The sequence below is a fragment of the Thamnophis elegans genome, chromosome 4 (genome assembly GCF_009769535.1).
Source record: "Thamnophis elegans isolate rThaEle1 chromosome 4, rThaEle1.pri, whole genome shotgun sequence".
Classification (NCBI taxonomy): Eukaryota; Metazoa; Chordata; class Lepidosauria; order Squamata; family Colubridae; genus Thamnophis; species Thamnophis elegans.
In genome coordinates this window covers 92,553,704-92,837,612 of record NC_045544.1, presented here as the reverse complement: position 1 = coordinate 92,837,612, position 283,909 = coordinate 92,553,704, and the positions used below count along the sequence as shown (strand labels likewise).

General features: G+C 38.7%; 2 protein-coding genes across 3 annotated transcripts; both read left to right on the top strand.

Moving 5' to 3' along the window:
• The first annotated feature begins 29,962 nt into the window (after nucleotides 1-29,962).
• Nucleotides 29,963-40,588, top strand: SERTAD4 (SERTA domain containing 4). Its single transcript, XM_032216874.1, has 3 exons — nucleotides 29,963-30,221; nucleotides 34,727-34,842; nucleotides 38,852-40,588. Exons 1-3 carry the CDS (start codon nucleotides 29,963-29,965, stop codon nucleotides 39,569-39,571), a joined length of 1,095 nt encoding a protein of 364 aa, XP_032072765.1. The 3' UTR covers nucleotides 39,572-40,588.
• Nucleotides 40,589-117,998: 77,410 nt separating this feature from the next.
• HHAT (hedgehog acyltransferase) lies at nucleotides 117,999-280,058 on the top strand. Of its 2 annotated transcripts, none has more exons than XM_032214920.1 (12): nucleotides 117,999-118,051; nucleotides 121,029-121,180; nucleotides 128,786-128,847; nucleotides 137,225-137,338; nucleotides 142,443-142,637; nucleotides 144,085-144,297; nucleotides 150,752-150,923; nucleotides 167,714-167,864; nucleotides 191,785-191,820; nucleotides 238,350-238,551; nucleotides 246,315-246,459; nucleotides 279,025-280,058. In XM_032214920.1, the coding sequence occupies exons 2-12, from the start codon at nucleotides 121,072-121,074 to the stop codon at nucleotides 279,225-279,227; spliced, it is 1,602 nt and encodes a 533-aa protein (XP_032070811.1). In that variant the 5' UTR covers nucleotides 117,999-118,051; nucleotides 121,029-121,071; the 3' UTR covers nucleotides 279,228-280,058. The 2 variants fall into 2 exon arrangements, with proteins under 2 accessions (XP_032070811.1, XP_032070810.1); XM_032214919.1 differs by lacking the exon at nucleotides 117,999-118,051 and adding an exon at nucleotides 119,654-119,901.
• Nucleotides 280,059-283,909: the final 3,851 nt, after the last annotated feature.

The window sequence follows — 283,909 nt, the reverse complement described above, 5'->3', positions numbered from 1 at the left end:
TGTGCTTCCACATAAATGTTTCTAATGGTACTAATCAAAATATATTGTGCGACTGTTCCATCTTTCCTTAATAAAATTTCTATGCTCAGAAAAAACAAGAAAGAGAAACTATGGGAAAAAAACATGGAGGTTTACAAGTAGAAGACAATAATATCTAATTTCTCCATAAAATTCCATGAATGCAATAGGGCAAAGCAGTGTGATGTAGTGGGAGGTCTATTCTTCAAAGGAAAAAGGTAAAACAATTCACTTGGCATTCAGAAGTTCCTGGATATAAGTAAAGTGGTCCCTTTACCCATTTATAAGAGGCTTGGATAAGCTGACAACAACTTGCAGGCAGTTTCTTCTCATGGATTTCTCAGTGAGAGTTGTTTAGTTTAAGTAAGAAAAAAGAAAGGATTTCACTCATAAATGCTTTTTAACTAAGGTATTTGGTCTTTATATGAATTATTGTTATTGGAAGTTCAGAATCTAAGAAATACATAAATATTTTTAAAAACAAAGTTTTAGAAATTCAGTGATGATAAAATTTTGGAATAATAATATCTGGATAACTTTAGATAATGAATTAATCCCAGCAATTAATTTGCTTTCTTTCTCACACACATGCACACAACCTTGAAAAAGACAGTTTCATGAATTACAATAGTTGATGTATACAAGGAATGAGCTTGTTTATTCAAGAATTCTTGCAATAAATGATTTCATTTCTTTCTTTTCAATGATTGCAAGATTTCAGTTATGTTGAAGGTTAAGATACTGCTTGCCATGAATATAGTGTAAAGATCATGACAGAAGAAAGTATAAATTAATACCCACGATGTCTCTGGAATCTATATTGGTTGTAAACATAGCCAGAACTGATGACTTCTATTTAAGTGCTAGAGAAACTGAAAAAAAGAAGGATCAATGCATTTCCTTTTATACTGTATTTTCCGGCATATAAGACCACTTTTTAATCCAAAAAAATTATTTCAAAAATTGGGAGTCGTCTTATACGCTGGGTATACCAAAAAACTAAAAGAAAAGAAAAAGCAATGCCGGCAAGTAAAAGGCCACACCTCCACCAGCGCAGATTCTGACCTTTCAATTGATAACCTTGGTGCTTTTCGCCTGGGCACATGGATGGATGAGCACTGGGATGGTTTAATAAGGTCTGGCTGGAGGAGGAAGGCGCTGAGCTCAAACTACGAAAGCCCGACAGCGCGGAGGCCTTCAGCCGGCTCGTGGGCGCCTGAAAGTAGGGGGTTGTCTTATATGTCCAGTCACCTTATATGGCGGAATATATGGTACTTAAAGTAGACTGATTAAGTACATGTTTAATACTCTTACTCCCAATAATATTGAATGCTGCTATGTTTGAGATCAAAGACGTTGCAGACTTGCATGAATGAATTCAAGTCCGTCACATGAAGGATGTGTAACGTTCCCAGTTTGAAATTTTTTAAAAACCTCCTTAAAATTTCTCAGCCGTAGTCTTAAAATTGTTATTCAGTGCCTTTCATGTTTCACCACTTAAATTTGTAACTATAATGTGATGCTGAATTGATTGATTTTAAAAGTTTATCAAATGATTTTTTTTCCTGTGTTGCATGAAATGTATAGCACAAGAAATGTAACTTTGTTAATAAATACTGTTCAGGATCTTTTGCAAACTTAAATATAAATAACAGTACAATTTAGTGTATTATTTCTAGTTCTAAATCTTGTTCATTTGCCTTCATACAAGCCTTGTTTTGTATTTTGAAAATCCTTACTAGGTTGCATTTCAGTTAAAATTTAAGCATTTGGATTTTATTTATGGATTTTAGCTTCAATTCCAAAATTGCTTACCATAAAATATTTACTTCTGAAATGCATGTTTAGAGTTACGACTTGCAACATCACAGTGCCTTGAAGAATGGATAAAGTATTTTTACAGAAGAAAGAAATGATGAAAAACTGTGATTATGATCCAGGAAATTCCTGATTCTGAAAGTTTCTTAGTCTGAATTGTTCCTCTATATTTTTCTTTTTAAAATATAGTCTATCATAGACACAACTATTGAACTATTTTGTTGGAAAGCAAGATAGATGTGGAGCAATTTATATATATATATATATATATATATATATATATATATATATATATATATATATATATATATATATATATATATATATATATATATATATATTTGTTTTTCTGCCACTGTCATGTTAATACTTTTGTCTTAATTTTGAAATGGTATACACCTTGCTTGGAAAAAAACAATGTATACATAAATATTGTTTGATGGCCTTGTAAACATAATAAACCTTTGATTTGGCATAAAATATTGGATGGGTGCCGGGAATGAAAAACATCTGTTATTTTCTATAGAATTATACAATAAAACATCTTACAGTTTACCACAAGATATTGGGCAGACCTAGTGAATTCAAATCTCCAAAAACTTTTTGACATAAAATCAAAGCAGTACAGCATTGTATAAATGTTTGTGTGTGGGGGGGGGGGTTGGTTTCTTTTATTACTGAGGTTTATTTGTTTAAGGTTTAAGGTTTAAGGTTTATTATTTATAGGCCGCCCTTTTCCCTGAGGGGACTCAGGGCGGCTTACAATTTATAGGGAGTGGAATACAAAACAATAAGACATAAACAATACATTAATTAAAATAGAACACAACATTCATTCATCATTCGGGTGGGGACAGATTACGATCTTTATCCCCAGGCCTGACGGGATAGCCAGATCTTGAGGGCTGTGCGAAAGGTCTGGATGGTGGTGAGGGTACGAATCTCCACGGGGAGATCGTTCCAAAGGGTCGGAGCTACTACTGAAAAGGCTCTCCTCCGCGTAGTTGCCAGTCGACACTGACTGGCGGATGGAACTCGGAGGAGGCCTAATCTGTGTGATCTAATAGGTCGTGAGGAGGTAATTGGCAGGAGGCGGTCTCTCAAGTACTCAGATCCACTACCATGGAGGGCTTTATGGGTGGTAAGTAGCACCTTGAAGCGCACCCGGAGATCAACAGGTAGCCAGCGCAGCTCGCGGAGGATAGGTGTTATGTGGGCGAACTGTGGGGCACCCACAATCACTCGCGCGGCTGCATTCTGGACTAGCTGAAGTCGCCGGATGCTCTTCAAGGGCAGCCCCATGTAGAGCACGTTGCAGTATTCCAGCCTAGAGGTCACAAGGGCTCGAGTGACTGTTGTGAGAGCCTCCCGGTTCAGGTAGGGTCGCAACTGGTGCACCAGGCGAACCTGGGCAAATGCCCCCCTGGTCACAGCTGACATTTGTTACGGATTTCTACAAACAAGCTTCTGCCAGTAAGGATGTTTTGTATACAAATTGCTTTTTTAGTAGTATCATTTTCAACTGAATGGGTCATGAGATCACGTATTGATAAAGCACACATTTTATATGTTTGATGTCCTACCTAAAAAAAAATTACATATAGTTTTTTTTGATATAGGTAAGCCCGTGTATCACCTTCCCTGTATGTGTTTACTTCAATTTTCAAAATTGTGCAGCACAATCATTTAGCTGGGACCTCAGCTCTCAGAATTGTGCAGCTTGATTATTTAGTTCAGTGTTTTTCAACCTTTTTTGTGCAAAGGCACACTTTTTTCATGAAAAAAATCACGAGGCACACCACCATTAGAAAATGTTAAAAAAATTTAACTCTGTGCCTATATTGACTATATAGAAAGTAATTCTCCCACGGCACACCTTACACTATGTCACGGCACACTAGTGTGCCGCGGCACAGTGGTTGAAAAACACTGATTTAGTTGGCCATACATGTACTTTTCAAATACCACATCTATCACCCTGGAGATTGAGTCAATCTTGCCTTTAAATCACTTGGCCTAGCCCTAATAGACAGTTGTGTGCTTCCTAGTAAAACTATAGGTCTGCAAAATACTTTACTCACAACTAGATGTTTCTTACTTCAAGATTGAACCTTTTAATGCTGCTTTCAAAGTACTAGTCATTGGGGCAAATGCATCAGAGAAGAATATATGATTTATATCTATACATGATTTCCAGGATCAGAATCGTTTTGCACCAATTCACAAATTTGGTGAGTTTGATTAAAGGTATCTTGCTTAGTGCCACCATAAAGTTGCTCCTTTGAATTAGGTCTCTCAGACCCTCACATAGGCATACCCTATGCAAACATTTAGTTCACATAAGTATTTGAAATACCTACATATTCTGCTTTATCTCTCCATTTTAATATCTTTCATGTTATTGGATTACAATTTCCAACTCATTTTATTATTGGGTATACTAACTACAGATAATGGGAATTGAAATACTATATATTTGAAAGCACCTATTGGTGGAGGTTAACTTGCTTTGTCCAATTGATAAAAATATTAATTTAATGGCAGAAGAAACAGAAAATAAAAATGACCAGGGAAATAACTGTTAAAAATAACATATGCGTTCTTTGATAGAATTTGACAGCTTCCAAAAGTAGATTTCTTGACCTCTTTATGGAATTTCTAGATTTGTAGTATGGCAGAAGAGCTAATCAAAAGGAAGTAGAATTGTGGCCATATCCACACAATAGCATCATATGGATCAAACCATTTTATAATTTAAAGAGATCTTTTAGAATGTCATTGAAAGCTCATCTACGATATTCATTAATTTCAGATTCTTATACAAGTCACCCTGTGTCTTTGGGATGGATGCATTTTAATGTACCAGTTTTGGATTATCTTGAAACTTTAGACATATGGTTGACTTTGCTTTAAATTTAACTATTTTTTAAAATTATCCTATTTCTCAGTCCTGCCATGGTTCCAGACAGCTTCTCAATGTGCCATTTGAGCAAGTAATGTTTGTGCCATCAAAAATCTTGAGCTAAAATAGTTGGGTTCTGGTGGCACGTTTTTAAAATTGCTGCCATACAATTAAGGTTATGTATGAAAGAATGAGGCAAACCTCTTCCATTCCAACAATAAAGCTATCTTCTAGCAAAAGAAAAAATGTCTTGAATTCGTGACGTTGAAGTTGGGCTGTGTTAATGATGACGATAGATTTGGCGTTGCTTGATATGAGGTTAAAAAATAAATGGAAGTGGTTTTTCTCACAGATTGAATTTCTGTCTTCAAAACACAAAGATTAACTTCCCCCCAATAATTTCAGCATGTTGCTGCTAATTGAAAGACTGGAAAGCCATGTTATGGTACTCAACTCGTTGAATATGATCTATCATTCAGTTTTAGTTATTTTTGCTACATGCCAATTTGCCTGTTAGAAAGACCATTTGTTTACTATGAAAGGGAAGTTTTATATGCAGAAGACCCCAGATTCAAACCTTGATACTTGAATTAAAAGGATCACAGATAACATGGAAATCAGGAAATGTCATCTGACTGATTTTAGAGAGCTAATCTGAGTAGGCCCGCATTTTGGTTTAAAATCAACCTCACTTTCCCAAATTCATTAAGAAATGTATTTATTTACATATTGTTTAGCCTACCAAACTCAAAAACTATTTTAAAATTATAAAAATAACAATAAAATAAGTTGAAGATATAAGAACAACTGTAGTGATAAATCATTTGTTAAAAAAAGTCACGTCTTTCCCAAGATGGACTCCGATAAAACATAGCTAGGGTTGAAACCTGGTGAAATAAAATTTCCTTTAAAGTTCTTCTCAAAAGCACGAAGGAGGGAGACTTATAAATTGGTGGAGTTAAGAAGTTCCAAAGTGGGATTACTACAGAGAAAGCCTTTTACATTGCCCATGATCCCTTCACTTTGGGGGTGGGGAGGACTTAAAAGGCCTTTTAAGATATTCTCACTGGATAGGCAAGTTCAATTCTGGCAATTTGCCATTGCTCTTTATTTCCTTTAACAACGGAGAATGCACACTGTTACCTGGAAAAGTAATAAATTATTTCAGGCTAATATGGTACGTTACTATCTTATTTTTACGGTTGGTGTTTCATAAAAATGAAAAACTGAAACTGAAATTAATAAAAAAGATAATGAATACTGCTGAGATACAGTGCTGTTATTTTTTACATGAAGCATTATGAAACACTCCCATCTTTATAATTAATCCATAGAAAGGTGGAATAACTATTTTTATATCCATGCAAATACTTTAAGGATTTTCATTCAAAGATTGACTGTAAATACTTTTAGGAGAGAGACAAGTCATATATTTTGTCCAGAGAAAGTTAAGCTCAGAATGTGCAGAAAACTATTTTTGATTAAGGAATTTAAGTACTGTATGCAGATAGTGCTTGTTTCTATGTTGCTGGAACAACCCTCTGAGTCTCTGTTGTATGTTTATAGTCCCATTTTTTAATATTCTGTAGTATTCTTTTCATTTCTATGCTATAGTAGGGATATACATCATGACAATATGTGATTAAGTGAATTTGTAATTGACAATCTCTCTACACTTCTTAAAATGCCAAAGCAGATTTTCTCTTAGCTGAGCACATTGATTTCTGGTTCAGATGAAACTCAGGTGGAAGATTGAAAATATATTTTGTAGCATTAATACTGAAGTTGTGAGATGGGCTGTTGCTCTCCATGAGAACTTTTGCTTCATCCCCCACTGTTTGGCTCCTCTGCTCTTATTGCTCCCTGCTGAAATTAAGAAACCATGTTGTCTGACCTCTCTTTTATTATTTTTTTTACCTTGAGTAACCAATGTTTTCCTGCTCTGAGAGAAAGAAAGACAAAGCTTGGGAGGCAGGAGGCTGGTTGGATGCCCTTTTTTTGGGGGGGGGGTTTCCATTGGTAGGAGCTTTGGTCAGTACACAGGCAGGATTCAGCATTGCCAGAGCAGCAATGATGAGGATAGTTGAGGTATGATGAAATAATGGTTCTAGGGTTGAAGGTAAAATCAGAAATATCTTGAATTCAAATGTTGAAATGTAAATAAACCCAAGTATATCAGCTCATTCCTTTGTTGCTCTTTGATTCATTGGTGTTATCCTTCCCTGTAGGGAAATATGACCCATGTAGGGAAACATGGTCAATCTGCTTCAGACATTTGATAGAGCCAGTGGCTTTCCAGAGACAGCTTGGGATTTTCTCTGAGGAACTGGTGGGTGGGCTTGGCTGAGTCCTTATTTTTGGCCTGGAATGGACAACTGCTGGAGTCATAGTTTCCACTATCCCCTTGTGGCTTCTTCCCATAATATGGTCACAGAGTGCATCTTGCTTTACAGAGGACCTCTGAGAGATGAAGATACCCGTTAGATGAAAAACTCATAGTTTGTTACTCTTTCCATGGCCAGGAATTAACAGTGGGGTGCTGCATAGATTTTGTATGGAATCTGTGAAGGAACAACTTCTCAGGAGTTTCTCAGGCATTCTGATATTCATGCAGACCAGGTTTTTATAGGGATCAAAAATGAAATTAGGATCCAAACCTGGTTTGAAAATGAGTTAGAAGCCAGCATCATAAAATTGAAAGAAAATCCTAAAGCAAGATAGCACCCTAAAGCTCCAATATCACAATAGTGGTCAAAGAGTCGAGAAGTCAGGAACGCACAAGTCAAGGTTAAACGGATTAAGGTAAGATAGTTTTCAACACCAACTATGTACAGACTTTGGCCATATAACTCAGTCCATTTATTAGAGAATAAGTATTTGTTAGGTAGAAATTAGGGTCATATACTCAAATTCACTGCAGTAAATATTTACTTATTAAGCATTTATTTTCTTCTTTTCATTCAGGGAGTAAGAGCAAGTGAGCAATCCTATTTGGATAGCACATCCCCTTTCTTTATATATGAAGCCATCCTTGTTCTCTAGGAAAGACAAGTATATAATTCAATTCTTTTTAATATACTGAAAATGGATTCAATAAGTTTTAGAAATATTTTTCTCTTAAGATATGTCATCTGCTTCAAACTGCTGGGCAGAATTACATAGGAGACAATACAGCTTTCTATTCATGTAGAGATAAGGCCACAGCCTCATGGTAAGAATGAAATCATGCTTCTTTGAGAAGGAAAAAAAAAGACTGGAACTCAGCCAGGGGCTTGGCTTCCTTGGCTGAATCCCGTGAATCTATGATGTAAAGCCAAATCTTTTCTCCCCTAGACAACTTTTCTCCTATCTCCCTTGAATTCAGTTGTGTGTGTGTGTGTGTGTGTGTGTGTGTGAGAGAGAGCGAGAGCGAGAGAGCATGTACATACACATGTACATTTGCATGATGAAAAGGACTAATCCACTAAATGTGTATTAGCATGCTTGCTTACACATTTTTGGCACATCCTGCAACACAAGTCCTTCAGTTTAACAACTGTCTGTGTGTGGTCACTTGGAGGCAAATATTACTTGCCACAGGAAAGGCCCTATTGACTAGCTTGGGGGTGGTCAGGACAAACAACTTTGCAAGCATAAAACCTGGTAATAGATAGTTTTTCTTTCATGTAAATCCCTTCCTTTTTAATTATATATAATCTATTTCTGCAAATTTTCTCAGAACACACATTTTAAATGTTCATTCACATTTTAGTAAATACAATACAATAGCAGAGTTGGAAGGGACCTTGGAGGTCTTCTAGTCTAACCCCCTACCTAGGTAGGAAACCCTATACTGTTTCAGACAAATGGCTATCCAACATCTTCTTAAAGACTTCCAGGGTTGGGGCATTCACAACTTCTGGAGGCAAGCTATTCCACTGATCAATTGTTCTAACTGTCAGGAAATTTCTCCTCAGTTCTAAGTTGCTTCTCTCCTTGATTAGTTTCCACCCATTGCTTCATGTTCTATCCACACTGTAAATATTACAATACAAAACAGTTGTTTTATGAAGCAAAATCAACAATAAAACTATTTAGGAATGCAAACCTATAAAGGAACAGGAGAGCTTGTAATTCATATTTCACAGCTTGACAAAGGCCTTTGTATAATTGGTTAAGTACATATTGATTTATTTAATATTCTTTGAATTTCTTAATCATTCAGGTGCATCAATAGCAATTTCTCCTGTTCTTTAAACCAGCTTAACATCTGGTATCTCCCTTTCCATGTAACTTCTGTTAAGCATTAAGCATTATTTTACTGGCATGTGAAATTAAAGATATTGTATGACAGTATATGTGCTCTTAAGTCTCCTTGGTATTGATGTATAAACTGTCTTCTTCCTATTTTTGAACACAAGTCATTTGCTGATATAATTTGGTTCAAAGTTTTACTAATTCTTTTTTGTTGTTAGCCATATTTTTGCAGGTATTCCATAGGTTCCTGTGGCCCTCTGATTTAGTAATGGCTGGAATATTGATCTAATAACATTTTCTAGTACTAGAAATTCTTGTAAATAGATAGATCTTCCCTATTCACAATATGTTGACATTTCTGTAGTTCAGAATTTCAATATATTCCTTTGATCTTCTATGAATCAATTATTCTCTGTCAGTTGATATCTTTTAGCATACCAGTTCAAAGTTAGAGCCTCCTTCTGATTTCAAAAATCTTTTGGAAAATATTACTTGTTTTTCCATGTTTGTTTCCATCTTTCTTCTTTCTTCAGTTCTTCTTTGCTTAAGTACCATCCCTTAAGCAAAGGTTTGGAGTTACTTTTCTGAAGCAATTACAGGCCCTAATACCAAATAAACATCAGCAGTTGTAGCTAGTTAGCTAGTGCAGTCATGTGGCTTGGTCTTTTGCCAGGCATTTAGAAATACTTAAGATCCACCACCAAAGATTCTCTCCTCTTCATTCCAGTTGGCAGTAACTCATGCCAACTTTGATAATAACTTTATTGCCTCTACCAACTTTCTGGGCTTTAATGCATCTTCTTCATTATGGCCTGAAGAGAAAAGGGAAGACACATTCCATATTGTTCTTGAAAGGGAACATAGGCCAATAGTATGTAATAACTTCGACTGGAATTTTGCCAGGGCATTTGGATTAACTACCTTCATGTAGAAAATATGGCCTCGGGTCTTTAATTAACTGAGGTAATTATCATCTCTTTTATATCTTATCTAACAGATGGCATCTAACAAAAGAAAAAAAAAGAAAACCAAAAAGATTTTCCTTAATATTCCTCCCTTACCAGAGGCACTGCAGCTTTTATAGCACCAAGATGATACACGTAGCTGAGAGAAATTAGGGAGGTTCTCCTTACAGTGGGTGCTCATAAGAGTCTATAGATTCTCTTAGCTGCATGTGGGGCTTTTTACAATACAATGACTGAATAAAGGAGCACCACTTTTAATCCAACTGATTCATGTATTCCAGGAATTGTTATTATACACCTTTTGAAATTCATGTGCAGATATTAAATTACATAGGATGCTACTAAGAGAATAATGATCAGGTATATTTGAGCTAACCTTATTCAGGGACGCAGTGGTTCAATGGCTAAGACACTGAGCTTTTAGTTCAGAAAGGTCAGCAGTTTGGCAGTTGGAATCCCTAGTGCTGCATAACAGAGTGAGCTCCGGTTACTTGTCCCAGCTTCTGTCTACCTAGCAGTTCTAAAGCATGTAAAAATGGAAGTAGAAAAATAGGAACCACCTTTAGTGGGAAGGTAACAGTGTTCCATGCGCCTTCAACATTCAGTCATGCCAGCCACATGACCATGGAGACGTCTTCAGACAGCGCTGGCTCTTCAGCTTTGAAACACCCTAGAGTCGGGAATGACTAGGACATATGTGCGAGGGGAACCTTTACCTTATATTTGAGCTTAGTAGCTTTCTTCCCTCAATTTATATGTGGGACAGCATTCAATCTTTCATGAAATATCATATTTGAGCTTAGGGCATGAAGTGGACAGGACCCCTATTTTTAATGCATGATATACTTGCTGAAACTTCTCTCTATACAGTTATTAAAGTAAAAGCCTATCTGGCCATAACCTTTCTCCATATTAAACACATAAAATGGATTTATTTAGTTATTGTCAAAAGGACTCAAGACCAGGAAATATTTTATATTTGATGGTAAAACATATTAAGTCAAATATTATGTATTTGTTTATGTCAGGAAATCAATACTACAGTTCCTAAATTCTATTTCATTGCAAAAAATACACTTACTTCCTATTTATTGCAAACTTCATTTTTCATAAAGTACATCTGATACTTTATGGCAGCTTTATTACAGATACTGAACATGATTGTTTGCACTTGTGTACTTGTATAATACCTACCCTCCTAAATTGGTCCAGTGGCACATTATTTTACTATTAGATGCTACAATGAAATACCTTTGTCTCTGATTCCTGTCAACCTTTAAAAAAAGCCTTGTGTGTCTGTTATTTTATTACCACAACAAGAACCTATTTATAATCTATTCCAAGTCTAAAATCCTAGGGTTTTTTCCACAAACATCCAAAGTCACAGAACTAGTAAATAGGTTTGAGCACACCATCAAACATGAAATATCCATCTGAATTATTTATACCAAAAGATACCCAGTCATCAGCCTCAGCCATTCAAGTCTCCTATTTTAATCAAGGCACACATTCCTTTTTATAATCCAGTGAATTAAAGAGGCACCTGCCTGAGCCACCTTCAAATACTATTTCGTTGTTTTGGACTTTAAAAACTATATCATCGATAACATTTCCTGCAAATTTCTATCAAGGTCATATTCCTTTCTTTCTATACCTTGTGATGCAGGTGCAATAGAAACTACAGCCAATGTTTTGTTATACTACCAGTATAAGAAACAGTTGCTTTCCCATTTCTTCTTGTAAGTTCCCAGGCATTCTGATTTATTTTACTTACTTATTTACTTTACTTATTTATGAAACAATTCTATTTCTTTAGGTTACTGTGTTTTGTTATTTGGTATATACTCCACTCAACTATGAGTCTTAATTGTTAAGGTTCTTCGAGGCTCTTCCTGTGCTATTTAGTTTAGTTTTTATTTTGGCCTATGATCCTAAGTCTTATCTATCTAACCCTCTATCACAGGGTTTGTTTTTATAAACCCCGCTTTGTGTGTTGAATTCTTGCATATATGAAAATATTCTTAAGTATCCAACAATCACATCACAATCAGTTATATGAGTCCCACTCAAACATTCACATTTATTATATGAATATGTGTCTAATAATTCCTAAACCTACAGAGATTTCTCAAATTACATCAGCCTTTGGAAAACATCCAGTCACATGATATCGCAACTAATAATGCCTTTACACATGACTGTGCACACAATGGCTTTCACACAACCAAGAATGCCACATAACAGCATTTTCCTTGTGCAGACGCCAGTGTCTATTAAGGTGTCTATGTCCATGCTGGCCATTACTGTAGGTTTTTGAGCACTGGCACACTTAGTATCAAAGATGTTAGCTGTTTCTTATTATGATACATTTTTGTGGTGTTTGTGCACAATTTTTTGAAAATCCAAAAGGTATGTTATTACTATTGTGTATACATTATACTATGGTATAAAGAAAAAATCTACACCGTGATTCTCAACCTGTGATTCGTGGACTCATGGGAAGCTGCAATATCATCACGGGGAGGTGGGGGTTCGCAAAGTTTTGGAGAAATGTTATGATTTAAATCTTGAGTTACGTTTTGTGGTCCATGACCATGATCACAAAAAGTATTTAAAGGAGGTTTGCGGTGAAGAAAAGTTTGAGAATCACCGATCTACATTACGTATGATAATCTAACAGCAAACATATCAGAGATTTTAACATAGTGAAGGTTTACTTGATGCAAGACAAAGCAAATAGGCAATTAAATAATAGAAGAATTTATGTTTATTTTCTGAAAAAAATTGGGATTAACAAGAATGAAAGCTGAGGAAATTGGCATAATATTAAGAAATGATAAAAAATAAAAGGGCATGGATTTGGGGAAAGGTAAAAGGGAGCACCAGTTCACAAAGGATAAGTAAATAAATCTCATCTTGAAGGGACATGGTGGCTCAGTGGCTAAGATGCTGAGCTTATCGATCAGAAAGGTCAGCAGTTCGGCGGTTCAAACCCCTAGCACCGCGTAACGGAGTGAGCTCCAGTTACTTGTCCCAGTTTCTGCCAACCATGCAGTTCAAAAGCATGTAAAAATGCAAGTAGAAAATAGGAACCACTTTTGGTGGCATTCCGTGCTCCTTTGGAATGCTGGCCACATGACCACGTTGGCTCTTCGGCTTTGAAATGGAGATGAGCACCACCCCTTAGGGTTAGGAATGAATAGCACATATGTGCAAGGGGAATCTTTACTTTTACCTTTAAATAAATCTTTTTCTTTTTCTGGTCCTTTAAGAGAACCTGCCTAAACACTTTGTAATAGAAGAATATGACATAAACATCACAAAAGAACTTGCACAAAAAAATAAAACATATTGGCATGCTACCCATCAACACAAGAGTAAATTACATGATCAAGTCGCCCTTTCCAAATTTATCCAAATAAATGGAAAGGTACAAATGTTTTTGAGATACTGCAAAGTTGCCCTTTCCAAATTTATCCAAATAAATGGAAAGGTACAAATGTTTTTGAGATACTGCAAAGCTCAAAACATAAGAAAACCTATTACAATTCAAATCTGTTTTCAAACCTGTAAAGGTCTCAGATTCAATGCTAAAATTCTATTAATCTGAATTGATGATTTTATCAAATTAATAAGTCATTGTAAGGGAAATGCAACTTATTGCAAGGCGCTTCATTAATTTTTGGATCAATCCACAGAGTCTTGAAGACATTTATCTTCAATTTCCTCATCTAATTTTTTAATACGGCATAACTCCTGTGTTTCAGCTCCTCAGTCTGCATGGAAAATGTATAAATTTATCTGGGTGCTATCACCGAGGTCGTGTTTAAAAATCTTTGTAGCATGTAGCTGCTTTTTAAAATGCTCAATGCTTTGAATGTTCATCATTTTACAGTCTGTGTTTCATAGGCAAGCAGTAAGTCTAAATTCATGTTCTTTACAAGAAATACGTTGCAAGTATTTGAAAGATCTCTTACTTCAGACATCTGGAAACACTTGCTCTGCAGGCAACTTTCTAATGTGGCTGCTCTCTGAGTGCATTAGACTAAATTAAGGAATCCCCCCCTTCCCAGCTAATCATGTGGGATAATGTTTTGGGGCAGTGGATGGTAATATTAAGTAATATTTAGTGTATGGTTAGGTACAGCAAAACATCTTTCCAATTTACACTTTAGATATAATTACATTTCTGAAGTTTGTAAATCTTTATGTAGCTTCTTGCAATTTTAGGCTTTTGTTTGCAGACTTATACAAAATCAGTTCAATTCATTTCAGTTATACTCGTGTGTTCGCAGATACAATTTACATTTACAAAACAGAATCAGCTAGCTCTAAATGCTAAATAAAATAATTCTAAACCCCCAAGTTTTAAATTGACTATTTTTGTGTGCCCTTGAGTCATTATTGATTCCTGGCAACTGCCTGGACAGGTTCCTGCGATGACATGATTTCAGAAGGGTGTTGCCTCCTTCCAAGGAAGGAGAGAGACTGACTTGACCAAGGTCATTCAGCTGCCTGTGTGCCTAATGCAAGATTAGAACCCATAATCTCCCAGTTTCTAGCCTAAACAACTACACTAAATAGGCTCTCAGACTTCTTAAATTAATTTGAAAATAGATAAAATACAATTGTCATTTTGGTATATACATAGATATTTTTAGCATTTTGCACTCTGTTGATATGAACAAGCTAGTCAACTTTTCTTACTTGAGATAATCTTATTGTTGTTTGCTTGTCTGCATTCTTGCAAATGAAGCTTTCACTTTAAATAACATTTTAGTAAGTCACTGTTTTCCTCTAATTAACATTTTGTAGCTCTATTCTTTTGCAAAACAAACCTCAGTCTAACTTGTGTGGTGTATGTGTATTATTTGATAGTATCATGATTTAATATGCAAAATAGTGTCCTTGTTTTATTTGCTTATCTTCAAAGCTTTCGAACTGGGTTTGAGATTACAATATTCAGTTACATTTTTCTTCTTTTTAAGTTAATGTAATAAATGGTTTGATATTCATAATCACTATTTTACCACCTGCAGTGCTTTGTTCAGCTTATTCAGTTGAGCCTGGAAACATCTAAGTTTGAAAAGAAAAAGGAACAAAAAGGTGAGAAGATTCACATTTATACACTTCACAGATAGAATAGGATCAGAATATTCTCTTAATATCCTTGTAAATCCTTAGAATTGAAATTGAATGCTAGTGGTCTTTCTGAAATTCCTTGATGATATTTCAGAGATGTTTTAGATCAAATAGATGTTTTAACCTGTCCAGAGTCCTGAAAATAATCATCGAACTAAAGGTAAGATGATAATCTTTTCAAAGCAGTTCCCATAGATTGATCAAAAGTAAAGCTGAGCAAAGCAGATTTTACAGAATATTCATTAACCACTCATCATTATCAGTGGCAATTAATTAAGAAGTTATTAGCTCAGCCTTAAAAAAAAAAGTAGGCAGCTATACAAAGGGTTGCAAAGCTCCTGGAAAGCTCATGGTAAATAAAGTCTTGCTAAATTGGACCTGATGTTGAAATTGATAACTACTTCTCAGTTCCTTATTTGCATGGGACTTTGAAACAGAGGCTGCTATATGGAGCCATCATTCATATAATGCCTCTAATATTAAGCACAGAACTACCCTTTGTCGTAAATTGATTTTAGTTATTTTTAGAAATGTATAAGGCTGTCTCCCAAGACCATTCTGGGCCAGAAAGCCCACAAGGCACAAATAGGGCAAAAACGAGCTGCCCAGCAGCATCTGGTAGCCAAAGGGGTTGTATTCTGCCTCCCAGACCCAGGAGGAAACTCTTATCCTGCCGATCAGCCACCTCCTCTAAAGGCTTGGCCTTCCAGCTCCTCATCTGGTTCCTATCTGCCTTGACTTGAGGAGATGAAAGGATTGCTGGAAAGAAAGAAAAAACCCGCAGGGTCCCCGTAAACAACAATGGTCTCGTTGAGCCGAACAAATCCAGCTGTAGCCCGTGCAGCAGCAGGAGGAGCCCTTCTGCACCTCAAGGGTGCGGGAAAGAGGACGGGGGGAGGGCGAAGGGTCTTAACCCCTCGGGCGCGAGGTCTTCTTTCGCCTTAGCTGGAGCTCACGGAGTGCCGGAGGTTACTCGAGAGGACAAGAGAGCCTTTCGTTGCTTCCCCTCCCTTTTCGCTTAGCCTGCCAGCTGCGGCGGGAGCCTTTAGAAGGCGCGGGTAGCGTTCCTTTCCCTTTCTAACCCCGGGGGCACCCTGAGCTTAGATCTGTGTGTGTGTGCGTGCGTGCCTGCGTATGTATGTATATATGTATGAACAATATCATATCCAGGGGTGTACATGAATGCGCAGGAACAGGACCGACTGGTTTCACACGCTCCTTCGCTTTGGGAGCGAGAGCCTCTTTCTTCCTCAGCATCAACCACAACAGCCTCCTTGCACACCAGCGAGGGCGGGAAGGAGGAGACTGTCCTCCTCCTCCTCCATACCCGCCCCCCCCCCACTCCGTCGCCTTCCCCGGAGAAACAGCGGGCACTGAGGGCAAGCCTAAAAGAGGCCGCCAGCGGGATCGAGAGGGAGGGAAGTATCGCCGCCGCTAGCCACGCAGAGCCGCGGGTAAGAAGAAGAAGACGGTCCGGCAAAGCAACTCGGCGTTGGCTGGAGAAGGGGCGCTCTTACGCGGGAGGGAGAGGGTGCGCCTGGCGGGGTCCAAGGGTTGACCGGTGGTGGGTAGGTGGGCGCGATTTTTCTGGCCTCCGCTCCGCTCCTCCAAGGCGGCATCTGCTTTCTCCGCAGGCGAAATGGGGTGGGAATGGGAGTGGGTAGGACGGCGAAGGGACGGGACATAAAGCGCGCGTCTCTCTTAGGGTGTCGTGGCGGGAGGGGGCACAGATAACGGGGGACGGAGGGGGGGCTGAGGGAAAATCAAAGAAGATGCACAGTGACAGATCCTAAGGAAAGGGCTGGATCCAGTTAAGGACTCAGGTGGTCCTTTTGGAGCGAAAAAGGGGAGACAACGAAGAGGGGGCCCCGGTGTGTTTGGGGTCTTCACCCTGAGAGGCGTAGTCGCCTCTTTTCTCTCACCAGCGCCGCCGTCATCACCAATCCCCCCCCCCAATAGTCTGGAGTGGTGCGCGCGTCTATGTGTGGAACTGGCATCCTCTGGCCATTTGAGGAAAGGGAAAACCTGGCGCCCCTCTTGCCCTCTTCTCGCGCTCTCCTTCTGCTTCTCTCCCCGCCTTCGCTCGCCTTTGCTAAAAACCGCGCCAGGCTCGCTCTGTCTCTCTACGAGGGAGAAGACTCCCGACCCTTTCCCGGAGGTTATAAATAACCGGGTCGCTTTAGTGTTCATGAATCGCTCCCTCTCAAACAGCCCTCATAGTTCAGCCTCCTTTTCCCGGGGGCTCCTCGTGCTTAGGAGCATCCCCCCCCCTCCGCAATTTCGGCGGGGGGCGGGGGAGAGCAGCCGATCGGCCAGTAGCTTCCTTGAGGCTTTCTAGGACTGGCGGGCAGCGTCTTCAAAACCGTGGGTGCGATTTCTACAGACGTGTTTGTGCGCCTGTGATCATGAATGGACGCGTGTTTTCGAACAATCACACACATACACACACTTCATTATATTTTACAGAGATGAGGTGGCTGGCAAATGGGATTTAGGCAAACGGAAGCATTCAGTTAGAGTTTTGCTACCGACTTTCAGATACTATAAATGTAGACTGTCTCCCTGTCTCTTAGTGTAATGCAGAGACACAAAGAAAAAGCATGATTAATAGATTGTATATAAAGACACAAATATAGTACACCAAGGGAAATTTCTGAAGCGGAGAAGGAAAACAAATATATGGCTTGTAATGTTTGCGAAATGAGCTGGTTTAGCTTATTTGCTGCCAGTATAGCTGTGCTAATCTAAGAGAACCATTCTAAGTGTAATAAATAAATCAAGTAATGATAGAAAAACAATACAGAATAGTACTAAGATGATACACCTGCTAACTATATTCTGTTTTAACTGTGTTCTTCTAATTATGTCCACTGTCACCTTTTTGTCCTAGCCAATTTGGGGAGGTGTTTATCTGTAATATTTTGCTGCAGTGCCTTAGCATTTGAAGGTACATGATTCCCATTTCCCTTGTTTCCCATGATGACTCAATCATTAAAAATGTACAACTGAATCTAAAAATGGCATCTTAAATAAAGCCTCTAAGGTAGAGGGCAGTAATTTAAAAGAAGAGAACATTAAAAAGTTGTTATAGTAATTTACTTCATTGTTTTTAATTGAAATTAAGAGGTAAGTAGCTGATGTTGACTTCTGCAAAGAATGGATTTGGTCTTGAAAGCCTGTTGCCAATATTTGTGATTCACTTCCTTGGAATCGTTCTTTTGGTATTTATTTCTTTTTGTAGGAATCTTGAAAAAGTGTAATAATAGCTCTTAAACTTCATGAAAAGTAGCACATAATACAGCAAAGACATCTTGTCTTTTTTCAGAATGCTTAACTTTGGTTTTGTTTGCATTATTCAGTGGACAGAAGATAAGGCAGCAATATAATTAACTCATAAACCATCTAATTTATTGTGTCAGTGACATTTGTGCACTGCTTCATTGGGGTACAAAATCAGTTGGAAAAGCTATTTTAATTGGTACTTATTTTAAAGAGAGTAATTAAAGAATCAAAAGAACCAACATGTGATTTTAGAAATCTTGGTTAAGAAGACAAGTTTATCAACCCACTCAGGACTCCCTTGACCTGTTTTTTATTTAAAATTAATATTATCAACATGCCATTTTGAATTTCATATTATATAACAGCCTTCTACATTGTTCAATTGTTCTATATATCTATAAGTGATGTTGTATTAAGATTCTTTCCCACAGTATCCATGTGATAAATGGTACTTTAAAAGTAATCATTCACATATATCATGTAAAATATTTCATAGAGATGATTTATCTATGTAAGTTTTCCAAGGATGAATTCATACCGAAGACAAATGTAGTTGAATAAATCTAAGAAGCCTGCTAATATGTGCATCCCAAAGTACTTCTGTTCTATTTCAAATTTTTATATGAAATTGCTTTTAAGATAACTGGAATGTTATGTCAGAAATAACATGTATATATGCAAAATATCTGTCTCAGTGTTATCAGCAGTCTGGTAGCAAAGCATGGTTCTTGGAACAGAATAGTTTAGAATCTTGAACATTTTATTATTCTCAAAATATTTATAGGTTCTTAATTGCTGTATCATATTGAAGTTTTCCTAGAACTATGGGTATACAATTCAAGTTCCTAGATCCATGATGGCAAACCTATAGCACGGGTGCCGCAAATGCCATACAGAGCCATCTCTCAGGGCACATGAGCCATCGCCTGTTGCTCTTCCAGGTTCTGGTGCACCAGCCAGCTGGACTTCACATGTGTGGGAGCACCAGAAACTAGAAGAGCAGCTGCCTGGTGCTCATGCACACGCCAGAAAGGTGATATTCTGGTTTCCAGCACATGCATGCGCACCAGCCACCTGGTCTTCCAGTTTCTGATGTGCATGCATGTGCGAAAACTGGCTGGCTGGTACACATGCATGTGCCGGAAACCAGAATATCATCTTCCTGGTGCGTGCATGTACACCGGTCAGCTGCTCTTCCGATTTCTGGCATGCGTGTTTGCTTCCATTTTGGCACTGGATGCCAAAAAGGTTCACCAACACTGTCCTAGATACTCAAACAAAATAGAACTTCAAATTTTCATGAATCTTCTTCAAACTTTGTATCCATTTAAGTTCGAAAGGAGACCTACAGATAGTTTTCATTTAGCAACTGACTCATTTAGCAACTGTTGCTGTTATGATTGTGATAAAAAAGTAACTTTATCACTAGTCCTCCATTTTTGACTTTGGCAAAGGAAAGCTGAAGTAAAACAGTAATTTCATGATGTTTCACTTAATGGACACTTGTCAGGCACAAGCAACCAGAACCTTTCAGGAATAATCTCAAAGCAGAAGCTTTATTGTTATTTACCTGTGTTGCAAGAATCTTGCCAAACTGACTGTATCTGAACAGTCAGATAAGTCAGATTTATCAGGTACTTAAGAGCTGAGGGCACAGTGACAGGAGGAAACAACAATCAATGACTTACTAGCTAGCCATCATCACCCCAACTGAACAGCTACACAACCAGTCATCATATAAATACAAAAAAGCCCAGTGCACATATTCTGGAGAGAGAGAAGTTCCCTGATGATGGAGTCCAGCATGAACCCGAAAGCTTGAAAAAATAAACATTTGGTCCCAATGACTCTCTCAGACTGGATCCTATGATATTATCCTGGGATATGTACATTTATTGTACCTTCATTTCAGTGATGAAATGTAATTTTTTTTACCACTGGTTCTCTGGGTGTGGCTTGATAGGTGTGGCTTGGGGGGGGGTCATATGACTAGGTGGGTGTGGCCAACTTTTAAAAAAATGTAAAGCATTTTTTACTACCTATTTGCCTGAACCTGTAATTAAAAAATGTTCACTTTAAGAAGTGGGAAAAAAAGGTTCAGCTGTGCCATGCAATTGTCGGAACCTTTTTTTCACTTTTTAAAGCATTTTTTTTACTACTGGTTCAGGTGAATAGGTAGAAAAAAAATCTTTAAAAAGTGAAAAAAATAGGTTCTGATGATCATGTGGCACAGTTGATTGTCATTGAACCTTTTTTCCCACTTTTTAAAGCATTTTTCCCCCTGCCAATTAGGGCGAATAGGCAAAGGCAAAATGCTTTAAAAAGCGGGGGAGGAACTTTCGACTATCACGTGGCTTACAGCTGAGCCACGTGATCCTCAGAAGCTTTTTTTTACTACCAGTTTGCAGAACCAATGACAATTGTTCCTACCGGTTTGTGCGAACTGATGCGAACCGGTAGCATTTCACCCGCTTCATTTGCAGTCAGATAAGACTTCAGGATTCTGCGGGAGTTTGGGACCTTAAGCTTCGCCTCCTCTTAATACCTTCCTCCTGAGTAGTTGGAGATTCCACCACATCATATCACTTAATGACTGAATTGCTGGTCCCAGTTGTTAAATGAGAATCAGTACCTGTACTCTTTTCATTTCTTTCACCAAGAGTCATTTCTCAAGGAGAAATCTATGGACTGTGGTCATATTAGAACTGAGAAGTGATTGCAACATTTAGATATACTTTGTACCTTCAGTGACTCTGTCCTGATGTAAAAAGTATAGGTTCTTCCTTTAAACTTGATTACCTGTGGCCACATGTGGCTTCCCAGATCCGTTGGTGTCTCCAAAATTGCTCCTGAATTGGAATTGCATGCATAGGGATATGGACTTCACAGACTATATAGTTTAGTCTATGAAAGAGTTCATAGTGGAATATAAGGTAGTCCTTTAGATTTGAAGAAGACATGCTGCTGTGCAGTTCATATATGGACACAATGCAGATTTACTCTTTGTGAGCCAAGACCTCCAGATTGGAGACACGACACATGCTGAAGATGGAATGCAAAGTGCACATGTGAAATTTATCCAGTTGTTTGATGTGCCTTTGGTTCAGAGTTGATGACTCACATCCATATAGAAAAGAAGAAATGATACAGCTCTGTAGACTTTCAGCTTTGTGGAGATATATATGTTGTGTTGATTGAGTACTCTAATATGAAGCTGCCCCAGTCCCTTTGCTGATTTTGGAGTTAAATTCTTTGTCCAAAGATTTATTACTCAAGATGATGTTTCTGAAGTATTTGAAACTGTTTGCATTGGTTAGCTGGGTGTCATTAACATTGTTTTTTGGTTCTATGGACTTGATGTTTTACACCAGCTGGTAACGTACTTCAGTCTTGTTCAGGCTAATAAACAAGCTGAAGAGCATAGCAGAATCTGAGAACTTGTTCAGCTGTCAACTGTAGATTGCTAACTTTGTGCACCAGGAGCACATACCAGGGTTTCTTGAATGACTGTATAAAGGTACTTTGTTTGTGTGTTCAGTGGCAAAAGTGAAAGAACTGTCCATTAGATATTTGATGTATACTGCTTCAGACCATGGATAGGAGGTAACAACATGCAAGCAAAGAACAGATTGAATGGAACTGAGACTAACACAAAATCCTGTTATCCCACTGGAAATGGCAAATGCAGCTGATGTATCACTATTGTAAAGAACCTGTCCTGTCATTCTGTTGTGGAGTAGCTGAATCAATTTTATGAATTTTCTCAAACATTTATCTTAGGATGATCCAGAGAGCCTCCCTGTTTATAGTATCTATGTATTTATTTATTTGTACAGTTTCAGTAACTGACACCTAAAACATCTATCTTGGTTCATCACAACTAGCAGGTGGCACACTATTGGCTAGATGCAGAAAGTAATCAATGTTTCATATCTAATTTCAAAGGGAAGCAATTTTGGCCATCTGAAGTAGCTATTAGAGTATTTTACAGGATTTTAACAATTTTCCTCTAATCTTGAATATAAAGATGACTCTATTTCTTGCACCTCTACCACTTTATGTCTTATCTGTTCTTTTTCTGGTGCCCTCCAGATATACTGGATTGTACTTTTCATAATTACATATAAAATTTTCCAAATCTACAGTTAGCATGATCAACACATACATGAATACATTGCCAGACTTGGATAAATCCGCATGGTAGCCTAGTGGTAAAGAGGCTTGCTTCATACTCTGAAGGTTGAGAGTTCAATCTTAGGTAGCAGCAGATGTTGCTCTCCTAGAGCACCAAGAAAAATATCTGCTGTGAACTCCGTGTGGCATCAGGCCAGTAAATGCTCAGCTCCATCCAGTTGCCCCAACTCTACCCCAAATTAAGGGATTACAGGATTATAAAATGGGAGTATTGCCAGACACTTGGCAATATTCATTCATTCATTCATTCATTCACTCACTCATTCACTCACTCATTTAATATGTTTGACTAACCACTTGCAAAGTGAGTGGCTAACATTAATTTAAAATGACAATAAAATTTCCAGCAAAAATTAAAACACCTTATACCTCATATAGCTACATCAATAATCTTGCTACAGATGGGTTTAACTAACTTCCTTTCAGGCCTTCTAGGTAAACAAGATAGAAAAACATGACTACATGAGCTAAACCTATTTTACTGTAAGGTATGTTAATGGAATGTTGCACGTCAGAAAGTACAAACTTTCTGTTGCCACTTTTAACTTATCTGATATATTAGGATGGGTCCTTCCTAAACTTCTTCCTCTCACCATTAAGCACTTGTTGGCTCCCCACTACTCTTGTCTGATTGTCGATCAGCAGATTGTTGATAGGCAACATTGCGTTCCATTGTTCCCCATTACATTTCCTTGCTTGAGGGAAAAAAGCAGCACTTTGGGTTCATCTCTTAGTTCTGTAAAGATATATAAGTACTGTTTGCCTTTACATATTTTTCAAGTCAGTTTTACAATGGAAGGAAGGAAGGGAGGGAGGGAGGGAGGGAGGGAGGAAGGGAGGAAGGAAGGAAAATTGTGAATACAATAAAAATCCTATACTTACTGAGTTGTATGGTAGGTTTAAAAGGTTTGTGTAAAATTCCACAAGTCTACCAATTAATTATTTTATTTATTTAAAACGTTTATATAATTACAAATTCTGAGTGATTACCAATCTTTGACAACAGTTTTCTCCTCAAGTTAACTATTCCTTCTCTAGCATTTTAAATATATATATTACATATTGGAAATATATGAATTCGGGGTGGGTGGGGTGGGTGGGTGCATAGTCCATATGAATTCAAGTTCCCTGAATTCATATGGACTATGAATAGCAGTTTCTGCCATTTAAATTATATAGTGGTAGGCACGGTGACAATTCTGTTTTTTGATAAATTGTTGAAGGAGTAGTGGTTTTGTTTCGTATGTAATATGATGAGAAAATATATTTATTATTTAATTAAGTCAATCCCAAATATGTGCTGAAAAGAATTCAAGGTTCCACAAGCAAACAAGTATGTGAGATATTAGCTTCCTTGAAATCTGTGTGACAGACATAATGAAGTACTGTGTTGTATTACTATAAACTACTGAGTTACCTAAATAGTTTGCAATACATAAAATTGAATGAGTAAATGAATGAATGAATGAATGTGTTTGCCTTGTTGTGCAAAGTGTTTTCAGTGACTTACTTTCATGCTAAATTTACTAGAAGTCCTGCCCTGTCATTTTAAATGCCAAGTTCTAATATCTTCTTCTAGATGAATGTATGTGTGATTAGGTTCTAATGGCAACATTAGAATTGTTCTATGTTTGATTTCGTTAATCTTAAGCAGAAAAGAAATAACAGACAAAGTCCTGGTGGAAACAAAAAGCCACATTGAAAAAAGGGGGAAAATGCTAAGGTTTCAAAATGGAACATATATAGCAGTGATGGCTAACCTTTTTGTTGTTGTGTGCCGAAAGTGCGTGGATGCGTGTGCACCCATATGCAATGTATGTGTGTTCCCCTGTGTGCCCCCACACGCATGCATGCATGATCCCCCTGCATGCACTCCACTCCCCACATGCATGCATGACCCCCATGTTCCCCCATCCCTGCGCATGTGCATATGATTCCCCTGCATGCACCCCATCCCACGCATGCACGTGCAACCCCCTGTCCCCAGCATGCATGTACATCTCCTGCATATGCCCCATCCCCAATCCATGTGTGCAAGAGACCTGAAAACCAACTGACTGGTGGGAGGCGCCCTCTCATGCGCAGTGGAGCTGAGCTGGGGTGACAGCTCATGTGCACACAGAGAGGGCACTGTGTGCCACCTGTGGCACGCATGCCAGAGGTTCATCATCATAATGTTGATTTGTATGCAATGACTTTCTCCCAATTCACATATTAAATTAATCAGACATTGGAGATATCCTTTAGTTAATAAGGTTCTGAATTGTATCAGCCCTTTTTTTCTTTACTCTGCATTAGATGAAATGAATATCTGCTTCTACAAATTGATCTTAGATTTATTTATTTTTATCATATATGTATAGTTGCCCATCTGACATGAAAGTGACTCAGTGTATAGGACTTAATAAAAAACAATAAATATATAAAACTGTCAATTAAAAACTATAAAAACATGAGAAGATTATATTTTAGTCACTAAATTTAAAATCAAGTAATGCTATTATCAAACAATTATAAATACACACTTCTTGATCCAAAGATGTAAATTCAGTACACTTTTCATAAGTACAGATAAAAAAGAATGACTTCATACAACTAAGAAATCAAAGAGATTCAGAATTAGTAATGTCACATGCTGTTACTACAGAATGTAGGGTAACTAATGAGGCCCTACCAATACTCCACATTGCTTCCATCTCCACTCCACTTTTTGGCCTGTAGGGATTTCAGGAGATTTGCAGCATTGTTGTAACAAGTATTTTAAATTTAACTTCCGTTTTAGTGGCTTTCTAGAAATGCATAAATACCTTTTTTTCCTTGACATCGTGAATGGCATCATTACAGTTCTCTCATTAGCATCATAATGACTCTAAAGGAATAGTAAGTGAAAATGGAATAGTTGAGAAAATGGAACAGTGGAGAAAATGGAATAGTCTATCACCCAACTGAACTACACACATGTAATGAAATTTTAACCTCCAGGCTGCTTGGTTGCCTCAGGGTGTTTTCTTAATGTATTCACTTGGCTGGCAACATGGAAAGCCTGTGATAGCCTAAGGATTATAAACTGAATTCAATTCATATTTCATCTGGGCTTCCATTCCACTGAAGTCCAGACAAAAATTTGCAAATAGTTATCAGCAGAGTTATATAACTCGAAGCTTGCAAGCATGCAAAAAAATATTTCAGAATAAAAATTGAGGAGGTGGGAAAGATCATTTACCCAAAAGTCCATAGAATATGAAACGGAATGATGGAGAGGGAAAATAATAACAAAATGAGAGGCCTGAGGAAGTGATAGCTGGATAAGAATAGATATGTAAGATAGCTCATACATTTTGGTGGCCTTAACAAAACAAGAATCTTATAGTATGGTTACACTACTGAAAAATTGTTATATCTATGTTAATACCACTGAATAATAGCACTGGGTAAGATGATCTGTCACTATGGGTTGAAGTATCTGGAATATCTGCCAATTACCTCCCTACCTGCCAATTACCTCCCTACGACCTATAAGATCACATAGATTGGGCCTCCTCCGAATACCATCCGCCAGTCAGTGTCGACTGGCAACTACACGGAGGAGGGCCTTTTCAGTAGCAGCTCCGACCCTTTGGAACGATCTCCCCGTGGAGATTCGTACCCTCACCACCATCCAGACCTTCCACACAGCCCTCAAGACCTGGCTATCCCGTCAGGCCTGGGGATAAGATCACAATCTGTCCCCACCTGAATGAAGAATGAATGTTGTGTTCTATTTTACTCTTATGTATTGTTTTATGTTTATTGTTTACACCCCCCCTCCCTATTTTATGTAAGCCGCCCTGAGTCCCCGCGGGGAAAAGGGCGGCCTATAAATATTAATAAAATACAAAAATACAAATACAAATATGCTGATGATACCCAACTATATTTTCACCCTGGTCATCTAAGTGATACTGTTGCTGCTCTTGGAGGCTGTGGGGATAAATGGGGGACAACAGGCTTTGACTGAATTCTGGCAAGACTGAATGGCTTTTGGTACATGGATCTCCAAGATCCAGGACTTTGACATCTGTAATGCTGCTTGATGGGGTGATACCAACCCAGACAGATCCAATCTACAACTTGGAGGTTTTCCTGGACTCATGACTCCTGTTCAAAGACCAAGTGTAAGTCATGGCTCGGAAAACATTTGTGCAACTTCAGGTTGTGAACCAGTTGTGGCCTCTCCTAGATCAGGAGTCCCTGTACTCAGTCATTCAATCCCTAGTCATGTCACAGGTGGACTATTGCAACATACTCCACATGGGGCAATTCTTGCACACCATTTGGAAGCTACAACTGGTGCAGAGTGCAGCAGAGCTGGCAGTTTGTGTAGCCCCAAATTAGTGTGGATGGGTTTTACATTGCAAGTTTTTGGCTTGGTAATTCTATAATCATTAGTGAGGAAGTCCCCAAGTGCCCCTCTATTGTGGAAAGTTAGTCTAAGTTCTCAAGGAGAAGATTGGTTTTCTGTAATCAAAGGTACAGCAACAAAATAACAAAAATATTCCACTATTCAATCAAGTGAACTAAAGATAGTATGCCTCCCACAATATATCAAACATAACATTTATAAGAGATTTGGGGTGTAGATTCAGATCCAGATTGAGAATTTCCTACAACTCAGTGAATCTTGCTCACAGCAATTATGTCACAATGATGTGAATGAAAACGATGGGACATTGTGTAAATGACACAATGATTTAATTTGAATCATTTAATTTGAATTCATTCTACTACCTTCCTTTGACATGTGGAATATGCATTGAGGTAGAAATGGAACACATATTTCATCCTTAGCCCAATAGAAATATTGCCAAATTTTAACCATCCATTTTTGGCAATTAAGAGAGATAAACAAACAGTAGCCTGTGAATCGCGCTGTAGTCCTTCTATGCACAAGAGTAAGTACAACCTCTTTTGATTGTTGACTGAAATGGCAAGATGGTCTGCAGACATGTAAACACTATCCAGAGGAAATCTGGAATTCCCCTCATTTGTAATAGTCATTCTTAGTCTCTTAGTCTCATAAGAACAATGAAGAGGGTGAGAGCACTTTTTCATTTTCTCAAGGGATAGATAGAGTTCTAGGTTGATAAAGTCTACAAAGTCTACAAAGAAATCTCCCTGTGGTCTTAAATGAATTGAAGTTTCCAGGACCAGGCAAATTATGTTGCAGTATATTGAAGGAGCTGTCAGAAGTTATTTCAGAACAAATGATTGTTATCTTCAAGGAACTAATATAGGGCAAACATAGTTCCAATATTTAAAAGGGATGAAGTTTGGGGAAATTACAGAGCTATTTGTTTAATGGCTATCCCAAAATAGTGAAGCCACATTTAAAACAAAAGGGAAGGAAGCTGTAGTCTAATATGCAGATGACATCAAACTAGAGAGATTGGGTACTATCTTAGAATACAAAATCATAATCAAAAATGAGCTCAGTAGGCAAATTTTCAGAAGTGGTTTGCTTCCTAGGGCTGAGAGAGGGTGACTGGCCCAAGGTTATTCAGCTGATTTCATACCTAAAGTGGGACTAGAATTTACAGACTCCTAGTTTCTAGCCTGGTGCCTTTAATCACTGCATTAAACTGGCTTGCTGACCATTACAGGATCAAAGAAGATGCAGCAGTTAAAAGGCCCAAAGCAATTTTGAGTTGAATTAACAGAAGTATTGTTTCTAGATAGCAGAAAGTAGTATTTTTGTTGCAATTAAGCTGATTAGACAATATTTGGGAGTATTGTGCCCAATTTTTGGAATCACACTTTAATAGAGATGTAGAAAAGCTAGAAAATTTTCAAAGAAAATTTGTCAGGATGAAAAAAGATTAGAAGCCAAGCTTTATGAGGAAAAGTTAAAAGATACAGGCATATTTAATTTGCCAAAGTTCTTACTAGGAAGAGATATGGTAGAGGGTCTAAAGACTGTCCTATTTAAGAGGAGCAGATCTGTTTTCTGTTGAAACTGAAGATTGGCTTAAATGATTTAAACAATTCCTATCAACTCATCCATTCTTTGAATCCCCCTTTAACTTCCATTATTAATTTTGCCAGGCAGATTATAATTCTTAACACAATATCAGCTTTTGATTCTTTATTTATTACCAGCACCCGTGCATTCTGACTTTGGAAGAAACTTGCCTTTTGGCAGTCATCAAACCTTTTCAAAATATTCAAGATGGAAAACAGAATTATTCTTGTTTCTTGAAGAGTAGGAAATAGAGCTGAGGAGACATCTGGTTTGTGTGCCAAGGAGTATATGCATTACTGTAGAAAGCACATTGTAATGTGGGTTGCCTCTCCTTCTCAGAAATGCTGCTTCTCCCTCTCCCTTTTCTTCTCTTGCAATGGGATTGGATGGATGGCTTACAGCCTGGCTCTGGCCCCGGAATCCCTGCTCCTGTTTAATATTCTGCTTGCTCCACTGATGTTGTGCTTGGCTCCTGTGGGATTGCAACTCACCGCTTGAAACCAGAGCCAATTTTCTGTCTTAATCTCAGTGTTTTGACTGGAGGCAGATCCAGTTCAACCCAATCGGAGCTGGTGGAAACATCTACCTAAGAGTCTCGCTCTGTTTCGCTTGGGGAGGGAAAGAAGAAGGAAGAAGGGGGTGTGGGAGATAGAAAGAAAGAAAGAAAGGACAGAGAAAGAGAGGCAAAGAGAGGCAGGCCAACCAAGAAGCCACTCGTAAGAGACAAATATACAATGGCATCGCTGCATCTGTAGAGAATAAAGTGATTCTTCTGCAGTTGGGTATATCGCTCAGATTGCTCTCTCTCTCTCTCCCTCTCTCCCCCCCCCTCTCTCTTGGAAATCTGAATTAAGAATCGTGAGAGGCAGTCGAGGGCTTTTGGGCAGAGGGTCAGTGAACGGGGAGAAAGGGCTCCCTGTTGCTTGGGGAAGGACTGTGATCCTGAACCATTTGGCTGGACGTAAAACGAGACCCCGGGGTCGGCGGCGTTTCTACATGCATCGCGGAGGAACGGGTGATTGAGTTCTCGGGGTCGTCCTCCCCATTTAAGCAATAGGTGAAATACAAGGTGCTGAAGGGAAAATCGGAACCGACGGAGACGTTCTGAGCCGGCTGCGTGAACTGACTGAGGCAATCGGCGTCGAGAGGAGGGTGAGAGAGGGCAACGGGTGCAGAAGGCAAGCGAGAGCGGGAGGCACCGGTCCCTCGGGGCCGTAGGAGAAGGCCAAGGGCTCGGCGGAGATACCAAATGCCAGCTTGACTGCAGAGCGCAGGCACGCAATGGCCGCTGCCGGATAAGGGTACGCCAGGGCAGGGCGAGCTTCGCGGGAGGTAGGAAAGGCGGCGGCTGCCCGACCTGACCGGCCGCGCTATCTTTGTCTCCGTTTGCAGATCGGAGGCGCCGCGATGACTCTGGTGTTGCCCCTGAGCAGCTTCTGCGAGCCCATTGTTTCTTCCGAAGGAGCCGGCGAGTTCCAGCCGCTGTGGGAAGCGCGCTGTTGCAGCAAGAGCAGCCCCGCCTTGGATGCCGCCGCCGCCGGCAGCAGCAACAGCAACAGCGGCAGCAGCAGCAGCAGCAGCAGCACCGCCCAGGGGCAGGCGCAACAGCAGCCGCCGCCGCAGGGCAGCGACGGCCGGACACCCGTTGGGCAGCCTCCTCCCTCAGGTAACGCTAGAGATCAACTCGCTCTCCTCCCAGGCTTCTCCTGGAGCGCAATGCAGCGAGTGTAGTATTACTCCCGCTGGGTTCCTCCCAACCGTCCTGGGAGGTAGTGGGTGCTCAAGGACTGACTGGTCAGAAATCCACCAGGAAGTTTCCATGATGGAGGGGACGTGAGAACAAGTCCCAGTCCAAGTCTTAAGCACTCCAGCATATACTGACTGGTGGCTGTTGCTAGGTTTTGCTTTCATTCCCCTCCACAAACAATTTGTCAGGCAGATTTAGATTGGGAATGTTTAGCTCCGGATTATTACTCGAAATTTAGGAAAGGCCCGAACTGATCCAAAATCGTTCAGAATCGCGTTTGTAAAGGGGGTGAACAAATCGGCTTTCCACTAATGGAAATTTCACCAGCAGGGCAAGAGGCAAGACCCCTTCAGTTTGGGCTGCTGCTTTCTCCCAGTTTCTGGTACTCAAGAGGAGAGCTTTGTCCAAACATGGGCATTTCATGCAGTTAACCTAGTAAGAGGCCACCGATGTGAAAGGCAGGGGTGGGATAAGGGGACTGATGAACCAAAAAGAGATGCATTAGGATAAACTGCTCTATAGAAATTCTCTGTAAGATAAAAGTTAATGCTTTTCACGGAGAAGCTTTTGCTTGAACTGTTACTGATCCTATGGTTGCTGTGTAACATTGGATGGTGATATCTGTTCTCTTGGCTGCTTTGCTTTCCATGTTGCAAAAGCAAAAGGGGGCCAATCTGTGTGCTTGTATATGTGGTGCAGCAATGATTGTGACTTGTGATGATGAATTAGATTTAGTGTAGGCAAAGGCCTCCTTTGCTGGTTCTCTTGTCAATGGATTGTCTCTCTAACATCCCCTTTGTCTTACTCCATTCAAGGGTAATAGTTCAATTACTTTTTTAAAAAAAGCACTTTTCATAAGTTTCTCAAAGGTCTTTTCTTAATGGTTAGATCTTTCTGAGCTCCGGTGAGAAAAATATGAATGGAGAAAAATATTAACTTTTCCTTTTGCTGGCCTTGCACCCTCCTCCCATTGGTGGATCCTCTGGCAATGGCCCCGCTATGGCCAAGGGATCCTCCTGACCTTCATTAGGGCCGGTGATCACATCAGCGAAGACCTGCCTCCTCTTTATGTCCATGTTGCTTTTTGCGGCCGTAAATTCAACTTCTAATCAGATCCTTGATATTTTGTTTTTCAAAATGAGAGGTATTTTCCAACTTAATCTCCATTTTCCTATGTGAATGGTGCAGATGAGCTATTGAATTTACATAACATGTCTTTTGAGGGTAGACCTTATAAACTGAAGATGATATGATAAAATTGTGCCTAGATTGGGTCACATTAGGCAGTCCGGTGGAGCTACTTATATGATGCTCCATAAAAGGTGGACATTTTTGTTCCAAAATCAAACCAAAGTCACAGAACTAGATATCAAATAGAATTATAGCACATCTTTATTTTTTGTCATTTTTAACTATTTTAGTTTTGTATGGCAGTATATTTAACGACAAGGTTCCCCAGGTAAGCTGAAATGTTATGGACTGCTTGGACAAGACTGTTAAATGATCCCGATTTAAGAATAATTTCTCTCTCTCTCTCTCTCTCTCTCTCTCTCTCTCTCTCTCTCTCTCTCTCTCTCTCTCTCTCTCTCTCCCCCTCCCTCCCTCCCTCCCTCCCTCCCTCCCCCCTCTCTCCTTCTCCCTCCCCCTATCCCTTTCTCTCTCCCCCTCCCTCCCTCCCCCTCTCTGAATTTCACTCCACTGAGTTCCTACAGTAAGTCTGTCTGAATTTAGGATAAATCCTGGGAGCTTTAGGGACTTTCTTCCAGAGGCAATTTTGAACTGATAGCAGTATGATAGTTTAGGGGAGTGTTTCTCCCTTCATTGCTTTGTGTTTGTGACAAATAAAATGAAATAGTTTATAGAGCAACTTTTAGCTTTGTGTTGGATCAGAACTTGTTGAATTGAAATCTCCTTTAGCCAAAGTTATCCAAAACAAACTGGAGTGGATTAACTTCAATTTAAATGAATAATATTTGCTTAATATGAATTAAATTTGTAATATGAATTGGTGTACATTACAGTAAAAGCATTCCTTTAGGAGGAAAACAGACAAAGCTGAGGCTTATCATGATTTATTCCTAATCACTTAACTATGGTTGAGATGTATGCATAGAAGAGTCTTTTTCAATGAAGACCATTGACCCATGAGGAGAGTCACTGTGGGAGGCTGCCTCAAGTGATGATGAATGAAGTGAGAGCTGCTGGTATATGAACCCAGTGCCAAAAACAGGGCTTTCTGCATTGGAAGCTTGCACAGTTCTCTTGCTTTCTGTTTCTGCACATTAAATGAGACTACAGAGTGCATACAGTCATCTAGCTGCAGATTTCCCATCCTGAGTTTAAGTAAGCATCTTAACTGGACTGGAGGCCTCTGGTTCTTCCTTACCTCTGATTTCAATTATATATGAGTATACTATAGTTGCTTTATGATTCTGCATATGCTTTAAAATGCCTTATGTTAAATTTGGCTTTAGATTTCACACTAGAAGCATGGTTTAAATATATGTTACAAAAGACCTCTAGGAATGAAGGCTAAAATTTAAAATGCATATTAATAAAACAAACTGGATAGTGATCTATAATGTATTCCCCTTCCCCATTGGCAACGTTAATATTTTCTTTGTAGTATTACAAACATTTTTAGTTGCCAAAACAATATTTTAGACATAAATAACTCTATATACAAGTATCTCGACTTTGATAGCTAGCATCAAAACCAATAATGGGGTTAAGTCCTTCAGTACTCTCTTTGAAAATGAAGTTTGTGCCCACTTTATCTTGTATAGCTTTTGTTTCAAGTTTAAAATAGCATTGGGAAAAATACAATGATTCCCAAGCAGGTGCCCATATTAAATGCAAGCAATAATTAAAAAATTACTCTCTGTGGTAGCACACTGTCTGATTGGAATACCATGACCCAGACTAAATTATGGTATCTATCAGTCTCTAAAGAGTTCAGAGTAATTACATCTTGGTTACCTGTTCCAAATCACTTCCTTTATACTAAATTTAAAGAACATTTCAAATTGGTTTAGAGCAAATTATGCATATTTGGTACACAAATTACAAATAAGATTTGTCTACCCATAGGAACATTGTTCCTTCTTGTCAGAAGGAGTCATACAAATCTACTTTATTTTCTACAATAAGAGAGCCATTGTGAAAGAGATAAAATTTGGAAAAATAAAAAAAATGCATGCACTTGAGACAATAACAGCAGCATCTTCCATTTGTCTACTCACAGTTCAGGGGAAATTATTTATTAGAAGATTGACCAATGAGAAATCAAGTTCTACAGGCAATATCTCATTTAAAATGCCATGATGTGGTTTTGGGGGTGGGGAGAGCATAAAATATTGTGCCTTCATGGTACAAGAGAAGGCTGCTTGTGGAGATGGAATTTGACTGCAGAGGTTGTTAGGAAAAATCTGCTACTTTGGTGCTTTCAAGGATCTAGACCAAAGAGAGGTTTTAGGTCAGAAAAAAGATATGGTAGCTTTGATATGTTAGCGTCCAAAAACCAATGGGAGGAGACATTTCTAAAAAGTGGGAGGGTTTACAAGCCACTACTTTGTCTTTTTTCCCTAGTTGCCTCAACAGGTTTTATAAAGTGGGGATTTCCCTTCCTCAAAGGAACTCTATGACTTTTGGCTTCCATAGAATTGGTTTATCTCAGCAACAACGCATTCAACCCTATTCACATTTTTAATAGCATCACTCAACAACATATAAGCATATGATAAAATATGAGATAATGAAATGTGATATAAAAAGTTTTATTTTCAAGAATATTCAAGAATATAGTAGCTGCTGTTTATTAGCAATTATTAAAATTATTAGTCTTTTTAAGATGGCACATGGGCTAATTCTAAAGAAACAGTTCAGTGTTGAAAGTTGCAGGGGATTTTTTTCCAGATGGGTTGGATGCGTAGAATAAAAATTTCTTAAAGTCAAGTATGTAAAGAATGTTTAAACTGTGACAACTATGCTTAAATAAACAGGTTTCTTTCTTAGAAGACTTTTCAAAAAGCTTCCATTGCTTCAGTGTATTTTTCACATAAACTTTTATTAAATATGATAGATGGATGGATGAATGGATGGATGGATGGACGGACAGACAGACAGACAGACAGACAGACAGATATTCCTGTTTCTCTTTATTGCATTGGAACACACACACACACACACACACACACACACACACTTGTCCAAAGCAGTAAAGACAAGCTGGAATATTTTTTCTTTTGTATTTTTTGCACTGGTGATGTTACCTCATTTGGGTAATGAAATATCTGTAAGAAAACAACCAAGCTCAGAGAACACCAAGAGTCCTTCATTTCAATTCTGAGCTACAAACATTTTCCTTTATTGGTCTTTTGTCCTGTCAGACACAGTTTACACCATATGTAATTTATTTCCCACAGCACTACACCAGAGAGGAAATCCAAACCCTGGAGCACCATCTAAGATCACATATGTTAAAAGAAAGTATGTGGAAGAAGAAGATTTTCATCCACCACTGAGTAACTGTACACCCAAAGTAAGTTTCAAAAAGCTATTACTTCTGAGTTTCTCATTTGAAATGGTATAATTTCTATTAGCTTGAGTGCAATGCATTTCCGTTTCCATAAATAATAATAAGTTTTTGAAAAAAAAAGTCTGTTTTTTCTAAACTTGTTAATATGAATTGGTCAATTCTTTTATTTTCTTTATTGCTATCAATTCTGTTTTAGTGAAGAAAATTTGGACTCGGCAATTCCTTTGTATCAATTCAGAAATTAATAGCGTCTTGGCATCACAAGAATGTAATTTTTACCTCTGCTGTTCATAAATTATCATTGAACAAATGGTTTATGGTTTGTTGAGTATAGAATCTTTCTCACTCAAAATATTGAACCCACCTTCATATTTATTAAACATACATGCTGCCTATGTCACCTAGAGATAATTCTAAGCAGCATACAATCTATAAAAGCAAGAAGATAAAACATTAAAATAATAGAACACTAAAATCAACTTAAACTTTAACAAAGATGGCAAGGAAGGAAGCAAGATGCACACAGGAGGCATCACAGATAAATCAGAGATGACCAATAATACTGGCTATGTTCCTACATTATAGAAAGCCAGAACCTGGAAGAGTTCTGATGTGTCATGAACAAAATAAACCCATGCAGTTGTATGCTTCTACCTGATCCTTCTTGCCCCAGAAATGGCTAATCAAGCCCATAGGTGCTCTTTCCATGATATGCTACTGTGATATATGGGCCAGAGGTGGAAGCCCTGGGTTGTTCTTGGATCCCATTCTAGATTTGTTTGGTAGTCCCTAATCAGGGTTTATAGTTGACACATCTTTTCTTCTCAATGTAAGTTTACTGTACTGTACCATGTGACATAGAAATGCAATCAGTATCTTTGGCTAGCTCTGATTATTTTCAAGCTAGTGGAACAGGAAGTCAGTTTTCTGATTGAGGTAAAAAATTTGAAGTAGGCAATCTAATTCTAGATGTCTAATAACAACTTGGAAAAATTGCAATTTACTGTCTTTTAGAAACAAAATAAAATCTAAGTTCTAGGCCAAGTTGTCTGGCCTGTTCTAAAGGATTGGCCAAACCTGAGCATTCAATACAAATTTGTATTATTTTATAAATCTAAGATCTCCTAATTCAGATGTTACTTTTTACTCATAACGAGGGAAAGAAATGGACCGAATAGCATTCTGTTATATGGAGATGAAGACACAAAAGTTCTGTCTAATGAACCTGATGAGCCAATTTAAATCCCATACAATAAGGCCAATTCATTAAACCTTTAGAAAATAATATCCACCAGCCTGTTCTCTCTCTCTCTCATTTTAAAATAAAGGTACCATTATCTTTATGAAGTTAGGAGAATGACAGGAGAGCTTAATTATTAGCATGGTTATGTTTAGCTTGCTCAAAAGAACTTGTGCTAGACTGATGAGTAGCTGCAAGGAATAAAGTCCCAACTTCAAGTGGCACAAAATCCTTTCCCTCCAGATCCTGCTGTTAAAAAAATACTGCTTCAAATTCACAGAATGTAAACCCTATTGGGGGGAAATCCTTATTGTATTATTTGCAGTGGTGGGATTCAGCCAGTCAGCACCACTTTGGGAGAACTGGTTGTTAAGTTTCTGAGCAGTTTGGTGAACTGGTTGTTGGAAGAAATCGTTAGGGCAGAGAACCAGTTGTTAAATTATTTGGATCCCACCACTGCTTTTTTGTACTATCCAAAGTGTAGTCATAGAGTCCAACCTGTCAAGATCTTAAAAACTCATGATGGTAAAATAAATACATAAAAAGTGAGGGGAAAATGTAGTTCAGATCATAAATGACAATCTTGATTTAATATAACAGTAGGTTGTGCAATTTTAGTTTAATGTAGTCAACCACATTGAGACTTGAGTAGGGAGCACATTGTTTTTAAAGTAAACAAGCATTGTATAAAAGTTTGCATTGAATGACAAGAGTGGTCTACTCTGGCCCTGTGATCATATAAGTGAGAGATGACCAACCTTGGGAACTTTAAAACTTGTGGACTTCCAATTCTTGGAATTCCACAGCCAGCATCCTTTGTTGTTTGAGGAAGTTTCACAGCCTTCCAGAAGAGTGTTTGAGGCATGCAGTGGAAAAAGGTGATAGAAAAGCCTTCTAGGGTTTCTTCCATTCAGATATTCAGCACCCATGTTAATAATAATAATGAGGATGGCAATCATAACAGCAACAATGAATGTACAGCAACAATACCAATAGTGGAGTTGCTTTATACTTAACTCTGAGGGAGGGGGTGTAAGTGATTAAAAAAACCTCAGTGACATTAAAATTTGTTTCTATTCACCTGGCTTTCTTTATTGGGATAGGTAGTAAAATTACTATCATTGTGTTAATTGTATATAGATGCTAATTTAAAACAAAAGGAGAATTTCTGCAAAGAGGAAGCTTTGTTTTATGGCTTTGTTTAGGAGTCAGTGATACAGAACATTTTTCTGGATACTCTGTCTGAAAACTTTAATATTCAAGAGAGAACTAATACAACACACACATGAGAGAGAGAAAGAGAGAGAGAGAGAGAGAGACAGAGAGAGAGAGAGAGAGAGAGAACAGCACTGTAGTGCAGTAGTATTTTATTACATAGCTGCACAGATTTTCACCTGTTCTGTTCTCCATTATCTCTTTCTTTTTCTCATAAGTATCTCATTATGAAATTTGACACCAGTGTAACAATCCTTGGGACTGATTTTTCTCTCTCTTTCCAGCCTGTAATAATACAGATAAGGAGAACATTGCAAGGTTGTTATATTGCTTGGACATTTGGAAATTCAAAATTTATTTGCCAAAGAATGTTAGAATTCACGGTTCATTTAGACCATGACTTTTTTGCTAAGTAAGATTGCTAAAAATAATAGTGATTTTTTTTTTGTAAAATAGAAAGGATTCCTATGGGAAGTAGAACAGACACCAGTAGATAGTTTTATAGCAATCATGAAACAGCCTACTAGATATTTATCAGTTTGGAACTATAAGCAACAGTACCAGTAATTGCAATTGAATCAGGTTTTGAAGTGAGCAATTAATTCTTTTTAAAATTACTTTACGTGATGCTGAAATTTTATAATGACATTTTATATAGAAACAAATAAATTAGTGTATGTACATGTAATCCCAAATCCTTAAAATATACTATTTTTGTTGCTTTTCTAAAATTACAGTACTTAATTAATACTAGATGAGCACCAAACCTACTAATAGTTTATTTATTTATTTATTAAATGTATATACTGTCATATCTGACATAATAACATTTTACAGCATACATTTAAAAAGTATATAATTAAAGTCACCATCAAGACATAGCACAAAGTATCACTAAACAACCAAGGCTGTTATAGTCAGTAAAATAATATCAAACTTCAACTGTCCTGCATAGCAGCTCCATCTTGAATGTCTTATGGAAGGACATCAGATTTGGTACAAGCCAGATCTCCAGAAGAAAGCTGTTCTCCTAAAATTATTATACTTTTTCACATATTGTTCTATTTAGTAGCACATTTCTGTTCAAAGGACTCTTCAAAGATACATTGGTAATGAATTACTAAGCACCAAGCACTGTGGTTTCTTTCAGTTGTTAGATCCAGTTTCCTTCATTTAGGAAGCTTTACTTTGGTGATAAGGTTGAATATACTCAGTATTAAGCCTCACACTCCCAATGAGATTTGTGAGAGTTGAATAATAATGGACAATAAACAATAATGGAACCACTTAACCATAATAATATAATAATTTCTTAAACTTGCATGCTGCCTCTTTGGTAGGGCAGCTCTGACTCTGGGCAGCTCACAATGATCAAAAAAATTGGAATAAAATGAATAAAAGATAAAGTTAAAGATGATCCAAACTTTCCTGTGCCAAAGCGATTCAGCTGCCCAAATACTATATGTTGCATGGATGGATAAAATCTCAGTGGCATGATTCAATTAATTAATACTGCATTCATTTTTATTATTATTTCCTCTCTCTTGTTCATTTTAGACAATCTCTGTATTTGAGGAGCGGGCACATATTCTTTACATGTCTTTGGAAAAACTGAAGTACATTGATGACCCTGAAGTCTACCTAAGGAGATCTGTTCTCATAAATAATTTAATGAAAAGAATTCATGGAGAGATTATTATGCAAAACAACTGGTGCTTTCCTACTTGCTCTTTTGGAGGTACTTCAAGTCAAGAATGGTTCATGTCTCATGACTGTCCTTATAGGAAGCGTCTTCGGATGGCACGGGAGGACTGTGAAAAGATCCACACATGCTGCTTTTATCAAGAATGTGGCAGCCATTATTTAAGTTTGCCATTATCTACTAATTCTGCAGTGGGGAATTCCACCGCTTCTGTATCTTTACCGAGTTGTTCCCAACAAGTGGAATATGGTAGCAACAGTTCCCCTGTTTACAGGAGTGATGAACATATACATGCCAATGAAATTTTCATTACAAATGCTGGGCCACATGATAATCAGGACAAGTCAATATTCAGTAATGAGAAAGGAGGCCATGATATAGATCGAGAACATGCTTCAGACTGGGAATCTATGAAAAGTGATCATGTCATAGAATGTAAAAACAAATATTACAATTATTTTGAGATGGGTCACGATGACAAGAGCAACATGAATGAATGTTGGAAGAAGTGTTTACGAAAAAGGGAGTGTTTACCAGGTAGCAAAATTTGTTGCAGTAAAGGAAATAAAATATGAGCCATCTTCTGAATAATTTCAGTTTAGAAGCAAGTACAGTATTGACATTATCAGAAAAAAAATCAGTTTGGATCAATTTTCTTATGCTTTTATAGAACTGGTACAATTGTGTCATAAGCTTCATGGATACTTTCAGTGACTGTGGAGCAGATTCCATCAAAGTGTATGTATGGTCTGCATCATGAGCTATTTATAAATACAAGGGATCCTTACAAAAAGCACAGTCGCATTGTATACTTCCATTGCTAGAAGAACCAATAAACCAGATGGAGAAAATACAATTCCTTTCATGTATCCCTTTGGGAAACTAGCAGGAATTAAGAGGAATCTTCTTTATGCTTATCAATTAATTATACATTTGATAAGCAAATTGTTACCAGCGAAAGGAAGAATACATTTTACCTATCAAAATGTCTGTGAGACTGCATAGAAATGAAATGGAATAGGCCCACTTTATGGTCCAGAAGTGACATTATTCTAATGTATTTAAGTCTGGTTTTATTGATAGGGTACAATAACACCTTTTTATGGAGACTCAATTTGAAATGCTACACACAGTTCCAGCACATGCACAGTTTTCAGCTAAGCTGCAAGAATGAACAAGCCTTATAGTGGTTTATTGCTATAAAGGCAGAGATTTTTTGGTGCCTTACTTTTAATCTTAATTTTTCCAGGGTGAAAATTAAGTTTAAGAAAACTGCTACAGCAGGGATGTAACCTACACAGGAAAAAAATAATAACAGGGTGGATCAAATATTATTAGAATTCTGTCTCCTTTGAAATACAAAGCTTGATTTCCTATTCAATTGCCGCTATTCATTCTTTTTGCTCAGTCGCTTTTTGATTTGCCATTTTAACGAAAGGATTGAAGGAAAAAAACAATAGAGATGTGTCTCTTGTAAACAAGCATTAGCTCTTTGAATATTTCTATGGCAACTGTCTGTTGCTTTGATATTTTTTTTCCTTTTTCTTTCTAGTATAATGAAGTTCATGAACCAGTGGCATGCTTTATATTTTACTCTGTTTCACGTCATTTTCTCTTTTCAGAAAAATGTAAAGAGCATGTACTGGATTTTCATATAATTGTAGGGTTTTTTTATTTTGGAAAAAAGCACAATGTTAATAAATGATGTGGTGATATAAGATTTTTATCTGAAATGAATGTAAGAGTTTCAATCTTTTTTTTAAAGATTATCTTGGAGAAAGAGGGGGATAATCTTCAATTATTAGGATTATATTTGGATCATCTCTGGAATTATTCATTTTAAAATGTTCTGTCTAAAATTCAAGATCATTAATTCCAGGTAAAGCACACAATGAATTTTGTTCTATTTAAATATCATTTCTATAGCTGAAGGAATCAATAAATGGGAATAATCATTATTACATCACACCTTTTAAGGGTCTGGCTGAATTAGGAGCAATCATAATTTCAGCATAGTTCATTATTGCTGCATCATGCCCTTACTTTTTTTTTACAGAAATGAATGAAAAACTTTCATTTGGATCCAACTTATTCTTTAATAGAATTAATTTAACAACATTTAACCCCCTTAAAACTATTTACATTTTTCTCTACGGCTACATGAATTATTCACACAATTATAAAACAATTTTCAGTTCCTAGATTTACCCTATAACCAATAATTCTTGTTATTCTGTATGAACATCTTTGATGCAATTAATTATGAAAAACATGAATTCTTGAATGGATTTCTGCTTCCTTTATATAGAATATGCTTTGCATAGAAAAATCTTAGATTCATTCCTTACATTTTCTTTAAGATATGAAGTGATAAATTAAGAAAAAGTCTGCCAGAAAATTACTGCAAGTCAAAGTACAGGCTTAAAATACTGTTTTCTTCCTTTCATTCAGCGTCTGATGTGGAAGCAATTTAATTTACAAATACTGGGAACTGAAATATGTAGTTTTTAACACTAGAAATTAGTTCAACTACCTATTAACTGATGCTAAGTGTGTGGCTTCTTTTTAGTCCTTTCACCAACATGATATGCAGAGCGTGGGTTCAAAACGACAGTAAACCATAATATAGTTTATTTTGGACTTATAATATTACACCAACATGGCTTAGTATTGTATAAACCCAGTCAATTTGGACAATAAGCTGTGTATTAGTGCAACGTACACAAAAAAACCCTGAAGCAACTATATATTTGATTGGATAAGAAGTAGCATTTTCTAGTAGGGTAACTTCAATATAATTTTTCCCTTAAGACACACTATCTGTCTTAAAAACATGCTTAACTTTTTTACTACTATAGAAAGAACATTCTTAATGCCCAAAGAGAAACCATAAGAAAGAGTTAATTTTCACTAGAAGTACAGATTTAAGTTCACTGCATTGTGCCAGATAATTAGCACAGTTTTATCGTCTAAGAAATCTAATTTAGAATTATTAGTACCTCCCTATATCAGGAACCACGAGTTTCCTATAAGAATCTGGCAAGCAAGGGAGCTACAGATTCGATTAGGAGGGCAGGATTGAAAAGTCATGATGGTGTTTTTAATTGCACCGCCAAGTTGCCATCTTGACTGTTTTGCCTTCCTGCAGACATCCCTAATTAAAGATTAGAATATCTCACAACACTATTTTGCTATTCTACTGGAAGGCTGCTGAAGTAGAGTTCAGTTGCTCAAAGCGCAAAAGGAAGAGCTTAACTTTCTTGGCTATACATCTGAGGACCAGGAACCAGTCAAATCAAGTAGTTGGGAAACATTTTCGCTCCAACAGCCAGGAAAGGGCCCCTGCAATGTATTGTGTGGTCACCTTTCCTTTTACATAACACAAGGCTGCGTTCAACTTTTTTCTGGACTGAGGAAATGCAAAGATTTTTAGAGCTGCAGCATTCAGGGTGGTATTGAAGTGCAGAATCAATAGTAATGATCAGATCATATTGTGATATCCATTGGCTTCTCTCTTCCCTATGCAAATGAATGGAACCATATCATTTATTTGTACTGGGAAGGTAAAAATTTGCCCCCTTATTAAAAAATGGGAACCACTAGGGTTACTTTACATAAAAGAGTTTTGTCACCACTTGGACTTTCCTCTTTATTTCCAACTAATTTTAAGTGGAGGAAGAAATCAATGGACAACTCTATTTTCCCTCCTTCCTTATTTTCCTACCTTCCTTCCCTCTGTCTTTGTTTTGGATAGGAGAAAGGAAAACAGCTGCTGCAAAAGGAGTCAGAGAAATTCTCAGCCCCTGCTTTGTTCCCCTTCCAGTTTCTCAAAGACTGAGTAAAAAAAAAAGAAACTCACACAGACGTCAAATCATTACGATTCAGGGTGAGGGAGTTCCTTACCCAGATCCCATCCATTTCTGCTAATTCTTCATTACACATGTGGCAACAAGGAGGTGGATTAAAAGCCAAAATAACTACAAATATAGAATGCATAGAGAACCTTTCCCCCAACTTTTTTACAGGACTTCTCTAGGACTTTGTCATTATCTTAGGAGAGGCAGGAATTACGGTAGCTAAGCGTCTGGCTAGCAGTCTTGAATTGTATTAATTTAACTTTAGGCAAGACTGTGTCTCCTTATATCTAAATCCATTCTCTTAGCTGATTGAGTCAATTTACATATTTTTAATGCTTCTATGACACATAAAATGTCTCGTGTATGAAAATTCAAGATTCTTCCATCATGGCAGCCATTGTATTGCTATATTACAGGTATATGTCATGTGCCCATAGATCCTGCTTATAGAGAATTAAATATAAAATTGATACATGTCAAAATGGGAAATTTTACAAGGTTAACATTTTAAAAGGTTGTCCCACCTTTTTTCTCCAAGACAAAAGCATTTTTATTGCTATGAATATTAAATATAGGTCTCATTCATACAGTGTATGAGTAGGATCATTTAGTCATTTGTCCATATGGACCAATTTTTTTTAAAGTTGACTTTTCTTGTGTTAGATTCAGTTGAGAACAGAAAGATATGTTCCTCTTTTTCCAATATATGTCAAACATTGAATGTTTTAAGCTTAGATATTTAGATATTTGTATACTAAGGTGATGTTGTAGTAAAGTGTGGTTTTTTTCTTGATATATATTTATTAAAATTATAAAACCTTTTCATTTAAAAACTTTAACTCTGATTTTTCCTTTTTTGCCATCAAGAAAACATTTACGCAAATATTTGAGCAAGTGAAACGTGACTGGTATAGTTTTAATTGATTAGATCAGCTAAAGACATCAAAGCCTCTTTTTATCCTAGAACATTTTATAATATTGTTTGGCTTTGTACATGAAGTGTATATTCTGAAAGCATTGCTACATTCCTAAATATAAGTTGAAGTTAGTTTTGCTTTCCTAATTTGAACATTGTTTATAAGCATATTGGATTTTGTCAACTTGCCCATTTTAGATTTACCAGCCAGGTTGTTCCAGTAAAACCCTCCCTCCTGAACCAAAATTGGCTTGGAATCCCCAGGCTACTGTCAGGCTGAATTCCTGTTTTCAGTTTTAAGGAAAATATTTCTCATGTTTATAGTCTGTTTTAGTAAGGAGATACAGATGTATTGAATTAAATTAAGAGATTTCCCTAGGAAACAATCTGTTCATTTACCCTAACTTCCTAATAATGGAAAATGGGAAAGCATTTTTGTGTAGTCTCTGGAAAATCCTCAAGAGATTGAAGGATCCACTGATATGGCTTAGAACAATGTATGTCAACCTTGGTGGTGTGGAGATGTGAGGACATCAACTTGTAGAATTGCCAGCAAACATGTTAGTTGAGGAATTCTGTTAGTTGAAATCCAGACATCTTCAGGTCACCAAGGTTAAGTAATACTTGCCTAGAACAATTACATACATAGTATACAAGGGGACTTGATTTTTAAGAGCTATAGCCTCTGTTAGTTTAACAACCCCCGATAATTTGTTAATTGAAACAAAATAGTGTTTTCAACTAAAGAGCTCCTAGTACTTAGCTATTTTGTCTTTTCTTGCTTAATGGACTTTCTCTAGGGGGAATATTAGGGGTCATGGAAGGTGACAAATGAAAGCCAGTTCTCTTTAAAATCTCTTAATACTCAGTGGATTGGTCAACGTGATTAAATAACAATTTCCCCTCCAACTACACCCTTTGCAGTAAATGACAATGTGACTTGTTTAAGGGCCATTAATGTGATTCCTAAATGTAATCCACATTCATAGGCTTATAGCATAGCACAGTGTATGAATCTAATTTTAATTTTGTAGATATTTAAAAGAACAAAAAAGGAATAATTATTCACTCTTCTCACAGAGACGAGTATTACTACATTTGAATTATGTAAAGTAAATTGTAACCAAACAACCTTCCCTAATCTCTTTTAGGTTGCTTTTCCTAGTTTTAGATGCCCTGATAATTTTGAGCAAAATAGCTCCAAGTCAGCATTAGTCAGCATCAAACTTGGTAGGAGTTACCATGTTTTTTGGACTATAACACATATCTTCCCCCCCCTTAAAAAGCGTGGAAATGTTGGTGCGTCTTATACACCAAATACAGCCATTTTTTGGCTTCCAAAACCCCACCCCAGCATCCCATTTTTGTGAAAAACAGGTCATTTATTTTTGCAAAAACGGGGGTATTTTTTGTCTTCCCCCAGCCCTGTTGAAGCCTGCAGAGTGCTCCTGGGGGCTGGGGGAAGGCAAAAAAAATTTCTTACTTACCTCTTCAAAATCTTGGTGCATCTTATACACAGGTATGTCTTATAGTCCGAAAAATACGGTATAATAAAATATCTGCTGACCCATAGTTGAAGAAGAGAATTTTTTTAAAAAAAAATCCAAACATTTCAGCAATGAAGCAAATGAAAAACGTTATCCTTTTAAATATCACTAGAGGAGTTTTTTTTTTAAGAGTGTAGGCACTCAAATCAAGTTGTGGAAACTACTGTGATACATATTATAGATTCCAGTATGCATATTTTAGTTTTTTCATATTTTTAAACAGATAACAAATTAAAACTACTGTATACCGTTTGATTAAATAATATGCCTGAGGATAATAATTAGAAGACTGAATTCCTTGTCTTAAAGGATTTTAAACAAAATTCAACAAAATTAGAGGAGATAATATATTAAAGACAGGATAAAGATATCCTATGGATTATTTTATTTTACTATTTTTTTAAATTTCATGCTGCCCAACTCTATATGACTCTGGGTATCTTATAATATGCCAGAGAATATAAAATACAATATAATAAAAAACAGTATGTTTCTTACTAGGGCTAAGTAGAAATGACCATTATGCTTTTAATGGCCTAAATAGAACTACTTAATTCACAAATGTCATCTGATGTTTTACTTTGTACATTAATTACACTATACATTCTAAAAATATTGCTACATTCCTGGATACAAGTAGAACTTAGTTTTGTTTTCCTAATCTAAAAATTATTTTAGTATTTTGCCAATTGTTCCCATTTAAGACTTACCAAATTGTTTCAGTAAAACCCTCCCCCCTAAGACAAAATTCATTCATTTTTACACTGAGACTTCTATCATCGGGAGGCTTGACAAAACACACAAACATGCTCTCTAGTAGAGACTCATTAAAGATAAAGAATAATACACACCACATGATTTACATTAAGCCATATTGTGATTTCTTTAGTTTGGGCTTAGCATATTGAGAAGACCTAGCAAACTGTGTTTTGTAAAACATATTTTATAGTTTAGTATAATGTGTGAACTCAGTCAATAGTAATTATTCAAGAACATATCTTATGGCTTAGTGTAATATTTGAACCCAGTTGATTATTGAGATAAATCATGTTGAATAAAGGAAAAAAAATGCCCAGGGACATAGACATAAAAATGTATATATCAATGTATATGATAACATTTTGCTTGGCAATCTTATCAAACAGGATATCCACTTCTCAAATAATGTGCTAATTTTCAAACATAGTTAATTAGAATTATGCTGATTTTCATTGTAGCATGTAAATCAGAGATTGAAGGAAGTTGATGTGAGGCATTAATTTTCTAACGTGATCTACAATGATTCATAAGATAGATAACCACATTTTTGCTTCATATAAACAAATGATTAAGCATTTTGCATGCCATATTTCATTCTCTGTTAGTCTGTGATGAAGACATTATGTCTACTTTACCACAGTAATACCAATCAGCAGTGCTGATTCTGTCTTTTGGCATATAAAAGTTACCCTAATTAGGGCCTAATTCAGTGTACAATTAAATGTTGACCTTGGTAAGAGTTCACTTACTTAGGAGTCATCATGACTAAGCTTTACTTCCCGACAAATAGACTTTCAAGCATGAAAGTGATTGACTAAAGAACCTCTCCTTTGTTGTTATGATCTCTTTATTATAATAAAATATGCATATAGTTATACAGTAAGAAGGATAACTCAAACAATACAATGAAAACAAATTTTAAAATCTGTATTTTGATAGTTAGAAGCACCATGAAAATGCACACAAACATATTATTATGAGCCAAGCATACAAGTGGAAAGTCTCCAGTATGATCAACACCTCTACGGAGAAATGGATTAGTACTTAATATTGTACACAGTTATATAAAATATTGTATGCAGTGTGTACAATTGTAAAATTATCCCCAAAAGATAAAGAGATAATTATTAAACAATTACAGTTATGCTGATTGGAAATTATGAGAGGTAGCCTGAATTTTAAAAAACTGAAATTTGTACATGCCATTATCAACAGTGAGTTTAATTAGCAAATTTTGATATAGGCATTTCTAGTCATCATTAAAAAAAAGGAATTTGTGTCTATTGCTGAAGCAGATGGAAAGCATTGACTGATCTCTGATACCCAGAAATTCCCTTGTGATGCTGCAAAATATCTCACTTAGGTCAATTTTGTTTTAATGCATACTTTGTCCTGGCAGTCTGCCCAGATGTGAAGAAGTTAATCCAACTCAAGATTAATCTGAGAATGTAAGATATGCATCCAAGACCATGTAAGGCTCTGTTTTGGCCCTTGTGAACTAAAAAGCTATAAATGCTGAGTGTGGAACAGCTCATGAAGGATGTCAAAATAAGGCCTCCTTGTTTTCAAAGTTGAGATAATACAGACTTTTCAAAGCTAGATGAATTGTCTTTTAAGACTATGATAAGATTTGTAATCACATTTATCAGGTCCAACAATACATTCTGGAATATTAAAAGTAGTCCCGCTATTCTAGCAGGCTATGTTGATTATTGATAACACAGTGTTGAAATCTCAATACTTTCATTGCCTATCAGCTGTAGAACAATGTTGCTCAAACTTAACAGCTTGAAGATGTATGGATTTCAATTCTCAGCGTATTCTAGCCACCATGGAATAGAATAGAATTATACTGTCTAATAGTCCACTGATGTATCCCATTTACCCAGTTCCAAAAGGAATATATTGCATTAGAAGTATCGCTATTCTTGAAGAATCTGGCAAAGATATCTATGGCGAATGAAGTAGGGAAGAGAGTCAAATCATCCTCAAAACTATGTACATAAAAGCCATAGAATGAAGAGGTAAGAAAACGATGAACCAAACTCAAGTGTAGGAGGTATGCCCTCACCACCTCTCCCACCACCAATCTTCCACTGTTTCCAGGCTTTAGCATCTGCAGCAACTATTACCAGCTTAGATCCATCAAATGTTTCTAGATGCAGATTTACTCCAGTGTTTAATTCCCAAAACTAAAAGGATTCAGGGATCTGAATCTGTGCTGAGGAACTACAATTTTAGAAATAGCAGAATATTTAATATAAAGCTGCCCTTTCTGACACCCTCCCCCGCCCCCCTGCCACCCATGTAATGGGTTGGCTGCCTTTGGTTATGATTGCAGGGCAGCTTGAAGCAGCTGGCAAGCAACTATTAGCATAACAAAGAATGGTATTATATCATTGTTCTTTACCTTCAAAATATCTTGATGCTCTTGTGCGTTTTACACACAGTTAAATTCCCTTTAAAACCGGGCAAATTTAAAATGTGTTTTTGGACATGCATGGGAGAAAAATTATAGCTTGTAACTTTGCCTCAATTTTACATGGATATATTATGTTTAATATATGCAGATAATTGTTACATCCTCACCAACTTCTCATTACAGCTATAATGCTGTATGCTTTAAATTGAAGATTCTTATACATTAATGCATTATAAAAGTAGAGGTAGTACTGAGATGAGACACAACATACCCAGATTTGGATGAGCTGCAGTATAAATATAAAGGTCCATACAAAAACATTCAATGCATCTGAGAATGAAACTTTGATCGCTGTTTAAATTTAGAAACACTTTAGAATAGCTGAAGGTATCCTTTGCCATGGGCAAACTTCCATTCTCTCCATGTATGTTTGGAATTTGATCCTTCTCTCTGCTAGTTAGTGTTGACCACAGGATTAATGCTGATTCGTATAGAGTCATCATTTCATTTTCATTTCATTTATTGGATTTCTATGCCGCCCAATCACAGAGGACTCCGGGCGGCTTACAGAAATGAAAAAAAATTAAAAGGCATTATTAAAAACAATGGGACACAACAAAGCTAAAAAGGAACACAACAGACACCCAATCAGGAGGGGGCTGGACCTGCCGGAAAAGCCAGGTTTTAATGGCTTTGCGAAAGGTCATGAGAGTGGGGAGGGCCCGGGTCTCTGGGGGCAGCTCATTCCATAGGGCCAGAGTGGCAACAGAGAAGGCCCTACTCCTAGGCGCCGCCAGCCGGCATTGTCCTGCTGAAGGCACCCGGAGAAGGCCCATCCTGTGGGATCTTATTGGTCTGAGGGAGGTATGTGGCAGAAGACGGTCTCGGAGATACCCAGGTCCTAGGCCATGTAGGGCTTTAAAGGTGATAACCAGCACCTTGAATCGTGTTCGGAGACCAATGGGCAGCCAGTGCAGCTCGCGGAGGATAAGTGTGATGTGGGTGTACCTTGGCACACCCAGTATCGCTCGCACGGCTGCATTCTGGACTAATTGCAGTCTCCGAACACTTTTCAGGGGCAGCCCCAAGTAGAGCGCATTACAGTAATCCAGTCTTGAGATGACGAGGGCATGAGTGACTGTCTGAAGTGCCTCCCGGTCCAAATAGGGCCGCAATTGGTGCACCAGGCGAACCTGGGCAAAGTCCCCCCTGGTCACAGCCAACAGGTGGTGCTCCAAGGTCAGCTGTGGGTCCAGGAGGACCCCCAAATTGCGAACCCTCTCTGAGGGGGGGAATTTTTCTCCCCCCAGGGTTAAGGACAGACTGGATGGACTGTCCTTAGGGGGCAACATCCACAGCCATTCGGTCTTGTCAGGATTGAGTGCGAGTTTGTTCACTCCCATCCAGACCCTAACAGCTTCCAGGCACTGACACATCACTTTCACCACTTCACTGAGTTGGCACGGGGTGGGCAGATACAACTGAGTATCGTCCGCATACTGGTGGTACTTGATCCTGTGCTGGCAGATGATCTAGCCCAGTGGCTTCATGTAGATGTTAAATAGGAGGGGGGACAGGACCAACCCCTGCGGCACCCCATAATTGAGGGGCCTAGGAGTCGACCTCTGTCCTCCGACCAACACCGACTGTGACCTGTCGGAGAGGTAAGGGGAGAATCACTGTAAGACGGTGCCTCCCACTCCCACCTCTTCCAGCCGTCGCAGAAGGATACCATGGTCGATGGTATCGAAGGCCGCTGAAAGGTCAAGGAGCACAAGGACAGAGGAGTGCCCTCTGTCCCTGGCCCGCCAGAGATCATCGGTCAGTGCGACCAAAGCAGTTTCGGTGGAGTAACCAGGCCTGAAACCAGACTGAAAAGGGTCTAGATAATCTGCTTCATCCAAGGTCCGTCGGAGTTGGAGGGCCAACACCTTCTCAACAACCTTCCCTAAGAAAGGGAGGTTGGAGACTGGACGATAGTTTTTAAAAACAGCTGGGTCCAGAGAAGACTTCTTGAGGAGGGGTCTCACCACCGCCTCCTTAAGAGGCCGTGGAAAGGATCCCTCCATCAAGGAGGCGTTTGTGATTCTCTGGAGCCAACCTCGTTTTACCTCCTTGCTGGTCGAAACCAGCCAGGAGGGACACGGATCCAGTAAACAGGTGGAGGCACTCATCGCTCCCATGGCCTTGTCCACTTCATCAGGGGTGACAAGCTGGAACTCATTCCAGAAAGTCTGAGCAAGACCCTCCCTCGGCATCTCTGCTGGTTCTGTCCAAATGGAGTCCAGGTCTGTCCGAATCTGAGCGATTTTGTCTGACAGAAACTGAGCAAATTCCTCAACTCGACCCTGCAATGCATCCCCCATTCCCCCCCCCCATTCAAGAGGGAACGGGTTATCCTAAACAGGGCGGCTGGGTGAGATTCTGTGAATGCAATAAGAGCGGAAAAATGAACACATTTTGCAGCCCGTATTGCCACGAGATAAGTCCTAATAAAGGATCTTAGCAGTGTTTGGTCGGATTCGGAGTTACTAGCCCTCCAGCGTTGCTCTAGGCATCTCTTTTGGCGCTTCATCTCCCGGAGTTCCTCAATAAACCAAGGAGCCCTCCTGGATCCACTACTGCGGAGAGGCCGCAAAGGCGCAATCTGATCCAGGGCCCCAGTTGCCGTTATGTTCCAAGCGGTGACCAGGGACTCTGCCGGATTGTGGGCAAGAGAGTCAGGTATCTCCCCAAGCTCCTTCTGAAAACCCAACGGGTCCATCAGGTGTCTGGGGCAGAACCACCTAATTGGTTCCACCTCCCTGCGGTGGGGGAGTAGCTTCCAAAAATCAAGCCTCAACAGGAAGTGATCCGACCATGACAAGAGCGAGATGTCTATTTCCCTTAACTCGAGATCACGTCTCCACTGCCCCGAGAGAAACACTAGGTCAAGCATGTGTCCCGCTCTATGAGTCGGACCCTGGATTACTTGGGTCAAGTCCATGGCTGTCATGGAAGCCATGAACTCCTGGGCCCCATCAGAGCGTTTGCTTAAGGATGGCAGATTAAAGTCCCCCAGTACTAACAGTCTGGGGAACTCAATCGCCAACCCGGCTACCGACTCCAGGAGCGCAGGCAGGGCTGTTGTGATGCAGCTAGGAGGTAGGTACGCCAACAGCAAGCCCACTTGAACCCCTAGGTCCAACTTCACAAAGGGACTCACACCCAACAATCTCCGGAGCAGGGCTCCTGCGAGGAGCTAAAGATTCCCGGATAATAATTGCCACTCCCCCACTCCTTTACTGGTGTCGTGGTTGATGGAGCACCTGAAACCCTTCTGGGCACATTTCAGAGAGGGGGACTCCTCCCTCATGGCCCAGCCAGGTCTCAGTAATACATGCCAGGTCTGCCCCCTCGTCAAGTATTAAGTCCCGGACGAGGGGAGCTTTCTGGATCACAGACCTGGCATTTAGCAACAGCAACCTGAGACCAGGGCCCTGGCTTCTCCTGCCACCTGGTCCTTGATTTGAGCTTACTGGGCCGGAACGAGGGATCGCTGTGACGTAGCGAGCCCTCCTTCCCCGGTAATGGCTAGCCCTGTAGCCCGCGTCGTACCTGCCTCTCCCCAACATGACCGGAATGCTCCGGCCCGCCCCCATCCCAGAAGTCACAGAGACTCCATAAACTAGCCATAAAATGACTTCATATTTGAAGGATCTGTTGGCAAGTCTTTTGGGGAAAACTTCTTGTGGGACAATAACTGTGATCTGATCAGCAACCACTTTGTTTTCCCACAATGTACCTGATGTGGCATTTCTCCAAGACACTGTGGCTAATCGTATGCTAGTTAGAAAGGTTTCAGATACAGATGCATCTGGCAGAGTACACACAATATGGCCTATCCATATTGATTACACAATTTTCACGAAACAGTCTATATTATGTAGTATCCAGGGTGCCTGATAATAAATGCCCATTTCACTTATGCTGCAAAAAATCAAAATTAAAATTTCTTTAGCTCAAATAAAAAGACTCTGATTGAAAGAAAAAGTCATGATTCCTGTCCTGAAAGTGGAAAGAATTGGGATTGAACATAGTACTGTATTGCTTGAGAGTGTCTATGGAGATTCTCAGTCATCCAGGTCACGGTTGTCCCAAAGGTGCTTCATTTCAAGAGGCAATTTGATTTTATGGTTTTTCTTTGGAGACGTTTCACTTTTCATCCAAGAAATGTCAGAGCTGAAGAAGCTTCTTGGATAAGAAGTGAAACGTCTTCAAAGAAAAAAACAGAAAGTCCAGCACTTTTAGGATATTGCTTGGGAGAAATTAAGCAGAGATCCATCTCTTGCATACTCACCAAATGGATCTAACAAAGTAAAGGCACCATTAAAGCCACATTCATTCAGTATTGTGAACTACATGACAAGCCTCTTCTTTTTATGTGAATACTTTCAATTCTTAGAAATATTTTGTACAGTTACAATCTTTAAGCAATGGATCTGTGAACACTTAGAGGCAAACAAAGTCATAACCAAAAGAAGAATAGAATAGAATAAAAACTTCATTGTCACTTTAAATGTACACTAATCAGCATACATTAAAATAGAAATTTGCTGCATTCAGTTCTCAAAAGAAAACAATTATGCATATACCCCATACACAGACATATATGACATAGAGAAACATCAAGTCTAGTTTGAATGTATACATATACATGGGGGGGGGGGAGGAATCCTGCGAGTTTACAAGACAAATGGCGTAAGGAACAAAGCTGTTACAGAATTGAGTAGTCCTGCCATAGATACTTTGAAACCTCCTCCCAGAGGGGAGCAACAGAAACAGACCGTGAAGTGGGTGTGTGGGGTGTCTAACATTGCTTTGAGCACTAAGCACATAGTGCTTACAAGCAGTATCTTGAATAATGGGAAGTCAGCTTCCAATAATCTTCTCAGAGGTCCTTATCACTCTCTGAATGGACCTTCTATCTGAGGCACTGCTACCACCAAACCAAACGATGATGCAGTTTGTTAAAATGCTCTCAATTGTGCCTTTGTAAAAAGTGGCCAGGACAGGAGAAAGTTGTGCTCTCCTCATCCAACGCAGGAAATGCAGATGCTGTTTGCACATTTCACTAAAGAGAACATATGAAGCAGTGGTGGGATTCAAATTTTTTTACTACCGGTTCTCTGGGCATGGCTTGGTGGGCATGGCAGGGGAAGGATACTGTAAAAATCTCCATTCCCTCACTACTCCAGGAGATATTATTGCAAAATCCCCATTCCCTCCCGATCAGTTGGGACTTGGGAGGCAGAGAATAGATGGGGAGGGGCCAGTCAGAGGTGGTATTTACCGGTTCTCCAAACTACTCAAAATTTCTGCTACCGATTCTCCAGTACTGGTCAGAACCTGCTGAATACCATCTCTGGTATGAAGAGACCAAGTCAGACTCTTAGTTTTCTGCACCCCCAGATACTTAATACCATTGACCACCTCCACAACTCAGTCTTGATACAGAGTGGAGCATGACGATGCCGGCTCTTTCTAAAATCAACAATGATCTCCTTTGCTTTGGTAACATTCAAAACCAAGTTAAACCAGTCCACCAGAGCCTTCACCTCCTACCTATAAAAATATTGTCATCCTAGATAAGCCCCACCATTGCTGTGTCATCTGCATAATTCACAATATGATTTGTAGCAGGCTTGGCACAGCAGTCATGGGTCATCAAGGTGAACAGTAACAGATTCAAGATACATTCCTGTGGAGAACCCATACTCAAGGAGATAGAATTGAAAACTTTTCTTCTAACTTGCATAAACTGGGGCCTATCAATAAGGATATCAAGTTTATCTAATTACATAAAGAAGTATTAAAACCTAATCGGACCAGTTTGTTCACCAAATGCTGAAGAATTGTTGAATACCGAACTAAAATTGACAAACAGCATTTGCACATGAGTATTCTTCTCCATCAAGTGCGCCAAACTAAGATGAAGCACACAAGAATGTGCATTATCTATAGAGCGGTTCTTGTAATAAGCAAACTGTAACCAGAAGACAACATGGGCTTGTCAACAAAAGATCATGCCAGACAAATTTTATTGCGTACTTTGACAATGTGATGAAATTAGTGGACCAGAGAAATGTTGTGGATATAATTTCAGTAATGACTTCAGTAGGGCATTTGATAAACTAAAGCATAACCCACTACTTGGTATGATAGAAAATGTGTGTTAGACAGCATTACTACCAGATGGATTCATAGCTGAGACTAGTTTGCACAAGTTTTGAAGGGATTTTTTTTAAAAAAACAGACTGTTCTTGCTTTAAAGCAGATGTGTTGCATGTGGGCAAAATAATTTATTCACTAAATTTCAAAAATGGTAAGTTCAGATTTTTGACCAAGACTGGCTGCTAGTAGGTAAAATAGAGAGGTGGCCCTTCCCTTATTGGCTTTTGTTTCACCTACAGCTGTCTTTGCCTGTCACCGATACGCAGGCCTTAAAATATTACTTTCTCCTCTGGTGTAAAAACTGCATGACAACCAATAATCCAGCTTTGGAGACGGAACCAATGATATCAGATGAAAGCACCTGGTGAACCCCATGTCAGGACAGTGCTATTGACCTCACAGACAGTTGGCATTTGTAAACTACCTGGCAAACCAGTTATTGAATGGATACATTTGGAAGAAAAAAGGTGATTAACTGGAATGAAGGCAGACTATAATTCTAGGACGATTAGGGTTACCAGATAGCTGAATAGGCAAAATTGGATGTAGACAACTGGAAATGGGGGAAAATAAGGTGGTTGATGGGATAACATGGCATCCCTGACAACAATTACAGTGAAAAGGACAAAAAAAGTACATAGGCCTAAATGTATATCAAATTACTTTTTCTAGCATCAGAAAGATTGATTTTTCAATCTTAATGTTTTTTCTACAGAACATATCCAAGTGATAATATAGAATTGACAACAAACTTTTCAAATTTCACCATAGAAACTTATATGGGCCATGTGATCTACAGACTACAGATATCATAGATCTGAAGGACTGGATTTGACCCAACTGCAGAAATCAGGAAGTAAATTAAATAATGTAAATCTTAGCTATTGAATCTGTGAACAGAGGATGGAAAGAAATAAGCAGAAAGGGTCACAATACACAAAAGTTTGAATGTCAACTATTGTAAAATCAGTCCCCCAAACAAAACAATCTGACACTGAAAATATTTGATTTGATCAAGGGCCATGAGAACAAAAAGAACATGTTCTCCTTTTGTCATAACGTTTGTAACCCTAAACAGCTTCTAGCCAATCAAGGTCAGGATTGAGGAAGACAGGAAGTAAGAGTTCATAGTTCTAGGAATAATATCCAGAAGGTGATAAGCTTCCATCCCTGGTGTAAATCATGCTAAGAGTAAGGCAAGTTTCCTTTTCCTTTTGGATAGCAATAGCAACAGCACTTAGACTTATATACCATTTCATAGTGCTTTACAGCCCTCTCTAAGTAGTTTACAGAATCAGCCTATTACTCCCAACAATCTGGGTCCTCATTTTACTGACTTGAGAAGAATGGAAGGCTGAGTCAACCTTGAGCCTGGTGAGATTCAAACTGTCAAACTGCTGGCAGCCGGTGATCAGCAGAAGTAGCCTGCAGTACTGCACTCTAACCACTGCACCACTGTGGCTCTTATAGTGTGCAACCTGGGCCTAGAAGGAAAAGGCTGATGGATCGACTGGGGCAAGAATGACAAGAAGAAGCCTTGTTCAGGACACTTTCCACAAATCTTGATCCAATATTGTTTTGAATGAATACTGCTATATTTTTGTCATGCCTGCAGCTTTTCAAGATACAGAAGGCTCTGCCCAAAGGGGCAAAAGGAAGGAAGTCTACTAAGTGGATTGGAAGTCATGCCTAAAATTGTAACCAGCCCCGCCCTTTTCCCCAGACCTTCTGCCTAGAGCTGATGGACTGGTAAGATAGCAATAGCAGTTAGACTTATATACCGCTTCATAGGGCTTTCAGCCCTCTCTAAGCAGTTTACAGAGTCAGCATATTGCCCCCAAAAACAATCTGGGTCCTCATTTTACCCACCTCGGAAGGATGGAAGGCTGAGTCAATCCTGAGCCGGTGAGATTTGAACAGCCGAACTGCAAAACTGCAGTCAGCTGAAGTAGCCTGCAGTGCTGCATTTTAACCACTGCGCCACCTCAGCTCAGAGACGAGAGAGATGCCCGAGGCAGGTAAGGGCATGGTTGATAAGACTACCTGTGAAACCTGCCAGTGTCAGGTGCTGGGAATGGAAATCTAGGTTATTTTCTGTCAAACCGGTTGCTAGGGAAATTTCACATACCAGTATTTAGAATCGTTGCAGAAAATAGAGAGCAGTAGAGCAATCAATGGCATTTTCCTGAAGCTGATCCTCCCTTGGGTTTTTTGCCTGTCAGAATGGTTTGCTGCATACATATGCTACATTTTTTCAGAAGGAAGGATTTTAAACTGAAATTCTCATCTGTAACTTTCTTTGCCTACCTCAGATCAAGAGACCTGACAGAGCAGAAAAAAGAGTAAATCCCTGATTAGGTCCTGTCAGTGTGTCCTCCCAGTAACCCCCATGTATGTGTGGCAATGAAGGAGGAAGAGTTAGAAAAAGTCTTATGGTAGCCACATGTCATTCATTCCTATTAGATATTCTTGTCAAACTGAAATAGTTTTAACAAAAATATTAACTGCTTATATACAGCACTGAAGCAGTATGAGTTCATAGTACATGGGATATGATGAGATTTACAGTAAATTGTAACATGGATAATTAACCAGAATTTTGATCAAAATCAAATTAAAAAGGCTTAAAGCCTTTTGGTGGTTTTGGTTTAACTTGTTTATAAGCTGCTTTTCAATTGTTTTTGTAGAAAAGTTAGGAATAAATGTCACATATCAATTGAAAATATATTTTTGAAGGGTGGTTTACTACAAAAGCAGTAGTATCAACAGCACTGATAAAGTTTCCAAGTTTGGGGAGGTATTCCCTCCCCCAAGTATTAGAAAAAGATTTGCGGAGAGGGACAGAACCTCGAATATGGAGTAAGTAAAGAAGAGGATGAAACTAAAGAGGAGAGTAACATAGAATGGAGAACCTTGGAAAAGGACATAGCTTCAAGGCTGGCTATAAACTGTGAACAGGAACATCTCAACATTTTGTTGCAAACTCATATAAATTGAACTAAAGCCAAGCAATTATGTTTATGCACTTAAGACAATTGTTCAAGACAATTTACTTCACAGTGATTTGCCATTTGTTATTTTGTGGAACTACTAATTCTGCCTGGCCCAATAGATCCAGAAGAGTTGGTACATTCCAGATCCCTTGTATCAACCAATGCCAATAATGGGAACCAAGAAATTTTCTTCTCTATGGTGGCAATTCCCTTGTGAAACAATTTACTCCCTGAAATTTGACAGTCCTGACTCTGTTGGCCTTTTGAAAGGAGTTGAAAACCTGGCCAATTCCACAAATGCTGAGCTAATGCATTGAGGAAGTCAAACTCTGAGTGAAATTTGTTTTTAGAAGTTGAGTGATTGATCTTGGTTGCTAGTTGTTTTGTTGTTGAGATTTGATGTTTTCAATCTGGTATTTAGTTGTAAACTGTCCAGACTAATTAAAGGAGGGAAGGAAAAAAGAAAAGAAGGAAGGAATTCTGATTTATGCCCATGTCAAAACTCTATGCCGCCATATACGGCAGTGCCATGTATGAAAAATGGCTGTGAATATCTAGACATGCACATGCAGTAGTCCCTTTTAAAGAATTATTGCTTATGCTTTGAACTACCTGGCCATGGATGGTATTTTGCTCAATCCTTATCCACCTTTCCTTCACCTCAGGCTTTGCTCTTCTTTTCCTCCAAATCCTCCCTGAATCTGCAAAAGCAGTGCCTGACAGGTGGTCTTGGCAACAAATTTCCAGATCTATAAGACAGCCACTGTTCAGGGACAATCACCTGAGTCAACTAAGGATCAAAAAGTACCTCAAGACAGGAGGCAAACGGTAAAAGGATGCTGGAAGGAATTTGCAAAAAGCTGCTTTGTTTAAGCCTTCTAAACAAGACTGGACAAGAAAGTGAAGAAACACACCATAAGGAAGACTTCTGCACCTGCCCTCAGGGAGGAATGGCCTGACCGAAGAGCTGTTTTCTAACTTTAATCTCTGTGATCTCCCAGTTAATCATCACCTGTGAAATCCTTGCTCTGAGGGAATGAGATAATTTCACTTGTGGCCAAAACATTCGTTAAGTCTTTTTCTAATAAGAGGAGCTTCCCTTTCAACAACAAAGAAAGAACTTGGGCATTTTTTCCCCCAGCAAGCTGAAATTATACAAACTAGGTAAAGGTAAAGGTTCCCCTTGCACATATGTGGTAGTCATTCCAGATTCTAGGGGGCGGTGCTCATCTCTGTTTCAAAGAGATGAGCCAATGCTTTCTGAAGACGTCACTGTGGTCATGTGGCCAGCATGACTAAATGCCAGAGGCGCATGGGATGCTGTTACCTTCCCACCAAAGGTGGTTCCTATTTTTCTACTTGCATTTTTTATGTGCTTTCGAACTGCTAGGTTGGCAGAAGCTGGGACAAGTAGTGGGAGCTCACACTGTTACACAGTGCTAAGGATTCAAACCTCTGAACTGCCTACCTTCTGATCAACAAGCTCAGTGTCTTAGCCACTAAGCCACTGTCTCTTACCTGAAGTTAAACCACTGCAGTTTTATTTTGATGGGTTAGTTTCATTTTACAACGGAAGCCCTTTTGCATTTCAGTCTTGATTTTTACAAATGTTCTTATGCAGCAAAGTTTGTGAAAAGAAATAGGGAATTATTAGCATTGGTTCAAATGTTGAGGAGACTCACAATACCTTTCACTATGAAATGAATGAGTGTTAGAAAAGGAGGCCTGAAATGATTAATTCAGTTGCTCCAAGTTGTAACACCTTACCTCCCCATTACAAAATACATAATAGAATGAATTTAGATGCAGAGACTGGAAGAGGATTACAATTCTGCACTTGGAATAACCTTCTTACTTTTAGCAATTTATTGTTAAATATTCTTAATCCCACCATACTGGATCATAACCTAAAGATTATTATTGAGTTTTTGTTTATTTGATAGACTGTGTTTATGTGCCTGTGAGTGAAACTTCAGTTCTAAAGCAGAGAAAGAAATCTAGGGTAAATGTAAAATAATATGCATATCTGATGGATTAGCTGTCTCTTGTCCAGAAATACCACACCTTGTAATTAGAGAGTCTGTTAGTCTCTGACACAGGAATGCATTGGGTGTGGGCCCTCTTAGATTTACAGGCTTTGGGGCTTGTGAAGGAGCCTGAGCTCTTTTGGAGTTGTAAAGTTGATGAGGCCTTTGTTTAAACTACAATGCTGTTTAGAAGCTCTGGAAGTTCCCTGGGCAACACAGATTCAAACATTTTCTTGCTAGAACCCAAGGAAATTTAACATGTAACAAAAGACTGCTGCAACTTTCTGAGCCCACCATTTATAATTTTAATGACTCTTGATAACCAAAAGATTTCTGGCCAATAACTTCAGAGCTGGGAAACCAAAATCTACAGCTAATGGGCATTTTTAAATTAGACAGTGGCTTTTCCTTCTTTGGTTATTAAATTCCCTTTTTGTTTAGTCTCTTTTTTCTATTGTTAGCTGGATGGCGCCTTTTCACTGCAATAGTACCAAGAATGATTAGACCTAAAGTAAGAGTAACCTTCTTGAACGCAGCCCCATTCAGATCTGCTGAAAATGCTATTTAGGAAATTCTCAGCATACTTGGACAGTTAGCAAAGGCTAGTAAAGCAGGTAGAATAATCAGCTTTTCCCCAGATACATGATTTTCAAATATGTTGAGTTACAGCATTATCAAGGTAGCTAAAGAGGATGAGATTTGATGTTTAGCACATTTCCACACTGCAAAGATGAAATTATGTTGTCACTTTACTTGCTATGAAAAAAACCCACATTAATAAGGAAAAATATAATAATTGCTGTCAAAAAGCTTATAGGCCCATGGTGCCCAATAATAAACAATGCTGCATTACTTGCTAAAATTTCTGAATTGAGGACTTTGGGCACATTCCAAACATGCAGGTAAGCAACAAAGGAAATAAGATGCTAGGGAACTCTTTCCACTTTCAGAGGCTCATAATTTAACATATGTGATGCCCAGAGGCAGTTTTTTTAAAAAATGGGCAACATTTTTCTCCTTGGGAGTGATGATGGCAATGCTCCTAATAATGCCATCTTCCATAGTGATATCTGGGAGAAAGGATGGCTGCTCCTTTCCAACTCATTTCTGGCAAAACAGTAACTGTATCTCTTCCCCTACCTCCCCCAAGTATTAAAAAGAATTTAGGAAGGAAGACAGAAAAAAAAACATTGCCCTACACCTAATAGGGAAACGGCATTTTGTGTGTCAAAATCAGCTTCTAGTTTGGCCCTAAATGCCTGTCTCAATAAAATCAAAGTAAAAGCCTCTACTTTGCCTACAAAAGAAACGAGGAGTAGCTTTTGACTTCTCAGCTTCTCTTTTGCAATAGCCATTAGTGTCATCTTGTCAAAAACTTGCTCCATGGTTCTCTGCAAAGCTATCCTCATTATGTCACATGGACCAGGAGTTTGATGGTTCCCTTTTGAAAGGATTCTGTTCTTTATATAGGGAAACCTTGAGATAACCTCTGGATATCTTACTGATCTTGGTTTTAGCTTCAAGGACTAGGGTTTGAAAGTTGAAAGACCCAATTGTTAACTACTTTTTATTCATTATTCAGGCTCTTAAAATGCTTGATTTGCAACTTGGATTGTTATAGTTACTTACTTTGTAATCCTGTATCCTACATATCTAGGACAATGCTAAATTAAGGGGAATTGAGTTACCTACAGTACTCATTGAATATGAAGGCCTTGTATATCTCATCATAATACTTAAGTCAGTTGCTTTATTTTATTTTAAATTAATCCCCAGAGTTTTGAAGGGTAGTTCATTACAGACGCTCCCATATGGCTAGTCCACCAAAAAAACCCACACTTTTATTTTTCTGGCAGGCTTTCTTTATCTTTGTACCATAAATGTATGACACATGGAGATTTAGCAGTTGTAGTTTTCCATGACATTTGTTGTCATGCTGGAAATGTTTTACCAATTGAATTCATGGTCTGTTATATTCCTGCAAAAGAAATAGATTTCCTGCTGGGTAAAAAAAGATGGCAACCCTATACTGCTGTGAATTTTCTGTTGGAAATACACCTTTCTCTTCAGTACAGTGTGATGGCCATCTGTGTGAACAGAAGGAATGGAGACAATTTTATTGGCTTTGCATTTTAATGGAAACTTATCTAATTCATACTTTCTAAACCAATTAATGAAGTGAAATTGGTTCTTGTTTGGTGTTCACATTTTGCCAAAGTTTGATGCAGTTTTCCAGTTTAAAATGTATATGAAAATATCTATTTACTTAATGTATTTGTGGGGCTCTTTTCATTAAAAATAATGCCAATGGGAATTTTTTACAACTCCATTTATCTGTGAAAATAATATCTATAGAATGCATGATATATGGGGGAAAGGGTTGTAAAATGTGTAGGTGTGCAAAATTGTGTTAAAATACAGATTTTAGGAAAATTGTAATAATAAAAATTATGGGCCAAACAAGTATTATAGGAAGCAGAATACACAGATTGTGGAACAAACCATGAGTGATTGATTCATATATAGTTCATATGACCCTTCAAGAACTGAAGGGTCAAGGCTCGTGTCAGTAAATTGGATCAGAGACAATATTGTTAAAATATAAATTGTATGTAAGGAAAATAATCCATATACTTTATTTATGCAAAATACAACCTAGGGAATTATGGGAAGTAATAAGGGACCTAGTAAAACACAAAGAAGAAAACTCACCCCCAAATTTGAAAGGATAAATGCTTTGTATTTCAGAAGAAAGTGAAGAGATAGTCAGGAAGGGACAAAGGATAAAAAGCTTCTGGCAACAAGAAGAATGTGCTATAAATTTGTGCATTTACAGAGAGCATGAAAACTAACATGAACTAATAAAAAGTAAAAACAGAAAAGAGAAAGAGTAAAAAAAGCAAAAAACCACAAAAGTGCAGAAAGAAAAAAATAAAAATAAATAGAAGCTTCTGATTTTCTTTGCAGCATATAAGAACAATTACAAATGCTGAATATACGTAGCTCTTGCAATGACTTCATTTATTGTGCAAATGGTAGAATTCACTGACATGTTTATGAAAGGAGGTTGATATGCACAAAAAAGCCGATGATATGAGATGTTCTCTTTCCCCTTTTTCCCTCTCAATAACACCGAATAAGCAAAATCAGCCTTCTTGCATCTGAGATGAAAAAATAAAGGATTCCAAGGCTCATTTTTTCAGATAATCTTGAGCCTCAGGAACTCTCATTTTAAAAGTCAAACGTGTTACCTGTTGTAGTTTTTACTAGTTAGAAACCCCTGCCTCCGTACTAACAAAATCATGCTCACAATTGTTTGTGCAAGTCTTTCTCCTTCTCCTTTAAAAACAACAACTTGAAGAAATCTGGCTGCAAGCTGGCTTGCGTCTTCTTGGAGCAAGCTTATGCTTTGTGTGTTCTAGTCTGCATTGAATGCAAATTGATCCTCGTATAATAATTCTGTGGGAAAATCCAGCCCTACCGGCATAACTGATTGGCATGGCACTCGGCTTTAATTGCTTTCCGGTTTTACTTGTGAAGGCCCAAAAAACTGAAACCCCACATAGTGTTGTGCTGCTTTTCCTCTGCAGATGGAGTCTCTATGGAATATATGACTGAAGATTGAAATGTGTCACATTGAAATGCAGTGGGAGGCTTTTAAAAGGCCCAGAGATGTCTGACTGGTGGGCCTCATGGCAAATTAATGTTTTATTAGGCAGATTCTGTTACGAAGCAGGAGCATTTCCACTGGAGCCAGATCTTTTCTCAGGCTTGGAATGGACTTAGCAGGCCTGAGTTAAGAAGCAGCTTCAACAAGGACCCACAAAATAGATCCAACAAGTTGCTTTTCCTCAGCTTTAGTTTCATAACTGCAAAGTGGGAATGAGAATTACCAGTTGGCCCTTTGCTTTGACAGGAATAAAGGGCCAAAATGGCTGAAGAATCTGTGTAATAGAACAGAAATCTGTAGCTAATCATCATTTTTCTTCTCTATGTATGTATTTATACAGACCAAATAATTTTTCTTTACTATCCTGTGTACAGCTTTGTGGTGAAATCCCAGTGAACAATGTTAAATAAAGCAGAGAATTACTTTGGATATAATTTGCCAGGTAGTTTATTTAGCATCATTGAACTTTTTTTTTAAAAAAAAATTCAAATATGATTATCTAAGAGAATAAACATTTACAATTCTTTTTATCTAATTGTTCATAGATCTAAGAAATAGTGCTGGGCAGCAGTTTAAGGCATTACAGTACATTATATGACTGCAAAGATACTGATTTGAATTCCCACTTTCTAGTGATCTTGTGCCAATGATCTCAATCGAATCTACATCATGATGCCACAAGGGAGAATAAGGGACAAGTTAAGAATGCAAGAAATAAAGCTCCTGGGAAACATCCAATTTGTATACTTAATAGGATGAATCCTTGGGGATGTTTCACATCAAAGTGGTTCCCTTTCTTTTCCCTCCCTCTCCACCCCCATTTAAAACATTTTAAGCCGTTTCCCAAAGAACTGCAGTTTGCTGCCAGCCACAGAGGAACTGTAAATTCATTTACACTGATGTGGGAATATAGTTGGGGAATGACAAAGTGTTAGATTTCAAGGATATAAACAGTAGTGGGATTCAATTTTTTTTTACTATCAGTTCTGTGGGTATGGCTTGGTGGACATAGCATGGCTTGATGGGTGTGACAGGGAAGGATACCCTAAAATCTCCATTCCCTCCCAACTCCAGGGGAAAGTTATTGCAAAATCCCCATTTCTTCCCAATCAGCTGGGACTCGGGAGGCAGAGAATAGATGGTGGTGGGGACAGTCAGAGGTGGTATTTTACCGGTTCTCCAAACTACTCAAAATTTCCACTACTGGTTCTCCAGAACTGGCAAGAATCTGCTGAATACCACCTCTGATGAAATATATAAGCTATCTCTCTCATATTTCCAAATTCAATCTTTTTAAAATCTCCCCAGATGACAGCAGCTTCAATACTGGTGAGATAAATGACACTGACCCTCTCAAGTTTTGCTTTATTGGTGTGTGTATGATGTGTGCATGTCTATGTGTATGTCCTGGAAGAACATTGGGAATGTATGGCAAGAATATATAATCTCAGCGGGGTCACCCAAAGAATGAATATCACCCCAACAACCTCTGCAATAATACAGAAAGATGGAGGAAAGGCACAATTTGATATTGCATGGAAGAAGTAAACCACTCCTGTATTTTACCAAGAAAACCACATAGTTAGACATTACAGTATAAAATGTTTGATAATAACATGAACAGATCCCTCAGGTCGAATGGCATTCAACATGCTACTGAGGAAGAGCTGTGGGTCTTTGAGAGTTAATGTGTTTATGACCTACCTAAGTTGAAGTCTGTGGGATGTTTTGTTGCTGATGGTGTCAGGCAGGACAAGAAAATGCAAAGCTGCAAAGACAGAATTATAAAAAGCATAAACAGTATTGCTTTCGTAGTCAGGAAGGATATAGCCCGGGTAATATCTGGGCACAATGCAATCAGTGATGAGTAATATCAGTAGACTTCACAAATGACCCATTAGTATCATGATTATATTCCACTCAATGATGCAGAACAAATTCGGGGTTAATGAGTTTTATGATCAAATTCAATCTCAAATCAACACAACATGCAGGCAAATTTTGTTGTTTGTGATTGGAGATCAGAAGACTAGTATTGGAAATAATATGGAAGAAAATGTAGTTCAATAGCATGGCCTAGAAAAGCAGGAAAATAATTTATCATTAACTGTGAATCCAATGATCACCAGAAGCACATAGAAATCAAATTGAATATATTATTGTCACAATGTCACAAGCAGTGGAACCACTCAGTTACGTAAGGTGCTGACTGTGAAACAGATTATGAATTGCTCATGTGAAAGTTCCAAGTCAAAGTGAAAGAAAAAAGCCAACCAATTTCCATGATATGTATTCTGTATACATATACCCATCACTTTCAAGAACATCAGGAATTGTTTTGAAGCCCTGAACCTCATTGATAGGAACAAGGGCATTACATAATTACATCAAAGAAGTTGTTTGAGATAAACAACAAGATCAAGAAACAGAAGAAAGCAAATGGAATGTTAAAACAAACTGTGGAAATTATCAAGAAGAGAAGAGAAGACCGGAACAAAGAATTTAAGATAGCTGTTAGAAGACATATAAAGAATATTACAACAACATTTATAAAGGCATTGAAGAGGGAAACAGACTTAGAAAAGCAAGAGAGTTCTCCAAACTATCTATAGGTTACAGGATTAATAGGATGTAAACTATAGGTTACAGATATTAATAAAATATTTGGAGAAATATGGCAAGCAACAGAAGGATTAGCAAAGGCTTTGGCCAAACTATGCCAGCAACCCTGATTATGGACCATGATGTCACCACTTCCTATGGTCTTTTAGTTTTGGTAGAATTGTAGCCACTGTGGGATATTATTATTTTTACCTGTACACATGCACTAAAAGATGTCAAAAACATGAAACATTTGTCTATACCCATTTTTCTTCATGTGACTTTTATTTTTAAATACTTCTATACATTACAGCTAATCTGGAAACAGCATCTCCAGGAAATTACTTTCTAGTTAAAGGGGCACTTGACATCTGCAGAACAGCAGAAATCTGCCAACTATATTTTTGGGGCCTGGCAATGTAGATACAGTATTGGTGAAGCCACTGTGGCTCATTTTCAATGCCTCTATTTTCTTGCTCTCTGATGTTCTAAGGCTGACAAGAGCACTCAACCACTGGCACATTTTTTAAACAAACAAGTTGGAGCGAATAGTACATGGTTTTGCTTTGCTGACCTACTTAATTAAAAAAACAGTTTCTAAAAATGGAAATGCTGTATGATTAATACGAAGACAGGGCTGTATTTTTCCAACATCTGTGTCCAGAAAGGAAGAAAAATCCTGTTTTGACTGGCCCTCCTCCATCACATTTCCCCCCCTCTCTTTCAATTCGTGTCTAAAGCACAGTCAGTTACATAAACATTCCATTTCTTTCCATAAATTGGCTTCAGTTTCTGAACCAATAGAGTCACTGTGAAGAAGTGAAAACCCACAGACACACCCCACAACTGTGGTCACACAGCCAAAAAGAACTAAAGATGCATTCTTTGAAAGTACCCAAAGGAAATCCATGGTCTTAAGGCAAGACTTTTAATGTTATACTTGGAAGTGTTTCTCTCTGCCACCCCCAATCTCGCCTGCTCTTGATTTTCTTCATCTTTGGCTGTCTGGTGCAAAATACTTGACAGAGAGAGAGCGAGGGAGAGAGAGTGAAGGGGGAGAACAGAAGTAAAAGAAAAGAGGGCTTGGAAGCAGAATATTATTCTCTTTTAAATGTTGATAATAGCTGTCAGTATTCACTAACTTCTGAATGGTGTGTGCCAGAAATTTGAAGCACCTCACAAAATTGGGAAACCATTTACAGATAATTTACATAACGCAAGCAATGCTGTTGAAAATGCCCCCAACTATCTGCATAAAATATTTTTTCTCTGAAAATAAATTTACCATGTTGAAATTTTAAATTTTAACAGCATGTAACGATAGCAATAGAGAAATAATTCAAAGCCTCATGATGTACATTCAAGCATTAGGAATATAGCTGAAAATGATAGAAATAAACCCTAGAGGAAAAATAAGGGAAAATAAAGATTACAGGTAGTCCTTAACTTAAAACTGTAATAACTGTGTCTGATTTTACAGTTGCTGCTGCCGTCGCCGTTGTTGTTTTGCGTGGCTGTTCAGCAATGCCATGGTTATTAAGCGAGTTCATTTTCCCCAGTGGCAGTTTTTTGCTGGAATGTAATGCTGCAACTGGCAAAACTTCTTTCTACACTGAAATTGCAGTCATGTGACTGATGATGCAAACAGCTGTAAATGAAGCTGGTTGCCAAGAGGTCAACATGCAATCAATGACCACTGGTGTGGGTAGGTGGGTTGGTTGTGGCCATTGGAACTTCAAAAACTAGTTATGAGTAGCTTGGGGAGGTCCATTGTGACATAGAATGATCATTAAGTGAGGACTACCTTCAATTTACATATTCACATACTCCCCAAACTCCCCATACTCCCCTGCTCCCAAACATGACAAAACCTCTGAAGTTAACTCAAAGCTTCCTTTATTAGGAGCGCCAACAGCCCCAACAAAAAGTTTCTCTTTTCACTGCAGATTAACAAGTCTGTCTGGCCAGGAGATGAATAGTTGTCTGCCACATCTATTCATCTCCATCCCCTGTCTTTATCCCCAAAGCCAAGGTAGGGCTTCATTAGCAGAGATGACTCTTCCTTCCCATGGATCGGCCCACTGCTCTCCCTCTCTTCTGCCTTCTGTGTATCTGAGCATCTGACACTGGACCCAGTTGTTTCTCCTCTTCCTCATCAGCCACTCCAGACCTGGGGGCTTTTGACTCTCCATCTGAGGCTGACAGACGGCCCAGGCTCCGCCTCTGTCTCTCTCTCTGCCAACTCCATTCCCTCTTCCCCCTTGGACCTCTCCTGTTACCTTGATGCTGACCCTGACTCCCACACCTACTCTTCTTCTGATCTGGCTGCTGCAGTGTCCAGTGGCCGACAGGCCAAACACTTACATTTTCCCATGTTTGTTCTGATGATGTAGTTACTGAAGGAAAATCCAGCCTTCTGATATTTAATAAGCCCTAGGACTTGGTTTTTCCAGCTGCCCTAGATAACCCAGCATGGGATAGAGCCCACCAAATGGCCGGGGGGGGGGGGTTGAGGGGGTTGTTTTTTATTTTTTTTTTATTTAAAAAATCTATACTGTGTTTTTATTGTTTGTAAGTCACCTAAAGTGACTGTTAAAAACATTGTTATTTGAGCAGTTCTTCCACATGAATGACCTATCTTTGCATTCCATTCAAATGAAGCTGTTCCTGCACCCAGAGCTTCTGGATCAGCTGTTGTGAGTATAACTCACTCTTTTCTCATTTAAACCCAGGGTGAATCATCTCTAATACTGTTAACAGATCCTGACTAATATTACCACATTGGTATCTGCACGAAGGAGCAAGAAGGGTCAGAGTGATGCATGGATTGCAGCAGTATGATGCAAACCAACCTTTTTCTATATGGTGTGATATCATGCAATAGCAATAGCACTGGTACTTAGACTTATATCTGCTCACAGTGCTTTACAGCCTGAGCTTTACGGAGTCAGCGTATTTCCCCAACAATCTGGGTCTCATTTTACTGACCTCAGGAAGGATGGATGGTTGAATCAACCTTGAGATGGTGAGATTCAAACTGCCAAACTGCTGGCAGCTGGCAGTCAATAGAAATAGCCTGCAGTACTGCATTATAACCACTGTGATGCCATGGATCCCCTCCAGAGGATGGAGCTTATAAGCACAGCTGCATAATGATTAACAGCCCCAATCTATTTGTCATTAGGTCTCTAGGCTAATTTAGGAGTTATGCTCCTTTTTATTGTATAAAAAATATATATTCCAATCATCCATAGCACCTACAGTTGATGTTTCTCAAGAAGCAAAGCTGGGAAATACCTTAGTAGATAAATCTAGGTAGTAGTTTGAAACAATATAGAGATAGAGCAATCTTTCAGCTGGCACAGAAAGATTCATATGAGGCAAGTATTGGTATCATCAAATAATCTGAACTGTATCCCATCCCCCTCTTTAGATCGCAATATCATCTAAATCGGGGTGAAATGCAGCAGGTTCTGACGGGTTCTGGAGAACCAGTAGTGAAAATTTTGAGTAGTTCAGAGAACCAGAAAATACCATCTCTGGCTGACACCAGTGTGTGGTGGGAATGGAGATTTTGCAATATCCTTCCCCCCAGGAGTAGGGAGGGGATGGAGATTTTGCAATATTCTTTCCCTGCCACGCTTACCAAGCCACGCCACAGAACCGGTAGTAAAAAAAAAAAGGAATTTCACCCACTGATTTAAATGCATTTGTATTAGAAAATAGGGTGATTCCTGATGGTGGTCATGGTGAAGAGGATGCAAATAGGATAATCTTAATGAATCTTGGTGCTGTGTACTGTGTACTCTGCATACTATCTATCAATGCAGAGACTAGACTGTTCCCTGGAGGAAATCACCAATTCCTGCTGCATGAAGAGAAAGGTCAGGCTAGGCAATTTGCGAATTTTAGGTAATGAACTGGTCAATTTATATAGCAATGATGAATCTATTGCAACGAGTTCAGAAAAAACCTCAGACAATACAGCTGCCTCTTTCAAATGGTATCTTTTGATGCCAAAGAAGTCCTCCCAATGAGGAATGGATGGAATCCATCTGTGATTATTCAAGGGCAAATCCCTCATTACATCGCACATTTAATGCCAGACTCCAGGCAGCAAGCCCAATTTATTTAAATTTACTTCATGGAAAGACAAGATAGGGTAGAATTGAGAAGGAATACTCCACAATGATGTAATTCAATGTGATATTTTTTGAATTTTTGGAGAAGAACTACCATGACAACGAATCTAACATTGTGTCATTCAAGATTGTAGCTACTCTTCAAAGTGAATTAAAATGTTTATTGTAACAGCAGAAAAAAATCTCCAGTACTTCAAATTTGCCTCAAGAAGTAAGGCTTATTTATGTCTGGGGATAGGGCCCTATGATTAGGGAGAGCTTTGAATCTGTATTCTGGACACTTTGGATATAAGTTTGGTGATTTCTATCATTTCATTTCATTTCATTTCATTTATTAAATTTCTATGCCGCTCAATCCCGGAGGACTCTGGGCGGCTTACGGAAATGAAAAAAAAATGAAAAAGAATTATTAAAAACAATGGGACACAACAAAGTTAAAAAGGGAACACAACAAACACCCAATCAGGAGGGGCTGGGACCTCAATCAAGGGGTCAACAGCCCCAAGCCTGCGGAAAAGCCAGGTTTAACTGGCTTTGCGAAAGGCCATGAGAGTGGGTAGGGCCCGGATCTCAGGGGGGCAGCTCATCCACAGGGGAGGAGTGGCAACAGAGAAGGCCCTACTCTTAGGCGTCACCCAGCCGGCATTGTCCCGCTGATGGCACCAGAGAAGGCCCATCCTGTGCGATCTTATTGGTCTGAGGGCGGTATGTCGCAGAAGACATGTCTTGCAGATACCCGGGTCCTAAGCCATGTAGGGTTTAAAGGTGACGACCAGCACCTTGAATCGTGCTCGGAGACCAATGGGCAGCCAGTGCAGCTCGCGGAGGATAGATGTGATATGGGTGTGCCAAGTGGGTGTCTATTGCTCGCACGGCTGCATTCTGGACTAATTGCAGTCTCCAAACACTTTCAGGGGCAGCCCCAAGTGGAGCGCATTACAGTAATCCAGTCGTGAGATGACGAGGGCATGAGTGACTGTATGAAGTGCCTCCCGGTCCAAATATCACTTCTACCAATGTGAAAAGAGAAAAGGATGCTGATGTGGAGAATTCATACTTATAGAGAATCTTCATCAAGTTTCAATTGAAGAGTAACATGCAGCTGGGGAGGGGGAGGAAGGAAGATAGAATATAGATAGAATTTCTATTAGGTGAGAAAAACAAAATTCAGAAACAGCAAATCTTCAGATTTCAGAATTATCAACCGACTTATGGAATAAGGTATAGATTTTATCTACAGAACGTTTGACAATCCGCAGAACTGTTCTCAAAGGATTCTATCTTGGTTTCCCTCAATGAAATAATGAGGAAAAATCAATTCCATATGCATTAGATGCTTCTCTGGAATGATGAAGAATATTGTTAATGCAATGCTGTCAGTGAAGGAGCTACGCTACTCATTTTCCAGCATAATTTTTTGATTCAATTTAACTGTTTGGATTGCCAGCAAATACACTGGAATTGAAGATAGGATTTCCCATCATCTTAATTAGGATTTTGGCTCATTGAAGGCTTTGCAATGGAACATGGATGATTGTGAAAGTATTTTGCAAGAATCTCATGATAGCAAACAGGGGTGGGTTTCAACAGTACAGACCGGTACGGCCATACCTGATGGTGAATTTAGCGTGCCTTCCTGTACCCTTCTTCCGGAGGCCCGGTACTGAATGCTCCCTCCCCTGACCTGCCCCCACCCCTGCCACATGGTCACGCTTGATCTCTCTCTCTCTCTCTCTCCACCTGTCTGCACCATGCTTGCAAGCGTGGCATGCGGGACAGAAGCCCCCGGAAACCAATGCGGGGAGCTAAACAAAGGAGAAGGTGGAGAGCTGGGCGGAGGAAGGGGAAACCCTAGGGAGGGGGCCTGCCACCAACTCGACTCCATGCAGAGCAGGTTGCAAAGGTTGTGATAAGGTAGGTTGATCAGGGTGGCGTACTCCTGCAAGAAGCTGCGCTGCTACTACTGGAGCTGCGTTGCCTCCTAGGTTGGGGACCTTCTGCCCCTTGTGCCACTATTGCAGCTGCCAGAGCCTTGCACAGACCTCTTTGGGGTGCTGGGCAACCTGGTTCTGGGGATTTACCCCCCAAAAAACTGACCACCCATCTCTCCAGATCTTGTGGTTTTTTAAAAAAAAAAGCCTCTCCAGATGATCTTGAAAACCTGTGAAGTTGTTTTGGGAGGGGGCAGATGGGCAACATTCCCCACCGGTCCCTGGGCTCCTGCAGCCTCATAGCCAGTGGAAAGCCTAAGCAAGGGAGGAGGCAGAGAGCTGGGCAGAGGAAGGGGGAAACCTTAGTGAGGGCTGCTGGAGCTGCATTGCCCTGCAGGTTTCGGGGACTTCTGCCCTTCATGCCACACTTTGCAGCTGCTGGAGCCCTGCCTACACCCCAAAGAACCCAGCGGGGCAACCCAGCTCCAGCAGTAGCAGTAGTTTCCCCCTTCCTCTGCCCAGCTCTCCATCTCCTTTGCTTAGGCTCCCCGCTGCGTTCAGAGACTTCTGCCCCTCATGCCATGCTTTGCAGACACTGGAGCCCTGTGTGGACGTCTTCAGGGTGCTGGCTGTGCAATCTCGTTCTGGGGATTCTCCCCCCGCAAAAGACTGCCTGCCCTTCTCTCCAGATCTTGCAGCTTTTTCAGGATTTTCTTTTTAAAAAACGCCTCTCCAGACAATCTTGAAAACCTGCGAGGTTGCTTTGGGAGGGGGCAGATGGCAGCATTTCCCCCCATCCCTGGGTGCCTGGAGAGATGTTTTTTTTAAAGAAAGCAGTCTTTTTTGGGGGGAACAGACCGTGCTGCCGAAGAGGGGCACCGGATGGGATACTAGCAGCACTGGGAGTGGGCTGTGCACGGAGGAGCTGTGGCTGTGGCACCCTGAAGCAGCGCCAGCCTTGTCCCGCAAGAAGAGCCCCAAGGGCAAGAGCAGCAGTGCCACGCTCCTCTGCCCTGCCCGCCACCCAGCAATGTGCCTTTTCATCCTCCTTGATGGGCGGGCTGAATAGGGGTGTGGGCACAGCCCAGGAGGGGGTGGACAATGGGGGCACTGCCCAGCTGGCCCTCCCTCAGCAGCAGCGGTGAGTTCCACAATGTTGCCTTCAAGGTGAACGGTGGGCATCACTTGGCCAGGGCAGTGGGGCTTGCCCAGTGCCCACCCAACCACCACTCGGTGAGTGGGTAAGCGGATGGAGAGTTGCCCTGGCCTTATCAGTGGCTGGCACAACCAAGGTGGCACATCTTGGGGAGTCTTGGTGAGGGCGAAGGGTGCCTGTCTTCCCCAGCCAGGCTGGAGCACAGGACGGCCTCGCAACAGCATCTCTGCTTGTGGAGCTAAGATGCAGCACTTGGAAGCAGCAGTGGGCTTGTTTTCCAGTCAGTTCCCGGCCCTGTGAAGGTTCTGAAAGTGCCTGGATTCCGGGACATCCTGCCTGCACCCACCACTGCTGCCACCACCTCCGCTCCCAAATGGAACTGTCAGCGGCAAGAGGGTGCCTGAAGCTGCTGTTTGCAGGCATTCATGGCTCAGGTAGACTGCACCTGTAGTGGGAAGCTCTTTGCCCCATGAGAGGTCCTATCCAGCGCTCCCTTTCCCAGCCATTCAGGCAGGTGGAGAATGAAATGATGTGTATGGAGCTGAGGGCAAAGGAGCCTGCTGCTTCCTTCCTTCATGCGTTCAGGCAGTGGGTCTGCTTTCTCACACGCCTTCTTTCTTTCTTCGAAGGCGTACAAGAAAGCACCTCCACTGCCCAAACATGTGAAGGAAGCAAGCTGCAGGCTCCTTTGCCTTGGCTATGCGCATCTCCTTTTTTTCTCCACCTGCTTGAACGAGTGGAGGAGGCACTCACTGGCCACTAAATTGTTTGTTAGCTATAATTCAAACCAGCCTGCTTTCTCTCTCCCAGCATGGGCTCTCTGGAGAAGGAGGAAAGGTCCCTCCCAAAACCTCGCTTGTCCTGGTGGCCCCCCGGCAATAGCAGCTGAGCAAGGGAAGGAGGAATTCTGGGAGTTGAAGTCTACAAGTCTTAAAGCTGTCAAGTTTGAATACCCCTGGGGTTTTTTTCTAAAGGGTTAGGGGTGCAAGGTTCTTGTAACTTGACAGCTTTAAGACTTGCGTGCTTCAAACACCAGAGTTTCTGAGCTAACATTTTGGTTGCTAATCAAGAGCATTGTTAAGTGAGTTTCACCATATTTTACAAGTTGGCCATGCCCACCCAGTCAATGACTGCCAAGCCACTCCCACCTGGTCACATGACTGCCAAGCCACTTCCACCTGGTCACATGAACACCAAGCCACTCCCACACCTACAGAATAAGTTCTAAAAAAAATGAAACCCACCACTGGTAGCAAACATAAACATTGGTGCATTCAGAAATGCTTTTGTCATAATTCCAAAAATTATGCTAATCCATCAATCAGAAGGTGACAGTTCCCCAAAAAACCGTGCTTTGCGTTCACTATGCATAAACTGCAAGAAAAAAAAACATAAAGATCATGCTGATTTATTTGGATAAACTGTATTCCATCATGATCAGGTCTGTCACTTTAAGCTGAGGGAAAAGAAGTGAAATATTAGAATATTCTTAAAGAATAGAAGAACAAATGTTCTCATCAAAAGCATCCTTTGGTAAACAAAAAGCATCTATATTTGTTTTGCTAACTCAATAAATACATCAATAAAAGGATTTTCCCCCTTTAATTTTAAAATGAAAATGATAGCAACCTGCTCCTGGTCATTTTATTTCTTTGTTCAGGTAAGGAATTCTCTCTGAAAGCATGATTTCGTTGTATGCATGATGTACAATGACAATAAAGGCTATACTATACTATGATCCAGTGGGTCACTCAAGAGAAACAACTTTAAACCACTCTGTGTGATGGCTGTCACCACATGAGGAGTGTTGATTTGGATGTAGTGGTTGACTATGTGGGTGCAGTCTGGCAGTTTTATCAAAAAAAAGGCTTTAGAAAAAAGAGTTATTCCTTATCCTCCTTTTTTCTTTTCCCCCAAGGAAAGACATTTGTGGTTGCATACAGAAAAATTCCAAATGCTTGTGGTGAACTGTAGAATACAAACACCAAACCATGTTTTGACAGCTGCAACATGGAATAATTATGTGGCCTTTGTTGGGTGGCCACAACAGAAGCCCTTGCCTTCACTAAGTATGCAATAGCAAATGTGAAAAAACAAGTCAGTAAAAAGCCCAGTGAGGTGCTAGCAAAAGTGTAATCACACCCTGAATTTAAGGCAAGAAAAATGCTATTTTCCAAGACAGAATGGGTGAGAAAACAAGAGGATAGGAGGAGTGCCTGCCTAATAAAATATTAAGTGTATTTTAATTTTCACAGTCCAGCATATGCTATGAACATTTTCTTATGCAAAAGTTATATTCAAAAACCCTTTAGTTAGGAAATACACCCAGCAAATCTTTAGCTCTCATCTATCTAATCTAAACCTAATCTACCAAACATGCTATCTTTTAATTATAAAACAGAACCTCACAAAGTGCATATTGGCTTCATTGAAGTAAAGTTGGTATACTAATTTAATAATTAGCCAAATATCTGATACAATCAACAACATTTAGAATAGAATAGAATAGAATAGAATAACAGTGTTAGAAGGGTCTTTGGAGGTCTTCTAGTCCAACCCTCTGCTTAGGCAGGAAACCCGGGCTATACCATTTCAGACAAATGTTTATCCAACATTCAGAGATTGCTATAGATTTACAATGAATGCATTGGGAGCCAGAATAGGTTGAACTTGTACCACATTTCATTATAAATGTATAAAACTACTAGTACTACTACCATTAACTACTACGGATTGAGATAAGGCTTAGTGAAAAATGACTTAATACAGATACAATAACAGCTTCTGAATTTAATTTTGTTGCCAGTTAAATTTCTGAACATGAAATATTGGTACGTAGATATTTAAGGACTGCTAGCAGCAGATTAAAAAACTTAGCAAATATTATCAGAAGATGTTGATGCTTTTTAATACAGTGCAGTATAGAATAAATTATGGCAAAAATTTCCTAGATAGTAAATTTCTGTAAAGAATTGAAGTAAACCTAAGAAATAAGCATATAGCTTTCACTCACATGCATTTGAATTTCTTCTCCACTGTGTCAGGCTAAGAACAATGAGAGGATAAGCATTCAACAATGAAACTAGTTCAGATACAGAAAGCTTGTAGTCCATTACTTTTTATCTCCTTTATCAGTAGTATCCATAGGAGGTGTTTATTTTCTTCTCTGTAATTAAATAATGTTCTGTTTGTCAGTGTTTTGTTCCCTTCTCATGTTGCAAGTCTCTGTGTTTGTGTGTATGACTGCACAGATGAGAGCCAGCTGCCTGGCTTCTGCTGTGGCTCATGTGACTAAGATGGAGGAGGCTTAGAATGGAGCAGCTGGCAGCTTTCTGAACCATTGCCTAGCATCTTCTTGCTTGGGACAGTTTTTCCCCAGAATGCTTTTCTTTGCAGCCCCCGTCCAGATCCAGCCCATTTTGAACTTGATCTCTCTGCTCCCAACTATTCCTGCCATGCTGGTTTGGTGTTGTTCTATGTCCTATGCCAATGGACCAGTGGTGGGTTCCGGATCCCATTGCAACTTGTATGGTGCAATGGGGCCGGGTGCCCACCATGTGCCTGCGCGCAGTGCACGCATGCATACCCACTGCCCACGATGCTCCAGTTGCTCAGCGGAGCACGCACAGGCACCATACATGCCGTGCACATGTGCAAATGCCCCAATCTGCTCAAATAGCAGTAAGGGTAGCGGGCAGGTGGGCGGGCCCTCTGGAGCACTGTACCGGAAGAGTACCTGATGCTCCCAGCAGACACTGGTATGCCTGTACTGGTGCGTACCAGTCGTATCCCACCACTGCAATGGACAGAAAGACATATGCATGCACAAGCTCATACTATCACTTGACAAAACTTCTGATCAAGCCAAGAGCCTGGCCTGGCCTGGCCTGCTTGACACTGAAAAGGGTGAAGTCAGTGACTGTATTTCAGTGGGTGAGGCATTGTGGGGATGCTTTAACTCCCATTCATCATCATTCCTTCTGTGTATATCATATACCCTATTTATCTCTTGCTTCTAGTCTTCTCACAACAGCTACTGGTAGTAGCAGGACAAGTTTGGAAGGTATTTTAATTCATTTGTAAAATAACGGACATTTCAAAAACATTAAAAGAAAGCATCTTTATAGATCCAGCTTAACTAAAGTGAAAACTTCTATGATGATCTTATAAGCAGGCAAAAATGAACAAGGTAGGGTTTTTTTGCCTGCCAAATTGTTCCTTTATTCATAATATCCAGCTTTCTAATCCAGAAGTCAAAATTAGTGGGCCTCAGATAGCTGTAGGAAAGCATAGATCAACATGTTTCCCAATAACCTTATACTTGGCACTTAATATCTTCCGAAATTCACAAAATGCTCAGGATTGGCATTTAGACTTGGGAAATCTTGGAGTCAGCCAAGTTACCTTTTTGCTGAAGTGTTACAAAATAATAAATTAATCAGTCATTACCCAGTTCAATTGATTTTTAGAAGGACTTTTTTCTTTTGTTCTTTAAAGACACATTTTAATTTGAATACTAGAGTTAGATTAGTTGAATATTAAAACTTGATCAGATGAGAGCTGTTCCTATAATTTTATGTATACATAGGATAGTTGTAATTTAATTCTAATCATTTCGCCATGATTTCATTCTGTAGTTCATTTTATTCTATTTTCAGAGTTTGTAATTTTAGTTTTATTGCAAAGAAATCTTTTATTAAAATCTTACATTTTAAGTTTAACACGTGGGAATGCTAACTTTTAGGTACACTTTACATTTCATTATTTATCATTTAAATAGTGTAATATTTATTGATGTCATTTTATATTAGCCTATGACCAACATTTAAAAAAAGATTCAATGTAAATGTTATAGCTATTAAATGAGATCAAGAGTGCTAAAGGAATTATATGGACCACACCATATAAGTGAGATAAAGTACTTAGGCTGAAGTTTGACCCTAAGCTGCTTTTTTAAAGTTGTGTGTGTGTGTGTGTGTGTGTGATAAAGTCTAAAAATATTATTTGTGGAATACATTTATTATTAACCACTGCAAATTGATATTAATGTATTTCAGTTAACAGTGTCTTTCCTTCAGTGGAAGAAATACTCCTTGTGCCGATTAGGTTCCTTATTTATCATTCATCTCCCACCCATTGCTCTGGAGAGTTAGGAGGGTTTGCAGAGATTTGGATGTATGGGAGAGCTTTTAGAGGAGGCACTGCAGGTAAATCTATATTTGACTGACTTTGGATGAAGATCCAAAGATCAATTCCAGGTTGGAAATTTCTTTTGCTATCTGTGAAAACTGAAGGGGTTAGTCTGTCTAATACCAGGCCTGGTCAGGAGAAGGCTTACCTCAATGTGGGAGCACAAGACTTCGCCTTTGACTTATGTAGACATGAAGTTCAGTTCTTCATGTCTACATAAAAATCTACTAGGGACCATGCTACAGGAAATACCATACTTGAGAATCTCACAAACTGTGAGCGGAGTACTCTTAAATCAAAGACAGACTATCTCTTTTAGGTTTGTGGATTGTATAATGTTTGTGGAATAGGATAATTTGAGCCTAATCACTCATGCCTCAAGAGATAACTCTGGATTCATTTGTTCAGTGACCCATTTGTTTGTTTTCTTGGCTGTCCATGGGATTCTCAGGAATTCTTCTCCAACTCTAAATAGTGGAGATCAAAAGTACCAATAATATTCCTATTTGACTCCCAGTAAAAGCTATCTTTTCTTTCCTTGCTTGAAAGAGCTTTTAACTGCTTGAAAGAGAGAGAAGAGAATATTGGGAAAGAGGGAGAATGTGTATGAGAGAAATATGGGGGTAAGAAAAAAAGATATGGTGATAGTGTAGATTCTGTTCTACTGCTCGCTCAGATTTCAGCCATTGCTTGCTTCAATGTTGCCTACTGTGTGACCCATTCAATTTTTCCCTCTACTGTGGCTTGGTGGTAGTGGTCCTGTGACTGAGTGGGTGTGGCCAACTCGATGTCAGTCACAGCCATCCCCACTCAGTCATGCCCTCCATTCACAGCGAAGCTGCTTCTCCCTTTATGACACCCTCCCCCAATCCCCTCCCAGCCGGGGATTACCTTAAAGGGACAGGCTGCAGCAGCTCTGCTGTGAATGGAGGGAGAAACATTTGGATTGGGTGGACAGGTTGAGTGGCTGGAAGGGCCGAGTGAGCAGTATGGACGGGGCCAACCAGGGATGCTTTTTACTGGTTTGGCGAACTGATTCAAATCGTCCCTACTGATTCGCCCAAGCCAGTCCAATCCGGTTAAATTTCACCCTGGTGTGCCTCCCCCACAACAGTTTATCTTTAAAGGAATATGACTCTTGCTATTAATTATTGGTCCCTCCCTCCTCCCTTCCTGCAAAGGAATATAAGTTGGTCATTCTTGCCCTTTTTCAGTAGTATAAGAAAAAAAAAGACTCTTATTTTCACCTATATGTGACAATGCAGGCTCAGATTTGCCCTTACTTTAACCAATCTGGACAGGCTCAACCTTATCTATATTACGATCTTACTTGTGAGAAAAATCTCTTCAGCTCTTTTCTGACTAACATTAAAATAAAAAGGCGCAGATGCTTTGATGGTGGTGCTCCAATTCTTTCAACAGCATGTCATCAGTATGAAGATGAGAGAAACCCATTTGGCTCTATCTTAACATTAGTTTCCTGAGCCAATATGTCAATGAACACTCTTCTTTGTACTGACAGCTCTCTGAATTTGCAATGCAGTTTTTTCTATCAAAACCTGCATTTAAAAATTATACATTAGGGGAAAGAGCATTTAAAATGCATAGATTAGTGAACCTATGCAACATTCATATTTAGACAAAGTATGTATACACTTTCACAGTGACCTCTTTATTTTGACAAACATTTTAGCAAATTAATATAGAGACAAAATTCAAGTAAGTTTAGAAAAGTTAAGAAGAAATTGAAGTTGATATGTTTATCTATTATTGCCCCTCTTCTGTGGAGGTGAAGGAAAAAACCAGTAATGACAGTCGAACCTTTCCATTGTATGAGCTGTTGAGGACATAGCATAAGAAAGTTTCAAAATATGATTGAAATGAAGTGATGCAGAAGTGACTTCATGAATTGGCAGACACCTGAGGCAATATCTTTGAGATAAGAATAGTCCCATTAATTTTAATGAATGCTAACTCAAATGCCAGTTACTTGGATCACTACTATTCTGCTTAATTATTTCATAGTGATGGAAAAACTTCAGACTTGATGGATTGCTTTCTTTTTCAACAGAACCCTAGATAGATAGAACAAACTGCTCCAAACTTGATTGCAGAAAATACGACTTCAGCAACAGAGTGGTCAACGCCTGGAATGCTCTACCTGACTCCATTGTTACATCCTCAAACCCTCACAGCTTCAATCTTAAACTGTCTACTGTGGACCTCACCCCATTCCTAAGAGGTCCATAAAGGGGCGTGCATAAGTGCGCCAGCGTGCTTACCATCCCTGTGCTACTGTCCCCATTTATTTTTTATTCATTTCTTTCGTTCATATCCATGTTTATATTTATGCCTGCAATCTTGTACATGTTGACAAACTAATAAATATACAACAGTCAAAACCTGGTACACAAAACAGGATACTTCTCAGCACGTTTTTCTCTCAATTTACTCACAGAATGGACTTTTGCTCCTAAAATCAACTTCTCAGTTTCTCAAGCCAGCCTTCTTCTGTTATTGCTCACTAAATATATTGCAAATATAATTCTCTAAGGTTTGGAAATTACAGCCCAAACATAGCTGGATGGTAGACAAAGTTCTCCAATGCTTTCACATATATCAAAAAATTCTAATGTTGGAATTCTGACATAATTGGGAATCAAAGACCAGAGTCAATCTTTTCCAAGTTGTGGAATGACTTGCCAATGCCAATCTCTCTGCCCAATATTTAAAAACAAATTAAAGAAAATACTCTTCCTCCATCATCATCATCATCATCATCATCATCATCATCATCACCATCACCATCATCATCATCATTTTAAGATAGGTCTTAATAAAAGAATCACAAACATTAAACCAGAAGATGAAAGAGGCACAATTCATTATTGACATATGCAAACATTTATGCAAGTAATAATATTTCAGTAATTCCATATTCTTATTGAACATTAATTCTGATCTCTGGGGGCTTCATGTTCCTTTGTAACTAACAGATTGTGGATAGACAATCTGGAGCCTCCTAAATGTTTTGGATTATAAATTTCTACAATCACTTGAACTGCCCTTCTGGAGAACAACCAGCTCTTGAAAAACAGAATACTGATATAAATAATTAGTTCTCTGTATGGTCAATCAGTAACAGGGAACCCTCTGCTTAATAATCCATTGAGTCTTTGGAGAAGAATGAAGAAGTTTTTGCTGAATTACTAATTCAAGTCTCTTTGAACTGATTATCATGCAGGTCAGCAACTTCACAGGATCAGAGATTCCCAATTTTGCCTTAAGCATGGCTGTAAATTGATTGCCACCAAGTTGGCATCAGAGTTTGTTATAATTTGACTGCAAATTGCAACTTTTAAAAAGTTTTTACTCATATCCCAAAGTAAGCAACATGTCTTAAGCTTACTAGTATGCTTCCAGAAAGTGAGAAACACATAACTACTACAGTTTTTTTAAATACGGAGATCACCCTTCTCTTGTATATAATATTTGACACCATTTTGATCCTTCCATCTAATATAAAGATTATCTGTTACTTTTTGGCATATAAATACATTTGTACTCTGCTGGACATGCTGATCACCTTCAATGAAATCAACCTGTTTGAAAGCAATCATGTATGTATTATGATGTAAAATAAATTATGCATTCCAAATAATATTTGGATATTTTATGTATGTTTATTTCCTTCCTAGAAACACATGCATATTGTTATATTGATTTTAATTGTGTCTTCATCGCAAATGGGAAACATTCTTGAAAAAATTGGAAAGCACTCTATTTCATTGTAAGTAGGAACAGTAGAATTCGGTATTTTGCAAATTGCATTTTTGTAATTGTTCCCAACAGAGCCCCACCTGTCACTGCCAGTTAAGCAAGTAGTAGACACAACAAAACCTTCAGAAATGCCTGCTGGGATGGTTCTCCTCTGTAACATGGTGTAAAAATGCAAAGGATTTGGGGATTTTGAATCAATTTATCTTACAGCAAACATGTTGAAATTACATGTTCTTTACAAACAGAAATCTCCCAAGTGCAAGAAAAGTTTAGTATAGCTGAAGCTATTATAATATAGTAAGGTGAGTGTAACAGGGTGCACTTCAGTGGGGGCTGCTGCAAGTTCGTGAGGGTTTGGGTGAACCCTTAGCTGTGATCGCTGGCTGGGCCCTCCCACCCATGCTTGTGCTACACTTTCCATATATAACTAACTTTCTGGCTCAGTCCCCCCCCATCCACGCTGCCTAATTGAGTTCCATGCCGCCCCTGCGGTACTCACTGGAGCAGCCTGAGTTGATTAGCGGCTTGTTTGAAGTTCCGTTTCAGTCCCAAAGGGGTGTACGCATGCTCACAACCAGTGAGCCAGAGGTGGTTGCTGCTGGATCGACCCGGATTGGCCGAATCAGTAGTAGCAGAGGCGGGAGGCTCTGCCCCCCAGATGCTTCTGCGCATGCACAGAACAATCTCACACGCACATGAGCACTCCCGAACCAGTAATAAAGAAATAGGCAATCCACCTCTTCAGCAAACCCATTGTGAATGTAAGTACAGTCCATCTCTGGTGCACCTATTAACATATTAGTGTAATGCTGTTACACTAATATGTTAATAAGTGATGCTGATTACAGAAGGACTTTAGCCACCTGAAGTTACAAGCCTGGGCAAAAATACAGTCATTGCCAAGAAATCAATCTATATAGATAACAATGGATTTCTATAATAGGCTCTGAGGTTGGTCCAGCCTTAGGCACCAAGCCAGCAAGGTGACTTTAGATCAGTCACACTCTCTTAGCCCTAAGAAAAAGGCAATGGCAAGCCGCTTCTGATAAAAACATTGTTAGGAAATCTGCAGGAACTTTTCTAGTCAGAAGACTCAAGATTGATCCAAAAGTGTGCTGTGTATATGTGTGTGCATGCACACCCACCCACACAAACTACACAGACTGAAACAGTTCATGAGATTTTTTTCATCGAGATATTTAGGCCTATACCAGCACTTCAAAATCTGCATTTTTCAATTTTGACAGCTAAAAAAAGAAAGAAAAGAAATTGTTACGTTTTTCTAACTTCCTATCTGTAGTTACTGGCTCTTCTCTTTTTGTGCTCACGATTTGGAACAAATTCCAAGAGGGAGCAGTGGGACTTTAATCAACCAGTGCCATGATCAGAAGTGCCCTCCTTACATGGGCCACTTACTACAGAGTGTGTTTACAGACTAAGACTTTATGGTTATCCCAACCAGAAACAAGGGGGGAGCAAAAGATTTTTTTTCTTTTGTTCAATCATGTCCAATTCTTGGAATCTGCCTGGACAAATCCCTGCAGTTTTCTTGGCAAGGTTTTTCAGAAGTGCTTTGCCATTGTCTCCCTAGGACTGACAGACAGTGCCTGACCCAGGATTACCCACACCTTTGTGCCTAAGGTGGGACTAGAACTCACTTTCCCAGTTTCTAGCCTGATGGCTGAAATATTACTGGTTCTACATGATGGTATCCTTATTATCATATTTTTCGGCGTATAAGATGCACCGGAGTATAAGATGCACCAAGGTTTTGAAGAGGCAAATTTTAAAAAAAGTTTTTGCACTCTGCAAACCTCCCAAAAATGGCCCATTTTTTTTGTGAAAAGAGGCCCATTTTTGCCCAAAAAGGGCATGCATAGCCTTTAGGAGGCTTGTAGAGTGCTCCTGGGGTTGGGATCTCCCAAACGACCAAAAATGACCCATTTTTTGTGAAAATGGGCCCATTTATTTTCCAAAACTGGGCATGAATAGCTTTTAGGGGGCTTGTAGAGTGCTCCTGGAGCTAGGGGGGGACAAAATGAGCAAAAAACTGGCCCATTTTTTGCTCATTTCTGCCTTCCCCAGTCCCCAGGAGCACTCTGCAAGGTTCCTAAAGGCTCTGCACAGCCATTTTGGTGAAGGGGACAGGGTTTTGGGACGCAAAAATGCTGTATTCAGTGTATAAGATGCACCCAGATTTTCAGCCTCTTTTTTGAGGAGAAAAAGGCGCATCTTATACTCCAAAAATATGGTACTTATGTGTAAAACACACAGCAATGGGCCTTGCTAAAAAAATATAAGCTTGTGACATTAACAATCAATGGTTAAAAAACCCATCCATCTAACAACTTACTATCCCTGACCTTGCCAGGACACAGCAAGATACACAGCACTATGTTATGCATGAAGAAGCAGAAAAAGCAAGATACAGATGCAAGTGGCAATGTAATATTGAAGGACAGAAGCAACAACATCAGTGCTAAGAAGTCAGAGCACAACATGCCCATCTACCACGGGAAATATTTGTACTTGAGAGTCATGGAAGCAAACATGAATGTCCACCTTTCAGTTTCATAGAAATAAGGAGTCAGTATCACTTTCTCAAAACAGGTTTATTGATAAATGCCAACACAAACTGAGCCAAAATATGACCACTGAGAAACAAGAGGGAAATCATCAGCATATTTAATAAATTCTGTGGTTTGCAGCTATGCAAAATCTGGTTAAAAACCAGCGAAGGAGAGAAAACCTTTGGAGAGAAAAAAAGTTGGCATGGATAAAGTATGCCCAGTAGCCATAAACTATTCAGAGTGAGCAGGACAAGAAACAGGAAAAACCGATTGATGATGTGGAATTTTCTGGTTGGAGAGAATGTCTAGCAGACATCCTGAATAGCACCACCATGCAATCTTTGACAGCCCATTAAGAAGCCCACGTTGTCCTACTGTTTTAAGTAATGACGGCAAAAGATAGATAATACGCACTCTTTAGAAGTTATGACAGCACAGATACAGTCAGTCAGAAAAGAGATTTGCATCTTAATTTGTAAGGTGTATTCCTGACATTCACCAGCTAAAAAAACCCTGACAGTATATAACCTGCTTTCAGAGTATTAGGTGCAAGAAAAACTGCATGAGCAAGTGCTAAAATTGACTTTAATATCCACAACAGTTTAGTTTAACATTCGCAATATCTCTTTCCAATGATCACTGCCTTACTTGTGGCTGTCCATTGGGCTATTACAGAACGCAGAACAGATCATCCTCCAGCTTCAGTGTGTGCCTCTTTTCACATCTGAAGTTTCTCAGCTGGGTTGTTTTTAGATTTGGCTTTAATATTTGTTGAAAAAGTGCCAGACATTTGTTCAGAAATAGCCTGTTGTGAAAGATGGTGCCTATGCAGGGGCAGCTGGTGAGATGGACTACTGTGAAGTGGTAGTTTCCCAGGAAAGAAGGAGCACATTACAGAAAGGAGGGGCAGATAAGAGGCAGCACAGTGCAGAGCTGGATAGGAGACAGGGTATATCCATTAGGGTGAAAGTAGCAAGGGCTTTGCTTGGCAAGATTATGTCTATTTTGAGTAAGTAAGGAACTAAACTGTGGTTGAATTCCTTTGTTGTCCTTGGGTTTAGTCTGACACCAGTTCCATCCAACTACATAGTAGTGGGATTCTATTGGTTCAGACAGTTCGGATGAACCGGTAGCTCCGACGATCAGCTGGGAGTGAACTGGTTTGCTCCGATGATCACCCGCCCGCCCCTGTGCTTTACTTAATTATATTTTCTCAGCTGAGTCATGCAGCAGAATCGATTGCCACGCCTCAGCTATTTTCCTCCCCAGCAGTAACAGGGAAGGTAAATTTTCCCCAAACTGCGCATGTGCGAAATAAACGCACAATCACCGAACCAGTTGTTAAACCGTAGGATCTTACCACTGCAACCATGGATGAAAGAATGATAAGAGGCAATATTCCTAGCCAGCAGGTGATACTCAGTGGAAGAGGACTTGAAGAAGGTAAATCCCCCAATTGTTTTCCTTTATTGTCCCAAATTAAATCAATAAGAATAGAAACCACTAGACTCACTGCTGAAGAAAATTTGAGTAAAGCAGTTGGCTCAAATACTGTGCTCATCATTGGAGTAGAACCCCAATACCCTTTCAATTTTGGAATACATTCTTTTCATATGAAAAATAAATTGTTGAAAGAATGACATCAACACGAACATCAACCATCACCACCTCTGTTCTCTCTGGCATTTTCTTAGAACATCCAGTTTCATTTGCCAATTGCTTTTGAAGTCAGTATTTATTTATCTGTTTAAAATAAAATCAGACAGTAATGAACAGAACAGGACAGAATAGAGAACATACATTGTAAATGAATTGGCCTAACTGAAAAACTATCTGAAGAAGAAAACAATGCACACAATATTGAAATAGGTATATTATTGTTTGTATTATATTGATAATTTCTTCTACTTTTGTTTAAGATTATGGTAATATTATCACAAATATTACCTGACATGTAGATGGTAGTAATCTTTTCAGTTTACTGATTCCTGATTGACTCCATTCATACAATATGCCTAACAAATTAACAGATTTCTAGGTTTTAATAATACAATGAAGAATGAATTAACCAAATAAGCTGAGTACATACAATATGGTAACTTGCCCCCTTCCAATAACCAAGATTAAGTAAAATTTTGTTAGCCCTCCCAAGTAAACCAGGCAGGAAACAAGATCAGATGACCAATTCCTCTTTATTATAAGACTACATTAACAGAATCTTGCAAGTCTGAAAGTACAAATCTCCTGCCTTCCCTTTTTACTGCCTGCTAAATTAGGACACGTATTTTCTAAATTTCTTTCTCTGCTCGTTATTCAGTTACAAACTCCTCCCTCTTTTATCTGATCGTTTCCTAGGCAACATTTTTCCCTCTCTTCCAAGGCCATTTTCAAATTCCGTTAGAGATTCAAATGTTATACAAATGTTTTTCAGTCACTGTGAATTATGAGACTATGAGAACAAATGGCATTACTCTTACACCTTTTAAAAAAACAGAAATGGAACAAAATAAAGTTCAATACCTAGACATATGCAGCTGTGGTGTGGTTTTTTGCAAAGCTCATGCAGATATTTTGAAAACTATTCTGGGCTTCTTGCCCTGTGTGTGCATGTACTGAAATTTTGCTTTGCTGTAAGGAAACCATGCTAACAAAAAAATTATAAACTCCATGGCTGTTGTAACAGTTTGAAAAGAGGATTTCTTTCACATTCCTATGTACTTAACTGCTTCTACTTTGGAAGCTTTGCATAGCCCTATTAGTTACCAATCAAACTGCCACATTAGATTTTATTTTTAATAAAATCTGCATACATCCAAGGATTGGACTGTAATTCAAATGACATATTAATAAAAAGTGGTTGAATTCAGATATAATTATTAGTGTAATCTCTTTGTGAACAATAACATAGCCATAAATCACCTTTAAAATTGTCTGAGAAACATTGTTTAGTAGTCAAATAACTTCGGTTTTACTGACAGACAGATAAAATATTATTGTATTCTGACAAAGTGGCATAAATGTGTAAAACTGCTATGAATTCTTTATGGCTATTTTAGTAATCTATCAGGATGTATTCTTTCCTCCTGGATTAAAGACATTATCAAGACAGTTGTCAGAAAGCATCAAGTAATGAAATACAGATAGCATACTGTACATTGGTTTACCTTCATTCTTATTACAATCATGTTCTAAAAAGCAATCTATTTAGGCTTAAAGCTCTTAATAAGCTCTCTCAATTATTCAGTTTGTGTAGTCATAATATACAATAATCTATAGATTCTTTAATTCTTTTTAAAAAGTGCAAGCTCACATTTTAAAGCTAAACATTTTATTCTGAATTATTAGATCAGAGATATATTCCGACTGTAAATTAAAACTTTCTATTGGACCTTTCCAATTATTTAGACTATTATATTACCAGACATTAATTAAATACTAAAACTATCTCCTCAAATATTTTTCTTGAATAATAAAAAATATGAAGTCATTAAAGGTAAAAGTACCCCCTTGCACATATGTGCTAATCATTCCCAACTCTAGGGGGTGGTGCTCATCTCCGTTTCAAAACCGAAGAGCCAGCGCTGTCCAAAGACTTCTCTGTGATAATGTGGCCGGCATGACTAAATGCTGAAGGCACACAGAACGCTGTTACCTTCCCACCAAAGATGGTTCCTATTTTTCTACTTGCATTTTTACATGCTTTGGAACTGCTAGGTTGACAGAAGCTGTGACAAGTAATGGGAGCTCACTCTGTTACGCGGCACTAGGGATTTGAACCGCCAAACTGCCGACCTTTCTGATCGATAAGCTCAGCATCTTAGCCACTGAGCCACCGTGTCCCTATGAAGTCATTACATAATTTGTAATGGTATGTGTAAATGACTTTGGGACGCCAGGTGAAAAGATGCTGTCTAGAAAACAATCAGATAAGAAGCATAGCCTACAGATGCATGTTGGATGGAGCAAAAGGTTCAGGAAGAACCCTTCCTAAGTTTTCAACTGTAAATGGGATGGGGGAGAATGTGCTTTCAGACAGGCAAAAATTAGCTTATCTGATTGTGCTTCCCATTTAACCTATTTGATAAGCTGACATAATTTATATATCATATTTTTGTTGCAAATATGCTTAATGTCATTAGGTATTTTTTCCTCATACATCTAAGAGGTTGTTCTTGTGTTAACTAATCTAAGTGTGTCAGCGTTCCGAGTAATGCCAGAGTAACCATCAACTCTGAAGATAACCTGGCTGAAGCCATCTTGTGCTGCCTCATAGTTGCCAAAGTGGTTTTAGCACTGCTTCAATATGCCAATAATCAGATGATATTTTGGATAGCTTGATGAATATAATAATAATATTGAGAATTTGAGAAATAATATAATAACATTGGGAAAATGTTAATTATTACAGATCATGAACAATTATTACAATTAAATATTTAGAGTGGTGTATAGGTGAACATTTTTAAGGCATTATAAAAGCATTAAACATTTTTAAAAGGGGAGAGTTGAGCAAAAAATACTAAGGGTATTTTTTGATTTTGGCTTAAATCTAGATGTTCTGTTTCAGCTTAATAGAAATGTAATATAATGATCAAACTGAAATGATAATGGCTTAATCATTATCAAATTATGTTAAATTCTTCTTTCATTTGTACAAAAAAGAAAGAGTTTAACTTGCTGCTATTTTAGTTGTACAAATTAACCTAAGCAATTTTTCTTCTAGTTATTATTTTTTTCCCGAGAGGCAATTTTTTTTACACCATAAAGTTTTTCGAAGTAGTCTTTCTGAGTAGCTTGCTACCGAATAAGGAAAAATGTGACTCTGGCTAACAATATGTTAAAAAACAAGTACAAATAATTAAAGACACACATGATTGGAGTGACTCATAACACACAACCACTTCCCAGAAAACAGTCTCACAGCTTCCTGGTGCACTGACCAAGGGAAGAACCAGATCTTTAACAATTTACAAAACGCCAGCAGCATTGAAACCATTCAGATCTTGGGATGGTGGTGGATGGATGGGATTATTATAAAAGTTTAGTTCATATGTGTGCTGTTCTATTTCTTCTCCTTCCTATTCTTTCTCACCCTAGAGTTAAGAAAAGCCTCACAGTATTAGTGGCCATTGTGGCACAGTGGTTAGAATGCAGTATTTCAGGCTAATTCTGCTGACTGCTGACTGCCAGCAATTCGGCAGTTCGATCCTGACCAGCTCAAGGTTGACTCAGCCTTCCATCCTTCCACGGTTGGTAAAATGAGGACCCAGATTGTTGGGGGGAACTTTTCTGACTCTGTAAGCCACTTAAAAAGGGCTGTAAAGCATTATGGAGTGATATATAAGTTTAAGTGTTATTGCTACAGTATGGTTATTTTTATTTTATTTTCCCAATCAAATGAGAAGGCTGCTGTTCTTGATTCTAGCCAGTGATCTTTTGAACTTTTTTTGCTCTGTGTCTTTGAATGTTTATAGACTTCAAAGCAATCACAAACTCCTGTAATACAAATTTAGCAGTACAAATAATCCATTTTAGAATCAGTAGCCACCCTTTCTCTCTTCAACAACCACTGAAGTTACAAAAGTCCTTGTTAGCCATTTGAGTTGCTAGACACCATCTCTTTTCCTAGCTGCTTTTTCCCCACAGTACTCCTGGGTAATTAAAAAAAAAGATTTTCCTCTTTGCCATCCATATCTGCCAACCTGCTCTTACCTCCCTAATAGCAAAGCAAACTGTTTTGTGTGGGTATGTTTGTGAATCATATTTTAGTTAAAGCTTTCTAAAACAATGCAAAATATAAGAGTATGGTCACATTGAAAGTTAGATAGACAGACAGTCAGACATAGATGATAGGTGTTGACTTCTGGCAACTGGCTGGACCAGTCTATGCAGTTTTCTTGGCAAGATTTCAAAAGTGCATTACTATTGTCTACTTTCTACAGCTGAAAGAAGGTGACTGGTCTGAAGAACCCCAGTTGTCTTTGTACCTAAGAACTCACAGAAAACTCAGAGTCTCTCAGTTTCTTGCCTGTTGCTTTAACCATTACACCAAACTAGGTCTAAAAAAAATAAGCACACAAAGAAACATTGCCTGTATTGTCAGAAAGATCACAACAAAGAGAAGAATAGCAGGTAATAGGTTGCACCTCTTTGATCTCCAATTATCTGAAACCTGAGAAATTTTCCAATCTGTGTCTTCTCTAATCTAGATCTCTCTAGGTGTTTTAGATCTCAGCTTCCATTGTCCTGAGCTATACTGAATTTAAGGCATGAGCTTAAATGGACTCCGGAGGATGGTAGAGGACAGGAAGGTCTGGAGAAACTTTGTCCATGGGGTCATGAAGGGTCAGATATGACTTCGCAACTAACAACAAATACTGAACTAAATGAACTAGAGGTTAAGGCACCAGACTAGAAGCCAGGAGATTGTGAGTTCTAGTCTTGCTGTATGCAGGAAGGCCAGAAGCTGGTAACTTTACTCACTCTCTCTCAACCCAACTCATTCATCTCACAGAGTTGTTATGAGGAAAAAAGAAGGAGGAAGGAGTATTATGTGAATTCACCTTTATTTATAAAAATAATAAAAGTGGCCTAAAAAAACAGATAAACTTTCTACCTTTATCCAATATATGCAATGACTTATTAGTGTTTAATATATTTGGTGAGAAAGAAGAAATATGAAACGTAGCCACAGAAATAGTTCTTTTGTTTTTCCAGGAATTAAAACCATGTTTCCTGTCTCAACTGAACTTTCTCAACACAAGGAAGCTGTTCAAGTCAAGTCTAAAATGTGTACCAGTCCCAAACAGCTGTTTTAAATCATCTTCATCCCTGTTTGCACAGCTGTAATGAAAAACTAAAGGCAGGCATTATATTTTGTATCTGCTTCTCCAATGCTGCTCCCTTCAGAAACCCTGGACTTCAAATCCGCTAGCCCTCATTCCTAGAATAACAACTATGCAGCTGGGACTTCCAAGAAGGAAGCTTAAGACACACCTGTAGGGCATCAGGTCGGGAGAGGCTACAACACACAGGATATAATACGCTTTCAAAATGTTAGGCACAAATGTTTTGCATAAATTATTAAAAAACTAGGCATAAATTATACACATTTCAATAATAAATTATACATAATCTTAAATAATAAATTATACACGATTTATGTATACATTTTAGGCAGAAGATAACATGCTAATTTAGCAGCCTTCCCTTTATTACCAAAAAGTATACTATTTGTCCACCATACGGAGGATTCAGACAGGATAGAAAACAACATTTTTATCTATGTCTGTCCAATTGAAATGCCAGATAGAACATTGTCCTATCTTATCATCTTGGAAGACAAAAGCCATTATCTAGGTATTGAAAAAAAATATGTCTGCTAAATAACTTTTCCACAGCTCAGTTCAAAGAATAAAAAAGAAATCCTCTGTGGAATGAAATGTCATTTCACTCTCCAGTTCTCTGCAGCAATAATTGCATGCAAAGGAAAAAAAAAAAGACGCATAATCACTTTAACAGAAAAAAGTTCATATCTCCATGGGGATACGTTTCCCTAGACAGAACTTAGTTGTACCTCAGTATGTCGGTATAACAGCTCTGTTTTGTGAGCTGCATTGGTTGCAGGCACAATTCAGATGCTTGTACTCATCTTAAAGCCCTAAATAGGACATGACCTAGATATTTAGGGGGTCATCTGCCCCCGATTATTTCTGCCCATCATATAAGATCTAACAGGATTGGAGGGACTTGATGAGACTCAGAAGACCTGCCTTCTTTGTGGCCATATCTGCCCTATGGAACAGTATCCCTCCAAGATTTGATTGGCCCCAACCTTGTCAGCCTGCAGAAGAGATCACGTTTTTCCCCGAGAGGCTTGGCCAAGGGATATAAATGTGCACTGTAAAAATGAACATAGTATTTTTGTGTTTAGCTCCCAAAGTAGTGTGCATTTTATTTTTTCATTGGTGTGTGTGTGTGTGTGTACGTATACGTATACATATATGTATACGTGTATGTATGTATGTATGTATGTATGTATACGTATATATGTATATGTAGGTCTCTAGTTGTTCGGGTTTTCTCCCGCGTAGAATTGGAGATGTCTTGGCGACGTTTCGACGAAGTCACATTCGTCATCTTCAGGCTGCTGCTGCTGTCAGCAGCAGCCTGAAGATGACGAATGTGACTTCGTCGAAACGTCGCCAAGACATCTCCAATTCTACGCGGGAGAAAACCCGAACAACTAGAGACCTACATACTAACACCCGCGAAAACCTCAGAAAACATATATGTATATATATCAATGGTGGGTTGCGGATTCCATTCCAACTGGTACCAGTTGGAATGGGCTTGCCAGTGACCACATGGACACGCGCAGCACGCATGCACACATGCAGCATGCACATGCATCTTGGTGCTTCTGCGAGCCTCCGTGATGCTCCAGCTGCTCAGCAGAGCATTGCGCAGGTCAGTGGTGGGTTTCAAAAATTGTTCGAACCTACTCTGTGGGTGTGGCCTCCTTTGTGGGAGTGGCTTGCCGCCCATGTGACCGGATATGAAGATGCCGACGATACTTGTCAGAGTCACCTTAAATTACCTCACACGCAGCACTGGAATGCATAAGAATATGATGTAAACTTGTTTTTTAAAAGGTATCTTTGGTTTGCGTTAAAACAACTTCAACACATGCAATGTTCTGATTGCACCACAAACACAGTAGTCATCCTTACCTTTCACAAAGGCACTGAGTTTTATAAATATGAGCATGATAGTGTAGAATGATTATATCCAAGGACCAGTGGTGGGTTTCAAAAAATTTTGGAACCTCTTCTGTAGGTGTGGCCTGCTTTCCGGGTCCACTGGTAGAACCTCTTCTAACCGGTTCGGTAGATTGGACGAACCGGTTCTACCGAATAAGTGCAAACTGGTAGGAACCCACCTCTGGTGCAGGTGCTGTACGTGCTGTGCGCATGCACAGAAGCACTGAAGACGTAAAAGGACGTTAAGAAGCGAGGGCGGGCAGGTGGGCCCTCTGGCGCACCGTACCGGAACGGGTAACCATGTCCGGGCTGGCTCTGGTACGCCTGTACCGGGGCATACAATCTGCAACCCCACACTGGTGTATGTGTGTGTGTGTGTGTGTGTGTGTGTGTGTCAGGGGTAGGATTCAGTCAGTTCGCTGTGGGTCAGGTGAACCAGATGTTAATTCTGTTGCAAGGACTGGCTGGCCTCGCCCAGCTCTCCCCACCCCTCCTAGGATTCTCCATGTGGTCTCTTCATCATGCCAGGTAAATGCAGGCCTACATGGAGGCTCTGGAGGGTGAAAATGGTCTTCCTGGAAGTCCAGAAATGGACCTGTTTCCAGCCTCTGGGGGTCTCCAGAGCCCAGCGGAGGTCGTTTTTTGCCCTTCTGGAGGCAATGGTGCAGGAGGCCAAGTAGGGTTCTGTAGTTATTTTCTTAGCTGTTCTTCTGACCTACACAATATACAGGTCTTCTATGTAAGGCAGGTTGGTTGCAATTGTTTTTTTTTCCTGCAGTCCTAACTATCTGTTGGAGTCTATACCCATCCTGTTTCAAACCAGACAGTTATAAAAGTACAAATGACAATTTAAATAATTCCTTCATAGAACTGTTTCAAAACTCCTGGGGCAGTCTGAACTTTCTAAGTTGAAAGTTCAGGAAGACCAATCTTTGTTGTGCCTTTTTGATGATGGCTCTAATCTTAGGAGTCCATTTCAAATTGTGGCAGATTATAGAACCCAAAATCTTGAAGGATTCTACTGCTGATACTGTGCTGTCCGAATATAGTAAGACCTAGTAGAATAGATGGCTCCTCCTAAAATCCACCCTCATCTTTACAGTTTTAAGAATGTTCAGTTCCAGATTGTTCTGGCTGCACCAAAGACCAGTTGTTCAACCTCCCATCTATATGCAGACTCATCACCATTCTTCAGTACTTCAACAGAAGGGATCTTAGAGATGCAGTCATTAGTTTATACAGAGAAGAGCAATGGAGAGATAACACAGCCTTGAGGGGTGCCTGTGCTATTGTCTAGTTGCTCAAAGTGATTTTCCCTAGCTTCACCTGTTGCTTTCTATCTGTCAAAAGGCCAGTAATTCACCTACAAGTATGGACAGGCACAGCAAGCTGAATCAGTTTAGAGTGAATAGTTCTGGAATGATGGTATTGAGAGCTGTGCTGAAGTCTACAAAAAGGACCCATGAATAGATCCCTGGGGATTAAGATGTTGCAAGATATAGTGCAGTGCCATATTGATAGCATTTTCTGCTGATCTATTTGCATGGTAGGCAAACTGTATGGGGTCTAACAGCGGATCCATGATGATTTTCAAGTGGGCCAGACTAAGCTCTCAAAGATTTTCATAACTACAGATGTCAGCGTAACCGTCTAAAGCCATTTACCTTCCTGATGGAGGGAATCTTGAAACTGGGATGATGGTAGAAGCAATTGAAGCAAGAAGGGACATGGCATGTCTCCAGTGGTTTATTAAATATTCAGGTGAAGATGGTGGGCCACAGGTTTTCCAGGCAAGAAGGAGTTACTCTGTCTGGACCTGGTGCTTTTCCAATCTTTTATGTATGAAACAGAACTCACATATCTTTTTCTAAGACCACCAGAGGTGGGGATGGGGGGTGGGGATAGGGAATGGAGATAGGTGTAGGAAATTTTGCTGCTGCTGTTGTATCTGAGGTGGTGAAAACAGAGATAGTTGACAGTGATCTCCTCTCAAATCTACAGTAGAACACATTCAGGTGATCTGCCAGTTGACAATTCTCTTCAGTAACAGAGTTAGGTCTGCTGTAGCCAATGATATTCTTCAGGACTCTCCACACATTTGTTGGTTCATTAGCTGAAAACTGATTCCTCAGCTTTTTGGATTAATTTCTCTTTGGTACCATGATCTCTCTTGTTAATACATTCCTGACCTGATTGTACAAAAATCCTATCTCCTTTCCTGTAGACCTTTTCTTTGACATGATGTAGTTGCTTAAGCTTAGCTGCGAACCAAGGTTTATTATTACTATATAGGCACAAACTCTTGGTGGACACACACACGTTTTCATAAGAGTATCTTTCTTTAGTCCTTTGTTGAAATTACTCCCTTTATCATATTTTTCTCATCAACCACATATTTCATTTTATTATTCCACTGAATATCCTTTTCATGTTTCCCAATACTATAACTGTGTACACTTCTTAAACCCTGTAACCATTCCTTTCATTCTGTTTCAAGCAGCCTTTTTTTCCACATATATCCATTTTCCATTTTCTCTTTTGGGAGACCAATTCATCATCCAACACTTGTTTATACACAACCCTGCTTTCTATTCCAGTACTTGTTCTCTTCCACTCCTGCTCTTTCACTGCCATTTCTTTGTTGTCTAATCTCCCCTACCCAGATTCACTTTTCACACTGAAAAACGGTCCCATTCTACATTCAGAGATCTTCATTGTCCTTGTGCTCTTCATAATACTTTTGATTTTTCATCTTAAACAATCCAAGCAACCATGCTTTTACATTTTAGACTGATATTTTTTTCTTTGCCACATGTGTGTGTGGAAGAATAGACTTATCCTTAACCTACTTACTTGAAGACTATTTATTCACTATTCTGATCAGTCCTTGGGTCTTGGATGGTACATATTTCCTGTACTGCTTTAGCGCATTCCCACCCAGCCATTCATTCTATCTAGCAGAATTAACTTTTTCTGCAGAAGGATGTATAATTTCCCATCAACAACCAATCAATAACAGTTCTTCCTTTATCTTACCTTCATTCAGATTGTTACAGTTTTCATCTTTTTTTTTAGTTTTATATATTATCTTTAGAGAAGCATGGAAAACCAGCGTTTTGCATTCTTGCGTCGCATATCTGATTTTCATTCTTTAACTGCATTTATTAAAACTTAAGGGACATGGTGGCTCAGTGGCTAAGACACTGAGCTTGTCGATCAGAAAGGTTGGCAGTTTGGGGGTTCGAACTCCCTAGTGCCGCATAACTGCATGAGCTCCCGTTACTTGTCCCAGCTTCTGCCAACCTAGCAGTATGTAAAAATGCAAGTAGAAAAATAGGGATCACTTTGGTGGAAAGGTAACAGTGTTCCATGCCCCTTTGCTCTTTAGGTCATGCCAGCCACATGACATGGAGATGCCTTCGGACAGTGCCTGGCTCTTCGGCTTTGAAACGGAGTTGAGGACCGTCCCCTAGCCGTCGGGAATGATTAGCACATATGTGCAAGGAGAACCTTTACCTTTACCTATTAAAACTTGCTGTTTCCCACACAGTATATCAGCTGGCATTTTCATGTAAAGTTTTCCATTAAGATGAAGAAGCATTTATCTGCAGTTTATTTATTTGTTTATTAAATTTATATACAGCAGATCTCACTATCCAAAACAACTCCAAGTAGGCTCAGTTTCAGCACATTTTGGCCATTGTGGTCCAGATTAAATGAAGTCTCTTCCCTGAGTTTTAATAAGACATATACCTTTATTGACTGTCCTGAAATTTAATATAGTAAGATTCCATGCTGTTTGATTTTATTGCTATGTGCTGCTTTTGCTTTGCAAAGTGTTTTAATTTCAATTCATTGCTTTGTTATAATTTATGCTGCCACTTTAAATTCTTAATCTAATGATTTTTTTTGATAAGTATAGTACTAATAATACTACTCCTGATTCTAACAAGTGTTACATTTAAAAGCAACTCCACATGCTAGAAGTACCCCTGTGGTTTGCCATGATTCCCAGCTTTCAGTGTACACAGGTCAGATCCATTCAATTCCTATTCCTTCAGGACAAATATGCCACCTGCTGTCAGCCCCAAGACAGAACCTAAAGGGGATATTTCCTCCCCTTTTCATTTAGACATGTGAGTTGCACCTAGCATTCCTGTCAGGCGTTTGATGAACCAACCCTTCAATAAGCAGTTGATTATTCTGCCAAGAATCCTTTACAGTTCTATATAAATAAGGGGAGGGGGTGGAGAACAGCCATTCCTAGGCAGGGTCTGTCACAATTGTTTTTTGTTAATGCAATCACATTTTACAAGTAATTTAATCTGCTCTTTTATATATTTTAAATGCCTAATTATATTGGGCTTATGCCAGTTTTTTAAAAAAGAAAAAGAAAATAACAAATCTGACTAATTCTCCACATTTTAATGAACCCAGACATACTCTTATTGGATATCTTGCATAATAAGTATCATTTCCTTCTTGCTAACATTTTTTTCCCCACTGTTGACTTAAAAGGCCGTTTTTGTGTCATAAAGAAACAATGGCCACATTTGGTATTTCTAAGAGCTGATCTGGAACTTTTGCGCTTTCCATGTGGGATCCTACCAAAGGGAAGAGGAAACATTGGATCTATGATTTGGAAGAAAGAGGAAAGGGAAGGACTTGCTCCAGATGCCCAAGGATGAGCAGGTGCTGTGTGGCTCTCAGAACCTTACAATCATTTTCAGTGAATTGTATAGAAAGGAAAATAATTGAATATTGATATATAAGGGTATATAAAGTCAATATCTGCAACTTTTAAGGACATACTAATCCTCTGTTGCATCTTTTTGTATAATCCCTTAACAAAATTCCAGTAATATAAGTACTGGAGAAATGGAAAACTCTATATCAGATCTGACAGCATTAATCCTTCTCTAAGTAAGTTCCTCCTTATTTCCACGTTCTGTATGGAACAATCCTAAGTGGAATCAACTGAGGTAGGTATATTAATTAAGCAAATAAATGAGTACACAAACTATAGTTCAACATGTGACATATATGCATATGTCCTGTGCCATCAGAAAGATTGATCATATTGTTAAATAAGCTCAAAGTCGATAAACTGGGTGTTGACATGAATCATTGATTCTGGGAGACTGGATGTGAGATTTATTTGTTCCATAGCAAAGTTTTGCTTTTGTTTACTGTCTCTATAACCATTGTTTGTTTTGTTTTTATGTTGTAGGTTTTCGTGCCATCACTTTTTCTGTTCAAAAGACAAATGCAAACTGTATTTGAAAAGGAGCATCATTAACTCTGCCTGGCACAAGCAAAGGTGCTCCAAGGGCTTTCCCAAGTGTTTCCAAGTTGTTTCCAAGTTGTTGTCTTCTGCCGTGTGTGGGCATGATGTTACTCTGCTTTGCCAGAGGTCCCAGGAAGCGTGGCCTCTGCAGGCACATACCTGTACAGACAACCTGGGAGATCACTTGGAGGAACCACACCAGCCTTCTAGGGGATACAGCTGCCTCGATCCTTGGAGGTGGGGGGGGGGAGAAGAGAAGCTCATGCCAAGTACTTCCCAAACCTCTTGATATTTTGCATCATTACCATTTGGGTCAATCAGTAGAGGTTTCTAGGTTATCTAAAAGCAAAGTTTGCAAAGGTTCATTTATAAATTATTCCTTCTGGAATCATGAATATTTTGGAACATTTTGGACACATTTTTAATCACCCCAGCTGCCTCTTAAAGCAAACTGGTACCTACACTGGGCAAAAGGGATGTAGGAAAATGCTGGGGATGGAAGATCTCTTTAATGTTGGCTGAGAAGTGTAAAAACATATTGCTCCTAATTGTGAAAGATCTGCCCTGAGTTGCTGATTGCTTATTATGGGTATCTGAATCATCGCTTCTTGCTGGGTTAACAGAGGCTGCTGAAGTAACTTCAGAAGAATTATAAAGCAGCCAAGTTCTAAGGAGGGAGTTCACATTGGAAGTAAACAGAATGAGGACACAGAGGAAACTTAGAATGCTATTTATGACACTCAGTGATAGTTTGTATACCATGTGCTGTATTAAAAAAGAAAGAAATAAAATCTTTCCTGTCCAAGAGGAGATGGGGAATAAAATTCAGCAGAGGTGTTTAAGGAGAAACCCATAGCAATATTTCCCCTATGTGAACAGTGTGTACTTGGAAAAAACTGAAATCTGTAAATAAATAATACCTTCTTTAGTGATATGCTAAAAAACAAAAGAACTGACATAAAAGCAACTCTTCACAAGGAAAAGAATCAAGAGAGAAGCCAGGTGACATACAAAAGCAAGAGACCTAGAAGTTATTCTGCATTGCTAAAGCCCAAAAACAAATTTCAAATCCCTGCAACAAGACAAATAGCAAACTATTACAAGGAAACTGTAGCAAATATATGCCAACTGGACCTATCAACCCATGAAGTGTGCTGTCTGCCAGGAGCATGGTTCAGCGATTTTGACAGAATGAATCTCAAGACTTATCACTTCTATAATCCCTTCTTGTTAATCCATGTAGGGACAAATGCACCACAAAGAGCAAGCACCTTCGACTTTGACATTCTAAGCAGGAAACCGGGGGCTTCAAATCGTGTTCTCGTTCTTTTTCTTTCTCTTTTTTGATCCATATAAGATGACTACAAAAAAAAGAACAATACTGGAAATCAGGGAGTGACTTGAAGGCATACAATTGTTTCCTTGGTTCATATTTTGGGTTAACTGTATGGACTGCTGACATGGAATAACAATAGAAAGGAAGTAGAGTTGTACTGTAGGTATGTACCAGATGTGAACAGTATCCACTTCTGCTGAGAAATTCAGGTGAATACGTTTGGCAATATTCAAGACCATAGATGTCAATATAGTGAAAGAATAAATAATAGGAATATGAATGATATCTATTATTGCCTATCTAGAGCAGCATGTGACCTAATGGTGAAGATGCTTGGGAGTTTGGGAGTTCAATCCTAGGTAACAGGTAGATATTTCTTTATCAGAGTGCAAAGAAAAATACATGTTGTGAACTCTGCATGGCATCAGGAAGGGCATCTGGCCAGTATATGCATAACTCCATCCAGAAATGGGGGATACTTTCGAAAAGCAAACTGGAGATCTTTCAAATCTGTAATCAATAAGCTTCCATGGCTAAGGGTGGACTTGAACTTGGGTTTCCCTGGTATCAGTTAATATCTTGTACTTTACACCATACTGTCCTCTTTCTCTCTCTCTCCATTCCTAACTGGTTCTGTTAGTACATGAGAAATATGCAGTTTCCACTTTATCTTCTCCATTTTGTAAGCACAATGTAGAACATTTTATCATAGCAATGCTTATGACTACAATCCTTTAATATTTTGCCATAGAAATTAATCCTGTTGATTTGGCAGAGAGGGTAGAGATATTGCATTGTCTTGGGCTGCTTTACTTACTTGTGCAACTGAATGAAATTACAGCCATTCACTACTTTAGACAGTTTGTGAGACGATTACGTTTTTTAAAGTTCTGCAACAGAAAAAAAATACTATTCATGTAGAAGTGCATATATAAGATGCTAATTAGGTCTTCCAATGTATTACATTTCTAAGTATGCAAATATTATTTTCATGGGCCAATGTTGGTACTTCTCTATTACTGTTAGAAGTAGAACAGTTAATATTATCACATCCTGTGTTCTACTACTTTATTCTGTTAAACATGTAAACTCATTCTTGGGCTGTGAGTTCATGGGATGCTCCAATCTGTTTCCTTTTTATTAATATTTTGAGTGCTAATAGCGTTTTCTTAGGGATGCGTTGGCTCAGTGCTAAGACAGTGGCTCAATCAGAAAGGTCAACAGTTCGGCGGTTCAAATCCCTAGCGCCACATAATGGACTGTGCTCCTGTTACTTGTCCCAGCTTCTGCTAACTTAGCAGTTCAAAAGCATCTAAAATGCAAGTAGAAAAAATAGTAACCACCTTTGGTGGGAAGGTAACAGCATTCTGTGAGCCTTTGGCATTTAGTAATGCCAGCCACATGACCATGGAGCTGCCTTCGGACAGTGCTGGCTCTTCGGCTTTGAAACGGAAATGAGCACCGCCCCCTAGAGTCGGGAACGACTAGCACATATGTGCAGGGGAACCTTACCTTTACCCTTTTCTTCTATGCAAGGAATGGGATCAGTGCACCTAAGCAATTTGCTTTACTTCAAATAAATATTACAGAGCTTCTCCCCTTTATTAGCTCCATCTGACAAAAACATATTAATTCACTCTTCCTTAATTTTAGTTCATTGTAAGTGCTGACATTTATTCCATTACTTATAGGCTGGTATTCCATAACTCTTGCTGTTTTGTTTGTATTATTGCCTTCCTATCACCTGTCTTTGTCTCTTGATAATACAACAATCCAGCATTCTCAGGGTTCATGTATTCCTTTTCCTTTTTTCCTTTTCCCCTTTTCAAGTCAGTGTTGACTCCGGGTGAATGCTGGAGGGGTCCCTGTAGTTTTCTTGGCAAGATTTTTGGAAATGGTTTGCCATTGTCTCCTTCACAAGGTTAAGAGAAAGTGTGTGCCTGAAGATCAACCAACTGTCTTTGTGCTTAAGGCATGAGCAGAATTAATCATCTTCTGGTTTCTAGACTGATGTCTTAACCTCTGTATCAACTGATTGTATTCCTAAATCATGACGGGTGATAGTTGTTTGGGTTATGATTTTTTGGAATAATACAGTTGTTTGGGTTCACACAACTGAGTGAATTATAACTAATCACATTGGCTGGACTAGTTAGGATGTATACCAGGGTGGGTTCTGGCTGCTGCTACTGCCAGTTTGCTCAGGGACACGGTGCATGTACGCGCTTGATGCAGGCAATGCACACATGCACAGTTCTAAAAAATGCTTCTGCGCATACGCGGAAGCAAAAAACAAGATGGCAGTGCCTATGACACTGCCGAGAGAACCAACATGGGGGCATGGCAGGCCGAGTTACTACCTACTCAGCTGAGCTGGTCTGAACCAGGAGGAACCAACCTCTGATGTAAACCTGTACATGGCGAGTAAAATGAATCTTGAGACAGATAGCGTAGGGAACAAAGGTATTACAGAAACTGGTAGTCCTGCTAAAAATACACTGAAATCTCGTGCCAGAGGGGAGCAATGGAAACAGACTGTGAAGTGGGTGTATGGGGCTTTGAGCACACAGCTCTTATAAGCAGTATCCTGAATAACAGGAAGCAAGCTTCTTATAATCTTCTCCGCTGTACTTACCATTCTCTGAATGGACCTTCTATATGAGGCATGGCTACCACCAACTAAAAAGTGATGCAGTTTGTGAAAATGCTTCCAATCATGCCTTTGTAAAAAGTGACCACGACAGAAGGAGAAAGGTGTGCTCTCCTCATCCGATGCAAGAAATGCAGACACTAGTTTGCATGCTTCACTAAAGATAACATATAAAGAGACCAAGTCAGATTGTTATTATCTGCACCCTCAGATATTTAATACTCTTCACCACCTCTACATATACAGTAAGACCAATCCAGAGATGTCGGTTGTGGTGAGGGCAGCGGTGTACTGGAGCCATCTCACATCTCCTTGTGAGAACCAACTGGTAAATTCTCTGGAATTTTGTAAGTTGATAACAGCAAGATATTTAGTCCACCAATCAGCTGTTCTGCAGCTATGGTGGGAATGGCAGAGCCAATAGTTAAATAGCAATAGCAATAGCAGTAGACTTATATACCGCTTCATAGGCCTTACAGGCCTCTCTAAGCGGTTTACAGAGAGTCAGCATATTGCCCCCAACAATCTGGGTCCTCATTTTACCCACCTCGGAAGGATGGAAGGCTGAGTCAACCCTGAGCCGGTGAGATTTGAACCGCTGACCTGCTGATCTAGCAGTAGCCTGCAGTGCTGCATTTAACCACTGCGCCACCTTAGCAATGCACCATTGGCTTAGAGAGATGTAATCACCCAAGGTTACCTTGTGAGTTTTTGTGGTTAAAAGGGGGCTTGAACATAGATCCTAGTCCAACACCTTAATCGCTTCAGTACACTATAACTTTTGTAGTATGCAATTTTAGTCTTTGTTTTTGCCTGTCTTTTTTAGCCAGCTGGAGGACTTTGTTACTCTTCTCCAAAACTAATGTGCCGCATGTGTGCAAATGGAAGATACTTTCCTTGTTTATGATTGGGAGAACCATAGAGTTAAGAGGGTTAGGAAATGACAAATAAACTACTTAATTCAAGCCAGGTTTCTTCTTCTAGCATTCAACTCATATTTAGTATAACTCGTGACTTTTGATTTATCATCTTACAAATCAAGCATTGGCCTTTTTTTGGTCCACTCAGAGAGAGCTATATTTTTCCACTGCCAAAGATGGTCATCTTCATCTTATGAAGCATGTTTTAGGTGTATTATGGCCATTGATATACTTTCTGGAGACAATAGAATTGCTTCCTAAATCCACCCAAAATGTGTTGTTTAATTTCCAAACTCTAATACTTTTTACTTAGTACATTATGTCAGTTAAAATTGGAAGAAGAACTCTAGTGCTGTTTTTATTTACCAGACTGTCAGCATTATAAACAATTTCTTAATAATCCCAACTGCAATATGTGTCTGTGGGTCAAAAACGGCAAGATTGCAGAAATGATATTGTGTTGTAATATGAATCCCGCTGCATTTGAGTATGCACACAGTATTGATGCACATACTGTATAAAGGGACAAGGTTTGTATCACAAGATCACATCTACCACCTGGTCTTTTTTAATCTTCTCTCTGAAGAAGCCAGTGTATCTCAGACAGATAGCAGTTTCAATTCAGCAGGGAATGTGCGTGCGCACACATACACACACACGGGGGGAGAGAGAGGGGGTAGGGAGGGAGGGGATTAGTATAAAGGTAATGATATTCACTTATTTACTAGTGAATACTCCACCCCCAGAAAATATTGTAAGGGTTACTGAAAACAGAAGGAAAGCATTTGGAAGATGGGAGAAAAATACTGCGTAGATGCTCAAATTAATATTAATAGCAGCACTGAACACTTGCATCATATTATATCATTATGTCTAAAGATCAAATGTCTAGAGGTTTTAATTTCCCACAGATAATGCCTCAAATTCCCTATGCTTATTACCCTGCACATCAAAAGACAATGTGAGAGATGATTTTGGATGGGAGAGATGAAGGCAGGCTTAGCATTGTTATGCAAAATATTCCCATGCGTATCCTTGTTGCATACATACTAAGATTGAACAGAAAATGTATTTTAGGAACCTTGCACGATAAAACACAGTACTGTACTGACCTTTTGCGACTAATTAGAAAGCTAGCATCTCTCCCCCGGCAAACATTGGACATTGAGTATGTTATACTTGCACACTTAAATAGATGATAATTTGACTATTCAGCACTAAAGCAGCATTTACTCCAGCTTAGAAAGTTAATTCTTTTGCAAAATAGTCTATGTGCCAGGCCAAGCTGAATTCTGCAATCTTTGGACTGCTTCTTGGTGCTGCTTTAAGCTGCCGGACTCCCTGGGTGAGGCAGCTGAAAAGGAAATCAGCTCCCTTTCCAGATTTCCACTCTTTCCTCTTCCTTGGTTATGGTGATGGCATGATGTTATATTTGGACTGTGTTTACTATGAAATCTGATTGGCAAATTCCCCTTCCTTTAAAAAAAAACTTTTCCTGTATTATCAAAACAACCACCAGCAAACAGCAACAACCACACAATTTTACCTCTCCCTCCCCCCTCCCGCCCCCCCGTTCACTTGGAATAGAAGGGGAGTAGAATTCACTTATTGGGAAAAAAAACAAAAATAGATTCAGGCTAACAAACAAATCCATGTTTTCATTGTTCCATCAGTGAACCCCTTAAACAGGGATCACCAACCTTTCGGACCTCAGGGACCACTAAATTCATAATTTTCAATCCCATGGACCACTAATATGATCTCCCTAATGACCAGCTGGGTGGGCGTGGGTAGGTGGTCATGTGACTGGGAGGGCGTGGCCAATTTGATATCACGTTGAAGGCACCTCGCCGGCCTCTACTCGCCCCTCCCCTCCCAGCCACTCTTCACCTGCCTGCCCAGGCTCCTTAGGGCCCCAACAGTAAGCGGTTGTTAGAGCTAAGCAGCCACCACGAGAAAGAATTGGCAAAAAAGCTGGCTCAGTTCAAATTGGATCCAACCGAGAAGGAGACTCAGCAGAAGCATCTCACTGAGGACTATGAGCATAGGCTTTCCAAGCAGAGGGAATACCTGTGGGAGTGCAAGGCAGATACTGGCCCATGGTTGCTCACTGGGCTGAAATGGTTACCCAGTTCCAGGCTATGATGCAGTCCCACTGGAACAAGGCCCTCCGGCTCTTCACCACCAGCAGTGCTTCCCTACAGCCTTCACTCAAAGCCTTGTACCAAGAGGCTGAAGAAGACCCCAAGTCAGAATTTATGCCCCCCTCTGCCCCACACCAAAATACCCTTAATGGGGAAACTCTCTGCAGCAACACAAGCGTTCATTGCATGTATCTGGCCCAGGGGCCGTAGTTTGAGTACCCCTAATTTAGTGCAATATAAAAAAATGCTAATAATTTTTCTGTGGACCACCACAATTTTCTCATGGACCACCAGTGGTCCACGGACCACCAGTTGGTGACCGCTGCTCTAAAAGGACCAAATCCACCTTTTCACCAGTCTGCTGGAGAACTTGTAAGAATACATAGAGACTATAGAGGACAATGACCTACAATCAGAAGAGAGGGGCACTATAACTAATAGGATTGGAGGTATTTGAGTACAGGGAAATGAAATGCAGGTTAGGCATCACAGCTTTTGACATGCAACAGGAAAAGAGAGGCAGGAATTGCAATCCTGGTGGGATGGGACCAGGTAGAAATCAAGGCTTCCTTGAGAAAAAGACCAACAGCTACGGCAAGTTGGTCATCTGGTTCAGCCTGCAGAGCAATTGAATTTGCAGTTTCAGTAGGGAAAGAACAGAGAGAGACATGGGAGCAGGCCATCCCTTTTGATGAGCCCCAAAGCCTTTACCAGTTAAAGCAAACAATGCTGAACAACGGACAAGACTGGACAAGACTGTCTGACCTAAGGCCAAACAATGCCTTGCTTAGAAACAAGAAAACCCGTCCTAATAATAATGGTTCAGAGATGAAATATGTGTTGCTAGGGAGAAGCTCAGTGTTGGAAAAATAACCGCAGAAGTTCAAATCGATATTTTTAAGCAGCCTTTATGCAGTATGATTAGTTGGCGTGTATAAGATGAATCAGCCACGGTTTCACGCAAGCATTCAAAAATGAGCTGCTCAGCTACTCAGTGATGCTAACCAGATGTTTCGCTTTTGTCTGTAGTTCATTTTCTAAACTCTTTGAGAAGCACACATGTAATGGGACCCTTACCAAATTTACAGCAGCTACCCCAATGGCTCACTTTTCCTCTGCTATGTGGAAGAAAAAGAAAATACAAAGAAGTGACAAAGCTCAGTAACTGGGGAGCTTTTCCTCTCGTTAAAAACCTTATGAAAGTAGTGTTAACGTTCAAGGGGCCTTGTAGATATTAAATAGATGGGGTGCAGTCCCATGAGGACACAATTAGGCATAATATCTTCATATGCAAGATGAACACACACTAACTTATATATTAAATACAATTTGTATCACATTATAAGTGATGTATGCCTTTAGATATAATTCTGAAAAACGTATATCATCCCTCATTTGAATACAATGAAAGAAGCAGAAAAGGCTTGAAGAAAAAGGGTAGAGAAGGCAGAGATAAGATTGTGATGGTGATAGTTGCCCTTCCCTCCCTTTCTTCCAACTTAAGAGTGCCAGGATGTTTCCCTGTATAATGAAATGCGTGACTTTCTGTCTGTTGGGCACATACACACAGAGAGAAACAGAGAGGGTGGGGAGAGAATGAAAGAATGAGACACACAGAGACAGAGAGAGGGAGAATAAGAGACAGAGGACACAGACAGACAGACAGACACATATACACAGCGGGAATGAGAGACAGAGGACAGAGAGAGACAGAGACATGCAGAGAGAGAGGGAAGGAGGGAGAGGGACTAGGAAGCTCCAAACTGAGCAGTTCAAATGACAAAAGAAGCTATACTGGGACTACACATAAATACCATTCCAAGACCAAGATCTCCTAGGCAAAGGACTTTTGAACTTTTCAGATCAGTGGACGCATTTGGGATTTTTAGAACATATTATGGGTGCACTCACAAAATGACTTCTGGGGAGGGGAGTTGCTCATTCATAAAAGAGCTTCCATGTAGGACACAACCAACTTCAAAATACAAATATATGAAGCTTGCCACAGCTCCAGGTGCATCTGGAGTCAGTTTTGGAAACAGCTACTAGACTTTTTATCAATTTGAGAATCAGCCAACATCCTCTCCATCCTACTTTGTTGCCATTATCTTTTCTCTGGGCAGCTGGGCACCCTTCCAAATAAATCTGGAAACTGGGCTCCAGAGAATATTCTCAGAACTGGAGATGGTACTTGAGATTTTCCAACCTGCCATTTTTAAATGTTAAAATTCTAGTGGGACAAAGAGTTATCAAAAGAAGCATCTGCAGGTACTATAGAGGAATAAACTGATTTCTCTTTCTTCCAATTCAATCTTTTGGAGGTTGAAGTAGGTATGAGTGTTCCTGAGAGCAAGAATCTATCTGGAACAAAGATAAGTGATACAGGTTTATAATTGTAACAGGAAGTAAATTATTTACTGGAAATATATTATACCTATAGGCAAAACGTATCCCCTACCTTTCTATATCCTACCAAGAGATGAGTCAGAACCAGTGGTGGGTGTCTACCGGTCTGGACCGGTTCAGCTGAACCGGTAGTGGTATGGCAGCCTGGATTGCTGGAACCTAGGCCTGCCACGCCCCCGGACCGGTTCCCTGGTCTCTTCTGCCATTGCCAGCATGTTTCTGCGCATGCACAGAATGGTTTTCAGTCAACTGCACATGCTCAGCAATATGCGGTGCGCAGGCAGGCGAGCGAAGCCAGCAGCATGCATGCAAAACACTCTCCCAGCATACTGGTAGTAAACTGGTTAGGAACCCACCACTGCTCAGAACATGGTCTGTCTTGTCTGCCTGTCTGTCTCTGTCTCTCTGTAACCAAACACAGAAGGAAGTGAGCTCACATTAGTTTTTCTTGGATACAGAGCAGGCAGACTGACAGACAGAGTAAATCCTCAAATCTCTATCTACACCCTACTGCCCTTTTATAGTAAGTAAGTCATGGGATGATGAAAAGTGAATGCCACTAGATTTAGGTCACTTCTTCCTTTCTGTTCTTCTCACTTTGCATCTGAAAGACAATTAACCCTATCATTTCCCTTCCAATATTGATTTTTTAAAATTAAAATGTTAGTGCCACATTGGCAGAATATTCAGGGATCACAGAATACTTATGAGAAGAATTCTTCCCTCCCTAATGTAATTCTATTCTCCTGTAAATCAGACTTGCTTGGCAATTGATCTTAATTGCATGATCAAACTACCTTCCCAACCCCCAACTTAACAAATAACAGAGTTGAAAGGGATCTTGGAGCTCTTCAAGTCCAACCCCCTGTTCAAGCAGGAAACTCTATACCATTTCAGAAAAAGGATTGTCCAATCTCTTCTTAAAAAACCTTCAGTGTTGGAGTGAATCTCCAACTTCTGGAGTCAAGTCATTCTACTGATGTTCTGTCAGGAAATTCTCTTTAGTTCTAGGTTGCTTCTCTTCTTGATTAGTTTTCACCCATTGCTTCTTCCTGCCTTAAGATACTTTGAAAAATAGGTTGATTCCCTCTTCTCTGTGGCAAGATTCCTTAGATATTGGAACATTGCTATTATGTCACCGAGAGGTGGTATTCAGCAAGTTCTGACCAGTTTTGGAGAACCGGTAGCAGAATTTTGAGTAGTTGGAGAACCAATAAATACCACCTCTGACTGGCCCCACCTCCATCTATTCTCTGCCTCCTGAGTCCCAGCTGAATTGGAGGAATGGGGATTTGCAGTAACCTTCCCTTGGAATGGGGAGGGAATGGATATTTTACAGTATCCTTTACAGTATCCTACCACGCACCGCCAAGCCACACCCACCAAGCCTTGCCCACAAAACCGGTAGTAAAAAAATTGAATCCCACCACTGATGTCACCCCTAGTCTTCTTCTTTGCATTAAATTGGACATACCCAATTCCTGAAACCATTCTTCATGTTTTAGCCTCCAGTCCCTAATCATCTTTGTTGCTCTTTGCACTATTTCCAAGTCTCAACATCATTTTATATTATGGTGACCGAAATTGGATGCAATATTCCAAGTCTGATCGTATCAAGGCATTATAAAGAGGTACTAACACTTCACTTATGGTAATCTTGGATTCGATCTATTCCAACATGAAGATATTATTCAGGGTGACTGCAGGATAGTGTAGCTAACCCTTGTCTTCAGAGTTATAGTTCTCTGAACTACCTAATGCAAGAGAACAGAACAATGGAGAATCAGGATCTGAAAAAAAGATATGAGACACCCCCCCCCCCCAATAGATTTAGGTCTTGGTCTGCAGGACATGAAAAACCATTACTTCATGCACAGCTAGCTAGACTGGGAGAAAATACTCAGTGCAGAGATGCAATTCTCCTTAAAGCCAGACTAGTTAATGAAATATTAGTTCCAGAAAAGCCAAATCAAACAAGGAGCAGATGGAAGGATTCATAGTGTGATGAAACTGAATATTTTCCACTTGGTAGTCACATTTGGATACTCTGAAAGGAAATGCAAGTTAGCCTTGACTGAATTGTATTTAACTTGGCAGCTAAACTGCCTCTTTTGGTAAACACCACACCTTTTAATGTATATTTTTCTTATTCATTTGGTATTTTCAATACAGAATACATTACTTTTTTTTTAAAAGGGAGGTCATAGTTGATCCCATCCTGTCCCATCCACATATCCTCTCCTAAGTTTGGTTTACTGTATAAATGACTAAAAAAAATACTAAAACATGTCAATGGATATTTGATGGGACTAGTCATTTTTGTTTCTGTGGAATATGTGCCCATAAACTCTGCTTTAATATTTTTTATTATTATCTTTGAGCTTCAATATTCAGTATTCTCTTGCCAGCCAATACAGGCAAAACCAGAGGGGGAGTTCCATGTATCCTTCATTGAGCATGTGGAGAAAAGTTGGAATATACATCTAAAGAATAATAACAGATTATAAATATAGTTATTAAAACCATAGACTTTGAGTGTAAAAATAGACATTCATGCTTCTTGTGTGTTAATTCTGAGGTGAATCACTGTAGAATTGATCCACCTATGTTATAATCTGATCATCTCCTATAACTAGGGTGGGCTGCTATGGGTTCACCCCAGTTCAGGAGAATCCATAGCTAACATTATGGCCGGTTTGGAGAACCTCCAAATCCCACCCCTGGCTGGCTCCTCCCTCCCTCCCACCCCTCCCTCCCTCCCCTCCCCTCCCAGGAGTCCCCACGTGGTCAGTTTTGGATGCGAGGTAAATGCAGGGCCAATGTGGAGCCTTGGGGAGGGGGAAAACGGGTCTTCTGGAAGGCCTCTGGAGCCCGGGGGAGGGAGGTTTTGTCGTCCCAGAGGCTCAAAGAAAGCTTCTGGAGCATGGGGAAGGCAAAAACGCCCCCCCCCCATGGTGCAGGAGGCTGACTTGGCAATGCCCACAATGGCCACACCCACCCAGCAATTGGCAGAGAACCCATGGCTGAAATTTTTGAAGCCCATCCCTGGCTGTAACTCTAGGAGCACTAGGTGTTTAAAATTGCTTTTCAAGAAAAGAAAAAAAGGCACCTTTTTAAAAGGCCATACAGTTCATGATTATGGAATTTGGATACACATAAGTAACTGAAAATAAGATAAAGAAAATGCTGTCTATATAACCAAAAGAAAAATAGAAAAATAAGGACGAGAGACATCCAACGGGGAACAAAAGACAGTGGGAGGGAATGAACAGAAAATAAAATCACCTCCCTTCAAGGAGATTCTAACAGGAGTTCTATTCTCATTTTGACTAGACATTAAGAAAGTTGTATGCACAACTTAGAATTTTTAAGTTAAAAATACAATATTTAGGATATATGGAGAATCTGTGTAGACCCAGGCTACAAGCTGACCGGAGGCAGCCTGACAAACCAAGGCTAGGTCATCTGTCCTCTTTCTTCTGGGATGGGTTGCGGGAAGTCAGGTTGAACAGGAAGGGAAGAGCGATTCTGAGATGCCAAAGGAGTCGGCTCTTCCAGATGAGATCACTGTCAGGGATGATCAATGTACTGACCTACTTAATTTGACAGTACCTCTTTATCTAACAGAAAATGGTGGTTGATGCCGGTATAATAAATATGCATGATTTCCCCAACAATTTTTTCTCATATGTGTCATCTGACTATATGCCTTTTAGTACAGCAACACTGCCTGATCTTAGGAAGAAGTGACTTTTGCAGGGCACATTTTGTACTCTGCCGCCATCTAGTGGACATGGTGTTCAATCACAGCAGGTCTCCACCAGGAAAACGAACGCTGCTAGCAGGACCATAGATGGCATTTGGTGACTCTGCTTGAAGTTGTTTGTAACATAAAGTTTAAACCACACTGACCTCTTGTGTTTGTTAGCTGATCAATATTTACTTGCCATTCTCTGAGAAAGTTCAGAAAGGTGACATACTGTATATACTCGAGTATAAGCCTAGTTTTTCAGCCCACTTTTTGGGCTGAAAAAAGCCGCCTCGGCTTATACTCGAGTCAGTGAAAAATTTGCCCGAAATGGAGGAGAAAAAGGGGCTGGGGCCATGCCGCTGGGTGACACTCGTGAATGGCCCAGTGCCCCTGTGAGTTTCCCCTCCCTCTGTGTCAGTTTGCCGCGCAGCGCGCACCGCACCATCCCCCCTCCTCACGTTCTAATGTAATGCAGGGCTGTCTTACGATTCCCCTTCCTCCCCCTCCTGCCGCTCTGCAACGATGTCCCACCTCCTCCTTGTTATGGCAAGCAGCCACATAGCGATGTCCCACCTCCTCTGGTACAGTGATCCAATGATAGGAATCACTGTGCCGTGTGTCATAGGAGGCGGGACATCGCTCCCGCGGCTGCACGGGACATCATCATCACAGCGGGACATCAGCATCATGAGGTGAGTGAAGTATTTCATTGAATACACCGCTAGTTTACTGTTTTCTTTGAAATAAATATTCAAAAACATTATTGGTATCTATTTTTATTTTTGAAATTTACCGGTAGCTGCTGCATTTCCCACCCTAGGCTTATACTCGAGTCAATAACTTTTCCAGTTTTTTGTGGTAAAATTGGGTGCCTCGGCTTATATTCGGGTCGGCCTATACTCGAGTATATACGGTAACAGTCCAATGTATAGGACATTAACATGGTTAAAAACTACCAAATAATTTGAAAGGGAGCTCAATCTAAATGTCATACAGTTTTTAAATAAATGAGTGGATAAAACGTGTGGGAAAGACCACAGGTAGGGCAGTAGGCAAAGGTTTTTGAAAAAAAAGACCCTATGCCATAACTAGGGAATTACTACTGAAGAGTTCATCTCTCAATTGCCACTTTCATTTGAAGAGGGGAGTTGGGACAAGGCCTCTAGAGATGATGTTAATTTGAGGAAAAAGCAGCTGATCAGTAACCTGGTCCCAAACTATATGAAAATTTAACTATCCCTTTGAAATGAGCTTGGAAGCAGACTCAAAGCATGGCAGCAACAACATTTGAGCATAAGCATAGTTGGCTACAGCGAAGGGCCAGCGATATTGTGTCTTGGATTGGATGGATGAATATAATATGATCAAGATCATTGTCATTTGGCTGAGTTTGGGAGGCTATAGAAATAGAATACAGACAGACATACAGAGATAGATAAGAAAGACTTTTTGAGACTGTATTTTCTGAACTATATAAAAAGTTCCCTAAAATGGACACCTAACATCAAAAACATCATCAAAAAAGTACAACAAAGAATGTTTTTTTCATGCACCAACTCAGAAAGCTCAATCTGCCCAAGGAGCTGTTTATATTGTTCTACAGAGGAATTATTTAGTCTGTCATTTGCACCTCTATAACTGTCTGGGTTGACTCTGCAACCTATCAAGACAAACACAGACTTCAATGGATAATTAGAAAAACAATTATTACCAACCTGCCTTCCATTGAATACCTGTATAGTGTACGAGTCAAAAAGAGGGTTGTGAAAATATCTACAGACCCCTTACATCCTGGACATAAATAGTTTCAGCTTCTACCCTCCAAAAAATGCTATAGAGCACTGCACACCAGAACAACTAGACACAAGGACAGTTTTTATCCCCATGACATCACTCTGCTAAACAACTAATTCCCACAACACTATCAAACTATTTAGTAAGGCTGTATTACTATTCTTCTTCTCATCTTTCCTATGACCTATTTCCTTTTCTACTTATGACTACAACTTTGTTGCTTGTAACTTTACAATTTATATTGTTTTATTTAGTTTTCTAGTATGATTTATGCTGATTCTATTACTAAGTATTGTATCTTATGATTTATGATGAATATATTGCTATGACTATGATCATGATTTATTACTTTTATGTACAATGAGAGCTTATACATTGAAGTGTTTATGTACAATGAGAGCTTATGCACCGAAGACAAATTCCTTGTGTGTCCAATCACAGTTGGCCAATAAAGAGTTCTATTCTATTCTATTTCTATACAATAGTGTAAATGAGAGTTAATCAGTAAATGGATAATTGCAATCAAGCCATTTCCATCCAAATCATGTTGTAGTTGATGTATGCCTCTCTGTGGAAGCAGAGATACAGAATATAAACTTGACATCTGAGAAAGAAAAAGTTTCTACTACACCAGAAATCTGTGAAGGCCATAGTCCTACAAAGTCATGTTCCTTCCTGTTTATCATCTGGAAAATAATATTTTTAATTTAGTCTTTAAATATATTTCTATATTGCTTATTATACAATTGCATCTAAAACTGGTTTACTGTACAATAAAATTGCTATACAAAATATTAAAACCATATATTAAAACCATACTCATTTAAAAGGCAGGAAAACAAGTCATACACCCAATATTACTACACAATATTATTAATGGAAAGTCTGGATAAAAAGGTCAGTAGTGGGGTTGTTTTTGTGTGTGTAATGGATGATGGCAGTGAGGCAGAGATCAGACTTTTATTCAAAAATGACTTTATAAATATAAACAAAATACTCTAGCTCAGGGCTGTCAAACGCTTGGCCCGTGGGCCAAATGTGTCACACCCTAGCCATGTCCACGCCCAGTTTAGCGAAGGGGGAGGAGTCCCAATGTTATGTGACACTGCCATGATGACGTGAGTTTGACATTCCTGCTCTAGATCAAGGGTGTCCAATCTTGGCACCTTTCAGAATTATGGACTTCAGCTCCCAGAATTCCCCAGACAGACAATTCCCCATGCTGCCTGGGGAATTCTGGGAGTTAAGTCCATAAGTCTTAAAGTTGCCTAGATATTTCCATTCTAAGGACAGCAATTTGCTATTTATCTCACCTTAACTGTGCATTTTTAAGGGTTTCACTTTTATATTATACTAATTCATTTTATATTATACTAACTTAATTATTTTAAGTGAGCCAAAACAATGCATCCTTCACTTCACCCCTCCTATTCTCAACCCTGAATTATTTGTTGCTAGTGAACACTGTTATTGCAACATATAAATGTAGCCACTAGTGTTAGATACATTTTATCTCTCATACTTTGATTGCTTTTACTATCTCTCCTCCTTCTCTCCCCAGAGACCTCTCCCAATTTCTTCCTTCAGGGATTTGAGTTGGTTCCTCACCATAGATCTCTTCTTCCAGTGATGAAATATCACCTTTCAGCCTTGACAATGTCACAACAGATTCAATGGGAATTCTCCCTTGGTTGAATGTAGGAATGTCCCCAGATGGCTTCCTCCTTCTGGCCGTGGTTCCTTAAGAGATTCCATGGTTACTTTTTTCTGGCCCTGGCAGCCATCATCACTCTGAACCCAGGATCTATCAATCTACCAGATTCCATCTTCTCAGGATTCAACCTCTGTTTATTGGCTGAAATTGTCCTCATTAGTTCTGTGATGATGAACCTATGGCACACGTATCATAGGTGGCACACGGAGCCATATTTGCTGGCTTACATGTGCACGCCCGCCAGCTGATTTTCAGCCTTCCGGAGGACCAAGGAAGGCCGTTTTCGCCCTCTCCAAGCTTCAGGAAAGCCTCCAGAATCTGGGGAGGGCAAAAAACAGGGCCAACAGGCCAACTGGAAGTTTGTTCCCAAGCTTCCAGTTGGCTCATTGGGGCCATTTTTCACCCTCCCCAGGCTTCAAAGCCTGAAGAGGGGTCATGTGTGCATGCGTGGGGGAGTTACGTGCACATGCGCAGGTGGAAAGGTCATTAATTTCCAATTGGTAAACAGAATCCCTGAACCAGAGACTATGGAACAGGGGTGTCAAACTCACGTTGTCACATTGTCATCATATGACATATCATGACTTTCCCTCTTCACTAAACCGGGGGGTGGGGGTGGCCAGCGCTTGACGCATCTGGGCCAAGGGCCACGAGTTTGATACCCCTGCTATAGAGAAGCCCTAACACTCCTGATTATTGTTCCAGCAGTTTTATATAGTTCTAAATTGGATTGTATTCCAACTATGGTGCTGGAGAAACCTCCTGCGAGTCCCTTGGACTGCAAGATGATCAAACCGGTCAGTCCTAGAGGAGATCAACCCTGATTGCTCTTTAGAAGGCTAGATTCTGAAGATGAAACTCAACTACGTTAGACACCTAGTGAGAAGGAAGGACTCACTGGAGAAGAGCCTAATGCTGGGAACGATTCAGGGCAAAAGGGGACCACAGAGAATGAGGTAGCTGGATGGAATCATAGAAGCAGAAGGCGTGGGCTTAAATGGACTCCAGAGGATGGTAGAGGACAGGAAGGCCTGGAGGAACGTTGTCCATGGGGTTGTGATGGATCGGACACAACTTTGCAACTAACAACTGTAGGAAGTTAAAACTCACCCCTCTATTAGAAAACTGAAATATCTTGGGCAGTAGTAAGAAGGCAGAATATATTTCCCTGTGGAAAGGGAGAAACATGTTTTTAAAGACAGAGTAGCTCCCTGCAGTTCCTGCCCCCCTCCCGCTTTGTCAATGAGCCATTAAAGCCTGAGGTGGTCTACTTTACATAATAAAGGTAGGATCAGCCTTCCACAGAAACTCACTTGGCATCTGGAAACTCAATCAAACTTGGGACTCAAAACACAGCCTACAGTGGTGCCCCTGCATGGCCCCATGGGAGTCTCACAACCAATCAGAATACATTCCTTACACAGGAACAAGAAACAGAGAGGTGGGGCCGAACAGATTATAAAAAACCCCAGAAAGCCCCTTCTTTTGCCTCTTCTCTTCTTCACCCAACATCTGGAAGCATGTGACCCATTTTCTGTTCAGGAACTCAAACCATGTGATCCTATCTAACATTAAACCATATTTCCAAGCAGCATACATGTCTCCAGTGTCTTTTTCCCCACTTGGAGCAGAACCCAGAAGGACATTTCTTCCATCACAACAACAATACATTAGTGCCTTATGGTAATCAGAATTAGCAAGGTGAACAGACCAGTTATCCATTGCTATTCTCTAAGATCACAGGCACAAATAGGAGTGCAACACAAAACGCCATTGAAGAATACTATTTGATTATAGCAATCTTCCTCAAATTGTTACCATCTTTTGTGTTAGACCCAAGCTCCCATTACTTCCTCCCTGACCTTTGCATGGGTTTTTTGCACAAGTCAGCTAATTCAACAAGGGACTGCCTCATATCCTAGGGATGAAAGGGACTCCAAACAAAGCAAGGCTCAGCTCCCCCCGTTTCCGATTTTATGAATTTCAAAGCAGCGAAAAACCCGAAATGGTTAAAATTTACTCCCCAGAGGTTTAATATTTTCTGAGTTCCCACCAGCTCGATTGTCAGATGTTAAAACATGGAGGAAAAATGATATTGACGTAAGAATCAATGCTATTTCCGGTTTTGGCAGCGTGTTAAAAAATACCAACAATCTCCTGGCTTGCCCGCAGGTAAGCAGGCTAAGCCTACAGGTTGCAGCGATCCATTGCTCTTGCAATGCAACTTAAGCCATCTCGCTCCTCGTCGCTGCTGGCCAGATACTAACAGGGGGAGAGAAACAGGCGCAAAGGAGCGTTGAGCTGCGTCTCCTGAGTTATTCCTGCACGGGCACTGCACGGAGGGAAAGAAGCGAGACTCCCTCCGCGCAGACCCGAGCCCGCCGAAAAGCCCGCAGCTCGGGGCAAGGGAAACGCCCCGCCCTCAGCCCAGAAGAGGCGGGGTCGCGGCTTATTGGGCCGGAGCCGGAAGCCTGGAAGGCTGGCTCATGCCGCGCGAGGAGGCGGGCGATGTGGCAGGTCGGTGCATTTGTTTTGTCTCGCGTTGTTACTTGGTTCAAAGGCTGCTAGCGGCGATCTCCGGCGGGAATGCTCGTTTGTGCTCTAAAAAGCTGCTTTGTCGGGGAGAAGGGATGCTGGCCAAGGGGTCGTGTCCGGACACTTGGAAAAGGCCCTGGCGCTGCGTGCCAGATGAAATACAAAGGAACGTGGTTAAAGAGGCATCGTTTCGAAAGCCACGAAAAGTAGCGGAGCGCTGCGCCCCTAAATAGCAGCATCAGCTTCTGGAATGGCAGGAGTCTGCCCGCGAATTGCCTGAGACAAAGCAAATGGGCTTCATTTTTCTGGTTCGGTCCCAAAGTTGTGTCTGAGTCTTTGCGACCCCATGGACTAGAGCAGGGGTCTCTAACCTTGACAACTTTAAGCCTGGAGGACTTCAACTCCCAGAATTCCCCAGCCAGCTTTGCTTCTGGGAGTTGAAGTCCTCCAGGCTTAAAGTTGCCAGGGTCTCCTAACCCCTGTACTATAGCACATCAGCCCTCTCTTTCCTTCACTATTTCCACTATTTTTGCACAAATTCGGGTTCATTGCATTGATGGTCCTATCTAAGCAATGGGTGGAAACTGGATAAGGAGAGAAGCAACTTAGAACTTAGGAAAAATTTCCTGACAGAACAATTAATCAGTGCAACAACTTGCCTCCAGAAGTTGTGAATGCTCCAACATTGGAAGTTTTAAAAAAGATGTTGGATAACCATCTGTCTGAAGTGGTGCAGGGTGTCCTGCCTGAGCAGGGAGTTGGAGACTAGAAGACCTCCAAGGTCCCTTCCAACTCTGTTATTCTTTTCTAACCATCTCATGCTCTGCCTTCCGCTTCTCCTCTTGCCTTTAATCTGTCCCAACATCAGGGTCTTTCCCAGTGAATCTTCTTTTTTCATTAGTTGGCCAGAGTACTTGAGCTTCAGCTTCAGTAGCTCTCCTCCCAAAGCACCTAATTTCCTTTAGGATTGATTGGTTGATTTGATCTCCTTGCCGTCCAAAAGACTATCTCAAGAGTCTTCTCCAAAGCCACAACTAGAAAGCAAAGTGTGCTTAATATGGCACTCCTAGCCAAGTTTGCTTAGAAGTGAATCTCAGCGTGTTCATGAATACCTGTTTGCTCTTGTGGGATCAATCTGTGCCACAGTCTGACTCTCCTCTGGCATCTTTGTGTGGCTTCTGGTAGTGTAAAGATTGCCCTCATTACACTACCGCAGTTAGGCTCATCAACTAAGTAGGATGTTCTGTTTGTTAAAAGTATTATAAAATCAGAATACATATTTGGTTGTATGATGCATTTTTTACAAGATATGCTGAAAAATACAAGGGGTAAGATTGCCCACTAAAGAAGGATGGCTGATTAAAAAAAAATATATTAACTGATCCAATCACCAATTAATTATCCATCAGCCAGGTAGTCCAGGGCAGGTAATCAAACCCCTGAGCACTACAGCTATCTTTATTGTAAGGTTACATACTGTAACACTGTTGCAAGGCTGAAAGTTCATCCCCCTACATTTCAGAGTACTAGAGAGGATCATTTCAGAGGTGCTTTCTCTATGGCCCTTCCTGCTTTAGACTCCAATTTCTCTTACTGTGACATATTGTTGTCTAGGTTGCCTATGGCTCTTCCTCCTGTCTCTGAAGGTTATTCTCACAGACATTACATTGTCTCCTACTGCTTGTCTGTGGTCTGGTAGCCTGCTGAGTAACGATGGGAATATTTTGATCTACTATTAGTTCCCTCACAGCACCGCACAATCTTTCTTCCGAACATGATCTTTGAGAGGAAAAGGTTTCTTCTCCTCCTACTGTGTACACATATACAAAGAGGTAAGCTTTGTTGAATTCAGTGAACAAATTGAACATTTTCTGAGCTATATTAGTGGGTCCCTGTAACATACATGTTTAGTCAAAAATTTGTTGAGCAGGAATCCGTTGCATTTAGAAGAGTTTTCTCTCAAGCAACTGGGCATCAGATTACAGCCTAAAATTTAGTGTTCACATTTTAATATTGTTCTTAACCACATAGTTAAGGATAGGAATGTGGCACCTATGACTTTCCTGATGTTGCTTAAACACTAGTGTCCTCAGTCAACATAATCAATGATAAAAGATCCACCATGCTTCCCCTATCCTGGCCACAGGCCCCATTGTCTAGTTGTGTTTCACCAGCCAGGAACATACTATTATACCTTCCTGTGCCCCTCCTCCATATTTTTTTCACTCAGAAATTTCATCTTTCTTGAGACCCAGTTTGGCCTAGTCTAGTGGCAAAGGCATTACTAGACTAAAAATTAGGAGACTGTGAGTTCTAGTCCCACCTTAGGCATGTAAGCTAGCTGGGTGACTTTGGGCCAGTTACTCTCTCAGCCGACATATCAGGCTCAGGCAACACGCCAATCAATTCATGTTCCATGCAATGGATCAATACTAAAAATTAATAATACATTTCTTCTGAAAAATTATTTCTTAGCTGCAGTTCAGAAACAAGCTGCCCTATTTCTAATCAGACTATGATATTGTCTTCTTCACTAATTGTGTACTCATTGTGGATATGTTGATTTCCACCATACCAGAAAGTTTTAGGAAAGATCAAATTGTTTTGCTTCTACTTTGTGCATTTCAGGAATGAGAAGAAAGTTTTGAAGGGGGGAGGCTGATATTGGTCTGGAATTTAGGTTAAAAAAACAGTCTTTCTTTACTTATATTTTGTCTACCTAGCTATCTATCTGTGTTGATGCATAGGGGTTCTATTTTTTACATTGCAACATCTCTTCTTAGGCTCTTAGGAACCCAAATATAAGCCTCTTCAATCTTCCGTTGTCTGCAAGATGAAGAAAAGAAGTAAAAATTTTCAAAAATAAAATTTGAAATTCTTCCTCAAGTTTCTCTGATCCTGTCTGACATTTCTATGTGGGGCTAACTAAATACTAAACATGTTATCTCGTTGTTTTTAGGTGTATTGCTAGGATATCCTCCTAAGTGTTGAGAGGCCTTAAAATGTTCTTCCAGTCGGAGATTTTGCCTAGATGGGAATTGTGTTTTTACTTGTTTCTTACTTTTGGCTCTCATTTTTATTCTTTCTATGAAGTCTTCCAAGCTTCTCAAGGTACGTCTCAACTTCAGACCCGTTATCTTTAGGTTTTATTTTTTGCTTTTGCAGTTTTCAATAAATCGAAAATTTTAAAAATAACAAAATCTGTAACTGCTTTCCTAAAGTCCCAAGCAGATTGTTGCATTGTGTCATTTTGTTTGTGTGCGTGTTTCCTAGAATAGTGAGTAGATATTATAAGATTCTTTGTAATTCATACAATGGAAAAGGAAAGCAACATAAAATAAGCAACATAAAATAATCTCTATAAGAATAAATGGGTTTGTGATGAATGTGTAGGCTAGTATATCTGGTGCCAACATATCCTTTTTTATGCTTTGTTTGATGCATTGATTATGTACCATAAAGTTTCCTTGATTTTTAGCAGATACTTATCTGGGAGAATGTCACCTATTGTGGTGCTCATTGGCAACAGTCAGGTGCAAAAATATGTGAGATCCTGGAAGCCAATTTACATAAGGAATCTACAATTTAGGTGTTAATTTTCTCCAAAAACACTAAAAATTGAAGATTTTTTAAAAATCGCCCCTACAGTAACTTCTACATGGTATCCAGCTAACATGACTTCTGAAACTTCCAGAAATTGGTTCACATTGGACATCACTCACTTTGAAAAGTTTTAGATAAAAATAATTAGCATCTGCCATTGCATCTTATAATTCACAATATACCTACCTACTTCAATTACAGCTGTACTACCAGAAGATCCTCTTTGCATAACCTGTGACAGGTTTGAATAGCTATAGATTTTCCTTTTAGCCACAGCCCTTTTCCTGGAATCCCAGAGACCCCGAGATTATAATGCAAAAAAGATTTGTTGAAAGTGCTGTGTAATTTTCTGCCAATTTCAGTGAGAAATCAAAGAAAAAAAGCGCTCTTGGTTGCTATAGAACAAAACTTTGCATGGTTCTTTTAGTGATTATGGAACGCAGTGGCTCAGTGACTAAGATGCTGAGCTTGGTGATCAGAAAGGTCTGCAGTTCGGCGGCTCGAGTCCGTAGCGCTGCGTAACGGAGTGAGCTCCCGTTACTTCTCCCAGCTTCTGCCAACTTAGCAGTTCGAAAGCATGTAAAAATGCAAGTAGAAAAATAGGAACCACCTTGGTAACAGCATTCCATGCGCCTTCGGCATTTAGTCATGCCAGCCACCTGGCCACAGAGACGTCTTTGGACAGTACTGACTCTTCAGTTTTGAAACGGAGATGAGCACCACCCCCTAGAGTCGGGGACAACTAGCACATGTGCGAGGGGAAACTTTACCTTTATTTAGTGATTAAACACATATATTGTTACTTGTCCATTCAGTAAAATACATGCTAATTCTTCAATGTTATCTCCTCCTTTGGATGGCTTTTTTAGAGTTAGAATTAGGTGGCTCAATAATAGTCTTAGTTGTACTTGATATGTAGAAGAATAAATGTTATATGTATCTGGTATACAATTGCGTAGGGTTTGAGCTGATTACTGCCACTACAATCCACCTCAGAAGGGTTTGATAGTATGGAAAATAGGAGGGAAGGAGTGTTATGTATGCCACTCTGAGCTCTTGAAAAAAGCTAGCATCCAAGAAAGAGAATTGCTACTCTAAAGTGACTCCTGCTATTCTTCAAGTTTTCCACTAGGGGGAGATAGCAGAACAGTTTTTAGAATGTTGATTAATGTATCCAATAACAAGGTGGTTTATAGAAACAATTATCATTAGTATGATAGATGTTTCAACTTCTAACATTTCAAATTATTTTTGTCTCTAATTTTTGAACTGATAATCTATGTATAGAAAACAAAATAAAGGTACTTGATAAGAACATCCTTCATTATTTCAATGTCCTCATATTCCATCTGAGAACTCAGTCATCACAAGAAATTTATAATTTGTGGGAACAGATTGAATCTAAGCCTGGCTTTGAGTAATCTGAAACTCCCCATAAGTGTTCAACAATAATATTTTAGCACAAGAAGGTTTCTTTGATTGCTGCTGTTTTAAAAATGACCAGGTGTGGGCTTTGATATTTAGCAATGCAATTTTGTTCCAGAATAGTTCATAATGTCAAATGGAAAGCTTAGTTAAAGAACGTTTGTGCTAAATGGACAGTATAAGTAGCTTCTTGAAAAATATGCTTTGATGGTATAGTACAAAATACTAAAAATAAATAGTCAGTGAAGTACAGTAGTAGAACTTTGTCTCTATAGCACAATAGAAAGATGTTAAAATGGAGGAAGCAAAATAGAATGAGAAGAAGCTACTGATAGTAATACAGAGAATTAATAGAGCATGTTTAAAATAGTAATTGTAACAGAATAGGAAACTTGAATATCCACGTGAAATGTAACACATTTGGAGAATGGTTTAATTTAGCAGATAGACATTACTTGTTTCTTTTTCTAGTTTATCCTAGGGTTGATGATACCCATGAATTGTCATAAATTCCTACCATTATGATTCTTATTGCTGATGTTAAAGTTCTCAGATATTTATGCTCATTTTTCATCACTGAACTGTATGGGAGGGCATTGCCTTCAAAACAATTTTTTCTGTATAATCTGTATGCGCATATCTGAGGTGGCAACAGAAACTATCCAGAGAGGTTTTCAAAAAACATTTGCTTCAGTATTGCAAATTAAAACTATTCGATTTGACGGAAGAAAATGATTTGGAAGACGTGTGGTGCCATGTACTTTCTCTTGGCACTCATTAAATCAAATGTGTCTGTACCTCTATAGTCCTAGTGCAAAATCTAAATTTCTAGATTAGATACTAGGATGGGCAGTTTTTAATGCAATTATTTACTTCTTGAGATAGACACAAGGAAGCATATTTTGGGGGTAAGGGGTAAGGGGGTTGATTAAAGCTTTATACGGACCAGCCAACATCTATGCACAATTTAGAAAATCACCAGTAATTTGAGGAGGAGGAACCAACGTCGTGACAATATGGTCATGCAGTCTCAATGCTCTGAGACCCCAGCCAATACTTTTGCCACTGGGTGTTCCAAATGTATCTAAACCATCCCGAAGAGATGGTGAACAGGAAGAATACGTCTTGCTGATCTCCGGGATATCGCAAAATCCCTGAAAGAAGCACGAGAAGTTCTTCAAGCCAATGACAAAAAATCCAGCCAAGACTGATGAAGTCGGGGCGGCTCCAAAACAGAAGGATACGGAAAGTGAAAGTGTTTCTAGCTTGTGAGGAACTTTTACTGTTTTAAAAAAGAGACTGCCTATAAAAAATTAAAAATTAATTTAAATGGAAGAATAGAAGAATCAAGCGGTGGAATTAAATTTGGAATGGTTTTGCTGTGGGTATTTTTCTAATTCTTTTAAAGATTGGACTCCTTTTTCTAACTTGAAATACAAAAAAGATACAAAAGGAAACTTTTTAACAGTATTACTGCTGCTCAGAGACTGGGAGATTTTGTTGGTCGGAGATTTGTGTATTCAAAACGGAACACTTTTCCCCCCCATGAATTGTTTTGACTTGGCACCACAAGGTTTTACTGCTTGGCTACAGAGAGTGATAAGAAGGGAAGCAGACAGATGTCCCTTTGAAGTATATTTCTAATCAGAAAAAAAGTGGAAACAACATTATTTGTGAATCTATGCTTTAATCTTATTAACCTTCCAAGCTAGAGCAGCTGCCTTTGTTAGAATGTCACAACTTCAAAAGAAAACAGAAGTCTCAATTTTGCAAAAGATACTTTCAGAAATACAGAAATTATCAAATATATATAAAAAAATAGAGAAAAAAACTGGAATACTTAGAGCACATAACAATAAAATATGATGAAAAAATTGAGGATGTTTATCAAATGCAAAATGGAGTGATTGAAACTCAAAAAAACAAAGTGGAAAATGAATATAAAGAGATTAAACTTGCTGATATTTATGGTAATTGGTTTGTTCCTGAAAATGGAAAGAATGGAATACTTAAAGAGGAAGTAAGTGGAGAGGAAATCTATTCCAGAGGGCAAGATATAGAAGAAGAAAAAAATTAATCTATGGACTTAAAGAAAGAAATTCTATTAGCAAAAGTAATGATAACACTGCTGACAATCAAAGACAATCTGAATAAGGAAACAGAAAGAAGGCATCAAGATTATATGAGAGATCTTACAAGCAAGGAGTTGCTAAGAGAAGTCCATACAAAGCTGATCAAGAAGATGATTAGAGGATTGGCACCAGAAATGGCAGAAGATATGAGATTGTTTTGTTATTGGAAAGATACAGGTTGATAGATGGAAGAATATAATTTAAAACTAGTTAAACTTAGTGAAATGTATTGATAATAGATATAGCATAAATAAATAACTGATAATGTTACTAATGTATACAATGTGTAGTGTTATGATGAGTATAATTGGATATGAGTTTTGAATGGTACCCATGTAAGGAAGATTAGCAATCCCTTTGGATTATACATTAATAATCATCATCATCATCATCATCATCATCATCATCATCATCATCATCACCACCGAAAATCAGATGGTCAAGATCTTGTGGGATTTCCGTATACAAACATACAAAATACTGGCGCATAATATACCAGACATCACACTGGTTCAGAAAAACAAGGTTACAATCATAGATATTGCAATACCAGGTGATAGCAGGGTCGCCGAGAAGGAACATGAAAAAATCGCAAAATACCAGGACTTAAAAATCGAAATTCAACGACTATGGCACAAACCAGCAGTGGTAGTTCCAGTGGTAATTGGCATACTGGGTGCTATTCCAAAAGCACTGGAATTACATTTAAAACAGTTAAAAATTGACAAAATCACCCTCAGTCAAATGCAAAAAGCCGCACTGCTTGGATCTGCACGCATATTACGAAAATACGTTACGACGTCCTAGGCCCCTGGGTGGGGCCCGACTAGTAACCAATGCCAAATCCGGTGAAACAACTGGCCGCTGTGATACAATTGTATAATAATAATAATAATAATAATAATAATAATAATAACTTAGATACAATTAACGTTTTGATTATTAGGGGAAAATGTTATGATACAGGATATAATCAAATAAAGGAGGGATAAGAATAACAATTCATATATAGATATGGGTATAACATAAGGAAGCTGGATGTAAACTTTAAACAGTGATTTGAAAAGGAGGAAAGGAGGTTTAGAAAACTTGGTTATTAAATATTATGGATGTTTAACTAGAACAGGACATAAGGATTTAGTGTTAGTGGAGGATTTTAGAAATAGTAATTGAAAGGCCAATATGTGGTTATGTATTAAGCTTTGGTATATTTTATGATGAAGGACGTTTAAACAATTATAGTCAAATGAAAATGGAGATATAATGATGGTGACATGTATAAATATTCGAGTTAAAATACTTAAGTTAATATGAATTATGTTTGTTGACTGGGAAAGAGATGCACGAAAGTTTTTTTTTTGTAAGAAACTGATACACTTTCTGGCTTTATGTGCTTCTATCCCACTCATTTTCCTGATGATGATTTAGTTCATTTAATACCCTGCTGCAATTTTCAGTTAGGAATGGCTACCAAAGAAATTTACAATTAACAATTAAAGTCAGACAAATAGACATTTAATTATAGATACTGATTCCTAGTGATTGATGATATGAGCTTGATTTTCAGCGCTTTCCTCTGCTGGATAACTAGGCTAAGAAAAAAAAAAAGGAAAGGGAAAATATTCTCAGAGAAGATGATGTTTATTTTGGGCATCAAAAAAATAAGAGGAAAAACTCATTTCTTGAAGAGATGAATTTCTTCAGCTAGATATTAAGAATTTCCTCCGAAAACCAAAGGTGATAAATCAAAAGTTCAGCTCTTCATCTTGAAAGCTGCTTCCCTTCTAAGCTGTGCTCAGTTAATAGTTTGAACTTTGGAGGCATTCTCTCTTGCCAGACTTAAAAATGGAAATTGAATTTTGTTAAGGAATGATTGTTGGAGAGAATCTATTTGATATCCAAAACATTAGGCATAAGAAATATTTGCAAAGCATTAATTCTTTTTTCTAGCTGTATTTGTTGGTATTGAGTGGTAAGTAAGGCAACATAAATGCACATATCCATTTATTGGAACCATTGATTAATTAAGCAATTATTAACTGATTTGCTCCAGCTAATAAATAAATAAAATGAAATGTAATAAGTAGCCATGTTAGCACAGTAGTTAAGTGTACAGTACAGGTAGTCCTTGACTTACAATAGTTCATTTAGAGCCCATTCAAAGTTACAATGGCACTGAAAAAAATGACTTATGACCATTTTTCACATTTACGACCATTTCATCATCCCCATAGTCAGGTGATCAAAATTTGGATGCTTGGCAACTGACTCATATTTATGACAGCTCCAGTGTCCTAGGCTCCTGCAATCAACTTTTGCAATCTTCTTATAAGCAAAGTGAATGGGGAAGCCGAATTCACTTAACAACTGTGTTACTAACTTAACAACTGCAGTGATTCACTTAACAACTGTGGCAAGAATGGTCATAAAATGGGAAAAATCCACTTAACATATATAGGTGAGTCGAGGAATACCTGTATTTCAGACAATTACTGCCTATACTGAACCCTCTGCCCATAGCCTGGCGTTTGATCCTGATAGGGCTCAAGATTGACTCAGCCGCCTATTCTTCCAGGGACCCAGATTGTAGGAGACAATAGGTGAATAATGCTTCTATACAGTGGTGGAATTCAATTTTTTTTTACTACCAGTTCTGTGGGCATAGCTTGGTGGGTGTGGCAAGGAAAGGATACTGTGAAACCTCCATTCCCTCCCCACTCCAGGGGAAGGTTACTGCAAAATCCCCATTCCCTCCCCATCAGCTGGGACTTGGGAGGCAGAGAATAGATGGGGGAGGGCCAGTCAGAGGTGGTGTTTACTGGTTCTCTGAACTACTCAAAATTTCTGCTACCAATTCTCCAGAACTGGTCAGAACCTGCTGAACACCATCTCTGCATCTACATTTGTAAACTGCCCAGAGAGTGCTGTAAACCACTTTGAGGTCATATATAATAAGTCTAAAGGCTATTGCTATGGCTAGAAAAAAAAAGATACTATATTGCAGATTCTTGTCTTCTCTTTTTAACTATTTTTTTGCTTAATACTATTAGTATTGAGTCCACCTGCAACTGATATCCTCTGTTCTTAGAACAGTTCTGGTGTCATTTTTAAAAAAAGCCTCATTCGTATTATATTGTTGCTGCTATTTGCAGATTTTTAAAGATAAGAGCATTTTGAGTAGAGAACTTGCTTGCATCAGGAGGTCTACAGAAGGTGAAGTTTTAGTAAGTGGGTTCCAAACATAGAAAAAGTTGCCTTTATTCAGATTTATCCTTCTTTACAAATTGGAAACTTTGCATGTTTTATTTTATTATTTACTTATTGAAAGGGATCAAATTGGACAGGTTGTGAGAGTCGTATATTATTGATAATTCCTAATATATTAGCCTATTCTGTAGTAACTCTTACTTCCCTTAGAAAAGAGATTCACAGGACTTAGTAGGGTTTCATCCTAATAATAATACTTTGAATTTAGTTTTTCTTATGTCTTCTCTTTGTAAGAGAGCTGATAATATTGTGCTATTGCTGTTGAACTAAAATTTTCTTATTTGTGCAGAATACGAAGAAGAACTTGATAGAAAATTTGAACTGGAGAAAAATACCCTGGGGTTGAGGAAGGTAAGGTCAATGAGATTAATTAAAATGCATTGAAATGTGATTGAGATTCAATGACAGTAAGCAGTGCTGAGCTTTGAGGCCTAATGTGTTAAATTACGTTCAACATGAACGTAGAGCATTTTGATACAAATTATGGTAAAACCTCTGTCCACCCAGTGCAAAATAGCTTGTCAAATTGTCATACTATGACTTGTTAATTAACATGGCCTGTAGTACTTAAAAGAAAAATAGAATTAGCACTATGTTAAAATTTGCATATTGTTTGCTGTATAGCAGAGGTGTCAAACTCAAGGCCCGTGGGCCAGATTCGGCCCACGGGGCTGCCCTGGAAACAGCAAAGGACCGGTCCGCGGTGCCTCTGCCAGTGAAAATGGAGCTTGGGAGGGGAGCTTGGGAGGCATTGCGCGTGGCCCTCCCAAGCTCTGTTTTCGCTGGTAGAGCGCTTGGGCCATCACAGGCATCCCCGACACGAGTGACGTCGAGCTGGCCATGCTCACCCTGGCAATGCACCCCCCCCCATTTGCCTCAATGTCAAACACAACCCTGATGCAGCCCACAATGAAATTAAGTTTGACATCCCTGCTATATAGCCTTCAGCTCTGTTCTCTCTGCAGGGTGGGTTAAACAAGTCAACACTGTACAATTAGTCCACAACCTACAACCACAATTGAGCCCAGAATTTATATCCCTAAGTTGAGACATTTGTTAAATGTGTTTTGCCCCATTTTATGACTTTTCTTGCCCCATTTGTTAATTGAATCACTGCAGTTGTTAAATTAGTAACGGAAGTGAATCTGGCTTCCCCATTAACTTTGCTTGTCAGAAGGTCATAAATGATAATCACATGACCCTGGGAAACTGCAACCATCATAAATAGGATCCAATTGTCAAGCACACAAATGCTTGACAATTGGATCATCGATCATGTGACCATGGGGATGCCGCAACAATCATAAGTGTGAAAAATGGTCATAAGTCACTTTTTTCAGTGCTATTGTAACTTCAAATGGTCATTAAATGAACTGTTGTAAGTCCAGGCCTACCTGTAGTTACAGCATCACAGTTGAAGCCCTGCACCTTTATACATGCATGCAACATTTATACTTATTTGCAGCTTGCTTTGACTCCCTCAGTGGGTATTAAAGCTTCAGTGTGCAAATAATTGCAATAACTGCTGTCGCACTCACATTTCAGTACACTCTAATGCTTAATATTATAGGCTAAAATTGTTTGGAAACAATAACACAATTTTTTTTTCCTTGGGGGTACCACAAAATATTGAATATTATTACGCTAAAAAGTCTCAGGTTTAATTTCTTTTCTAATGTGTCGCCTTATATCTGAAAACATGCCCATGTTTGGGTATGTTTTCAGATATAGTTTTTTTTAAAACACATATGACTATGTTTTAGAGATACAAGGGTATTTGGAATATTTGAGGCATTGTTGGGTTAGATGCAGATGTGAATCAGATCCAACCTCTCTTTAATTCTTTCTGCAAAAAATAGCTTCAGCCAAATTTTCTTCCAGTCAGCACCTTCAGTAATTTTGGTTGTGCTGAGTTGAGCTAAGTTTCACTTTTATAAATTAGTTTCATGTTGAATACTTAGTGACATTCACCTTAGAAGACAGTTTTGGCTGAAAAGTGACCTATTAAAGTATGCCTATTAACATATTAACATAGCCATACTTTGTTGAATGTAATTAGTGCTCTTGCATCATACAGCTACTGAGAATGTACGATTTAAAAAGCTAGCAGCTTTTGGGGTATCAATTCATAGCCCTTCCCTTAATGAAGTTACCTAAGTCAAAGAAATAACTTCTACTCAGTAGAGGGATGTAATTCTACAATTCTTTCCTGTGCAATCCTATATCTTTCTAAAAACTAATTGTCCACCATACTTTTTAAAAATCACCCCTGAGTGTGTGTGTGTGTGTGTGTGTGCGCCTCTGTGTGTGTGCATTTTGGGGATGAAGTATAATTCTAAGGTTTTAATATAAAGAAAATATGGCAATTTTTGGATGGCAGCCATGAGAGTTTGTATTTCTTAGAGATGTATTTAGTTACTCTTTCACAACCTTAATAGTCCTGTGCTGTTGGTATGTTACATTTTAAGAAGCTTATTTGTGTCAATTTACATGGCTCTAAGAGATGCGGTGGCTCAGTGGCTAAGATGCTGAGCTTGTCAATCAGAAAGGTCAGCAGTTCGGCGGTTTGAATCCCTAGCATTGCGTAACGTAGAGAGCTCCTGCTACGTGTCCCAGCTTCTGCCAACCTAGCAATTTGAAAGTATGTAAAAAATTAAAGTAGAAAAATAGGAACCACCTTTAGTGGGAAGGTAATAGTGTTCTGTGCGCCTTCAGTGTTTAGTCATGCTGGCCACATGACCATGGAGACGTCTTCAGACAGCACTGGCTCTGCAGCTTTGAAATGAAGATGAGCACCGCCCACCAAGAGTCGGGAACGACTAGGATATGTACACAAGGGGAATATATATATTATATATATATATATATATATATATATATATATATATATATATATATATATATATATATATATATATATATATATATATATATATTTGTTGTATTTGTGCTGATAAATAAATAAAGGGAGACTAGTATAGATCTATTTCAAGCTATTTAGCTCTCATCAGCTAGCCATATCCTTACTGGGAATCGAACCTGTGCTGTATTGCATCTTAGGCAGATCTGTGTAGTGATCTTCCTCCCATATTTGGGCATACCGGGGGTTGTAAATCTAAATAGATACCATTCACCCTGGCTTGGCTGATAAGGAGTCGAACTGTGGCTCAATGGTTAACAGATCTGCCTAAGATGCAATATAGCACAGGTTCGATTCCCAGTAAGGGTATGGCTAGCTGATGAGAGCTAAATAGCTTGAAATAGATCTATACTAGTCTCCCTTTATTTATTTATCAGCACAAATACAACAAATGTAACAAAAAGGCAACAGTAAAAATATTGGGTTTCTGTCTGGATGGTCTCTTGTGACAAGCCGAAGGACAGAGAATGGAAGTAGTGATCTTCCTCCCATATTTGGGCATACCGGGGGTTGTAAATCTATATATATATATATATAGCACAAATACAACACACACACACACACACACACACACACACACACACATATATATATACACATACATACATACATACATACACACACACACACATACATATATATATATATATATACATATACAAATATAAATATAAATATATAAAAATATAAATAAATATAAATATAAATATAAATATAAATATATAAAAATATAAATAAATATAAATATAAATATAAATATAAATATAAATATAAATATAAATATAAATATAAATATAAATATAAATATAAATATAAATAATATAAATATAAATATAAATATAAATATAAATATAAATATAAATATAAATATAAATAATATAAATATAAATATAAATATAAATATAAATATAAATATAAATATAAATATAAATATAAATATAAATATAAATATAAATATAAATATAAATATAAATATAAATATAAATATAAATATAAATATAAATATAAATAATATAAATATAAATATAAATAATATAAATATAAATATAAATAATATAAATATAAATATAAATAATATAAATATAAATATAAATATAAATATAAATATAAATATAAATATAAATATATAATAAATAAAATCTTGGTGGGGGTGTGCGGAGTGCTGGATTTGTTGCTGTAAGTGGATTGATTGACTGTGTAGTTGCATCCTGATTGGTAGATGGAGTTGATGTATGTAGATTGGTCAGCTGTTTCGTATCAGCCACACAGGGTGATACGAAACAGCTGACCGATCAATCCACACTTACAGCATATATATATATATATATATATATATATATATATATATATATATATATATATATATATATATATATATATATATAATATGTCTATAACACTCATCTGACCTAAGTGACTCTTACACACACACACTACAGTACATTTCCCAGCCAATTAAGCACAAATTGGTTCCTGAAAATACCAAACCCTAGCAGCATGGCTCTGTTGTTCTTTTGTCCCCTATGTATGTGGAAACAGCCAAATCTTTAAGGCTTTCTGAAAAATGAACAGAATCAGGGCCATCCCTACCTTGGGCCATATCATGTTCCAGAAGGCAGGCACAGCTATGGAGAAGGCACGCTTTCTGAGTCCCGATAGATAAACAGTCTCTGATTGATGGGATCTGGAACAGGCACCCCTTGCCTGACCAAATGGGACAATAGGAGTAATGTGATCTGCTTTGAACTGCACCGATAGAAAATTGGGAGTCACTGAAGTTTGTGGAGCAAAGGTATAACATGATATGACAAATGACATCTATAATTACCCAGGCTGCTGCATTCTGAACTGATAGAAGCTTCTTGGATGCTCTATGTAGAGCAGTAGCCCCCAGCCTGTTGGGCGTTAGGGACTGGTTCTGTGACGAGAGGTTTTCCCGTGGACCTGAAGCGGCATGGTTTCGCATACCGCCTGCATACCACAGATGGGGCTTCGCTTGTTTGTTTCTAGCCTGGTTTCTAGCATGTCCATGGTCCTCAGGCTAGGAGGTTGGGGACCCTTGATGTAGAACAGATTTCAGCAATCCACCTTTGGTCGTTACCAAAACACTGCCTCTTGATCCAGGAATAATGGTGCACTTTGTGCATCACATGAAGCTCTTCAAAGGCTCTCCTATAATGGCTGGGACTTGCTCTTTGAATAGGAATCAAGAAGAACCCCCAAGTTACATACTAATTTTGTCTGGAGTAGAAAAGAAGAACAAATGACTGAAACTTACCAGATCCAGGTGGCCATAATATTCAAAGCCGCTCTCTCTTGCTAGGGTTGAGCTGAAGCCTGTTTTCCATTGAGATATCTGCAGCTTTCAGGTACTGAGAGACAACCTCTACAGCATCGCTTGGCCAGCCAGAGGCAGAGATACAACTGAATATCATCAGCATAATAATACTGTATTTTAATGGCATTCACCCAATGCCATTGAAATGACCTGGCTTAGCAGCTTCATATAGATGTTGAATAGGAATGGGGAAAGAGTCAAACCTGGAGGGAACCTGGCAAAACTTTCCTCCTTCCTCATTACAGCTTGGAGTCCACCCAGGACAAAGGAAAATAGCTAGTATAACATTGTGTCTCCAGCTCTTAATTCTTGGAGGCATCAGCGCAACCTAACAGTCAATGGCATTGAAGGCTGCTGAGAAACCAAAGAGAGCATGGATGTATGTACTATCCCTGTCCAGCTCCCTTCAGAAATTGTCCACAAGTGCATTTTTCAGTTCCATATTCCAGAATGAAACCCAATGGAAAGTGTGTCCACTTCATCTAGGGCCTTCTGAGTGGCAAGGCAATCCCTAAATGGCTACAATCACTATAAACCCATTAAACAGACTGTAAAGTCATTTAAGGTATTTGTCCATCATCCATTTCAATCTACTTATTTCTATCTTGCTTGTTATGAAACATGTTCAGTTGCTGGATAATGTCAAAATGGTGTGGCTTCAAATGGGCCCCAAGTCTAGTTTTTTCAAACCCACGTAGAAACTTGATTCTATATTTCTGCAGCTCACATCTATGTATACTTTTCCTCTGAGTCTATTTTTCAGGCTTTCTTCTCTGTTCCAGTTGAGTTTTTGGAACCACTCCCTTGCTGTTTCCTTTCCTTAGGCTCCTGTGTTTCCCATGGAATGTTGATTTCTCAAATGCCTGTGCATTTCCAAGGCTCAGCATGCTCTTGTTATTGACATTTGTGTGTTTTTGTGTTCCCTCCTTTTTAGAAGCAGAGTAGCACAATACAAGTATTCCTCATTCAGTGATCACAATTTGGACCAGCAACCTGATTGTTTAGTCAGGCGGTCATTAAGTGAAACTGTGACTGTGCTTACCATCATACTTCAGTTTTCCTTTCTTTTATAGACCTGTGTCCTGTGTTGTAAATGTGAGGATTGATTGAAAGTTATTGTTATGGAGTGTGCTGAAATGGACAAATTAACAAAAGAAATCCAGGAAAAAGAAGAAATAGAATATTATCAGATATGGGAAAAATGGTATAGGTGGGTGGAGAAAAGAAACAAGGATCAATGAAAGAAGCAAATAAAGCTCAAAAATAGAAGTTAAGGAGAATTAACATATATATATATATATATATATATATATATATATATATATATATATATATATATATATATATATATATATATGCACTCAAGAGAGCTTAAACTTATTAGAGATAATCACCCAATTTATCAAATAGATGAGTAAAATAAGAGGGTTAAAAATGGTGAAAGTCAAACAAAATATATTAGAAGGAAAAATAACATAAGGAGAATTATACTTATTTGAAACTATTATAAGGAACAGAAAGTTTAAATGTAGTGTACATCTAAGTTATGTCTGTATGTATTTTGCATGTTTGTAAATAAAAATAATAAAAAAATAAATTTTAAAAAGTGATCATTGGAACTGTACAAAGCTGTCTCTAAACAAGGACTATCTATAATGAGGGGGGAAGTTGATAGGGTTAGGATAGCTCAGCCACTGGTAACTAATGGTCTTTATAATAGCTTAGCTTCTCTCTGATAAATAGAAGGAGCCAGCTACTTATTTGAAAATCCTATACCATGCACACATTTTTGTATTTAATATGAAAGGGCCATTAGCTGTTGCACAATAGTTTCTTTTCTCATATTACAGGACTACAGATGTTGAGAAGTATAAAGCTGTTTGTTACATTATAAACATTTATGGCAACATATTTTGAGTCTAAAGCAAGAAAGCAGTTCTTGGGACATATATTTGAAATCTGTGCCACACTCCTCAAGGAATAATGGAAGCATAAACACAGACAATGATGATTGTCTGCTTTCTGTTATAATTTGGAAATTCCTTTTGATCAGCATCGTGCAAAGGATGTGGTATTCTTGGCAGGTTTCCAAGGAATAGATTCCAAAAGTGAATATTACCTTGCAATTTGAAAGGGAAGCATTCGGAGACAAAAGGCAATAGTTTTGTTTATCTGTTGCATGTTATCTCCTAATTTTCTGCAGTTTGAATAAAATGTAGGCATAAAGAAGAAAATAGGTAACTAAATGCAGCTATCAAATGGCAGTTTGTCATAGACCAATAAAATAATTTTGCTTCCCTCTCTGATGCAATATTTGGGAAAGGCTACTCATGGAGAGAGTTTCACTGGCCAAATGACTTCAGTTGCAGTCATCATTTTGATAGGGGTCCATTTACTTTTTTTGGTGAGAGAATTCCGTGTTTCTCCTTTTCCATTAAATGGATAAATTATGTCGTTACACATTAAATATATAAACATGCTTAACATCTCTTTCTAAGTACAAGCCACAATGGTTTGACAAGGGAGATTTTCTGGGAAAGTCAGAATAAGTATAACAGCTGGTTTCAGCAGCAGTTTCTGTTCAGAGCTGAATGACGCCTTTTGGAAAGGGGCATTTTCACAACATCTGTTCAGGTGTCAACATCTGAGCACAAAGGCAGCGGGTAGGTTTTTCCCTTGTTAAGCTTTACATGACAACACACAACAGCTAGCGGTCTATGGGTGCAGCACAATTGACTAGGGCATACAACTGATTGCAAAAGGATGTGGGGTCTCTTTGAAAAAGCTTCTGTTGCAGCTAGGACATTGCATTTAGAAGTTTCTAATCCAGTCTTTCTCAACCTTAGCAATTTTAAGATCTGTGGGCTTCAACTCACAACATTTCCCAGACAGTGTTGTCCAAAATGGCTGACTGGGGAATTCTGGGAATTGAAATCCACAGAACATAAAGTTGTGAAGATTGAAATACACTGCTCTAATGAGTATCGGATGAAGGTTCTCATCCTCCGAGCTTGTGGGCTGATTTCTAAATGTTTTCTTACCAGGCTAAGTAACATTTTCAGGGGAGTTTAGGAGATGTCAGTGTTAGTATTCTTCTGTTTATAAGGGCTTCAGGTGTGTGTGTGTGTGTGTCAAACACTTATAAACAGAAGAAGACTGACATCCCCTAAACTCCACTGAAGAGCTCCTAGAGTCTTCATCGACAGCCTTGCTAAGTCTTACTGTTGTGTTCTATGCAATAAACCCATTTGTGTAAGAGTCCTGTATTTTTCTGGTTCCTAGCATGAAATATTATAGAGATATGATGTGAGCTTGAGTCTCTATAACGTATATTCTTCATCTTCAGCTAATATGGCAACGTTTTGGAGATGATAGGAATTTCAGTACCGAACATCTTACATGTTCAATTTCTTTGTAAGTAAGTACATTTCAAAAGAGTTTAATGGCAGCTTGGTTCCCTTGATGTCTAGGATCCAGTTGATTTTGAATGGAGCTTCTGGATGGAATGGGGCAAAGGATATATACTGTGGCTTCTTTTTGGCCACTTGGTGGTATCACTGGCATCCAGCATTTACATGGAAAAGGTACGTGATTTTATTTTCTACTAAACATTTTCTCATCTGCTTTCTACTAAAATTATAATACTCTGTCATTAAAACTACAATAATCTGTATTTAGTGTATAAATGCTTAAGTATGTTATTGCAGTTGTATTTGCATCTTCCCTTCTTCAGTGATGCTTTAGACTGGTGACTATGTTGGACGGTGGGATACAACTGAATCAGGTGTTTCTTCTCATTTATATGTTACTCATGTGAAAGGCTTTCTTGAGAATACAGTATTGGTTCCCCCCCCCCCAATGAACACAATCTTTGTGTCCATCAACAATTGAGGGGGAATCAACAATGCTTCTGGATTCTCCACTGCAACAGGGGCCCCAACAGTTGAGGCTCCTGATCATATAAAGAAGCATCCAGGAGTACAAATTTGAGTTGCTTCAATCTTTCCTTCCACAGATAGAACCCAAGAGTCCAGCTTTGTTGCCCTTGAATCATGTTGGAGTCTTTCCCATAAAAATATGTGGAGAGGGCTAGATTTTAAAAGAAAGACAATATGAGGAATGTTTGACTGATATCCCTCATTTCTTCTGTCTCCCCTATTACTGTTTTATTTGTTTTATTTATTTGGCTATCAGAAGAAATAAATGTGATATATGAAACATCACTGCACTGAGTTTCCCTTAGGTAGCAGTTGTGATATTACAGTGTTCCTTAGAAGAAATGTTGTATTTTAGTTGCATGATGTCTTGGTAAGAATAGGAACTGATTTTTTTTTTAGGATGTGGAACAAAACATTCTCTTTCCCCTTCTGCTCTTACTACCCTTCACTTTGCTGCCTTTGCCACTCTGCAGTCTGCCCTGCACTCCTGTCACCCTGCCCTCCATTGCCCCTGCCGTCCTGCCTCCTTGCACCCCCCCTGTCTCTGCACTCCTGCACCATACTGCCTCCATCATCTGGTGTTTTGCTATCCTGCCATCCCTGTGCTCCACTCTGCACTCTGCCCCACACCTCCACTGCCCTGTGCTCATCTGCCCCTGATACTTTGTACTTTGCCCCTTGGTGTCATTTCCGCCCCTCCGCATTTCCGATACTCTACCTTGGCCTCTGCTGCTCCTGCCTTTATGAAGCCAGGCACACCTCATCAGTAGTTGGAAGAAGAAGGCGTGGGTTTTGCAAAACACAGGGCAGGTGGCAGGGGTGCGTGGCAGAGTGGCAGGAATGGTGGGGTAACCGAGTGGAGAAATACAGAGTGGCTAAAAGGGCAGAGAAGGGGGAGATAGGCAGATGGTTGAAATGTACCTTGCAATTGTAAATACAGAGTGAATTTTAATCACCTGACTTCAGGGGTGCTGCTACGGCCATAACTTTGAGGTCTGGGCATAAGTATAATTTGTTTAGCACTTTTGTAACTTGAAATAGTCACTGAATGAATGGTTTTTAAGCTTTATTCTGATTGACAGTATATGACAGCAATCTAAATATAGTAAGTCCATCTGAATAATATCCCATTTTAAAAATACCTTGTGGACAACATGTGGGAGGATTGCAAGTAACAAATAAAATGTTGCTATAATTACAATGAAAGCAGTTGTGTAATTATTTTTAAATGAAAGTAATTGTTTTAGTTTGTTGATTTGAAGCCAGTGCTATTAGGTTGATTTTTAAATCAACAGTATATGCTAGTTCCTACTGATTGTCTTAATTAAGCAAGGCCTATGTATATTTTTATCTGTTTTAATAAGGACATTACTTTCATATCAGTGTAAAAGAGAGAATCTATGGAGTTCCTCAGTTTCATCTGGAATCTTTTTAAAGAAATGTCGAAGTAAATAACTTCACTCATACAAAACTGACTGTAGTAGTTATGGTTCAGAGGATTTGTTTTCAAAGGAAGCATGGAGAAAAGCAAAATGGCTTCTATCTACAAAGTTTTTACTGGTCCACACAGAATGTCAAATTATATTACAACCCTGATTTCACTCAGTGTGCTATGGCATATAGTGTTTCTCAACCTTGGCTACTTTAAGATGGGCGGACTTCAACTCCCAGAATTCCCCAGCCAGCAATAGGAGTTGAAGTCCCCCCCCATCTTAAAGTTGCCAGGTTGAGAAACAAAGGCTGATGCTCAGATTCCTGTTTAATCACACTGTTCTGTGGTTATGCCCCCAAAATAAGTTAAGGTTAGGCATGCTGGTCTCAGTAGAGGCAAATATGATAAATAAGAGTGAGGCAAGATTCTCTAATGTTAAACCAAGCATCTTTCTCCTTATTCTATGTTTTGGCATGTTGTATAACTTGGTAAGGAATGTGCCCTAGTTTATGGCAATTATGGAATGCTTACGTAATACCAGTTTTCCTGGAACAGGTCAGATAGATCTGAAGGGAGATTCAGCATCTTTCGCTATAAAAGCCCATAAATTTTGAAGAAGGCAAGGTTTCCAGACATATAGTAGTCAGTCTATTGCCCTATCTCCTAGGATAGTCACTTGGTAGAGAGGTAGGCAGTATACATATTTAATAAATAATTATATAGATGTTTCTTAGCTTTCATCTATAAGTTCTATCTCTGTGACTTGTTGAAAGTGCTTGTGGGTCACCTCCTATTTGATACATCTGGCCTAAAGTAACTGTAGAAAAATGCTAACGTCCGTATAAGGTTTTCAAACTAAAAGATCTTTGAATCCCTCTTCTTTCTTCGAATTGCAGGACTGAAAATAGACTCATTTCTTCTCACAACTCAGACTTTGGGCTTCTCTACCTCCTTTCTATCTATTAATCTTGGGTCCTTTGAATAGCTGAGATGTACTACTCGCCTTGGGCATCCCATCCCACCCCACCATTTTTGGAAAATAGTAATTATCTTCAAGTTGTTCAACAGTGGGAATAAGTTGGCAGGGTCCCCCACATATTCCTTCAGGGTTCACTTCTAACGAACTCCATGCTGAGTAGTGGTGGAAGAATGCTGTGCTATAAGCTTATTAAAATTTGAGGATGAAAAAGTCAAGAAAGAAAAAAAAAGATCTATGTGCTCAGTTTTAGACAGGAAATGAATTTATGAGAACTAATTTTTGCTTGTTTCTAAACGGCAAGTTTCTGTGCTTTTCCTTTGCAGATGTGTTTTTTCAGAACAGCAAAGTTCTTCTTCCCATTTCAAATTTGCATTGGAAAATAATATTTTTACGTGCATTGTTTTCCCTAATATATTCAAGTTGTTTTAAGAGTCTGCTCTACAGTACTGTGTTTCATAGTTAGAATTATTTGAATAATTCTTGTCTTCAAAGGCAGGATGAATGAGGACATGTCTGGATGAGCTTGAATGGATAGTTTATGTACCCTAAACAGTACCTGCAGTGATTCTCTCAGCTAAAACTTTTCTTAGAATCCTTCGACCCGTCTTGAGGCCAGAGGGTTGGGGTTGGGGTTTTTTTTTTGAGTGAGCTGCTCATTTAAGCCCAGGGAAAAACAATTTTGTGATGGGATAATCCTTAATTCAAAGATGAATTAAGTGTGTGTGTGTTTATATATACATGCAGTATATTTTTAATTTATTTGTCAACTTGTATACCATCTCAGTAATAGAGTGGCTTGAGGAAACTTACACAGTAGGATTAAAACATCAAAAATTAATAACTAATGAAGTAGGTAGTAGAGAGGTATGTAAGAAGGAAGAATGAAAGTTGGAGGGGGTTGAAAGAGGGTGTATGGTGGATCAAGGAGGTATATTGGGTTTGTATTGCAGAGGGCATTTTCTATATAAGCGAGGGCTGTGTTTATTATTCAATGTTATATGCCCCGGTTATGCACAGTAAACATGTGATTGTATAGAATGGAATGGAAATAAAAAAATTTGAAAAAAAAATTAATAACTAAAAACAATCAAAACCATGTAAAGAGCATTTCATGCACATTTAGGAAGATAATAATATAAGCAAATCCTCCACTATCATCGTGGAATAGACTAATCCAGCCCAGCCCAGCTCTGATAAAAGAGCTAGACTGTTACAGCTTTGTGGAAGCCAAGAGAGTCGGGGCTATATGGATTTCAGGGGCATGCTGGTCCCAGATCTCACGAAATTACAGTGCTTTTAAGCTGACAGGAGGAGAAGAATCCCATAGGCTACCAGAACCTGAGCCATAAAGAGTTTCTAAGTGAACACCAATTTGAATAGCACCCAGAAGCCCACTACTATACCTTGCAGAATAATGGTATTACATGAATGAAATGAGGAATCTCATAGTTACCTATGAGCTGCATTTGGGGCCATTTGGAGGTTCTGAGTACTCTCAAGGTGAGTCCCATATAGAGCACATTGCAATCATATAGATCCTTGTGGAATGGGGGAGGTCACTAATTCAGTGAGTCATGTCCTCTTAGAGTCTTCATTCTGTTTTGCTGAGATTCTGTTCAGATCTGCTCCTCATTGCTCCTTTCATAAGGAATGAGCCAAATAGATCAGATGAAATTTATATCCACTTCCATTTTATATATCCCAGCATTAAGGCATTTTCATTTGCCAAAATTCTATTTTTCTGCCTACTAACCGTTGAACCAAGAGTCTGATCATTATTGATTCCCTTTATTTAATATGGCATTTGACATAGACAACCAGGATGAGTGCTGCTAAATACCCTGTCAACTCTCAAAACCACTCTAGCCGAAACCATATTTTTCTTGCTACATTTCTTAGTTGCCATACTTATGGGGGAGGGAGGGAGACTAATGGAATGTAGAATGTTTTCTTCCAATGTGCCGGACATAACAACAATAAGGCTCCTGAGAACCAAGGCCAAATCAATGTGCCCTAGCAACGACAGGAGGGAATGCTGAGAAGTTCATCACCTGCTTGGTTGGCTAATGTGACCTGTTACATGAGAGGGGGTGGACAGTATTTATTCTTTAATTATACCCAAAACACGAGAATTATTCAGGCTTGGTGTCACTTTGGACTGTGCCAATATGATGTACCCAGTAAACTGGATTTTTGAGGAGCCAAGGCCTCAGAATCTTGAATTGGTTGGGAGCATTACTCGTAATCATGACATTAAAGCAATACTGAATAATTCCTGCATTTTTGTTATCCCTTATTCATGTGTGACATCTCATCACCCATTCTCTCTGACTTTTCAGTACAAACCTTGGTTTCTGATGGTGTATGGAATTGCTGCCTGTTGGTTTCTACTGGGGTCCAAAGGACTGACTATGATTTTTCTACATGTCAGTATCTCGTATTTAGTAGCCCAGTTGAAAAATCCAATGCTTACATGGTTGACGTCTTTGCTTCTGTTGTCAACTCTGCGACTATCTGCCGTAGAAGAAGTGAAGGTAAATTACACATGTAACTTTTGTGTGTGTTTATTTTGTAAAAGTCTGGGATTTTGAGAAATTTAGAGGAATCACTCTTAGAAGATGTTATAGTATGCTTACAATGTTTCCACATTAGAAATTTAGAAATAAAACATGTATGTATGTACATTATTGAAAATACATAGTTACTATGTTTATTTTACAAAAAGAAAACAATGACCTGATACCTGATAATTTTTTTAAAGCAAGAATTGTGTTGATTCCTTCCTACAATGTAGGCATAAAAAAAATTAAATACTAAATGGCCAGTGGCTAAAGTTGGCATTTCTTAACTGAGGCTGATAGTAAACCATAGCATGAAGGAGATGAAAATAACTTGAAGAAAAGTTGATGTAAAGTAAGCCAGATGAATTTTAAGTGGTTCTGAAGTGGCAGCAAAATCATATACTGTACCAGTTAATATACCTATATCTCAGTAATGCAAATGCAAATTACTGCAGTACAATTGAAAGCAACAATTCTAGGTTTATGTATATGCTTATCATTTGTAATAGTGATCACTGTAAAACAGTGTTTCTTAAAGACTCAGCTTTGCTTATTTGAGAATCTGCAATAGCATGTGTCCGTATGTGTATGTATGTGTATGTATGTATGTGTATGTATCAGAGATATATACATATACTATATGTGTAAATATATATACATACGTGTTTGTATGTACTGTGTGTGTAAAAAGAAATAAATATTACTTTAGACTGTGGGCCTAAGTCGCTAAGGGAGTTTTGGATAATGCAGCACTTTCATTTTGCTTCCTGGAAGATTATTTTCCTAAATTCATACAGGCTAACTTAGAATAGTTTCAATGAAATAATTGGGCACTGTGATGGTGCAGTGGTTAGTGGTTAGAATGCAGTACTGCAAGCTAATTCTGCCGACTGCCAGCAGTTCGATTCTCACCAGCTCAAGGTTGACTCAGCCTTCCATTCTTCTGAGATTGGCAAAATGTGGATCCAGATTGTTGGAAGCAATATGCTGACTGTGTAAACCACTTAGAGAGGACTGCAAAGTACTATGAAATGGTATATAAGTCTAAGGGCTATTGCTATAGTGCAGGGATGTCAAATCTGAGTCATCATGGCGTTGTCATGTGACATATCAGAACTTTTTCCCCCCTTCGCTAAACCAGGCGGGGCTGGGGTCAGCACTTGATGCATCTGGCCCGTGGGCCATGAGTTTGATAACCCTGCTATAGTGCTATTGCTATGGAATGAATTTGTTGGCTGTATTCCGACTTTGTCTAATGCTACCTTTCACCAGTAAAACTCATAGGAAGCATTTGGATAATGTGAAGCAATTATGGAGTTTTTCTTTTATAAATCTTAATAAATTTTCTGGCTATGGAATATTACTTTTAATAGCTATGTTAATTTTTACGTAATCTTCAAATTGGTTTCATTTTTTTCAGAGAGGCTGGTATGCCAGTGAAAATGAGTATTATCTACTAGTTTTCACCCTGATTGTACGCTGTCTCTATTATACAAGCTTCAGTCTGGAATATTGTTGGGATAGGAGTACTGAGATGGTACAGCATTCATTCCTTTGGATGTTGTCATATACATTCTATTATCCTGTGTTTCACAATGGACCTGTTATCACCTTTGATGAATTTTATGCACAGGTAACAACACTTTGGATTGCTTTGATGTTCTTGACAGTATGTTTTTGTATTGCTTCTGATGCTACTTTTTAATATCTTACTTCATGTCAGAGAAAGTGATAGCAACCAAAATTAATCTGCACAAAAACTTTTGGATGGTTTCTGTAATAGAAGGAACCCAGAGTTTACATTAAATAAAGGCATGGCCATAGTGTTGATTGTATTATATGGATTTTAAATTAACATTCTATCCAAACAGAATTCATTATAAGTAAATCAAATGTCTGCATTTATAGAAGAGGGAAAATACTAAAACATACAGAATTGGGATGAGAAATATTGGTTGACAATAGTTCAAATAGAATGAATGTTAGGAATGCAGTTAAATGTCAAGCATCAGTTAGCAATATGATGTTTCTGGGGGAAAAAACTCTCAGGTAATTTTACTCTTCAGTAATAGACCCATAATTTTCAGATGATGATGATTAGCATATGGTATTGTTATATTAGCCAGGAGACCACAATGCTATTGTAAAATAGTAGTTTGGATGTCAGTTTACCAGCTCTGTTGTGAGAGAGATTCACGCACTTCCCAAGGTATGCCACAGGAAGGCGAGTTGACTTCACACCAGATAAAAAGGTGAGCAGCTCTTCCTGCAGTGTCATCCAAGCTCCCTTCCCTTCCCTGGAGCTGCATCACAAATGGGTGTTGCAACCAGGAAGGTTCAGAGCTGGCAGGAATCTGACTACTTATATGGAACACCAATTCGTCTCCCCACCGAAGTGGTACCTGTTTATCTACTTGCATAAAACATGCTTTCAAACTTCTAGGCAGACAGAAGCTGAGGCGTGTGATCGAAGCTCACTCCACCACGCAGTACTTGGACTTGAACTGCTGGTGCAGAGATGATGGATTCAGCATCATGAAGCCACTGAGCCATCAGGCCTCTTATAATTTTCAGACCATGAAAAGTAATAATTTGAATTTTTCTGTGTAAGCCCCATGCTATTTTGGAATACTAAATTGAAAACATTACTTTTAAAAATTATGCAGAAAACCTCAAACAGGTTCAGAAGATCTATTGAAAATTTGGATATAATGGCCCAGAAAAGCGAATGGGAATATTACTATATTTTTCAAATACATTGAGGATGAGAAAGACTTAGTCTGTGCTATCCCCGGAGTAGGGCTAAATTTATTGGGTACAAATTCAAGAAATTTTAACTTTAGTTGAGTATTTAGCTGAATCTTGAGAAGTGTAGCTTCATGGTGGTAGTCAATTATTAAGAGTAGGAGATAGCTATAATGGAAGTAGAATATTTGCTGGGAATACACTAACTATAGATTTGAAAGTATTATGCCAGGCCCATTCATTTTGATTCTGAATCTGTGAACAAGTAAACTGAAGCTATGGTGATTTTTAGAATTGGATATTGAATTTTTGCTTATTAGATTTAGCCCCGTTTTCTTAAAAATAACTTCAACCATGTGAGACATGAAGGGTGTCTGCATAGAGCTGATGGCATGTCAGGGCCTGGAGAAAAAAAATTCAGAGTTTTAGGTATTCAAAGAGAGAATTTTTAATAGCTCTGGTACAAGGCCCTTTGAGAATTCATGCTAGAAAATTCCTTTTGAATTTATATTAGATGATTATTCTCATTAGCTATTTTAATTGTATTTTTCTTACTTGAAAAATTCATGTTGATGAGATTTTAAATGGATAATGTTTTAAATATTGGCCTGTTTCCATAATTTATTTTAAACAGAAATGGCCTCTCTGGAGGGAGCTGGGAAAAGTAGAGCACAGTTTGCTCTGCCTGTTGATAAAATAGATCTATATGTTTATATAAAATTTGGAAAAAGTACATTTTGTACATATGAAGTTCATAGATCAGAGGGAGTTATTTCTTAGATTCTTAATATCCCTCTCACCAGCCATCAATCTTTTTTAGAACTGGATGTTAGTCTGAGTTCATCAGGCTGTTAGCGGTTCTGATCAACCCCTGTATCCTTCCTGGAGTTGGATGGGACAACTTGCTTCAGCCAGATCCCCATGGCCAGCTCACCTCCATCAGCTTGCTGCTGCCAATTCACAGGACCACAGGACAACTTCACAGAGCAACTTGCTGCAGGGATAACTTGCTGTGGGTGGCTGGAGGGAGACCTGGAGCAGGTGAGTGAGCAGGTGGGCAGAGCACACAGAGCAACAGATAAGTGGTGGCGAGGCAGAGGCAGCTGGGAGATTCCTATTTTAACACACTGCTGTGACCACTGCACCAGGCTTGAAGCCCTGTGTGACAACGGCAGCAACTCCGAGCCCGATGTGCTGCTGCCATCACCACACCGGACTCATAATGGCTGCTGCTTCAATCCCTGTGCCGTGCTTGCAGCTGTCATCAATGTTATGTGGCACCGGGCTCAGAACCATTGCTGATGCAATTGCTTCCACACCTCTCACCCTTACTACCAGCACTGCCATCCCCAGCCTCTTCTGCTTGGAGCCTGGTGTGGCAACAACGAGGGGTGTGAAAATGGGAAGGCCCCAGCTACTGCTCCTTTCCGCCCCCTGCCCCAACATGCTCTGCATTCTGCCCATCCATTTGCCTGCCCGCCTGGATCTCCCTCCAGCTGCCCATGGTGAGTTGTGCCAGTGGTGAGTTGACTGTGGAGAGTTGTCCTGCGGCAACTTGGTGGCGGTAAGTTGGCAGAGTTTTGAAACTATGTTGCTTCCTACTTTGCAAGGAAATTAGCCACCCAGTGGCCTTAAACATCTCAGCTGCTATTCATAGTTCAGTATTTTAATGTTGGCTATATAACAGGAAACAGGTGTGTCAACATGCCTTAAGATGTATGATTGGCATGCATCAGAACTGAATTGACAACACTCTGGGGATGTGTTTTCTCTTTCCTCCACAGTGCTTTGAAGATAGTTTCTTTAAAGTAGTTGCAGATAGTGAGATGTTATTAAAGATGAGTCAGTGTGGTATCTGGCAAGCTTGCTGAAAGATGTAATAAGAGTCATTAAGTAATCTTCTATTCTTTATGGAGAATAAGCCAATCATCTGTGTAATCACTTCCTAGCAATGAACAGAAGAAAAATAGAGGGGGAAAAATCAAGTAAAGAAATTGGAAGTTGGCTAAATGAGGAGTTTCCTCATTCCTTTTTCTGCAACAACTAAGGAAATAGCTTCTTAAAAACACCCCAGAATTCTACTTTATATTTAATAGTCAAAAGTCTACAATAATCTTAGGGAAGGAGGAGTAATCCTGTTGAGCAGGAGATCAGATATATAATCCTATTAAACAATTTCATAGACGTTAGAAGAAATATAAAATTGAGATATCTAAGTCATATATACCCTTCACCTTCAACCAGTTCTGCCTAAACGATCGGAAACATCATATTTCTTCCCTGATCCATCCGAGAACAAAAAGCTTGTTTCAGAAACAATTATCTCAACAGGTGATAAAAGCTTGAACGCTGATGACATTCAAATATACCACACTTCCCTTTGGAAAGAATTCTGCCAGCTATTATAGGTTGAATGAAATGTTACAGAATGAGCAAACTTGCTCAGGGAAATTCGCTTACTTTTCATAAGCTGAATTTAGGGAAAGTTATAAATGTGAAAGACAATAATCATAATTCAATAGTGGTATAAAAGTAAGATGTTTTTTTTTTTAAAATGTCCAATTTTTTTATGGCCATGATGGCGAACCTGTGGCATGCATTCCACAGGTGGCATGCAGAGCCCTCTCTGTGGGCATGTGAGCCATCACCCCATTTCAACTCTACCATGCATGCAGCGTGCTCCCACTGGCCAGCTGATTTTCAGGTCTCTGCTGCACATGCAGTGGCGAGCGGATGCCCCCTCACAGTCTGTTTTTGCTTTCAGGAGGCTGCAGGAAGGCCTACTTGGCTAAAAACGGGCCGCAGGATGGCACATGCACATGTGTGGGTAGAGGGGAGAACAGGGGCGGGGTCATATGGACATGTGCAGGGGGCGGGCCATGCAGGGGGGATGTGCACATATTGCATTATGGGTGCGGGTGCATGAACTGCCTGTTGCATCCATGTGTACATGTTTTTGGCATGCAATGACCAAAAGGTTAGCCATCACTGGGTTAGGAGCTTATCCATGTAATCCAACAGCTAAATGTTGTATATCATTATCAAAATGCCCAAGGCAAGGGAATTCTTATGCTAAAAATGCTAGATGAATTCATTATTTTTATGTAATAATAAAATCATACAACTCATGATGCCATGCAACTGAGAATCTAAAGTATACACAGAAATATTATTTTCAAAAGAAAATTAATAATGGTAGGCGACTAACATTATTAGTTTGAATTGGCAAAAGTTTTTTTTTTTTTTAAAAACTGATATTTGACATCAAAAAAGGAATTTTTGCATAAGGCTGCACTTCTATTTAGAGATACTAAACTGAAACTAATTCTGTTTACATATGTTTTTTCATAAGAGGGCATAAGAAATATATTTTCTTTAAGGAAAACAATTATGTAAGAGACATTATCAGTGAATATGGCTTTTGAGAGCAAGATGGCATACATGTTACCTGCTTCCAAGTGGTGCTAGTGGAATACTTTTAAAAGTTTGCAATCTTAAGAGATCACCAATTCTTATAAAATTTCAGTGTTCCACAAGAAATGTTTGGTGAGAATTCTAATGTCCGGTAATGTGACCATTTGCATCATTTGTGACTACCGGTGCTCCCTGGATCAAAGATTAGGAATAATTGAATTACATTATTTGCAGTATGATGACAATATTAATATGTGGATGATAAAAGCCCTGATGATCTGGCTGTGCCAGCTGGCATGAGGATCTACTAGTGCTAGACAAACCGTGGGAGTGGTAGACGACTTTAGGGTGTTCCTTCTGCTTTAACTTTCAAAATCTGCCTTTATTTTTATTGTTTTAATATTGCTTTTATTTATTTTTAAATCTGTTTCTAATACTGACTTTTAAATAGTGTTATGAGTCACTCACAGTCAGTTGGGTGGTGTATAAATTCGATAGATAAATAAGATGCCATATGTATGGTCTTCACATGTCAGTCACGACTAGGCTTTCTTCAACAGCATGTTCATAGACTATGCTCACTAAGAATTCTGGGAGTGATCTATCATATCTAGAGGACAGCAAATTGTTCTATAGATTGTTGTTTTGGTAATGTGGAATCAAACCCAGGATCCAGAAAGCAATAATCAAGGCTCACTACAGTGTTTATTTATTTAACAGTGCTCACAGGAGAGGTTCTCTTCCAAAAGAAAATTGGGAAACACACCTCTGCAGACAAATAGATCGGTGGTGGGTTTTAAATTTTTTTTGCTATCGGTTTGATGGCCGGGGCTAGGTGGGGGCCATGTGACTGATTGGGCATGGCCAACTTGATGTTACTCATGCCCACACCCAGTCAGTCACATAACCCCCCACCAAACCATGCCCACAGGAAAAGGTAGGGACATTTTTAGGATTTCTGCCTATCTATCCCCGCCCTCCCTTTGCCTGTCGCCCCCGTTTTCCCTTCTCTAGTGGCCCCACTTCCTCCTCCTCCACTGCCTCTGGTTGCTTACCTTCCAAATGGACTTGCAAGACAATGGGATGCGCATGTGTGAAGAAAATGGTAATGACAGCAGCAGCTTTTTCGTCGACCGGAGGACTTTTCAGCGGCCTGCAGCCAGCCGCTGCCTCTTTGAGAGCTCAGTATGCAAAGTGTCAGGTGATCGAGCAATGACCGGGTGGGTGGGGTGAGCAATCGGCAACGGGGACTGGTCCGGGGGCGTGGCCAGCTGGCCATTGCTACCAGTTCACCGAACTGAGCAAAATTTCTGCCACTGGTTCAGGCAAACTGGTGCGAACCAGCTAAATACCACCTCTGAAATAGATGCATGGGTATTATACATTTCAGACAGGAGGGGAAAATGTGATGTATGCATTTGAAATACATCTCAGGCTATTTCCTGCCCTTCTGTTACCTACAGAGAATAATGATTGTTTTCTACAGATATCAGAAGAGCAGGAAGTAACTGAGATATATTATACATACATATGTTAGAAGAAACATTTGTATCTTGAGATTCAGCAATTGCTATGGGGATGTTCTGATAAAAAAATATAGTTGTTGCAAGGACATATTCCCTCAATTTGCCTATCAATCAGTCCCATTCATCTGAAAACTGTTTTTGCTCCAGAATAGTGTTTTTTTGTATGTTTCATCATTTTTACAAATTTCTTTATTATCTCCCATATTACGATTAAATGCATATGTTCTTCAGATTACAAAAATCCAAGACTATCAGCAAGCACAATGCATTTTGTATTGTTTACATGTTTTAATTTTCAAACACAGACACTAAATAAAAATTCTGATTGGAATTAAAAAGGAAAGAAAAGTCAATTAAAATCCAATTCTATACAGTATTGATGTTTAATTTATTCTAATACAGATGAGCAAACAACAATCCTGCAGTTGGAAGTCCAATCTATCTATTTTCATCTGGGGAGCCATTCGTATTTTGATTTGGTGGTGGTTGGCAGAATTGATGATTCACTTTATGTATATGCATGCTCTCTACAGCAGCATTTCACACCTGGAAGCAGTAACTTACTGGACGTTAGGTGAGTGTATGTCTTTGTGTATAGAACTGATTGTTATGTATTTATTAGGTGGCTAATCCTAACTCAGTGTAGAATCTATGTCCCCAGCAGGTTCACCAATAACAGAAGCAACAGAATGAATTTCAGCATGAATTTATTGGTTCAAATAATTACCTTTTTTGAACATTGCTTGGTTCAACAGAAATGAAGTAGAGATATTCACAGATGATTAACATTGCCTTCTCACTGAGGGAAGCAGTAATGTATCTATGTGTTCATTGGGCTACAAGGACTGAGTTCCTATTTAAGCTTCCCACGCTAGGGAAGCTGCATGCTTAGGTTAGAAAAAGAGAAATTATGCAGAGAAATAACAAAGGGAGCATAAGTATTTAATAACCCTCATCAATTTTCACCCATTTATACTCTTAGTCTACCGTTTATACTCTTGCTCTACCAAGTGTGGTGCTTGAGAAATGTAATTTGCTACTCAAAGAATGGCCCATGTGACTATTCAGGTTCTTGTATCATTACACTGCACAGACAACTTGAGCCAGGCACCAGTGGTATCAGCAGAAGTGCAATAGATTCTCTACCTCAAAGTGTATTGCTCCTCCCCTTCTCAACACAGCTTATACGTTCTATAAGGGCTATATTTTTGGTTATTACTCATACACCATATATAGTACAGTGGTATTTTGGTACTCAATAGCTTTGAAATTCACTGAATTTGATAGTCCATGCATTTCAACATGAAAAATTTGTCTTGGTACTCATCATTTGTTTGGTACTTGAAGCACAAATTATAACTTGTCATTGTCACCTATTTTGTGACTCACTACATTATTCCTTATGGGAAAATTTTGGTATTCATTATTTTTGGAATTCATTGTGTCTCCTGGAACCATTAACAATGAATACCGAGGTACCACTGTGCGGGCTGTTGTAATCAAGTCCATCCATCTTGCTGATGATCATCCTCTTCTACTCTTCCATTTTTCCCACTGGCAGAGTCTTCTCTAGGCAGCTGGGATTTTGTAGGTATAGATATGTTATGGCATCTGAATATCTTTTTCAAAGCCTTTATTGCTACCCTCCCAAGTTCTAATATTTGATCAAGTACTTTTGCTTACTAGTCGTTTATATCTTCATTGTCAATTTTAAGACTGTTTATTGTATCTGTTGTCATAATGTGATCTTCTTAGTCTTATTTTTCCACTGTGCTCCTTAATTTCTATTACTTAGAGCTTCCAGATAATTTGCATTTTTAGCTGTTAGAGTAGCATCATCTGCATAATGCAGGTTATTGATGATTCTTTTTCCAATTCTAAAATCACTCTCATCTTCTTCCAATCCAGCTTCCCTTGATACATTCAGCATATGGACTGAATAAATAATGGAAGAGTCTGTGGCTTTGTTGCAATCCTTTGCTAATCTGGAATCTGCTTTGTTCTGTTCCATCCCACTGTGGCTTCTGGCCTATGTATACTTTTTCATGGGGACAGTGAGATGTTCTGGAATTGCCATTTTCCTGAGGATATTCCACATCTTAATCTGTTTGGCATAACCAAAGACTTTTCCATAATAAATGAAGCCCATGTTGACTTCTTTCTGATATTCTGTGACTTTTTCAATTATCTAGCATCAATCAGCATTAAACATAATGATTTTGCTAGCATTAAATATATTGCAGAGCAGTACAGGGCGGGGCATAACCTTTTCCTAGGGGGTCACAGCAACACTTGTAATAACAACACAAATAATTCATACACCATTCGAAAGCCCATCAAAAACTGAGTTTATTGACACGATTTAATAGTCAGTATGACCACCATTAGCCCTTCGAACAGCATTCAAACGAGGTGGATAAGAACACAACAAATCTTCAAACAGTTCCGTTCGATTTTCCAGATTTTTCAACACAGTTTCCAAATTCATTCTCAAAGTTTCAACCGAATATCGATTTTGACCTTGCTCCTGAATCATCAGAGCTTCCACTTCATCCTTAATTATGGCCCCAATGTTCTCTGCCGGATTGAGATCTGGCGAATTTCCCGGCCAGACGTCATTGCCCCAAAATTCGACATTGTTTTCCTTTAACAATTGCTGAGTCGCATTTGCACGCATGCAAGGAGCTTTGTCATGAAGAAAGACAGCCTCACCAACCACCAAGACATTGTCTGGATCACTGAGAAATGGAATGACATTCTCCAATAAAATTTTCTCACGGAAATAACTGCCATCCCAGGATTCCCCTTTATCCTTCAAAACCCAATGCAGTTTCTTGGCTGTGAAAATGACGAAAATCCCGATGCAAGTCGGATTGCGAACGATTTGTCGATATCGTTCATGTTTGGCGATGTCGTCGACGTCTTTAGCCCAAATTCGATCGTTCTGGAAATTCGGTTTTCGAATGGCATAAACGAAGAATTCGTCAGATGGCGCCAAATGAAGAAAATCTTCCTCGGTCCATTCAGACAACCAATCGCACAACCAAAGCCGATCTTGAACGTGTGTTTGAGTTTTCAATGGTTTGCAAATGACGTGGAATGGCTTCAAACCTTCTCGTTCTCGATATCGGCCGATTGTCCTTTGATCAACTCGTTTTCCACGAATTTGAAGGATTTCTTGGGCCACTTTTCGGTTTCGCGAGCCTCTCGAAAGGCAATGCATTTTATTCTGTCAATGATACTTTGTTCTTCCGAATCGAATTTTCCAGCCATTCTTAAAGCAAATTTAACATTTAATAGCTCATTCAATTCAGTTTTTTATGGGCTTTAAAATGAGGTGTCGCGGAAGTTGTAAACTGCTGTCGATCTTGCTGTGACCCCCTAGGAAAAGGTTATGCCCCACCCTGTACAATGTATATTGGTATCAGTTTGGATGTTGGAAGATTGTGTTAGTGATGAGGAAATCATTGAATGGGCAGAAGTCATTTTCTTGCTTCATTTTCAATTCCTAGGCCGTGGAATCCAACTTTGCTTTCCAGCTTAATAACTTTGGTATTCTAGTCTCCAGTTATAAGCAGCACATCTTGGATGTTTTATTAATTTCAGTTTGAACCTGACTGTGAAATTCATCAGTCTCCTCTTTTTCCGCATCAGTGCTTGCTGCATGCACTTGAATAATCATATTAAAGTGTTGTCCACAAACTCTAATTAATAATGTTTGTTCCCAAATATTGTCCTTGTTATATCCTTCCTATTAAAACTATGAAAACAATATCATTACTTCTTTATTGTTCATATCTTCCATAGTAAACAGTAAGATATTGTGATTATAAAGGTCCAATTTCACCCTGGTAGTGTGTCAGCATGGAGTTGATCTATTTCATCTTTCACAGTTTGAGCTTTATCCATATTCACTCCACATTTCGCTTCAGATTTTATTTTCCTACATCGCAACAACAACAACAGCTAGACATCCTAAAGGCCTTAATTTAGCCATGACATAAACACATTAGTACTCTGAAAGATGATTTGTTCTTCCTTAGTAGCATGTTGAATGCCATTCAGTAGGGGAGGCCCTTCATCCAGTACTATATCATTAATCATTCTATATTTCATATCTTTGTGGCTTTCTTGGTAAAATACAAAAACAGTTTACCATTGCTTTTTTCCAGTATGGTATGAAATGATGCCTTTTCCGTTGTGATCATCTCCCTCCAGCATCAGGTAATAGCTACAGTCAAACATTTTTTGCAGCTTTGACTCTTGTCAACTGGTCATTTGTCACACTCTTCTTGAACAAATGGTTCCAATTGTATTGGGTTTGATGTGTTCCTTCTTCCAACTGTGAGTTTTAGCTCTTTCCATAGATGCTGTATAGGATTCATAGGAGGCTACTTTGTCTATTGTTTACTTTTCAGCCACTCTTGGATTTTCCAAGATGGAATTTTTTAGGTCCTTATTCTGCTGGAGGACCTGTGAGAGGCAATTAAGGCAGAGCTTTCTAACACTGGGCATTATGTTTTTGCTCTAGAATGCCTTAGTAGTCTTCTGATTTCATTGTGTCCTGCACAGATTCAATGCATGCAATATAAAAGGTAGCAAAGCAACCATAGCATTATGGAACCTCCTCCATGTTTCATAGTAGGAATGGTGCCCTGCTTTATTTTTTTTTAAAAAGCATAAGTTTTCCTTCTGTGAACATAGAACTCTTATGGCGCACCAAACTACTCTAATTTTGTTTCATATATCCAATGGATATCCTGCCAAAAGGATATGCATTTAAGAAAACTTCAGTCTAGCTTTTTTTGTGTCTGTCAGAAGTAGGGTGTTCCTGGATCTTCTATCAGGGAGGTCTTTCAGTCAGACAATGAAGGACACTTTCCCTTGACATTGTTGTACTTGATTTTGAAGGTGAACCAGAATCTGTTTTGAAATTACCTTGGTTCTTTCTCCACCTTTAAAACTATCCTTCTGTTCAATCTGGAGTCAATTTTCCTCTTGCAGCTTTGTCCTGGGAGTTGGGCTACATTTCCATGGACCTTAAATTGTGGTCAGAAGAACATGAACAAACCAACATATTCTTGTTCCCCCTTTTGGCAATTCTCTGCTTTTCTTTCTGTGATCCATGTTCATTGGGCTGCACAAAATGCCCGAGAGAGTACTTTTTTCCTATACACATAGGCTGAGTGACTGATTATGAGATTGAAGATGCCTGTGATACCAATTAAACATTCTGCTGGAGAGATCGCTAAAGTCCAGTTCTGTCTTTTAGCTCCTAAGGGGAATTAATAATTAAATCAATGCTATTCTCATTTGCTATTATTTTTTGTAGACATAAAAACTTGTTCATTATGTTCATTTCATTAAATTAATTCACTCATCATCACTTTGTGAAAAATGGATCTTTAATTAAAAAAATGAATGCTAGTAATTGATGCTTATAGATTTGGAAATGTGGCCATTTGTTGAGCAGTTGTTATGCAGTAGACTGTACCTTCCATTGTATTTGAAATTTTTGGGAATGCTTTTCCAATGCTTATTAGGAGTTTGATGGCCAGTTTGGTGTAGTGGTTAAGGCATCAACCTAGAAACTGGGAGACTGGGAATTCTAGTCCTTAGACACAAACCTAGCTGGGTAACCTTGGCCAGTAGTTTTTTCTCAACCCTAGGAAGGATGCAATGGCAAACCTTTTCCAAAAAACCTTGCCAAGAAAACTCCAGGGATTTGTCTAGGCAGTCTCTAAGAACCAGATATAATTGAACAGAAGAAAAAAATTAAGAGTTCAGGATCCTGTTTAGGCAATGAAATTATAATTTAGTTGCTGACATAATTTCTGTTTAAAATGCATAAATGATGGGATGTGTTACCTTGTTAATCTGAAGTAAAAGACAGAATATTGTTGATAATTTCTTATCCTAAGAATAAATGGATGTCTGGGAAAAAGTGGTATAAAGGATACAGATCCAGCTCTCCCTATATGAATGAGGCTGTTTTCAATAGCAACTTCCAGACTCTGGGATATTTTATTTTCTACAATCCATCAGGATCTTTTTCTTAGTCTTTTCTTTCTTTTTTTGGCCAACTGATTTAATGTTTCCTGTTTATCTTGCCAAACAGATGGTTTTGATATAGCACATGCTCCTTTTATGTTTTAGCTGCTTCCGATTTGCGACTGTTACTTTATTTCATTTATGAGATCCCTTTGTGTTTTATTATTGCAAGCAATAACTGCAATATGCAAATTATCTTGCCAAAAATAATGTCACATTTTCCAGTTTTAATATACAGGTTTCCACAGTTTTTAAAAGAGATAACATATACATAATTCTGCTTTCCTCCCCTAAATACTGGGCATTCAAATAATTATGGAGCTAAGCCCAGTGAGTCCCTTTGAGCTAATATAATTAGACAGTAATGTTGTGATTTTTGCTTTATCTCTTATTTAATTTGCATAATACTTATAATGGAGGATGCAAAAATTATATTGCTTATTGTCCATAAAGAATAGAGCAAACACTGATATATGATAAAAGAATTGTACTTGTAATTGTAAAGTGAATTGAACTTTCATAGAATCCCATAGTAACTTTTTTATTAGATTTGCAGTTATCCTTTACAAGGGGCTTTCTGTGAAATATTCAGATTTTGTTTCTGTATTCTTTTTATCCTTATAATAGTATGCTAGCATTTAAAAATATTTTTCCTGCTTTTTGTGTGTGAATAGATCAGAAAGTAGATTTCCCTAACATTAAGATTTGTCTATAGAGATTTTCAGTCATGGCTCTTCCAAAGGTGCTTTTTTCAAAAAGCAACTGAAGCTTCTTGGATGAGAAGCAAAATGACTTCAAGTAATAACAAAGTCAAGTTGCCTTTTGAAAAAGTACCTTTGGGACTACACTAAAGTTAGAAGTGATGCTCAGGACATGTTACAGTCTTGGCATTCAAGAACAAGCTGAAGAAATTTATATACTGTCTGTCTGTCTGTCTACCTGTCTACCTACACATACATACACGTGGAGCTTAAGATACTGTATAATGACTTTACTTTTTGAATTGATTTCAATTATATTCTAGGAAAATAAGTTCAGCAGTCAGGACAACTTTAGAAATATAGCTTATGGTATGCTAATTAGGTTAATGACCACCATGATATTATGATATACCTTAAAATGATACTTTTGTACCCTTACCTGTTTGAAATCATCAATTTATTTTGATATTCATTTATGATCGCCTTTTTTGACACATTGCACTAACCAATAAGACAAAAGAATTGTGTTTCTGTAAAAAGTGCATGTGTTTGATCTTAACAGATTCTTGTGGGGAAAGAAAGCTTTTAACCAATTCGGGTCATGAACATTCACAGCCTTCAAAAGAGTTCAAATGTTTTGGGGTTGAAGATATTATTTGGCCTATTAGCTGGCCCAACTATCCTATCTGAATGAGAAATCTCTCTCCCAGTGTTAGGCTCATCTTTCACCTCTACAGATATTCCTAACCATTCTGTCATGGTTCCGAGTAATGAACCCAATCGAATCAGGGCTCTGAGGCTTCAGTCAGTCTCAAAAGACCTTTTACTGAGTACATCATATCAGCACAGGGGGCCGTGGTGGCTCACACAGTAAGATGCTGGGCCTGCACACCGCTGAGGTTGGCGGCTCGATTTCTGTGAGCGAATAAACCGGGACAAGAAAGGGGCCTCCCCTGATTGCCTACTGGCATTCAGGTGTCCTGCGGGTAAAGATAACACTGCCCAAAAAAATTCCTTTCACAGAGGCAGCCAGCCACCTCGGTAATCCCTGGCTAACACATGCCATACACTTAAGTTGACCCCACTAAAGTTCAGGTGTGACATCAAGATAAGCTCGACTTTGCCTGGGTCTTCAAGAGAGAAAGGTGCTGTTTGGGTGAAGTACTAATTTCTCCAAGAATTATCTTGCATGTTTCCCAATTAGAGTAGAAGTGAGATGCCCCTGTATTGGTTCACTGGTAATGTACTTTAGTTCTCCTTTAAGAACATTTGGTCAACTATGCACTGCCGTAGATAGCATCTGGGGAAATGGATGACATCTGGGGGTAGAGCTTCCTTAAGTGTTTTAACAGTTAAGCCTTGTTTTTTCCTCTAACAACTCCTAGTCTAATGTAGAAGATAGGGAAGATAATTGGATTTGATCCTTGGATAACATTCAGTACCCATCTGTGCCTTGAGCTTAATTCCAGCACCAACATCAAGTTGACAATTATTACTGGTAATTATTTTTGAAATTTGGCACCATTTGTTCTTGATAGTTTGTCCCAAGCACTAATCTAGCAGTGTTCTTTTCAGCTTCTTCTTTTATAGGCTGTTTCATGTAATATAGTTTTATGAGATGAAACCATGAATAAACATGCCCTAATCTACATTTGCTGTACATCTAAAAGCGATTAGCACAACCAGTTGATAGTAGTTTGCATTTAAAAAAAATACATTAAATGCCACAGCTGCTGTAGCCCTATGGAATAAGAAAGTATGAATTTGCATTATATTTTGGTCATATTGAGAAAGGATGATGTATATCACTGCTTGGTACCCTTTCAAGCATTAAATAGTACTATTCATTTTTATTGTTAAAATTGGAGAATAAACCTTCTTGATTCAGAATTAATATGAAATGTTCTGGCTGATATCTTTAATTAATAGACTAATAACCCAGCAAATTATTTCTAAATTCAGTTTCAAAATTCCTACTTTTTTGATGGAAGATGTTGGTGTCTCTGCATTCATTGACATTTTAATGAACTATTAACAAAGGAATAAATTTGCTGCTGTTGTTCAAATAATGCTGGGCAAGAAGAATTTTGAAATAAGAAAATACAAACTCTGGCACAAGATATTTAATGAGATCTAGTGCAGTTCAAATACTGTGTAAATACTTTTTACCTAAGGGCTCTAAATATCCTTAGAGTAAAATATGACGGTTGCTTTATAGAAACAGATCATCGTTATCAGTCCCATCTAATATACTTAAGATGAGAAATGTTAGCTGAGAGATGTGGGTGAAACAAAGTAGTTCTGTCGCAGCTGGATTTAGATCTGCCTCTTCTTTTTCTCATCACCACCTTTGTGACCTTCAGTGGGTAGGCTTGTGAAAATAAAATATGTATTTTTACCTTAGCACAGAGCATTTAAAATGATGATTTTAAGATACATTAAGATGGTTACCCTACACTCTTCTAATTATTATATTTTGCAATTTCCCCCCTAGCTCTTCAATAGCCCTGGTTAAATATGTCTTTGAATAGTGTTTGCATCTGAAATACATTTCAGTGTATTTTTTCATGTACTTTCTAGAGTTCTCCATGGACAGTACTGCTTTCCACCTTTGTTAGGCTAATAGAAAAAAATCTAAAGTCCGGACATCTTCAAGTGGCCAAGGTTGAGAAACACTGGTATAGAGTATGTCCTTTCTCCAGTAGAAAAGGTCACATAATAGACATTTGTAAGCACTGCAGACACTTAATAAATAGGCTTGCTACAATCATTGTTTTCATTTGTAAACACAGGGGAGCAAGTTCTGAAGACAGATTCTGAAGCTGTTTTGTGAGGAAAAGTGAAAAGCGGAGGTTGAGGTGTTTGGTTTATGTAAGAAAAGGCAACACAGTCCAGATGTGAGAGACACGAGAAAATACATTTCAGAGAGACTCCACTTTAATTTATTCACTATAATTAGGGCTGGGAATTTGATTTTAGTTTTCAAAAATCTTCTTTTGCCACAAACTAGCATTAAAGTCACGTTCTTGGAATTGATCTTATTCTTGCTTTTCTGATTTCATAAGACTTTACACCAGTGTAGCCCACATCTTCAGTCTTCCTACCACAGCCACAAGTTGTCTGGTAGCTTCCCCATCAAACAAATGAGATTCATTCCCACGTATAGAATCTTCCATCAAGGGATCAAAATATTTCCTGCCTGATTCAACTAAAGTAGAAAGTTTACTTTTATAGCAGGCTGAGCCAATGATTGAGTAACCAAGACTTGGTTCCAATCAAGAGCTCTATTTTGCATTGCCTAGTCTTTTAAAGCAATTTTTCATGCTTATCTCCAGCACTGCATGAGCAGACAACTCACAAAATTGTGTCGCAAGATTGGGTCCAAAGAGTTAAGGCAAATGAAAGCAGATGCCTAAAAAAACTGTCAAAGTCACATTGACCTTGATTCTTTGTTTAGATCCTAGAGATCATGGAGTGTATTCAGATGGATCCAGTGGTGGGTTTCAAATTTTTTTAGAACCTCTTCTGTGGGTGTGGCCTGCTTTGTGGGAGTGGCTTGCCAGCCATGTGACCAGGTGGGAGTGGCTTGCCAGCCATGTGACCGGGTGGTAGTGGCTTGCCAGCCATGTGACTGGGTGAGCATGGCCAACTTGTAAAATGTGGTGAAACTTACTTAACAATGCTCTTGCTTAGCAACCAAAATGTTGGCTCAGAAACTCTGGCATTTGAAGCACGCAAGTCTTAAAGCTGTCAAGTTACAAGACCCTTGCACCCCTAACCCTTTAGAAAAAAACCCCAGGGGTGTTCAAACTTGACAGCTTTAAGACTTGTGGGCTTCAACTCCCAGAATTCCTCCTTTCGCTCTTCATCTTGATGATGTACGGATGGGCGGGGGGAGGGAGCTGGAACCGGTTCTAAACGGCACTATAGATTTGTGGAACCTCTTCTCTGTTGTAACATTCTTGCAAAAATACAAGAAGGGACATACTGCTGAATGCAAAAGACCAATACATCCTGACAGTATGAACACAACATTTTTTCTGATTATGTTAAGGATGGAATCATGATATATATAAAGAGCATGCCAAGAAAAGGCTATAGCTTCCACCCAATAAAAATTAAGTTCAGGTAGTGAGTGAATGAAGGCCTGAGCTTAAAAATATAAAACCCTTTTTGGAAGTAAATCCATCAGCAGCTAGTTTGATGCATAATATTTTAAGCACCATTGAAAAAAACCGACTAGAGTAGAATACTGTGAAGGAGTTACAGCCAAGAGCCACTGTATATAAATATGTCCATGGTGTATCTCACAGCTATGTCTTCATCTTGAATATAAATTACCATGTTATTTATTCCACAAGTTAAGAAACATCTTTATAACTACAATTCTACAATATCTTTAGAATTAAATTACACTATGTGAAATCAATGTCATTTTCTCTCAGTGTAAAACATCTGTATCCAAAATTATGCAAAAGGCTTTGTGCACAATAAGATAGTTACCATATACCACATTTTATGAAGCCTTCGTGTCTTGTCTGCTTCAAAAGATATCCAAAAAGTGCTGAGATCATTTCGGAGAAAGAGGAATTGAATAACACAATCTTGAGTTCTAAAGTCTCAAAAGCTCACATTCCTATTTTTCACTATGCTGCTTGCAAAATCTTTAGAACTTCTGCACTGCATTTCAGAATTGTTTAGGTCACTTCAAACTGACCTTAGCATATTTGTTGGGCCTTTTCAGACTCTCAATAATTTTCAACATGGCAAAAGTTGCTACAACATTTTATGCATTGAAGCAATAGCACATGTATGGGACCTATGTAAGGAATTTTAAGCCAATATATCTCAACAGTGAAATTTCAGGATGATCTTTGTAATTATCAAAGACCCTTTGCAGAAGGCCAGTTTGCTGGTTAAGAATAATAATAGTGATTTGTCGGACATTTCTCCTAAGTAACTGCTGTTGTGCTGATTATTACATAAATTTGATTCTGTTAAGAAAAAGAGATTGCATAAAAATAATTTTTTTCTTTCTTAGTACTACCCATGTTTCTTTTGACCCCCGAAATAAGTGCTTGGCCTTATTTTCGGGGAGGTCTTATTATTTTTGAGGTGTAGGAGGCGGCGAACATGGTCATCCTAATGGATGCTGTTGTGTTGCAATATTTTCAGGAAGGGCTTATTTTAGCGCATACGCTCAAAAGCCCGATTGGGCTCGTTATCCGGGGAAGTCTTATTTTCAGGGAAACAGGGTATTTTTTACTAGTATCTTCACGCATTTCTGGTTAAACACATAATAACTTTAATAATGGAAAACCAAAGAAGACACTGGAAAAATTATAAAATATTAAAATTATTGGTAAATTAACTAATAAAATGGCTCAATATATGTTGAAGACATGGAATGACATAGGAATCTGTTAAGAATTAGTTTTGAGAGATTTGTAGATTTTTGTAGATTTTAATGAGCATTTATATGCCGCCCTTTTCCCTGAGGGGACTCAGGGCGGCTTACAACAATGGGGGGAAGGGAGTGCAAGACAAGACTTAAAAGAAAAAAAATGTGAATAAAAAAATTAACCATAAAAACACAACATTCACTCAACATTCGGGCGGGGTGAGAATAAATCCTATCCCCAGGCCTGACGGGATAGCCAGATCTTGAGGGCTGTGCGGAAGGCCTGGACTGTGGTGAGGGTACGGATCTCCACGGGGAGGTTGTTCCATAGCGTCGGAGCTGCAACTGAGAAGGCTCTCCTCCGCGTAGTCACCAGTCGGCACTGACTGGCGGATGGAATTCGGAGGAGGCCTACCCTGTGCGATCTGATGGGACGCAGGGAGGTAATTGGCAGGAGGCGGTCTCTCAGATAGCCAGATCCACTACCATGGAGCGCTTTATAGGTGGTAAGTAAGACCTTGAAGTGCACCCGACGATCTACAGGTAGCCAGCGCAGCTCACGGAGGATTGGTGTTATATGGGCGAACCGTGGTGCGCCCATGATCACTCGCGCGGCCGCGTTCTGAACTAGCTGAAGTCGCCGGATGCTCTTCAAGGGCAGCCCCATGTAGAGCACATTGCAGTATTCCAGCCTAGAGATCACAAGGGCTCGAGTGACTGTTGTGAGAGCCTCCCGGTTCAGGTAGGGCCGCAACTGGCGCACCAGGCGAACCTGGGCAAATGCCCCCCTGGTCACAGCCGACAAATGGTGGTCAAAACTCAGCTGTGGATCCAGGAGGACTCCCAAGTTGCGGACCCTGTCTGAGGGGTATAAATTTTGCCCCCCCAGCCTGATTGATGGAACGTTAGCCGAATTTTTGGGAGGAAAACACAACAGCCACTCGGTCTTTTCCAGGTTGAGCACCAGTTTGTTAGCTCTCATCCAGTCTTTAACAGCCTCAAGGCCCCGGTTCATCACGTCCACCGCTTCATTGAGTTGGCACGGGGCGGACAGATACAGCTGTGTATCGTCCGCATATTGGTGGTACTTAATCCCGTGCCTCCGAATGATCTCGCCCAGCGGTTTCATGTATATGTTAAATAGCAGGGGGGACAGGACCGAGCCCTGCGGCACCCCACAGGTTAGGGGCCTCGGGGACGATCTCTCCCTCCCCACCAACACCGACTGCGACCTGTCCGAGAGGTAGGAGGAGAACCACTGTAAAACAGTGCCGCCCACCCCCACCTCCCGCAGTCGTCGCAGAAGGATACCATGGTCGATGGTATCGAAAGCCGCTGAGAGGTCAAGGAGAACCAGGATGGACGCATAGCCTCCATCTCTGGCTCTCCAGAGATCATCGGTCAATGCGACCAAAGCAGTTTCAGTGCTGTAACCGGGCCTGAAGCCAGACTGGAAGGGGTCAAGATAGTTAGCTTCCTCCAAGGTACGCTGAAGCTGTAAGGCCACCACCTTCTCAACAACCTTCCCCACAAAGGGGAGGTTGGAGACTGGACGATAGTTATTAAGAACTGCTGGATCCAAGGACGGTTTCTTCAGGAGGGGCCTCACCACCGCCGCCTTAAGCGCGGTGGGGAGGTGTCCCTCCCGAAGAGAGGCGGTAACAACCACCTGGATCCAGCCTCGTGTCACCTCTCTGCTGTTGGCAGTCAGCCAAGAGGGACACGGGTCCAGTATGCAGGTGGAGGAACTCACAGCTCGCATAGCCTTGTCCACATCCCCGTTTCAGTTTAATTCAGAACTGAATTAAATAAATAGGGGTTTGCAGATTGAGACTTTTTTTAAAAAAAGGGTTTAATCCAGGCAAGATCACTTATAAAATCTGAATTTGTGCTTAATATGTGTTATAAAAGTAGAAATGTATATTCTTCAAAAATGTATAAAACACTAATACAGTCAAAAATTAGAAATGCAGAGTTGATGAAAGTGAAATATGAATTCCATTTTGAGAAGAGCAACACTAGAAGAAGAACCGAAATGAGTGTACAAAAACTTATTCCTAGATTACCCTTCAGTAACCTTATAGGAAACCTACTTAAAGATTACATCATTGCTATGTAATTTTGTGCAGTGTAGGATTATTGTGTACGTTTTATGGTTATTGTTGTGAACAGCTCAGGATTTATGGTATATAAAATGAGTGGCCATATAAGTCTAATAAGTAACTAAATTCCAACAAATGTGTTATATCTAACAAAAACAATGTTTTCTGGTAAGAATAAAATTCTTAAAAATAAGACATTGTTAATGCTTTTAGCAGTGACTACTAATAACTCTAACTCTAAATTTTAAAAAAGAACTCAACTACCTGTATAACATGAAAATGCAACAATTGCGAATGATACAATGTTTGTGAAATAGAATACATGAAAATGGAACTTTGATTTTTGTAAAATGTTGAAAATGAATTGATTCAAGTTAGTAAATTGTTACTGCTGGGGAATGTTAACACATATTATTATTATTTGAAAGATTACGGAATCAGTAAATAGTACTTGAAAATATGCTTTCTTACAATTGTTGGTTTTCTTCTCTCTTTTGTAGCATAAAACTAAGAGGTTAAGGTTTTCTGTTTAAGTTTCATTCTGAAGAGAAGTTCTCTAAAGGCCCGAATTTGAGTTATCTTGTCATGGATATGAAGGGCTTCCTCTGAACTTTGATACTTCAGAGATGGCAATGTCTTAAAGTAGCAAAGAATGTTTTGTTCTGCACAAAACATTTAACCATGACAGGTCAAAGCAATAATACCTGCCCAGCCCTAGCATCTGTAATAGATATTTTCTACTCCAGAATTGAAAATATATTTGTCAATAAGAGAGCTAAGTACCATAGTGCCAAGGCTTATTAGCAATTTTGGGCAGCAACTTCCAACAGTGTGTGTTTCTTTCAGGAGGGCAGAATCTGTATGTCTATCTGATTTCTGAGGCTTTTCTGAATATAGACAACAAGTCTGAAAACAAAATAAGGGTTTCGGGCACGTGGCCATAATTATCACATTTAAAACATGTAAACAATTCTCATTCATTTCAAGCAGCATAAGCAAGCATGGATAAGGTATGGTTTATGCATCTCAAAAAGAAAAACCATCTAATCATTAGAAATATTATAAGATATTTCATATCCATCCAATAATGTCTGTTTCATGTATTATTAAGCCTTACGATAAGTGTTGTATTTGCTACCATTGCCTGGAAGCATTCTGTATGCTTTTAGAAAATGAAGCTTTGGATAATATTGAGTCTAGTAGAGGATGGGAAAGATACTACCTAAAACTGATGACCTCTGTGTTAAAGAGGCTATGTACTTCCTATTCCCTGTTAGGGGTATAACAGGGCAACAAATACATCAATATCTTGGATAAGGCAAGTGGTGTAGAACATAATACAATATAAATATAATACAAATCTGTATTTTCATGACCTTTACCAATAATATCAACAATATATTATAAATGCTATAGAAGGATGCAAATGGCTGACACTCATGCCTGACATTGCAATTTGTAGAATATATGTGGTTGACATGTGAAGAAACATGAATTACAGTAGTCCAGTTTATGTAAATAGAAGAGGGCTATCCCCAAATGTTGTTGAACTCAATTTTTTAGCTTTTGCTGTCATGAACATTGATAGATGATTCAGACCAATCTCTCAGACTGCACGTTACTGTCCCATGAGAATGCACTGAAAAGGGAATATAGCTGAATATTTTAAAGACTCTTACTTTCAGACATTGCAGCATTTATCCTGTCCACCCCCCCCACCCCCCGGAGCCACATATCTTTGAAGCAGCACAATATTAAAGGCTAAAAGAAATTTAGGTGCAGAAGTAAAGCACTATCTGTAATAACACTGAACATGTGAAGTATTGACTTAATGTTTAGGGCACATGAAGATTTATAGTTCTTGGAAGGCAAACATTTATCTTTCAGATCCATGTCTTGATTTTACACTGAGATGAAAATCAATATTAGCTTATTATAACCATTTCAGTCTAGAAATCTTAGCTATATTATGGAAGTGTGATATTCCTCCTTACAGTTGTTAAACTGCATAATGATGAATGAGAAAATGAATAGATTAAAAAACTCTATTACAACTTTTGCATTGGTGATTTTAAGATCAGCTATTGTTCCTTAAATAAAATTTCTGCCTTGTTTTAGAACAGGAGTGTCAAACTGGTGGCCCACAGCCTGGATGTGTCACACACAGGCCATGTCCTCCCCAGCTCTGTGAATGGGGAAAAACCTCACGAAATGTCACATGACGTAGTGAGTTTGACACCTGTGTTCTAGAAAAAGTGTTCTGAAAAAATCAGTAACTGAGTAAAAGAGGCCCGGAGCAACCATTCTAATCAAATGAAAAAATAAATTTGGAAATTTATTTTCCAGTTTTCAGTTGGAAAGTTCAGCAAAGTAGACGAAGTCTGGATCTTCTAGACCAGTGTTTTTCAACCTTTTTTGTGCAAAGGCACACTTTTTTCATGAAAAAAATCACGAGGCACACCATTAGAAAATGTTAAAAAATTTAACTCTGTGCCTATATTGACTATATATAAAGTAATTTTCCCACGGCACACCTTACACTATGTCACGGCACACTAGTGTGCCACGGCACAGTGGTTGAAAAACACTGTTCTAGACAGACTTGTAAAATGTGATTCACGTTCCCTGACTTTTATCCCCTAAAGCTAGTGGTTTGCTGTGAATTGGCTCCCTTATTTTAAAAGCCAAATGTATTGTGAAACGAACTGTAATTTTCCAAGATGCATAGTAAAAATGGCCTACATTTATCTTCATTTCATGGAAATTCTATGTGTGAACCACTTCAGTTTCACTATGAATTCGCCAAATCCTTCTAAGTTGGTCCATCCTGCATATGTGCAAGAGGTACAGTACTGATAGAAGAGAATATTTGTAGCTTAGAGTTGAACTGTGAGGTCCTTGGTGCTCTCTGAGCTTGGTACTTATACTCTGAGGTACTTATACTCTGAGGTACAGTTTGTGCATATCTGATACAGACAGAAAAAAAGACATAGGGTATGCTTTAATAAAGTGCATTTGTAAAAACACAGTAACATATTTAGAAAAAAGAGGACTGTAAATATTACAATGATATACTAAAGTAGAACCTTTTTCTCTTGCATTCTTACAGGTGGCCTTGCATTGGGCCAGGTCCTATTTTTTTATGTGAAATACCTTGTACTTTTTGGTGTTCCAGCCCTTGTTGTTCGCATGGATGGACTGAAGCCTCCTGATTTACCTCGTTGTGTAAGCACCATGTACAGTTTTTCTGGAATGTGGAGGTTAGCTTTATTTGATTGCTGATGTTTATTGTGCGAGGCTTGTTTTTCTAAAATAGCAGTTGGGTTCTGCAGTAGTCTTTGCCTATTCATTACAAATGTCTTCTGTTTTCAGAATAATTTTCTATTTAATAATCACTGTCACCTAATGCATAGGAAAATTCAAACCTGCCGTCGGGATGTTCTTGACGAACTGACACTGATCTGATAATTATTTCCCTATTCAGTTCTTTCTGAAATATGATTCATTTTCCATTATTGTCCTCTTGAACAAAGCACTTTGTCTAGAAAATTCATAAAGTCGGTTAAATATCATTTTATTAAGTAATCCCATAGGGACAGTACTGAGGATAATTTCTTCTATGTCCGGTTAAAAGTAATGGGTTCTACATGAAATGAAGTAACCAGTGTCATTTTGAAGGTGTAAAAATTTGATTGATTTCAGTGTACCTTCGGGTTTCCATTGTTTTAGAAGGTTATTTTTGCTATTGTGGATGACATATATAATGATGACAATCTACTTTTGATGTCTAGAGAAAGGGGCTAACCTATGAAGTGAACATCTGCGTAGCTATTTTGTTTGCTCTTGATAGTGTGGATTTAGCAGCTATTCCCTGAAATGCTTTATATCATCAACTTTGTTTCTCAATTACACTGTCCTCCAGATGGTGTCAAGCTTTCCACCATATGTGTATGATTGATAACCTCCTTGTAATGAGCCTTACAGTGGATTTTTTTAAAAAACTGTTTTAGAACTTTGGCTGGTACAATATCAATGGTCTCAGTTCAATTTGTCCATAAGATAATCCTAAATTAATATGACAAAAATAGCTTTCACACATAAAATTAAAACCTATTTGTTCCTATATTGAGCATTCTGGCATGTCTGGGAAACCCACAAGCAAGTCAAGGGCATCAGTTAATTGTTTTCCTTACTTTATATAATGTTCTTCATAATGGTCTAATCCCATTTTAAAGCTGATCCTGTATTATATAGAGAAAAATGACTTCAGTTACATAATTTTTTTTATCTTGTGAACTGAAGAAAAATACTAGAAACACTTGTTTCAAACTGATAGAAAGGAAATTATAGGGAAGTCATTTTAAGTTTCAGAAAATAGTTGAAAGCCTAACTTATCATTCCTTGATGGTGATGGGAATTTGTATATTGTGGCTTAGCTTAGGTCATCATTTACTCTAAAAGAGTCTTGCTATTTAAGTTAATATTATCAGATTTGTACATTTTATTCTATGATAACAATTGCTATTTTCTTCATTATGCCTCTCATGCTTGTCTTTTTTATTTTGCTTATTTATTTATATCCAACCCTTATTATTTTTACAAATAACTCAAGATGGCGAACATATATGATATTTCTTCTTTCTTCTATTTTCCCCACAATTCTGTGAGGTGAATTAGGCTGAGAAAGAATGACTGGCCCAAAGTCACCCAGATGTCTTTCATACCTAAGGTAAAATGGTCTCCCATTTTCTAACCTAGTACCTTAACCACCAGGCCAACATGTTACTGAATTGAACACAAAAATGCTTACCTGGCAAGATGGGAATGAGGATAAAGAGAATTGCCATTTCTTTGAGCTCTTTCTCTTGTTTATGTCCTTTCATTTTGAACAATGGAAAATAATTTATTTAGACTATCTCTCAAGCTAATGTAGATAGCTCTCTGGGTTGGGAGTGCGATATAGACAAGTTTTCAACCTCACCTTTCAGTCATCACCATCCAATGTCCAACTGTCACTGGATTTTCCTATTTGAGGATAAAATCTCCCCTCTAATCCTGGGTCTCCGAGAACCACATGATTGCTGCCCAAATAAGCCAGTTTTTCAAATTGTATTTGAGCACTTGGCCTCTGCATCACAGGTAAGAAAAAACTGCATGCATTCAAAGCTCACTAGGATTCAAACAAGCTTTTCAATAATTAATCAGCAATATTAAAAGCTAATAACAAATAACTAATTTTCAGTGGGACTGCATGTAGTTCTGATTTAGAAAGAAATGCTACCTCACAGGGATGTGCAATGGAAAGACACAGATATTTTAAGAGTTGCAGAGAAGTGGTGCATTTAGATTCCTGTTCATGTTTTTGAATTAATTCTGAAGCACTGCACAGCCCTGCTAATAAGATGATTAATGCTTCCAAATGTAAATGTAAATTATCAAACCTGGGAGGAGGATCCTTATCCTCAAAAATAAATATACTGCCTGAGACCAGCCACACTCTCTCTCAGCCCTAGGAATTAGGCAGTGGCAAACCACTTCTGAAATCTTGCCAAGAAAACTGCAAGGAAAAGTCTAGGTCAGGGGTGTCAAACTCGATTTCATTGAGGTCACATCAGGGTTGTGTTTGACCTTGGGGGGGGCAGGGGGGGCATGGTCAGGGTGGGCATGGCCAACTCAACGTCACTTATGTCAGGGGGCGCCTGGGGTGGCCTGAGGATTCTGCCAGTAAAAATTGGCTTCTGAGCTTCATTTTCAGCTATGACAGCCGCCTGCAACCCTCTGCCAGCGAAAACACAGCTCAGGAGAGCTGCACATGGCCCTTGCAAGCTCCATTTTCGCTGGCAGAGCCACTGTGGCCCCGTCCTTTACTGTTTCCAGGGCAGCCCCATGGGCCAGATCTAAGTATCCTATAGGCCAAATGTGGACCGTGGGTCCTGAGTTTGACATCCCTAGGTCTAGGTCGTCACCATGACTCAAAAATTAACCCAAAGAAGTTAAAAAACAGATTAAAATTAAGAATATATAATGTATCAATATAAATTAAGAATATATTTAAAAAGTCATTTAACAGCTACCAAAGATCCAGAGTGGTTTACAACTTATTACTAAAAGATCAATTATAGAAATAGTTCTTAACAATCTTAATAACAAGCTACACATTCATGGGAAATGAGAGGCATAAGCATTTTCAAAAGAGCTTCTTGTACTGTACTTAACAACTGTACAAATACATAACACACTGTAGGTTTTTCTGTAGGGGTAACAAAAGAAAATACCATATCTCTAGAATCTGTTCAACTCTTTGCTCCCCAAACAGCATTTTGGATAGTCTGCGAGCACACCATGTTCAGCCTTGACTATTATCTAGTCTGTTGAGTAACTAATATGAACTGAGACAGGAGGGAGGGAAGGAAGGAAAGAAGGAAGGAAGGCAGGTTTAATTGACTGGGATTTTAGATGCTGATCATCAAAAGTAATAAGCATGTTTGTGGATTTAAAATAAATCACAAGAAGATTCCATGAAAATATTTCATTTCCATTTATTACAAGTGGAAAGATATTATTGAGTCATTCAAAATGGCACTGTTTCAAATAATAATGTAAATTCACTGCCTTGAGTTATTTATATAAAATAATTAAAGCAAAATATAAATAAATGAAAAAACCAAGTTGCAAACATAATAAAATGTGACTGGGGATGGGGGCATGACTATGTGTCATTACTGAAAAATATAATTTGTAATAACATGCAGTCATTTTTCCCAACTTGACATCAAGTTGGTTGGGAATATCGGAACCTTTACTCAGGCACATCTGCAGATGCCAGATTTACAGCTATGTCGATTTTAGTCAGTGATGAATTCATTGATTGTTAGACTTTTGAGAGCGAGATGTAAAGATAGCAAAAAAAGTTTTTATAAGCCATGATACTACCCGTTCTGAGATTGGAAAGATTGTTTTCTGTTTCATGCTTGGAATCAGGCTAGACTGAGTATTGGAGCTTCATGAAAGGATTTCAAGCTGCTTTATTTCTTTTTTTGTAAAACCTGGGGACAAGCTGTTTTTACTCCACAGTGGAATGGTAGCGGGTATGGGAGGGTGCCATTTCCTTTCTGAGCTTAGATCATCCTTTTCTGTTATCTTTTGTAACCATAGTAAAGGTGATATTGATTTTTTTTCTTCGGTTCAACTTCTCAATTTCTGCATCTTTCAGAAAATTAAGGAGATCTTCTGTCATCCCACACCATTTTCCCCTTCTATCAATCTGTAAAAAGGGGAAAAGTTCGAGGGGGAAAATGTCTGGTCACAGAATGTTGATAGTTTTTTCATGATTCTCTCGAAACTAACAATGATGGTAGAATTTAGCAGCTCCAGAAGGTTAAACAATAATGAGTCCAAACAAAGCGGTATTGTTTCCATTTCCCTTTAAGATTATTATAGGAAAACTAATGAAAATTGTTTTTGCCCTTTCATTTTTGCTTTTTTCTGTCCTTTTTAAGAAACACATGAAGTAATACATTCTGAAAGACAGAATAATTAGAGTTCCTAACAATGTTCCCATTTGAATTAAATTCTCCTTTATGACATTCTCAGTTATATTTGTGTAATTATTTCAGCGGAAAGTAATTTCTACCAATCTTTCCTTTGATTGCCCAATAACTAATTGAACTCAGTCCATGAATAGATTAAATCTTGCACTTGTTTCTCATGAGCGTAAGCACCCCCCCCTTTTGTAGCATCCCTATTGGAAATTGCCACCCTGAAGACATAAATTTATTTGGAAGGATGCACATCAAAAGAAACTTTGAGCTGATAGTGAATGATTTATTTCATTATTTATTTGCTTGCCTGTAGGGTTAGTCATATTTGAGCTCCATTACTACTTTTATAAAATATATCTGTGTGCTTTCCCTGCCAGTTATTAATCTATACATTCTTCTGATGTTATAAATTGAAAAGCGGAACTATAAATTGATCTATAACTGGTTTGGCTGGCAGAGCATGAAAGATGGTTTCAAAATTAGGAAGCATTTAGCAAAGGAGAAATCTTTCTTTCTTTATCATCATCATCATCATCATCATCATCATCATCATCATCATCACGTTCCAGACATCTCCTGGCCTTTTCCGGACATCTGGCTTTGCTTTTCGTAATTGAGAGGAGCTCGGAGGAGCCCTTGGATTTTTACCAGCTTGTTTTATGCCCAACAGTGTTAACGAGGTCGACGTTTTACAACTTTATTCCTCGGGTGAGAGACCTAATAGATCCATTTTGGATTGAACTGAACAGGGAACTACCGTACCAGGGAGGGGGTAGCTGCCTCGGATGGCATCAAAAGGGATCGTTCGGCAGGCCTTGTTGTCGCCGTTACGCCCCCCCCCCAGGTGCCCCCCCTCTCCTATACTATTTCAACGACTATGGAGATTCCTTCCCTTTTTTCTATCATCTTCACCATCTGGCTCTCCCCCTGTGTTCCTCCGCCTGATATTTGGCGCCCCCCTACTGTGGCACTTTATCATCTGGCCTCCTTTGGCCACGGCCTCTGGTTTTCTAGGCCCGCTGGAACAGCCCCACCTGACATTGACTATTATCACCATCACCACCTGCCATTGCCTTTGGGGCTTTATCTGGGACAGCGCCTATATAAGAAGGCCCCCTCTTTCTCTCAATTGTTCCGGACTTTTCGGATCTGCAAGAGGAGGACACAAGCTACTCCCCTGTACACCCCACCTGGACCATAGCTGGACGCCAGTCATCTTGAATGCTGAGAGCCATTTGGCTCCGCCTGAACTCGCACTTTAACAACTGCGCAATCTATCCTTTCTTTCTTTTTCTCCCTCTTTTTTTCCTTCTTTTGTTTGGGATATGTATGTGATATGTATGTAATTGAGTGAATGACCCCACTTTTTACTGCTATTATTGTTGTATTTTTGTATTTTTAATTATTACGTGGGGACTGCCTGGATGAGTGAATGAGTGTGTTTGATTCGGAGGACCTGCCGAGGAATGCGGGAGTCATTGGGGTGGTCGGGGGGACACGGGAGTGGGCCGGAGCATTACGGTCGTAACAGGGAGGGGCAGATATGGCGGGGACTTTAGGGCTGGCCATTACCGGGGAAGGAGGGCTCGCTGCGTTATAGAGATCCCTCCTTCCGGCCCTACGAGTCCCACTCCAAGGCCAGATGGCGCGAGTAATCAGGACCCTGGTCTCAGGCTGCTGTCGCTAAATGCCAGGTCTGTAGTTCACAAGGCTCCCCTCGTCCGGGACTTAATTTTAGACGAGAGGGCAGACCTGGCATGTATTACTGAAACCTGGCTGGGCCCGGAGGGAGGAGTCCCCCTCGTAGAGATGTGCCCAGAAGGATTTCAGGTGCTCCATCAGCCGAGAGCTCAGGGAAGGGGTGGGAGTGTGGCTATTGTTATCCGAGAGTCTTTAGTACCTCGTAGGATCCCTGCTCCGGAGCTTGTCGGGTGTGAGTCCCTGCTGGTGAAGTTGGACCTCAAGGGTCAAGTGGGTTTGCTGTTAACATACCTGCCTCCCAACAGCGTTGCAGCAGCCCTCCCCTCGCTCCTCGAGTCGGTAGCCGAGCTGGCAATTGAGTTCCCCAGGCTTATGGTTCTGGGGGATTTCAATTTGCCTTTGCTCGGTGAACACTCTGATGGGGCGCAGGAGTTCATGGCTTCCATGACAGCCATGGGCTTGACCCAAGTAATTCGGGGCCCAACCCATTCAGCGGGTCACATGCTCGACCTTGTATTTCTCTCGGAGCAGTGGACTTGTGATCTTGGTCTGAGGGGTAATGAGATCATACCCCTGTCGTGGTCAGACCACTGCCTACTGAGGCTTGACTTTCGGAGACCAAACCCCCACTGTAGGGAGGAGGAACCGACCAGGTGGTTCCGCCCCAGGCGACTTATGGACCCCTTGAGGTTCCAGACAGAGCTTGGGGTTATTCCTGATACCCTCGCCCACAGTCCGGTGGAGACTCTGGTTGCTGCCTGGAACTCAGCAGTGACGGAGTCTCTTGATCGGATTGCGCCACTACGGCCGCTCCGAGGTAGTGGATCCCGGAGGCCACCTTGGTTCACCGAGGAACTCCGGGAGAGGAAGCGCCGGAAGAGACGCCTAGAGCACTTATGGAGATCCAATAGATCCGAATCGAACCGAGCACTTCTAACATCGTGCATCAAGGAATACATCAGGGCAATTAGGACGGCGAAAAGAGCTTATATTGCCACCTTGATTGCCTCCGCTGAGTCGCGCCCAGCCGCCCTGTTTAGGATAACCCGCTCCCTCCTAAATAGGAGGGATACGGGGGATCCCCTGCAGGGTAGGGCTGAGGATTACGTCCAGTTCTTAGCGGACAAAGTTGCTCGGTTTCGGTCGGACTTGGACTCCGATTTCGCAGATCCAGCCGAGGCACAAGGGGATAATCTGGTAGACCATCGCTGGGTTGAGTTTCAGGATGTTGCCCCTGAGGATGTGGACAAGGCCATGAGAGCTGTGAGTGCCTCCACATGTGTACTGGACCCGTGCCCCTCCTGGCTGGTTGCTAACAGCAGGGAGGTGACACGGGGCTGGATCCAGGTGGTTGTTACCGCCTCCCTTCGGGAAGGGGTCTTTCCCCCCGCACTTAAAGTGGCGGTGGTGAGACTTCTCCTGAAGAAACCATCTTTGGATCCAGCCGTTCTTAACAATTATCGTCCAGTCTCCAACCTCCCCTTTGTGGGGAAGATTGTTGAGAAGGTGGTGGCCTTTCAGCTCCAGCGGTCCTTGGAGGAAGCTAGCTATCTTGACCCATTCCAGTCCGGCTTCAGGCCTGGCTACAGCACAGAAACCGCTTTGGTCGCATTGACCGGTGACCTCTGGAGAGCCAGGGACGGAGGCCACGCCTCCATCCTGGTTCTCCTTGACCTCTCAGCGGCTTTTGATACCATCGACCATGGTATCCTTCTGCGACGTCTGTGGGAGGTGGGGGTGGGAGGCACTGTTTTACGGTGGTTCTCCTCTTACCTCTCGGACAGGTCGCAGTCGGTGTTAGTTGGAGGGCAGAGATCAACCCCTAGGCCCCTAACATATGGGGTGCCGCAGGGTTCGGTCTTGTCCCCCCTACTTTTCAACTTGAAACTTCTACATGAAACCGCTGGGCGAGATCATTCGGCGGCACGGGATAAAATACCACCAGTATGCGGACGATACTCAGTTGTATCTGTCCGCCCCGTGCCAACTCAATGAAGCGGTGGACGTGATGAACCAGGGCCTTGAAGCTGTTAGGGACTGGATGAGGGCTAACAAGCTTGTGCTCAACCCAGATAAGACCGAGTGGCTGTTGTGTTTCCCTCCCACTAATTCGGCAAGTGTTCCATCTCTCAGGCTGGGGGGTCAAACATTACACCCCTCAGACAGGGTCCGCAACTTGGGAGTCCTCCTGGACCCACAGCTGACTTTTGAACACCATTTGTCAGCTGTGACCAGGGGGGCATTTGCCCAGGTTCGCCTGGTGCACCAGTTGCGCCCCTACCTGAACCGGGAGGCTCTCACAACAGTCACTCGTGCCCTTGTGACCTCTAGGCTGGAGTACTGCAATGTGCTCTACATGGGGCTGCCCTTGAAGAGTATTCGGCGACTTCAGCTAGTCCAGAATGCGGCCGCGCGAGCGATTGTGGGTGCACCTCGCTTCACCCACATAGCACCTATCCTCCGCGAGCTGCGCTGGCTACCTGTCGATCTCCGGATACGCTTCAAGGTGCTACTTGTCACCCATAAAGCCCTTCACGGTATCTGGGTACTTGAGAGACCGCCTACTGCCAATTACCTCCACGCGACCGATTAGATCCCATAGACTAGGCCTCCTCCGAGTTCCATCTGCCGGTCAATGCTGACTGGCAACTACGCGGAGGAGAGCCTTCTCGGTGGCAGCTCCGACCCTATGGAACGATCTCCCCGTGGAGATTCGTACCCTCACCACCCTCCAGACTTTCCGCACAGCCCTTAAAATCTGGCTATCCCGTCAGGCCTGGGGGTAAAGACTGTAATCCACCCGAATGGTATGAATGTTGTGCTTTTAATTATGTATTGTTTTACGTGTTAAATGTTTGTTTCCCCCCCCCTTCGAGTTGTAAGCCACCCTGAGTCCCCCCAGGGAAAAGGGCGGCATATAAATAAACTTTCATAACTCATAACTCATAACTCATCATCATCATCATCTCTCTCTCTCTTCTCTGAAAGAAACTAGAGACAGAAGATAGTTTTAAGAGAGTTTTAAACAACCAGTTCAGAAAGATTTCTTTAGATTAAAACCATCAAAAGAATATTAGAACTTCATCTCTGCCCACAAACTTTGAATATTCTCTCCTCCCCAGATTTGCTACACCATTTATGACTAGCCAAATTGGGTACAGATTTGTCACATACTAATATAACACTATTTTTTCTGTTTGTTTTCCAGCTATTCTCATTCAGTTTGGTAGGAAAAATGCTTTCACTGTTTTCCTATAGGAAAGGTTGAAAAAGTTATCCTGGTTGTCCCAATTACAAGAGCACATTGGTGTGTAAAGCTCTTGTCTTTGTGCTATCATTTCACCAATTTGCAACTTCTCTGCACTTCAAATAAATGCAATCCTATTGTTTTCATGGAAGTTGTGAAAGTTTAGGGTTGTGAAACTAAATGGTTTCACCATTTAGTTTAGATTGCAGAACTCAAGAAACAGAGTATTCCAAGGCAAGTAATTAGCAGTACAGGTGTGGAGAAGATAAGAAAGATTTCTCATGAGACGACATATTGATAGTTTATAGTTTAATGTAACTTTTGGGGTATCCCTATTTTCCACCACAATGGCTACTTCTGAGTTTGAAAAACTGTTATGAAGGGGAACATCTCCCAGCTCCAGAGCCCTAACAGTTTCTTTTATAATTCCTATCCCCTCCTCCCGAAAACCCCAACCTTTCAACCCCAAACAACATTCTGCTGTTAACTCTCTCACTAGTGGTGGTGGTGGTGGTGGTGGTGGTGGTGGTGGTGGGAGCTTTTGTAACCCTCCCAGCTAGCTTCTGACAAGCAAAATGACATCATATTCATTTAACAGTTACATGGGTCACTTAATAAATGACAGTGATTCACTTAACAACGGTGGCAGAAAAGGTCATAAAATGGGGTGCAACTCACTTAACAACAACTTAGCATAACTGAGCAGAATTTGGGGCTCAATTGTAGTCGTAAGTAGATGAGTTTCTCTGTAATGTTTGCTAAGTGCCAGGTGCAATCAACCAGATTCAAGCTAATTACTACAATACATTCTGCCTATAATACAGGAATCTCCCTAGTATGGCAGCTCTTCCCTGGGTACAATCAGGTAAAGCTTCAAGGAACTTGGAGAAGTTCCTAAGAAAGGCCCTTTTGTGGTTGTGCAGTGACTCCAGGCTGAATCTGTGATTGATCCCTCCTCCCTGCTAGGCTGGGGGTTTCCCAACAACCCATGGCTGACACAGGGAAAGTGACTGCAAAGAACATTGGTTGTTGCCATTACAGGCAAATAAAGTTTTTTTCATATAGCCATGCCAGAATTAACTCTAGTATTTATTACAGTGAAGATCCAAAAATGTGGACGTAAATGCACAAATTGGTCAGAAAATTAATGTATTGTTATTGTTTATTAGTCTGTAGTACCCACAAAAACTATTACTAAACCAACTTATTTGCATTTGTTCAATATTTATAATACAAGTAGGCCTTGACTTACAACCATTCATTTAATGAACTTTATGAAATTACATTGGCAGTGAAAAAAAAAAGACTTATGACTGCTTTTCAAACTTATGACCGCTGCAGCATTCCCATAGTCAGATGATCAAAATTTGGATGCTTGGCAATTGGTATATATTTATGATGGTTACAATTTCCTGGGGTCACGGGATCATTTTTTTAAGACCTTCTGACAAGCAAAGTCAATGGGGAAGCCAGACTCACTTAATGACCATGTTACTAACTTAACAAATGTGGCAAGAAGGTCATAAAACAGTGCAAAATTCAATTAATAACTTGCTTAGCAATGGAAATTTGGGGCTCAGTTATGTTCATAGGTTTAGGACTACCTGTAGTAGGAACATTTTCTGATTTATAGCAGAGCATATAAACACAGAGCATTGTATTATTTGTCTATAGAATAGAAGTCCAGTCCAATACATACTGGTAGGCAAATCTTCATTAATAATTGTGATTCAATGAGCCACAAGAATTCTACCTTTAAGAATCCCCCCCCCTTTTAAAAAAGAAACAGTAATACCTGATGGGTCAACTTGGAGACATTTAGCTGTGAATGGACTTCTTCTGTTTGGCCATGTTATTAATAGCTATTTTGCTTTCAACACCCTACTCACTCCTACATTGCCCCCTCAGTCCTACATTGCCCCCAACAGCAGCTGAGATGTGACTGGTCTCTGTTACTGTCCTGACTGGAATAACTATGTTTTTTTTTAAAAAAGAGCAAATGATCAGTTCAGTCACAAACCACAGAACAAAAGGCATTGTTCTATTCTTAGAACAATGGGATGCCAGTTGGAACATTTCAAACGGTCATTTCAGGTCAAAATATTTATGCACCTCTGTGAGGTAAAAAAAAACAGAGGCATTTTCACAAGGGAAAGCAGAGGATAATGTTCTTCATAGTATCAAGCAAGCAATTTGTTTGGGCAAAGTTTATTGTTTACATTGTTGATAGCCTCTATCTTTCTAACCTTTTCTCCTCAGTTTCTCCCCTGGGACTGTCCCTAGCACTATATGACAACAGTCGTCGCTTCTCTATGGAAAACCATGTCTTCAATATTCATTTTGTGGCAGCTAACTCACATGTATTTATTTTATTTCATTTGCTCATTTACTATAGTATGGCGTATCTGAAAAGAACAATTAAATATGATGGGTGCATATGAAACCTGTGTTTATGTTTCTGCATTATGAAAGTAAGGCAGGAGTGGAATTTCCCCAGGGCTGCTGGTGAATTATGGGTCAATTTTAATTATCTAAAAATCTTTCTGAGCTTGCCCTCCACATCCCTTGAGTTATGACTCCTTCATGCCTTTACAGTTAAAATAATGAATCACAATTACCCATGGAAGGGAGGGAGGGAGAGGGGAGAGGGAGGGAGAGGAGAGAGAGAGAGAGAGAGAGAGAGAGAGATTATTTCTTCTCTGCCTTCTATAGGTATGTTGTCATCTATGTTGAAATGCAGAAACAGTAAAATATTTATTGGAAGTGTCCAAGTCAGGCTGTGCAGGGCTTTGGATTTAGTTAAGAAGAGGGGCTTCCGAGTGTGTAGGAGCGTGAACACAACAGCTTTCTAATTCAATAAAGTTCCTGTTTCCATCTGTGTGGATGCAGCAGACACCTCTCCATCACAACTCTGCAGTCCTAGAAGAGTTGTAGTTTTAATAACCTGTAGACAGGAGCAGTATTTTTATTTCTGCATTTCCAAAACTGCCTCTTGTCAAGTGAGTCTGAGACACAGCAGTGAGTAGCAGGCTGTTTTAATAGGGACTGGCAGAAAGCTTCCTTGTGCTGTTGATTCAGATGTCTTCTCTGGAGATTATGCCTACTTTATGCAATTATTTTATTCCTTTGCAACAGAACAAATATGCTAGTAAATGTATAGAGCAGTAAAAGAGGCCTATTAAAAAGGAAGACACTATACAAGTTATGTCATTTCAGCATTAACGCACATGGTACACATTCAGCTGGAGAAAAGAATTCAAGGCATGTCTAACTACTAAGAGCAATCACCCATCAGTCACTCCAAAAAGAAGTTGATAGAAAATCAGGGGAATACATCACATTGGAGTGACATGATTACCTGTACAGCAGCATTTTTCCTCATCCTATTTCCTATGGAAAATCTTCCAAATCTTGAGATGGAGATGGGGGTTGTGGGAAGGGAGAGGAGAATTGTGTGTCTTTCAGAACCGTATGTACAAAACTTCCTATGGTGGAATACTGAACAGCTTGGCTAAATTTGGGATCCATTAGCTCTCTTCTACTCTGACTTCCAGGTTCATAACAATATGAAAGAGAAGATGTCTTTGTTGTATTAGTTTATAGCATCCAACTACATGGCAGTAGTCTGCTTTCTGACACCAGCCAAGATCAACTAAGCAGGAGTGAACCTGGCTAATACTTTTTTGGGGAAACAGCAGAGCTGTACAATGGATGAATCATTGAAGCAAACAAAAGAAGGTTACTGTGCAAGATAATTTTGTTTTGTTGATAAGAAAACCACGCGGACCTGTTTGTGAAATCGCTAGGAATTAAGTTTGCTTCAAAAGCAGTCTCTACACTGATTTCTCAGTGATTATTCCTGTAATTATATTATTTTTGCTTTTATTATAACATGATCTTGTTTATGTCTGCACAAGTTTGGTGCAATCCTATTAATATGTTGGGAATGCAGACTTGGTAATGAATCTCAGGCTTAGGTTTAAGCACAAGTACTGATTAACATGTTGTTCAAATGTCTGGAAGCAAAAAGGTGTTTCTAAAAAAATCATTGATTTGACCATAAGTCATATGAATCAGAATAAAAGAATAAAGGATCAATAGGCTATCACAGATACAAAATTCAGTTATAACACTAAGATACCCTTTAGCCTGACTGTGTATAAATCCCCAGATTCCACATTTCCAAAACCATTATAATGTAATAAAGATAGCCTAGCTATGTAGGAAACTGAACAGCTATGTGCATTAGTACTGAACTGCCATTAACTTCTAAAAAAAATAAAATATTCAATGGAGAGTAATGGTTAAACCTGTGCCTGTTACAGTAGCTGTGTCTTCAGAATAGAAAGTTAAGATGAACTAATTTTGACTGTCCTTCCCCGCTGTGTAGATAATCTGGAAGGAAGGTGCCGACTCCTAACAACCTTCAGATCTCTCTTAAAAAAAATATGAAGCTGGTGATCCATAGATCAATGTTGTTGAAGTCTGTGACATCCCTCACAAATGATTTTGGGAAATCTCTGCTGATTGATCCATAAGAACAAGGCTTTTGCTTATACGGAATTCCTACTTTCCTCCCAAAACTGAAGACATTAAATGTAATCTTGCCAGTATTATTTCTCTCCTCCAACTGAATTTGTCCACTTTCTTAGAACAGAGTTATGGAACTACTCTAAATTTAAGGAGCTTTAATCGTGGTATATTTTTGTGGTTTGGGGCAAAGTAATTTTGCATTAAAATATCCTGGAACTGAGTTTTGATTACACATTTGGCATTTATCCTATTCAAACATGCAAAAATACCACAGCATTTTTTTCCAGCAACAGCATTGCGTAACTGGTTTGGTCTTTATGCAAACTCAGAATTAATTGATCTTGTAGCTTCCTGGCAGGAAGGTGACATTCAGGCATCCCATTTCAGCCAGTAGTTGGATAAAAGATGGACTGATAAGTCGGGATGATTTTCTAGTCCTGAAAAACAAGCAAGGTATACTTGGGTGTTCCCAGAATTAAAGTACATTTCTGAAAACTGTTAAGGTTTCTTTGTTTGTAATTCATTCAATAATTAAAATCAATATTTATAATCTGTTAGTGTGATAACAGGGGTAATTTACCTTTTCATTAATCTGTTGAGCAACTCTTCCACATTTAATCTGACTGCTTTTATACATTATTACCACAAACCTTAGACAGGAAACATTGTTCCTAAATATCTATATTCCTTAACTTGTTCAATGGCATTTCTGCCAATATGCCATCTCTCATCTTTGGTGCCTTTACAAAACCAATGATTTTTTTAAAATGGTTGGTTGCACAGTAATTATCCAAACTACCTAATAGCTTTTTCAATCTTAGCTGATTTGGGATACAAACATCTTCTTATCTGCATATGTTAAAAGAGCAGGCTGTCGGGGATTGGGAATGGTGTGGGGGAGCTGTTTCTGTCATTAGTGCAAAATTTGAACAAAATAGGACCGTATATAGCCTTGTGTGACTCCCCATGATGTACTTGTGGGTTCAGATAAAATTAAGATAGAATCAGTTTAACTTTTAATGAAATATTTGTATTTAATGCTCAGATCCGATTTCATTCCAAATTCTTATTATTTAACTTTTGTCCATAGCAAATCTTGATTAATAGAACTAAAAGGCTGCTTTCAGGTCAGTGACTATAGCATATTCTCTGCCTTTTTCATGGTTTATATATTTCATCATTTGTATATTTACATACTGAATGATCTAAAACTATTCCATTATCAATCATGGGATAACCTTTCCTAAACTCAGCATGTTCTTCCCAAAAACCTACCACTTTGATTTCCTAAGTCTTTAGCTTGGCTGTCAGAAATCTAGCATACATTTTTGCTACAATATTGGTAAAACTGATAGTTCTGTAATTTAAAAGCAGTGACTTATCATCTTTTAAAAAAAAATTAGGATGCTGCTGCAGAGCTCAATTTTCTCTTCCCTCCTATTTAACATCTACATGATGTCACTGGATGAGGTCTCTTCATAGTTTAGGTGAGGTATCACCAATATTTGGATGATAACCAGTTATACATCTCCATCCCGGGAATGCCTGAGTGATGTGGATGTCCTGTCACAGTGGCTATAAGCCTGAAGGGATAGATGAGGTCCAACAGGCTGCAGCTCAACCTAAACAAGTGATTGGGTACTTGGATCTCCCAGTGCTAGCAGTTTTCTACCTTTGTTTCAGATTGTACACCAGGTCTTGCCTCATGTAGACCTGGTGTACAATCTGAAGGTCCTCTTGGACTCATGATTCCTGCCAGAAGAGCAGGTGGCAGCCATGGCTAGGAGAGCCTTTACACAACTTTGAGCTGTATGCCAATTGTGCTCATTCCTGTACCAGGAGGCCTGGCTCACTTTCACTCATGCTCTCGTGACCTCCCATCTGAGCTACTGCAACACATTCTATATGGGGCTGTCCTTGAAGAACATTCGGAAGCTTCAACTGGTGCAAAATGTAGCCACAAGAATAGTAGATGATGTCAGTTACTTGGCTTATGTAACAACACTACTCTTTCAGCTGCATTGGTAGTCATTGTGCTTCTGAGTGCAATTTAAAGTGCTGATTGTAATGTCCTCGACTTGTGATCGGTCTTTAGTCCTCGACTTACGACCGGCCACAAGTCCTCGACATACGACTGACAGCCCAGCAACCAAAGGCTCGCACCTATTGGCTAAGATGCGCCTGGCTGGAACTTTTTGCTGTATTACCATTGGCTGCTCTGCTTGACAGCTCCGTATAAATAGCTGTCATGCAGAGTAAGGTGCTGAACTGTTTTGTAGTTGCTTTTGAGCTTGTTCCTTCGAGAATAAAAGCTGTTACGTTTACCTCAGCAAGTCCTTGGGTTCAGGCTTCAATATTGATTGTCACCTTGAAAGCCCTTCATGGCTTGTGTTATTTGAGAAACCGTCTAGTTGTTCCTACTAATTTGATCTTGTCCAGCAGGATGGGCATGCTCTAGAATAGAAATAAAATCAGAATGACTGATAAAACTAACAAGTATATCTGCTTTTCTTTAACCATTAAAGCTTAAAATAGCAATCCAGAATAGGCATAAAGAGAAGTTCATGGCTTTTCCTGGTGAAGGTCCCACTTCACCTTTGAGTGGTATATGAAGCACATCTTTCATATATAATGAATGGGGTGAGTTAAATATTTAATTTGTTTTCGTTTACATTTCATTTACACAATTAAATATCATTAATCTTCATGTCATGTACTTGAGCACTTCCCCGTTCTTCACATTAAAAATTATATCAGTAATGACTTTTGAAGATTTCTGCAGATTCCAGCCAAGTTATTTGGGGGAAAGGGGGACACACACATGTGATCCTTGGAATTCAGCTTGTGTTCCTCTAATAGGAAATCTATATGTTAAATAAAGAAATCTTTCAGTATTCATTAATATCAAAAAGTTCTGTTTAATCTGTATTAAAATACAATATTTTGAAATCAAAGAACTCGGGCAGACAGCAAGCCAAATTAAAGGGAGGGGGAGAGAGAAAAACACTTCATCCTGTTGCTTGTGCAAACAGATTTTAAGTGGAAAGAAGGGAATAAGGTGGTAAAAGGAGTTACAGCAAATCCAAGGCTACTGCAGAAATATATGCTTGAGGTCTTGTACCAAGAATAGGACTGCTAAGCTTTCTGGAATTGCCAGGACTCAGGTGGCCCCTCGATATAATTCCTTTCAACTAGCGGTACAAAATCCTTACCTTCATTCTGTTCAGTAGACATAGAATATGGTTGCTCAACCTCAGGTGAAAGCCCAAACTTATTCAAAGTCAACTGGTAAAAGTTATAATTAAATAAAAATGAGGGTCTGCCTGCTGTGCTTGATTCCATCTTCCACATCTTCCTCTATTTCATTTCGCACGTATGTGCTCTGGTGAGTAGGAACCCGTTTCCCATTCTCTGCCTTTGATGGCCTTTTCACATTGAGCTGCTACCATGAAAGGCTGGAGATGGGAAGGAAGGATTGAAAGTGGATGCTCAGTTGTAATCATATTGGCCATTTATTTGTTTTGGGGTTTTTAAAAAATGTTTAATGGGGGAAAGTATGAAATGCTGGCCCTTTGTTTTGTTTTTGTTTTTTTTTAATTTTAATTGGAAGACATTGACAAGTGTTCTGCCCAAGTTTTCCCTTGTGGAAGAACTGTAAAACTCTGGTGTTTTGTCTGCTTGATTTTAAGTTCAGTAGAAGACGGTGTAATGCTTTCCATTTCTTTTTGTGTTTTTTTAAAAAATGCATGAGCTTCACAAGAGTTTTGCCAAGTGCCTTGGAGCTCAAGTGACTGGAAGAACTATAAAATTGATATACTTTATTTTCCTCACCACCAGTGCTCAAAAACATGTTTACAAAAGGGAAAATAATTGGCATTTGCTTTTCTGGCAAGAGGGTAGTGGAGGAAGAAGCAAGAAAGCTATCAATCAAAAATTATGGGGCCAGACTATCAGGCCATTTCTGAAGCCAAAGTGGGCAGAAGTATTAAAAGTTAGAAAAGGATTTCTTCAGACACATTCATTTCCAGCCAGTTTGAGCATGGGACACAAACAGGAAAGACCACAACGAGGAAAAACTTTTAGTTTATTACAATGCATTAGTTGATTGGTTCAATTATTTTTTAAATAATTTGTTTATTAAAAGTTATCATTAACTTTGATTAAAAAAACTAATGCAAACTAAAACAGGAAAGGGGCACATAGAAAAAGAAAAAAAAGACTATACTAAAGAACAAGAAAAGAAATATATAAAGAAATGACGTCCCTCTTATTCCAATAAATTTAAGTGCTCTTATTTAATTGTAAACTTTAGTTCCTTCTAGATACTACTTGTGTCCAATCTTCAAACTCCCATTCTATTATGTTCAAAAGAAGAGCATTTTTCCATGGGAAGGATTATTATAATTAATTCTAAAGCCTTATTTCAAATCCATCTAGACTCCTGATCCATTGTAACTTTCCAAAATCAAAGTTCTAATCTCCCTTTTGCTGCTTACCCTCTCCCTTTTTAAAAAAAATTCCCTTGTCTACCAAAGCTCTCAATCTGCCAGAAATTGCTGGTTTTGGTCTCCTTGTGAAGCACAACTGTCTGGAACTCTTGGCGGTGATCTCAAATCATCTCCTTGTCTGGAGAGGAATTTGGAAGAGTTGGCACACTCAACCGCTCTTCATTTCACCACAGTAATCAGCTCTGCTTTTTTCAGAACTGTTTTCAGTTCTCTATTTTTCCCCCAGAAGTCCCAAATAGTTCATTTATAATGCTAAACACATACAAACAGCTTGGATCGATATGGTTTGTATATAAGAGGAAAGGATAATGAATGGACTTAGCTGACTTTAAGGTACCATATTTTTTGGAGTATAAGACATATCTTTCCCCCCAAAAAAGAGGGTTAAAATCTGGGTGTGTCTTACACGCTGAATACAGCATTTTTGCCCCCCGCAACCACCAGGAGCACTCTACAAATCTCTTAAAGGCTATGCATGTCCTTTTTTTGGTGAAAAACAGGCCATTTTTTCTCCCCCCAGTCCCAAGGAGAACTCTACAAGACTCCTAAAGGCTATGCATGCGTTTTTTGGGGCAAAATGGCCTGGGTTTTTTGCTCATTTTTTCCTCCTGCCCCCCAGCCATATGCAGAGGGGTTGGGAGGCCTGCAGAGTGCAAAAACTTTTTTTAAAAAATTACCTCTTCAAAATCTCGGTGCATCTTATACTCCGGTGTGTCTTATAAAATAAATAAAAAGAATACGGTAAGCCAAAAGACGCCATCTTGCTGCTAGTGAGACTGAAATTGGAAAAAGCAAAATATGTGTCAATCAGCTGTTCTTTCCAGCACTGAAAATGGTGAGAAGTATCAAGATTGCTGACATTCTGCAGTATAGCTCACTACTTTTCATGGTCAGTTGTTCGCAGACAACAGAAGAGCATAACGTTGAGGGCTTTCAAAGCACAAGGAGATGAAAATATATTCCTCCACTTTCTTATATACTGAGCTGAGCTAGGAAGGGTATGTATGAGAGAGAGAGAAGACAAGAAAGTATAGATTTACAAATCAAGTTATGCAATTCATTACTGGCATGAAATCAGTCATTTTTTCATCCGTAAATCATATTTAAGCAAGTTTTGGCTTGGTGCAGTGTGTGAATAAGATTAATGGTTGAATAAAAATGCTTTCTTTGTTTATTTGTGCAAATGTGTGCATGAGTGAGAAGGAGAGCATTAATATTTGAGATCTTGACCTGCCTACTTGCCTACAGCCAGCGCATATAGTCTACAACCTGATATCCTCTGCCCTTATCTCTGTGTGAAAAAAGCATATATACTTTGCAAAAAATGGAAACTAATATCATACTTGTGCTGGTCTTTCATTGATATGCAATTTATGGCTCTAAGTGATTTGTTTCTACCCGTGGTTAGCCTTTTCTTTGCCCTGCCTGTGTTCCCTGATATCTAACAAACAGTGATTCTTTCAACTCTGAGACATTGTTCAGCCACTGAAGTCTGAAAGAAGTGAAGGGGCAGACAAGCTGACATATTCTTTTTTCTTTCTCTGTGACCCAGCATCTGAAGAGCTTTTGGTTTCTTTGTGCTAAATGGATTTCAATTGAGGGCATTAAAATCTTGATGAGCCTGTCAAATAAAAAGAAGCTATTTCTAAAGATAATTTTAATACTTTAAATATGGTTGCTCAAATTATTTTACATGCGTTCCCCTTCTACACAGATTAGTTCAAATGTAATACATGAATTATTCCTGAAGCATAGTGTCTGGGAATAAAAGAGAATGTTTGTAGCTCAAGGTTGAAATTAGGGGTCCTTGGTGCTCTCTGAGTTTAGTTGTTTTCTTGCAGATGTTTCATTCCCAAACTATATCTAATATCAATGCTGGTGATGTTACCTAGTTGGGTAATGAAACATCTGCAAGAAAGCAGTCAACTTCAGAGAGTACTAAGGACCTCTCAGATTTATCTGTATTTTAGAACTGTCCATGGTGCTCAGGTATTCTAGTCATAGAAATTCATGCCTTCAATTTTTTTTAAATGCTTTTGAAATCTAATCTTAAAAGCCAGAAATTACTTATTTTAATCAGAGAACTGTCATAAGAACTGGGTGTTTTCAAATTGGGTTTTACATCAATAGGAAAAGCATGCAGCTTCCACTACTGTTAGAATAATCCACAGTCTATCTTCTATTAGTTACTTTAGTGATGAATTTTTCCCTGTGTCTTATAGAATTAAATGAACTTTTCCCTCCTCCTCCCCTTACATGTTATATTTTTTATAGCTGCAAGCCTGAAAAAGGACCTAAGCCCATTACCCAGTCTTTTAATTCTACAGGAACGTTGATTGCCCAAAAAAGAAATGGTAGGCGTAGATGATCTTCACATTTAAAATCAATTCATGGCACTCCCTCTTTTCTATTCCTGCAATTAAGTAATACAATCTTCAGTACACAGAAAAAGAAAAAAAAAGAATGCAAGGAGGGATGTGCTCAGAAAAAATTATGAAACTCTTATTTTCTGAAATGTCTGAAAATGACATTAAGATTAAAAATATTTTACCCATAATTCATTCTTTCTTTCCTCTCTCTTTCATTCCCCTCCCATACTTTGGCTTATAAATAGATATCTCTTTCTTAGAATAAATAGAAAATGGTCCTCTGGGTGAAAAGAAAAGGAGAAATTGGAAACGATTTCAGAAATCATTCAGTGGAAGAAATAGATGATACCCAAACACAATATAGTCAGTCAGTCAGTCAAAAAAACTAGTGCAGAAAAAAAATTCAGGCCTCCTTGCTTTATTATGCTCTCTGCATGCACATCCTTTCTGAATTTTCACAAAAGTTTTTCACATTTCTTAGGCTTCCTGTCGCAAAGGATTTTAATGTTTGCAAGTTCCACAAGAGGTAGAGGCCAAATCCTGCTTACCACTCATAGTGAATGTTTTGCCAAATTCTATCCTATAGGACAAAACTGTTCTTTTATCACATATTCTTCTGTCCCGAAAGAGGGAAGGAAAGGTTCATGCTTTCTGATAGGAAAAGTTTATTTATCGTAAGAAAATAGTACCAATACAGACAGATGCCTCATCATCTGTTGAAATGTCCCTCTGGAATGAAATATTGAATATTGATGCCTAAGTTGTTTATATTGCTTCTTAACATCAGAAAACACAGGAACTCCTCCAAAGTTGAATTGTGTTTGTCTCTGGCTTTGTTTCCATTATTGATTTATTTTTATACACATTTCTCTTTGAGCTGTCCTTTCAGGCTCTTGAACCAATTTGCCGTGAAGGAACTTTGCCGGACCCCAGTCCACATTGTTTTTTCAAGCCTTTTAAACCCCTTTTCAAGGGCAACTCTGATCTCCACAACTATTATTTTCAAATTTCCTATGGTGTCTCTTCCCTCAGCTGCTCCTACTTCCTCAGGTTTTCTTCCCTTCAGACCAAAGCCAATTTAGGCTTTTTAAATTGAAATTAAGACAAAATGGGCTTTCTATATACAAGTATACATTCAGCTCAGTCTGTAATCATACCAGATAATCACTTTCTCATGTGGTGTCTGTTTAACATGACTGAGTTAGGTAAAAAGCATACATGTCTAGGTTTTCCTTCTACAGAAATCCTGAAAATGCTGATACCAGTAGTATTAGCCCAAATTAGAGGTGGTATGCTGCCAGTTCGCACCGGTTCAGGTGAACCGGTAGTGATGGCAGCACAAGGCACCACCCACCCATCCTGATGTCATCACGGACCTTCTGCACATGCCCAGATGTGCACACTCCTGCTACCGAACCGGTAGTGAAGAGAATAGAATTCCATTACTGGTCCAAATGCATGCATATTGATTGCTATATTGTGAACCTATGAATTGAGGAGTTCTCGATGATTACTATCTTCAGTTTCTTCTTAAAGGATTACCTTTGCAAAAAGAAGAGGAAAGGCAGCTTATTGGCTAAAATTCTTTAAAAGATTGTGATAATAAGCTAGAAGGAAAACTATGTACATTAGCCATCTGCCATTCCTCCTGATTCTTGGCCATACTGATTTGTGATGATGAAATCCAGGGGCATCTGAAAAGCAGAGCATATTTTGACAACCTCAGTATGAAATTGTTTGCTATGTAAATAAGATTTCTCTAAAAGATATTCTACCTTTCCTTTGCCTTCTCTAATGAATGTGCAGCCCCTTCTCTTCTGACCAAAATTGTTTCAGTAAATACATGATGGAGAAAAAGCCTCAGGGGCAGGTTTGAAGTGATATAATCAGACATCATGGAGTTGTGTCTCCATGCAATAAGGTGCGATAAGCATGATATATCCTACATTCTGTTTTGTAAGCTGCCTGGTAAGGCAGTAACAGTGTCAAACTAAGATTACTCTCAAAATGCTGAGAAAGAAATATTCCTAGTGAAATAAGAATCCTTGGCAAATAACTTCAGGGCATATGTGACTCCGTAGGACAGTGGTTTTCAACATTTTTCATCTCATGTCACATTAACAAGTGCTAAAATTGTCAAGGCACACCATATGTTTTAAAAGATCTCATTAAAAAAAACAAGTCTTATGATTGTGCTTAACATTCAATAATTAAAAGTAAATTTGTGACAAATCTGTGCTTGGTGTGATGTTTCATGATGTCCTTTGTCCAAAGATGGATGGTTGACAAGCATATCTGAAGTCCTTCTCTAGTGTTTGAAGTCACAATCTGTTATTGCTCTTTATTGTGTCATAACTGGAAACCAGCCTCACATAGATAAGATGCTGAAAAAGGAACAAATGTTTTAATTGCCATCTTTGTGATGACAAAATATTCTTCAGGAGGAAAAATAGAGGCAATCCACTCTTGGTGATGGTAGAGGTGGGGTTGACCTCCCATCGTTTACTTGTTACTCACAAACAATGTAGTACATCTCCAGGCCTTTTGTGACACACAAATGTGCCATGGGACTACAGTGGTTGAAAACTGATATCTTAGGACAGTGATGACTAATCTTTTCCAGACCAAGTGCCCAAAACGCACGATCCCCCACCTACCCTGTGTTATGTATCAATTATCTGATACATAATTTCCACCAAATTTATGCTAATTTTTCCTTCTAAAATTTTTCTAATTTTTAATATTCTTTTAGGAATTGGAATAATCAAAAATCAACAAATATCCAAAATAAGATTTTATATATATATATATATATATATATAAGACAGCAGAACCTAAAAAACCTGCCTGAGTTTTTCAAAAGCCAGGCAGATCTGAGTAAAAACATTACATACTGTAGATCTTTTGATTCTCTACGTAGGTTTAGATCAGTAGCATAATTTAATATCTATTTATTTTTTTAAAGTGTGATTTCAAGCTCATTTTTCAGCCTGTTTCAGTGGTTACACCTTCATGTCTCACTAAGCAAATTTTAAAAGTAGGAAAATCTATAGTGAATCTAATGTTTTAGTACTTTCTCCATTCATTTTCCTATATGGCTAGAAGAAACAATTCGGAAACATTTTTCCTTTTGGTTAATTTGGTTAACTAGTCACTGGGTGACTAGTTAGAATACATTTTGATTATTGTAATTTTATGATTTCAAACCTGCGTCTTATAAAAATTATAATATTTTTTCTTTCTTTCTCCTCCCCTTCCTTTTCCTTTTCTTTCTTCCACAGAAGTTTTGATGTTGGATTACATAGGTTCCTTATTAGGTAAGTCAAAATGTTTTGTTATATCACTCCTGATTAAGGCCTACAGCCCAATGAGTTATTTCTTTTTTTTAATCATACTTCCTAGATCGTTTGTAGTACTGTTGAAGTGATCCAGTATTTGAGTTCTGTTTTATTGATTTGCTTTTGTCACTGCCCAACTCCAAATGACTCTGCTAAAGTTATAGAGGGATTTCCTATTTAACAAATAGGATGAATTAAAACCCAAGATTTTATGAGCAGGACTGTGCTCCTTCCAACCTCAAAATGGTTCTGGTGGTATGGAGAATGTTCTGAGTAAACTTTCAAAGTTCTTGACATTGACTTTTTCCTGGCCCCTAGTTCTTCTAATAAAAAGGGTTTGTTCAGCAGAAACATTTCATCCTCTATGTCAAAAAAAACCATGTAAAATGATTTAGTAGTAGAACTAGAAAACAGGACCTGAATGCAAATTGTTTAGCATTTTCCACCAGATATCAACTTAATTTATAGGCTCTACAATACATGAGACCATGATTTATTTATTTAAACTTTATTTGATGCTAAGTACACTATTTCATTGGCAGACTGATAGAATAATTTTTTCTCAATATAAATATAAAAATTCATGCACAGAAGTGAATATATGTAGCTCAGGGTTGATATACTATAGAATCTTTGGTGCTCTCTCAGCTTGCTTTCTTGCAGACATTTCATTACCCAACTAGGTAACTTCATCAATGTATTATGATGTTATTAGTCCATGAGACATTTCATTGGTGTAATGAGATGTCTGTAAGCAGACAACCAAGCTCATAGTTCAAGGATTGCATAATATAATTTCTCAGTTTTCTAGAAGATGGGACAAAAAGAAGAATAAGCAATTATGGCCAAATTAGTTCATTTAATATTTATTAGTCAAGAAGTAAAATAAATATGATATGAAAGCATGAGAAGGCAACTGGATAACAGTAAAAAGAAAGCTGGGTATATTTTAATGATATACATAGAAATATTAATATGCTAAATAAGAAGATAGCGGATACCTGAGAGAATCCCTGATATTTTTCTGTTTCATTAAACTGCGGTATGGGAAGTCATTTTGCTAATGAGAAGAGAGATTGGTGATTTGCAATCTTGCTTCTGTTCGCATTATTATCATTATACCTTCATGATAATGGGATTTGTGGGAATAGTTTCATCAGGAAAGAAGACACTTCATTGTTCTGATGTGTAAGAGGTTGGCAAGATTGCAAAGTTGTTTTTTCCCCACCAGAGATTCATATGCAAATATGCTTTTTTTAAAAAAATCCCTGAAACAAGTTCTTAAATCTGTAAAGTTATTTGCCCACCTATTGCTTTTTTGTAAGCACTATTTCTCTGTTATTTGAGGAGGAAAGGAGTAGGGGGAAAAGTGGCAGGTTATGCTTTTCTTTTGCACTTTCTTCATCTGGAAAATGATGGTATACTTTATATACTTTATGATAAGACTATAAGATAAAGCACCTGTTTCATCAGACTTTATTTTTCTTAAATATAGTTCACATTTACATGTTTATAATTTAGTGGATATAGTGTATAGTTTGTTATGGTGTAACAGCCAACAGGGACATGGTGGCTTGTTTGTTTGTTTTGTTTGTTTTATTTATTTATAGGCCGCCCTTTTCCCTGAGGGGACTCAGGGCGGCTTACAATCAAAAAGGAAGGGGAGTGTAGGACAATACGAAAAAAGAAATGTGCACAAAGTAAATTAGACAATAAAACTCAACATTCACTCAGCATTCGGGAGGGGCGAAATAAGATTATCCCCAGGCCTGACGGGTTAGCCAGTTCTTGAGGGCTCAGTGACTAAGATGCTGAGCTTGATGATCAGAAAGGTCGGCAGTTTGGCGGTTAGAATCCTTAGTGCTGCATAACGGAGTGAGCTCCCGTTACTTGTCCCAGCTTCTGCCAACCTAGCAGTTTGAAAGCATGTAAAAAATGCAAGTAGAAAAATAGGAACCACTTTTGATGGGAAGGTAACAGCATTCCATGTGCCTTTGGCATTTAGTCATACCAGCCAGATGACCATGAGGAATGTTTTTGGACAGCGCTGGCTCTTTGGCTTTGAAATGGAGATGAGCACCACCACTAGAGTCGGGAATGACTAGCACATATGTGTTATGGGAACCTTTACCTAACAACCAATGGTTGAGTGTGTTACTGTCAATTATTACAACAGTTTACATAAGGTCAGCGAATATAGGTGGGATCACAGCTCTCAGGAGCTTTTATTTTGTGGGAAGTGTTGTATAATTCTGTAAGTATATGAGAAAATAACCTGGACATGTTTTGGCTTAAGAATACTATAACAGGTAAGCAGATTGTAACTAATCAAAATCATAGTGTCTCTCACTTATAAAAATATCTATATCTCAATGAAATAAAAGTTAAGGCTCATGTGGTATCCAACAGCAATCTGTTGGGCCTACAGCAATCTGTTTAACAATATTTAGTTCTTTTTTCCAGTGTTCTGTACAATTGCCTGCATACAATCATGGCTTCCTGCTGGCTGTTGACATACCCATGCAAATACCTAAACAAATTGTCCTAGCCATCTGATCAGAGAAACTAAGATTAGGAATAAGTTGCATTTTCTATTGGAAAATATTGCATAGAAGAAAGAAGGGTTCTTGGACTGGTCTTGGGAGTGATGCCTTAAAGTAGAGGAACTCTGGAAAGTGGTAGAGGTGTCTAATGGCTAATATGTCACCACAATACAAAAAAGATGTTGAGACTGTGGGAAGAATGCAAAGAAGAGCAACAAAAATGATTAAGGGTTTTCAAAACATGAAGATATGGCTAGTTTAGTGAAAAGAAAGAATAAGCGAGTCATGATAGCAGTACTCCAATATTTGAGGGGCTGCTATAAAGATGGGGGGGGTCATCAAACTATTTTCCAAAACAACAAAAGGCATGATAAGAAACAATGATTTGAAACTAACCAAGGAAAGAAGCAACCTAGAACTAAGTAGAAATTTCTTAACAGTGAGAGAAATCAACCAATGGTATTTTGGTATTTTTTTTTTTTTTGGTATTTATTAATATTTGTATGCCGCTCTTTTCCCTGGGGGGACTCAGGGCGGCTCACAGTTCAGAAGGAGGGGGGAACAGCTTTGCTTTCAGACATTGTGAGTACTCCATCACTGGAGGCTTTGAAAAAGAGACTGGACAACTATTTGTCTGAAATGGTATGGGTTCTCCTGCTCAAGCGGGAGGTTGGAGTAGAAGACCTCTGAGGTCCCTTCCAACTCTTATTATTCTCTGTTCTATGTTCACCAAGAGCCGTGGTGGTAAGCAGTGAGTTAGCCCTGCAGCACTGCTCATTCCAGGAGTTTGATTCTGTGTGGTTCAAGGTTGACTCAGCCTTATATCTTTCTGGGTCAGTAAAATGAGAACCCAGATTGTTGGGGGCAATATGCTGACTCTGTAAAACCCTCAGACAGGGTTTTAAAACACTGTGAAGCACTGTGTAAGTCTAAGCGCTATTGCTATTGTTAAATAAGTTGGATGTACACAACAATAACTGATGTAAATTGATGGCTTTAATAAAGCACATAGATGATATGTAAACGTAAGTGGGACTGCTAAAGGTTTGCTTTATTCTGGGATGTTGGTTTGAGGGGAGTCTAAAACCTCCAGAGCACAGTCTGGCGAAATGGAGAAACAAAGAGAGAAGAGCAGTGGTGAAATTCAATTTTCTTTTACTACCGGTTCTGTAGGCGTGGCTTGGTGGGGGTGTCAGGGGAAGAATACTGCAAAAATCTCCATTCCCACCCCACTCTGGGGCCAACCAGAGGTGGTATTTGCCGGTTCTCAAATTTTGAACTACTCAAAATTTTTGCTACCAGTTCTCCAGAACCTGCCAAATTTCACCCCTGGAGAAGAGGCTTTGAGACCCTTTACAATGCATCCAAGGTCCTCAAAAAACCCTTTACATCCTATAACCATACAGCAAGACTTATCTTAAATCCTGGCCCTATATCAAGTTTTTAAAGCTTTTCAGTCCATTTCTAAATAAATATATATGAGATGCTTACGATAATGGTAGAAGTATGTTGTCTGGGAATGTAAGGGTACTTTTCTATGCAGAAGTCACTGGTTTGGCTGAGAACCTGAATGATATTCATTGAAAGCTAGGTTACATGATGCAGTGACATGGAACTGAAAACCTGTATATTAAAGACAAATAATTGTAAGTGATAGTAAATGGACTACATAATTGCAAGTTGCACATAAATGGCAAAAAATAGAGCAAGTAGATGAATGTGTACACTCCAATAGAGTGTTTATATAAAGAAAGAAATGAAAATTTAAAACAGGGAATACTGGTAGAAAGATGGTGGGTAATACATGGTCTGTTGCAAAGAATGATGAAAGAAAGTAAGGTGGCCAGGAGTGGAATTTGGGGGTTCTCCAAACTGCACAGAATCTTAGCTAGAAGTTCTCTCGAACTCCTGTGAACCCCCAGCAGCCCACCCCTGGGAAACAGAAATGCTTTGCCAGGATAGAAAGATACAAGAAAGAGTGTTGCGTGGTGTTTCTAGAAACTAATTTTTATCTATGTTTCTTGCTGTGTTTTGTTCTTGCATAAATAATGCACACTGACAGTTTCCTAGTATGACTGAAGTTCCCAAAGGATATAAAAATACTGGTTCCACAAGGTAATTCTGTTTAAAAAAATTGAATTATTCATTTTTTTAAACAAAAATCTATCATACTGTCACATGCAACCTTTCTCAGTAAATGTGTTTTAATATTTTAGATGATGATTTTGCATACATTCACTAATCTGGGTTATGAATCACATGTTTGCAGAATGTAGAGTGAATGGGCCTTCCCAAACAATTCACAGAGTCCACTTGTTATGTGCTGTATTCTTACATCTACAATTACTTTTATAATGAAGTATAAAATGATGCTTTTTTGCCCATTTGTTGCCTGTTATTATATTTGTTTCCCTTTAAATGTCAAAAAGAAAAAAATAGCAGTTTTCTTAATACAGCATTGTCTTTGTTATTGAATACGAATATTATGCTTGCAGATAAATGCAGAAGTTAGCCGGGGAGTGGGGGAGAGGAATAACATGGAAAGTACATTTTTTCCTTAGCCATTGAAGCCAGATGATTCAAAGGGGAGTCTGTTCCAGCCTAGTTATCCTATTTTGACATTCTTTGTGTTTGAGATTGGCATTCCCACTGGGTCCTGCCTATTCCAGTACTATCCAAAGACTAACAGAATTTGAATAATGAGCCATCTGCTGGGTTACTAAATGCTTTGGGTCTGATACTGGCAAAGCTGGTAGAGAAGGAGGTGCTAACCATCATCAGTGTACACACCTGTCTTGTCAGTAAAAGGATATTGCAATGAGCTCAGTATAGTGAAGCATTATGCCCTTTTTGAAATATACAAGCCTTGTTTGATTAGGCCAAAGACCCAGAGTGTTGAACATTCTGTGGAAAATAGTTTCTGAGTAGGCGTGACTGGGAGAGTCCTCTTCCCTTGTGACTCCCCTGGGAAATAGAATTTAATTTTTGCTGCCTTTGTCTATTAAAGCATTCTTCTCTGAATATGTCCCATCCCATTTTAGTATAGCCCGAATTGGTGACATTTATAAATGTGATGAGAGTGCATTCCACAGTAGGTGCATTTTATATTACGAAGCACTCTGTTTTATAGGTTCTTAGGTTACCTATATTTAGCCTTAGGAAGTGGGAAAAAGTTCAAATATTAACACTTTACCCACATATCGAATAGCAATTTAAAATATGTTACTATATAAATAAATCTCTTCCTTCGGAATCTCCTCCCCTTCCCCTCTTTGGAGAACTGCTGAAATCCTTTAATTATTTTGATTTTCCTTCAGCACTTTATTTGCATATTTGCACCTCCGCAGTTGAAAAGAATTCAGTCTCTTGCTACAGTCACTCAGGCGATCACAATTGGGTGTTTGTGGTAGCAACTCTCCCTCCCCTTATTCCTGTTCTTTGTTTGTACAGTTAATTTAAAATTATGGTTTGATAGCTTAAATCATGGAGAGGGGGGGGGAAGGAGGAGGGAAAGAATAGATGAAGCTGTGTGAACACAGAGAAAAAGTAATATTTAAATTAATTGTTTGTTCCTGAACTTTCAAATGGCTTTTAGGATTGTATGAATTCAGGATTTCAGATTAGTATTAATATGTACATGGATACCTCTTACATAGAAACTTTGCTCTTTCTTCATTTTCACTTAATATAATTTTCTTGTTCCTTTAAAAAAAACAAAAACAAATTATGACTTGCTTTTTTGTTTGTAATGATAAAATATGGCAAAATAGCAGAGAAGATTTTGTAGGTTGAAAGTTAAAGGTCTCAAACCTCCTATCTCCAAACCATTTGCAGGCAGTAGAACAATGGTTCTCAACCTTCCCAATGCCGCGACCCTTTAATACAGTTCCTCATGTTGTGGTGACCCCCAACCATAAAATTGGTGTCTCGGTTCCTAAGACTATAGAAAATATGTGTTTTCTGATGGTTTTAGGAGACCCTTGTGAAAGGGTCATTCGACCCCCAAAGGGGTCCTGACCCACAGGTTGAGAACCACTGCTGTAGAATATGGCCTTGCCTTTTGTCTGGTACAGCAGTTCAGTAATTCCCATTGCCAACAACTGAATTCCAAGCAGCCTCTTGCTGACTTTGTTGTGTAAGAGAAATAGTACTCCCACAGCCTGGGTGCCCTTCTGGCAAGTAAAAGGAAAAAAGGATTAAATGAAAATATGTTATATAATGGCACCACTCGACCATGTAGTGTTGTGATTTGTGGCTATAGAAATCAGCCTTTTTTTCTTCCCGTCCTTATTTGTGGGAAGGTAGAAGAATGTCAGAAGAACAAAATAAAATAAAAATTTATTTTAAAAAGGAAAAGAGAGAAGATGTACAGAGCAAGGAAAGCAACCTTGTCTCCATTGCCAAGGCAACACGGACTAAAGCCTTTTTAAAGTACAGAACAAAATAACAGAAGTGGTTCAGGCTGATCCCTCCCTCATTCATTACCCCTCCCCCCCACACACATACAAAACAATCAGGACAAGGTAACAGCAAAATCAAGATTGCAAGGTTCTGTTGTTCTATTGTTGAATAAAACTAGAGAGCCAGTTTGGTATGGTGATTAATGAATCAGCCATAAACTGGGAGACTGGGAGTTTTAGTCCTGCCATGGGCACAAAACCAGAAGGGCCAGTCATTCTCTCTGAGCTCTAGGAAAGAGGCAATAGCAACTGACTTCTGCAGAAATCTGCAGGGATAAATTCAAGCTGATTTGACCCTATCCTTTTTATATTCCTTTTGATATAAAAGGTTCTTAAAATATGATTATGTGATCAGGCCTGGGTCTCCCAGTGAACCAGGTGGCTACATTGTTGAAGGGGCCATTTTTTTATTCTTCCTTCTTTCTGGTTTTTATGATATTTATTAGTGTGTTTTTATATTTGCATTTTCTATTTTTGTATCTTCATTTTTTATCAATTGTTGTGCTTTACCCGTAGAATTGGGACCAGCAGCAGTCCTGTTGCTAAGCGAAACAGCTGCTAAGTGGGAAGTCATGTGACCATGATGGTGCTTTCCCTTTTCCCACTTCCCTGCTCTTTGGAATGCTCATTCTGATGCTGGGAAAATTAGCACGAAGGGAATTAACGTCCCTGTACAAGAATAGATTATAAGAACTAAGTGGCACAAAATGAGGAATGCACATCAAAAACAATGGAACTGGTATTTTCCCCCTCCTCACTTGTTTAAACAATCTTTTTGCTCTGCAAGGTGAAAAAAACCCTCAAACAATTTCTATAGGTAATTTCTCCTATGTCTGACCCATTTTTCCTCCCTCCTACTCCTAGAGGAAAGAGATTACAGAGGAAGGGATTGCAAGAGAGTAAGCAGGCAATACATTGGCTATTTGCATGGTATGATCGTGGCTGCTAGACCAGAATTTTTAGAGATTTAGAGATTTTATTAACATTTGTAGGCCGCCCTTTTCCCTGAGGGGACTCAGGGCGGCTCACATAAAATCAGGGAGGGGAAGTACAAACAGTGACATAGACACATATAATAAAAGTAATAAGCAACATACATTCATCATTCGGGAGGGGCAACTATCCATGTCCCCAGGCCTGACGGGCTAGCCAGTTCTTGAGGGCTGTGCGGAAGGCCTGGATGGTGGTGAGGGTACGAATCTCCACGGGGAGTTCGTTCCAAAGGGTCGGGGCTACTACTGAGAAGGCCCTCCTCCTTGTGGTTGCCAGCCGGCACTGGCTGGCCGATGGAATACGGAGGAGGCCCAATCTGTGAGATCTAATTGGTCGCAGGGAGGTGATTGGCAGGAGGCGGTCTCTCAAGTATCCAGATCCACTACCATGCAGGGCTTTATGAGTGACTAATAGCACCTTGAAGCGCATCCGGAGATCGACAGGTAGCCAGCGCAGCTCGCGGAGGATAGGTGTTATGTGGGTGAACCGCGGTGCACCCACAATCACTCGCGCGGCCGCGTTCTGTACCAGCTGAAGTCGCCGGATGCTCTTCAAGGGCAGCCCCATGTAGAGCACATTGCAGTATTCCAGCCTAGAGGTCACAAGGGCCCGAGTGACTGTTGTGAGTGCCTCCCGATTCAGGTAGGGTCGCAACTGGCGCACCAGGCGAACCTGGGCGAATGCCCCCCTGGTCACAGCCGTCAGGTGGTGGTCAAACGATAGCTGTGGATCCAGGAGGACTCCCAAGTTGCGAACCCTCTCTGAGGGGTATAAAATTTGACCCCCCAGCCTGAGTGATGGAATATTGGTCGAATCTTTGGGAGGGAAACACAACAGCCACTCGGTCTTTTCTGGGTTGAGCACAAGCTTGTTAACCCTCATCCAGTCCATAACGGCCTCAAGGCCTCGGTTCATCACGTCTGCCGCTTCATTGAGTTGGCACGGGGCGGACAGATACAACTGGGTATCGTCCGCATATTGATGGTATCTGATCCCGTGCCTACGGATGATCTCTCCCAGTGGTTTCATGTAGATGTTGAATAGTAGGGGGGATAAGACCGAGCCCTGAGGCACCCCATATGTTAGGGGCCTAGGGGACGATCTCTGCCCCCCCCACTAACACCGACTGCGACCTGTCCGAGAGGTAGGAAGAGAGCCACCGCAACACGGTGCCTCCCACTCCCACCTCCCGCAGTCGTCGCAGAAGGATACCATGGTCGATGGTATCGAAAGCCGCTGAGAGGTCAAGGAGGACCAGGATGGAGGAATGTCCTCCATCTCTGGCTCTCCAGAGATCATCGGTCAATGCGACCAAAGCGGTTTCTGTGCTGTAACCGGGTCTGAAGCCTGACTGGAAGGGGTCGAGATAGTTTGCTTCCTCCAAGGACCGTTGGAGCTGAAAGGCCACCACCTTCTCAACAACCTTCCCAAGGAAGGGAAGGTTGGAGACTGGGCGATAGTTATTAAGAACAGCTGGATCCAAAGATGGCTTCTTTAGGAGGGGTCTCACCACCGCCGCTTTCAGTGCGGCGGGGAAGTTCCCCTCCTGAAGAGAGGCGGTCACAACCGCCTGGATCCAGCCTCGTGTCACCTCACTGCTGTTAGTAACCAGCCATGAGGGACACGGGTCCAGTACGCAGGTGGAGGCACTTACAGCCCTCATGGCCTTGTCCACATCCCCGGGGGTAACATCCTGAAACTCAACCCAGAGATGTTCCACCTGATCCTCTTGTGCCTCGGCTGGAACTGGGGGAAGGAGTCCAAGTCCGACCGAAACCGAGCAATTTTGTCCGCTAAGAATTGGGCATAATCCTCAGCTCTGCCCTGCAAGGGTTCCCCCGCTTCCCTTTTATTTAATAGGGAGCGGGTTATCTTAAACAGGGCGGCTGGGCGGGACTCAGCGGACGCAACCAAGGTGGCTATATGAGATTTTTTCGCTGCCCTAAGTGCCCTGGTGTATTCCTTGGTGCAGGTGGTTACCATTGCTCGGTTCGATTCGGACTTATCGGACCTCCATCGGTGCTCTAGGCATCTCCTCCGGCGCTTCATCTCCCGGAGTTCCTCGGTGAACCAAGGGGGTCTCCGGGATCCGCCGCCTCGGAGGGGCCGTAGTGGCGCAATCCGGTCGAGGGCCTCTGATGCTGCCGAATGCCAAGCAGCAACCAGAGTCTCTACCGGACTGTGGGCGAAAGTATCAGGAATAACCCCAAGCTCCGTCTGGAACCTTAGCGGTTCCATAAGTCGCCTGGGGCGGAACCACCTGGTCGGTTCCTCCTCCCTACAGTGGGGGTTTGGTCTCCGGAAGTCGAGCCTCAGTAGGCAGTGGTCTGACCACGACAGGGGTATGATGTCGTTACCCCTCAGACCAAGGTCACAAATCCACTGCTCCGAGAGGAATACGAGGTCGAGCATGTGACCCGCCGAATGGGTTGGGCCCCGAATTACTTGGGTCAAGCCCATGGCTGTCATGGAAGCCATGAACTCCTGCGCCCCATCAGAGTTTTCACCGAGCGAAGGCAAATTAAAGTCCCCCAGGACCATCAACCTAGGGAACTCAATTGCCAGCTCGGCTACCGACTCGAGGAGCGAGGGGAGGGCTGCTGCAACGCTGTTGGGAGGCAGGTACGTTAACAGCAGACCCACTTGACCCTTGAGGTCCAACTTTATCAGCAGAGACTCACACCCGACAAGCTCCGGAGCAGGGACCCTACGAGGAACTAACGACTCCCGGATAACAACGGCCACACCCCCACCCCTTCCCTGGGCTCTCGGCTGGTGCAGCACCTGAAATCCTTCTGGGCACAGTTCTACAAGGGGGACTCCTCCCTCTGGGCCCAGCCAGGTTTCAGTAATACATGCCAGGTCTGCCCTCTCGTCTAAAATTAAGTCCCGGACGAGAGGAGCTTTATGTACCACAGACCTGGCATTTAGCGACAGCAGCCTGAGTCCAGGGTCCTGATTACTTGCGCCATCTGGTCTCGGAGTGGGACTCATAGGGCCGGAAGGAGGGATCTCTGTGATGTAGCGAACCCTCCTTCCCCGGTAATGGCCTGCCCTAAAGTCCCCGCCGTATCTGCCCCTCCCTGTTACGACCGTAATACCCCGACCCTCTCCCGTGTATCTAGTCCCCTCAACCACCCCCATGGCCCCCGCTTCTCCCGGCAAGTCCTCCGAATCAGACATACTCATTCACTCACCCAAGCAGTCCCCACAGAAAAGTTAAAACACATAAAATACAATGATAATAAATGGTAAAAGTGGGATCATTCACTCAACCACATACAATCCCATGCACTCATCATACCAGATAAAAAAATTGCGCGGTTGAGTGGTTGTGCGAATTGGTGAAGGCAGGATCTTAGAAATTTGGCCTTCTCGTTAACAAAGTCTAGTGGGAGTCCAATAGAAAACTATATGGTCCAGAAAAGTATATGGCCAGAAAGAAGTACCAATAGTGGCCACTGGAGGGAGTCCAAGTTCTTGGCACACTGCCTCTCTGGTGTAATAGTGCTTGATGATAATAAAGGTATTTGATGGTCCAGAAAAATACCAGTAATGGCCACTAGAGGGAGTCCAATTTCCCAGCCAACACAGCACTCCTGAGGCAGTGATGATTGCAATGGTAGCAGCTGATGGTAATGGCTGCCGCAGGGAGCCCGTAATTGAGTTCTTACAGCTTTACTTCTAAGCCAAGCAGGCAGATGGTCAAGCCGTTTAAAGTCCTGCAGAACCAGCGGCGAGATCGTAGTAAAACGCCGCTTCAAAATACAGGGGGGGATATCAGCGAAGCTATAGCGGAGACAGGAAACCAGTTCCTCTGCCTCCCGGTCCCAGTCCCAGTCCAGTCCAGACATCTCTCCTGGACCTCCCACCCCCTCTTCGGGGCATAAACCAGCCCCACGATGTTGTTCAGTCAGTGAGGGGGTTCGGCACCCTTCCAAACAGCGGGGCCAAAGCCTCCGCCTCTCGCACAAAGCCGTCGCCGCCGCTTCCCAGCTGTTTAAAATGGCCGATGCAGAAAGCCACGCCAGGGGGGATATCGTCGTTCCGGAGCTGTTCCTGGAGCCGCTCAGAGGCGGCCCCCTCCCCAAACAACCACCTTCCTGGGAGGGCTGAAGGCTGGCGCCCAAAAGGAACCCCTCCGTTACCATGTTAGGGGTCCTGGGCGCCGCGGTTAGTGTCTTCTTATTCTCAGGCATTCGGAGCGGCGGAATTCGGCAGCCATTCTATTCTCACGCATGCGCAGTACTGAGATTTCCCACTTCCCTGCTCTTTGGAATGCTCATTCTGATGCTGGGAAAATTAGCACGAAGGGAATTAACGTCCCTGTAGAAGAATAGATTATAAGAACTAAGTGGCACAAAATGAGGAATGCACATCAAAAACAATGGAACTGGTATTTTCCCCCTCCTCACTTGTTTAAACAATCTTTTTGCTCTGCAAGGTGAAAAAAACCCTCAAACAATTTCTATAGGTAATTTCTCCTATGTCTGACCCATTTTTCCTCCCTCCTACTCCTAGAGGAAAGAGATTACAGAGGAAGGGATTGCAAGAGAGTAAGCAGGCAATACATTGGCTATTTGCATGGTATGATCGTGGCTGCTAGACCAGAATGTACTCAGGACTGTCAGAGTCACCATATTTCTTTTGATGTGAATTCCCGATTGAATGGCTGCTTAGTCTTTCTCATCTCTTTCTCTTCAATCTCTCTGCTTTGCAAGGAGAAGAAAAAAACAAAATGGTCAGGGACAAGGCAACTTCTACTGTCTATAATAGTGATCCTGTGGCTGACAGATGCTGTCGAAATCATTGGTTGTAAAACTATTTTTTCAATATTCATAACTTTGAATGATGCTAGAATGGAGCAGTTGTAAGCAAGGTCTACCAGTGGTGGGTTGCTCCTGGTTCAGCCCTGTTCGGCTGCACCGGTAGTAGCAGTGGCGGGAGACTATAAGAGTAATGATATGGAGGCAGAATAGGAGAGATTACATGTCTTGTGTTATACTTAATTTGCCTTATAAACCTCTGTAATCTGCTTGCTGTCTCAATGAAAAGAGACATCAAATTAAAATAACATAGTAAACAAGTAATAAACTATTCATGATAAAGAAATACATTAATAAGTAATAATTAATGTGAAAATAAAAATAAATTAAATAAAAAACAGTACATCAATAATTAACAACAAAAATCGAACAGATGACACTATACTGTTTTCTGGAAGAACTGTTTTCCTGCAGTTTCTGTTTGGAGACATGATTGTGGGAAATAGCACAGAGAACTACACAATGTTCCACTATTACATAGAGCTGAAGAGTCAGAATATCTGTTGGTTAAAGTTGCAATGGAGCATGCAGATGGAACCAAAGTCAGAGAAGCCCTAAGAGCATGAAAATTTCTTTGAAAACATGCACAAGATAAGATTGATTGTATCTTAGTAACACTCTATCACCCATTCCTAAGTTATGTCTACTTTAATGGCATTTATTAATCTTATCTTTGGGAAACAGAAGGGAATGTCACTCTAATATCTAAATATGAGAAATGCTCTTTCTTGACAATCCAGATAGCTGAGTAAAGTGCCTTCTAAGCTGTGTTCTCTCTGTGGCTAAATTTCTGGGCTAAATGGGAGATATTCCAAGCAAAAAATATTCATTGGGATGGATGCACTAGCACTAAGACTTATACACCGTAACAATTGCCAGATAGATTTTAACAATTGCCTCTTTAAAAAAAAGTTATCAGATGGTAGGCTTGGAAGCTTAGTGGGATCTGGAGTAGTTGGTTTTGGACAGAAGACTACAAAAAAATTCCAGGTTGTAGGATAGATAAAGTAAAAACAATCCTGAACACGAGGACAGTACATTTTTGGATTTTGTCAAAGGGACTTAGTCATGTCCATGAGGTTAGTAGAATGTAATTTTAGTTTGAGAGTATCTACTTTTTTACCTATACATTCTTGGGAGTATATCCTATTGAATTTGGATTTAATTTATTTTCAAATAAATATGCATATGATCACATTGTTAAATACTTGCAATTATAATGAAGCATTATATTTTGTATTCACTTAGATGCTATTGTATCTAAAAGGCTTAGTGACAATCCTAAAAGGCTAAAATTACTGATTATTTTTTACCAGCAAGAGGGGGAAATGTTTTATAGATGGAAGAGAAAGGGAAATGTTTTATTGACATTATTGAAACAGCTATGTCAGCATGAACCAACTTTTAAAGGGCAAGAGAAGACTAAAGTACTTCCCTAGAGACATAACTAGGGTATAGAATAGCCCTTTGTACATAACAGATCTTGAAAGAATTTTTTTTACTCTAGTTACATTTCAGCTTCTTGAACATTTAAACATATTTAAAATGAGAGTGTATGAAACCAGAAAAAAAGTCTTTAAAAACTTAGAAAAAAACAGAAAACATTTTGGTTCTACATTTTAAATCATCTTATGTGATCCTTGAATGCCATGTTCACATATTTTCTGTATTGTTTCTTTTCTTGTCAATGTGTTTGTTTTTCTTAAAATAAATACTACCTTTCTAATGCCGCGACCCTTTAATATAGTTCCTCATGTTGTTGTGATCCCCAACCATAAAATTATTTTCGTTGCTACTTCATAAGTGTAATTTTGCTACTGATATGAACCGTAATGTAAATATCTGATATGCAGGATATATTTTCATTATTACAAATTGAACATAAAAGCATAGTGATAAATCACAAAAATAATATGTAGTTATATATTGTGAAATGGTTTGCTAATGAAAATAATAAATATAATAAATATAATAATATAATATAATAAATATAATAAAATAAATAATATAATATAATATAATATAATATAATATAATACAATACAATATAATATAATATAATATAATATAATATAATATAATATAATATAATATAATTAATATAATATAATTAATATAATATAATATATATGATATGATATGATATAATTAGTATAAAATAATTAATATAATATAACCTCTAAGCTTGTTACAAAAAGTCCATGAAATATTTCAGTTGGTAACAAAATAAAAATAAAACAGAGAAGAAAGACAGTAAAAAAAATGAGTCAAAGATACATACAGTACTAAGTTGGATATCCCCTCCTATTTGTCATCTTGTCCTACTGGCTCTTTATGATTTATCAATTGTTGTTTGTAACTAATGATTGTAACTATTATCATGACCTATGATCTATTACTTGCTGTTTATATGTACACTGTGAATTGGTGCACTGGAGACAAATTCCTTGTGTGTCTTATCACACTTCACCAATAAATCTTTCTATTCCTATTTCATTCTATTCTATTCTATTCCATCCTATTCCTATTTCATTCCCATTCCCATTCCATTCCATTTTCCTGTTCCATTCTATTTTAAGCATGGAAGCTTAAAATTTAAAACCAAAAAGAAGTAGTGCTTTATTTTTTTCAAAGCGGCTGATGAAGATGTTTCGTGATGGCTACCTTTTTTCCCCTCTGCCCCTAAATTCCTGGAATCCTCTCGCCCCCAAGTTTTCCAACCACTCATTCATTCATAGATATTGCGGGAAGGAAACGAAGGCGGGTCTCCTTGTGAATGGATGGAAGTTTTTACAGAAAAAGGAAAACCCGAACGTCTGGAGCCAGCTGCTGCGGAGCACCTGCATGAACTTCCGAGTCTCCAAGGAGGCAGCGGCTCAAGGGCCATCGTCGCAATCCTTCCCGCCTCAGTTCTCAGCTCCTTCTTCCCAGCGTCCCCTCCCCTCGCTGCTGGGGGACCAAGCTCAGCCTGGCCATCTCTCAGGGTGCTGCCTCACTGGTCTCAGGCACTCCATTCTCCCAAGCGCAGCCATCCAATCCATCCACTGGTGCCTCTCGTGTCGCAATTGGCTGGGCGCCGGTTGTCCTCGCACCGCTGCTCCTGTCAGGTAGCCCTCCCTTTTGCAAGGCAGCACCTACTGCTGCCTGCTGCTCCCTCCCCGGCTCCAAACACTGGCACACGGGTGTCTCGGTTCCTAAGACCATCGAAAATATGTGTTTTCCAATGGTCTTAGGCAACCCCTGTGAAAGGGTTGTTCGATCCCCAAAGGGGTCGTGACCCACAGGTTGAGAACCGCTGATCTATCTAGATAAGTGTTTCTCAACCTTGGTAACGTTAAGATGTGTGGACTTTTAACTCCCATAATTCCTCAGCCAGCATGCCTACAGTAGAAGTCCACACATTTTAAAGTTATCAAGGTTGAGAAACACTGATCTAGGTGATATTTTGCAAGCAAAAGCTTCGTATTATGTGGAAGTAAGTTCAACTTATATAGTTCATTGTGTTACCAAAATTAATGATATATGAGCAGAGCTTTTGATAAAAGTATATGGGTCTCATGGTGGAAAAGTTAATGGTATTATTTATTTGGAAATCATCTAGCTCTTTTATGCAAACGGTGAAGTCAGTGTCACCTAAAAATAGTATCAGTTCCAAATACATTATTTTCAGATTCTTGCCTATGTAGTGCCTTTTGCGTGTTTCATTTTATTTCAAAGTCCTCCATTTCTTATTTGACAGACTGGAAGGCAGCTTACATTTCCAAACAATTAGGATTCAATTGGTACAAAGCTCATTACTATGCTGTCAAAGCCAGGCAATTGGTTTCCCAATTATTCCATAAGCAGAGATGCGTATTGTTTCTTTAAAAAGCTGTTCATCATATTTGCGTCATTATCAATTGGGGATAATTAGATTTGGTCATGAGGAGAGAGAAAATGAATAATTTTAGTATACTTTTGTGTTTATGTGTCTATCTATCTATCTGGAATTTGTTCCTCTGTATTTATTTGTTAATGATTGCAGTATAGTTTTCTTCCTTCTTATCCTTTATACCTAAGTTATGTGTTTTATGTGTAATCTTTTTAATAATTTTTTGCTGCATTTTATTATTTTATCATGGCAATGAAATCTCAAGAAACTCTTCTATTTGCTGATACTTTCTTGAGTGAAGGTATTACAGTCCTATTTATTGCTTATCTCATGAGAAACCAGAGATAGTGCTTTGTGAGGCTCAATTCGTGCCTTAGCATTATTAGCAGCATGCTGACAAATGGAGACATTCAGATTAAGGTATTCTATCAGCAGCCAATCCACCTTTCGTGCAGACTTCTTTCTTTTGGCAGCAGTGTCCTCTCTTCATAGGAAAAGCTTATTACATTTCTTTGTTCCAGTATTAAGTTAAAGTCCTGAAATGGAAGATTTTTTTCAGCTATTTCATAGGGCAAAATTGGTTCATGAAATCCAGAAGATTTGAAGGCTAGTGAGAGTAGCAGAATAGCATCCTATATCCGGTAGATTTAATAAGCCTAGTTGCCTTAATTTCCGCTGTCCATGGTACTGAAGATTTCTTAATAGTCACAATCAGTAGTATGGCAGTTTAGTGCTTTGAATGTTGGACTTCCATCATTGGGTGAAACAGTCTCCTAGCTCAACCTAGCTCACAAGGTTGTTCTGGGGATAAAATTAGGACAAGTCCTTGTGTAACTTGACTTTTGCATTCGTAGCTAAAGGTGGGGTAAAAGTGCCTTGGGATCATTGTGATCACAAAGGACTATCATAATTCTTATTAGGCCAATTATTAGGCCTGGCTAAGGTATATAATAAAGTAAATTTATCATTTATCAGAAATTGCATTTATGAATTGGAGTAGAAACAATTTTCTCTTGAATAACAATAATTCTAAAACTTCTGCATAAGTGATGAATATGTAGATTGCTGTATTGTCTTTATCATGTAGTATGTATGAGATAATTTCAACCATGCAATAAATTTGTTGTCACTAGAGGGACACCTTGTATTAATATTTTAGGGAACTGCTTAATAGGTTTCTGCAGCTGCATCACAAAGAGACATTCAGTTACTCAAAGCCTTGCTTTTCTCATGCAACTCCATGTTTTGGAACATTTAACTGTTAACATAAATGAAAGTTAACAACATTCTATACTAGTTTATTCTGCTACCTAGAACCATAAAGTGTAGTGTATTATGCCTGCACTCTTTTAAGTTTACCTGTTACCGTGTTTCCCAAAAAAATATTACATGTACTGAAAATAAGGCCATGCCAGATTTTCGTGGTGGGCAAAAATATAAGCCCCCCCAAATAAGCCCTAGTGAAGGGGTGGGTATGGCCAGAACAGGAGGCAGCCCTTCCCTTCTCTGGTCACCTCAGGGCTTCTCGACCCCTTAATCGGATCAGCTATGCCTCTCCATTCATGAAATAGCTGATTCACGGGTGCCGCTCAGGCCTCTGCCTTCAGGAAGTGCTTTTGCAGCCAATTGCGGCTGCAAAAGAAGCCAGAGGCCAAGAACACAACCCACATGCCTCACACCCTCCTTACCTAACGGTGACAGTCACAGCAGGGAATTTCGTACGGATCAGGAAAAGAAGGCATGGAAATCCATACACCTGGGACATAGGAAGAAGCCCTGCGAAGAGATGCTACTGCTAATGTGCAGGAAATCCCCCCCAGCTGCAGATCATCCTTTCAAAGAGCAGTTTCACCAGGATGAAGGCAACACAATGCCACCTTCAGCCACCTCTTTGTCCTGGTGAAACTACTCTTTGAAAGGACAATCTGCAGGTGTGAGGGGGAGATTTCCTGCACTTTGGCAGTGGTGTCTCGCAGGGCTTTTTCTGATCTCCCAGGTGTATGGATTTCCATGCCTCCAGGAGGTTGCTTCTCACCTGCATATTCACATTGAAGGCGCGAAATGGGGTGTTTTTACAAACGGCTTGAAAATGTGGAAGGGGATATTCCTGCTTCTAACCCTGTTCTGTAGATCAGCACAGATTGAGAACAGGATAAGAGACAAAATCTCACCTCCCCATTTTCAAGTAGTTTGCAAAAACATCCCATTCCAAACCTTCAACAAATTCCAGGATTGCAGCATTGAAGGATCGGAATGGGGCATTTTTTCAAATGGCGTCTCCTTGCAGGGCTTTTTCCGATGTCCCAGGTATATGGATTTCCATGCCTACAGGAGGTTGCTTCAGCTCAGCACAGACCCAGAACAACCCCCCCCTTTCTCCTGGCAATCATTCTTTCCTTTGGATCTTAGCACAGACACACATTCCCCAAATGCTCCCTGTGATGGCGAACCTATGGCATGCATGCCACAGGTGGCACATGGAGCCATATCTACTGGCACATGATCTGTCAGCTCCAGCGTGCATGTGTGTGCCGGCCAATGGATTTTTGGCCTTCTGGAGGGCTGGGAGAGGCCATTTTTGCCCTTCCCAGGCTTCCGGGTGGGTAAAATGAGGACCCGGATTGTTGTTGGGGGCAATATGCTGACTCTGTAAACCGCTTAGAGAGGGCTGAAAGCCCTATGAAGCGATATATAAGTCTAACTGCTATTGCTATTGCTAACTTTAGGAATGGGTGGTTGCACATTTGTTCTGCAAAACCCCCTGATGGGAAGGGAGGATGTCCCACATAGCCAATGGCAAAATGAACCTAGCTACCGCAGTGCAGGAAAGGATTAAGGGAGAAGAGAAAATCCCCAAAGAATATTGGGACCTCAAGGAAGTTTTCAGTGAAAAGGCCTCCGACAAACTACCACCCCCCACCGCTCCACTGATTGCAGCATTGAAATCATCCCAGGGGTGAAACTCCCTAAGCCCCAGATGACCCCACGTGAAATGGAGGAATTACGAAAGTTCATTGACAAAAACTTAAAAAGAGGTTTCATACAATCAGCTAGGCCATGAGTGGCCGTACCTATATTATTCAGAGAAAGGAAAGATGGCTCCTTTCGTTTATGTGTGAATTACAAAAACCTTAATAGAATTCGCGTGGAAAATGTATACCCCCTGCCACTCATAAAGGATATGTTAGCCCATTTGGGGAAGGGGAAGATTTTTATGAAGTTGGACCTAAGGGAAGCCTACTACAGAGTCAGAATCAATGAAGGGGATGAGTGGAAAACTGCTTTCAACTGCCCTTTGGGATGCTTCTAGTTCAGAGTACTCCCGTTTGGTCTGCAGGGGGCACCAGCAGTTTTCATGCAATTAATAAATGAAGTTTTGCATGAACATCTGTACAAGGGTGTGTTAGCCTATCTCTACGACATCCTTATCTACATGGAAGGAACATGAGGAACACGTGACTTTGGTCCGCTAAGTCCTCAAGAAACTCCGAGCTGCTGAACTTTATGCGAAATTGTCTAAATGTGAATTTCACCAGGAAAAGATCGATTACCTGGGATACCGTATCTCCCACAAAGGCATCAGATGGACCCAGCAAAAGTCCAAGACGTTACTGATTGGGTGTCTCCTCACACCATCAAGCAATTGCAAAGTTTTCTGGGATATGCAAATTGTCTATTTATTCCCTCATTTGCTAGCATCGCTCTTCCCATTACAAATCTTCTAAAATCTAAAGGAAAAGCCAAACCTAGGCCGGGAAAGCCTTTGAACTGGACTATTGACTGTCAAGCTGCTTTCGAGAAATTAAAGCGACTTTTTGCAGCAGAGCTGGTTTTGAAACACCCTGATATGGATGTGCCATTCGTGGTACAGGCTGATGCCAGTGACATGGTGGTGTTGGTGGTATTACTTCAAACAAACGCTGAGGGTAAATTGCAACCGTGCACTTACTCCTCACGTAAGCTTACAGAGACAGAGAGGAGATGGGCCATATGGGAAAAGGAAGCTTGTCAGATGGACTTTGATGACCTGGCGACACTTCCTGGAGGGGACGAAACACCCTTTTGATGGACTGATCCTAAAAATTTACAAGCGTTGAAAACCTCACATAAACTGTCACCTAAACAAGTGTGTTGGGCACAACACTTCAACCGTTTCAACTTTACCCTGAAATACATCCGGGTGGGGGGGGGGAGAATTTTATGGCTGATGCCTTGTCCAGGCTTCCCCAGTACAACAGCTCCAAACTGAGCATGGTTCATCCAGTCATCCCAGCTAAGAATCTGGCTGCCCCAATGGTTACTAGAACCCAGAACCCAGCTGACTTGGATGTGAATACGGATCTAATGAACAAACTCAAGGAGGGTCTTGAATCCGATGACTGGTTTAAGAAACATTCTGATGAATGCACCATGAAGGATGGACTGGCTTGGGTTGGGGCTAAACTATATGTTCCTGCTAACCTGAAACCTGTCGTTCTTCAACGGGACCATGATTCGAGAATAGTGGGATATTTTGGATTTGTAAAGACTTTGCATTTGATTAAGAGGCAGTTTTGGTGGCCTTCATTGAAAAAAGACATTGAGTCCTACATAGCCAGTTGTCCCATCTCTGCGGCTGCAAAAAGACCGCCAGGGAAGCCCTAGGGTCTCCTCCAAAGTGTCACCCGTCCTGGAGCCCCATGCAAGGAGATATCAATGGACTTTATTATTGAACTACCGGAAAGTCTATGATATATCGTTATTTTGGTTATCACTGATTTGTTTTCCAAACAGGTTCATTTTGTGCCTTGCTTCAAGATCCCGTTAGCGAAGTCTTTGGCTAAATTGTTTATTTCACATGTATATAGATTACATGGTGTACCTGAATGCATAATTTCAGACAGGGGGTTCAATTCACCTCCCTCTTTTGGAAAGAGTTCCTGAAATTGATTGGCTCCGCCCATGGGCTAAGCTCCACCCACCATCCTCAGACTAACAGCTTGTGAACAGACTAACTCGGTTTTGGAGCAGTACCTCCGATATTTCATCAATTATCAACAGGATAATTGGGCGGAACTGTTACCACATGCAGAGGTGGCCTACAATAATTCTGTTCACAGCAGTACCGGCATGACCCCTTTTAAAGTAGTGTTTGGTCAAGACTTTGTACCAATTCCTGAATTGCCTCAAGAGAAACTTCAAATTTTGTCTTTATGTGAGTGGAGTGATCAACTTTGGAAATTTTGGCCCATGACCCGCAAAGCATTGGATGCAGCTCACAAGACTCTCAAAAAACAGGCGGATAAGAAATGGAGTGAGCTGAAAGAGTACAAAGTTGGGAATAGGGTTTTTTTATCCACTAAGTTTCTGCAAACCACCCAAAAATCGAAGAAACTGAGTCCGAAGTATGTAGGACCGTTCCCCATTGTGAAAATCATAAATCCTGTTTCAGTAAAATTGGAGTTACCAAACGTTTGATATGTATATGTTCCCACCTTTCTGGCTCAGATCTTGCTTTCCTTTTAGCTGCTTTCACTTCATATCTAGTAAAAGTACTTTATCTCTATTAAAATGGAGTTAAGGTTTTTCTTTCTTGGATATTGAAGGATTCACAGCTCTTTTGTTTGCACGCTGTGCCTCCTAAGAAGCCTCATAGAGAAGAAGTTCTGCCAGGAGGGCGAAGAGCCCCTGTGAAGCCAGAGCAGCACAGTCAGCTGTTTGGCGGCCAGCAAGCAAGCAGGGCAGGCCAAGGCCAGGGCACAAGGAGAACTTGGGTCATTGTGGCCGCAGGCAAGCCGGCGATGCAACAGACAGGGTTGTGCTAGTGGATTTGCTGCCTCTTACACCTGAAAAATAATAAGATCTCCCTGAAAATAAGGCCAAGCCCTTATTTCGGGGGGGGGGGGGAATAAGACCCTGTCTTATTTTTGGGAAAACACGGTAGTTCAATATATATCGATTGTAGATGGTGAAGAAGCTACTATCGATAGGTTAATTATAAGGTCTTCCTCCTGATATACTGTACTTCTAACTGTCATTGTTTGCAGAGGCTGAAGAAAAATATTTATTTTTTTTGTTTTCATTCTACATATAACCAGTATGTTCTTTGTTTCATTCCTCCCAGTAGACATGTAAACTGTCTTGTGATTTGATTACAATTCATTTACGCTTTTTTATTGCTTTTTTTTAACAACTTGATTCCTTTCCTGTGGATGTTTTTCAAAATCAATTTTTGGAATACAAGAAAGCAAACTGAAACATTACAAGTGAAGAGAAAGAATAAAATGATTTAATCTATGTATAGTTTGATCAGCACAAAAGTATGTTTGAATTATGCATTATCAACCACCAGAGGAAGAACATCAGTACTTATCCTCTCAACTATGCAATATCTTGATAGGTTTAATCAGTGCTAAATGTTCTATATGTGAACTGCCTCAGAGGTACAAAAAGTGGTATATATTTGAAGGCTTTGGGCTATGCCTAAATTCATATCTCTTGTTTCTTCTGAGGCAATCATAAAAGTTATTTCTATGTTTCTGGGAATTGGATGCTGCAAGAATATTTTATAGATACAGGTAACAGATGAATATCTAAAATTAATCAGTACTTCTCCAGAGAGCATTGACTGTTCTACTTCATAAAATTAAGATCCTGAAGTCTTTCCTTCAATGAAGTTGCATCGAACTTATGGAAGCATGACAGAAACCAAATATTGTCTTTTTCTTTCTTTCTTTCTGAATTATAAGAAGCGATTTGAAAGCAGTGGCATGGGCAGAAATTCAGCTGGTCTGGTTTTCCTTGATATAACAATTCAGTGAACAGTCCTCTGCTTATCTCAGCACTCCTTGCTTTACTGCTGAGTCATAGTAACCTTTTTGGGTAAAACACAAGAACGTGATAAAGATCAATAAATTAAATTTATTTTGGTATTATTACATTTTTAAATAAAAAAAATGTAGTCATATTTGGAGTTTTCCCATAATGGGTAAGCAAGGGTTCAATTATATCCTAGCAAAATAAGGATGTATCATTTGTAAGTGAAACAGACAAGTTTCTGATAGCCTTTGTTGAAATTGAAGACTTAAATCATTAGTTGCTTTTGAAAATGTTTTGCCATCATAAGCATATCAGTGTCATTTGTCTTAAGGTTTTCCTTCAGCCCATGGCAGATCTGTAATATTTGAGAGTACACTGAATATTATTTTTTCTTCTTTTGTAACTGATGGTTATATCCCTCATAATGTAACTCACCATAACATTTTGTACCAGGTAGATAGATTCAAAGACCGCTCAACCATGAAGCACGTAAGATATCCTGGGGATCAGTCATCACCTTTCCCTCTTTGTGATATCTTCTGTGTCTTGAGTATCTGGAGAATGAATGTCATGGGTGAAACCAAGGAGCTACCGATGTATAGGATGGAGCTGTCATGAATTTTGCTATTATGGACAAGCAGTGTTGGGAAAAACTCATTTAGCGGCATGTCTCCAATTTTATATGAATCAAGAAATGAAAGATCTTATTTATTTCTTTAGTTTTCACTAAAACAACTGTCAGTTTTAGCATTTCATTGACAAACTGACCATATCATAGCTAATTTACAACTTTAAATTATTGCCCGTTGCAAGTGCAGACTTTGTTTTCTACGACAGCAAAATCAAAATGATTTCTCTTCCAGAATTTTTTTGAACATTCTGAAGTTATAGTTCCAACACATTTGAGGCGTCTGATACAGGAAGAGCAAAATAGGAGATATTGTTCTAACACAGGATATGAGAATGATAAATATGAGTATTTATGAGATTATTCTGTATGTTATTGTTGCAAACCTCCAAAAGACAGAAATAGAAAAATCTACCAAATTGCTTCAAATGATTGTTATGGATAAATAACCAGCATTATCAGCATAAATATTTACATGATCTTTCAGAAGATCTCATATTACAAAAATGTATGGCACTCTAATGTTTTATTCATTTAATGGACAAAAAATCCTCTTTGAAAGAAATTTGTATAGATAGTTCAGTTATTAAAATATTTAATTCAAAAACTATGCTGTACAGTTTTGTTATATTCATAATCAAATTTGTCATGCTACCACAAGCAATTGATTAATGGATGGTTGGATTATTTATGTGCCTTCAAATTATTTTTGACTCTTAGTAACAATATCGTTAGGTTTTCTCCATGATGATTTGTCCCTAACCTGGTCTTTCAGATCTTCCAATTGTGTGCTTATTGCCACTGTAACTGAGTGCATCCAAATTTGTACTCTTCTTCTTTTCCATTTTACCTTTCCCAGCGTTAGAACCTTCTCTAGACAGCTGGGTCTTCCTGTCATATGCCCAAAGTCAGATAATTTGAGCCTCTTCATTTCTGCCTTGAATAAGAACCCTGGTTTGATTTGTTTCATAATTCTTTGGTTTCTTTTCTTGGCTGATCATGGATTTCTTGGAAATTTTCATCAACACCCAAGTTCAAAAGCTCAATTATTCTTCCTATCCTGCTTTTAAAATATTTTAAGATACTTATATTATGCAGACTCATTTTTTAAAAATTGAGTCTTTATCCTTTCTTTCTAATATACCATATTTTTCAGAGTATAAGACGTACTGGTGTATAAAAAGCACCAAGATTTTGAAGAAGTTTTTGCACTTTGCAGAAACGGGCCTGGTTTTTTTTTCTTTCAAAAAAGGGGTATGAATAGCCTTTAGGAGGCTTGTAGAGTGCTCTTGGGGGGCAAAAATGAGCCATTTTTCGCAAAATGGGGGGCGTTTTTTGTCAAAAGGCATGCATAGCCTTTAGGAGGCTTATAGAATGCTTCTGGAGGCGGCGGGGGGCAGAATTGAGCAAAAAATGGCCCATTTTTCGCTTTCTGCCCTCCCCAGCCCCCAGGAGCACTCTGGGAGCCTCCTAAAGGCTATGCATGACCATTTTGGTGAAGTGGGCGGGGGTTTCGGAGGCAAAAAATGCTGTATTAAGTGTATAAGGCACACCCAGATTCTCAGCCTCTGTTTTGAGGGGAAAAGGTGCGTCTTATACTCTGAAAAGATATGGCAGAAGAGCAAAAGGCTCAGGGATGAGGTGTTGGTGTAGGGGGAGGGGTTGCGCAAGTGCAGCAAAGTTAGGATATGTAAGAGTGGCAGGTGGTGGGGAGGCCAGTGTGAGCACAGCTATGTTCATAGATGGTATGTAATGGATTTTTGGCTGACTGGCACAGTGCAAATGCAGAGGGGCTGGGAGAGGGTGTAAGGGTGTGGGAGATTTACCAGAGTGACATGTAACCTTTCCTGCTAACTTCCCCGTTGACTTTGCTGTATAATTCACTATACTGAATTGTGGTTGTGATTCTAGGACACTGCAACCATCATAAGTGTGAACCAGTTACCATGCCCGGATTGCAATCACATGACTGTGGGGTATTTGGAGAGTCAGAACTTTGACAATTGGTCATAACTACCACCTGTTCAGCACCATTAAAACTTTGGTCGCTGAACAAGTGGTCATTAACCAAGAAGTACTTGTACTTTGTTGTTATTTCCCCTCCCTCTCTCACTAGATGCCCTATTTCAAGGTAATCTTCCTGCTCTATGCCTAAACATACATTTGATCTATCAATAATTTCTAGTTTAAATACAGCTGAATTTGATTTCCTTTTAACGCTAGTTTCATTGTTTTTTATTTTTAATAAGCAATTTGGTTATTGTAGAAGTTTATAGAAAAAATAATGGTAACTAACATGCCTTAATTCTGTTTTCTGCTGCAGATTTGATCTTCTGCTTTCCTCTACTGTGTCTAGCAAATGCCTTGATTTTTTTTGCTCTTTATATTAAAATATGTTGTGATCTGCCATTTCAGATAAATTAGCCTTTATACTGTTTTCTCACTGAAGAAATAGTGTTGTCTCATAAAATCAAATGAGAGGACTCAACAAAAAATGATTGCTAGATATTCTGTTTCAAGTCTCTCTCCTCTCACCATAAAACACCGTGCAGTAGAAAACATCTGTGTGAAACTAAGAAAAATATGCATAGAAACTAAAGCTATCAGTCTGATAATTAATGTTTAACTTTTTGAAGAACATATTTGATGTGAAACATGATCTTAATAGCAATAGCAATAGCAATAGCAGTAGACTTATATACCGCTTCATAGGCCTTTCAGGCCTCTCTAAGCGGTTTACAGAGAGTCAGCATATTGCCCCCAACAATCTGGGTCCTCATTTTACCCACCTCGGAAGGATGGAAGGCTGAGTCAACCCTGAGCCGGTGAGATTTGAACCGCTGACCTGCTGATCTAGCAGTAGCCTGCAGTGCTGCATTTAACCACTGCGCCACCTTGGCGCAGGGTCGACATTAATTAAACAAGGGTCAACCTTTTTTTATTATTCTCTTTCAGTCTGTTCCACGTTTTAAAAGAATAATGGAAGCTATTAATTTCAATTTTTTATATAGAAAAATGTATTCCACCACTCTGATTAACAAAATAATAGCATATTATTTTTATGTTTTTTCTGCTTTTAAACATCTGTTCGAAGAAAACAATGATAAACACACACACAGACACAACGTATACAATATCCACAGAGTAAGTTGTTAAAATACAAAATAGTATAGTATAATCTTTATTGTCATTGTACAAAATAAATACAACGAAATTGGTTTACACTAATAACAACAAAATTAATTCTTGTCCTTTCCAAACTGACAATTATTATTTTACACCTACATTCTTGTGTCTAGACCAGTGGTTCCCAACGTCGGGCCCACGCCCCACGGGGAAGGGGGGTGCAATTTGATTTTTAATGGGGGCAATTTGAACCTTGTTTAAACCATGTTAATGGCCTTTTAGGCTTCCTCTGTGTGAGTAGAGTTGACTTTTTGATTAAAGTAAGAATTATATGTCACGGGGGAACATCATTATTTTAGAGATGCTTAGGTAGGGTATGGCCAAAAAAAGGTTGGGAACCACTGGTCTATACTAAGTGGACTGTTGCCACAAAAACTAATATCATCAAAATATCTTAGGTTTTCAGTTGCTAGGAAATAGTATTGTACACCTGGTCACATAATATATTTATTTGCCCCATATGTGTATTCATTTCTGTCCTCGTAAAATCTGTTTCTCTTTGGGTGAGACTGTCACCTCAGGTCCCTATCTATTCATTAATTACCTTTTCTATAATCTCCCACTTGCCTCTTTTTAATCATCTTCTCCATACCCATTCAGATAAGTTTTCCTGCCCATTTATTTACCAGAACAGCAGCTTTCCTCAAACTTAGGCTCTGGAGATGAGTTGTGACTTCAGTAATTATTTTCAATGGAAATTTGGAAAATTGTAACCCCCACATATCTGGAATAAACTAGATGGAGAAAGGAGCTGAGTTGATATAACTTTTAGGCTCTTGGTCCTTGGTATTTAACTTCCCTTGGTTTGAGCTGATAATTCTAGAACTTCCATTTATCTTAATTTTGCCCTAGTGTACACCATAATTATTGGGGGCAATATGCTGACTCTGTAAACCGCTTAGGGACGGCTATAAAGCTTGTAAAGTGGTATATAAGTCTTGGTGCTATTGCTATAATTCTGGTGTAATAAATTTCAACTCCCTCCAAATCTGTATTGGAGAATTACTAAACCTCATAGAACAGATTCAGAAACTGCATGGAATTATATGGGGAAAGAGATTGCTCTCATTTCATCAGAGCAAACTGCTTTACCTGCTGGAATAACACAGTGGAATATCACCGACACCAGGGATGTTTATCTTCTTACTGTACATTTGAGAAATTCTGTGATGATTTATCACACATACAGTTTAATTGACAGACTATTGGTTTAACAAAAAAAATGTGGTTGGTGAAACAAAAGTGCATTGTTTAAAACAACGAGTGATTGTTAACCATGCATTGTCCTGTTCTATATTTTTATAAATGGATTGACTCAGGCAGTCTTTATGTTCACAATTTTGAGGTTCGAGGTTTATTGGAATTATATGCTGCCCTTCTCCCAAGGACTCAGGGCGGTGTACAACATAAAAGAAAATACATATTACAAAAATTAAAAGGAACATTAAATAAAGTATCCAAAAAACCCCAATTGATATTTACAACAAAATTTTAAAAATTAAATTAAAATTAACAACCAAATTAATCCTATATTTTATTCTCTTCAGGCCAGGGCGGCTTGCTGGAAAAGCCAACTTTTTAGGGCGCATCGGAAGAACCGGAAGTCGGGGATTATGTGAAGCTCTGGGGGCAGCTCATTCCAGAGGGAAGGCGCTCCCACAGAGAAGGCTCTCCCCCTGGGGGTCGCTAGCCGACACTGTCTGGCCGACGGCACCCTGAAGAGGCCAACTCTGTGGGATCGCAATGGACGGTGGGAGGCTACCGGTGGCAGTAGGTGGTCTTGCAGGTACCCTGGGCCTAAGCCATGGAGCTCTTTAAAGGTCATAATTAGTACCTTGAATCGCACCCGGAAGACCAGTGCAGGTTGCCTAAAAGGGATGTAATGGGAGCACCTAGGTACCCCCATGATAACCCGCGCGGCTGCATTCTGGACCAGCTGAAGCCTCCGGGTGCTCTTCAAGGGCAGCCCCATGTAGAGACCATTGCAGTAGTCCAGGCAAGAAAGGACGAGGGCATAAGTGACTGTGCACAGAGCATCCCGATCCAGAAAGGGGCGCAACTGACATATCAGGAGAACCTGGTCAAAGCCCCCCCTGGTCACGGCTGTTAGGTGTTCTTCTAAAGAAGAACATATTTATATGTTATAAACATATATATTTATACCATCTCTCTCTTTCTCTATCTAAACAAGACCAGCTCTGAAAATAGGACTAATATACTGATGGCAACTTTTTCACATAACAAGATGACCCCATAGGTAGAGCCTTTTTTAGTGTTCATATTTTGTAGACCAAAATAATCTTTTGTTTGGCCCTTATTTATGGATTTCTTATGCTACAAATCTGCTTCTCCGCAAGTTTTGAAATATTGAATATATATTGTATATATATTCAATATAATTTTAAATTACATTGTTTTATAATATTAAATGTTTTTAGAATTATAACGCATGAGTATTAAATTTATGGCTCGTGGTCATTTGAAATGGTTATAAATATTTGTTTTTAAATTGAGAAATAATTTCCTTTAATATGTGATTGGTAGCCAATCTTTCAAGAGAAGTATAATGAATGTGCTTCTGTTTAAAATTTTCAGCCTTTTATCATCATTTTCAAAGCAACATAATTTTTGATGCATTCAAATCTTTGCTTGTGAATTAAAGCGAATCTTTATGCCTTAATAATAAGGGGAAAGAGGCCAGTTTTGCTACTAGATCACACCTAGATTTCCCTGATGATAAGTAATGACCTTATTTGAGTAACTAGATCAGCTTCATTGGTTGGAACTGATTTGAAAAATTGTTATTTGACACATTTCCCAATTCTTGAACTTTTCTGCAAATGAATGAATGGTGCTGAAAAAGTAGTATAGAGAAGGTGTTTGCTTGCTTTCATTAAATACTTGATAGACATCTTGCATGCCCCATCTCTTTTTCTTCCTTCATAAAACATTTACATATAATTTGAATTTCAGTTCATTGCTTTTGTGACTTTTGGGGCTGTTGCTGCAAAACAAAAAGATATTAATTAAATATTGATGTAAAGCACCTGGCATCTTGGAATTATACACTTGCCAATGTCAGAAAAACATTCATGCCTTGGCAGCTGTACCTAACAGCAAGAAATTAGCAGGGCATTTTGGAAGAACCTTCTGAACCTATTGGGAATGCATAATATTAACCATCATTCACTGCTATTAGCAGAGCACTCTAATAGCTATGGAATGTTTATTTGTGGATATTGTTTTCTTCCTGCTGAAAAGGGGTATTAAGATATTGATTTTTTTCTGGTTGGTTTTCTGTTGTTGTTGTTGATTTATGATTCAGCTAATAGTCCTGGCCATGCAAAAAAATGGAGGCAGCTCCTTTTAAGAGGTGTTTTAATAGTGCAATATATTTATTATAAATGTACAGAATTTAAGAAATATGCAGATCAAAGTCATGATCAGCAACCATATTTTAAAAAGTGTTACATAGATCATTACAGATAATCCTCAATTTTCAACAGTTCATTTAGTAAACATTCAAAGTTCCAACACCACTGAAAAAAGTGACATGACCATTTTTCACACTTATGAGTGTTGTACATCCCCATGGTCACATAATCAAAATTAAGACACTTCCCAACTGGCTCATACTTATGTCGGCTGCAGTGTCCCATGGTCATGTGATCACATTTTGCACCCTTCTGACAAGCAAAGTCAATTGGGAAGTCTTAGTAAGTGCTGATAGATTAATATTAAAAACTCATATTTAGTGATAAAAGATGTCAGTAGTTTTAGCTGGGAAGACTGCTGTGATGGATGTGGTCCATTACAAAATCCCAATGTAATTAAATGACATTGGGTAGAGAACACTCTTTTGCTCTCCCATATAGATGTGTGTACAACACATCTAGAATATTGTAAAAGAAGACTTAATTTTTACATCTCTTTTGCATAGACAGAACTATCTACTATGGGAGATACAGGGCAGATATTATATTGTGTTCCTTTCATGTATTAAAAATAGGTGTTTCACAACACTAAGGTAAATTAGATTGAAGAGAGTGATTATTAGTTGAGTAATACATATGAAAAATTACAGAAGAAAGTGGATCATTTAATGTATTTTAACAGAATAATGGAATTGGAAAGGGCCTTGGAGGTCTTCTAGTCCACCCCCCCCCCCAGCTCAAACAGGAGACCATATACCATTTCAGACAAATGGCTGTCCAGTCTCTTTTTCAAAACCTCCAGTGATGGAGCACCCACAACTTCTGAAGGAAAGTTATTCCACTGAGTATTTGTTCTAACTGTAAGGAAATTTTTCCTTAGTTCCTTAGGAAGAAGGTTGCTTCTTCCTTGATTTGTTTCCATCCATTGTTTCTTGTCCAGCCTTCAGGTGCTCTTTTCTTTTTTAGGTTTGCTCTTCAAAGTGAAATGATTTGAAGTTTCTTTAAGTTGTAGGAGAAACAACTGTATAAAGAATTGTTTGTTTGATTCTTTTTATTTCTCACCGTGGCCATTTCAGGCACTTCTTTTTCCTGCTTTTCCAACCATGAATTATGGATGGCAAAGTTCAGTATTTTGCCATTTATCTTAATGGGGTCAAATATCTTGCTCCTTTCCCTGCCTCTCCTTCTAGATCAGGAAGGCCATTTACGGTTATGATCTTGTCATATATCTTTTCCCAAGATTGAAAATTTATTACTATTTGCCAGCATAGAGAAATGCAAAAGTCAATTAAATTCCGTTCCACCCTCCTAACTGAAAATAATGATCAATGTTAATCAATATATATTTGTTTGTGTGCATATGTGGTGTCCCACAAGAAGTTCACTTTAAATATTGTGCTGCTTTGTGATATTTTTTGCCATGAGTCTCTGATAAGAGACCCAATTTAGTAGTTAAGGTATCAGTTTAGAAAGCAGGAGGCTGTCATTTCTAGTTTGCCATAACCATAAAAGCTAGTTGGATGATTGAACCAGTCATTCTGTCTCAGCCGAAGACCTCAAGCTCAGGCAACAAGGTGGTTGGTTAGCTTTTCTGTCAAACAATGAATCAACATTTAGTTGATTTTGGGAAAATACTAGGAAGAAAGAAAACCCCATAAGTCTCTGATATATACACGCAACTGTAATATAGGTCTGTAAACACCCTGAAGTTCTATTATACACCTGTAGAAGTGAGTCTTTGTAAAACAAATGCAGCATGGTAATAGTTACATCCTGTACTCTATTTTTATGTCCTTACTTATTTATAATCATTAACATGGGAATAAAGTAAATCGTTGCTTCTAATTACAAAACATATCTTAGCAACAGAAGAGAATATTTGGAGCTCAGGATTGAACTGTGGGGTACTCTCTGAGTTGGATGGTTTTCTTGGAGATGTTTCATTAGCAAACTAGGTAATATCTAGCACTGATGATCTTATCTAGTTTGCTAATGAAACATCTGCAAGAAAACCACCAAACTCAAAGAGCCAAGGACCACACATGATATCCCTTACTTGGCAGGGATAAGCTACTACATGGAATGTGAAGCAGAGGAAAAACTAAGTTTTCTCAAACCTCCTTCCCACCAGCCACAAATCATGACAGGATAATCAAGTGGCTTGGCTGATGTATATAAAATTTGGAATAAATGTTGACAGTTTAACAGATTGGGCTTTTTAAATGGCAGATGGCATTAAAATATCAATGTTGCAATATGCATATTGGGTATAGATATGGAAATGTTGCAAGACTGTTCCACAAAAAGAGGTTATTTATAGGAAGCACATTTTAAGGACATTCTAATTTTGGGCTACTCTATATATGTAAGCAAAGATGAAATTTTCCTTGGCTAACACATAAGAAGTTCTTTAATTTTTGAAGATTTTTGATTTTTACTTTTTTCAAATTTTTGAAGCTTCAGCATTTCTTCCTTCACTAAAAAAAATCAAGATATTCCAATTATGATAATGCCCAACTATCTCCAATAGACCTGCAGAGGGCTGTTTATAGTCTTAGATTCCGATTGCATATATCAGAGACTCACATACCTGGCAAAATTCAAAAAAGTGTAATCATTTTTTCATTTCATAGGTCAACTAAAAAACATTGGTCAGGAAAATAATTATGTTTGGTTAACATGAAGGGGAAATTGAGGGAGAGAAAACTACATGTCGATCAGCTACTTCTGGTTTTTGACTCTACATTGTTCTGGAGAAACAAATTTGCGTGTTTGGAAATTTCTGTAATGATATTAAGGTTGCAATATTAAATTAATTGAAAAAGAAATTCTATTGAACTTATGCATAAGTAGTTACATTATAGGTTGTATGACGTTGTAAGCATTTTCTATAATGTTCTTAATCTTCCAGATGAACTAAATGGATTCTGATTGGATGCAGCAAAGTAATTCCTTTCTTATAATCCTTTTAGTTTGAAAATTATTAATTTATCAGGTTAAGAAAGGTGTTGTATTTACTGATAAAGTAAATTTGGTCTCACTCCAGTTTGGCTTGGTCCTCATGGACAGCATATCTGTTATGTGCATGTGTTTTGAGGCACTAGTGATTGTGCCACAATATAATACATGTTGAGTGGCTTGCATTGCAAAGAAGGGGTACAATTAGTTTGGTACTTTTATACTTTCTTTATAGAATAGAATAGAATAGAATAGAATAGAATAGAATAACAGAGTTGGAAGGATCTAATCCCCTACTTAGGCAGGAAACCGTACACCACATCAGACAAATGGATATCTAAGTGTGATATCCAAATTATATCAAGTGTTAGGGTCTTTTAGTTGTTGCTGAAGTATAACTCCTATTAGCCCCAAATCCCTCACTTTCATTTTATATATATTTTAGGTAAATAATTTGATGTATTTCCCTTATTTTTGTTTTTATTTTAATCATGCTAAACCTACCTAAGGAGTTATGTGTGAGCTTCCACCTCAAAATATATTTGGTCAAGGAATAAGGCCAATGCCATGCAGGATCTTAAGATTGTGTACAGCAGATGCTTAATTTAAATTCAACCCATTGTGAAATGGGTTTATAATTAATGAAATCAGGAAGAATTAAGCCAGAATATCTTGTATTTTTCTTGATAAATAAAAACAAGCATTTTTCTATACTGATATATCCACTATCAGTAATAGTACCATATATGGTTGAAAATTCTCTTTAATTAGTCAGTAATGATCAAACGTTCTAAAGACTAGCTTTGATTGATATTTATGACCTCACCTATTCATGAAGAATTATGTTTACATGTTATTATTGTGACCTATCGTGAACGAATAGTGCCAGTCTTAAAACAGCATTGTTAGCTTCATAGTGGCTTTTAAGACTAATTGTAAAGCTTGAAAGCTAGAATACTTCAAACACAACCTCCTTTCGAAATATTGTCTTCCTCTCTTGTCTAATATGTTAATCACTGAAACTTCTCTTATGTACTCCACTTCCTAAAATAACTCACTTATGGCACTTAAAGTGATTTCTTTTGCCAGTGATTTGTGATCAGGCTGCCATTTGAGTTACAAATTTCTTTGTAGACCATGTTCCTGCACTTTTAATTTCTGCACGTTGAGCTGTTATAAAGGAACAAAAAGCACCAGCAGGTGCAAGCAATAGAGCTTGTAATAATTCTTTTTTTGTGGGCTTTGAAAAGGCTCACAAATCAGTGTTGCTTATGACACTCTGTCTTCTTGTTGCCAGTGAGGGCAGTCTTCTGAATCATAAGACTATAGAAAATTTGAAAGTCAAGATTCTAATGTTTGTATTGCTTTTCCTTGAAAACTCTGCAAGCAAAGAGAGTTTATGACAGTTTTGTTCTATTGCTAAATTTCCTTCATAATGGACATTTTTCCTCTTAAAATTTAATTATAGAACTGTCTTCATGAATTTTAAATCCATATCTGATTTCTTGGAATATCTGTCATTGTCTGTACTACTTCATTATGAAAAGTTCAACTTAAAGATTTGTGAATTCAGCTTCTGCTATTCAAACCATTTTTGTTTTTATTAACTCAACTGAACCGATGTAATATATTTGTTTTCGTTGGTGTAAGATCTGGAATTTTATATTCTCAGTAAACATTTGCTCTAAAATCCCACTAGAACATTTATTTATTTAGCGTATGGCAAACACATGGACTTATAGTAGTTCAAATATTAATGTCCAGTCCACCCAGCCATTCAAGGACAGAGTGGTCTATGTTGAAAAAAAATCAGACATTCGGCCGGCATAAGCTCTTGATGGACATTCGGACACAATATGGTGGATATTCTGTCGAGGAGCATCACAGATACAATGAGACAAGAACCCACCTCTTCCACATTACATCACAAGCTGCAGTAAGGTCGATGAACACAGCTAGAACATTAATTACCATCAACTGATTTATTCAGTTGAGTTTATCTGCAAAATGGCATAGCTATTGTAAGCAGCTAATCTCTCTTTTCTTTCCTCTTTTTCATATTATTATTTTTAGTCTCTTGGTTTAATATGGTCTTTATTTCCAGACAAAATGGGCTATGTTACAGATGAAAGATTCAAAAATAGAATTTCTGCATCTTTTTACATGTGATTTACATGCCATTTCCCCTTCATTTGTCTGTTATCTTTTGTTCTTTGTGTGTTGTATTGCATTCTGTTTTGGATATTGAAAGGCTTCAAGAGATAGGAAAGTGAATATTTACTGGCTTTTGGCATAATTTTTGGCCCTGGATTTATTATTTTTTGAAGTCATCGGCCCCTTGTTTGTGGTCTAAATTTGTTTAAATATAATGGCTGCTAAACTGGCAATTAGGTCATAATGTGTTCAAAATGGGCAATATAAATTATATTCATTTTTAATTTTCAAAATTTTTGTCACACCCCTCTAGTATTATATTTTATAACTGTGAAGTTTAAAGTTTTATTCAGCAGAAAAAAAATCACAATTGTCAAATCACATATCTCAAACACAGCATTTAAAATCATTAGATACTGTATATCAAAACATTTTAGTGCTAGCCCTTTGTAATCCAAATATATCTTCTTTTTGCCATATTCCTGAATGTAGATTTGTAAGGAAATAGAAGTGCATGTAGCAAAATACAGACAATATAAATTTCATTTGGTTGCATGGGAATCATATGTTAAAAACACAAAACAATTAAGCAAAAATGTATCAAATGTAGAAAATAGCTAGCATTCTCAAACATTGCCATTTTCTCTCCATTATGCTTGGTTTCATTATAATGTACATGTCAATTCCCAAAGTTGTCTTAGTGAGAGAAGGAGGGGGAGCGCATGCCATGCATACTTTCAACTCAGGTTACTGCAGCAGGCTTGGGAAGGGTGCACCTCATTAAGGAATGTGCTTTATGACACAGACTGAGGGGAGGGAAGAAACAGGGGTAAAGTTCAGCTGTAACTCAAACAAAGCTTAGGTCTGACTGCGAAAAGATCTTGCCAAAAATACATGCTCCTAATGAATGACTAATTTTCCTTTGAAGTTTGGTCCAAGGCTCATGAATCAATTAGGACATTTTTTTGAAACCTGACAGTACAGATTATTTAACTAATCTGAAATTTCAGTACAAATGCGTCTATTGAACAGAGCAATGTTCAAATTTAGAAACCAGCCAGCTCTTTATTACTTGTTTTAGACTTTATCATTTAATCCACCAATTTATCAGTAATATTACTAGCAGAGCTTCAGATTTACTTTCTTTCACCTTCACCTTCAATCTTTTTCAATGTTTTCTAGTTAACATTTCTGAGCTCCTTTGGGATTTCATGTTCCTTGAAGTAGCCTGTATTTCTTCTTGGCCTGCTAGCCTCAGGTTGTGAAGATTAAGTGGATACAGGCAACAAGTCTAGTGTGTGCCAATTGAGGGCTCAAATCCCTGTCTTGTAGTATTTTTTTTTCTTTCTCAAAAAAATGGCAATTGGTCCATGATATTTTGAGCAGCAGAATAGCTCTATAATAGAAATAATTAAATTTCAATTTTAAAATGCAAAAAACAACTATTTTCAATCATTATCAATTTCTGTTTCCAAAATCTTCCACACGTACAAATATATGTTCTGTATACTCATGCTGATGCTGTAATTATGTTTAAGCTTGTTTCCTCATGCAGACATTTAAGATTCCTATGTTAATATTGTCCGAATTCTGAAGAGAGCTGTGCTGTCCCGCTCCCCCACCCCCCACACCTATTGCAAGAGTTCTACAGATGTTTATTCAAATCCCCCAAACAGGTCCTTGGAAAGCACCCCTATTGCACATGTCTGGATTCTAAATTCAGTATAGCAAGAGTCACTGGATAATCGAGTCCAGTGGACACACATGAAGTCCAGGAAAATAATGCAGGAAAAATAATGCAGGAGTTGAACAGTCCAGGATACAAGGCACAAGCACACAAGACACAGAACTGGGCACATTGTTCCAGCAACACTCAAGTCCTCAGGGAAGAGTTAAATAGGCAATGCTTATGCAGCTCTTCATGCAAGGCGAAGCTGCCTCCTCATGAGTAGCTGAGGGTGTTGTTGTGCCTGTCTCCTCTCTGCTCTACGTGTCCTTGGTCAGGAGGAAATGTAGTCTTTGCCTGGAGCTTCCTGTCCAACTTGCTGCAGCTATGGCTTGCCTCCCTCAGCCTGTCGCTTGTCCAACTGACCCAGCTGAGGCTGTGCTCCATCAGGCTAATATTTTCTGAGCCCCAATTTTGCCCAATACTTGATTCTACAGTTTCCTCTGTGGATTCAAACTCACCATCCTCCCCTAAAGTCGCAACTGGAGAGAGGTCCAGGCGGTGGATCCAAGACAAGACCTGATTTACCTCTACAAAGAAGTTAATAACTCAAATAACTAAGACTACAGATGGGAAAATCTGTTTTGTTTCCTCAATTCATTTTTTTCAACTCCATTTAGCTTCCAAATTAGTGTGGTGGTGGTGTTTTTTTGTCAGCACAAAAATTAGTATGTTTTCTCACATGCATTTCCTTTTGAATACAAATTCTTCCTAAAATGCACCTGATTAATAGTATTTTTCCTACTTCTTTCCTCTTAATATAATGCATTTCCAAAATTTCTTAAGGACTGCATTTGCACAATCTTGAGTTGTTAATTGCATTACAAAGTGTCTTCAAGTTTCCAGAAGGGTTAATTAACATTTCAAAAGAGCAAATATTTTGCCCCTCTGTTTAAACTTGTTTCCAATTCAGAAGTTTTTAATTAAAAAAAAAACCTACGAAGATCTTAGCTTTTGAAGAAAAATCTTGGTAGACTTCTAGAGACAGAAAGTAGATTTTTTTCCAGTTTCCCTTACAGTTTCCTCATCACCTACTTAGATCTGCATTTTCTGCAACTCTTTATAGAATATTATTAGAATATTCTGTTCCATAAATAGGTAGTTCCTTCTAAAAAAACCTAGAATCCTCCTCCTCCTACTTCTCCTTCTCTCTCTCCCTAACTTCAAAGTGATCCAGACATACATAATTAGAAATTCTATAAACTCTTTCTTTCTGACCTATCTATCCAAATCCAGCATTTCTACAGAAAAAGTTCTTGAAAGCTAGTGTGATGAATTAAGTAAGAGAAAAAAATCACATATAAAAATAGTTTTCTTTAGAATTTTGAACATAAAATACCCGAAGACAGTTGGACGACTCTAATAATCTCCCACTTCTTGATTGTTTTTTTTAAGCTCTGCAACCCTAAAATGTATAGTGACTACTGTTCTGGGCTGTTGACATACAAACTGGTTTCTTCATTACAAACTATATCTACACCATTAGGTAACTTGCATCACTGTTTACTTTGCTGAGTTAGGAATGGGATTATTTTTGTGCATTTGCATTCAGAAGTGGTTTGACGGATACATAGATACTGAGAACTAGCTTAAAAGCTTTAGGTTAGTTGTTTTAAGTAATCTTTTCTTACAGCCTCAGATTTAAGAATGGATTATAATACAGCTGTCAAGTACTAAGAATGAACAACATGGAACAAAGTCTGATTATGATATGAAAGTTCACTATAACTAATTTTTACAGCTGATCATGAGAGATAAATACTTTTTATTATCTCCAAATTATTCTTATACGTTTGCAGATCATCTTCCAAAGATTTGCATGGACTTGAGCTAAATGAAACTTCATAAATAATTGTGTGGGTTAAGGGGAAAAAATCCATTCCCCCCAGGCCAACTGTGATTTCTCTGTAGGGCATGGTGGAAAAGAAAGCAATCAAAACCCTCTTTATTTTTGTCACTACAAAGTAGACGCAGCTCTGAATACATAACAGAGGCAGATGAATTGAGTTGAAGGTGCCAATGTTAGTACTTACTGAACCTCAAATCCAGTCTAAACCACGCAGGTTTTTAAAGCTTTCATTCTCCTCAAAAAGTATGGATTTTGAAACAATGAATTATGTGCTTAGACTTTGAAAAACTAGGCTTGAGGCTATTACCATCTTCACAATAATATAGAAAATAATACAGGTCATTATTAACATGATCATCCACTTTAATAGTGAATTATTTGATCCCTTGGTAACATTTACCTATTAACTTCTTGATAACGAGATGGGTGGCAAATAAATTTAATTAATAAATAAATAAATAAACAAACAAACAAACAAACAAACAAATAAATAAACTTAGTGTGCTCCAAAATATGTTCCAAAATGGAAGGAAATATACTCCATTATAACATATTTAAAAGTCACTACTTTCTTAGTTTCTTAGTTCTATATTAATAAATCCACTTAATAATTTGATCCACCATTAATATTTTCTTTATATCGTGTTCATAGGTTGAGAATTTGCAAATGACTTCAGAGAAAAATACTTTTATCAGATTTTAAGTTTAGTTTAGACTTTTCTATAATATTAGTGAAATTATTATATTGAAGATGTGCCATCAACTCCTAGTTGACTCTTAGCTATCATATAGATAAAACCTATCCAGGATGATTTTTTCCTATTCTAGTCTTACAGATCTTCCAATGCTATACCCATTATCTCTGTAATTGAGTCTATTCACTTCGCTGCTGGTCCTATTCCCTTTTCTTTCACCTTTAGCAGCATTATAAACTTACCGAGAGGGCTAGGTTTTTATATAATGTATCAAAAATATAATAATTTCAGCTTGGTCATTTGTGCTCAAGAGAGAATCGTAAGTTGATTTCTTCAATAGTCTTATTGGTTTGTTTTCTTGGCTATCCATGGTATTCTCTAGAGCAGAGGTGTCAAACTCTCTTTCATTGAGGGTTAGGGTTGTGTTTGACCTAGAGGGGGCGGGGTAAGTGTGGCCAGAGTGGGTGTAGCCTTCTTGATGTCACTCATGTCAGGGGCTCCTGTGGCAGCCCAACTGCTCTGCCAGCAAAAACAAGCTCCTGAGCTCCGTTTCCAGCTGCGATGGCCTCCTGCGACCCTCTGCCACCAAAAAAAAAAAGGTTGGGAGGGCCGTTTTCACTGACAGGGGCACAGAAGGCCAAACACAGCCAGAAATGGAGCTTGGTCCAGTCCTTCACTGTTTCCAGGATGGCTCCGTGGGCCAGATCTAAGCACCTTGTAGGCCGGATTCGGCCCACAGGCTTTAAGTTTGACACCCCTGCTCTAGGGACTTCTTCAACATCAAACAATAAAAATGTCAATACTCTATCTATCCTGCTTCTTGAAAGTCTAATTTTCACTGCCATGAGGTCACAGGCAACCATTTCCTGCACAATTATAATCTTTCTTAGATAGACATATCATGGCATCTTATATTTTTTCTGTGGGCATAGTTTGCAATGTGTTTTATAACTATTGATTCTTTACTGCTGACAGTCAATCCTAAAAGCCAATGCTATCATTTACTTCAGTAGCTTCATTATCAATTCTAAGGCTAATTATTATATTTCTTGTCATTAGTTAGCCTTCTTTATTTTTATCTCAGTCCCATTTTTATTGCATTCCTTGGCTTTCATTACTACAGCTTCCAGATGATTTGCATTTTTAGATAACCAGAGAAGCAGCATCTTTCAATCCAGCTTCATGAACAATGATTACATGACCACAAAAACAGAGTACTGTTTGATCAACTAAAGGGGCAATTAAAAAAAATATTTAAGAGAGGCCCACTCTGCATGCATGCATGGAACAAGTTGATCTTTCCTCCCTTCATCTCCTCTGCTTAATTCTAGTCAATGCAAAGACTAAGGGAAGCAAGGAGAGATATCCAATGGCTTATTAATATTTATACTTTTAAAAGATTTTAATTATTGGATGATTTAATTTATGGCCCTCTTATCATTTTAACAGTTATACATGTTTCCCCTGAATTTTGAACTTCAGTTTGATTTCTGCTTACTTGACTTCAGCAGTAGCAATAAACTTATTTGGTTGTTCAAATTCTGATGCATGCTGTCATATTTTTTTTAAAAATCACTTAGAAGCTCTCAAAGTTTTCATGTACAGTATGTATCATTTATCTTTCTGTCTCACAGGTATCTGATAGTATAATCTCCATGCTGGAAATATATATATATGATTGAGCTATACTTATTACTAATACAGTCCTATTAACACATCTAATCTTACATTTGGCTTAGATTAACAATTTTCACTTATATTCATAGCCACAGTTTTGTTGACCTGGGTGTATACCATTAATCCTTTCTTATATTTCATAGACTCATTGCCCTTCATTTCTATATAGAATTATATTTCTATAATCAAATATAGTTTGACTTGGCTTGTAAAAAATACATCAACACTTCCTTGAATTCTGGCAGCACTGTAGCCATGTTCTAATATTACCTTAATATGTTAAGTGTATGTATTTCCCATATTTTTATTCCACCATAACTAAAATGACACTCAATGGCTCACATAGAAAACATATCATGTAAAACAAGTCCCCTACAAAAGCAAAAGCACAACAGTGCTGGAGTACAAAAGAAATTAAAAATGGTAACATCACATCACAAGGCTTTTATGTGAATTGGCAACCTTAAGTATCTGTCCACATAGAATCAATTGTAGGAAAATTAGACTTTGTGATGTCAATAATTGTATTGTAAGCAAAGAGAGTATTGCTTTATTTGCATCTTCAGCATGGTAGGGGAGAACAGGGACTGCTCATGAATCCTTCAGGGGGATTGAAATTGTCAACTGAAGAGAATTAAAAGTACACAAAGATGCAGTTAGTAATGATGACTGATAGCAAAAACAAGTTTAGCAAAATTACAAGAATGCACAATACCTCATAATTAGCTTCTTTGAAAGAACGATGGATTGTGAAGTCTAAAATTATAGTTATTAAGCGACAAAGTTTAAAGGTACAAACAAATTCTTCCAAAAATTATGATGTTATGCTGTTGCTGATATTATTCATCCTTCCTGGAGTTTGTAAGAAATTAGAGGAGGTTGTTGAACGTGTAAGTTTTCATTTAATGTCATTCTTAACTTTTTTAGAAATTAAGTTTGTGATACAGGAGGGATTTGAAGGGTAATATTTACATAATCTGTCCAATTCAGTAATGGGTATCTAGTGAATTAAAATTATGATGTATTTTTTAATTGGAACAGCTTGCTGGCAGGAGATAAGATGACTTAAAAAGCTGCCCAGTTTTGAAAAAGAAGCAATGTAGTTGTAAAAAAAAGTCCCATGGTATAGGCAATCTGCACAAATTCTAGTCTCATTTTCAATTAACACTTTAAAATGTTGTGTCCCTAAAACAGGCATTGCAATTACATTTTAAATTGGCATCATGGCTTTTATTTAGATAGATAACAATATGTAGGCTTTGTACGCAATATGTGGAGACCTAGCTAGCTCCCTAACGAAGGTTCTAATGCTGGGAAAGGTGGACAGAAAGAGAAATGGATGACCAGAAATGGATGAGAAGTTGATGAACTCAGTTACAAAGGTTATGAGTGCATCATTGGAAGATCAATGGAAAGTTAGGGACAAATCATCATGGAGAAAATCTATCTAGGTCAGTAAGAGTAAACATTTTGATGACTCATAATCAGTCGGAGAATATGTGGGTATGGATATGACCTCTAATCTTCACTCATACATTTGTACAAAAGTGATATCAATAAACATTATGAATTATTACAGTTCAAATATTTACAACACCATTTTTACAACATCACACAACTGTGTCATCATAACACTTGGAAGAATTGGCTTATATTTTCAAATGTTAGTAGTTATAATATTAGACTTCAAAATCAATTTGTCCTTTCAATGAATTTCATCATGAAGATTATATATACTGTGTGGGTGTTTAATATAAAGCATACATTTACAATGCACTATATACTATAATTCCTAGAATCTGACCAGATTGAAACTGTGTCTGATTTTCACAAATAAATAAAAAATAGGAACAGAATTATATCATATCCCAGAAAAGATTCAAAGTGATATGTGGAATTATATTTCAAATATTGTGATTTTGACTTGCTGAATTTATTTGTGAACACCAACTTTAGTTTCTAGGCTATGTCATGTATATATAACTTGAGTAAGAATTAGTAAATTTAAATCTGCAGCTTAACTTAATTGTTCTGACTGCACAAGCTATGCAAAATTTGCTTTCAGTACCTTTAGGCCGGTCTCGTCCTTTGTCAATTTTTATTGGCATTTATCATGTGGCTCGTGGCAATAATTTACTCACCTCCCCGCAAGGACTCCCTCCACATTTTTTAAACAAAATAAAATTAAGCCTGCACAATTAACCAACTACATATATTAGAAATAGAAGTCTGAAATGGATCCCTTTTCCTCTGAGAAGTCACTGGGGGAAGACTAGTCAATGTCATAAACTGGACCATAATTGAAAATACAGTTTTTAATTAAAGCTGTTTTTAGCCTATTCCCGGATATAGTCTCATCAATGCAGTAATAGCAGTGGTGTTCTCTGATGCTAAGCAGGCTAATTTTTGCTATAGTTAGAAGATGTTTTTCATGGAAAATAATGAACATGAATGGTCATTTAAGAGCCAAGATTGTACTCTGAGGGATTTATTGTACTAGCTAGTAGCATTGAAAACTTCCATTAATTTTAGTAAGCTTGATCCATTAATTTTAGATACACTGATACAAAAAGGCATAGCATTGTATCTATTTACCTTTCAAATACAGTATGTTACCATATTTGAAGAAGGATCGGCCCTTCCTCAGTTTGAGAAGAAATTAACTGGATCATCAGTGGGGAAATTTGATGTTCATATTATATTTTTGATTCCGGGTTAGGAACAACATAGCAAAACTTATCACAGCTAAGCAACCAGTAGAAAGAGAAAAGTACAGCAAAGTATCCACGTATATACAGCCTAGATAATTTATGTAAATTTAAGGTAGCATAAAAATTTTAAACATAAAACCTGTAAAACCGGATGAGCTGATTTAGTTAACTAAAGCCACAAAAATATTCTTTATAAAAGTTATATACCCTATTTGCTGCTATTTTACAGTCTTTGTCTGAGTGGATGTGTGAATAAAATAGAGGAAATAAAATGGAGGAGGTAAACAACTTTATTGCATATAAGATAGAATTTTGCCTTGATAAACTTGCTGTATGGCTTCAGAAAAAATATTGCAACTTGTGGTGCAATAGGTAAAGATAAAGTTCTGTAGACTATCCTTTATGCCTTTTAATATAGGGTGTTTTACTTCAGTGTCTGGCTTGCTCACAGAAAAAGCAGCTTAGAAGCATATGAGCCATTAATTCCATTTCCCACTTTCCACACTGACAGAGTTTTTCTAGCTATGGAATCTTATTATATCTGTCTTCCAGTATTGCAGAGGGAAAAATATTAATATATGGCCTTGAAAAGATGTATCTACAATGGTTAAAGAAGGATTTTGTAAATAATTGAGCTGGGCATCATTATAGTAGGCAATGATATATGCCAATGTCTTCATGCATGTCTTTCTTGCTGCTGACCAGGCTACCTGTCCCACTTTTTAAAAAACTATTTTCATGAATGAAGGCAACTATACATGTTACAGTATAGTTGCAGGATCCAATCCGAGTCAGACACCAGGACCAGAGACTTAGCGTTCTAAGCTTTCAAACTCGTACTGGAGCCCATCCTCAGGGAATGTTGATTGGGATGTTGATGGATGACTATTAAGTCATTGGCTGTTATTTCCTTGTGCTGCCAGGTCTTTGGCTCCTAAGTACCTGATAAGCTGATAGTAAGTCAGCACTCCTGTTGACTGACAAGGGCCCATTTCCCAGGCTTCAATCATTTCCCTGGTTACCTTTGTACCTGCTTGGCCAATAGTCTTTGTAGCTTGAATTTGAAATTGAATGTATATCCTTGTTCATTGCAAAGTGAGGCTACCAATGAGTGTGGGTCTCCTTGTTTGACCACTCACTTGTGTTCTTGCAGACTGGTGGTTAACTTTCTTCCCATCTGTGCTATATAGTCACAGAGGAAATCCAAGCAATCTTTGTGTCACTATTTCACTCTTTTTTAACTTGTTCTTTATTCTGTAGTTGTTTTGCTACCTAGTTATCCCCCTTTTGTCATTCTCTCTGCCAATTTGTTTTAAGACTAAGAAAATGTAGAATGCCATGTTATCAGAATCCTTGATGAGTTACAGAAAGAGAAAACTCTTAATTCTGCATTTTCATAATCTAATCCAAATCTGAAGTATACACATAGCACTAGTGAAAAATAATATTTTAGAAATCCAGTTAACAAGTATTTGAATTTGTAATAAATGAGAAAGATTGTATCATATTTAGGACTTGGATAAAATAATTCATTTTCATTGGAATATTCATGCAAAGCAGTAGGATGCTGTAGAAATGAGAAGAGGGAGGAAGGTGTGGGAAAACAGGCAGAAATTATCAGCAAACAAGAAAAAATGACTGCTGCTACTTTTGCTACTGGCACTTTGAGTGTAAACCTTCACTGAAAACAAGACATTATATTTAAAAAGAACTTTTCTCATAAAAACAAAGATTGGGTTTTACCTCAACTTTTTCAAACAAGAAACAAGTAATGGTTCACAGATCAATTGTGTCCACCGAAAGTGATATAGGACATGAGTTTCGTGGTACATCATCTGCAGGAAAAAGGTGTTTTGACATTTGTTAAAAATGTTATGCTTGAGAAACTAGAGTAGATTGCAAATATAACATGTCAAGAGAAAACTTTTATCATTAATAAAAACAAGCAACTCTTGGAAAGCTTATATCTAATTACTTCTATTTTTAATTTCTCTGGCAGGTATATTTATGTCCCAATGGGAGGATCTCATTGCAGCATATTTAAGATGTTGTTTTCAACTGCCATCACATTTGCTTTTGTAAGTTACTGGCATGGAAGCCATAGCTATCTTTGGTCCTGGGCTGTGCTTAATTGGCTTGGAGTAACAGCTGAAAATGGAGTGAAGAGGATTGTTTCTTTTCCAATTGTCCATAATTTTATTGTAAGTTAATTCTTGTTCATGTTTCTAAGAATCATATTTAAGTTTAGGATGAAATCTGAAATGTGTTTTCTGAAAGCGTCCTGAGCAGGTTGAGTACTTTTTAGAATTGCTTGTCTCCTAATCAAAGAACTAATGTATGGAGCTAGCACCATATTGCCTCTAAAGTTAAGAAAAAATGGGACTCTGTAATGGAATACATAGAAAGGAAAGGGTAAAAAGGAAACAGACAATTGGAGAGGACCTCCTGGTTGCTTAATGGTCAGAGAAAGAAACTAAGGAAAGGCCTATCCTAATGGAGCATGCATTTACATAAAGTGATTTGAGCTCTGTGTGATCTTTGATTGTCATTTGTCATTGTCCAGAGTATATGGGGTGGCGCAGTGGCTCAGTGGTGAAGACACTGGGCTTGTCAGTTGGAAAACTGGAAGTTCTGGTTTGAGACCCAAGCTCCACATCATGGAGTAAGCTCCCATCCTATCTCCAACTCCTGCCAACCTAGCAATTCGAAATCATACAAATGCAAGTCAGTAAATGGTTGCCACTTCGGTGGAAGATAACAGCACTCTGTGATATCATGCTGGCCACATGGCCATGGATATGTCTTCTGAAAGTGCTGGCTTAATGGCCTTAAAGTGGAGATGAGCATCATCCCCTGTAGTCAGCAACAACTAGTGGAGTAAAACGCTTTACTTTTTTACTAGAATCTACAAGTGCAGAAAGCTCCACTTTCTGCCCAGAATCTGAAATAACAATAATAAAAATAATTAAGTATGCTTGCCTACTTATAGCAGTTATAGCAATAGCAGTTAGACTTATATACTGCTTCATAGGGCTTTCAGCCCTCTCTAAGCGGTTTACAAAGTCAGCATATCGCCCCCACAGTCTGGGTCCTCATTTTACCCACCTCGGAAGGATGGAAGGCTGAGTCAACCTTGAGCCGGTGAGATTTGAACCGCTGAACTGCTGTACTAGCAGTTAGCTGAAGTGGTCTGCAGTACTGCACTCTACCCACTGCGCCAACTCAGTTGGCTGAGTTCTCCTCAAATGGTGGATGGCCTTCTTTTGGAGCTCTGGGGAGGGGAGAATGGTGAAGTTTTCCTCAGGCATTGTCTGAGATTGAGCTAGGCAGTTGTAGGCTTTGTATTCCATTGATTTACAAGTTCTGCATCTTATTATTGTGACCATTACTGCTGTTTTTTGTTGGGCATGATCTAGCTGTGTGTCTGAGAGCCACACAGTAATAGCATAGTCCTTGCTCTCTTCTGTTTTGGTTGTCCCACACTGCCATCACTGTTCTGCCATGCTGGATTCGAAGGATTGGATGTAGTTGTATGAGGAAGACATTGTAGGTTCATTTTCCTTCCTGTTTCTCCCTTGTCTTAATTCTTCCAGCTGACCATCTATAATTACACAGTGTTGAAAAAGGTCTTTTATGGTATTTTGGGCTCCTTGCCTCACTAGCTTGTCTCAGTTCATTGGCCAGCCTTTCTGTGAACTGATCAATTAGTGCTAAGTCTTTCCACTCTACATCACCATCCTCTGTCCCTGCTTGAACTTCCAAATGTTTTGTTCAGTAAGCATTCATAGTCATGATGGTAATGAAAGTGTAGCTGCACAACCAATCCTTGCATTTATGACCTTCATAGAAATGTAAAGCAAAGGAAAGCTAAAGTAAGATTATAACTTTTGCTTAATAACTGAGTTACCAATCCCAACTGTGATCACAAAATGAAGAGCACCTGCAGTAGTTTAACAGAATAACAGAATTGAAAGGGATCTTGGAGGTCTTCTAATCCAACCCCCTGCTCAAACCATTTTCAACAAATGGTACTCCAGTCCCTTCTTAAAAGTCTCCAGTGTTGGAGCATGTACAACTTCTGAAGGGAAGTTGTTCCACTGATTGATTGTTCTTACGGTCAGGAAGTTTCTCCTTAGTTCTAGGTGGCAACCAATCCTTGCATTTATGACATTCATGGGTCTGTAAAGCAAAGGAAAATTAAAGTAAAATTGCAACTTTTGCTTAATAATTGAGTTACCAGTCCCAACACTGATCACTAAATGAAGAGTATATGTAGTACTTTGAATGAAAATAATGTGAATGAAAGTAGTTTTTTTGCAGTAGTGCTGACCCTGTCAAACTATTAAAGGGAGTGGCTTGGGAAGAGGGTGTTGGAGGAAACAAAGCAGAATATGGAAGCCTCCTAACCTCCTTAGAGGTAATTGGAGGACATGGAAAATGGTTACACTTCACTTGCCTGGGCTTTTGGCTTCGTTATATTGCTTATGTGATACTAGGCAACCACAATCAGTCTATTGAATGTGGAGATGGCTGATTCTATCAGTCATGCTATATGATCACAGCCATTGAGCCAGGGATAATAAATTATAGTGATAATTTATTTTGCTCTTGAAATGTTTCAAAAGATATAAAACGGATCCCTGTTTAATCATTTTAAAACTTGTAGATGCTGCTTAATGGTGTAGGTGATCAATCAGCATGTTTGTCTTGTGAAAGGAACAAGTAGTATTAATGGAAAATCTGATGGCTGGCAGGTTAGGCCTTCATTCTTATCCTCCTATTTCTGTTCAGCGAACTGTTTAATCCTGGCTTGGAAGAGAAGAAGAAAGCTGCATGGCGCCACAATCAGGACATGCTAAAATTTCCTGGATAGTGGCTGAAAAACTGGAGGTGAGGTGAAACTAGTCTGAAGTAGGAATTAGCAAAGGAATATATATCACTGTAAAATATCAAGCAAACTAGGAAGAGATCCCACAAATGATATCCAAAGGTGGTATTCAGTTGCTGGGTTTGCATTTCTTTTTTCAGCAGAATCAAGAAATAACCATTCTTTTTGCCCCAATAGCCAGTCTATTTGTTGTTGAAACAAGCTATGAGAGTTTAGGTAGAGAAGTCTACCAGATTTTCAGCAAACTTGGGAGAGAAAATTAGCTCTTTTTATGCCCACTGAGAGAAGAAAATCTGTAATTGACGAGTTGCCTTCAGCAAGTTATATAAAAAGTGAGCAACAAGCAAAGCTGCATACAGATGAATTATGTAAGGGTTGGCTGAAATTCAACTCAGCTGAAAATTCTCTAGAATTCTCTTCATGATTTTTGTTTTAGAGGGGAAAAAAGCTAAGCCTTTGTCTTCCAATAGATCGGAGTTTCCCAACCTTTCCAGCTTTGCAGACTGGTGGCAGGGGTGGGTGGGAGGGGATGGTTTTGCATGTGCTCTGTTATTCTGTTAAACTACTACTACATTTAGCGATCACAGTGGGACTGGTAACCCAGTTATTAATAGCAATAGACTTAGACTTATATACTGCTTCATAGTGCTTTACAGCACTCTCCAAGCAGTTTACAGAGTCAGCATATTGCCCCCCCCAAAAAAAATCTGGGTACTCATTTTACCAACCTTGGAAGGATGGAAGCCTGAGTCAACATTGAGCCTGGTGAGATTTGAACTGCCAAACTGCTGACAGCTAGCAGGAATAACCTGCAATACTGTATTCTAACCACTGCGCCACCAAAGCTCTTTAGTGAAAGTTACGATCTTACTTTAGCTTTCATTTGCTTTACGGTCCTATGAAGGTCATAAATGCAAGGATTTGTTGTGCAGCTACTTTTCATGACTATCATAACTATGAATACTTACTGAACAAGACGTTTGGGGATGCTGTAACAGTTGTAAGTGTGAAAAACGGGCATGTCACTTTTTCAGTGCCATTGTAACTTTGAACAGTTGCTAAATGAACAGTTGTAATTTGAGGATTACCTATAGTTTGGATTTTAACAAACTACCCATTGAAACGCACAGAGAGGTTGTAGACTCTTAAACTACCGAGACATTTGCTTTTGCTCTATGACCAATTTTCCCTAATTCCTGGTCAGTTACTATTTCTTCTCTGGTAACATAGTAAAAACTAATATTTAAATATTCCAACTACTTTTATGCTTGTCATGTATGAAAAATAGAATCCTAGAAGTCGTTGAACGATATATTTATAAATTAATTAAAAATTTCCTGCCCTTACTGCGTATCACAAGGCATTCAAACACATTTTTCTTTTTACAATTTTTAAATAATGACTGTATTTAGCATTCCTATATCAACTATATATAGTTATAAATATCTGTTCAGTTATAAATATCTGTTCAGGGCTTAGAAGAGAAATCAGTGAGTGTATTTGAAATATGACAGCTGGATAAACTTAGCTAAATTTAGCACAATGATTGAGAATATCATGATGTCACAGTTCTTGTACAAAACAAAAGCAGATAGGACTGGTAGTATTGCACAGCTGATATTTTCATGGTTACACTATTTTGCCAGTACATGGAAAGTCCAGTGGCCTTGTACTGATGTAGATTGCTATCCTTAAGTCACAAATGTGGCAAGATACTGCACAGCCATCCTTTGTAAACTGAACTGCTTCTCATTTCCTGGCTAGGATTTAGCATTAGTTGATAATAAATGCCTGGGTTTGTCTCCCCCACCCCACCCCTTGTTAGTGGTTGCTGGGTACCACAAAATATTCTTACATGGGAATAACCAATATCCCCAAATATTGGATCATAACAATACAGGGCATAGGAGACAGATAGAAGGATGAATTTCTAGAAGAGCATTATTGCAAAAATGGCTCAAAATAAATAAAAATATCCACTATGTGAAAATCCCGAATTGGCTATCACCAACAGAAAGGACAACTCACTCAAATTTTATAGATTTGAACAAAATGCTAAGATACAGAGACTTAATTGATAGACAGGGAAATTTAAAAACAATTGAAGAATTGGCAGAACAGAACATGAAAGTTGACTGGCTAACTTACCTCCAAATCAAAACTAAATACAATAATGATACTAAATTATATGACATTGAAACAGAACCATACGAATTGGATAAAATTATTCAAAGCTCAGATAGAAAGATGATAGGAAGAATATATAAATTCCTCCTGAAGTATAAAATGGAAGAGGAAATTGTGAAAGAACAAATGATAAAATGAGCGCAGAACTTTGGCTATAATATTGAATTAGACAAATGGGGAAAAAATTGGGGAACAAACTTAAAAATGACACTATCAGTTGCATACAAGGAAAACCAGTACAAAATGTTTTACAGATGGCACCTGGCACCAACAAGGTTAGCTAAAATCTTAACAAATACCTCCCCAAAATGTTGGAAATGCGAATCAATACACAGAACATATTACCATTTATGGTGGACCTGTGAGGAGGCTAAACTTTTTTGGAAAAGGATCAAAAATTGGCTGGAGGCAATAACGGGGGTTAAAATAGAATGGAAACCTAAAGTTTTTTTATTAGGAATAATGTCTGCAAAATACAAAAAAGCAATCCAGTATTTAATACTACATATAATTATGGTGGCAAGGATTGCCTTTGCCCAGAAATGGAAAAACAAATTAATTCCAAGCGAAGATGAAATAATAAGAAAGGTTATGTATTGTGCTGAAATGGACAAACTAACTAAAGAAATCCAGGGAAAAGAGGAATCAGAATTCTACCAGATATGGGATAAATGATATAGGTGAATGGAGGAAAGAAACAAGAATCAATGAAGGAATTTAACAAAACTCAAAAATAATAGTTATGAGTAAAATAAGAGGGTTAAGAATGGTGAAATCCAAATGAAATATAATAGAAAGGAAAATAATATAAGGTGAGCAGTATCGATTGATAATTGCTATTAGAAAGAACAGGAAGCTCCTGTTCATATTGTATTGTGTAAATGTGGTGTACATCTAAGTTTTGTGTGTGTATATTTTACAGGTTTGTTAATAAAAAAATAATAAAAAAGACAGAAGGATGAATTTCTCTCTGATGAAAGATAATGTGTTGTTTTCACTCACAAAAAGTACCATAGTCTGGTTGTCATTCATTTTTTTACCTTAGAATTTGATATTTAAAGAACACGTGAAATCATATTTTTCCCCAGAGGCTGCTTTATCTGCTGTTCGTGGAGTTCCAGGAAAACTATGAAAGGAATTTGTATTCTGGCATATCATTAGACATGACCCTTTTGAGACCTTTCTCAAAAGTTGGCAGATGATATTCATATGCAGCATCTTTTCTATCAGCTAGGCACATCCTTTGCTTAAATTCCAGGTTGCATTCAGTTTGTTTTGATGGAAAGGCTCCAACCCAAATATTCACTACCATTTCTCATCCAAGCCGCACTGAGTCATGCTGTGCATTGACTTCCAAGAATTGCAGACATTTGAAGCAAATTGTTATACTCATGTATATCTTTCCTTTGAAATCCTAAGCTTTCCGTTTTCATCACAATTCAAAACACCAATATGCTTATGATTAAAAAAATTATTTCTGCTCTTTGCAGTTTTTAAGCATTTAAAAGCAAGTTTGCTGCCCTACAAAGTTTTTAACACAATAGGCAATTTTTACAATTGGCCAAAATTAAATTATCTCTTAATATTTAAAAATGAATAAACAGTTATCACTGCTTCTGACTACAAGCTGGGACTTTTTATAATGTCAGTTTTGTTAGAGCTCAGCTTCTATTAGCTCTCTCTCAACAAAGAATATAAAATGCATATCACAATGTAATTAAACATACAGGTAATCCATACAACAATATAAAAAAAACTTGTCTATTAACAGGACCATATCTACACTACCCCTAAATCCTGGGAGTATATCTATTTTTTCAGGGTCTTCTGGTGTGGCCTGGGGATGGGAGGGTCACAAGAATTTCTATAAGGATTTCAACCAGAGGCCATGACAGAGAAGGAAGGTTTCCTAGGTTCTGTTAGATGGCACTGTTTAATTAAGGGCAGTCCAGAACATATCAACTTGGCCAGCTCTTACCAACCAAGTAGATACCATGGAAATGTTATAGACAAAATAAGAATATTTTGCTATTTGATTCTTGTTATCAAAATTATGTATTAGATTAGAAACAGGCTTATCTATTACTAAAATTTAAAAAAAAATCAATATACATTGTTAAGACATATTTGAGATCTATAGCACATCAGATAGGAACATTTGACAATAATTGCATTCAGAGCTATCTTCTATCAAATAAGTTCATATTCAATTAAAACTGTAATGCATTCAGTTTGGTAATTGAAAGATAAAGCAAGTGTTGAAAAAGTGTCATGAGAAACAGAAAAAAATTCAAATGGTGATTCCCTTTTACACAGTTGTTCAGGTTTAGTCTCACCAGCTCAAGATTGACTCAGCTTTTACCTTCTGAGGTGGGTAAAATGAGGACCCAGATTGTTGGGGCAATATGCTCACTCTGTAGACTGCTTAAAGAGCACTGTGAAGTAGTATATAAGTCTAAGTGCTATTGCTATAGGAAAATGCAGAAAAAGCAAAATAAGACTTTTGCTGCAATAAAGAAAGCTATAAATTTGTAAACTTCCTGCCAAAGAGGAAAAAAACCATATATGGCAGTCCCTCTCTCTGTCACACACACACACACACAGAGGGAGGGAGAGGGAGAGATGGGGAGGGGTTGACTTAGATTAACTGCTATTCAGCCTAATCTAAAGACAATTTTCAGAACTAGCAGCATTTAAGTACAATTCACAAAGCCAATGTACTTTGGGGATTACAAATTTTCACCTGAAAATTATTTCTGGAATGTTTTAACACAGTACCAACATCCAGGTAATATTTAATCTGGCAACAACAAATAGATTTCAGTTAATTCAGCATTAAAATTTTGCTAGCTTTTATTTTAAGCTGTCTTTTAATTTCTATCTTTTTAGAACCGGGTTTTATCCCCAAGAGGGATTCGTCGATTCCATGCAGCAATGGCAGCTGTATCCACCACATTCTTGATTTTTTCCAACCTCATCTTTCTTGGTGGAAATGATGTTGGCAGAATTTATTGGAACAAGCTCTTCAAAGAAGGCAAGTTAAGTGAAATTGAATTTTTCTTTAAACATTATTAAAGATTCCTGCATGGACATACATTGGTGGTCTATCTTAATCTTGATAGTATAACAACAACAACAACAATTCTCCTTTGGTTTGTTGCCTTTCAAACTGATTTTTATTTTTACTTTGTTTTATTTGAGATGCATTTTCTACCAATATTGTATTCAGATCCTGATGGTAAAAATTGTAAAAAATACTGCTTTGTGCAGTTTGAATCTAATTTAGTGAATTTATCAAACAGCAAATTGTTTGTTAGAATTACCATGAAGAGTGAGGTAAAAACTGAGCACTTCATCAGTGAAGGATATATTAGGATAAGAGTTATATTTTATATAATCGAACTGAAAAATTGTAAGATAGTTTTTATAGTGTTTTGGAATTATAACATTGAATGTTCAGAAAGCTATGCAGAGTAGGGCTGTATTGCAATTAGGAGCATGTGAGAGCACAACAGCAACACTTCTGCAGCTGTATTAGTAGGCACATATTTTCTTAGACTTTCTTAGCTGCCCCCTTGCAAGCAGATGCAGAGTTTGTGTTTTTATCTGCTTCACAGCCCTTTGTTTTTGAAATAAAGCATTGCCCAGCCATATATACAATATTCAGATAGTTTGAACTCCTATATTTCATAATTCTTTCTTTTATTTATTGCCTTTTACTCTTTTGTAATTTCAGTATATAAGGAATTGTATTATCAGTTTTAAAAAGTTGTGGGATTGTTTAGAATTCTTATTACAAGAATTTAGAATTCTTATTCCAATGAATGGCTGATGGAGAATAAAACCTTCAGTAGGCTTATATGTGATATGTGCTTGGCATAAGCAGTTGGTTCCCATTTAACGGATACACAGTGTACACTCACTTTCTTCAGTTCAAGGCTTCGAGATAACAGGGCTACAATTCCCACTGTGTTCAGTTGTCATGGCAGCTCCTTATATTCCTGTGATGCTACACTGAAAGATATTAGATTAATTAGATCTCCTTTAAGGAGATTTTTCTGAATCTGTTATTCCAAGAAATTAAATTTGTCCTCGTTGTTGTCCTTCAGGAAGATCCTAAATATTTCCAGTCCAATATATATTTTGTGGTACTTATGTCTTTATGAAATGTGTTTGAATCTTGGCACAATTATGACTTTTCATTCAAGCACTTTTATTTCCTTTTGGGCAATTCTGTCTAACATTCAACAATAGACATGTGTTTTTCATGTAATTAGGCACATGATTTTGAATGACAAGATTTGCACAACAATTGGTGTACAAAAGAATGCCCTGTATGGAATCACATACAGAAATTTTTCTGACATGAAGAGGGTCTACCTCTGTTGGAAGTCAAGTAGGATAGTTTTATCTCTTTATCATAATCTGTTCCAGTGCCAAATTGGGCTTGAATTTCTGAGAAATTTCACCAGTCCTATAAAGCCTGGCTTTGCTTTCACAAAATGTATCTGTTAATATTGACTGACAGAGCCATTCACTTTAATCTAAATTTGAGTCCAGTTAGAATAAATGAAGTTAGTGAATTGATCAAGAGCAGTTATTATTCTTTGCAAGAACTTGAAAATAAGGTTAATTGCAAACCTCCTATTATTTACTTCCTGCTATGAATTCTTACTTTTCTATATATGTGTGAACCCAATACTTTTGAGAGCACTTCCATGTATATGCATTTCTTACAATTTTTGGCAGTTTTTTTTTTAAGTTTAATAGAAAACAAGCAGAATAGGCTTTGGAATGACTGTGACATGGACACACACTGGAAAGAAAATAGGGTATCTCTTGATCTTTGTCACATAGCTATGTGTAACTTGCTCTCTGTCTTGATTCTTTGTATAAAAATAGAAAGCTAGTCATTTTCATGGTAAAATAAGAGTAATATTTAAAAAATAATTTGCAGACTATTTTTAGAAATAAGACATGAAAGCATGATTTGCTCTAAGATTATCAGAGTGTCTTGGCTGTTCAGGCTTCTGTTGAATGAAATTATTTTGGACAGGCATTGCATTTGCAACTGATCTGGAAGACTGCAATTTTAAATCAAGGAAAGCTGTGTAGATTTATAAGCAGCTATCCTAATCTATATTTATAGATTCTCATTCTGCAGTGGGATTTTTTGCTCTGAAATCTGCAAAAGTTCTGGAATAGTTGCCTTCAATTTTTACCTCAGATTTGACTTCCTTGTTCCATGAAGCCTTGTAGCTAAATACTACTATGCATACTAGAAGGGAAGCAAGATGGACTCTTTCGAATTAGAATGTTAATTAGCCATCTATTGTTCTCATTGAATAAATTGTGGTGAGGGAAGCTTTGAGATCATCCTATTTAAATTGTAGGAGCTGGGGCAGGTTATATTGGAGCAAAGGAATTATCATTCCGCAACATGTAGTTAAGGTATATAGAGATTGACATTTAACAACTGCAGGAGGACCATAATCCACAATGTACAAATTTGGCTTACATTATTTACCATTAATTACAATTATTTAGAATTGTAATTTCTAGTGAGATGGACTGATGTAATAACATTCGTAAGTTCTGTAAGAAACCTCCAGTGTTTCTCCTCAGAAACACTTACTGACACTTAGTTACAAACCAATTGTTAGTTCTGCTCCATTTCCAGGTTTTCTTTATCTGAACCATTTTTTAAAAGTTGAGAAATAAAGCATCAATAACTATGATGATCAAATGAGACATTTCAAGGATTATTATTTTGGAAATGATTTTGTCCTGGGTTGGCCAGTACATTAGATTGAATATGACAGCAGTCTCCAAGAGGTAGATGTTAGCACCAGTAAAATGGAAAGCTGTTGTCAGTTACCATGTCCATATATTTTTTCTTATGATTTGAAAACACCATTAGAAATTGTCATTTGGAATCTACACCTGGGTAATTTCATGTAATTGTATAAAAGTAGAAGTGTTAGATATAATCATACTAATTATTATGCTGAGGAATAGCAGTAAATGGCCACTAAGAGGTTTATGTAGAAGCTAGCATTTTCCTTTTAAACTTGTTAAAGTAAAAGGAGTAATAAATTAGACATTCAGCTGACGTGAATGAAGAGTGTAAAGTTCTGAAAAGATCTGATCATGGACAAAGCTGAGCTAAGTAAATGCCTACCACTGGATGAAATCAGAATTAAAATTGAACATGGGTAATTTGTAAATCAAATTGCGGAAATCAGATCTTCTGAACAGCAGGAAACTATTCCACAAATGCTTACAATTATCTGAAATGACTAACTAACCTTAGGTAGAACTTCCCAATAACTCTCACAAGGAATGAATGATTTTTAGTCTAGTCATTTGAAGGCCTTGTACACAAATATGATTTTCTTTAACATTATTTATTTAGAAATTTTCTTCTCTGAAGAAATCAGGTATAAATTTTAGACACACCTAATAGGACAGATTCAGTTCATCAGGTATAAATTTTAGACACACCTAATAGGACAGATTCTTAATTGTTGTGTATTGATTCAGTTCATTACTTTACAGAGAACTTTTATCCAAGGCTTTTTCAACTGCCAAGAGGAATGTAGTTTCATTAATGTACTAAAATATTCAAACTGTTTCAAATGGATTTATCAAGTAAAAGATAATCCCCATTAGGGGGAAAAACACCTTACAGTAGTGGATCATCATATTATTGTTGTTAGTTGCGAAGTCATGTTCAACCCATTGCAACCCCATGGGCAACATTCCTCCAGGCCACCCTGTCCTCTACTATCCTCTGGAGTCCATTTAAGCTCACGCCTACTGCTTTAGTGACTCTATCCAGACACCTCATTCTCTATTGTCTCATTCTTCTTTTGCCCTGAATCTTTCCCAGCTTTAGGCTCTTCTCCAGTGAGTCCTTCCTTCTCATTAGGTGGCCAAAATATTTGAGTTTCATGGATCATCATATGATAAGGCATAAATACAGAATGTCTGAAAAATTGTCAATCCCTGATATATATGTCTGTTAAATCCTGTTGAATTTGGTAGGCTTATGGATCATCTTGTTCATATTATATTCTGCCTCCACTCTGAGACAAGAGGATGGTAGCAGAACATTTATTAGTGCACAATTCAATCATGGATTGTTGCAAGCAATTTAGTTCATAAGAATTTTGCAATTATTTTTCATTTGGACATCTTATGTATGCTTAATATTTTCCAACAGTATCTATTTATGAGTAATTTTTCTACACTATATAATTTATTTTATGATTACACTATAGTAGATAAGGAGTAATAAAAGTACATTAGATGTGCTATTTGCAAAGCTGTTTTCTTGCAGTCTTGAACTACACATCAACTCAAAGCTTCTTTCTGTGTGATTGTTTGTCAGTGTAACCAGGCCAGAACTAATTTATGTATTCAAGAATGACTAATTTATTCCTGCAAGGCTAGTATAAGATACAATTTGAAGATTCTTTAGCTGCAGGGTGAAAAATTTTGACCAGTGAAGATGGATTAGAATCCTACTGCAAAGGAAGATGGGCAATAGATTGAGAGCCATGGAAATACGTTTCTAATAGGAAATTGTGGACTTTGCCATCAGTAGTTCATATTCATTTCCATTTTATGAAGCTTTGCTACTCATTTGAGCGTGTGAGTGTGTGTGTGTATGAAATGTTTTCTATATGATTCATATTTAGATCTGTTGAAACTGCTGTGCAACCACCTACAAAACAAATGAAAACTGATTGATTGGGCCAAGTGATTGCCCCTTTAATAGGGAGCACACCACCGTCCCCTTAAGAGTTGACAGAATACTCCTTAACTCAAGAAAGAATTAATCATCACCCAAACCCTCTCCCTGGAAACCTTGACCAACCTGGAAGGGGTGGATCTAATACAGATATGGCTGAACTAACAGGAGAATAATCATTAGTCAGTTTGTCTTTCCTTTGGTGTAACTTTGGCCTTTCAAAAAATGGGTTTTGGAAAAAGTTGATGGCCTGCACTATGACATACATCTATTATGATACAAACATGCTTTTTGCATGTTTGTATTTTCAGACTTTTTCTGAGGAGCAATTCTCTAGTTCATAGATGAAAAACGTATATAAAGATGGTCTTTTGGTGATGGTTTCATTGTGTCAGAATTCTTTATTCTTCTCTTTGAGTATATTTAATTTGAAGATAAGCATAAAAACAACCTTGGTAATCAACCTTTAAAATACCTAGGATTCTCTTAGAAGCAAGGCAGTCAACTGGTTTCAAGTGATGATTCCAATGAGTGAGGAGCTTCGATTTACAGACATTAAAATGAAAAGCCAAACAGAACTGCTTTTGGGGGGGATTTGCCTTACTTTGTTTGCAAACTTTCAAGATAGATCTTAGCATTGAATCTTGATTAACTTAGTATGGAATACTCCATCTGGTGATCATATTTGACTGGAGATGAAAACCTTTTACATAAACTTCAGTCAAAGAATCTGAGTTGTTGTCAGTGTGCCACTGAAATCTCCTAGGGCATGCTATCTAGGGAACTTTCTGAAGTTTGTGGGAAACATCTATCAGTTCCTTTAAATAACAGTTTAGAAGTTATACAGAGGAACAGAAAATCAATGTTAGCTTTAGCTCTGTTCATCTCTTGAAAGAAAAGAATTGGAGGGGAATCAAAGTAATCTTAAATGAGAATTATTTTGTCTTGGTTATTTTTCTTGTTGCGTTCTTAATATTCAGGATATATAAGGGAAATGTATATTGAATCCATAATGGATGCTATTCTGGCCTTGCTTTTTTTTTTTTTAAAGTACTTCTAAAATGTTTTGTTCATTTCTGAGGTAGATTCTTCCCAAACTTAACTTGTTTTACCAGAACCATGTGGTAAAATTACTATTAGGAAAAGCAGAAGCGTAAATTTAATAAATAAATAGAAATAATTGGATTATCTTAGTAATAACCACATCTTACAAAACCTTGTTTTCATAATACAGAGAATCAAACATTTAGGCTTAACACTTAGGAAAGATTATAGTTAAAAGAAAATCTTTTTCAGATGATGCAGCTAAACTACGAAATAGTAAAAAGTTGGGGGACATTAGAAAACAGAATGAGGGAGGCACAATGCAGACAAATTTCCAACCAAAGTCAATAAGATCAATTTATTGATTAGATCCTTCATTTTGTGCAGAAGTTGTATGCAGAAAAGACTGCTCTCCAAATAATCAGTCCAGGATATTAGGCTAACCAGGTTTCTGATATCTTTTATGACTGGTTGGTATCATTTGAGTGGGGCACCATGAATTGTTTCTAATTGTTTGCATTTTAACTTTTTTATGCCACCCAGAATCATCTGTTGAGATTGTTGGCTATATAAGTCTATTACATAAATTCAACATGTATGCAAGGAACAAAATATTCAGGTGAATCTTCATTAGTTTATTGGAGTTTCCAGCTGGTAAAAAAAACCAGTTCCTTGATGGAGTATTGTTTAACCAAGCATAGAAAAAAAATCTCAATTTCTGCCTAGAAATTTTTTTATCCTTAAACATTTTTACCTTATATTTTATGAGAATCAGTTGATTTAGAATGAACATATCATGATGAAAAATGGATTAACTTTAAAATACATGATTTACAGAAAAAATATTATTAGTAGCTTCTCCATTTGTTCAGGATAGACATTTGTCACAGCAGTGATTCCATTCAGTAATCCAAGATAGCAGCATAGCACTCTAAACAGTCCCTCACTAAGTTTCTGACAAATGGGATTTGGAACTAATCCTTGTTTATAATTCAGTTTGTGGAACCTGCCTTGTGGAATTTTCTTTCTTCTCCCAAGAATCAACTGGTTCCATTGCTTGTAACCTTCAGAAAGGTTGTGATGACCTAGTAAAAGATGTTTGGTGAACTCATCTTGGAAAGTGGGGTGTCTGTTGGTTTGCCCCACCCATGTATTTTGTTCTTGATTTTTTGTTATTGTTGTTGGTATATCATTATTGTTTTTATTGATCTACAATTACCCATTTTTGTGAGTTGAATAGGCATATAATCTCCCTTCCTTCTTATATAATTGTTCATAGTGACAAAGCATTTTTTGAAAGAATTGTATTCATTTCAAAATGTAACACTTTATATACATTTATATACATAGGGATAGACAAACTATCCCTGGAGTAGAACATCTATAAGCCTCAACAGCATAACCTGTAGACAAATTTTATGGATGAAGTTTTCTCAGAGACTGGGAGGACAACTTTGTTTATCTATCCATTTTTAAAGTTTCACCTGCACCACAAGTCTTATTTTATTTTTTTAAAAACCCTCTCAATTGTAATGATTCCTACAAGATGTCCTCAGTTCCTATTGACTTCATGGAAGCATCAGTGTAGTTTCTTGGCAACAATACAGAAGTGATTTGCCACTATCTTCTTCCAGCATGTTTTTCAATAACATTAGTGGTTTCCGATATAGCTACAATCCAGACCTGACCATGTCCTATCTTGTCAGAAAAGTTATCAAGCTTCATTCCTAGTTGCCATAGTTTACTTCTAGTATTATGTGAGTAGGTTTCCCCTGCCTTCTTCCAGACCTTGTTTTGATTTCCCTGTCTAGCTACCAGTACTGGAATTCCCCAGTGATTTTCCCCATTCAGATATTCACCAGGACCAACTCTGCTTAGCATCTGAAATTAGCCAAGTTTATTTAAATGCTGCCATCTGCTGAGGATGAACATGTATATGCCCTCACTTTTTTCTTCTTCTCCCCAGTCTTCTATCTATCATCTTCTCCTTCCACGTCTGTTTCACTTTCTCATTTTAAAAAAGAAACAAAATAAAATTGTTATCATGCTTTTGCTGGAATATATTTTTGGATAAAACCCAGATTTGGAGATGAAGTAATGGCAATTAGAAATTTGGACTAAATGAACATTGTATTTCTCAGTAAAGTATTCTCTTAATTCAGTACTAAAGTGTTATTAAATACAAATACTATTAAAATGCAGTAATTTGCAATGCCTGAATAAATAATGTTTTAACAGCACATACAATAATGCCTCTATTTCAAAGGTATTTCTGATTTAGGCATCATTATAGAAAAAGTATAATTTTGAATTTGTATCATGCACCTCTATAAACAAAATTTGACAACTTTAGAAAATAAGCAGATTGAATAAGAAGAAAATACTCCAGATTGTTGGGCCTTGGCTTTAAAAGTAAACATCATCATCATGAATTTTGGTTGTTGGCAAACAAGTAGCTAAAATATTTTCAAAATCAATGTTGACGTAACTCTGTTAGTCAGAAATTCTACAGCTGAATACTTTATGTATTTAAGGTTCCCAATTGTTTCTAAAGAGAGCATCTGGAAATTTCCAAAGCGTATATCACCCTATCCAAAAAGGCCATGCACTAAGAACTAATGAAATAAATACTTCTTACAACAAAAACGATTGATGAAGATGTTTGAGAAACCTCAGACAGATTGATCCCAGAGGGAATTCCATCCTTCTAAACAGTCTATTTTGTCAGCATATGTAGTAGGGTTCAACTTCTGTTTATAGACTTTCATGCCACCAAAAATAGCTGTTTGACACTTACGTAACCTCAATAGACTGATGATAATAGACAAATTGAATTATATACTCAGAGCTACCTCACTCAAAATTCCTGGATTTCAAAATCCCTGTTTTTCTAAACATTTTGGAGATACAAGGAAATTGGAAACAATATTGCAATGTGTTTCATTTTGTGAGATTTCATAACAGTAGCATAGTTTATTAAGTCAAAAGTTTCTGAGTCAGTTGACTGTCACATCTCCTTGTAACTTTCCATGACAATTACCAAGGCTGTTGCACTAACAAAACTTGGCCTAATTTGAATTAAAATGAGTTTAGGTAACTGGTTTTATTAATAACACCTGGAATTGGGATGGTATCACTCCTTTTAGTATCTGGTTTATCATGAGTATTTTCACATTACAGAAGAAGACCTGCACAGGTACTCACTGCTATTCCTCCCTATTGTTTTCTTCCAACTTCTGATGGAGTCCCTTGTGATAAGGAGGCATATGCCCAAACATTAAGCCCTCATGAGCAAAATGTTTTGCAGCCCTAAAGGTACTCATTTTCTGTTTTAAATGGTGAATAATGCACCATGCGTCCCTTTCTCCATATGGTGACTATTTTCTGAATTATTTTTGCGTGGAAATATCTGAGGGTTTTTTATTCCCTTCTTTAATTATGCAAATTAAGGGAGAGATGTGAACCATGTTCCGCACTTAGTATTGGAAATATTAATTTCTTTTCTGATTTCAGTATGATATCTTTCCTGCCCCTCATTAAATCAGGTTTTTTCCTTGTTGCCAGACAGCCTTATTAGTCTAGAAGATGATAGTAGGCAGTTGATGGGAGTATTTCAGGGGTGTTTAGATCTGGCCAATGGGAACGCCCTGGAAACAGCAAAGGACCAGCCTACGGTGCCTCTGCTAGAGAAAATGGAGCTCGGGAGGGCCATGCGTGGCCCTCCCGGGCTCTGTTTTCAGCCAGGATGGCCTCCTGCAGCCAGTGACAATGGAGCTCGGGAGGGCCATGAGTGCCTTCTGAGCTCTGTTTTCACTTGCAGAGAGCTGCAGAAGGTTTTCTCAGCAGAAAAAGGGGCCTGTGGGGGTGCACATGACCCCTGGCTCCATTTTTTCTAGCAGAGGGCTGCAGGAAGCTGTCCCAGCTGAAAATGGGGCCTTGGGGGTTGCGCATGCCCCCCCCCCGGGGTTCCCTTTTTGCTGGCAGAGCAAAACAAACTAAAAGCAAAACAAAACAAAAGGAGAAATGATTTCCCTTTTGCATTTAAGCATCCAAGAAGGCACAAGGAAGGAGAAAGGGAAAAAGGAAGGACAAAGAAAAAGAAGGAAAGATGGGAAGAGAGCAAGGAAGGAAAAAGAAGGAAAGAGGGGAAGGAAGAAGAAAGAAAGGAGAAGGAAGGAAGGTCCTTGGCCACCAGCAGCCCTGCTGCCCTTTTCTCCATCCCCTTGTCTCCTCCTCCTGCTATCTCCTCCTGGTCTCTCATCCTATTGTTGAGGATACTTTGGTTACAAAGCCAGGTCTATTTGCGTGGAGAGGGAGTGGGCCTCCTTCTGACACTTCACCTTCCATATATACCATGAGCAACCTGACCAAGGAGAGTGAAAACAATAGCTGCAGCCTCGAGAAGGTAAGCGCAGCCAGTGCCCCCTCAGGGAGGTGGGTTGTGCTCTGCTGTGGGGTTCTGGTGCCCTGGGAGTTCAAGGATTGGATTGGGCATTTGGCCTCCATTACCTAGGACTCTGGACAGTCTGCACCACCATCCAGGGGTCCTCTGAGAAGCCTGAGAGTGATAGCAAGGCTCCTCTGGAGGACAAGGGTTTGGCACTCTCCCTGGTCATGCCTTCCTTCGCTGGAGACAATGGATTTCCCCAGTCCCAACCGGACCACCATATGTGACATGAGTGATATCAAGCTGGCCACAGCCACCCCAGCCATGCCCACCCCAGCCTCACCCACCCAGCCCCCCAAAGTCAAACACAACCCCCCCAAAAATAAATACACCAAAAGTATTTATTTCCCTGTCTGATGTATCCAAATATTATTGTCCATTCTTTAGCAATGTGATAGGTCCCAGGAGTCCCAGAAGAAAAGAAACAGGAGTCATCTATAATATATGGTGAGGATTACAACAGCTACTATGTAGGACAAACAGACAGAAGACAAGCAGAGTACATCCATGAACACCAATTAGCAGCCAGAAGACATGATGAAACTCCTTAATATCACAACACATAGACAGACATAACTGTGACTAATCTAGACAAAATCCAAAAAAGCTACAGAATTCCTGGAAGCTTAGCACTATAACAAATTGACCATCAACAGACATATAAACATAATTACATGGAATTTTGAAGACTGACCCCACTGGCTTCTCTTATCAGCTGCTTTTTATTTACAATATTCTGGAGAACTGGCAGCGAAAATTTTGAGTAGTTCGGGGACCATCTATTCTCTGCCTCCCAAGTCCCAGCTGATCGAGAGGGAATGGAGATTTTATAGTATCCTTCCCCTGCCATGCCCACAAAGCCACGCCCACAAAGCCATGCCCACAAAGCCACGCCATACCAACAAAGCCACGCACAGAATCGGTAGTAATTTTTTTTTAATCCCACCACTGATTCAGACATTGGGTTTATTGGATGGAAAGCCAGCAGCTCATGTTTGAGACCCAAGCACTATGCAACAGGGTGAGTTGCCGTTACTTGCCCCAGCTCCTGACAAACAGCAGTTCAAAAGCATGCAAATGCAAGTAGATAAATAGATACCACTTTGCTAGGAAAGGAACAAAACTCTGTGAAATCATGCTGACCACATGATTGCAGAAATGTCTTTGGACAGCAGTGGCTCAATGGCCTTAAAACAGAGATGAGCATCAGCCCCTGTAGTTAACAGTGACTAGTGGAGTGAAATCTTCAGGGACTCATTTACCTTACTTTATTGTGTAGCTGATGTACATCTCTGAAAGAAACCATTGAGAGGTGATGGTGAGGCTCAAAGTGGCTCCCCTCCCCCTTGAAATCTTGAATTAAAAGATGTTGATGCACAATAAATGATACCAAATGTTCTGTGGAGAAATAGGGAGGCATCTGGTGCTCATTTTAAAAAAGCTTTTTCTGTTAAGGGATGAATAAGATGCTAAACACTAGACAATGTTTGCATAAAGATTTAATGTAGCCTCTGACCCTGTTCTACAGCTGTTACAGCAACTCATAAGTTACTTTCAGTTCCAGAGCATGAACAGGAGAAACACCTTGTAGTTGTGAGTGAATATATTCCAGAAAGCTGGCATTTATCCCAAAAAATGTAAATGCCTTGGGTAGTATGGATGTATCCTGGGAATCCCTCCATTTAGCCAGGAGGTGCCCATCGATAGTGGTATCTTCTTTTATCTCTGTTTCACAAGTTCCCCTTGTGCAAGAACTGGACTTGAGCTTGAGACAGTAATAGCTTTTCTGATCTTCAATGGCATAGTGTATATTGATGGTTGGTTATGATGGTTGGGATGCTATGGCTCAGTGGCTAAGACTCTGAGCTTGTCGATCAGAAAGGTCAGCAGTTCAACAGTTCGAATCCCTAGCGCTTCGTAACAGAATGAGCTCCTGTTACTTGACTCAGCTTCTGCCAACCTAGCAGTTCAAAAGCATGTAAAAATGCAAGTAGAAAAAATAGGAATCACCTTTGGTGAGAAGGTAACAGCGTTCTGTGCACCTTTGGTGTTTAGTCATGCCAGCCACATGACCACGGAGATGTCTTCATACAGCGCTGGCTCTTCAGCTTTGAAACAGAGATGAGCACTGTCCCCTAGAGTCAGGAGCTTTTAAAAAAGAAATAGCAGAATAGAAATTTATAGTTTGGCTCTTGATTACTAACATTGATTGATTTGAGAACAGAACTCTATCTTGCTAAGTTATAGAAACATAATAAATAATATTGCTACTACTATCAATCAGTTGCACACCTGGGACTGCATATTATATAATACTATTCTACTTAAAAAAACTATGGGCAAGTGACCCCCTTCAAATTCATTTCTCATGAAGGTGTTGAATGAGATAGCAGGGCACAATCACTCCTCTTTAAAGAGTGTAATTTTTCACCAATTACAGTGGAATGAAAATTAACACTTTACAATTGTTAAAGAATTTGGTTAAAGATGCACCTGTGCAGCGTAGGGGAAAAATATATGGACTGAATTAATTTTTTTACATTTGAGCTTTAGACCATACATTTCATCTGGCGGTCTTCATAGCCAATGAGTGGAACAACACAATATTGCAACCATTTAAAAGCCATAATATGAAGAAAGTGGAAGTGGAAATTGTTTTCTAGTGAAGAAAAAATGATGTTTATCTCACCCTTTTAAAAGAGGAAAAATATATCACTATTTCTACTTCCCAACAATGCTTCATTGTTGAAAAATTAATTTTAACGACAGTTGACTAGATCAGAAGTAGCTTGTAATTGTTCTGAAGAATTAATTTTCTTCACTTTCCAGTGTTAGTTTGTCAGTTTCAGCTTTACTCTTACAATCTTTATCTAAAAAAAGCATTGCGTCGCCAACTGGATGAAAAATTCTAGAAGCTCCAGATCCAACATAATTTGGAGGAAAGATGGCATAGATGCTTAAAAAAATTTTCTGATAATTTTTAAAAGTTTCTTGGTAAAGATGAATTCACATGGAGGAGGCTTGCTTTTTCAGGAATAAGCCCTGCTTACTTGCAAGTTTGATTTTGTCTTTCTGTGGCAGCAGTATCAGCATTTACCAGGCATGTATAGGTCAAAAGATAACCAGAACAGAGGGTAACACTCAAAGCATCTATTTACTCCAAATGTTTTGGAGTACAATTTATATCATTTCCCACTAGCATTTCTAATGGTGAGGTATAAAACCCACTGCTATTTTTTTAATGCAAGTTACATACTTCAGGTAATTGCCTTTTCCCCAATAAAAATGTAATTGGATTTGTTGCCACCATTGGTGGTTTTATTAAACTTTTTATCAGTTACTACTTATAATTGATGCATATATATATTCTCAAAATACATCTTTATTTGCAAGGAAATATGAATATTCATCCAACACTTGTCAATCCCAGAACTACTTATAACAATAACCAAAATGCTTACTTTCATTTTGTAACTTCTGCTTTGATTATGCATGCTTCCAATATCACCAATTTAATTTAACATAATCAAGCTTTTAAAAAGATATGAGAATGTAGTAATGGTGCTGTTTGTTGCAAAAGATCATTTCCCCAAAATGACATTTTTTCAAGTAACATAGCCACATATGCACAAGAACAGTGGATACAAAATGGGAAAGTAGTTGATGTCTAATTAATCTTGTTCTTTTACCATAAATAATATCCTTGTCATGGGCTTAGAAAAAATGGAGTTTTATGAAGTACAATCTGTTTGTTTCTTGCTACCCGTTTTTTAAAAGGAGAGAAGAGGAAACACACCAAGAGGCAAATAATTGTAAATCAGTTTCACCATTTTCATTTATCATGTTTATAGGAGTTTGGAAAGAAAACTAATTAAAATCATTACAAATTCTTTTTGGTTTTGCACATATTAAAATCCACTTGAATATATAATTAGTATCATTAATATGAGAAGAAAAAAGTAAACTGGATGTTCCCAACATATTTTCCTCCATGTTAACCACTTCAGATACTATAGATGCAAGGCCCCCAAAGCTGTTTTTCAAAAGGCAATTCGACTTTGTTTGTTTTTTCCTTGAAGATGTTTTGCTTCCCATTCAAGAAGGTTCTTCAGAACTGCACATTTGGGACATCCATGACCTGAAAGACTGAGAATCTTCATAGACATAAGGTCTAATGTTTATTTTTTATTTATTTTTATTTTTGTTTTGCCATTCTTACAGCCACAAGATAGGTCTTAATAGTGACTCTAAATTATGTTTGACCATAGTTATCCCTTGTTTTCTTCCAGAGGCACTCTAGATGTCTCTTGATGCTTTTCAGTTTCCATAGCTCCTTCATAAACCACTGTGAGTATCAGGGGTGATGGGCCAAGAGAGGCTTCATGGGCACAATCCTATCCAAGACCTCATCCCACCTCCATATTTTTGGCAGCAACCAAGATCTCAGCAGGACCTTGTAGCAGAGCCTCATGTAGAACCCCCAGGAACCTTTGGACTCCCCACTGGGTCCATCAATGCTGGAGGTGGACCAATTGAATAGGTCCTGCCTCCCTGCAGCAGGAGGTTACACAAAAGAATTTCAAACTCACCAGTTACCAACAACAGTCCATGTTCCTGAGGATTTACTTTAAGATTAGAATACAGGATTTTCCTGTATGGAAATGTATGGTGGTCCTGCATGTTCAGCAGGGATGATGATATGTTGAATGTTCCTTTGGTTTTAATGTAGAATTAATTTATTTCCCAATCTTTCATTATGGTACTTTTATACAGTTATATGGAATCCCCCCCCTTTTTTTCAATGAAGCAAATCTATCCTGTACCGTAGCTATATTTCAAATGTTCAGAGGAAAGTAACAAGCCATTAAGTCACCAGGTGATCCTTAATTTTCTATATATTTGGAAAGTATAAGGTTCAGGAACAACTGGATATAATAATAACAAAATTCAATCAATTCTTGGAAAGATGGAAGAAGTTAATACGAAACACTAATTTCCTTGTAAAATCCATATTTAAAGACCTTTTGGTTGCAAAGAATAAACAGATTTACTACCAATGTTATTGAAACAGCTATACAGAAATACAGATGGTTAAACAGAGCACCTGTAACATTGACACAGGTTTTGTCTGCTTTAACCTTTATTAGAAATCAATGCCTTCCTCTAAAACAGGAACTTATTCTGCAGAACTGGCATTCAGACTATTTCCTTTCCTTATGACTGCACACACAAACTCTGCCCTGACTTTATTTCCTAGAGTTGCTTTTGAAGGTCACTACTGCCAGTTGTCAGTATAGAAGGCACAGTATGTATTAAGCAGGTCATTCGTCTCTCCTGGTTGAAAATAATCAATGTCTTCTCTCTTTTGTCCTTGAACCACCCCACCAGTTTTTCTTTGATTCTGTTCCTCTCCGGTCCCACTACTCATCCCAGTTTCTCAGGTCAGGACCAACAAGGCTCCTATTCTCTCTGCCAACTGCTTTCTCCATTGATCCATTGCCAACTAAACTTCCTTATTCTTGTACTCCCAGATTGGCCCTCCTGCTGCTTTCAGTAGAAGATGGAATCTCTGCTGAGCAAGCTTTGCTTTTGGGGGGTGGGGGTGGGGAACCTGTCCTCCGTTCTTCCTTTTTATTTACTGCTGTTGCCAAGAGGGAAAATATCTCCCCATTTTACTCCTGACACACACACCCGCTTACCTTTAAACATTCTAAACTCCTTCTTACTTCTTTAATCTCCCTTAGTTCTAGCTTCCTTTCTTTTTCTGCTTTCCTGCCAAGCTAAAGAACAATTCTCCCTTTTATAGACTCCTTCCTTAACTTTCTCTTTCAGTTTAACACACTTCTGCATTTTGACTGCTTAGGAAAAATCCTCTCTCATCCAGATTCTCTCCTTGATTTTTTTTTTTTTGGCTGCAGTAATAACAGCAGTGCCTGCTATTTATCCTGTCCCATGTCCAAGGAGTCTTGTTCTCTGATTTCTATAAGAACAGTGACTTTATGGCAACTTGTATGCCATTGTTTTATAGCCATCCAGTCTCTTTTTGTGGTATGCACAACCATATAAATTTCATTAATAAATGAATGAATGTGTTCTTGTTACAGAACTTTGCATAAAAACTTTTAATTCTCTTAGATATTCCTAAACTCTAATCATGATTGAAGTGTGCACGTACACGAGAAATACATTGGCTTTATTCCCACAGTATGCTTAAAGTGCGATATGGTATTGTGGAAACACCAAATCCACAAGTTAATTAACCCCCATCAGATTACATTTAGCCTCAAACAGATGAAATGACACAATCTCTACCCAGTCAAATTTGTCATGGAAATGTCTAGACCAGGGATGTCAAACTCAATTGCACTGCAGGCTGCATCGTGACGTATCAGGATCATTTTTGCGCTTGTGGAGCCAAGATGGGTGTGGCCTGCACAGGCCGTATCTAGCCTGTGGGTTGTGTGTTTGGCACCCCTGGTCTAGACCCACTCAAATAACTTTTTTCCCCAGAAAACAAATTAGAGAGAAAAGGAAGACCCCTTTCTTAGAGAATTAACTGATAAAGTCTGGCAATGTATTTTTTTGTTTGCTTGTTTGTTTGTTTTATATGCTGTCCTTCTCACTGTTGCAGCAACTTTGTGTGGCTTACAAAATGATAAAAATGTATGAAAGATAATACAAAATGATTAAAATTAAGAAGATTAAATGAACTAAAAAACCAAGAGGACACTCAACACGGGGGTCTTAGAAGACATTTTCTAAATATTGATTATCTGCAAGTGTTAAGATGTGAGAATCGCTGATGGCTTGCCAAGATGGAAAGTTCTAATGTTATCTTCCTGCAGAAAGTAAGTGGGGATTTTGCATTCCCAAAAGAGTGATTTTGGGCTCAGTTAGTTTGATCACATGATGTGGGAATCATCAACAAGAAGATCCGACTAGCTTAAGTGACTCATTGTCACAGTGGTGCATTGTGAATGAAAATGCCTCCTGTGCAGATGTTACCCACTTTAACTGTGGGTAAAAGCAAACACCTAAATATCATGTAGGACAGCTAAACTTCACTATATCTTTCTCCTCTGGAACGGGCTGTCTCCCTTCTGGGAATCCACACTACATTCCATCACACACAGGGTTATAATGAAAACTCAGTCCAGATACTATTATTTATAAAAATAATAATTAAGGAAGATGTTTTAAACTATCTGCAGGGTGTGAGAGCAGAAAAGAAAGGACACATTTCAAACTTGGCAGAAGAAAAAAGAAAAGCAATAAAAAAGAAATTGATACTTTTAATCAAACAGCCCTTCTTTGATGGATGATACCAGCGAAAGTCAGACAGGAAACTGTACAGCCTATTTTCTTCCTACTTACTCTTCCCAGATATTTAACAAGTAAATAAACACTACAGAAATGGCTCAAGAATCCCCAGAATTTTCTCATGTGAATTAATAAGCATAATAAAACTAGCTCTGAACTGTACCTTGATCAGAAAGCTAAATAAATAAAATAAAGCTTGGAAGTTTTTATTTTGGAGACATATATTTCAGAAACAATGTATTTTTACAGCAGCTAGTCAAACAGCTCCATAATCTGGGCACAGAAAGACTAGGAGCCGTGCTGGTGCAGTGGTTGGAATGCAGTATTGCAGGCTAATTCTGCTGACTGCTGGAGGTTTGACACTCACCAGCTCAAGGTTCACTTGGCCTTCCATCCTTCCGAGGTTGGTAATTGTTGGGGAAAATATGCTGACTCTGTAAACCACTTTTAGAGAGGAGCTGTGAAGTAGTATATAAGTCTAAGTGCTATTGCTATTATCAAGCAGCTTACATTTCAATGCAAGAGTTCATTTATGTTGATGGAGCCAGTTTCCATCCTTGGGTTTTCAATATCATCTGACACATCAATATCCATTCTCCTCAGGGAAGTGCTTTGGCTGAGCACTTCTTGAGACTAGACATTCCAATTACAAAAATGGCAAGTTAGACTTTCGTTTGGTTGTTTACTGGTTGCCAGTGCTTATTAGACTCAGAATGCATAAGGCCTGCTTGTTTTCAAAGGCAAATAATGAAAGTCTGAGATCTCAGGCTCACATTAATAAAATACCCAAACTCTGTACATTCCCTCTAAATCCATTTTGACAATTCTGTTTCATGCATGATAGTACCTTAAATTATAACGACTTGAGTCAAATGAACAGTTGACTGAAAAAGGTGATCCTGCTGTCATTAAGAAAAATAATACTGATTTTATATTTACTCTGGTAAAAAAAGATATATTTTTCTAAGTCATTAGACTCTGTGATGAGTGATTGATGATGTGTTTTGGATAACGCTGATCTAAGCATGAGCATAAATGCAAAAGATTGAAACTTGAAACTTGAAAACGTTGACAAATATATGTGTGATTGAGATATAGGCTTTATTTAAAAAAGAGGGGAGAGTCCATATACCAAGAAATCAAATTCTGGATTGTGCTTCAAATAACAGGACAAAATTTTCATAACAAAATGTATTGAATACCAAATTCATCGACTTTCAAAGCAGTTGAGTACCAAGATATGACTGTACTATATAGTGAAAATCATGATAGAATAGGAATGCAGTATAGTGATTGGTAAATTTATTTGGCTACAAATATAAACTGATCACCATGCTCCAAAACTGATTCTTTGGCAAACAGTAAACTATTGAGTGGTGCACACGGGGAATTTTTACCCTTTTCAACATCTTAAAGAGAATAAAGAATAGCAATGGAAGAATGATTTTGTATCATCTCCCCTCCCCTCTCCCTCCCTCCCTCCCTCCCTCCCTCTGTCGTTAGAAATATTATGTTATTTGAAACCCAGAAGTCTGTGTGCAAAGTGTCAAAGTGGCTTTGAAATTGCAATTTCCACATAAAATATGGCCTCATTGAGTGAACATTCTCAGTCTGAGAACTACCTCTTGCTTGAAGAGAGGTGTCTGCGGTAACAAGCAGAAAGATTTCATTTCAGAAGGCCAAGGGGAATTACATGTTTCAGGCCCCCAAAGGGGTCGGCATCTCTTACCTGTTCGTTTTCTCTGAATACGAAACAGCTGTGGTTATTATAACAAGATTCTTATTTCAGCATTTTAATGGATACATAAATATGCAATTTTACAGAATTTTGTGATTTGGTTTGCTTGCCAGAGATCAATTGTCTCTGAATACTCTTGCATTACAATATGTTTGCAAAGCTTTTTAAAGGAAATAATCACAAATGTGTTCTCTAAAGCATGTTATTTGCTTGACCGTATAAATGTGTGTGTGTGTGTGTGTGTGTGTATTTATCAGCACAAATACAACACACACACAAACACACAAACACACACACACATATATATATAATTAGTGTCAAATACAACACACACACACACATATATGTGTGTGTGTGTGTGTGTGTGTGCGCGTGTTTATTTGTGCTGATAAATAAATAAAGGGAGACTAGTATAGATCTATTTCAAGCTATTTAGCTCTGATCAGCTAGCCATACCCTTACTGGGATTCAAACCTGAAAATAAAAATAAAAAATAAAAAACACAAATATAACAAAGGCAACAGTAAAAATATTGGGTTTCTGTCGGGATGGACTCTTGTGACGAGCCGATTGACAGATGATGGAAGCAGTTAGCTTCCTCCCATAATTGGGGCTTACCAGGGGTTGTGACACTATATATATATATATATATATATGTGTGTGTGTGTGTGTGTGTGTGTGTGTGTGTGTGTGTGTGTATCTATCCATATCCATATCCATATCCATATTCAATTGTATTCGATTCTCGGAGACTGTCTGGATGAGTCTCTGCAGTTTTACTGCCAAGGTTTTTTAGAAGTTGTTTGCTGTTGTCTATTTCCCAGGGCTGAGAGAAAGTGACTGGCTCAAGGACCCAAGCTGGCTTTGGGGCTAGATTGCCTCTTGGTTTGATGGAGGCAGTGCAAACTGGAGTGCATGGCAGAATTCCATGAGTTTTTACACAGATCTTCATAGACAAAGTGTTGAGATTCATGCCAAGGTCCATGCCATTTGGGCAGGGCCATACCTTAAGTGTCCAGCATGCTGCCAAATAACTTCTATTCTGCCAATGGTTTCTGAAATCCTTAACGTAGCTGTTCAATTTAATATTAAATAATTAGTATTTGATTATATTTATGTCTCCTTCTCTGATGCAGACAGTTTGAACTATTGGCTGCATAATGTTATAAATCTCATCACTTTTGGCTTTGCCATTGAAAATGTTTGAACTAAAATTGACTTAAAATGTCAGAAGCAAGTGGAGCAAATGAGCACTTTTGGGCACTAAGACATAAACCAGCTTCTGATGCTAACCAGCTGACTTGATTAATTTAATTACTATTATTATTCAGTAATTAATATGCTGAATTAAATTTACATGTTTAATTGAATATTACAACAAAAGCAAATCAAAAAACAAATTTTAAAGCGTCTGAATACCAGCCACTGTTCTCTCTCTCTCTCTCTCTCACACACACACACCCAAACACAGCGTTGTCTTCCTCATTCTGCAGAAAAAAACGTTATTGATAACAGGCTGATGGGAAATAGTCCCGTCACTTCCATAAATCAATTTACCCTAGCAGCTGTTTAAACCTGAGCTTAATCAAAAAGCTCTGGAAATCTTAATGGAAACCTCTAAGCTTTGTACTCTGCATCCCACGTGCTCTGCAGCCTGTCTTGCATTAATTTGCACATACCTCTGTAGGCTGGAAAAGAAAAATAATGACAGCAAGACATTGTTCTTGCAAGAAATCTTCTTCTAGCAGCTTAGCTCTCTGACAAAGCAAACAAAACCACAAAACTGATTTGGAGGCAAGGTGACTGCTGGATTTCAGGCCGGCTATTTCTGAAGTGCTTCCTGCCTTAAAACTTCCTGACGATCTATTGCCTGTCACTAAAAAAGGGGAGGGGGAAAATCCCTCTCCAACTTTTGCAACATCCATTCAGTGCAGGAAATGGTTGTTTTCAATTGCTGGCCTGCTTCTAGCTCTGGCAGTAGCACACACATCTTTGATGGTTTATATAGCTCGAGTGAGTGTTTTTTAATTACGTGGAACATTAAAACGAGAAAATAAACTTTGGAATCAAACATCACCTTTAGTCAGCAGCATGAAAAAATGATGGTTGAGTTTAGCAACAACAACAACAAAGATTTCTGCTGTTTTATTTAATTGAAGAATAAAAAAAGTAAAGATTTCTCTGTCCAGTTATGTCCAGTGTGGGACATGGATTTCATCTCCATTTTTTGACCGTGGATGCAAGCGTTGTTCGAATACATTTTCTATAGTCAAGTGCCCATCATGACACCAAAGATTCATGTTGTTACTCCCACCAAAGTGGTACCTATTACAATATAAGTGTCAGTTTATCAATAAATAGTGTATATGTTTATGTATGATTTAACATGAACTCTGATAAAATTTCTCCACATTAAAAATTGCAGCAGATATTAGGAAAATACTCTTTTTAACATCTATATCTATCATCAATATTAAATATAAATGCCATGAAATACATGGCATCCCTTCATGTTTAATGCTCTGAACTGAAAAAAGTGTTGATGAATGTATTCTATTTTATTTTTCTTTATGTACACTGAGAGCACCAAAGACAAATTCCTTGGGTGTCCAATCACAGTTGCCCAATAAAGAATTCTGTTCTGTTCTGTTCTGTTCTGTTCTGTTCTACTCTACTCTACTCTACTCTACTCTATTTATTTATCTATAAATTTATTTTCTGTAAGCCGCCCGGAGTCCTTCGGGATTGGGCGGCCTATAAATTTATTAAATCAATCAATCAATATTCTACTCTACTCTACTCTGTTACAAAATACTATAATTGATTGTCCTTTGTCCTGTATAAGGTTGCTGACACATAATGACATTTATAGGTCCAATAGAACAGAACACATGTAATTGATGCTCTCTGAGCTTGGGTGTTTGCAGGCTTTTCATTACCTGACTGTAACATCAAACCTTGTAAATGTGGGTTGCTCCCTGTTTATATACAGGAGCTTGCTTTTGTAGGGCAATCCAGAACACCAGAAAAATAAATACCCACACAACTTTATTAAAAAGGGTCTGACACTCAATCTATTATAGCACAACCAACATAAACTATGAAAAAATAACACTACCATGTATCAAAATATCTCCCAAAAACCAACAGACTATTACAATCACATGGCATCACTATACTCACAAACAAAAGAAAGACTTTCAGAACATTTTAAGTAAAACAAATGACCTAGTAGTCCAAGTAGGAAAAACAGGAGTCATATACAGTATAAGGACTGTAACAGCCACTATATATGACAGGTAGGCAGAAGACTAGCAGAGCTCATCTATGAACACAACTAGCAGACCAAGCTAAATTCAAAAATTCCTGGAAGCTTGGCTTTCAGATAAATCATCCATCAATAGGTATAAAAGAAATAAACCACATTTACACACTATTCAAAAGAGACAATAAAGAAGCTATGAAGAAAAGGACCAGAACACATCATCATCAGAGCCAACACCCAGATAAGCAGTTTACACTAGACAAAGAAGCCAAAAACAATGATCAAGGAACTACCAAGCACAAAACCACATTCCCACTAACCCAAGCAGAGCAAGCTAGTGTAAATACTCAGGGAACAAGCATTGATAATGTTACCTAGTTGGGTAACATCTGCAAGCAAATAACCAAAGTCAGGAAGTACCAAGGACTCTATATTTATGCCATTTGTTGTATAATTTGTTTTCTACCAATGGTAGAACTAAACTAATTTCTATCTACCCATGCCTTGCAATCCTTGAGTAGCCTCTCAGAGAATATTTCCTCTTTCTATATTGCACTATGTGAAATATTGTTGGAATTAACATTGTTGGATTAATCTATTAATTAAAGAATTAAATGAAACAAGCATGTTTCAATATATGTAAATGCACATGTAATTTACTTTTTATATTAGAATGGAAATAACTTTCATTTTACTATTCAGTAAAGTCAGTAAATAGTATTCATTTTGGAATTTAGTATTCAAACTACAGTATGTGACGTGGGCGTCACATACTGTAACAACTGGTTCTCCCAGCACTGGAAATGTGAGCGCACACGCACATGTGTGCAACATCAAAAAACACGGCAATTTGCTGACACACGCCATCCACACGTGTGTGGCATCAAAAAATGCAGCAATATAGGATGGGATTGCACCCGGGCATGTGGACAGGCAGGTCCTCCCACAGGTCGCAATTACCGGTTCACCCGAATTGGTCCGAACCAGCAACAGCCCACCACTGTGTGTGGCTGTGTTCATGGCATGATTAAATTGTCATGTTGTTTGCTACATCTGCACATGCTAATGTTGTATTGGGAGGAGGACTTTAACATAACCTGTTAGGATAACTTAGTTTATTGAGTGAAAATTTAGTTTATCCCTGAAAATGGGATAAATGAATAATTCCATCTGACTATAATCTGTTTTGAGTAAACTCAGTGACATTGCTGTCATTTAACTTCTTATTTATTTGCTGCCCCTAATTTAAACATAATTAACAGAGTTGGGAGGTCTTCTAGTCCAACCCACTGCTCAGGTAGGGAACCCTATACTATTTCAGACAAATGGTTTTCCAGTCTCTTCTTAAAAACATTCGGTAGTGGAGCATCCACAACTGCTGGAGTCCATTTGTTGTACTGGCTAATTGTTCTAACTGTCAGGAAATTCATCTTTAGTTCTAGGCTGCTTCTTTCCTTGATTAGTTTCCATTGCTTCTCATTCTGCTTTGGAAAATAGTTTGACTCCCTCTTCTTTGTGGCAACCCCTGAAATATTGAAACACTGCTATCATATTAACCCCTAGTCCTTCTTTCCATTAAACTAGACATACCCAGTTCCTGCAACCATTCTTCATATGTTTTAGCCTCCAGTCCCCTAATCATCTTTGTTGCTCTTCTCTGCACTCTGCATTAGCGCCTCCATGTATTTTTTATATCGGGATGATCAGAACTAGATGCAATATTCCAAGTGTGGTCCTATCAAGGCATTAAAAATGCTTCACGTGATCTTATGTATAGATCTATTATATATATACATTTCAAACTGACATATGGATGAATAAACTTCTCAAAATAATGTTACAGCTTGGCTTCCTTGCACAATATCTACCCTCAGTTGCACACCAGACCAAGGCAATTTTCAAACAAAGTTTCTTGGATGTTAATGCCTAAATTGACATTGAATCAATTCAGGTCATTGAAATGGCTCACCAAGAATAAAATTACTCTTCAAACAGAAAAATCCTTGACAAAGTGTCTGTGTCAATACCATAGGATGGTCATTACCAGAGCAAAGTTTGCACAGCTGGATTTTGTTTTTAAATATGATGACTCTGCCAAGTGATATGGTAGAGAGAACATGTGTTTATGGCACTTCAAAAATAGAAGACATTGTGCACATCTTATTCAAGGCCAACGACCGGTATACATCCCAGCCAGGACTCAGTACTTGCACATGACTATTTGATTGAACTACACATTGGGATGATAACTTGCCTAATTCCTTCAGATACAAACACATACATAGTAATTAGAACTAAGTTTATAGTCAGAACTGTTCTGCTATGGACACATTTTACAGAACATATTGAGGTTGCATGTAAAGTTGATGCATTCATCTAAAAACATATTTTGTATATTTCTATTCATCTTGTTTTTTCTGTACTCTTACTTTTATGTCTTCTGACCTTACATTTAGAATAGAATAACAGAGTTGGAAGGGACCTTAGAGGTCTTGTAGGCAGGAAACTCTAATGGTTGTGCAATCGCTTCTTCTTAAAAACTTCCAGTGTTGGAGCATTCATAACTTCTGGAGGCAAGATAAAGTTGTTTATCTTATCATATTCTTTTATATTGTAGCTGATGCTTCTTCATATGGTCAATTGACCAATCAATAAAGTTATAATCTGCTATGCTATTATAGCAAATAATTTAAAAATGGATCCTATCAGTTAATCAAACATTTAAATTGCACTCCTATGGCTCCCTGGAGAAGTTTTAGTCTCTCCCTCTGAGATCAGAGATACAGTTTGTCAATCCAGAAAAAAAAAACATGTAGCCTGAAAGACAATAATTCTGAGCAAGCTTTTCTTTCCTGCTTTCACTCAGCTGGTCTCTTGCTAGCAAAGCTTCCAGAAATGTCAGAGAACTTTTATGTTGGAGAGAATTACTCTGCTTGTTCTTTAATCCAGGAACTAAAAGAACTGCTAAACCAGTTCAAAGATTTTGTAGCTCAGTGGTAGAACAACATCCCCATTTAAGATTAGACTACTGGTGTCAGCTTGAGGCCTTGGAAAATCAGTTCAAAAATAGGCAATATTGGAATGAGACATTTACTGAAAAGCTTTAGGATATCTTTAAAGAAAAGCATAATGGTCATTCCATTTCTTAGAAAAGCCTTTTTTCATGGTTCCTTTATCTTTTGTTTGTTTGGTTTTTTTAAAAAAATACATACTACTATTGAACCTTGCTTTATGGGTCCAATTCAGAACAGTTTTATCTTTTTTTCCAAATGCCTTTATTTAATACGCTGGAAATCTTAAATGAGAGTTCGGAGTAACCTCCTCTTAAAACAATTCAAACACAATATACTTGTACATATTTGTTCCAAAGATGCTGCAGTGCAGGAAAATTCAAGCTCTCATTCCAATGCTATACATTCTTTGCCTGTTGCATTCTAATGAGAGCTGAGACTCTCCATCACAGCAGTGCTGGTTCCTATTTTTCCTTTGTTAACTGCATGACCCAATGACTAGTTCTCTCTTATTACAAAAAAAGATTAGCATTGATAGGCAAACAGAGCAGGGATATCTGAATTATCTTGTTAGCATTGTTATTACTAGAATTTTGGGGCAGTAATGAGGAACTGATTCATGCAGATTTAATGGGTCAACATTTTTCAAGACATGGTTCTTGAAGTTGCTTCTGATCCCAACACCTCCACTTAAAGGAAATACAATGTGCTGGGTGAAACTTGTTTGAAGAGATGGATAGCCTCTGCCCATTTGAGTAGACAGATTGAATTAGGTCAGTAACTAGAATACTGGTTCAATACTGTGTTTCTCCCAAAATAAGACAGGGTCTTATTTTCTTTTGGCCCCAGAAATAAGCACTTAGCCTTATTTTTGGGGAGATCTTATTATTTTTGAGGTGCAGTAGGCAGTGAGCATAGTCACCTCATGGCTTCTGCTGTGTTGCAATATTTGGGGGGGGAGGGCTTATTTTAGCTCATGCGTTCAAAAGCCCAATTGGGCTTATTATCCAGGGAGGTCTTATTTTTGGGAAAACAGGGTATAAAGCAACTTCATAAATGAACCAGATCTAGGCCTTCCTGTAGTAATCGGGAAATCAGGAATATCTTGTATCACATCCTTCTTTACCGCACAATGTTTGTACCTGTTGGTATGTTAGGTTTTCTCCTTCCTGACTCATTTTCACATGCTTATACTAGAACATTACTAGATTTCTATAATATAAAAGCACTTGATGCATTTATCTAGTTAACTTAAATAATACAAAGGCAGATTTCTTTAAACCAACAGACAGGGTGATGTCTAAGATAAAACTTTTGTCCACCTTCAGATTTTTTTTTTGTTTTGCTTGCCATTTTATTCAAGTAAATTAGCAAAAAAATACTAAACTTTTAATCAACATAGTTCATTTAGTATGGTTCATTCATCTATACAGCCTTAGACTGCTCAATCTTGTGGTCTTCTTGGTCAAAAATGTCAAAGTATAGGAATATTTTTTTTTCTGAATAGATTTGTACCATTGACTCTGACTGGCCTGATCATTTTTTGGACTAGGGAATGAAATTTCTTAATTCATTCTTGAAATGGTTGTGTAATGTGTTGTCTTGGGCTGTCTCCTGGAGAAGGAAAGGCTATTATTCTGCTAATTTGGTCTAGAGCTAAACTATAATTTGTGTTCCCACTATCTTTTTCCGGGGGCAGATTGGCTCTCCTAAATATGAATATACATTATCTTCTTAAAGTCAACCTCAAGAACATCACTGCAGACAGAGTAGAACACTTGGCTTTTGGTCTTCTACAGATTTTTCTGAGTGTAATTCTGGAATCTACTTATGAATAATTACATACATTATATGTTGTTGGTCTCTCAGGTTCTGAGAAAATAAGGCCCATTGCCCTGAGTCCATATTCCAAATCAGCCAAGAGAGTCATATTTCCTAGAAGGGAAAAGGTTTTTCCTCAACATCTATCTGTTTAACTGATGGAGAATATGGTTCTTCAGAAGAACTGTTGCCTTTTAAATAAAAAACCACCTTCTCCTTCCCACTCCTCTTTTTTTTCTGGGAAAACCAAAAAAAATTGCACCAATGAAATTATCATAGCTCAATAGTGAGATTCCCTGTGCTTTACAAGCATGTCTCAAATTCAATCTGTAGCATATCCAAGTAGACTTGGAAAAAATCTGGCCCGAAACTTTAAAGAGCTCAGACAGTCAGTTGAAAATGTTGTGCTAAATGAAACAGTTGTCTGACTGGGAACAAAGCATGATCCTCTGTTTCTCCTCTGCCTCTCTGAGATCTATTTATATTGCTGATTTTATCACTTTGTCTTCCTGCTGCCTAGCTTCCCAGCATGCTCACCAATCTTCCAGTATCATTTAAGGGGAAAAGGTACAAAAGGCTATTATGAAAGCTGCAATTATTACTTGCTTTTAAATATATATGCTCTGTCGGCCATCTCTACTGTAGAACCCCAAATTAGTGAACACATCCAGGCAAAGCACCCAGCAAAATACAATCTGAGACTACCTCACTTACATGTATATTTGCATATAAAGCTGACCATTGGTGGGTCCTACTGATTTGGACCGGTTCGGCCAAACCGGTAGTGGCCGGGGTCGCTGGAACTGGCCGTGACCCAGGCCTGCCACGTCCCCGAACCGATTCTCTGGGCAGTGCCTATGGCACCACCTTCTTGTTTTTTATTTCTGCACATGCACATAGCAATTTTTATTGCACGGCGCATGCACGCACAACACACATCAAGTGTGCGCGTGCACAGCACACCCACAAGTGAACAGGAACCCACCCCTGAAGCTGACCACCTGCAGCATAATTTGTTATGGTATAGCTCTTTTTTTGGATTTTGCACATGAAAACATTTTTAGCGTTTCAGGTGTCAGAAGCGTTCTGGTTTTAGTTTGAGGGAAGGAGACATAACATATGGAGAAGGAAGAATCTTTAATAAACTTAGACGATGTCACCAAAACATTAATATCTTGTATGACATCATGTACCTTTCTCCATAATCACAACACAAGACTGCACGACCCCTGCATCAGCAGCAGTTATTTCAAGAGTGCTTTTGCCATATGCAAAACATTTAGTCCTTTCAGATCTGGGCAAGCAAACCTATAATGATATATTGGTCGAAATGGAACAACATTTATCATTCAGCTGTTTGAGACCCACATTGTGTGTGTGTGTGTGTGTGTGTGTGTGTGTGTTTGTGCACATGCACGCGCATCCTTTTCCATTCTTTCATCCAGAGACTTCTTAATTTTTTTTAAAGTTGATTTTGCTTAAGTTTCTTCTAAAGTCTTAGTGGAGTGCCAAAGTCAGAAAAGTCACCCGGTTGCTTAAACCAAAGTCACTCCACGCTTAATCTCTTTTTGGATGATGTTTTCCATTCAGAGGAAGATGAAAGAGACAACTAAAGAAAGGCTGTGAGGGTGGCATGTTTGATGAATTGATCTCATGTCAATTCAATTACATAAATACGCTTAATGGATCAATCCTATCAACTGATGGGATACTGCCAATTGCTAAAATGGTGGTTTTAACTGTTCTTTTTTGCATACATAGATTGCTACATTCATCAAGGGAGTAATAAGCCTCTTTGCAGAGGTCCTTGGAGCAGTTTACAAACTTTTATTTTAATAACCTGAACAATTTGTAGGATAAGAAACCTTTGCCATCTCTTTATTTTAGTACTATTTTTAGTTCATTGATAAGCAAATTTAAAAAAATCAATCCATACAATTCTTATTTCTCCCATGGGAAAAAAGCATTTATTCTTATTCTCTACTTCCCATTTTTTTTACTTACAGATCCATTAAAAGGTTTCTCCCTTTCTGTTTTGGTTGCTAACATCTTTAATGGCTTTTGGTCAACAGATTTTAGAAAAGCCTTATATACTGTATAATTCTAGCTAAAATGTGGTGGGTATTCTCAGCCTTGAAGGGAAAAAATGCTGAAAAGGAGACAACTGGATAAAAGCTTAGAATTCTTTGTCCAGCAGTTGATTATTTCAATCTGGAGTCAAATTCTGTTATATATTAAACTTCCATAGGTGAATAAAGTATAAAACATGCATTTGCAGCAGTTAGTACACAGCAACTCACATTTACTGCCTTCGTGCATCTTTCTCGTTTAACATTTTAATACACCAGGGGAAAAAAGACCTCCCTAATCTTTGCTATAATTAGAATATGAATGTGAAACAAGAAAAAAAATATCATGGGTGTTTTTTCTTTCCTTGAATTATTTAGTAGGCAGAATATTTACTAAGGGATACACAGCTCTTGACTTTGTGCAATTTGGCATAGCCTGCAGAACATTCCCCAAAAAGTGCTCAAATTGATTTTGTCAGGAGGAGAAATTATTGAAGAATGGAGAGTAATCATATTGACTACATCAATTGCTTTTAAATTAAATTGAATTTAGTTTTCTTTCCCAACTCATAGGCAAATGACAGATTTTAGTATATTAAGATTGCCTACTTCTGAGTAGGCAGCCATGAAATAGTTTTAACCTTTACTTAACTGTAAGCACATCAGTTACAAAATAATGAAGCACTTACCTGCTTGTCGTCTATAAATACATTCTGCGTGCTATTAAAAGCAGTCTGGAGGTAAAACATATATTACTGACTGTTAAGAATGTTCAAAAGCTTTGCCTGGCCTTTTCTAGCCTTGCTACAAAGATTATTAAATTGGAAATAATCAAAACAATTTAATTAAATAATTTATAGTCCAAAGGGATCTCAAAGCAACTTACAGGTTTTAAAACTGTTTAATGAATTATTGGCAGAAGTAGAAAAGAGAATCCAAAATTTAAAGGAACAATTTAGATATTTCAGATTTAGAAACCAAAGGTGGCAACCATGACCTGAATGACTGAGAATCTCCATAGACATTCAGATCTAGAAGTGTGATCTTAGGCCGATACTGAAGTGACAATAAGCTTAATTCCAGGAAAGCCTTCTAGATGAAGTTTTCAGAGGAAGCATACTGTAAATGTCTTATTTATCTATCTATCTATCTATCTATCTATCTATCTATCTATCTATCTATCTATCTATCTATCTATCATCTACCTACCTACCTACCTACCTACCTACCTATCTCTATATCTCTATATCTATCTATCTATCATCATCGTCATTGTCTATCTATCATCTTACCTTGACCCCTTCCAGTCGGGCTTCAGACCTGGTTACAGCACAGAAACCGCTTTGGTCGCATTGACCGATGATCTCTGGAGAGCCAGGGATGGAGGCCCTGGTTCTCCTTGACCTCTCGGCGGCTTTCGATACCATCGACCATGGTATCCTTCTGTGACGACTGCGGGAGGTGGGGGTGGGAGGCACTGTCTTGCAGTGGTTCTCCTCCTACCTCTCGGACAGGTCGCAGTCGGTGTTGGTTGGGGAACAGAGATTGACCCCTAGGCCCCTAACATATGGGGTGCCGCAGGGGTCGGTCTTGTCCCCCTTACTATTTAACATCTACATGAAACCGCTGGGCGAGATCATTCGGAGGCATGGGATAAGTTACCATCAATATGCGGACGATACGCAGCTGTATCTGTCCGCCCCGTGCCAACTCAATGAAGCGGTGGACGTGATGAACCAGGGTCTTGAGGCCGTTAGGGACTGGATGAGGGCAAACAAGCTTGTACTCAACCCGGAAAAGACCGAGTGGCTGTTGTGTTTCCCTCCCAATAATTTGGCTAGTGTTCCATCGCTCAGGCTGGGGGGCCAAATATTACACCCCTCAGACAGGATTCACAACTTGGGAGTCCTCCTGGACCCACAGCTGACCTTTGATTACCATCTGTCGGCTGTGACCAGGGGGGCATTTGCCCAGGTTTGCCTGGTGCGCCAGTTGCGACCCTACCTGAACCGGGAGGCTCTCACAACAGTCACTCGTGCCCTTGTGACCTCTAGGCTGGAATACTGCAAGGTGCTCTACATGGGGCTGCCCTTGAAGAGCATCCGGCGACTTCAGCTAGTTCAGAATGCAGCCGCGCGAGTGATTGTGGGCGCACCTCGGTTCGCCCACATAACACCTATCCTCCACGAGCTGCACTGGCTACCTGTTGATCTCCGGGTGCGCTTCAAGGTGCTTCTCACCACCTATAAAGCCCTTCATGGTAGTGGATCTGCGTACTTGAGAGACCGCCTCCTGCCAATTACCTCCTCGCGACCCATTAGATCTCACAGATTAGGCCTCCTCCGAGTGCCATCTGCCAGCCAGTGCCGGCTGGCAACTACGCGGAGGAGAGCCTTTTCAGTAGCAGCTCCGACCCTCTGGAACGATCTCCCCGTGGAGATTCGTACCCTCACCACCCTTCAGACCTTCCACACAGCCCTCAAGATCTGGCTATCCCGTCAGGCCTGGGGGTAAAGAGTATAATCCGCCCCCACCCGAATGTTGAATGAATGTTTTTCTACTTTTAATTATATATTGTGCTATATGTCATTGTATGTACCCCCTCCCATATAAGTTGTTAGCCGCCCTGAGTCCCCTCAGGGAAAAGGGCGGCCTATAAATAAACTTATTCTATTCTATTCTATTCTATTCTATTCTATCTATCTATCTATCTATCTATCTATCTATCTATCTATCTATCTATCTATCTATCATCTTACATGCTGCCCATTGCAACTAGAGGCAATTCCAACTTGATTCTGAATAATTTGACCTAAATGGATTTTTAAAGGCAAAATCAGGTAGCTGCTTCTTGTCCTGTAGATTTATCATTTAATAGAAGCTCCTTTTATTTGGCAGCTGTAATCAGTATTTATTTTTTTAAAAATTGAAGGACAATCAATAGTACATTTAACCAGCTTTCATGATTTAAATGAAGCCTCACCTGATTCATGTTATGTAGATATGGGTTTTAACTTAATTATGTTTACCAGCTCTGCCTTTTGTTTCAAATGAGGACAGTAGGAATTTATGCATTACTATTCTCTGTCACTTTCTCTCTCTGTCCCTCCCTTTTTTTTTCTTTACAGGTTGGCCCTGGGCAACATTGTCTGTTGTTGGAATCTTATATTGTTACTCTAATGTTGGAATTGAGTGGCAACACACACACACCAAAGTTAACAGTCCTGTCCTTAAAAGAAAGGATAGTGGAATTTTGACCCGGACGTTCATTTCTTCATCAACACAACAACATTTCAGTTTTTCAGGAGAATCGGTGTCTGGTCGTGTATGAACTCCACAGCAAGTAAAACCAGGCAACATAAAATAAAGACATTCTGATTTCTAAAAGACATTGTAATATTTGATTTTATATCAATTCTCTAAAATATAACTAGTTTTATTTATATATATGTTCCAAAGTTTCTATTTATAAGGAAATTATGTTTGTAACAAAGTCATGTGTATTTAGGAAACTATTGTAATTTAGTCACAATGATGAAAAACAATCGCAATTAATTTATAACATTTGTCTTCCCCTTTTTAGAAGAGTCCCATAAATAAAACTTTGAAGTAAGAACTTTTAATGAAATCCAAAATTTTATGCAATAAAGCTTTCCTTTACTGGTTCCCCATCTACCAGTTCAAATCTTTTTGGGTGGTTTCCTCAATCTTTCAAAAAATAAAACAAAATACTGAAGATATAAGCGACTTTAGAAGAGAGAACATAGCCACATCCTCTCTCTACCCCACAAAAATCTTGTGTTGATCAAAATCCCAGTAATAGAAATATTCCATTGGACCTTAGCTTTTGTTCTAGAAATGTTGGAAATACATTTAGATCTAGTTACCTTTGTCAAGTCACAATTTTACAAATGCTTTTAAGATATTGAATGTATTTGCATTAAAAAAAAACTGTGGTTACCTCATTCCTGTTGCAAGTATACTGTATGTATGAATGAATGATTTTGAAGTTGACAACCAATCCAAAATATGATTGGAAGCAAGAATAATATGAAGGGGGAAATATACATAACAGGTTATTAATTAAAAATAATAATTCGTTAAAGATTATTTGAAAATATTCAATGACTTCTGTAAAGTATAAACAAGCAATCTTTTTTTCCATGGAACAAAATTACCAAACTTTCCAAGTTCCATATCCTGGCCTAGGTGAATCTCAGGACAGCCCTTTTCTCTGAGAGAAAGATAGAATAGAATAGAATTTTATTATTTATATGCCGCCCTTCTCCGGCAGGACTCAGGGCGGCGAACAATTCAAAAGGGGAAAAGGGGGAACATAAAAAATGAAATACAAATAATAAAAATAAGCAACAGTCGCACAACCATACATGTCGAGAGGGGAGGGAACTCATCACCCCCAGGCCTGCCAGCAAAGCCAGGTTTTGACGGCTTTTCGGAAGGCCTGGAGAGAGGTGAGGGTCCGAATCCCTGCGGGGAGTTCATTCCAGAGGGCCGGAGCTGCCACAGAGAAGGCCCTGCCCCGGGTAATAGCCAGATGGCATTGGCTGGTAGATGGCACCTGGAGGAGGCCAACCCTGTGAGATCTAATGGGTCTGTGGGAGGTAATTGGCAGCAGGCGGTCTCTCAAGTACCCAGATCCAATACCATGAAGGGCTTTATAAGTTACGACTAGCACTTTGAAGCGTATCCGGAGACTGATCGGTAACCAGTGCAGCTTGCGGAGGATAGATGTAACATGGGTGTACCGGGGTGCACCCACAATCGCTCGCGCGGCTGCATTCTGGACGAGTTGAAGTCTCCGAATACTCTTCAAGGGCTGCCTCATGTAGAGCGCATTGCAGTAGTCCAGTCTTGAGGTCACGAGGGTGTGAGTGACTGTTGCGAGCGCCTCCCGGTCCAGGTAGGGACGCAACTGGTGCATCAGGCGAACCTGGGCAAATGCCCCCCTGGTCACAGCCGACAAATGATGTTCTAAAGTCAGCTGTGGATCCAGGAGGACCCCCAAGTTGCGAGCCATGTCTGAGGGGCATAGATTTTCACCCCCCAGTCTGAGTGAAGGAATATTGACCAAGTTTTGACCAAGATAATGGATCTGAAGATTTATTTATTTATTAAATTTAATTGTTGCCCATCCAACTAGACAGAGTGACTCTGATTGTCCAAAATGATTCAGTTTTGTTCTTTTTATATGTGAATCTCCTTTTCTCACATAACAGTGTAATTATACTGTATATCCAATTTGAGTGACATTGTCATTCTTTAAGGAAAAATATTAATGGTATTCCTAGAAGTAATACATTGAGCCTATTCAGGCCTAGTCACATTAGAGGAATAAATCAGTACCACCATCAGGTTTGGAAAGATAAAGGCTCATTATATACACCTTATATAACCAATTTTGTTGTATTTATTTTGTACAATGACAATAAAGGCTATACTACTTTGGGGTTCAAATATGGATATATTCATCAATTTGGCAATAGGTCTTCAATAAACAGTAATATTTTCTTGACACAGTTCTTTGAAATGATTTGTTTATATTTCTGTTAATGATAGCCTGCACATTCACAGCTCCAGTGTCATACCTCTTTTTGAAGGAGTCTTCTGTGAAAACAGAAAAAGAGCAAGTATGAAAATTCTATAGATTCACAACTCCAGCTTAAGAAGAAGCTATTTCATTCAGTGCAGTGAAATATTATAGATGGGCCTTTAAAATGTTTTTCAGATGTTTGGTTCCTATGTATAGTATTTTAAACAGATGTTCCAAAGCTATGAAACATCACAAACATTGTTTTTAAATAGTCAATTTCACAATATATGGTAAAGAAATAGGAAATAGAGTATTAGAAGTAAAAAAATTATGCACAATTGACAGCAATCATGTGCAACAATAACATTTCTTCAAGGTTCATGTTTGAGCAATGTGTAGATGCCAACTTTTTATTGATGTCACTTAACTCCTTTTCCTAATAGGAGTGGATAAACAAAATTAGGAGTGCGTGAACAAACCATAGAAGTGTTTTCCATAGTTTCTTTATTGTGACTTCTAAATCTGTTTTCTGTCACGTTCCAGTCCAATCAAGCATAGTGGTGCGGTTCATTCTCACAAAAAACTTTATGTTTTGCAACTCGGTGTGACATCAATGTGCTTCCATGTTTCTATACTCTTGAAGTAATTCTCATCCAAAAATAATGGAACCAACACTAAAAATTAATTAGAAGGCAGAGCTTAGAAACCTGTTCTAGAGAGAAAGTCCCAAATCTTACTACAGCTGAGCTATAGGAGCCAGTGTTTGCTACCATAATTCTAAGTCCTGGTAGGTTCATTGAGGAACAAGGATCTTTCTTGGTGAGAAAGATCTATGTATATTACATCAAGACAAAATGGGGCTAAGACACAATGTTTGTTTCAAAGTCTATTTCATATTCTATTATGGATAGGCAATTGTACTTCTCAATTTCAGAACCTTTTTCAGCTCTAGGGAATAGATTCTTCCCATCAATTGCAGTATCCTAATGGGGCTTTGTGAGGAGACAATACACCAGCCTATGAAAATGTCATTCTGTAACAACTATATCATATTGGTACAATTAAATTAATTCATGCTTTCATGAAACTTTTCTCAATTACAGATGGGTCTAAGGCTTTGCTCCCAGATCAGTTTCACCTTGGATAATTACAATCCACTTAGTTTGACTAATCTGCTTAAAACAGCTCAAAGGAAAAAGGCATATAATCTTTAAAAGTCCTTGAAATACTAATAATAGCATTAAAAATATTTTCCCCCTCACTGTATCTCCACTTATATACTCTGTTTTGCCATTTAGGTCACTTGATTCCTGATAAATAGAAAAATACTCAAAAACAGTTTGTGCGTGGCCTCATATTTATCATTTCAATTTCAGCCAGTCTAGTTAAAAAGTCTGTAGTATCTGATATTGGATTTTGTAGCTGGCTAGTGCTGAAATATTTTGTATTAAACCCTGCTCAGTCATTCTCTGAAGTCATATTTTATTGTGGGAGGGAGGGAAATGAACCAGGTTTAAATATAAACTTTATGTTTAATCTTAAGTATGTTTAAAGGGTGCATTTACTGGAAAGGAAGAATGAACAAATCAGAGGAACTAAAAAAAGAAGCAATACAATAATTCATGGGACTTGTAAGCTCATTCTACCCTCCTTGATTGATGTTGGTCTCTGCATCCAAGAGTTCCTTCCTTCCCATTTTGTTTTACTACAGTGGTTCACTTGAAATGACCTCCAAATTTGGCTATACTCCAAATTGAAGGGAAATGAACCAAGACCTGATAGATTATTCTGGAGAAGGTAAGATAAGTAATAAATAGTGCTTTTTAAACATATGTATGTGCAAAGGGCTGAGTGGCTAAGACGCTGAGCTTGTCGATCAGAAAAGGTCAGCGATTCGAATCCATAGCACCGTGTAACTGAGTGAGCTGTTACTTGTCCCAGATTCTGCCAACCTAGCAGTTCGAAAGCATGTAAAAATGTAAGTAGAAAAATAGGAACCACCTTTGATGGGAAGGTAACAGTGTTCCATGTGTCTTCGGCATTTAGTCATGCCGGCCACATGACCACAGAGACAGCGCTGACTCTTCAGCTTTGAAACGGAGATGAGCACTACTCCTTAGAGTTGGGAACAACTAGCACATATGTGCGAGGGGAACCTTTACCTTTATGTATGTGGTGTTTGTACTGTCAAGTTTAACACAAGGAAGAAAAACATTTCATGGGAAAGGTGTTGCATTGGACATACAAAAGAAACCAGCTGATGTCTTAATAATTAAAAGGGATATGCAAATAAACCAAGAGAGCGAGCTGGATAATTTCCCTATATTGGATTTAGTAAACATGACATGTTAAAACTCGAGAATTTTGTGAGAAGGAACAAAGAAAAAATGAAAATAAATTGAATTCTAGGACATTATTTGAAGGACCCAAAAATCAAAAATGTTAGAAGAAAAAGGAAGGAA

Bases quoted from the DNA above. Each gene is read 5' to 3' on its own strand.
- HHAT (XM_032214920.1), top strand. From the start codon at position 121,072: ATGTTCTTCCAGTCGGAGATTTTGCCTAGATGGGAATTGTGTTTTTAC. The intron at 150,924-167,713 runs GTGAGTGTATGT...GCATTCTTACAG, and splicing joins AGTAACTTACTGGACGTTAG to GTGGCCTTGCATTGGGCCAG. The intron at 167,865-191,784 runs GTTAGCTTTATT...TTTCTTCCACAG, and splicing joins AGTTTTTCTGGAATGTGGAG to AAGTTTTGATGTTGGATTAC.
- SERTAD4 (XM_032216874.1), top strand. From the start codon at position 29,963: ATGACTCTGGTGTTGCCCCTGAGCAGCTTCTGCGAGCCCATTGTTTCT. The intron at 30,222-34,726 runs GTAACGCTAGAG...TATTTCCCACAG, and splicing joins TGGGCAGCCTCCTCCCTCAG to CACTACACCAGAGAGGAAAT. The intron at 34,843-38,851 runs GTAAGTTTCAAA...TGTTCATTTTAG, and splicing joins TGAGTAACTGTACACCCAAA to ACAATCTCTGTATTTGAGGA.